This window comes from Pocillopora damicornis, chromosome 4 (assembly GCF_964200805.1).
Source record: "Pocillopora damicornis chromosome 4, jaPocDami1.2, whole genome shotgun sequence".
NCBI classification, from domain to species: Eukaryota; Metazoa; Cnidaria; class Anthozoa; order Scleractinia; family Pocilloporidae; genus Pocillopora; species Pocillopora damicornis.
The window spans coordinates 2,562,763-2,797,868 of NC_142673.1; the positions used below are offsets into that span (position 1 = coordinate 2,562,763).

General features: G+C 38.0%; 20 protein-coding genes, 3 long non-coding RNA genes and 1 other non-coding gene across 42 annotated transcripts; 12 read left to right on the forward strand and 12 right to left on the reverse strand.

The window, feature by feature from the left end:
• Nucleotides 1–397: 397 nt before the first annotated feature.
• LOC113665252 (putative skeletal organic matrix protein 5) lies at nt 398–4,867 on the reverse strand. Of its 2 annotated transcripts, none has more exons than XM_089203431.1 (6): nt 4,713–4,867; nt 2,753–3,033; nt 2,386–2,500; nt 1,964–2,000; nt 1,547–1,673; nt 398–1,129 (listed from the first exon to the last, which is right to left on the reverse strand). In XM_089203431.1, exons 1-6 carry the CDS (start codon nt 4,783–4,785, stop codon nt 662–664), a joined length of 1,101 nt encoding a protein of 366 aa, XP_089059557.1. In that variant the 5' UTR covers nt 4,786–4,867; the 3' UTR covers nt 398–661. The 2 variants fall into 2 exon arrangements, with proteins under 2 accessions (XP_089059557.1, XP_089059558.1); XM_089203432.1 differs by lacking the exon at nt 4,713–4,867 and adding an exon at nt 3,126–3,244.
• Nucleotides 4,868–7,087: 2,220 nt separating this feature from the next.
• On the reverse strand, nt 7,088–13,173 carry LOC113665277 (uncharacterized). 2 transcript variants are annotated; one of them, XM_089203429.1, is made up of 6 exons: nt 12,998–13,173; nt 9,526–9,802; nt 9,175–9,289; nt 8,753–8,789; nt 8,279–8,405; nt 7,088–7,824 (listed from the first exon to the last, which is right to left on the reverse strand). In XM_089203429.1, exons 1-6 carry the CDS (start codon nt 13,087–13,089, stop codon nt 7,357–7,359), a joined length of 1,116 nt encoding a protein of 371 aa, XP_089059555.1. In that variant the 5' UTR covers nt 13,090–13,173; the 3' UTR covers nt 7,088–7,356. The 2 variants fall into 2 exon arrangements, with proteins under 2 accessions (XP_089059555.1, XP_089059556.1); XM_089203430.1 differs by lacking the exon at nt 12,998–13,173 and adding an exon at nt 11,498–11,639 and having other exon boundaries at nt 9,526–9,806.
• Nucleotides 13,174–14,105: 932 nt separating this feature from the next.
• On the forward strand, nt 14,106–18,033 carry LOC113665283 (phenylalanine--tRNA ligase, mitochondrial). The gene is made up of 4 exons (XM_027180955.2): nt 14,106–14,775; nt 15,615–15,885; nt 16,579–16,847; nt 17,144–18,033. Exons 1-4 carry the CDS (start codon nt 14,179–14,181, stop codon nt 17,309–17,311), a joined length of 1,305 nt encoding a protein of 434 aa, XP_027036756.2. The 5' UTR covers nt 14,106–14,178; the 3' UTR covers nt 17,312–18,033.
• Nucleotides 17,675–24,281, reverse strand: LOC113665281 (polyunsaturated fatty acid 5-lipoxygenase). Its single transcript, XM_027180954.2, has 12 exons — nt 23,978–24,281; nt 23,718–23,894; nt 22,432–22,541; nt 21,729–22,063; nt 21,412–21,559; nt 21,001–21,309; nt 20,660–20,858; nt 20,211–20,373; nt 19,809–19,915; nt 19,504–19,606; nt 18,966–19,184; nt 17,675–18,871 (listed from the first exon to the last, which is right to left on the reverse strand). The coding sequence occupies exons 1-12, from the start codon at nt 24,049–24,051 to the stop codon at nt 18,638–18,640; spliced, it is 2,178 nt and encodes a 725-aa protein (XP_027036755.2). The 5' UTR covers nt 24,052–24,281; the 3' UTR covers nt 17,675–18,637.
• Nucleotides 24,282–25,543: 1,262 nt separating this feature from the next.
• Nucleotides 25,544–39,619, reverse strand: LOC113665288 (regulator of nonsense transcripts 1). The gene is made up of 28 exons (XM_027180959.2): nt 39,127–39,619; nt 37,972–38,061; nt 37,372–37,539; nt 37,067–37,108; nt 36,718–36,814; nt 35,850–35,891; nt 35,619–35,692; nt 35,394–35,481; nt 35,071–35,254; nt 34,858–34,966; nt 34,326–34,445; nt 33,765–33,852; nt 33,599–33,669; nt 33,353–33,428; nt 32,862–33,065; nt 32,121–32,264; nt 31,843–31,904; nt 31,378–31,529; nt 30,867–30,984; nt 30,190–30,346; nt 29,748–29,834; nt 29,420–29,475; nt 29,286–29,328; nt 29,065–29,122; nt 28,633–28,706; nt 28,180–28,434; nt 27,756–27,881; nt 25,544–27,223 (listed from the first exon to the last, which is right to left on the reverse strand). Exons 1-28 carry the CDS (start codon nt 39,480–39,482, stop codon nt 26,978–26,980), a joined length of 3,387 nt encoding a protein of 1,128 aa, XP_027036760.2. The 5' UTR covers nt 39,483–39,619; the 3' UTR covers nt 25,544–26,977.
• An 89-nt stretch (nt 39,620–39,708) lies between these two features.
• LOC113665290 (haloacid dehalogenase-like hydrolase domain-containing 5) lies at nt 39,709–45,261 on the forward strand. Its single transcript, XM_027180961.2, has 8 exons — nt 39,709–40,255; nt 40,436–40,548; nt 41,170–41,266; nt 41,691–41,727; nt 42,611–42,785; nt 42,893–42,938; nt 43,620–43,756; nt 43,899–45,261. The coding sequence occupies exons 1-8, from the start codon at nt 39,929–39,931 to the stop codon at nt 44,254–44,256; spliced, it is 1,290 nt and encodes a 429-aa protein (XP_027036762.2). The 5' UTR covers nt 39,709–39,928; the 3' UTR covers nt 44,257–45,261.
• A 2,709-nt stretch (nt 45,262–47,970) lies between these two features.
• On the forward strand, nt 47,971–50,104 carry LOC113665294 (uncharacterized). The gene has a single exon (XM_027180965.2). It carries the CDS (start codon nt 48,777–48,779, stop codon nt 49,512–49,514), a length of 738 nt encoding a protein of 245 aa, XP_027036766.2. The 5' UTR covers nt 47,971–48,776; the 3' UTR covers nt 49,515–50,104.
• A 4,977-nt stretch (nt 50,105–55,081) lies between these two features.
• LOC113665289 (OTU domain-containing protein 7B) lies at nt 55,082–60,624 on the reverse strand. Its single transcript, XM_027180960.2, has 2 exons — nt 60,044–60,624; nt 55,082–58,506 (listed from the first exon to the last, which is right to left on the reverse strand). The coding sequence occupies exons 1-2, from the start codon at nt 60,462–60,464 to the stop codon at nt 56,600–56,602; spliced, it is 2,328 nt and encodes a 775-aa protein (XP_027036761.2). The 5' UTR covers nt 60,465–60,624; the 3' UTR covers nt 55,082–56,599.
• A 1,318-nt stretch (nt 60,625–61,942) lies between these two features.
• On the forward strand, nt 61,943–72,016 carry LOC113665292 (calcium/calmodulin-dependent protein kinase type IV). Its single transcript, XM_027180964.2, has 11 exons — nt 61,943–62,751; nt 62,951–63,029; nt 66,482–66,547; nt 66,662–66,744; nt 67,892–67,964; nt 68,367–68,405; nt 68,709–68,838; nt 69,542–69,617; nt 70,304–70,424; nt 70,684–70,764; nt 71,316–72,016. The coding sequence occupies exons 1-11, from the start codon at nt 62,672–62,674 to the stop codon at nt 71,445–71,447; spliced, it is 960 nt and encodes a 319-aa protein (XP_027036765.1). The 5' UTR covers nt 61,943–62,671; the 3' UTR covers nt 71,448–72,016.
• LOC149046468 (uncharacterized) lies at nt 64,750–65,347 on the reverse strand. Its single transcript, XR_016185746.1, has 3 exons — nt 65,231–65,347; nt 64,978–65,045; nt 64,750–64,892 (listed from the first exon to the last, which is right to left on the reverse strand). It is a non-coding gene; the product is annotated as an uncharacterized LOC149046468 (long non-coding RNA).
• A 528-nt stretch (nt 72,017–72,544) lies between the features above and the next one.
• LOC113665295 (cartilage oligomeric matrix protein) lies at nt 72,545–95,090 on the reverse strand. 5 transcript variants are annotated; one of them, XR_016185745.1, is made up of 26 exons: nt 94,914–95,079; nt 92,845–92,898; nt 90,198–90,304; nt 89,090–89,344; nt 87,903–88,240; nt 87,423–87,546; nt 86,801–86,991; nt 86,528–86,609; nt 86,145–86,281; nt 81,404–81,541; nt 81,184–81,261; nt 79,974–80,132; nt 79,432–79,539; nt 79,089–79,196; nt 78,179–78,338; nt 77,763–77,881; nt 77,126–77,178; nt 76,729–76,814; nt 76,094–76,189; nt 75,388–75,802; nt 75,008–75,056; nt 74,573–74,769; nt 74,279–74,353; nt 73,685–73,785; nt 73,435–73,577; nt 72,545–73,216 (listed from the first exon to the last, which is right to left on the reverse strand). XR_016185745.1 is itself a non-coding variant. In XM_089203438.1 (26 exons), the coding sequence occupies exons 3-26, from the start codon at nt 90,271–90,273 to the stop codon at nt 73,203–73,205; spliced, it is 3,066 nt and encodes a 1,021-aa protein (XP_089059564.1). In that variant the 5' UTR covers nt 90,274–90,304; nt 92,845–92,898; nt 94,914–95,079; the 3' UTR covers nt 72,545–73,202. The 5 variants fall into 5 exon arrangements, 3 of the variants coding, with proteins under 3 accessions (XP_089059564.1, XP_089059567.1, XP_027036767.2); XM_089203438.1 differs by having other exon boundaries at nt 75,624–75,802; XM_089203441.1 differs by lacking the exon at nt 94,914–95,079 and adding an exon at nt 93,249–93,408 and having other exon boundaries at nt 75,624–75,802.
• LOC149046469 (beta-1,3-galactosyltransferase 5-like) lies at nt 82,765–84,896 on the forward strand. Its single transcript, XM_089203442.1, has 2 exons — nt 82,765–83,344; nt 84,017–84,896. The coding sequence occupies exons 1-2, from the start codon at nt 82,878–82,880 to the stop codon at nt 84,762–84,764; spliced, it is 1,215 nt and encodes a 404-aa protein (XP_089059568.1). The 5' UTR covers nt 82,765–82,877; the 3' UTR covers nt 84,765–84,896.
• Nucleotides 95,091–96,775: 1,685 nt separating the features above from the next.
• LOC113665291 (uncharacterized) lies at nt 96,776–111,486 on the forward strand. Of its 2 annotated transcripts, none has more exons than XM_027180963.2 (4): nt 96,776–96,927; nt 105,852–106,090; nt 108,242–108,380; nt 110,146–111,486. In XM_027180963.2, exons 1-4 carry the CDS (start codon nt 96,798–96,800, stop codon nt 110,754–110,756), a joined length of 1,119 nt encoding a protein of 372 aa, XP_027036764.2. In that variant the 5' UTR covers nt 96,776–96,797; the 3' UTR covers nt 110,757–111,486. The 2 variants fall into 2 exon arrangements, with proteins under 2 accessions (XP_027036764.2, XP_027036763.2); XM_027180962.2 differs by lacking the exon at nt 96,776–96,927 and adding an exon at nt 104,565–104,862.
• Nucleotides 111,487–116,339: 4,853 nt separating this feature from the next.
• On the forward strand, nt 116,340–119,898 carry LOC113665280 (uncharacterized). Its single transcript, XM_027180953.2, has 2 exons — nt 116,340–117,218; nt 118,410–119,898. Exons 1-2 carry the CDS (start codon nt 116,732–116,734, stop codon nt 119,246–119,248), a joined length of 1,326 nt encoding a protein of 441 aa, XP_027036754.2. The 5' UTR covers nt 116,340–116,731; the 3' UTR covers nt 119,249–119,898.
• Nucleotides 119,899–124,023: 4,125 nt separating this feature from the next.
• On the forward strand, nt 124,024–124,095 carry Trnac-gca (transfer RNA cysteine (anticodon GCA)). Its single transcript has one exon. It is a non-coding gene; the product is annotated as a tRNA-Cys (tRNA).
• A 259-nt stretch (nt 124,096–124,354) lies between these two features.
• Nucleotides 124,355–127,226, forward strand: LOC113665227 (uncharacterized). The gene is made up of 2 exons (XM_027180896.2): nt 124,355–124,908; nt 125,638–127,226. Exons 1-2 carry the CDS (start codon nt 124,422–124,424, stop codon nt 126,474–126,476), a joined length of 1,326 nt encoding a protein of 441 aa, XP_027036697.2. The 5' UTR covers nt 124,355–124,421; the 3' UTR covers nt 126,477–127,226.
• A 2,411-nt stretch (nt 127,227–129,637) lies between these two features.
• On the forward strand, nt 129,638–173,140 carry LOC113665224 (cartilage oligomeric matrix protein). Of its 10 annotated transcripts, none has more exons than XM_089203444.1 (26): nt 129,638–129,799; nt 132,912–132,951; nt 140,302–140,352; nt 144,998–145,092; nt 152,133–152,203; nt 161,346–161,418; nt 161,850–162,448; nt 162,912–163,205; nt 163,739–163,793; nt 164,291–164,430; nt 164,577–164,723; nt 164,995–165,069; nt 165,538–165,699; nt 165,824–165,928; nt 166,351–166,458; nt 166,794–166,953; nt 167,476–167,594; nt 167,731–167,869; nt 168,427–168,522; nt 168,637–168,815; nt 169,379–169,427; nt 169,835–170,031; nt 170,316–170,390; nt 170,791–170,888; nt 171,093–171,232; nt 171,426–173,140. In XM_089203444.1, the coding sequence occupies exons 6-26, from the start codon at nt 161,352–161,354 to the stop codon at nt 171,455–171,457; spliced, it is 3,036 nt and encodes a 1,011-aa protein (XP_089059570.1). In that variant the 5' UTR covers nt 129,638–129,799; nt 132,912–132,951; nt 140,302–140,352; nt 144,998–145,092; nt 152,133–152,203; nt 161,346–161,351; the 3' UTR covers nt 171,458–173,140. The 10 variants fall into 10 exon arrangements, with proteins under 10 accessions (XP_089059570.1, XP_089059571.1, XP_027036692.2 ...); XM_089203445.1 differs by having other exon boundaries at nt 145,005–145,092; XM_027180891.2 differs by lacking the exon at nt 144,998–145,092.
• On the reverse strand, nt 172,904–179,823 carry LOC113665225 (proline-rich protein PRCC). Its single transcript, XM_027180895.2, has 7 exons — nt 179,061–179,823; nt 177,677–177,733; nt 176,558–177,139; nt 175,976–176,128; nt 175,432–175,569; nt 174,422–174,487; nt 172,904–173,973 (listed from the first exon to the last, which is right to left on the reverse strand). The coding sequence occupies exons 1-7, from the start codon at nt 179,613–179,615 to the stop codon at nt 173,887–173,889; spliced, it is 1,638 nt and encodes a 545-aa protein (XP_027036696.2). The 5' UTR covers nt 179,616–179,823; the 3' UTR covers nt 172,904–173,886.
• Nucleotides 179,824–180,334: 511 nt separating this feature from the next.
• On the forward strand, nt 180,335–185,213 carry LOC113665287 (uncharacterized). The gene is made up of 2 exons (XM_089205136.1): nt 180,335–181,138; nt 183,345–185,213. Exon 2 carries the CDS (start codon nt 183,415–183,417, stop codon nt 183,763–183,765), a length of 351 nt encoding a protein of 116 aa, XP_089061262.1. The 5' UTR covers nt 180,335–181,138; nt 183,345–183,414; the 3' UTR covers nt 183,766–185,213.
• Nucleotides 185,214–189,047: 3,834 nt separating this feature from the next.
• Nucleotides 189,048–192,145, reverse strand: LOC113665241 (uncharacterized). The gene is made up of 2 exons (XR_003445696.2): nt 191,832–192,145; nt 189,048–189,743 (listed from the first exon to the last, which is right to left on the reverse strand). It is a non-coding gene; the product is annotated as an uncharacterized LOC113665241 (long non-coding RNA).
• Nucleotides 192,146–193,882: 1,737 nt separating this feature from the next.
• On the forward strand, nt 193,883–203,117 carry LOC113665239 (retinal homeobox protein Rx1). Of its 3 annotated transcripts, none has more exons than XM_027180916.2 (4): nt 193,883–193,903; nt 195,595–195,884; nt 196,325–196,539; nt 201,683–203,117. In XM_027180916.2, exons 2-4 carry the CDS (start codon nt 195,662–195,664, stop codon nt 202,124–202,126), a joined length of 882 nt encoding a protein of 293 aa, XP_027036717.2. In that variant the 5' UTR covers nt 193,883–193,903; nt 195,595–195,661; the 3' UTR covers nt 202,127–203,117. The 3 variants fall into 3 exon arrangements, with proteins under 3 accessions (XP_027036717.2, XP_089061261.1, XP_027036715.2); XM_089205135.1 differs by lacking the exon at nt 193,883–193,903 and adding an exon at nt 195,015–195,190; XM_027180914.2 differs by lacking the exon at nt 193,883–193,903 and adding an exon at nt 195,027–195,380.
• LOC113665240 (uncharacterized) lies at nt 194,994–198,870 on the reverse strand. Its single transcript, XR_003445695.2, has 2 exons — nt 198,691–198,870; nt 194,994–195,257 (listed from the first exon to the last, which is right to left on the reverse strand). It is a non-coding gene; the product is annotated as an uncharacterized LOC113665240 (long non-coding RNA).
• Nucleotides 203,118–212,345: 9,228 nt separating the features above from the next.
• On the reverse strand, nt 212,346–216,797 carry LOC113665268 (retina and anterior neural fold homeobox protein 2). The gene is made up of 3 exons (XM_027180944.2): nt 216,172–216,797; nt 215,871–216,040; nt 212,346–213,453 (listed from the first exon to the last, which is right to left on the reverse strand). Exons 1-3 carry the CDS (start codon nt 216,383–216,385, stop codon nt 213,043–213,045), a joined length of 795 nt encoding a protein of 264 aa, XP_027036745.2. The 5' UTR covers nt 216,386–216,797; the 3' UTR covers nt 212,346–213,042.
• A 1,836-nt stretch (nt 216,798–218,633) lies between these two features.
• LOC113665275 (homeobox protein orthopedia) lies at nt 218,634–228,687 on the reverse strand. Its single transcript, XM_027180950.2, has 3 exons — nt 228,300–228,687; nt 227,895–228,148; nt 218,634–221,457 (listed from the first exon to the last, which is right to left on the reverse strand). Exons 1-3 carry the CDS (start codon nt 228,616–228,618, stop codon nt 220,933–220,935), a joined length of 1,098 nt encoding a protein of 365 aa, XP_027036751.2. The 5' UTR covers nt 228,619–228,687; the 3' UTR covers nt 218,634–220,932.
• Nucleotides 228,688–235,106: the final 6,419 nt, after the last annotated feature.

A 235,106-nucleotide genomic window follows, 5' to 3' on the forward strand; every position in this document is an offset into this window, starting at 1 on the left:
CATCCACTGAATACAGATTTAATCCTTTGCACCCTAACATCAGTATCCATATTCTCTATACTCTTCTCTTTACATTTCCTTTAGTACTGACGAGGAGAATTTGTTTAACAATCAAAGCTTCTTTGGTTGGCGATCATTTCCTTTATTCCTATGATCTTAATGAAGGATTCAGCTGTATGACTGTAAGGAGAAATTAGATGCTGGTCACTCTCAGGGTTTAAAGAGTTAAACCCATTCTATATATAAAACTTTTCGCCAGCTACAGCTATTTCCGATAGCCTACGTTATCGATATGTTTGGACGCGGGCCAAAAACTAGGTCCAGTGAATAGAGTCAACAGTGAATGGTAAACTTTCCTCGAACATTATATTAAAACGGCTCGGGATAAATATCTCTCTTTTTGTTTTCTTTCGTTTCGATTTTGCTTTGTTTATTTGCGTTTTTTCACTTACAAACACACATGGCATAAGAAAAGCTGTACAAAGCTTTCGCGAGCATCATACATTCTGATTTGCGAGACTCGGATGATTGCTTAATCGCAGTGTTCTCGAGGTGTTCATATACACAACAAATTTATAATCCCAAGTTTTTACATACTGTTCTTGGATGACTTCATCTTATCTATTTTGGAGCTGTTTTAAATTCATTTAAACGCACATCATCACTGAACCAAGATGTAGCACACGGCTCTAATGGAAGAAAGATCACCGCACGCTCTGTTGTCAACACCAAACCCTACTGCAGAATCACATGTATGGCAGTCGTTTTCGTTGTTCCCAAGGATTCCCACTCTTGCTCTGCGATGGATGGTCTGGGTATTGAATCCTTCCTTATTGCAGTTGGGTTGAAGAGAAGCCTTTGAATCAGTGAGCGCTATCCACTTGTTCCGACCAAGTGAAGTGGACCGATACTGACCATCAGCAATCAGAGAGTGAAGAGAGGAAGCCTGGCTGGTGATAAGAGTGAACTTCACCTGTCCGTTAACCTTCATACCGAGACAGACCTTGGAAAAGGGTGTGTTCCAGTAGGTCGGTAGCTTAGTCTCTTGTGAATCGAAGCCAGTCGTTCCACCAGACGGGTTGAATTCGCTTTTGTCAGTCCAGTATCCCGAACTGAATAGAAAAGTGTTCTGCGAAATAATTGTATTACAGTAAATAATCAATCCGATGCAAAGAGAAGCATCGAAAGAAGTAAGCAAGAAAATTGTGCATTGTGATTCAGAATCTATTAAAATTACGCGTTTCGCACGATTTTCCGTTTGAAACCGCCACTTTTTTTATTTTGAGGGGGAAACGGAAGAGTGGAAGGATATTTGACCTGACCTGTGCCGCATCTGCGCAATGTTACATACTTCGCCATGATTCTTCGTCGCGAAAACCAAAACATTTTGGCTGTGGCACGAAGCTCGACCCAGACTTGTTCAAGATAAATGAAGTGAGACATTTGTGGTTAGAAATACATGAATTCTGTACAACAAATTAGTGAATGATGTGTTTTTATGCAGACCCTTTGAAGGAACATTTCACAACAAAAGGTAACAACCTACCTTGTTGCCATCAATCTTCATAACTGGTGTCCATCCACCATCTCCACATCCAAAATCTCCCATTTGACAGAGAACGGAAGTTGTTTTCGCGCCAAAGTGTAAGGTAACCAACTCGCTGGCGTTCGACCTGTTCGGAGAACCAGATCAGTCTTAACAACTACATTGATTTTTACTTCTCCAAAATTTATTGGATCCAATAATTCTTTAGTTGATGTTAAGTTTTACGGATGAAAAATGACAAGACGTTTCTGACGTTAACTCAACAGATAACTCTTTTTTAAATTTTTAATTTGCCCTTTTAGTGTCTAAAGTAAGAATTTAACGTTATCACCGACTGCATCCCAATCTAAAGTTAAAGACTGAATTAAATATCGAGTTTTTCCCTCTTCGTTCATATGAAACAAGTTTCAAACCTACTTGTATGAATTGTACGCATCTTTACAGGACTTGAAGCCTAAGTATGAATTAAAGAATTGCGTGTTACAAATCACGTCTCCGGCATGCAGCAAAGGTAGGAGTTTTCTTTAAATCTTCAACTCTTATTCGCCTGACACCGTTGAAGTAATTAACAATTATTAACTGAAGTTATGGTGAATATCCATTCCTTACAGGGGATGTACGGTGCTGCATCAAACGAGTTCGTCAGAGGAAGCCTTTGATAAATTTCAGTTGGGAAAGGGGTCAATTGTAGGACCGACGCAATGATCACTCTGTTGGCTATGTTGTCGTTAATATACTAAAAGCAAACTGCTCTTGGGGCAAGGCAATCCCTGGATAGAGAGCCAAATTTTATGCAAATAAATGCTAATCCAACCTGGCAATCGCAAGTAACGTCTAACCTTTCTCGCAGACTTCTCCAATAAAGCCTTTCTTGCAGAGGCATTCAAAGATGCCACTTTTGTAACTTGGTACACAGGTCCCTTCATTTTTGCATGGCGAGGAAGAACAGGGAGACTGAGGAGAAGAAGAAACATTTAATAGTTGAACAATGATAACATATGGGTCTGTTTTAAATAAAATTTCACTCATAATAGAGCCTACTGCTAAACAAAGGATATACAGTCCTGTCATGTGATAGAGTAAAGAGGTAAAGAGTAAGGTTTCGGATTCCCCCCCCCCCCCCCCCGCCCGTCCTTACAGCGAAGCCTTAGGCCTCTTAAGTACTTAACAGTGCACATTTACAATCTCCCAAAGAATATCTGTAACCTTAATGACGAAATGATGAGAGCTCTTGTTTCCAAGGAGTTCAGTGGAGTTTCTGTATTTGTCAGAAGAGAGCAGCTCGCACCAAAACTTTCCGTCCATTCCTCTAGACGCGGCCAGGTTCACAGAAAAACATGACGTATGACTGAGGCACTTAAATGCACAGTCAATGCTATCATCAACTGTGTAGGATCCAATTCTGGGAACGTTCAAGTAACGGAATTCTTCTCTCACAAACACATCCTGTCGAACACTTTGCGGGGGACGGTAAATATCATGGCCACCTGGTTGAGGCAAAACGTAGTATATATCAAGCAAACTCTACATAAGCAAATTTGGTGCGTTGAAACAAAATTTCTACGAAAAAAGTCTTTACCTTAAGAAAACTGGTATTACGATGAATTTTTGTGCAGGATCAAGTTCCCATTTTTTCCTGTTTCTGCCATAGCAAAGTTTTCATAGAAAACATAGATAAACGGCTCTTTTTTATTTCACTTTGGGCTTGTGAATAATTTATGATTGGATAAATGAATGGTCCGTGAGTGGATGTGACTACTGTTTATATAAAGAAGGGATACAATTTAGTATAACTCGCTAATTTGTGGATCGTGTGCTTACTTTCTCGGAAAATCAATTACATGAAAGGGATTTTACGGACAGTTGACAAGCTTCCACTTCCCCATCTATGAAATATATGAAGGGGATTTCGTCGTTATGGATTCAAAAGCTGGCTCTTTTACTTTATTTTTTGTGGCCATGCAAATTATAATATTAATGTTTTAACATGTTTTGATAAATTGTCAACAAACTAGCTTTTCAGTAAATTAGAATTATTTGGATCTTTGTCACGTTCAATGTAGTAATTGCATTATCATTTTTTAACGGGCCGACAAATCATTTTTAAGATGCGCCATTTTAAGAATGAAGACAGGGAGACTAGTTTTAATCATCCTGGACACTTGTTATGTGATTTTCAGCATCATTTAAATGTGAGACATCACAGGGAATGCATACGTAACGATGATTATTTTAGCAAAGTATACAATATACAATGCAGGTGCTCCCAAAATATTGGTTTTAAGTCTGAGTGCTTGTTTGCTGATGGTATAATTGATGATTGAGATTGGGGTCTTCGAATTACTACTTCGCGTGTAGAGAAAATAAAGTAACTGTAAGATTTCAATTTTCCAATCATACCGATTGAAAATGTAGGGAAACGTGTAGGGAAAAAAAAGACCCGCAGCTATATTTTAGATAGTTTAAACTGAGTTGCGAAATAATTTAAGACAGGCTAATGTTCAAATTCGTGAATAATTCACAAATGTCACCATGACAGAGTGAAACTCTTTATGCTTAAAGATAGAATTTCTCTTTGCATAGGGTTTAACTCAAAATACAGCATGAAAATTAGGCAATATGTCCTATTCAAAATTAAAAATTTGCCTACTCGGAAACTGCATGGGGAAAGAAACCATTCATTCTATTTTGAAAGCGTCTGAGGTTCGCTTCCTCAGTCATGGGGACTCAGAATTTTTTGATTGTCCTACGCTCGTGACAAGACGAAAAGACATCTTTCTCTATTTCTTTACTGAGCTCAAAACTTACCATCTCTATTATTCTATTTCAAAACTGTTTATATTTTACATAACATGAATCTCCGGAGAATGTATGCTCAAGATCCTCTGGGGTCATTTCGTGTCGACGTCTTCGACAGCAAGGAAGACTATCGAGACAATTTTGATGAAACTTTTAAGGTAGAGAAATGATTCAAATGATTGGTTCCGAGTACTTATAATTTGTGAAAGAGTCTAAAAGTATATTAATTAGCTTCACACAAGAATAATGAGCAAAGTTAAGTAAGATAAAGTTGGCTCTTTCAAATTTATGGAAGCAGGTTATTCACAATTACTATCTTACAAGCTTGCCTTAAAGATACCTTTTTCAAGAGACTCCGCACACTAACCTTGAGAAGCAGCTGCCTCGAGGAGCAGATTAGGCCAGATAATGAAAAGCAAAAAAATAAAAACTAGAAACATGGCTTAATAGGATGTAAGTCCACAAGGGCGCAAAAGTATTGAATAATAAAAAACGAACTGGTATCGAAACTAGATAAAGCTGTTGCGTGCCGATTTCAACCGACCAATCAGATAACTTTTATGACGGCAGCTGCTGCGCGCATTTCTTCTGTATATATCATAAGTTGATATGTTATGGGGGGTCTATTAAACTTTAATGATTGCTTAAAATTTCTCATATCTTATTAAACAGATAGAGGAAAGCGTTTTGGTGAAGTACTTTGATAACGTTACTGACCGAGTAAACAACTAGGATCATCCTCAAAATCCTACACAAAGTTTCGTCCTTACCTAGTCTACAAATCATTGGTTGATGCCAATCACTTTTCTCACGCGCGAGTCCTTTTCATATCGTTGCCTTGAGTTTTTATTTGCTCCTTTCCATATTTGATCGAATAATTTTTTAAATACATAGTATCATAGCTACCAGAAACATAAGTTCCTGCTAAAAAATTAGATTATGAGACTGAGATTTCTATCGAGCATAAGAATAGATAAGGGAAAGGTCCGAATAAGGTATCACGTGTAATAACAATAGTAATGATAATAAAAGTAATAATACTAATTATTACAATAGCAGTTATAATAACAATAATAATGATAATGGTTTACTCAATGGAGCCCACGAGATGGCTCTTCATCGATCAAAACTATCCAGAATCTTACAGTTCGCATAAACCAAAATGAATGGAAACTGATAGCAATTGAAAAATGAAATGAAATAAATAAAACCAAGGTGTCGATGACGCGTGAAAACGCCTTTAAAAACATTAATAAATAACAATCTAATCATCTTCATTTAAAACTACTACTTGTTCAAAGCTTAACAGCGAGACAGGCCCATGCTTGTATTTAATTTTATATGTGACCACAAACTGTTCGGCTTCTTGCTTTGATTATTATGTATTATAGAATAGATAGCGAGAAGCGTAGCCAATCATATTGCAGCAATTATACTTGAACGCTACTAGATTTATGCTAAATTCACATATACCTTGGTAAACACTGAGCGCCTTAATTTTCACCCTCTTTTAAGTTATAAAATCTTCCATATCGAATCAGAGGCATCCTATTCGTAGAATTTGAGAAATGAACCGCTGATTTCAAGCAAAGTTTGAAAGAAGAGTATTTCAACGGTTAAAGCCTGAGAAAGTGCTCTTAAATTAAACGGGAAAAAGGTAAAACAATGAAATGGAGGTAAGAAGTTTTTGAATTGAACTACCGTGTAATTTTCATCACTGCTGACTTTGTTAAAACCCAAACGTAACGCTCATAGTTGAAGGTCTATCGATGTAAATGATGAAAGGTGAAAAACGAATTATTGATTGACTTAAAACTGCAGCTAAAATGAATCATTGATTGAATAAAAAAGCAATTTTTTACATAGTTAATTTTTTAAATTCGTTAACTTATGTGTTGCGTCGGGGACCATTTGAAAAATGTAGCGGATCGTCAACTATAACCAGGTTAATTAAAGTATATGAAGTGTAGCAGCAAATTTTGTCGAAACACTGACGTTTGGAGCCAAGCCATTCATCTATGATCTGAGAACGAAGCCTCGAAAAGTCAGCATTTTCAAATTTCTCACGTTGGTAGTCTGCATTTTCACTAACCCTATGCCTTGAGGATCAGTTCAGACCAGATAAATAAAACAGAATAAAAAAAAAGAAACATTCGCGGCGATGGCCCGTGAATCGAGCATCGAGGTTTTTTAGGCGAAAATATCTAAACCGTCGTTTCTCCCTCAAAGCAAACTGACTCTGCTGTCGTTAAAACATCTCCTTAGGGGTAGGGGGTCGTATTAACAAACTCGACGGGGGGGGGGGGCGTGTGCTGGTCCGAAAAAAAATCTCCAGATTTGAGATCCCCAGAGGTTGGCGTCTCTGCGATTTGATAATTTTACAAAGAAACCCAGTGATTAAAGATTACTATTTCATTTCGAATGTATCTAAATGCAAATGTATCAACTCGAAAACACGCCAATATCAAAGGATTTTTAAAAAGCGATGGGCATTTCACGCGGAGGAAGATGAAGCAAATGTTTTCTTGCTTAAAAATGTTATTTCAGCTTTCGAAGTGTAAATAGCAAAGAATGCATTTGTCAACGAAAAAATTAATGAAGAGTAGAAGACAGGAGGGATAGCCTACGTTATCGATATGTTTGGACGCGAGCCAAAAACTGGGTTCAGTGAATAAAGTCAACGGTGAATGGTAAACTTTCCTCGTAAATTATATTAAAACAGCTGGGAAAAAAATATCTCTCTTTTTGTTTTCTTTCGTTTCGATTTTGCTTTGTTTATTTGCTTTTTTTCACTTACAAACACACATGGCATAAGAAAAGCTGTACAAAGCTTTCGCGAGCATCATACATTCTGATTTGCGAGAATCGGATGATAGGTGCTTAATCGCAGTGTTTTCGAGACGTTCATATACACGTCATATTTTAAAGTCCTGCATTTTTACAAACTGTTCTTGGATGACTTCATCTTGTTTATTTTGGAGCTGTTTTAAAATTCATTTAAACGCAGATCATCATTGAACCAAGATGTAGCACAGGGCTCTGAAGGAACGGAGATCACCGCAAGCTATGCTGTCAACACCAAATCCCATGACAGAGTCACATGTATTGCAGTCGTTTTCGTTGTTCCCAAGGATTCCCACTCTTGCTCTGCGATGGATGGTCTGGGTATTGAATCCTTCCTTATTGCAGTTGGGTTGAAGATAAGCCTTTGAATCAGTGAGCGCTATCCACTTGTTCCGACCCAGTGAAGTGAACCGATAATGACCATCAGCAATCAAAGAGTGAAGAGAGGAAGCCTGGCTGTTGATAACGGTGAACCTCAACTGTCCGTTAACCTTCATACCGAGACAGACCTTGGAAAAGGGTGTGTTCCAGTACGTCTGTAATTTGGTCTCTTGTGAATCGAAGCCAGTCGTTGCACCAGACGGATTGTATTCGCTTTTGTCAGTCCAGTATCCCGAACTGAACGGAAAAGTGTTCTGCGAGATGATTGTATAAGAGTAAAAAACTAATCGCATATAAAGATAAACCTCAAAAGTAGTAAGCAAGAACATTATGTATTGTGATTCAGAATCGATTAAAGTTACGCGCCAGGCAAAATTTCCCGTTTAAACCGCCTCTTTTTTTATTTTTAGGGGGAAAAAAAGAAAAGTAGAAGAATATTTGACCTGACCTGCAACGCATCTGCGCCATATTAAATACTCCGCTATGATTCTTCGTCGCGAAAACCAAAATATTTTGCTGTGGCACGAAGCTCGAGTCAGGCTTTAAAAGTTAGGGGTATGAGAAAAAGTACAAGCGTTTGTTCGAGATAAATGAAGTGAGACATTTGTGGTTAGAGATACTTGAATTCTTTACTTCAAATTAGTGAGTGATGTATTTGTCTGCAGACCCTTTGAAGGAACATTTTCACAACAAAATGTAACGACCTACTTTACTGCCATCAATCTTCATAACTGGTGTCCATCCACCATCTCCACATCCAAAATCTCCAATTTGACAGAGAACGGAAGTTGTTTTCGAGCCAAAGTGTAAGGTTACCAACTCGCTGATGTTCGACCTGCTCGGGGAACGAGATCAGTTTTAACAATTACATTGATTTTTATTTCTCCAAAATCTATTCGATCCAATAATTCTTTAATTGATGTTAAGTTTTATGCATTATAAATGACAAGAATAAGCCCTGAATATTTTTTTTTTGAATGAAACTAATTTGGAAACACAAGAGAAGATGATTTCTGACGTTAACTCAACAGATAACCCTTTTTTTAAATTCTTAATTCGCCCTTTTAGTGTTTAAAGTAAGAATTTAACTTTATCACCGATTGCGTCCCAATCTAGAGTTAAAGATTGAATTAAATATCGAGTTTTTCCCTCGTCATTCATATAAACAAGTTTCAAACCTACTTGTATGAATTGTACGCATCTTTACAGGACTTGAAGCCTGAGTATGAATTAAAGAATTGCGTGTTACAAATGATGTCTCCGGCATGCAGCAAGGGTAGGAGTTTTCTTTAAATCTTCAACTCTTATTTGCCTGACACCGTTGAAGTAATTAACAATTATTAACTGAAGTGATGGTGAATATCTATTCCTTACAGGGGATGTACGGTGCTGCATCAAACGAGCTCGTCAGAGTAAGCCTTTGATAAATTTCAGTTGGGAAAGAGGTCAATTGTAGGACCGACGCAATGATCACTCAGTTGGCTATGTTGTCGTTCATGTACTAAAAGCAAACTGCTCTTGAGGCCAGGCAATCCCTGGATAGAGAGCCAAATTTTATGCAAATAAATGCTAATCCAACCTGGCAATTGCAAATAATGTCTAACCTTTCTCACAGAATTCTCCAATGAAGCCTTTCTTGCAGAGGCATTCAAAGATGCCATTTTTGTAACTTGGTACACAGGTCCCTTCATTTTTGCATGGCGAGGAAGAACAGGGAGACTGAGGAGAAGAAGAAACATTTAATACTTGAACAATGATAACATATGGGTCTGTTTTAAATAAAATTTCACTCATAATAGAGCCTACTAAAACAAAGGATATACAGTCCTACAGAGTAAGGTTTCGAATTAATCCCCCCCCCGCCCCCCTCGTTGGCTCGGGCCTTACAGCGAAGCTTCGGGCCTCTTAAGTACTTAACAGTACACATTTACAATCTCCCAAAGAATATCTGTAACCTTAATGACGAAATGATGGGAGCTCTTGTTTCCAAGGAGTTCAGTGGAGTTTCTGTATTTGTCAGAAGAGAGAAGCTCGCACCAAAACTTTCCTTCGATTCCTCTAGACGCGGCCAGGTTCACAGAAAAACATGACGTATGACTAAGGCACTTAAATGCACAGTCAATGCTATTATCCACTGTGTAGGATCCAATTCTGGGGACGTTCAAATAACGGAATTCTTCTCTCACAAACACATCCTGTCGTACAGTTTGTGGGGGGTGGTAGATATCATGACTACCTGGTTGAGGCAAAAGGTAGCATATGTCAGGCAAACTCTACATAAGCAAATTTGGTCCGTTGGAAAAAAATATCTACGAGAAAAGTCTTTACCTTAAAAAACTGGGATTTTGTGCAGGATCAAGATCTAATTTTTTCCTGCTTCTGCCATAGCAAAGTTTTCATAGAAAACATAGATTAACGGCTCTTTTTTGTTTCACTTTGGGCTTGTGAATAATTTATGATTGGATAAATGAATGGTCCGTGAGTGGATGTGACTACTGTTTATATAAAGAAGGGATGCAATTTAGTAAAACTCGCTAATTTGTGGATCGTGTACTTAATTTCTCGGAAAAATCAATTGAAAGAGATTTACGGACAGCTCACAAGCTTTCACTTCCCCATCTATGAAATATTTGTAGGGGATTTTGTCGTTATGGATTCAAAAGCTGGCCCTTTTACTTTATTTTTTGTGGCCATGCAAATCATAATCTTAATATTTTATTATGTTTTGATAAATTGTCAACAAACTAGCTTTTCAGTAAATTAGAATTATTTGGATCTTTGTCACGTTTAATGTAGTAATTGCATTGTCATTTTTTAACGGGTTGACAAATCATTTTTAAGATGCGCCATTTTAAGAATGAAGACATGGAGACTAGTTTTAATCATCCTGGACACTTGTTATGTGATTTTCAGCATCATTTAAATGTGAGACATCACAGGGAATGCATACGTGATGATGATTATTTCAGCAAAGTATACAATATACAATGCAGGTGCTCCCAAAATATTGCTTTTAATTCTGAGTGCTCGTTTGCCGATGGTATAATTGATTATCGAGATTGGGGTCTTCGAATTTCACTACTTTGCGTATAGACAAAATAAAGTAACTGTAAGACTTCAATTTTCCAATCATACCGATTGAAAATGTAGGGAAACGTGTAGGGGAAAAAAGGCCCGCAGCTTTATTTTAGATAGTTTAAACTGAGTTGCGAAATAATTTAAAACAGGCTAATGTTCAAATTCGTGAATAATTCACAAATGTCGCTATGACAGAGTGAAACTCTTTATGCCTAAAGACAGAAGTTCTCTATGGATAGGGTTTAACTCAAACTACAGCATGAAAATTAGGCAGTATGTCGTATTCAAAATAAAAAAATTGCCTACTCGGAAACTGCATCGAGAAAGAAACCATTCATTCTATTCTGAAAACGTCTGAGGCTCGATTGAGGTCAGAGGTTTGAGGTTCGCTTCCTCAGTCATTGGGAACTCAGAATTTTTTGTTTGTCCTACGCTCGTGACAAGACGAAAAGACATCTTTCTCTATTTCTTTACTGAGCTAAAAACTTACCATCTCACTTATTCTATTTCAAAACTGTTTAAATTTTACATAACATGAATCTTCGGAGGATGCATGCTAAAGATCTTTGGGGGTCATTTCGTGTCGACGTCTTTGACAGCAGGGAAGACTATCGAGACAATTTTGATGAAACTTTTAAGGTAGAGAAATGATTTAAATAATTGGTTCCGAGTAGATTATACTTTTTGAAGGAGTCTAAAAGTATATTAATTAGTTTCACACAAGAATAATGGGCAAAGTTAAGCGAGATAAAGTCGGCTCTTTCAAATTTATGTAAGCAGGTTATTCCCAATTACTATCTTACAAGCTTGCCTTAAAGATACCTTTTTCAAGGGACTCCGCACACTAACCTTTAGAAGCAGCTGCCTCGAGGAGCAGATTAGGCCAGATAATTAAAAGCGAACAAATGAAAACTAAAAACATGGCTTGTAAGTCCACAAGGGCACAAAAGTATTGAGTTAATGAAAAACCAACTGTTATTGGAAGTAAGATAAAGCTCTTGCGTGCCGATTTCAACTGACCAATCAGATAACTTTTAGGACAGCAGCTGCTGCGCACATTTCTTCTGTATATGTCATGAGTTGATATGTTACGTGAGGTCTATTAAACTCTAATGATTGTTGTTTCCACTTTAACCTTCGATAACGTTATTAACCCAGTAAACAACTAGGATCATCCGCAAAATCCTACACACGGTTTCGTCCTTACTTGGTCTTCAAATCATTGGTTGATGCCGATCATTTTTTCTCGCGCGCGAGTACTTTTTCCATCGTCGCCTTGGGTTTTTATTTGCTCCTTTTCATATTTGATCGAATAATTTTTTAAATACACAGTACCATAGCTACCAGAAACATAAGCTTCTGCTAAACAATTAGATTACGAGACCGAGACTTCTATCGAGCATAACAACTGGTCAGGGAGAGGCCCGAATAAGGTATCACATGTAATAACGATAATAATGATAATAATAAAAGTAATAATAATAATAATAATAATTCAATAATAAAAATAATAATAATGATAATGGTTTATTCAATGGAGCCCACGATATGGCTCTTCACCTATCAAAGCTATCTAGACTCTTACAGTTACGTGAAATAAAATGAATTGAAACTGGTAGCAATTGCAAAACGAAATTCAATAAATGAAAATAGGGTGTCCATAACGCGTCAAAACGCCTTTAAAAATATTAGTAAATAATAATCTAATATAATTGTAAAGTAAATTCGGCGTCTTACTTAGATAGCGTGAAGCGTAGCCAATCATATTGCAACAATTATACTTGAACGCTACTAGATTTATGCTAAATTCACATATACCTTGGTAAACACTGAGCGCCTAAATTTTCACCCTCTTTTAAGTTATAAAATCTTCCATATCGAATCAGAGGCATCCCATTCGTAGAATTTGAGAAATGAACCGTTGATTTCAAACAAAGTTTGAAAGAAGAGTATTTCAACGGTTAAAGCCTGAGAAAGTGCTCTTAAATTAAACGGAAACAAGGTAAAACAATGAAATGGAGGTAAGAAGTTTTTGACTTGAACTATCGTGTAATTTTCATCACTGCTGGCTTTGTTAAAACCCAAAAGTAACGCTCATAGTTGAAGGTCTATCGATCTAATTGATGGAAAGTGAAAAATGAATTATTGATTGACTTCAAACTGCAGCTAAAATGAATCATCGATTGAATAAAATAGCATTTTTTTACACAGTTAATTTTTTAAATTCGTTAACTTATGTGTTGCGTCGGGGATCATTTGAAAAATATAGCGGATCGTCAATCATAACCAGGTTAATTAAAAGTATATGAAGTGCAGCGGCAAATTTTGCCGAAGCACTGACGTTTTCACCAACCTTCTGCCTTGAGGATCAGTTCAGACCAGATAATAAAAACAGAACAAAAAAGAGAAACATTCACAGCGCTGGCCCGTGAATCAACCATCGAGGTTTTTTAGACGAAAATATTTGAAACCGCCGTTTCTCCCTCAAAACAAACTGACTCTGTTGTCGTTAAAACATCTCCTTAATCTCACTGATTTTTATTGATTGTCCAATCCAGGTAGATTATTCTACGGCAGGTGCTAACTTCGTTTTCATATATGCCAACTCTCTCGGATTATCCGGGAGTCTCCCGGATACAGAGCCAATCTCCAGCTCTCGCGTACGGGTGACCAAAATCCCGGCTAAGAGGAAGTTTGGATCAGTTGCCCAGAAAAAAAATAAGATTTAAGTTCCACGTGTTCCAAAAATTCCAAAATCATCTGGCTTCTTATGCTTGTATTACGGTTTCTGGCTTCATTTTCATGCGTGATGCATGTTGTTCGTTGCAAACAAAAAGAACAGAGTTTCTTCTTTGTTACTCCTATATAAGCGAGAATCTGATTGGATGAGTATTCAACAAATAGAAGTCCCTGATAGATAGATCGGCGTTTTTCCCGCGAAATTGCTCGGTTGGAGGTAGGGGGTCCATTTCGAAAGAGAAATGTTGGGGGGGGGAGGGGAGTCGCATTGGCGAATTTGGTGGGGGGGGGGGCGCTGGTCCTAAAAAAAAATCTCCAGATTTGAAATCTGCAGAGGTTGGTATCTCTGTATTTTGATAATTCTATAAACAATACCAGTGATTAAAGATTACTGTTTCATTTTGAATGTATCTAAATGCAAATGTGTCAATTCGAAAAACACGCCCATATCAAACGATTGTTAAAAATCGATGGGCATTTCACGCAGAAGAAGATGAACCGAATGTTTTAGATTAAGATATCTCTCGAAGGACTAAACCGCATCATGTTGACGCCATGGCTTTACAGCTTGTAAGAAATAGGAGAATTCTGGGCCTATGATTTTTCTGTCATGTAAATTTGGAGAAATTGGAAGAAGAGACTGGAAGGTTTTTTTGTCCGCTTTGTAGTCTTCAAAAATCCTCAGTTCAGCCGGTACACGAGTCAGCAGTAACTCTTATTAGCAGATGCTATGTCATGTAAGGATAACACGTTTTGCTTTCAAGTCCTTCTAAAGTCTTTTCGTTTGCAAAATGTCCTTCGTTTTGAAGACACGAACTCTTGCAGCCCCTCTTACCAAGCAATTACAATGTGGAAGACTGTTATTCGCTGCATATCTTCACAGCAAAGCGGACACGGAAGGAGATAACATCCAATTATTCAATAACACTTACTCTCGAGACGCCATGACTAACATCACTCCAAGCATTTTGTCCAAAGTCGGACGAAACCTGCACCTTTGTAAAAATCACCCACTAAGCATTTTAAGAGAACGAATCCAGGAACATGTTTATGCGGACTACAGAACTCGCTGGGGCGGCCCCATGTTTACAATGGTGGATAAATTGTCTCCAGTTGTCACGGTGGAACAGAACTTTGATAGTTTGCTTGTTCCAAAAGATCACGTTAGTCGAACGAAGAATGATAACTACTACATAAACGCTGAGCACTTGCTTCGCGCTCACACCTCTGCGCATCAAAGAGACTTGATTAAAACTGGACTGGATGCTTTTCTTGTTACGGGTGATGTTTACAGGCGGGATGAAATCGACATGTGTCATTACCCTGTGTTTCATCAGATGGAAGGTGTCAGGTTGTTTTCACAGCACGAGCTGTTTTCACAATATGAGGTGAATATCTCTTCCTTTTCCAAACCATTTGAGGGGGAAGGAGTGGGCTTTTTTCTTTTTTCTTTTGGGAATGTCAGCTGGCCTTGCAGAATGCCTTCTCTATGATGAAGTCTATTCTGTGGCCAACTATGGACCCCATCTCAGTCACCTCTGGGCCAATGTAATTTTTAAAATTCCTACAGTGATAACTTTTTAATTGCAAATCTTCCTATTTTTAAACCCCTACTCACCAGAATTTTCTTATCCCAAAGTCCCAAAAATGTGCGACTCCATTCTAGTAACTCTATTGGAAATGCAATGCTTTTATTATCAATCCAGTCATTAAAATGCTACCCCATCCAGTAGCACACTCCATTGGCCCATTACTGGGAGATATCCCTTTCTGCATGCGCATAACCACTCAGGTGACATCGGATATGTACATGTCTTGATTGTGCAAAAATTGCAAGACATTTTACAATTATTGACCTCCTTTATCTATTGATTGTAATTTTGAAGCACGAGCTATCTTAACCCTTAACTCCCAAGATCCAATTAGTAATTCTCCCTACTAGAAGCCATACATTTCCTTTTAAATTAAATGAAAAGAATTTGGTATTAGATCAAGATAACATCCATTAGATGGCTTATCAATTTTCAAAGCCAGGTTATGAGACAAGGTATTGGAATTACCCAGAAAAATTAAATTTCAATCACTTCTGGGGATTAAAAGGTTAAATTTACCGTGATTTGTTCATACAAAGAAATGACAAATGCAGTATTTGATCATGATTACTTTCCCTTCAGCATCTTTTTTCCAACCCTCACACTCCTAAATACTTTCATTATTTCTTTGCAAGGAGCCATTGGAAATGTTTGATCAAAGCAGAACCAAAACCCCTGAGAAACAAGCTGCACACACACTGGAGGCAGTAAAGCTTGTTGAGTTCAGTCTCAAGCAAACACTGGTGAAGATTGTTGAACACCTGTGTGGAGAGGGAGTGGAGATGCGCTGGGTTGATGCATACTTTCCCTTCACCCATCCTTCCTGGGAATTGGAAGTCAATTTTGAAGGTGAATGGTTGGAGCTGCTTGGGTGTGGTGTGATGGCACAGGAGATACTTGTAAATGGTAAGTTAAAAAGATAAATGTAAATGAAATATTTTGGAAACTAGCAATGATGCATTCATTCATTTCTGTACCTTTTCAAAGTTGAACTGGTATTTGAAATGATGGTTTTTGTGGAGGAAGAAACACCAGGTTACCATATGGAAAAACCCCTGGATCATTGAACAAAAACTGACATATTAGATTCAATATTAGATAACTCATTTTTTTAGTTTCATGTCATGATTAACAGTTAAACTTCTTTACCTTTAGTTCTTTCATCAACATTATGTTTACATTGATTTTATATTTTAGTTGTGTTTATTATTGAAGGTATACATGTAGCCTAATGGCTGATGAGCTGGACACTGGAATGAAAGGTCCAGGTTTGAGACCTAATCAGATCAGCGTTTTGTGTTCTTGTGCTAAGCACTTTACTCCCACAGTGCCTCTCTTTACCCAGGAATATGAATGGGTACCAGCAAATTTTCAGGAAAATCTGATAAAATGTAGGGGGGTAACCTTGCAATGGACTGGCATCCCATTCAGGCAGGGAGTAGTAATCCTAGTCACTTCATATTGAGGAAACCAGGATAATCTGCGGCTGAGTGGGCTACTTGGCTTGAACAGAGACTTAACCTTTAGTGAAGTAAAGTTTATGGTTTTATCAGATTTTAAACATAGCATTATAATTGAGATTTCCCATTTCATTTCCAGGTGGAGCTGAACACAAGATAGGCTGGGCATTTGGTATTGGACTTGAGCGTTTGGCCATGAGGCTTTTTAACATCCCTGATATTCGGCTGTTTTGGAGTGATGATCCAAGATTCCTTTCTCAGTTTGAGGGAAACAAAGTTGTTGAGTTCAAGCCGTTCAGCAAGTACCCACCTACTTTCAAGGATGTGGCGTTTTGGATTCCTGAAAACTTCTCTCCAAATAACCTGTTTGATGTGGTTCGTGGGGTGGCCGGTGACATAGTGGAAAAGGTGAGGGACTGGAAGTTGAGGAAAGGGCTGTGTATGTAGAAACGTAGCAGAGAGAGAGAGGGTCTAATAACTGATTTTGGTTTACTTAAATCTACTGGTGATCTATCACAAATGCTGCAATCTTTTTGGCTATGCTACTCATCTAGTTAAGAAATATTCAGCAAGCAGCATGCAACCATCCAGTTATGGATGCACACTGGAAGGTGTCAAGCCAGAGTCACACAAGACTTTATAGGTACCTTAGGTTTATGAAATAGTGAAAATGAACATTGCTAAGGCTATTTACCTTATTTCAGGTGGAGTTGGTGGACACATTCTGTCATCCCAAGACTCAGAGAGAGAGTCACTGCTATAGGATAACTTACAGGTCCATGGATAAGACTTTTACTGACATTGAAATTAATAGTATTCAGGATGAGGTCAGGGAAGAAATTCAGAAGAGATTATTGGTAGAACTTAGATAGATTACTCCATCAATGTCATTTTGAAATAGATGCTTGATCAAGCTGTGGTGTGATTTGAAGAAATTGCACTGGTTTTGCTTTTTTAAGCTCTATGATTGGTCCTAAAAATGTGTGCCAGCCACTAAACCAATCAGATGCTAAACTTGTCATTTTCCAGTGCTTGAGGCAGGTTAGATGCATCTAATCGAGTTCTCATTGGCTCCCCAAGATTATTTTTTTTGTTTTGATTGGCTGCTATGTTTACATTGCCCACTTAAATTTAAGAAACTTAAAAATTGTACAGTGTTCTAAAACATCTGCATTCAAATTTTGTTCCCTCATACAAGTGGGTCAAATTGAACCAAAAAATTGTTACTTGTGAAATCGGTTTTAAATTTTATTTCCCACTAAGAAGACAACGTAAACAAGTATTAGTAGATTTTGAGTACACTTTTTCCCCTAACAAATTGTGTTTTGGCTCCAGTTGTTCAAAGGTTGAATAACGCTATCCACTGAATAAATTTTATCTGGTGAATAGTGCAGTATATTTTGCCATCACTTATCTACTGGATAGTGATTTATCCATTGGATAATGTTATCAGACCTTCATACAGTTGGGCCTTGAAGTTAAGAGCCTGTTAATTTAAGAAATCCCGAGGAAAACACACTTTGTATAGTTTCAGATACAGCTAATTCCTTATTGAATTTGAATAACATTGATTCATAAATCGTTTTAAAGTAAACCTCTGACGACACTTAATTTCACCATGCATGTCAGTAAAGGAATTGTTGAAGTTTACTGGAAAGGAAAGGAAGGAACCAAGAACCATGCTTTGAAAAATGCCCCTGTGAATGTGCAAGGCGATTCTTAGGAGATGATTCCCTTGAATATCATTTAAGAATTACGAAATCTCTGAGCTATTGAGACGTTTTGTAATTCTTAGGAGAGAACTTCCATCTACTATCATTTAAACTGGAATATTTTGTCTGAAGATTTAATTTTCTTCTCTACGGATTCTGTTTCAATATCTTATTTTGGGTTCATTCTAAGCCCTTCGTGTTTGTCTTTCCCGGTAAATTATATTTGAAACAACCGAGGCATTGTTATGTAGCTCTTTCCAACTGCAACAGATTCTCTCACATCACAGTCTGGGTTAATTTTGCTCCCGACAAAAGTAAAATTGCATAGGTTCATCTACCAGCAAACAAAATAATTTTTTTTTCAAATCCTGGACACTTGTTCAAAGCATGGTTTCGGGGATCGATGTCAAATTTCTTATGTACCACACACGTAAATCCCCATAGGAATTCGAAATAAATAAATCTCTTGGGAAATATTAATTTGATTTAAGTGCAAATGCTGTTTGGTATCCATGCTGGACTCAGATAAGGATATGTGAGGTATCCCTCTCGAAATCGTTCTTTATTTCTCTTGTCCAGGAGGGGTTTGACCGCGGAGTGAAGTCGGTTGTAGTGTTTTTGGACAATTACTCTGCCTCCTTGCTCCGGAAGTTTGCCTCCGTAGTCGAACAGGCGGTCGATACGAAGAGAACCCAAGCTCATTGCAACTCCGGCTTGAACCTGTCAAAGACATAAAAACAAAAGGATTTTTTAAAAAAAATTTTTGGAAAGAGTGCAATTCAAACCAAGATAATGTATAATTTTCTTTACTCACTGCTGAAACATAACTATTCGGCAATCGTAAAGCATTAAATTTATCATCGGGCACTCGTTCGTCGTCGTACATCTTCGTGGGCATGTTTGGCGTGAATGCTCCGTACGCCGAGATTGGATAATTGACAGCAGTATGTTGAGCGGTTGAGGTCCAGATGAGGCGGGTAACAATGTCGACCAGTAGTGCTTTGGTGGCTATCTGAGCTGGAAAACCACGAAGCTGAAGAATTCAAGAACAATTAGAAAGTAATAATCAAGCGAATAGCGAAAGTAATCCGGAATTGCATTGGTTTTGTTTTACTTTGCGCTCTGATTGGTCTGCCAAAAATCGTGCAATCCTCTACCAATGAAATGCCTTAGTTAAACAAATCGCACTTTGACAACCCGCGTTTTCTCGCCTTCAGGCAGTTTGTTGGTGTTTTTCATTTTGGTTTCTCCTTAACACCATGTCATATATTAATTTTTTTCCCGAAAGGCCCTTGTGATTAATTCGCTTTTGATTTTATTCAGTCTAAACACGCCCGGAGGAGTTAAGCTACCTTTCCTTTACCGCCGTCTTTCCCCACTCCCTCAGATGACATCTCGTTGGCGAGACCTTGAACTTCATGATCCTTCAGTACATCGCTGTCAGCGTGGTAATAACTACGATACAATGACAAACGCGAGATAAGACTTTTCATTAACTGGACAGTCGATCAAGCAACCAAGAATCGACCATTTATTTACAGTATGAGCATTCCATTTCTAAGCAACATCCCTAAGTTGAAAGTAAAGTCAGCTTACTAGCCAAAATGACCATCTTGCCGGCTTTGTCTCATAACAAAACTGGTTGGCTTCTACTCACAAATTGACGTAGTCCTTGACTAGATCTTCCATAGCTTTATAAATCAATTCTCCGTCGTCTCTGTATGGGAAATATGGCAATTTTTTTCGGTCATCGATGCCACGGGCCTGATAGTAAGAAAAAGGAAAAAAAGAGAAATTTCTATGAAGTATATGCGCAACACTGGGATAAACTCGTTAAGGCAGTCACAAGTTTAAATAATTGCTCGTTGAAAGCTCGAGCACAATTTCGCTCCTCTTGCAAAATGTTTTTAGAATGTGAAGGTGATATGAGTCACCGAATCTTCTTATGTCTATATGCAACCTCGTTCCCAGAGTCCTCTCTTTTCATCCCACGAGGAAGGAAGAGAGAGGAACCTGGGAACGAGGTTGGTCAAAAGTGTAATTTGAAGTTACGTCATACCTTATTCTTGGCTCGGAAGTCAGTATCGGCCCAAGTCAAGGTCTGAAATGCACGCACCAATAGGGTTACAGAACCAGTATTACCAATAGCAAACAACTGATGCATGTATGCTTGATCGTCAACTAGTTTAGGAAATCCCACTTTGTTAGTGGGTAATAAGCCTCTACAGTAGAACAAAGAAATAATTACAAACAGAAATTAATATTAATCGTATAAATTATATTGATATTCACTTTTACCTTTTATTGAGCGGTATTATTCTACACCAAGTCGCTGATTACACAATGATATATATAAGATGTTGGAATGTGGCATCATGTCGTCCAACCTGGGCTCGCAACAATTAAAACACCTGATAAGCCAGGTAAAGTGAAGTAGAACACTTAAGGCTGATCGAGTTGGCCTGGGTGTGACTCCACCCACCCACGAGCTTTTAAGATCTTCCCTACCTACAGTGATATTTCAGTAGCTGGTGCAAGGGGTGCAGTGTTGATAGGTATCTCAGTATGCACACACAAAATGGCTCCATCATGAGATGGGTTTTTAGTAAATGTTCCACCATCTCCACATAAGCAAAATCTGTGACTTGAAAGCCCGCTTTGGCAAGAGCCCACAGGTCACCATCTTCGGGAGAATAGACTGGTGAGCCTGTGCAAGGAATGAAATAGGAGATCTGTTATTCCGAGTTAGATTTTTGAATTGGGGTTGGAAAAACTTCGGAAACAGGATACCGGGAGAAACAGAATGTGAAGGGACGGCACGAGGAGAGAAAGATTGTCCTCGTACTTACCTGATGCAGAATCAACCTGGATAGCCACTGGTTGCAACTGTGCAGGTCTACCTTTCCCCCCTGGACGCGAGACAAACAATGCTATGGGAGACATTGCGGGCCACATTTTCCGCGTGGGACTGGGCTCTGTGATGTCTGGCACGGTAGAGAGGTTGTCAAAGGCCGGGTACTGCACAACAAATAAAGATCCATCGGCGATTGCGTCTTGTATCAAGGTGTTTGTTTCCAGGCTTCTCGAGAGCGCGGCATCCCAGTCGTAGTTTGGATTCAAACGTTTTTCAAGATCAGACCATTTGACTCCAATGGGATCTGAGAGAGATTCAACAAACGTTAATATAAAACAACTATTGACACATTCACGTCTTTCATAAGTAATTGTTTGTCATTGCGGAGCCTTGGAGCTGTACTTACCTTGACCAGCGGTAACTTTCATAAGTGGCATAGGATTGAGGCCGGCTAACCGCTGTTCAGTAAACACACGGTCTTGTCGCCACGTGACATTGTTGACGACGCTTTTAAAAAGTTCCTCTTGAGAGGGAAATCGGAAAAACGGGCGAACCTGAAGAAAAATGACCCACAAAAATTATTCTTGATGCAAAGAGATGGACTTGATTGCCACAAGGTTGATAAGTCTACGAATAGTGGCGAGAAAAAAACCTTGATTTCTATGAAAGTAACTAAAAGTGTTGCATAGTTTTACACTTAAGTTTTGGAGATTTCTCCCTTACCATTTCTTCACTTTGTTGTTGCTTGAGAAAGAAGTGATAAACTTGTTCATAGTCAGAGATCTTGGTGAATTCTTCTTTATTCGTTTTCCTAAAATTCTGGATGAGCGCCAGATTTTTCTTCAACATATAACCATATAGCTTCATCCACGTTTCTGTGAAGGGGTCCGATAGTGTAAGATTTATCAAGAGATATGCATTAATGTCACTCATGGGGAATGGAAGGTTTTTCACGTGGCCCAGTTTGTAGAGTCCTCGGTGTTTTTCAATGTCTTTTCCTCTGCTCTCGTGGCAGTGGAGTGGAACCTTTTGGGGGATAGCGACACCACAAGGCACACCTAGGAAAGCAAAACAAAATTGGGCAAGTAGAAAATCTTTATTTAAAGTGAGCTGTTTTTTTTCCTGTATCAGGAGACTGAGACAAAGGAATAAATTCTTAGTCCTCAACCCACCCTCTCCAAAGGGACGAGTAGAACATTAGCTCATGTGCTATTGGGTAGACTCAGATTTTTCTCGAATACTTTAATTTTTTTATCTGAAGGACTCATAAAGTGGAACATCGAGAATTCTCCGGCAAGAGGTGAAAAGAAGAGAGAGTAACTAAATCTAATGACCTTATTAATTATTAATTAGCATAAGATTACATTAATGACCCCAATCAAGTGCATGTATATAATTTTTTTTCGGAAAAAGCTAAGGTACTTACGCTCCTTGCATCCCACTTTGGGTTCGTATCCAATCCACCCCGGACAACAATCGTAAATGTTATAATGAATAATTTTGCGAACTGGGTACCAGTAAATCTTGGTTTCGGTACTATAAGGAAAAAATAGATAAAAACATCAGTTCTACAAGGGATAACTCAATTTTGGTGGTAAAATGTCCTTGAAATATTATTCATGTTGGGAAAATACTGCTTACGTATCCGTTTATCAATTAATTTATCCACCTATTCTATTTTTTAAGTAGAGTTTCAGGGTATTTTGCAAGGTATGATTGTAGTAATCTCGTAGCCAGATCCTACCGCGTAGTTGTAACTGAAATGTAGGACCTTACAATCGTTTGGCCGTGAAAGGTCTGGGTACGAGACTATCATGATTGTAATTGAGTTGAATCAGAATTATTTTGCTTTAATAATAATCAACAAATTGCAGACTATTTCTTTTTGGTTAATTATTATTACCATTATATATTTTTTTGGCAGATGAAAACTGTTTTCACTTTAGTCCAAATCAAAGATAAAAGGTGAAATAGCTGGGTGTGATGTAATTAAAGTGGTAATTAGAAATGTAATGGCGACTTCTCAGAGAATCGTTATTCGTTTCTCAGTGTCAGCGGTGTTCTCAATTTTGACATGACCGTGGAGGGCTGGTAAGAAATTTGACGTCATTGGAGAACTACCTGTCGAGATTGTTTCAGACTGACACGTTTGTTCTCCTGAATTTTACAAATTTTTCCTCAAAAATTCAAAATGAGTTTGGTTTAGATATAGTTGTTTTTAGACCCAATACTGAAAATGACTGTTCTTGAAAAAATTAGGGTCTGAAATGCTCAGAAAAACTAAAATATAATCAATTGCCGAAAATGATGAAATTTTCTCAGCACTATGGATCAGCGGGAAATATTGATTGACTTGTCCCATTCGGAGGCAAAAGAACCCTGTGGATCCTTTTTTTTTAAACACAGGAAGCTCAAAATCGTCATGTCCATCATAAAAGCTTTCTTAAAGAGGGGCAGAAGTAAATTTTTTCCCAAGAAAGAGATTCTGTTTTTGTTCCTTTTGATATCCAGAAAAAAAAATTTAGGAGAGAACTATGTAATGTTAGGAATAAAGGCAAATTGTCAAGGATAACTCAAGGAATTCAGGCCTTAAAAAGAGGAAGTAGAACAATATAAAATTGCGGTTTTAAACAAAAAACACTGGTTACTTATTACAAATAAATGTGTGTTTACATTGAAACAGCTTCTGTACCTTTCTCTTGAATTCCTTACCTTTCTTCTTTACATTGGAGTTTAGGGAAAGAAAAAATTCCACAATCGACAACCTTAACTTTTTTTTCAGTGGTGGCATTTCTCCGTAGCACTAACTGTGGTCTTGTTCTTTCAAAGGCGCAAACATTTTTGCCTTTTTCCGGCGCCGGTCGAGGGATTGACTCTTCATGGGATGCCCTGCATAATTTAGAACAAAACGTTTGAAGTAACGTTCTGCTAAACTGTAACTTTCGAACTAAATTATGTTCAAAAAGACTTACCTTATTATAACGGCGAAAATGATAGCGAACAGAAATGTCGAACAGGGAATCGACGATTGTTTTTTCAAATTCATTGGCAACAAAACTTTACAAGTTGGCCTGATATAATGAGAATATAACTAGATGAAAGGATTCGACAAGAAAATTACACTTGTTTTCAAAGGCGAAATTTTTGTCGACGAACAATGTACGACACAAATCCTTTTAAAAAACAATCTGTATAACCATGTTTCAACAAAAGAAGCCCCCGATTTGCTCCATTCACGAACCACTTAAAACACTAAAAAGTAATCATATTTTGCCCGGATATTGGTAAGGATTTCATTACCAATAAGGAAATCTTATCTAAACATTCCTAATGTACTAAACAAATCTTCAGAAATCCTTTGTAGGCTAAAACCAATAAGGTATTGAAGTAAATTTCGATTCTGTTGGCATTAAAATCTTGCGTTCGTACCCAGTGCCAAAATTTTTACCTTTTCCTCACATTTAAGCGTTACAGAGAACAATCCATGACTTGTTCCTTCTTTCTTGGGTTTGGTTCACTTGTAAAAAAACTAATTTCGTATTTCTTTGTTAATTGGCACCTGTCGTTTATGTGCACCTCTGACAGTGATCAGTGACAAATTGTCGGATAAACCAAATCGAGCAGGCGATACAAACTTGCGATAATTTCCTGGTTAACAAGAAATTATTTCTATTCATTAAATATGATTTTCAGTTTTCGCAATTAGAGAAAGGGGGAAAAAAGATAGAAAAATGAAGTAGTCTCATTTTATTTCCGCGAGGAAAACACTGTGAGCAATTTATTCCTGATTTCTTTGTCTCTTTTACAAAAAATTTAGATCCAGTAAATTTAGATCCATTCAGATCCTTAACTTCTACCACACGTGAGATTGGTTTTGAAGGAACAGATTGATTAATGAGCTTGATTAGAAATTGCAACTTGTTATCTCCTCGCTATTCACTAACTAATTGAACAGCTGCACGACAATATTTGGTTGATAGTTCCTGATCTTTTTATCTCATCCCTAGTCCACTTAGCCAAGCCGGCAGAGCGTAAACAACAACGGGATGTCTGATAGGCGTTACCCTTCAACCCCCTCACTCACCTCCCCCCCCACCACTTCCACCCCCTCACAAACAAACTCCTTTGCCGCTTCGACGACTGGGGATAAGTCTGCGTGTCTCGTACTCAGACTTTATGCCTGAAACGAAGCCGCGAGTGAAAGGTCTGGGTACGGGAGATCCGGAGTATCGCAACGACAGGTTTGATTATTGGGAAAGCCTTGACCGAATTCCAATTTCCAAAAAATCAGCCACTTTTAGAGTTTCGATCAATACAAAAGCACTTATACTTTTGGTGGTATTCTCTCATCTTTTTAGAACTGAGTGTAATTCTCCCTAACGAATCTGTATTTACAAAGTATCGGAACGCGAATCGTTAGAATGTCTTAGGGGTTGAGGGAGCGTCCAATGCTGGTCGAATCCAACGCCAACCCACGTCAGAGAATACCCACTAAACCACGTCTGGAATTTCACACAAAAAAATAAACACACTGAGTATATTTTGAAACAATGAATGTTCCTATTATCATGAGTGCGAAAACACCAAAGCTAACTTCACGACCTGACTAAATTACAAAAATCTCCTTCAATCACTCACAAGAGAATGCACTACAACTTTGAACTCACATCAAACGCATCTGCCAAAAAGGTTTGTTATAACAGTACTAAAAATAAAAGTAATAATGTATCACACACTTAGCCCTAAGAGAACATCAACCACGGACTGATTGAACTAGGAAGTGGATTATAGGATCAATGAAAACACCAATAACTCTAACATTATTCAAAAGCTTACAACAAAATAACAACAAATACGAAACAAGATGCACTTCCGTACACCCTGCTTCAAAAAAAAACTTCACGGGACGCACGCCCATCGTTTCCTGACTTCTTAAAAACTTGTTCCCTTTTGGAGACAGAGACAAATTTATGGGCAACATTCTATCCAAAACACGTCTGTTTTGTCCTCAGTTCTGTCCTCTAAAACCAGCGGCAGCTTTAAGGAATGTCTTGCGCTTATTTTAGATGCTAAAAGAGGTTGGAAGTTCTAACGTAACCATAGTTTAGTCACTAGAACTAAAGCAAATAGTCATTAAAGGAAAGGTCTTTGCAGTAAGTTTAAATAAGATTAGGCTTATCAACCAAGCAACATTAAACTGATTTTTCTCGTAACCGAGGTTTAAGTTTACGAAACGTCTCACTTCGAAGATAAAGTGGACATCACGTTGTAGAACTCAAACAGTTCGTCCACAACCTTTGTTACAGATGTCTTGCTTGGAATGTTCAGTTTCAAATTGGGAAAGAGATTTCCGATAAAAATCCATAACAAAAACTTCATAGGAGAATCTGTTAATCTTTACCAAGATCTTGCATTTAATTATTTGGAAGCAAGTTCGTCTTGCTTTTGTGAATATCAGTGATGAAAGAAGCGTCAATAGTAAGCAAGCTAGCTGTGGGGTCTACTGTGTGACAGGGAGCTCAAGAAAAGTGAAAGATCTGGGCTGTCTGCTGTGTTACGACCAACTGTCCACAATCACGTCGAGGTTAATTATAAAGCTGGTTCTTTCTTGTCGTTTCACGGCACCCTACCAATGTCTTTTTTCTTCTATAAAACTAGCGAAGCTTTGCTCGTCAGGTCAAGAACCGTCTAAAAACCACCAAGTCAAAGTTCCAAAAAAAAAAACTTCATTTTTTTTCTGTTCGCGGCGTCAAAACCGTTGAGACCCGTCGTTTGTAAATGCGGGTGAAATTTTTCTCCTCTCTTCTCGTTCCACTCTCTCCTCTCTTTTTTCTTCAAGGTTTTAGTCAGCACCACACCCTCAGTGTGGGGACAATCAAGGGTGTGGCTTAAGCAAGGTGTTACCTTCTGGTTGCCTTGACGACGGCTGCCAGGTGACGACGTGCCCCCTTCACAGCCGGTAGGCTAGTACTTCAGTACTGAGAGGCATAGTTTGGTTGGGAGTAGTCTGGTAAGGAGTTCATGTAGCCTCCCCTCTCCCCTTGGTAGGTAGAATCCTGTGACAACACAGCATCTGCCTGAGATTTCAGGTTGAAGTCGTCTCCAAGGTAACTATCCTGAGATAGGTCCGGCTGCGACAATGGCTGTGAGGCCATGGGCTGACTCATGGACATGCCACCCTGAGTGAGTGGGCCCTGGGACAGAGGCTGGGAAGCATCCTATTGCAATGGGGAGAAAAACATTACAATAAGAAATCCACTCAACCCTTAAATTCTGAAGAGCTTGGCGCGAATTCTCAAAATGCGTGACAAAACATTTCCTTCCTCTAACACTGGGAAATTTGTGAAATATAGAGGTCATATTCTTCACTTTAGATTTCGTTTTCAAATTCCTCCCTGACGTTCTGTCAGAGAGTGTTTAAAAATTGTGAGAGTGAAAGTCTCCATCGCTTCTGGGAGTGGAGAGCTGCTTCACGGGTTGTTCATCAGCCTTCATTTTTCTGGTTCATCAGCTGCACACCGTGTTCCTCCTCTCCATCCCTCACTGTCCTCGATTCTTTGCAGTTTTATTTCCACACAAGCAAATTATTTTAAAATTTTCTCCTATTGCAGGGCAATAAAAGTCTGATTTCTTCGATACAACGATTTCAGACTGACTTGAATCAAACTAAATACCGCGTTCCTTTGGCGTAGATCGAGAATCAAGCTATCCTAAAGGAATAATCCCCATTTAAAGTTCGTCAGCTCATACCTGACTGGCCTGGCTGGCTGGCATGTGAGGAGCATACGCCATTGGTTGCTGGTGATGATGGTTGCGCTGATTTCGCTGCCGAGGCTGCTGAACTGGTCGGCCATGAGGCATTCGACCGGCAAGAGGCTAAAACATAAAGAAAAGTTGTCAGTTTAAACTCAGGGCACGACTTTCACGTCCAAAGCATGTGGCCATCAGACCTGATATTTACAAGACATTAGTGGAAAATTGTATGTTGGTGCAAAAATTACGGGCTACAGCTAAAGGAATACTCATAATTAATATCTACCTTACAAGGTCAAACCTTTAAACATGTTTGAGACAAGACCTCAACCCTCCCCCCACCCCAGCTGTAAAACGTAACGCTGATACGTCGCAGGACTTTCCCTAAAACCTTAAGAACAGATTAACCAAGTGCACTCACCTGCCCAAAGTAGGAGTGGTGTGGGGGAGGCACCGGAGGAATAAACATCCCCACGGGTACCGGGATCCTTGCAGCAGCAGCGGGTGGAATGGTTCGCTCGGCTCCGATGTAACTGAGCCGGTCATGAGTGTGGAAGTAAGTGTCATGGAAGGCTGCAGGATCCATGGGTGCCTGAGGTATCTGACGGTCATACACACTACCGCGGATTAGCGCTTCACGGGCGTCGAACATGGTGCTGCTCATGAAACGGCCGCCCTGAGGAGGAAAACAGGAAGGTGAGTACGTGGGCTGGGCTGTCAATCATTTTGAAAGTACATGGCACATGAGAAATGGCAAGTGGACGCCATGTTGTTTCACCAGATTTCAGGCACGACTGGGAACTATTCAGTCAACAAAGTTTGCAGGAATTAAATGAAAAAGGATGTTGAGCAAGAGAATGAACAGGTATCTTACCGGATTTGTACGGTTAACAAGTTTCCTTGGCTTGCTAAACTGAATCATGCTTTCCTTTAAATTGTTCAGGGGTCCTGCAATGCAAAATAGGCCATTCATACGTCAATGTTTAATTCTCGCAATGTGATCAAAAGGTTCTCCTTCGGGTTGCTATAAATTTCCTTGTAAAATTGTTAAGAGAATTTGGTCCTACATTATTCAACTTAAAAAACCCCTCACCCTCCAGCTGGTGATTTTTTTTTGTTCCCACGACCTGTTTGCGAGATTGTGAAGCGAAAACGTGATGAGAAGTTACATTCTGAGCACTTTTGAGGTTTTTGGGGTTAACTCACAGATATCCTGCCTCTCACCGTCTCTCACCGCCTCTCACCGCACGACGAATGACTGGCTGCATTCAATGAAAATGAAGCGGAATCAAAGTTTTCAGCTCACCTTCCATCAAAGCCTTGTTTTCTTTGTAGTAGTTCAACAGATGGTTCCACAGAGGTTGCTGAAGAGAAAAAAACCAATGCAGTCAGTTGCAGTAACTTGCAAGCTTTACTATAACTTGTGTATCAAAATGAAATAGAAGATCAAACTACGTCGGAGTGTGAAATCGCATTCAAGTTCAAAGAGTCGATTAGCAAATTTAACTATCTGTAGCAGCGACTTACCCTGGATAGGATCTTGGGGTTGCCAATGACAATGATTCCATATCTAAAATGGAAGAACGGATAACGTTAAACACTGAACAATTTAGAAACCTCTCGCATATTTTGTTCCTTAAACTAATAAATATAATACATACTTTGCTCGGGTCAAAGCAACGTTCAGACGTCTCGGATCATTCAAGAAACCAATTCCCTGCAGATCAACAACAAGAGACAGAAGTTAAGTAGACTACCTTCAATTGTCAATGGCCACCTCTTCAGAAGTGATCCTCATTAGGATATCATACACTGAAAAGCCCACCGGTTACTGCCTTGTATATTTAAGGCAAACTACAAATTTTCACTTTGTTCAAGAAGTAAAACTTGAGATAAGTCATCTTACTTATAAATCTCAAAATTGCTTTGCTTTTTGTTCAAAGTTGTCGGCCTCGGTTATTCTGAATTAGACATAAAAAAGGGTGATACCTGATGTTCGTTGGAGCGTACACAGGACAGGATAATGTAGTCCTTCTCCCGGCCCTGGAATGCATCGACACTGGCTACCTCGATTTCCTATGGTCAGAAAATGTGTGTGTTAACACTTATCACTGGTCTCTCATTCATGAAATCCTGATGTTGTAATCTCAAGAGTGTAAATATTACCAAACAGACTCGAATAGTCCTATTTATTTACTATGGGATGTTTCCTCCTAATTACCTCGATTTTTCCGCTCCAATAAGAAGATGTAGGTTACGGGAAAAAATATATATAAAAAAAGAAACAAAACAAAAAGCAAAACCCAAACGTTATAGAATAGGATGTTCATGTACTACCTTAAGGTCCAAAAACTCTCCCAATCCATCGTAATAAAAAGTGCGAAATTCAGTAGCGTGGATTGACACTCTTAACTCTTAAAGCACAACTTACCAGATAAAGATTGGCATGAAGAGAGCCACTAAACTGCATGTACTGTACGATGTAAGCTCTCTGACCCTCGTACGGAGTTATCACTCCAATCTGCTCTGGTTTCACGCCAGCACGGAGAAATCGAGTGGCAATCTTCTCCACGTTTGCAGCTTCAGTCCTGTGCAAGAAACACATACATGAACAAGTAGCACTCCAATTTTCATCGAAAGTAAAATAGCACTCGTGTTTCCTCTCTTTTGTGTGTAATAAGCTGTCCAGTAAGGGAATAAAATGATGAACAAAGCATCCTTCCGGATACATTATCGGCATTTTCAGTAATATTAGTTTCATTCGGCTATCTTTGCTCTTTCCCTCAAGGTTTCCCTTACGCTGTTTGAAAATTCTCCAAATAAGTGAAGTTCAAGTTGTAGAAAACCTGACTCGCAACGGTAGATCACTATTGCATCCAATGACTCTTCTACATCATTCTTACTTGCAGGATTATCACAACGCAATTTGTTTTGATGCGAGTGCGTTACACTAAAACGTTACAACAAAAAACCTAGCTTTTTTTACCCTTTACGGCGGCCAATTTACGTTTTTAACTCAGTTGTTAACACTAAATTACCTGCTATACTCTCCCACCGACGCAACATCACAGTTTCTTTAGAAACTTACCCCTTTTATAAAGAACCTACCTGTTGAGGTAAGATGTTCCCGAGGAAGCGATTTCCTCCTGACCCATGGTGGAATAAAAGAACATTGGCTTATCGGGAACAGGCCAAGGGAAGTCAATTCCGGTCTGCTGGCGTTCAGCTGCGAGAGAAATGGTACGAGAGGAAGCTTTACACGAGGCACAGCATTTCAAGATAGTTGGGATTTGCAGACTTAGCAGGAATGCCAACTTAATGGACTGGATACTTTAAACTGAATTAACACGATGCAAGATAAGTATATTACTGCATAACTGTCTTCAAAAATATCAGCCATGTAGCTCAATCATTCCAATTGACCAACACTGCCTAAAACTCATGCTCACATTTAACGATTCTTCCCCACTTCAACCTTTTGCCCAAAGGTCTTGAGGCCGTGTCAACCCTTTATCCCTAAGAACGACTATCCTCTCATTTCTCCTTACATTTTCACACTTCGACATAACAGGAAATGCATAAGGAACAGTTTGGAAAATATGAAGATAGCCGAACTTACCGACAGTGACTCCATTCTGAAGAGTTCCGTCATAAAACAGATTGGATGGGAACTCGCTCAGGGAAGGGTGCATACGATACTGGACTTGGAGACGAATAGGACGGATCCCAAGAACCACCAGACGTTCAAACAAAGACTGAGACAGACCAGCACTACACAGGATGAAAAAAGAAAAAAAAAAACCAGTCAGATTAAACACCACCCTGCTTATAGCTAGCGTAACAAATAGAACTGGTTGTTGCACTGCTCTGTTTTTAACTTATAACAAGAACCATCAGAACTGCGGGAAATGTTTCAGAGTTGTTTTCCTGCCTGAAAAGTTGCAATGACACCTTTACATTTCCATTTTAGTTTTGTATACCAGAGTGCAAATGAAAAAAACTTCATGTTCTATGCTTCAGCCCCTTCAACATCATGTGAATGTCAATAAAAGAAATAAGTTAAAAGAGATTTTCAGACACTTACTTAGCTGCTTTCTTGCACATCACAACAGGACCAAGCTGACAATGATCACCAACCAGGATGAGCTGAATACAACAAAAAAACCCATGATTGTTAACAAAACTGTCCAAAACATTTCATGTCCATTCACAGGACCCACAAAACAACTTGAGTTTTGTTTAAAGCAGCAGTGTTCAAACAGAAACTGGGATTTGAAAGAGGTTTATTCATTAAAAAAAAAAACAAAAAAAAACACGTTTTTGATCCAACCATAATTAGCATGATCTAAACCTGTGACAGACCTGTTTGCAGCCTAGTACAACAGGCACCATGCACTCTGGTTCAGTGGCTTGGGTTGACTCATCAATCAGCACAGTACGGAATCTGAACTTGGACAGGCGAGGGTCACCAGCACCAACACAAGTGGTACAAATCACATCTGCATGCTGAGGAAGAAGGAAAAGCTCCCTTGAGTGAAAAGCAAGGAGATCTGAGCTCCACAACATAAAATTAATGAAATAGAATCAACTCTTACACCAAAGGACAGCTAAGAGACATGTTGATTTCAAGATAATTTTTTTAACATTAAGCAATTTACAGAAGGGTACATATAGCAAGGAATTGCCAACTTCATTTAACCCTTCCCAGGGGAGTGAAGCTGAAATGATTATTCACTCTGATATACAAGTAAATATCAATTTCAGAAGCCTTTAATAGTATATATATATGAAAATGTATTTCCTCGTTAGACCCACAATATTAAGTTCTAGCTCTTATTGAAATGGGTATCTTAAATTCTATTTCACATAGTTGGGGAATCAAACATGAAACTATTGCCAGCAAGGGTAGTTTAAAGTAACTCCGCATGAACAGCTATAGCTTGGGGTGACAGACATCTCTTTAAGCTGAATTGTTAATGCTGAAAACACCAGCTTTACAAATCTTGTTCATGTACTTCATCAACTTTTAGTTGATTATCAAATAATGTATAGCTCCTGTAACAACTGAGTAATGCATGGTGTTGAGTTGTAAATAGACTTTACCTGGAGAAGCTCGCGTTCACAATTTCTCTTCAGAGATCGGTACCTCTTCTCATCAGCAGCAGACAGCTCACCCTGCTCATCTTTGAGCTGCTGCAGCTTTTGGAGTTCAGGAACACTGTCCATGTTACGCACTTGATTGTGCAGTGCAAGGAATGCTACAGGAGAGTCAATAGCCTCTCTACTCTTGGCACACAGTCTCACAACCTAAGGACAAATCACTGTCTGTTATCAGTCTCCCTGAAAACTAGGAACTGGAGAGGTTTATTATAAGTTTTCAAGTAAAAAATGAAGAATTCTACATTTTGTGCTAAAGCTGCGAACTTGATGGAGGAAATTCACATGCAATACATTGGCCTCAGAAAAACCAAGCTTGATAATATTAATCAACCTGCATAATTTCAATGGCTTTTTCTGACTCTTATTACAGTTATTCCCTATATACTACATACTGTGATTTTACAAAGTCATTGCCTGTAATGAGCACATTGTACCTTGAGTCCTGTCTTATGGATTTTCTCTGTCAACTGGTCCACTGCAATGTTACTTGGAGCACAGACAAGAACTTGACTAACAAACCAACAAAAATGAAGTGTTAACATAAAGCTTTTACTTCAAGAAGAATAACCATTCATAGCCGCGAGGATCACCTATATTTGTTTATTCTACTGTTGTGCACATTTATGATTTTCATATATCTACAGTCATTAGTCAGAGAAATGTTTTCTTATTGTACTTACCCATTGTTTTGCTTGGCTAGGTGATAAACAACACTGGCTGATGTGACTGTTTTTCCGGTACCCGGGGGTCCCTATGTGAAAAAATGAAAAATATAAACTTGGAATCAGCACAATCTACATGTAAAAGTTGTTTATAAGACAGAAAGCAACCTGACACTTCACTAACCTGGATAAGACTAAGTGGTCTTTGTAAGACAGTCTTGACAGCATACACTTGTGAATGGTTCAGCTCTGGCAGACCTTGGGCTGAAAACCTACAAAGAGTGATTGTCACCTTCAGTATGTAAAGCAATAGCAGATCACTTGCAATATGACAAACTCTTAGGGATACAATCATGGCAATACAGTGAATACTCTAAAAACCCTCTCCTTTCTCTTGTCTCCTTTCTCTAAACAAATCCTCTAGCACTGATTTTCATCAGAGCTCATATTATTTTGTGTTTCAGCATAAAGAATATTAGAATTTCAAAGCTTTTATTAGTTTCTATTTCAAATATTATAAATTTCCAATAAAGAATTTCATGGCTCCATGGGAAAGCTCCTACCAGTCTCTAATAAGTCCCCCCCACCTTAACCTTCCCCAATAACTCCCTCATCAAGAACTCCTAGAAAGTAATAAGCCCTATGAGATCTGTAAGAGCATTTCAAATAATTCCTCAGCAAATGACCAAGACCTGTCATAACCAATACCATCTCAATCAGGTACACAACATTCTTGAGTACCAACCTCTTAGGCAGCTGGCATTTGACAACCTGTTCTTCCACCTCATGACCCAGCAGCTTGTGATAGATGTAGCCACTGACTGATGTTTCATCCACAGCAAAGGTCTTCATTCCTGTTTGCATTCTGATCATAAAGTAAACACAATAACGTGAGATAATGACAAAAGTGAAGCCACACACGGACACCCTCCCCATGATAAGTCACAACTTTTGAGCCTGTCAGGTAAGTTTACAAGTTGTCCAGTGTTTTCCAGAGAATTTTATGTAGTCAGCCACTGAATAAAAAATAAGTATTTCACATCAAGAGAAGTATTTCTAATGCTTTCTCTCAGAAAGTGGCTGATGCTTCAGAAATCTCACAAAAGAATGGTTATTTGACCTTGTTAAAAACTTTTTTAAAACCACGTTAGTCAGACGAAAGCCATCTCAGAAAAGAGAGCAAAATTAAAACTGGTTTGAAACATTAAGAACCAAATCAAAGTTTGAACTACAACAGCGACAGGTTCTCAGGGTTAAAGATGCCTTGAAATTTTCACCTGTCAAATGAGGTTGATTTCCACACAAAGTCCACAACAAAGTTATGAGTACATTCAACTGGGGCACCCAGATTGCTGCGCAACTCAATCCCCACTTCCTCACCAAAGTCTGATGAGCACAGTCAAGGAAATCACAAAAGTATCTGCTGGCAAAACATATGTTTAAGAAACAGGTCCTTCATTACATATACAGCTTTTCAAAAGCAAGGATACTGTTCGGCACTTTGATCACATGACCAACACCCTGCCAAGGTTTGTGTAATTCCCCGACATATCGCAGGCGGAGCTCATCACCAGGCATCAATCTCATGTCATCATTTGTCTTGGGAAAGGAGAAGTATGCAATCCTTTTCTTGTTGAGACCAATGTCCCAACGAACAACAATGTTATCTTGAGTCTGTGGAAATGGAGATTTACATGTAATCAGGCAATAGTAGGGAAAGGTCGCTGTAAAGTACTGATAGATGGAAGAATTTGAAGTCAAAGTATCAATTAATTTTTTAGAATTGGTAAGTCTGCTGTTAAGCCAAATCTACCTGAGACTCTTTCAGCTTCTTGTCATAATCTGCTTCCAGTTTAACCAGTGGGCCAAAGATGTTTTGATATTGGTAGGCATCCTCATACCTGAACAAAATATGACATGGGAAGGGTGAACACCTTTGTCAATAAAGGGGAAAGATGGATTGAAGGATAAGAGGTACAGATAAAAGGAATTATAATTTTTCATGTTTTACATCAATTTAATAACTGCAGCCACAGACCTGAGAAGAACTTGTTGTGGTTCATCATCAACTCCTGGTTTATCCAAATCTTCTAACTTGGCTTCAGGATTATCCTATGAAAAACAACCATCACACAATTAAGCCAGAGACAGAGCCCAATTACTACAATAAAAAACCCAACAATCAACTACATTCATCCACAAGGTGGTAATGATACATTTGCATTGGGAAAAAAATTCAAACATTACTCAACAAATGTACAGCACAAACCTTCCACAGTTCTTCGAGCTTGTTAATCTGTTGTGCAGAGATCTGTGAGATGTAAAAATGTTGAATGAGTGCCACATTCATTAACTGGTGGACAACCTATGTGGTTTAAAGGGTGTTTGACAACTGCATCACTAAGGGGAGATTGAGTGCCTGAAACATCCAGGAGCTTCCACTATTGGCAGCCAGCTCCTAGATGGAGACTTCTCCTATGGCTTGCAAATCCTGGCAGCCCAGCCATGAGCCCCAACACAGGAAAGGGAAACAGGCACCTGTAACAGTGAATAAACAGTAGAAAAGGGTGGGAAGGGGTGGGGAAACCTGCCTAGATGATGAGCTAACACTCCTCACAATGCTGCCAGTTCGTGATCAAAGCAAGCACAAAAATGCCTCAAATGAAGAGCACATGGAATTCTGACACAAGCGCATATGCAAAAAAACGCTGATGCTCTTTATTGTTAACTCTGTTAAATTGAATAAAATTGCATTTTAATCAAGGGTGTCACTAACTTTTAGCAACTGGGCATGCTGAATGCAAAGCTTGACCACAGAGCCTTATTCCCTTTTCTCAGGTACTCCAGAGACACATACACCCTTCCCTGACATTATGAAATTATTCAGAGACAGGGATGCATTTCCCTGAACTACCACACCTTAGTAGCCAAAAAATAGGTATAGAGTAAATTAAACCAGTAAATCTCTTCATTTTTGATAATTCAATTATATTTTTAGTTTTGAGAAATCTCATAAGGAAAATAAGGGATGGAAACTGAAACATTCTTCTTCTGGTGGATGAGCTGCACAAAATTATTTTCACAACAACTAAATTTTCCCAGCGCTCTATCATTAATAATCAAATATGAATGTCTACCTGTCTGGCTCGCAGCTGATCCTCATCAGGTGGAACTTTAACAAGCCAGGACAAGAAGCACCTATCATTAATCAGAGGCTGCCACTGTGCCTGGTCCCTAAGTTTGAACAAAGCAAGTGTCTATATTACCAGATACACAAAAAAAACAGAACAGTTCACACTAAATAGTTTCCACATTAAAACTGACCTTTAATTTGCTCAACAAGTTTATTTTAAATCACAATTATGTCACTAGTAGAGTGCATTAAAGCACCAACAAAAAGTGAGAATATCAAAGCAGGTACTGAATAGTACGAAGGCCATGTTCAAGTTCCTGTTCAATTTTTTTAAATGAGAATATTATACATACCAGTTCATGTCCTTGGAGTTACTCTGTGTAGCACAGGGTTGTCTGAAGAAAGATACACAAGTGGCAAAAGTAAGCAAAAGGAACCTTGTTGTAATTATTTTGAACTTAAAATTTACTAAACTCAAGTCATAAAGGAAAGAATAATTTTTTTGCAAGAAATTGGAAAACTTTGATAGCAGAACCACCTTTATTCTATCAACATGTTCCCTAGTATATCAAATTTCCAGGAATTACTCTTTGATGAATTCAAGAAACAATTCTTCCTAGATACACATATATAAAAGAAGCTTTACAGACCAACTAACCTGCACAGTAACACCACAACTGAATCAGCCTTAGCAGGAATAAATCCCAACAAGAAGACATTGCGGCAGCCACAGTTGTAGCATTCCAAGATTGTCTCCCCTAGAGGACCATCTTTGTGAAGTGTCACCTCTTTGTGCTTGGCTCTTACAAGGTGGTTTACAATATGACTGCACAGAAACACATACCAATTAAAGATAACTTCCTGACTCCATATCTAAGTTCAACCTCTCGTTAAAGCATTGCTGCCTGTTCTTTGGCAAGACATGCAACTCTCACAATGCTTCTCTCCACCCAGGTTTTGTAAATGGATAGCATCCATAACTGTTAGGGTATCCCAACAAAATGACAAGGGGGGGGGGGGAAGTGGGGATAAGCGGCATTGAACTAGCATCAATCCCATCTGAGGGGATGAACACCTTTCCCTGATTTATTCATGCCTCAAAAGCCAAGATAAGTTCTCACAGTATGGGCTACTTAGCCAGTCAGATGCAATCTATTCTTAGTCTCTACCACTGTTCCAAATGAGTGCATGGTGGACATGCACTAAGTGGAAATATCCTTCATGAAACCATAACCGAGTTGAAATTTGTTCCACAAACCTGCCTGCAGTGTTTCCTCGCCCATTACAGAACCACTTCTTGCACTGAATGCACTGCACAACAGATGCTGGGTCATGAACTCCACAATACCTGCAGGTATAATTGATCAATATTATAATTACATGTAAGTTGGTTCGCTCGGAAGTGCAAATCTATAAATAAATTAATTATAAAGATCTGGATCATGATAACCCTGATAATGGTAATAGAGCAGTTTTCAATTTAGTATTGATGATAAAACCAAATTGCTTTGATTACCCCAGATAACTCACACCAATTTCTTAACCAATCTAGATATTTTCTTGATAGGATGTTTCCTTTGCTTTGATTGGCCAATGCAATTATTTTGGTTTTGGTTTTACAATTCTCGATTGAAATGCACCCCTCAGTGTAGTTCACAATTTAAAACATCATTGATTAACAAACACACAATTGTAAGAGGCTTAAAAATAAATATATTGAAATATATCTGGTCAGGAACAGCTATGTGTTAGCCTCCAGGCTACTAATCTTGCTACTACCTGTTTTCTAGATAATATGTATAAATTATTTGGAGAAGTTACATATTTATCACTTTTGGGAGTTAAAGGATTAATAGGGAATTATTGAGTTTCTTAACATGACTACAGCCATAAAAATTTTCTCCAAAAAAAATTTAAAAATGCCCCATTTAAAACCTAATTTGGATCACAAAATGTAGTCATATAACTGGGTTTCTTCTTTTTTTTTTAACCGAGAAAAAAAATTGAAGTCTGTATTTAGGTGCTGCAAATTATTTTCAATTCGTCAATTACGACCTTTGGGTTGTGTAAGATAGTGTTATTAAAGAGTTCAGCTCAACTTATTAAAATAGAAAAGAAATGTTAGACTAAAAGAGAACAAAGCGAGTTGAATTAATAATTTGCAACATTTTCAAGTTAAAGAAACGACATGATTTTTTTTTTAAGCGGGTCAAGAACAGCTGAATCTCGCTCCATGCCGGACATGCAGTGTCGGTCCAGGTGAACACTTGTAAGCCTTTCTTACATTATGGAAACCCATTTTCCCAGATTTCACTTTGACGAAAAACAGAAAACAATTTAAGATGTCTGGGAAAACATAATTATGGAACCGTTAAGCAGTTAACTGAATATTTGATTTTAACGTTGAACGCACCTGCAAGCGAAGGCTGGAAGATCCTTCGAGTAAAAAGTCTCGTCCTCATCTTCTTCAAAGTTAAGCTCCCCCAAAGAGTTGCTAACCTTAGAAACGGTACCATCCACCTTAGCTTCTTCGATTCCTGTTGTTGGGCCGTTAGCTAGATCTTCTTTTTTGTCTGCGACGTTGCCATTGACCAAAGGTTGGCTCGGTTCAGGTTGTGAAGCTTGAGATTGGGTTTGGGTTTGCGAAGGTACTGTAAAGTCGTGAAATTCGTACTCGCTTCCTTGTGTGTCCGCACCGAAATCAGCTTCTTCAGTGTCTAAAAAAGTCAAAGTTTGAGATGCAGGCCCGTAGGAGTCTACAGTGCTCATCTTTCAGACGAAAAAAAGTAAAAACTGTCTCAGTTGCGACAGTTAAAACGAAAGTATCGGAGGATTTTGAGATCTATCGTAAGAACGTGGCCAAGATGGCGACTTCAGCCACGCGATTCCAATTTCGCAATACGTCCGTGAAAAGATCGGAATTTCTCGGTTCCACAGACATGTCTTCGACTTTCCGACTTATTATCGACTTGAACGGTATCTGAAGAACATTTCCCATCATGCCATAGTTTTTCAAGATGGCGATAGTTGCCTAGCTGGGGTTCAATGTACCATTATTTAGTCAATTCTTCACGTCTTACCGGCATTTTCACAATTTGTCTGTAGTATGATGAAAGAGACCTCTGAAATTCGAAAGAAAAGATTAACAGACTGTTTAATTCAAGTTGGAAGCTCTAACCTTTTTAATTTTTAATTTAGCGTCATCTGTATCATAGATGTCCCGTCTACACAATTTGTACGTAACATCTCGTCACTTCCTGCAGTCCTTCGCTCCAAAAATATCCGTACAACGGATTTTCAGGGCTCGTTTTTTCTGCGAGAATTCAACTCCAAGGCCTTCACCCAAAACATCGGCGCAGACTTTTGGGGTTTTGTTAGACATCGACGGAGTTCTTGTCAGGGGCCGGAACCCAATCCCCGGAGCGAAAGAAGCCTTGGGACTGCTTCAAAAGTCGGATGTTCCTACAGTTTTCTTGACAAATGGTGGCCTTGAAATGGAAAAGGAACTGGCGGAACATCTTTCAGATAGGATCGGCTTTGAGGTAAGTTATTGAAATATATTATTGGCGAGGAGTGGCTTGGTGAATCATGATGGCTTAGTAGATCGATAAGCGAAAGAAGGGTAGGGTTAGTAATTTACCATTTGAGAGGGGTTGCTTTGTTCCTCAAGGTATGTCTCTTTATTATTGTTTAACGGTGAAGAAATATTTTTTAACTTTTAGGTACGAGAAGATCAGATGATTTTATCACATACACCTCTAAAAATGTTTGATTGGCTTCACAACAAACATGTTTTGGTATCTGGTCAAGGAAGTGCTAAAGAAATTCTTGAAGAGTATCCTTTCACAATATATCTTGGGCACTTTGCTGAAGTTTCAGTGAGCTGGAAGATTAATAATGGTGTACATCTGTCCAAGAACAGAATATGTTTTCATGGGTCGATTGCAGACCAATGCTCCACATTCGCACTGACAGGCAAAAAAAAAAATTGAAATTTCTGGGATATGAAACACCCATGATGTGTCAAATCCATACCAAAGTGGAACATATTTATATATCTCTGGGGTGGAAGAGGAGGGGAGAGTCAGGGTTCACTTAGACAAGTGCATTACACTATTGTATTTCTTAATGAAACCTCTGGCTAAAGTTGTTCAAAGGGTGAATAGTGCTATATGCTAATTATTGGATAGCACACTACAATTTGTTAACACTTATCCATTGGATAGTGATTTTTCTGGTAGATAGCGTTATCCACGCCTTGAACAACTGGGCTCTGATGTTCAGGAACATCAATGAGCTTCATGAGCTTTTTGATCTGCATGCAAACTATATCTTTTTCACCAAGTGTAGTGGAAACTAGGAGCTGTTAGCATGTTCATCAAAAAAGTCAAAATAAGACAAATCAAAGCAATCAAGGAGATGAACAATGCTACTTTCGTTAACTTACAAAAATAAGATATGGATTTACCAAGGTATCTGATGTTGAAGATGTGCGAAGAGCATATCCATTGCTGGACATGGTAGACAGGGAACGTAGATATGACTTTGCTTCTGTAAGTAAAAATAATTTATTCAAACAATTGTCTATCTGCCATTTAACAAATAGATTCCTTGTTGTGCATCTGTTCAGTAATAGTCAGATCCACACAATGTCATTTAAATTGATAAGAACAAAAAAGTGGCACAGCGGTGCAACCAAATGTGTCCATGGCAACAGTCCAGAATCTTTGCTTTTTATCTTAAAAGAGAAAAAATGCTGTTAATGGTGATGTAATTTATGGGTTTGTCCTCCAAAATGTTATAAGTGAGAATGCCATATCATATAATGTAAAATCATTGTCAGGAAAAATGCTTCAAGATTTGGGAAATGCATCAGAAGTTATATTGTGTAACTTGTTTTCCTTTACTTATAACCTAGCATTTCTAATAACTTTTTAACAATAAAAGAAACTTAGTAGATTTTGCTCTTTTTTTCAGCTTGGTTATGCTCCTGAAGAATTTCCACCTATTGAAGGTAAGTTTTAAGTGAAAATTTATTTGTAAGGCATGCACATGTATGAGTAGGCTATTCATTAACCCTTCCCATTCAGGTAGGCTATTCATGTCTTTTGCCATAATCTTTTACACTGGAATTATGAAAAAGAATTACACTTTTAACTCAGGAGAAAAATGCTAAGGAATCAATTTTGCTGAGACAAGCTACTTCAGTTGTTATTTTGAATGTGTAATATTTTTCATTTCTCACAAATAAGTCTTATATTTCTGCAGCCATTAATTTATGATTATTATTTTGATTTTTACACATATCATTTCTATACCAATAATTTCATACTTTATAAAAATTACACTGCCCTTTATTTACCATGTTTCACGCCTCTTTTAACAGTGTGTTTTATTTACTTAACCCTTTAACTTCCAGAAGTGATTAACAGGTAACTTCTCCCTATTATATCCATACATTATCCAGCAAATAGGTAGTGAGATTACTCAAACTTATTAGGTACAAGATATTATCTTGATGGAACACCAAATTCTCATAACCAATTCACAAAGAAATGTATAGCAGCTGGAGGAGAGAATTAACCATCAGATCCTGGGTTAAACCTTTTTCCTACAAGTGTTTTGTGTCTTGTATTTTCCTTTAGCATTGTTGTAGATGCTCGGAACTTGTTGAATAGATTATTCAAAATTAACTTATCTTGTAGATAGAAATAAGAGAGATGGTAAGTTTTTTTCTTTGTCTCACGCTCCTTTATGAACTTATCTTTCAGTCACACAATGCAAGTTATTTAACCTTAGCCAGCCAAACTAACCAGGTCACAAAAATACCAATTTTTATCTGTAATAGGTAAAGTAATTTAATTACTTACATTATATTTCCTTTTTGTCCTATATAGCAATAGTATTGCTTGGAGAGCCGGTGAGATGGGAAACAAATCTTCAGTTGGTTATTGATATGCTTGTTACCAATGGAAGCCCATCATCTAGTGTGCTGTCTATACCAAGCCCCCATATTCCTGTAATCGTTTCAAATACAGATTTAATATACATGGCAGAAGTTTCATTACCCAGGTACACATAAAGAGTGATGATTTTGTCAGAATTGAAACATAAATTAGTTGTCAGTACTGATCTTAGCATTTAAAACCTTAACCTATAATATCATTTAAAAATTTCAGATTTGGACATGGTGCTTTCTTGCTTAGCTTGGAAAATCTTTATAAGGTGTGAAGATATCTGTTATTTATTTTAGCCCTTAAGGTGTTTGTTAAATGTAACCTAAGGACTGTTATAAAATTGATTGCTAGTGCCATGTAGTTGCTGTTGGCATTCTGTAAAGGATGCATTGAGTAGATAGAACCAAACTGGTGTAAAGTACTACTATTGTACTGTTGTTTCTAGACATTTTAAATTTGAAAACACCTTCAAAGAATTTTTCATGCAAATAATTTGTGCATGTGCAGGTTTTTTTAGGTTTTTTCAGTTTTTTGGTTGAGTCACTTTGTAGAAGTTTATTCATTTGTGATTTGAAAGTTTACTGCTTTTCTGTGTGCTGGAGTTGTTTTTTCGTCTGTTTCATAGAGAGTTTGATATTTAGGAAAAATTATTGATTTCATCTCTAGATGTTGATTGGAGAATCATAAGATTCTTTAGTGTCACAGCCAGTTAAAGATGTATCATACATTGTTTCAGAGAATGTTTCGTCTCTGAGCCATAGAAAAATCTTCCACCTCACCAGAAATTTGCCTTTTGCTAAACATTTCTTTTTTTTAATGACTCTCATTTAAGGAGAACCAGACAGTCTGCTGTTGGATTGTAACAGTCATCAGATATAAAAATAGTGATATTTTTCACTTGCTTGCATTAAAACATACTCCTAAAAAATTGTAATATTTTTGTTTCCAGAAACTGACGGGTCAAAAATTGGTTTACTCAGCATTTCTAGGAAAGCCATACTTAACAAGTTACCAGTATGCAGAATACTGCCTGAATCAAAACAGTGGAGGAGCATCTGGCAATCTGAGAACACTATATGCTGTTGGGTCAGTGCAAATGTACATGCATCATGGTGTAACATAAAACTCTATTAGATAAAGCAAATGATGATGTATTCTGAAAAGAGACTCCATATCTTAACTTGCCCATGTGTTATTCTCCATTAAATTTACTTAATTTTCACTTTAGTGACAATCTGGATACAGACATTTATGGAGCCAATTTGTGTCATGAGTATGTAAAGGTATTTGATGATGGTAGTGGAAATATTAATACTTATGAACATCAGCCAAATGACTCCTCAAGTCAACTGGAACAGAATACATTCAAATGGTTACCTGGGGTTAGGAAAGTAGAATCAATTCTTGTCCAAACTGGTGTATCAACTCAAGATAATGACAACCAGCCTTCAACCAAGGAAGATGCTCGCTATTTACATCGCGACACTCATTTTCATCCTCACTTGAGGAGAGCAAACCATGTTGTGGAGAATATTGCCCAAGCAGTTGAACTGATCCTAAAGCAGGAACAGATAAATTCCCAATAATGATGCAACAATGAATATGTATAAAATGGAGTGTTTGTAAAATTAAATACATTTATTCTTATAAATTCCCAGAAAAATGATGCAAAATGTTTCATATATTACACTAACACAATATTTTTGCAAATTTATAACTTGTCTTCAATGTAGGAATGGTAGATAGTAATTAATTAACTAGTAAATAGAAATATACTGGTAATGTGTCCTAAGGTAACCTGCTTAGACTAATTTTAAAATTTCTACTCTACACCAAATTTCAGTGGGAATGGTTTTTGTTTTGATTAATGGAGACAAAATAACATTCCAGTCGTGACTCATTTATTGCTTTAAAACAATTTACTTGTGTATTACATCTAGTTAAGTAACTTTTTTTCAAAGTTTCATTTGAGAAAAATAATGATATTTTCAATCTAGGATAGGGCTTTTTACTTTAATTATCATAATGGCAATACTTAAAAAATTTATATATATATTTAGAAATTCAACCCACAAAAACACATTATCGTCAGATGATTACATTCTTAGCTTTCGAATATTCATAGAAATTTCATGTTTTCAATATTAATTTATATAAGATGCATCATTGTTTTCAAAAATATATTGTATAGTGGTTATATTATTTATACAATTAGCTCTGAGTGTTGGAATTTTTTTTTAACCCTTAAACTCCTAAGATCTCATTAGTAATTCTCCTTACTGTCTGCCTTATAGTTCTTGTGATGTTAGTTTGGAGAATTTGGTATTGGATCAACTAATAATTCCCTAATTAATATTTTTCTATATTCTCATCATTTGTCTGCTTGACACTGTATTGATATTGTTAGGAGAAATTCTGTCTTGGTCACTCTTGGGAGTTAAAGGGTTAAGGACAGTGTTGTGTTTCACAAGGTTTTATTTAGAGGAAGATGTTACCTTAATTTTAATCTGTTTTTATTTCTTGGGATCACAATTTTGTGTTAAATATTTATTTAAACATGAAGAATAAATTGTTTTTAATATGCTGTGAAATATTTTATGATTACTTTGCTGCAATTTGACATTATGTAATACGTAATAGAAACTGTGCGATTATCAAAAACGCTTGCCATTTTGGCGGAGCCACGGGCTAAATTCCGGAATCTCCTCGTCTTGGACGCGAAACCCAATCTAGTCCTCTTCTTAGAGGGATCGAAAAATGTAACGGAGCGACGTTAAACGCTCACGAAACGCAGAGTAAACGCAAAAAAAAAAAAAAAACGCGATAGCAAGAACAAAGGAAATATGACGTTTAAATTGTCTAGACAAGATGCCGGTCTGTCTCAGGATGTAGGATGTACTAATTATTATCTCCTAATTGATATCCTCATGTTTCCCACACAGTTTGTTGTTGCCCATTTTTAAGTTTGTGCTGTTTCGTTTTTGTCGTAATTTTACCTGTGGATTTGTATACAATGACATGAGTAAAGAGACGCGACATGCTGTTGTCGAAATTATCTACTTAGCCAAGATCTTGAAAAGAGACTTGTACGTCATCTAAGAAGAGAAATCCCTTGAGAAGACGTTTATCAAAAGTTTACCTTTCTAAACACAAAGGTAGCGTAATGTTGTTAACTAATGCTACGATATCGAAAGATATGTCGTCGAAATTGTCGTTGTCATTTTCAAGATGCAACAGGCAGCAGAAATCAAACCAAAATAACACAGAAGGTATCTGAGAGCGCCAGGGTGTGCCCAATTTTGTTTTCTTTTTTCTCCATTTCGCGTGCTGAGATTGATACAGACAATTTTCGGGGTGAAATTTTGACCAAGGAATTAAAAGAATGCTTCTATTTTGGATTATGTAATGCATCTGAGACAATCAAAGCCTTGTTTACCATTAAAGTACCAAAAGAACATTTCCGATCTTAAACATCCATCATTTTAGCCAGAAAAGTAATCACCCGTTTATTTATAGCAATAGAGAGGAATTTTTGGTGGCCTTTCATTCCACAGGGACGCCGCAAGAACGGAATTCTCCAGTCACCACATCTCTCCCATCCTCGACCTCGGGATTCACTCGTGAGAGAAGTACCTTCCACAAGCCTTGCGGAAAGCATATATCCAGTGTTGCTGATAGCATTTAAAATTATTAAAACGGCGTAACGTAGTGTTGGTTGGTTTCTTTGAACTGTCACACTACTTTAGAATGCTCCAAATGCTTTATTCTTCTACGTTCGGGTATTGCGTGACAAACTCTTCAAAAGACGGATTAAAAAAAGGCGCGCCGATTTCATTGTTACAGTACTTACGTCACCGTCAAACAACTATTGCTTGTGACGATCACGAAATCTTTCGTTTCGACCGTCAACAATTGTGCACGCAACGAGTGCATCAAATAGGGAACAATTCATTAGGTACATTTACTTGCGTCGTGCATCTTTCTGATTGAATGTAAAAAAAAGGAAAAGGACAAACAATCAAACAGGCGAAAAAAAATTTAATGGGGCCAGTTAGTCACGTTTTGACATGAAAAAGCTGCACTCAGCTGCGCGGTTGGTAAAAGTGTTAATACGCAGTTGACAACTGTCAACAGTCGTGAACTGTCTCGATTTGCGTGTACAGTCTACGAAGGTTACTTTATTCCCACATATTGCTCTATTAACTCGAGACTGAGCTGATGCTTCCGATGATATCAATGAAGCAAATGTCTGACGCTCGAGTCGTTTACGCTGTCAAAGGTCGAGTAGATGCAAACATTTATAAACACGTAGAATTTAAAATGCATGAACTTGGCCTCTGTGAGACGCGTGGCGTGATGGATGCATAGGTGTGTCGGAAACCTAGCGACGCAAAATTTTCAATTACCCCTTTATACAAGCTCTCAAAAAGTGTGGATGGTGAACATGTGAAGGTTATGAGATCGGTGCAATTGTGAAAGTTTTCAAATGAAGCACGTGTTATAGCCTAGATACTTGTGAATGGTCAATATGTGATTTTGTGGGTAGGAAGTCGAAAAACTTACTAATTTCCCTGCGCACAACTAGTGGGCGTATTTATGACATTTTGGCATTATGTCAAAGTTTGTATGCTCAAACCGCGGCAGACTGATTGATGCAATTATTTTCAGCAGATAACAATCGACGCCCAAATTTTACCTACAGCGATGTTTGCTTGCTATTTGTAGAACTAATCGAGTTTTTGATGTGCGTAAAAGCCCTGGCGTTAAGCTCGATTTAACAGCAAAGTAGATCCCAAAGACAAAGTATGTTAAGAGAAAATAAAGGTTAATTGTGTAAATCGAACTCGGTTGGATCCTTTAGAGTCGCGTTGTCCCCTGATTAGCCTCTGACACTTAGGTAATATATGCGAGTGCATAGTTGCCATCATGATATTCTTTAAAAAGCTTCTCCACGTGCAGCTCGATTTCGCACTTGATCGCATTCCACGTTTTAATTGTATTTGTTCCTCGGACTGTTGAATTACATTTTTTGCGGTCTATTTGCCCTGTTGCCGACACAAAGGGGTGCTACTGTTCCCTCTAAGCACCGACCTGCACCAGGTGAAATATCCGTTCTCTGGTTGCTAAGGTGTTTATTAACCTGCAAGGCAATTATGATAAACAAGGTAGGCGTGACATAGTTTGAGGTTTCTTCAATCAAAAGGGACAAGTAGGCCAGTGAACAACCACCAGCAACTTAAATTCTTAATTTTGGCAGAAGCCCACTATAAAGTCATCAAGATGATTTATTAGTTGTGTGACTTTCTGTGATTTTGTCGGAGGAATGATTGAAGCCATTTCAAATTCCCTTTCTCTTTTTTTTTTTGTCTCCCTTGGGGGTTACCGGTGGCTCACGCCTTCTCTTTGAGGTGTAAACAAAATTGTTTTGCACGAAATCCGCTAAGTAAATGAGTGGCAAACACCGACGGACACGATGCTGTTCTCTTGAAGCACAATCGGCGCCCGTCTTCCGCTACCACGCAACCCGAAATCCGCAATCCATCAAAGGGCAACTCAACAAAGGAAATTTGAATTTCCGATATTTCAACCGGGGCACTTGAGAGGTCGTCGGATAAAAATATATATATTTATGTTTGTCACTTTCAGCACGTGTACTTTTTCGGTTATTGAACGTAGCGACCAATGGCTGTGCAGAGATTAGCATTAATTAGCTTAGCAGGATTTTGTTGGCCACGCCTCCCGAACTCGGAAACGGTTCTTTTGTTGTCAGAGAACGGAAACAAAACCCACTTTCAACCCAATCCAGCTGTTGCCGTCACTCGCAAATATTCAAACTCGGGGAATACGCACATGAATTGGTCATAACCTCCTACGCTGGTTCGCGTCAAGAGCTGTGGTCCTTCTCGCGCTAATCTAATCAATTTGAGCTCTTGCTCGACTTTCCTTTTACCTTAGACACAGACTTCTACTATTGTGAGGTACTAGAGTTGTTCCTGTCGTAAAAAAGCGGAGAATCATCGAGAGGAAAATTAACCGGTGATTTTGTTGGGGATTGCGTGTGCCTATCTGGTGTCCAACAGCGTCGATTTGTAAAGTCTGAAGCGTAATGGCGGCTACTCAAGCTTTCTTTTCATCGAGCGTGGCTCTTGATACACTTTCTGCGGCGCGCTGTTTACTCGACATGTCAAAAATTTTTCCGAAGAAACCCGCGCCGGTGCACTCTGAGAACACGCCATCGTCTCCTTTGTTGATGTTCGCGAAAATCCTGGCCTCGATGGAAGAAGAGTGCTCGCTGATAAAGAAACATTCATGTCTTGGGAACACTACGAATCAGACATCGAACCTGAAGGCAGGAGCCGGCTTCGGAGTACAGTTCAAGGAAACAGAGCGCGAAAAATTTGCGACTGCTGTAACCCCGAAGGAGAATGGTGGCGTTACAGGATACTGTAACGACGACACGCCCTCTGAACTGTCCACGAAACCAAAACAAAAGACCCGGCGCCGAAATTCACGCAGGCGAAGCGAACAGGAAAAGAAAATTCACGCTTGCCACTACAACGGTTGCGATAAAAAATACGGCAAGAGCAGTCATCTGAAAGCACACCTCCGTACGCACACGGGAGAACGCCCGTTTCATTGCACTTGGACTGGCTGCGAGAAAAAATTTGCTCGCTCGGACGAACTCGCACGGCATTATCGCACGCATACGGGTGAGAAACGCTACGTTTGTGGCATCTGCAGTAAGCGTTTCATGAGGAGTGATCATCTCTCGAAGCACGCAAAAACGCATGGATTGAAATCCCGCAAAGAACTGGCGAGACCCACGAATCCAATGTTCTTTTGAAGTCGAACGCGGTGGGTACGCGTTGAAAGAAACAATTGTGCGAGAGTTCGCGTGCAATTTTAGTGTCAGCTGCAAAGAATGGTCTCCCGGTCGATTTCTGCGGCGAAAACTGTGTGATAATGTGGAAAATCAGTAGGGGACATTTTATAATAGAAGTCCAATGATGTTATTTCAGCTAGTAGGTTCCTCAATTGCTTTTGTTCCCAGACAATTGTATTTGACATATTCTAAGAAGTTTACGAAAACGCAGTCCAATCGACGATCGATTTTAAATTCTTTTGGAACAATAGTCGGTGATTTAGGCTCATTTCATCGTAAATTTTAATGTTGGACATTACAGAATTAAAAAAGTAATTTTGTAGATTGAAAAGGTGTTCATTACACCCTTTTATAAAGTATGAATAATTTTTTTCCGTAAACGACAAAGTTTTTAATCGAACGTGTTACACACCTGTGTTAAAATTCAGCTGGACTGAATAAACACGGGCTACCTTTCATTAGATCGCTTTGTTTGAAACTTGAAATGACAAGAAACCACGCACACCGAGGTGAATGTTTTAATAAAAATTTCCTTTATGATTGTATTACAATAATGCGTGAATAATTTTTACATCTTCCTCTTCTCGATCGCCTGTCACTGATGAAAGCTGAAGTTGTTTACTGCTGTCGACCTACACGATTCCTGTTTCTTTGGCTTCTTACGCAATATCAAGCGCGCAACCTCTGTAAACAACTACCAGCATACGGCTTGAAATAGATATTACCATTCAAAGCCGTTGTTCAAATGAGGTTACCAATGCTGGTAAATTCTGTAATTTAGGTCTCTATCGGCTTTTTCATCTCACTGAACTTGTTTCTTCTTTACCTGAAGTGAATTCTTTTCTAGGCCTCGTTGAACATGCAAATTTTCCTAATTTTGCGAGATGTCAAGGGCAAGTGGATGTATCTAAGGAGTGGTTACAACAACTACTGAGATCATGAATGGAACTAAGAACAGATTTGAATGATGGGGTCGGATGAAACACAATTGCCTTATTTTAGATTGAGAAGTACTTAAATTCATGAACTCTACGATCTTAATGGTGGCACTTAACGTGATTTGAGGAAATGTTTTCAATTTTTTTTTTCGATGGCGGCAAATTGGACACTTCCTCACTGATGCGTTAAAATTTGATGAGGTGGAAAGTCTTCATGAGAAAGAGAGTGATTTCTCTAGTTGAAAATCAAGTTAAGAAGTTCAAGCAGTTGCATTTGTAAGACGATCCTAACCTATGGGTTTTGTTTTCTGAGGATATAATACCCCTGACAGAACAATAGCAATTTGCCCCATGAGTGCAACCCATAGGTCCTTCATGGGTCACAGACTAGTATTCCTTCTCAAGAGAGATGAATGAGTTAGAAGCACACCTCCCTTGACAGAATTAGCTAGGTACATTTGAGCGGCTTTCTGAGTCTTTAAAAAAAACGAAGAGTGTAAGCTCGGAACCTTTAACACGAAATGTTCATTTTAGGCCCAACCTTAAGTTTACAATTGTCCTAGTTGTCTCTATGCAACGAACAGCTGCCGAATTTGAATGAACTAAACAAACGCGATATTTAATATGGCTCAATTATAATCAAATTACAACGAATTCCTAATTATTCCTAACAACAAGAAGACGCTGGGAACCCACGTAAAGCAACGAACCCTTTTTGTTGGTGAAGTCTTGTTCCTACGACGTTACATTTCTCTAGCTAGTTTCACGATGTCAATTAAGTGCTTTTCTTCCACTCTCAGCTATTGTTCCTTTCATTGTGCTAGACTGATAAACCCAGCTGCCACGCGCCGAGTTTCATTATCCTTTAAAATCTCCATTGTCTTGAAAGGCATCCATTATTTAAATTGGCGAACTTTGTCCTACACGAAAATAAACTTCTCATTGCCATATCGCCCTCTTATGTTAAAAGTACACACGTGTTAGGAAACCACTGAAATGCGTTTTCACAGATTTATTTTTATGTCCACTTCCGGTTGGTTGGTAAAAGGGCGGCGAAGGTGCAAATTATCTTTTGATTGATCAAACAAAAAATTTTAGGCGCGAGAATGATTAAGTATCACCTGGGACAGCCTTGTATACCTGAATTCAACAGGTGGCTTAATTCAGCGAGCGGTTTTGCTTGTCAAGTGGACAGGCCTTTTTCTAAACGAGTCCATTCGAAGGAAAGAAAGGGTAGATAATCAAGGTTACTTCTAGCACAAGTAGAACGCGTAACATTTTCGAAGCTCTAAGCAACGTTTGTGACGGCTGAAATAAGCTATAGAGAATGAATGCTCTCTTAATTTAAAATATGCGAATGTTTCATTACATTTTTGATTACGCCAGACCAACCGTCCAATAATTATGAATTTAACTAGTCATAGTTGCAATTTTTTTAGCTGTAATAGCCTTAGGAAGGACGTTGCCATGCAGGAATCTTTGTTTTCCAAGGCAATTAACGAAAGAAAAAAAATAGAAAATGGAAAAAGAATCGAAATAGAAAGACGAAACTGGTCTGTACTAATCAAAAATCGATTACTTTTGTCAATGAGGGTAAATCATCGCCTGCTGTTATAAATTTGGTGGAGCTTTTATTGCAGTCATATCAGCTACGTGGGGTCCAAATTTTCACTCAATTTGTTTTAGCTGGAATTTTTTTTAACTCCCTTAAGCTTCATGGTAAGAACCAGGCCATTTTATTTTTAATGTAATAAGTCCATGACGGAACTGCTGTGTTGCGTCGGTAGCTAGAAAAGTGAATGAGCACGTATCTCGCAATCTTGACAATCATCCATTTTGTTTCGAAGCAGCTTGCTAGCCGGCGCTTCGACGGAGGGCCAAAGCTGGAAATACAAACGTTTCAAGACTCGCTTCAGCAGTCTATCAACCTTCATTCATCGACTCCTGGTTGCAAGCAGACTATTGGTCAATAGAAAAAGCTCGGTTGATAATCATCTAAGTGATGAAATATTTATGCAACTTGCTGGTAGCGTTTAGTATTAGTAGTTCCACCAGTTCACCACTGGAATAATTGACAAATTAGAAATTTCTTGCTAATTATAAATTGTGAGGTGACACATGTAGCGAATTTTAGTAAAGGAACGTTCCTTTACTAAGATTCGCTACATGTGTCACATGTAAATAATTTGAATTCAGTTGTGTAGCTTCGGACCCCGGGAGTGCCTATTCAATTTACCTGCCCTCAGACCCAGGGCCCTGACAACGTAACAGTACATATAAATATATTTTTCTATCCATTTAACGTTTTTGAGTCTCAGAGAAACGTACAGCTATATTATTATTCAATTCTGAGTTAGAGTTTTTAAAACTCGTGATAGTTCTGGCGTTAATCGCGTGATACTCTAACTGTGGATCGTGCAAGATCTTAGGGATTCAACCTCTGACCGGGTTATCAGCTGTCTCCGAAACGGGCGCTTTTAAGAGAATTCAGCAGAGCCACAAGTGGATGAAAGCCGCGAGAAAAGAAAATTTCTGCCTGCTCCATTGCCTTCATTTCTATCGATTGCGAGTGCATGAAACAACGTCGATTACATAGGAAATTTCAAAATTTGCAGTATTTTGTTATCCTGTCACCAGTTTATCCTGTCACCAATTATTTTGAAAATAATTATTATTTCATCAACCCTGCAGCTGCTGTTCATTAAAAATAGTCTTTCAGGAGATTTAATACGTGCTATTTATGTATTTTTTTTATTTTTACTTTTTCGAGTTTAATCGATAAACGCCTTTGATCCAAGTAATGCAAAAGGTTGGAAAGTTCTCCCATTGCACGCCCAAAATAGGCGCCAAAAATTTCCAAAACTCACCAGAGCGTGGAGAAATAGGTTACTACATTTAGATTAAACCCAAGCGTGATCCTTCCAAAATTTAAGTCAATTTTCCGAAAACGGAAGCCTGAAAGTTTCTCTTTGCGGGGGTGATCTTCCTTTCTGTTAGACATGTGTTGAATCATTTCAGCTACCCGCCCTCTAAAAGTAAACAAAAGACATACCTAGGAAACAATGGCAAATTACGTGGGAAATGCTTTTGAAGGAAATCCGCACCTTTTTACAGTTACATCACGTTTTCTTTTTCTTTTTCTTTTTTTTTTCGTTTGGGTGGGTCTATTTCTATCAACGAATACACTTCCACGAAGGACTGTCAGCTTCCGTGGCAAGCAAATGAGAAGTTTCAACATAGCTCAGGGGGTTTTCTTATTTATAAATTTCACCTGAAGTTAAAAGTGAAAACTGTTTGCCGAGAATTGTACCGTAGAAGATATTGAACAGTTCCATGCTTCTTACGAGGGGAGGGAGGGAGAGAGTGTGAGTGGGGAGCGTATTTGTCATATATTTTTTGCAAATTTAATGGCGGCTTTAAATCGGTAAACACGGTAGACTGTAACGCCGTAAATATTTTGAATGGGGCTGTATTTGGCAGGTGACTGAGGTTACTTCCGATGTTTGTCTTGGCGTGTGGTTTTTAGATTGACTATATATCCGTGTCGATTCGATAATGTTTCTTAAAGCAACGTTACGGAAGTTAAAATCGATCTGAGTCAAAGCGATTTTAACAAAAATAAGGGCTGATCGATCCATTGAATCAGGACTTGTCATACGGCAGAAGTCCATTTCTTGTCTGACAAATCGAAATAACCAGCCCACCATCGCCGGTCACAAACAAATTGACGCTAAGGATACATAATGTCTCGACAGATTATCCCTGCAAATCCACTAAACGGATTTTATCAGCTAATAGGTGAATTAGGTCCACGACTATTGAACAGAACTGTCCAAACATTCTAAGCAGAATTTCATTGCGTTTCAGGAAGAGAGTGATTCTTTTTTTTTTAATCCTCAGTATGAATCTTGGAGCCAACATCTCACATTAATTGCAAAAAGTTATACATCGGTGAAACAGGAAGACGACTCGGTGACCTATTCCAAGGACACCTTCGCGGCGGAAAAAGAAATGACAAAGACGCATTCAAACCGGTCGCTAGACACTTTAATCTCCTTAATCATTCAAACAGCATATTGCAGTTTGCGGCCTTTCCCTACGTCTACGTAGTTTGGAAAGCCGCAAAACTCGTTCAAATCGGCACCGTTAACCCCCTATGTATCAACGAGCTCTTCATCCAACTAATTTTTTAAAATTATTTTCTCGTCACCATGTTCCGACCAGTAGTGTAGTTCCATTTTCTGCAGCTTATCACACACACAACCCACAACTCTTCCATTCGCCTTAACGAGGGGCTAACACTCGAAATTTCAGCCTTGAAACTCTAAACGGTGGCCAATTTAAGTCTTCAACCCAGTTGATAACGTCAAATTACCCTAAAACGTCACACTGTCTCATTTTAATTCGCGGCCATTGTCGGTTTTGTCACGCAATGCACTATCTTTAACTCCTTCCGACACGCGTGACATCCAAGGATACTAATGTCACTTTCGAAAGACGTGATATCTTAACTTTTGTTTACTGTCTGACATCACATCAAAACAAGACATAAGAAGACAGATTAGGCCAATTAACAGATAACACTCAAAGAAATGACCCATCTTAGGAGAAAAAGATTTAATTCAATGTCTAACAGGCACATTTGTAGCAGCTGCATCATCAGGATTTAACAAGTAACTACTGAGATACCACGAGCACCCTGACTGGTCAAAAATCTGTCGTTTAATGCACCGCTAAACTCATAGTTATTTTATAAAAGCAATAGACAACTCGTTCTATCACTTTAGCAGCTTGATGACTTTGAAGGTTGATAGAACGCTCGAAAAAATTTAGCTGTCATTTCCAAACTTATTTCGTTTTCTATCAACACTTTGCGTGGGTAATATCATGGTTAAACGAGATGTAGGGCGGTCTCGTGCTTCAGTGATACTTACTCACTCTAAAGTTGGTCTAATCCAACTTATCTCTAAATATATATTATATGTTTAACTTTTGTCCAATTAATCAGAGACTTAAATTGTCTAGTTCCTTAGAGATACAAATCAATTGTAAATCAAGGTTTTATTTCTAAAGCTATGAAGGACAACAGAGATTTAAAATAGTAAGGACAACACACATGGCCACCCACATGCTAGGAATCACCCTTACAGTAGCAGTGTGAATCAATTTATCTCCATGTCATTCATTCAATTAGTCTCAATAACAAGGAAATATTCCAAAATGACAAGAAACATTTACAATGAAAGTACTTGCCTTCAAAACTTGACCATCATCACTGTTGAAATTGAAATTCTGGTGCATCAACTAAACAAATTGATGAAAAATTTTACAACCCTTTTGGTTTAAATAGAAATAATTTAAATCTAAAATAACTACTAAATATTCTACTAAATATTTCTTAGGTAAATGACAAAATTTAACATTTTGATTCTTATATTAATCAATTTTGTAAACATTCTAACATTCAGTGTGTAAAGAGCAAACAGCTTTGAAACACTTGGATATGACTTGAACTTTTCCAAGTAAAATTTTTTTCAATTTGAAATGGAAACTTGGAAAAATTAGCAGCAGAACAAATTTGAGGTTTGTTTACTTGTAACCCTCAATTTCAATCAATTTTCCTAGTTTATCTCCAAAAATTGGATGTGATCTTAGGCCACTTCACAAGAATTGTTCCTTTGGTATAGCTAAGAACTGCAATAATCTACTTTTCATTAATGCATCTCTCATGTAGTATGTTGCTATGATTGGTCAATTAGAGAGGCTGTATTTCACCGTCAGGCCACTAAATTCACAAGTCTGTTTTAATAAACTGAAATCTTACCCCAATATTTTAACCCAGAGATGTTAGTTATACATATCTTTCCTAACCTAGTTTTATCAGTTTGTATTTTAAGTTATGGAAGCTCAATTTTTCTGCTCAGATTTATGGCCTGCATGCAAAAACTCAGTCGGTAACATACAATACAGACCTAAAACTTAGTTAGTAAACAATTAATGGACAAGTATCAAATAAATCTAAGGATTTAGTAAAGGATGAATGTAGTACCAACTAAGTTTTCATATCCTCTGGACTAAATTTGGTTAGCAAGACTAATTTTAGACAGCTTAAGATTTTTTGTTCTCATTTTCTTCTGCCATATACTTCAACGACTTTTGATATGTTTTGTAGCATGTGGAACAATATCCCTTCTTTTCTGGACTGCCATAAAACTGGCAGTCTTCGGAGGAACACTTTATGACTGTCTGACCTGAGGTACTGTCACTTCCATTACTTGGTTCAAGCTTGACAACTGAGCCAGATGACACCGAAGAAGATTCTGTGCTATTGCCCCTACTTTTCACTGCATCACTATATGAAGGCAATTGATCTGTAGAAGGAGTATTGAAGCCATGTGTTCCAATGGTGTTGCCACAAAAATACCCATAAGGAACGTACGCAGAGTATGAAGGAGGTGGTAGGTAACTTGATATTCCACTAGTGTCATAATTTGACACAGCTGACCTGTTTGGCACTGAGCTTTCAAGGTACCGACCACTCTCACTGTAAGATTTCTGAGTTTTAAAACAGCCAGAGCAAAGATAATTTGTAGCAGAAGTTCCGTACAGTTGGCATCCAGGGTTAATACATGGCTGTGGTTTCTCTCCAGGGTTTAATGAACTTTTGGAAGCTTTTGCCAGGGATTTCTTCTCTTCCTCAAATCGGAGCTTTGCTGTTCCAATATAGTTTTCGATCATTTTGTCATAGTAATTTGGTTTCTTGTCAGTTTGTAATTTTGCAACATAGACATTGTTGTGAACAACACTTCCCACAACTCCTGCCATCACACCCACTTTCATGATCTGTGTAGTAATCCAAGATTTCTCTTTCTTCTCAGCAGATTTTGAAGGCAATTTTTTGTCTACTTTTGTTTCACTATCAGCCTTGCTCCCTGAAGGCTCCACTGTTTTCTCTCCTTTGGAAGCCACCTTGTTGTCTTCAGAAGTGTCTTTCTTGCTTGTGCAAGGAACTTTTATCAGTTCCACACGTAAATATTTCTTTAAAAGCTCTAGCTTTACATCCATGCTTAATGCAAAGTTCTTTGCCACACTTGAGTCACCATCCAGGTCACTCCAAACAAAATCTTCTCCTGGATCCATGGAAAACTGCAGTGGCAGCAAATCATAGTTTGGTCCTACTAGAGGCACAGAGGCTTTCACAGAATTGCTCCTAGAGTCCTTCTTTTCCTCTGAAGGCACCAAAGGAGAAAAGTGCGCTGAATCAAAAGCTAGAACCAATGGACTTTTAATGCATATACTTGGATCACACTCCAATGGAAGATAAACCCCTCCAAAGGGAATGGGTGCGATTGGTTCCCCTCCAAATCCGTACAAAAACTGGTCAGCTATGATTATAATTGGACGTCTCAGAACCTGTGCCAAAACAAAGACATGAATGTCCTCTAAGCTTTCAAATGCTCCTATCTCAGTTTCTTCAGTAATTTTTTCTTTTGAACCATCTGGTGCAGGTGACTCACTCTGATCTTCATTATCCTTCTTAACATTTCCATCTTGTTCTGCTTTTGGTGGGTCAACCACATCCTCAGCATCCTTTGCTGTGGCAGAGTCATGCGTATCCTCATTTTCCTTCTCAGCTATAGAGGCTAAAGTTGGGGCTGTCTCCCCTCCTTTTTTGCACTCTGTAGCTGCCTTTTGCTCATGATCCAGTCGGCGCTGTGTAGAGGCTATGCGTAACACCTCCTGCCATTCATCTTCCCACTCTTGTTCTGAGTAGAGCAGTCCACCAGCCTCCTTATTTTTCTCCCACTGTTGAAATCTCCAACGGCGTTTAATAGCTCCTTTGGCCAAGTGACTTGTAAGTGTATCATATAAGGCCTTGCGTAAAGTAAGGAGGCGATCTTGGAATCCCCACATTCCCAGAGAGGCAGCATGTAACAAACAGTTGCCATCTCCCACTGTTGCCAGGGGCAAAAGACGCTGGCAAACACCTGAATCAGCCCACCAGTTCAGCCGTCCTGAGAAGAGATGGAAAACAGTCAGTAAACAAAGTATGCATAGCCTAAGTTCATTGTAAATCACCTGTTACTGCTAGTTGACTCAATTAACTAAAGCCCAAGGGCGATATACTGCAGGATGATGTACCACGAAAATGTCATTCACCATGTTGTGTCAAATGGCACCTATTAAATTACATCACTTTCTGAGAAGACCATTGTAAAATTGCCTGATGCAAAGTTAATCCTCAGAGATAAGAAAAAACAAACAAACAAACCAAGAACAAGGAGAAAAGAAGTGCCATAGCAAGAGGGTTTACTCTAACTTATAATATAAAAGCCACAAAAGACCTTGAAATATCATGCAGGGAGACAAGAGTTCAAAAATGAGATTTCACAGGGAGATTATGATATTTTTGTCAGCTTTCAGGGGATGGAACAAAAAAGTAATCAAAAGAAGCAATACATTGCTCCTTGTTAGAGTAGTGAGGTGAAAAGGTAATGTTAAGGACATTTACAGTACTACACTTTAGAACAAGGTATAGTCAATAGACACTTCTACAATCTTTCAATCCCATCACTCTCATGAGAGACCAAGACAGAATTTCTCCCTACAATATCAAGACAATATCAAGTAGAAAAGTAATAAGAAAAGAGAAAATATCAATTAAGGAAATTAGTAGTTGATCTACTGACAGACTCTCCAAACTAACATCATTGAAATAGTAAGGCAGACATTAAAGAAAGGAGAATTACTATCAAGATCTGATTTATGGTTAATGTCTTGAAAAGCTCATTTCTAACTCAGTTACCATGGGTCAGAACTTTTTTAAACAACTATAGTGCCTAATTCTTAATCCACCAAAGTGTTACTGTATATAATAATATGGCTGTCAACATAAATGGGCCTATCTTCCTATGATTTTGAATATATTTTGAATATATTTGGAATTTAATTAAATTAGTTTTAATCAGTTTTCTTAATTACCAGTATTAACTGATAGTTAACATTCTGACTGAAAAGTCCTGTTGAAGGGAGTTTCAATAAAGTATGTATGTATCTTCCCTAATAGCACTGCTTGCTTTGTCTTGCAACCTAAGATTTCATTTTGGCCTTAAATCATAACATTTTTTGGTCTCAATAGTGAAGCATTCCTCTCAGTCCAAAAACACCTTAACCTCTTCTAAGAAGGGCAATCAAAAGACATTTTGTCGTTGATTATTCGAAAATTCTCAGCACTCGTCACGAGGAACCACATCTCAGAAGTCCCGTAACGATCGAGTTATGGAGAAAAGCAAGCTTCTCCTATGAAGATGAAAAGCATCGAAGTCGTACTACATAATCTGAACTTTCGATGTGTGACTTAACTTGAATGAAAAAATTGAGAGGATGCAAACAGACTTTTTTAAACTTTCCAAAGCTTACAAATGTGTTGGAATGAAATTAATTACCCCGAAGTAAGCCTGCCTTACTGTTTACATTTGCGCTTTCTTCACAAATTGGTAAGTTTGGCATCATTTCCCGCAAAAAAGGAAATAAGTCATGATTTCAGTTTACCTGCTTGCTCCAAAGCGACTAAAGCTGAGGTTTCAATTAAGTCTCTCCGGAGGAAGTCGCTTAATTCTTCTGGGAAGTTGGACAAATCTGGTAAAACGAAAGTGAAATCGGACATTTCCTCAAATCTTTCGTATCTCTCGTCTGTACCCGGCACCTTGTCTTCTATCACTTTATGCCTAGCTTCTCCAACGATATCGGCATTAACCATCGACAGCCCACGTTTGCCTTTTCCACTCGCAATATGACTATCATCACCACACTGTCCTTTGCTTTGCGTACATGAAGCTGAAGAGCCAAGCGAAAGCGCTTCAAAAGCTGAAAGCGCTTCGTCAACATTCCAATTTGTACTCTCTAATAGGTCTCTCGCTAAGCTCGGATCTATCCCAGTCTGAGCGATGAACTGACTCAGAGTGTCATCCATTGCATCAAGCAGTACAAGTCACTGACAAATAATTTAAATTTAAAAAAAAACCTATGACACAAACCTCATCATCTCATTTAGCTTTCGCTACAATCATCGATTTCATTTCTTTTTAGTGCCCAGTTTCCTCATCTTCATTTCCCCCACAACGATTCACTGTGTCTTTGTGGGGGTTTCGAAAAATCGCAGAAATAAATTTTCAAATTTTGAACATTTCCATAAATAGGATTGAGGAAAATTTTTGACCCAAAGTCGAGCAAAAGTGATCTTGCACATATTCTTACAATCGGGCTTCAAACAAGTTTTTTTTTGGTTCCCTGAAAAACCACATTTCTTTATCAAACTCGAAGATTAGTTCCCTCTCTGTTAACATGACGGGTAACTTCCAAAGTTTGTATGAGATCTCTATCTTTTAAACGTGTTTACGTCTAAACCCAATTTCTACCTAGTAGTGGTTATCGAATATTCCGAAAAATATTTCTCCTTCAGCCCCAAAAATGATTTAATGCCTCCAAAATGTATCAATAACCTTTTGGTGGAAATCTACATATTTCTCCCCCTCTCTGGATTCATGACCATCACGTAATGTGATACTACGAGGTAATTAAATTTATGTTCATACCACAAATACAAACAGAAAAACAAACAACATAGAGCAAAATCACAACTGAAAAAAATACAACAAAAAATGAGTCAGCTATCACACTTTGGTTGTATTTCGTTGATTAAACGATGGAAGTCCTGGTTGCTTAGCCATAACAGGAGTAGATCCATTAATTTAATGATAGATGTTTACAGGTTTTGATTCTAAAACTCAATTTTTCATTCTGGCTTAAACAATTCAAGGAATATTTCCAAGACAAATTAAAATATGATTACGGGTACTTCATATTGAATAGTAACGTATGATCCTATCATTAAAAGAATTATGGCGGAGAATTCCACATCACCAGATCCTCCCCTTGATCTGACACACCTCGTTATCGATATTATATTATCTGAATAAAATACAAGTTCCTAATCAAATAGCACATCCAGGAGATCCCTACCATCACAGCTTGATAACCTTTTTAAAAATCAATTGCTTTAAATTAGTTCAAAGCAGACAAAGAAAGAGATAGAAACAGAAGCAAAGTCTCGTTATCTGCGGTGCTACCAACTCAATTTTCGCTTGAGAGGAGTCTGGGAACTAACCTTTCGTCAAGCACGAAAAGTGCAGTGTAATGTTGTTAAAGAATAAAAAACACTGTGCTAAAAAATTCACTAGTGTTTCGCTGGTACCAAACCGGAAATATGCACAATAATTGGCCTTAGGGTAATTTATTTATCATTTATTTTTTAGAAATGCTCGTTGTCTGACACACCCTAGGTGTGCTGACAAATTTCCGGCAAAAAAGATTACAGTCGAATGATTACAAAATCATGAGGGGACACACTTCCTGAAAAATATTGAGCACAGTTTTTTCATCCATATTTACCAATAAATATGCATATTGGTGATCGATAGGTCTACATGAAATGAATATGACCTCTTAGGATAAATCGAGAAGGTTGGAAACGATCTTGTTTAAAAATTTCTTCCATATATTTGGACAATTCTGTTTTCTTTTCTAAGCTTTCGCGAAGAATGCATGTGGAGCTGACACAGAGAGGGGCGAAGGACTCAAACATGTTCAAGATGCTCATTTCCTACTTTGTTGTGTTTTCATTACATCATCAACTTTTGTAATCCGATGTTTGCATAAATATTTATGTTATCCTGTTAATTACTTTCAAGAGGCCGATCTTGTCGATACAGAAGTTCGTCATAAACAAAAATCGTGAAGCCCACACTGGCTAGGTAAGGTGAAGTTTCGTCAAGAGAATTTATTAGAGAGGAACGCGAACGAATAACACAGTCGCTGAGAGCAACAAAAAGGGAACTAGCATCTGGAGAAATATAAATTTGAGCATTATCGAAAACGAGAAATAGATTGATAAAATCAATTTATCACCGTGACGAAATTGTTCCAGGAACCGATCAGGGCGAACCCCCGGAAGGACCTGTGACGTCACTGAATCTTTTCATTAACTTGTGGCAGCTGAAGATTTTGGTTAATCGTTAATTGATTCCAAATAGTTCGCTCTTCACTGAAAGTCGGTAGACAGTGGGCGAGCTTTATCCGTGGCTGGCATCCGCACCGGGAGAGTTCAACTCGCATTCAGACATGGCGAAGACATTGTTCAAACACTCCAGAAAGGGAGATATCAACGATTATTATAACATCCAAGAAGGAGAGCTAGGAAGGTACGTAGAACCGTTTGTGCAGTGTTTTGTTTCGTTCAACTACGGCCTTTCGATTTTGCAGTACAGGTAATTCGCTTTGACAGGGTACTCAGCGCATATGGTTGTCCTTAGTAATAAACTGTAGCAACATTTCGCATGTATGCTCGCGTTGATCGATCGAGTCTTCGAATGCTCATTTTTGTGTTGTTTTCATTTTTAGAGGAGCCTCGTCTGTGGTTAAGATGGGCAAGCACAAGGGGACCAAGAAAGATTACGCTATTAAGATAATAACCAGAACAGTAAGTGAATCCTTAAGGGTTTCGTTTTCTATTTTGCACACCTGAAAGATTGAACACCTATGAATCATTCCGGCAGCGTTCGGCTTCTCGCTATGTTTGTGTATGCAAAGCTGCATTTGCAAATTTATCTGTCAAAGTGTTCAACAGCGGGGAACGCGGTAGTTATGGCGAGTTAGTTGCCATGTCATCGCGGTTCTATATTTATAAACTTGCACACTTTCGTCTCAGAAAGGATCCCACTGGTACTTAAGTAAGCCTTTTAAGCTCCTTAGATTTCTGCAAAGTGTAGAACTCGTATGTAAAAGGTATAAGTTTTTTTCCTTTATTGTAAAACGTAACAATAAATTTCTATTTGTAACTTTAAAATGTTAAAACCATCTACTGTAACCTTTTTCCGATATCGGCGCTAAGGAGCCAATGTTAGACTAAACAAGTTGAGACAATTATTGTATACCAATTAAATGTGATGGGAAAAAAAATCAGATCCATCGATCTTTGATCTTAAGAATGAAAGCGTAGTCGACGAAGAACCTCGAGCGCTGCAGCGTGTGGTTAAGTTGTAAACATCATCCCATGAGCGTCTTTGAAGTTGCTACCCTCATTGCAGTATAAGCTCGTTATTATTCTCTAATTGAAAGCACTAAGAATCTTAAGTACATTTGCTTCTTGAATAGTTCAAACGCCAGCACTTGTTGAAATATTTCAATGATCGTCCTCTACGTCATCAATAGCAATTGTGGAGTTTACGTGGCGAATTTGTGTTTTCCTTGTCATCGTTCTTCGGTAGTAAGGAAAGATGCTAGTAGTTTAATTTTTATACCTGACCTATGAGACTTCCTTCTTTAGACATGCCAGATTAAATATTGTTAGAAGTGAAGCAATGTCAGAGATAAACAAAATTAGCTGGAGCTCTACAGATCTTGTATAATATCACTTTTGAAAAGGCCAATATTATAGAATTGCAAGGCTATCGATCAAAGGGACTTATTGAATTCTTTAAATAGAATGCAAACTCTTTTCTTCTTTTTTTAACAAATGAGAAATCAACACCCCATTATTGAGCTCTACTCGAAACCCTTGATTCACAAAGCAAGGGTTTAATTTCTTGTCTGTTCAAGAATCTGACAAAAGTGAGATAAATAATTAGTGAATATTTATGCATCAACCTTTATTTACATCTTCTGTGCCTTAGTATTATGCACTGCATGGGTTTAATTTCCCAGCTATTGTTTTTGATATGTGAAGGAGATATATTTGTTTAGCTTTATTTGCATACTGCTTGAACTCACAGTGAAAAATGTACAATTATGGTAAGAGTATTTTAAGTAAAACAAAATGATTGATTTCTTGCTGAACTTTTACTCTTTCCTGTAAAAATTGAATTTGGTGTTGAATCAAAATTTTAACTCTTTCATTCCTAAGATCTTAAAATTAATTCTCCACAATGTCTGCCATACCTCTTTTATAATTTTAACCCTGAGAATTTGGAGGAAATTAAACAGGGTCCATCAGTTGATATATTTTTTTCTCCACCTCAACTTTTTGCATGAAAAAGTATTGATGTTCCAAGCTAGGAGGAACTTCTTTTTTGTCTCTTCCTGAGGGTTTAAGGATGAGGCTAGCTAATCCAAAGTCCAAAGCTTTCTAAGAGGATGTTTGGTGCTCCTTTTTAGGAGGAAAGTTTTTCAAAGATAAAAGTAAACTTAACATAAATTTTGTAAAGGTGGTGGTCATGGACTTTGGTCATGTTTGACGTGTACATGCAAACTCATACTGTTGGATATCCAGTTCGTATGCAGCGGTGTCATTTATTTCTTTTTTTAGCTTGATGCTCCTAAGTTCATCCTCTCCAAAATCTTTTTTCTGAAAAAGATTTACAGTGTAAGAAAAATAAGTAGATAGAGGAGGTAGTTAAAATTCTATATCTAAAGATCGATGAACGCCTTACTTGTTATTCAGCAACCAAAGGCCGGAAGGTCTGTAGTTCTCATCACTGTCGATGACTCAATTTTTCTCCTTTTAAAAAAAAAAATGTGCTATTTTAAAAACTAGATTATGGTGGTAAAAGTAGTATATTTTCATTTTTCAACACTATTCTGAGAAGATTATTGAATAAATTTGGCTAGGAATGCTTTGGAAGTGCCTCAAATGAGATGTAAATACATTAGTTGGAAAAAATCCAGGAGTCAAAAGCTTCCAACCTATATTTGTTGGCTCTTTACTCCTGTGGCTCTGAGTTAGTCAACCACAGTTTCTTACATTGCCAAGACTTAGTTAGTGGCTGTCTGTTTCGGCTACTTGCATAAAGTCTATATATAATTGAAACCTCACAAACAATTACAGTACGTATTTCTTCTTTTCCTTTCATTTTGAGAAGATATTGATACCAAGCATGAAACCTTTGGCAGAACTTTGTACCCAGACATATTAATTACAGAACATTTTCAATATCACCTAGATGTCTGTTTTTATGGGATTAGGGTTCATATGAATATTCTCCAGACCACAGATGGTTTTCATTTCATATTTATTACAGGATATAGGCAGTTATCCCAATTAAAAATGTTTTTTTGGATAACTGGAATAGACATTCATGTGGTATATTATTCTTTAATACTTGACATCTTTTTGTGTTTGGTTTTGCTGCGAATTTATATCTCATTTAAGTCTAATTAATATGTTTATAGAAAATAATTTTCAAGGGCCATGTCTGGGTTTATAGACAGTCACATGTCCATCTTGTTGAATTAATTTTTGCAGAATTTTTAAGAACAGGAAATTAAAAAAGTTATGATCACATTAGAGAATTTTCACAATTTAAAGACTCTTCTTATTATTTAATCAAGAGAGTTTTTGTCCTCAAAAGTAACCATGGGCAAGTAATCAATGCTAAGTATAACCACACTGATGTTAGCAACACCTCCCTGTGGCCTGTAGATGCATGTCTTTACTTAATTTACAACTGGGACTTTTTTTGGTCACCATGGCAATGAGAAAATAATTTCACCACCAAATTTGCAGCATAAGTTAACAATGATGACCTGTCCTCAGTGGTCAATTAGCAACATGCTATGTCTTCAGAACTTGCTTTTATGGTCTGAAGTCAAAGTGAAAGAAGCATTTTCATGAAATGTTACTCATGTTCTGTGGTTTCTTCAGATAAAAGCTTGCCTCTTTCACCTTGGTTACCACAGTATTGCATCTTGAGATATTGTGTGCAAAATCTCAAAAAAATGAATTCCATCCATAAAGCTGACACTTCTATTTACTTCAAAGACATGCGACATGATTAACAGTAAAGTGAGTAATGTAATTTTGCCGAAAGAGTCTTTCCTTATCTGGCAACCCAAAGGTTACCCTGGGAAACCATGCTATTGTTTTAAGGTTGTCAAATAACAACTTTGTAAGAATGTGGAGTTTGGAATCCTGATTTATTTTTTCATTTCTACTAGGTTGATCAAAAAATAATTGCTACTGAAATTGACATCCTCTTACACCTGAAACAACACTGCAATATTGTAAGTATATTGTACCTTTTGCTTAATTATTAATAAGAAATACATTTATCTCTCCTATAAATTCATCAAAATTATGAGTATTTAAGAAATCATTCACCATTCCCCTTTTGTTAGATAAAGTTACATGAGATGTTTGAGACGCCAACACATATTTACATGGTCCTTGAGCTTGTGACTGGAGGTGAACTGTTTGAAAGGTGAGGGCTGTCAGTACACAGAGCTCTCACGCAATGATTTTGAGACTCATGCTAACAAATTTAATCCTGTATGCTCTCACTCTGAAGCTATATTTCCTCATGCATTTAAGGTTTCTGATTTAAACTGTTGATTTTGAGAAAGCAAACTGCTACTTTAGTGAAATCCCTATTAAATTAATTATCCTGCTGTGTATCATTTATCGTATGAACTCCTTGTTCCTTTTGTACTCCCTTCAAACACTTTCCTATGGTGGAAATTTTCGCTCAGAATATAGGAATGCATGACTTTGCTATTTCATTTTTCTGCAATTTTCCTGGGGAGCATGCCCCCATACCCCCATACCCACATATTCCCCTATATTCCCCTAGGGAAGTGATGTTCCCTTCATCACGCTTGATGGCTGCATGGTCGAAAATCTCCCTGCCAGTGATAAAACACTTAAACAGCCTAAAATGTGCATCAAGCACTTTGATTTGCTGTGCAATTAACATGGTCCCATTTTGGTGAGAGGGACGGAGGCATCAGTGCAACTTTTTGTGATCTGTCATTATTGGTATGGTCATTTCGATGTCAAATCTCAGTGATTTGTGGCTAATCCTGAGTGCTTTTCATGATGGCCACAAGGCCATCACCAGCCACTTAGTCTCCTGAAAGACTGGTGGGTTTGTGAGTATCTTGAAGTATTGGGCAGCAGCAGCAGCAAAACAAAACGGATGCAAAACCACCATCTACACATATTTGCCACAAGGGTTGATGAAAAGGTGTTATTATCCATCGTTACGAAGAATCTTAAGCACAGAATAAGTAAGATGGTAAATTTTGAGCCTAGTTGTCATTAATAAAGAAAAAATATGCCATTCATTTTGCCTCGCGGGAGTGAGACAAAGAAGAAAATATGGGCAACCTGATGATCCTGTTCCACACTGGCTCACTACCTTGGTCTTTCCTGGGTTGTTGCCAAACAATTTTTTTTTCTTTATTTCCATGTTAGTTGATTTTCTGTTTCTTGATTTTCTGTTTCTTTCATAGACCTTGGGTGAGTTGTTTGCATTTCCGTTCCCTTTTCATCCCAAAGGGGTAACAAAGAACTTTTCCTTCTTCCCATGATTCTTCTTTAATTTTCTCTAATTTGTATATTGTTTACAGAATTGTGGAAAGGGGTTATTATTCAGAAAAAGATGCAGCTGATGCAGTCAGACAAATATGTTGTGCCTTAGAAGTAAGTGTAGAAGAATGTAACGATTTTATTGTTTTCTTTAATTTTTAAGTGAGTGTCATAAAAAATCTGAAATTGTAACTCCTTATTATTTGTTTAGTCTGTGGCTGTTTAGAAGACTCACATCATTCTCTCTGCTAATAGGAAGCAAAACTGAAACCAGTTGGGATTAGGTGGCTTGTTTTTATTTTTAGTTCTCATTGGCTTTACCTGGATGTTCCCTTGTTCTGATCAAGCGCTGTTATTTGGGTTGAGTTTTGCAGTACTCCATCAAAAAGTGCACCATGTGCAGTCATGCAAATTTATTGCAGCTTTAATTTCAGAGAATAATGTTACTGTGTTTACAAGACTTGATAAATATTGATCAAAGATATTGAATTTTCTTTTGTATGCATTGCATTTCAGGTTATTCACAGTCACAATATCATTCACAGAGATCTTAAGGTAACAAAAGAATTAAAATCTTCTGGTCCTTTTTAGTTACTTGTTCTACAATAGATTGATTGTAACAAATACCTTGGGAAAGTGTTGAACTTTATGTGTACATTTACATTTATTTATAAACATGTGTTATGAAAATATGTTAGTTATTTTCAAATCATTGAAACATTTTTTTTCTAACCTCCTGTAGGTCTATCTTTAATACTCATAAACTGACAAACACTCTCATATGTTTTTAAGCAATTGAGTTCTATACTTCTGCCATTTTTTACCATGCTTATTAGATGTACTTCTTTTTGTGTTAAGCCAGAAAATCTCTTGTACGCTGACAAAAGTGAAACCTCAGACTTGAAAATTGCGGATTTTGGGTTGTCAAAGATGCTTTATGGTGAACAGTGCAATACAGCAACAGTGTGTGGAACCCCTGGATACTGTGGTTAGTAAACAGGTTGATCTTATGACTGTTTGATATTTCTTATTGTTAAGTCTACTTGCTGAAGACAAATTTTTATTCTAATCCAGAGACTGATTCACCTTATTGCACACTTTATTTGTCCTCCTTCCACTGAAACTTGTGTTCAAACCATGTTTGTTCATGTTCACATAACTTACATTCTCCATTGAGTTGGGGGGGGGAAGGGGGGGGGTTGGTGCATCTACCCCTTAAATTTTAAATTTTGGTATCTCATTCTAGATGTAGTGGAACATAAATCTTACATCAAGAATCAACAGGGTCTTGGGTTACATTATCTGCCAGCACAGCAGTAACCAGTGCATCAATGATTCTTGATATCCTGCAACAACCTTATCCAATGATTATAAATTTTACTTGCTGAAAAACTATTGATTGTAGGTATGATTGTTCTCCCATTTGTAGAGAAGTCTTTGTTTGTAGATGATGTAATGAAACTGTGCTAGCCAGGGTGGTAGCTAAGAAAGTAGGCTGCCAGTGGAAATTCCAAGGATAGCATTTGATATCAAATGTAAATGTGTACCTCAGAAGTTCTTGTTGTGCTGAATCAATGCCAACAAAAAAGCAGTCTGTGATTGATTCCTTGAAACTATCTGCCCAAGAACTAAACATGTTGACTTGTAGGAACTTACTTTTAGTAAATGTGTATTTCTCAATTTTTCTTCAGCTCCTGAAGTTCTTATGGGCAAACAATATGACACTAAAGTGGACATGTGGGCTGTTGGTGTTATTGCTTATATACTGTGAGTAATGCACAATCTTTTCCCAAAAAACTTGTCACCACCCATTCTATTGGTGAAAAAAGTAATTTAGATGTGACATTTAGTTTCCATTAAGTAAGAAGAACACTAACGAATACATATTAAATTACAGAAGAAAAAAACAGGCAGCGAAGAATACTCCCTCTGAAAATAATGGAATGTATTGAAGTATGATGCAAGGAGTGATTAACATTTGAATTTTAATTTTATTGTATCTTTATTTCACCCATGGGTTACTGCTTGGCTGCTGAGGGACTGGGTAAGAAAGTTATTCAAGCTATAGGCAGCACTTTCTATAAGTTTACCTGCAGATATATGTAACCCAGAGCTTAATTATCCTAGTTTCCTTAGCATGGTGCAAGAAGGGGTATCACTACTCTTCCTTGGATTGGATATTAGTTCATCGCAACATTACCACCTCAGCGTTTCATCAGGCTTCCCTGGCAATTTGCTGATACCCGTTTATACTCCTGCGTATAAAAGTAAAATGTCGTGCCCAAGAACACGACACATTGACCTGGCCAGGTGTTGAATCCTGACCTCCTGACCAGGAGGCCAAAGTGTTAACCATGAATTAAAATATTTCTCACTTATAGTAGCTGTTTGAAGGTTCTTTGATTTTGAATTGTTAAACATGAAATAGATTTGTGAATTGTTCACTCCTGAAGGTTGTGTGGTTTTGAGCCTTTTTACGATGAACGAGGTGATCAAGCGATGTTTCAAAGGATCTTAAAATGCGATTATGAATTTGTTACTCCATGGTGGGATGAAGTTTCAGAAAATGCAAAGGTTGGTTTAGTGTAATACTTTTGCATTTTTTTTAAAGAAGCGTAGTTAAAAAACGGATTTATATAACGGATCATTCTGAAGTTAATTGCTGTACTTTGTCTTCCTAAAAGTTGTTACTGGCTTTCTGTCTGTGGAAAACAAGAGAAGAAAAATGTTCACGGAATTTGCCCATCCAATATTAAGACTGGAAAAGAATCCCCTAATAACGCCTTTTTGCAAGATTACAAACCATTACTTGCTTACCTTTGCCTTTCTACAGGATCTTGTCAGCAGGTTGATAGTTTTGGACCCCAGTAAGAGGTTGACAGCAAGACAATGCTTAGAACATCCTTGGGTACAGGTAAGCCCGTAGTAGTGGATTAGAACGGCGTATTTGACGACGAGAAAACAGCATAGCTGTGATAGGTAGAGTGGGGAATGGAGATAGTTTGGTACTTCTTGCCTAAGCCACCCACATCATAGGATCCGGATCAAGCGAGTTTTACAAGTCGTTGTGTAAAACTTGGCTTTTGCCTGGTTTCTTTCAAACCTTTATTTTTATTATTATTTCGAGAACTACAATATTTCTAAGTTTCACTTTGTTCGATTCCTGTCTTGTTCAAAACTTCAAATTGACCGTTCTACGTAGTTGCGTGACCCCGTAACCATGCAGATGTGTCACGCAAGTTATGACCATGTCAATCAATAATTCAAGCCTTCAATCAACCTTTTAATTACGCTCTTCAGATTTTACAAATGAGAAAAAAAGGAGAGAAAACACAACCGTTTAGAGATAGCGAATGCTAGTCAAGCTACATGTAAGTGGCTGTGGAAGGCTCATCGATAGAAGCAAAATTACAGTTGTGTTGTAGTGGTGTCTCAAACCTTTTACTTTGGTTGTGTCCTTCCTAGGGCAAGGGTGCTAAACGTGACAAAATGGACCAGACGTTCTTCGACAAATTGAACGAATTTAATGCCAGACGAAAGCTGAAAGGAGGAATGATCGGCGTAATGGCATTAACTAGTGCATTCAAATCGAAGTAATAGGTCTTGCTTATGGGAAGCTGTGCTTGGAACCTAACGGTCGTGAAACATATATCTTTACTTAATGTTCCAGAGTTACGACGAACAATTTTGCGAAGGAAATAGTTCAGGCACCTTTCAGTTTTGTGAAAGCATGTGTAAGCGTTGCTGCATATATCTGGAATTTTTTGTTTTTCGTAGTCTTTATAAGATGTTTTTTTTTTCTTTTTTTATCCCGACTGATTTTTTGTTTGCCATTTAGTAACATAAATTCAAATCTAAAATGAACTTTTCAAAATAATATAACTGACACTACCAAAAAGACAAGGATTACAGGCAAAAGTACCTGCAGGTTAGAAAATCGCTGTCTTAATACTTCAATTTACTGTTCAATAGAATTATTCCCTTTAGTCAGAGTCTATTTGAATCTCTCACATGGTTTCTGTGACGTTCTGTGACCGAAACACATGGAGATACACAAATCTAAAGCTCATTGAATGAAATCAAACAAACTTGATATGATTGCTTTATTAAACGTTCTTTCAGTTTAACTAACATTAAATTGGTCGCTGAAAGATTCTTCTATATAAGTCTCCAGTTTCGTGTTTGTGTTGTTTTTTCAGTCTGGTAGTTTCGTGCGCGCAAAATTGGGTCACTGAGCTGTGTTACGGGCGAGACAGTTTACTCTCACAGTTCCCCTCCCTTCACAGGAGAATATAGGTACCAGCAAGCGGTCGTGACAACCTGACGAAATGTGTAGGCAGGGGGGGGGGGGGGGGGGGACTCGCCAGCGCCGTGCGCTTAGTTAAGGAGACTGGGTATAGATTAAGCTAGGGATTGGGGCGAGAGATCGACTATCATTTCCTCAGCTTTGGAACGAAGAAAACTGAAAAGGAAATCGTGAAAATTGTGCTTCGGTCTCCAAGCTTTCAACCCTGGTAGAAGTTAGTTGACGAGACTTCCATCTTGACAAACAAAAAGACAAGCCAAACCAAACAAACAAACAAACAAAAAAACGACGGAACAGAAAGCTTGCATATTTCGCCGATGATGGGCGCGCGAAAAGCAAGAAGCATTGTCGAAAAGAAAGGGGAGTCGCGGGAAAGAAATGTCCAAGATTTTTAAAGATGTCAAACATTCTCTTTTGCTTTTATATACAAATACATACGGGGAGCATATCTTGGTATAGTTATAAATAGAGGTACAGTTAGCTATCCCACTGTTTCATGATGGATTATTCTAGTTTGCCAAAAAATAAAAAAAAAAAAAAACTTGTCGTTCTAATACCTAACAATTGTTTTGTGGCCTTACCTGAGCCTTACTGAAAATCTTAATACGGTTCTAAGCTAACTGTACTAGAATACTTATCATTCAAATTGATATGGTAGCTTCATGCTTATAAATCGAGGCTTTCTTCCTCGCTACTCGCGTGAATTTCTAACCTCGAGGTGAGGCCTTCCTCGCTACTCGCGCGAATTTCTAACTCGGAATACGAGTCCGTTTCTCCATTGCCTGAGAGCATGTGAACTATCACGTGAACACCAATTGAATGCTGGAACTTGAGAGCAAAGTTCCCATGTGATCAGCATCGCCTTGTCATAGTCTCGTCCAGTGACACAATAGTCGACACTTGATAAGTTATTTCAACAAGTCCACGGCAAAGGCTACTCTCTTCGTAACAATAAATTGTACTCGCTTAAAATATAACTGAACTATCAAGACCTCTCCAAAGATTTTATCCAGTGTTTGTCTTAATCCAAGCAGGTAGGAGTTCTTCTAATATAGCGGATCTATAAGAAAACGCATATACAGCTGAAAAATATTTTGGAGAAATGGTATAACAACTTGTGGACTGATAAGGAAATATTTATACAGACACATCAACAAGAGCAGAATGAAAAAAATAAGCAAAAAAATACTCAGGACTCAACAGCTTTATGTTAATTACACGAACAATTCATTTCCCCTTTTCACAAAATTCAACATAATAGTTTCCGATTTCTCTTACCCAGACAACGTGTAGATATCGCAGACCAGATAATTTTCTCTTGTGAAAAGCACATCACGCCGAGTTTACCTCCACGAATATCAGGATCTTTTATCACACCGCTATCCATCATTAGCTTGTTGTACTTTCGCCAAATTTTTAACCTGAAGAGCAAACGAGTGAAAAAAAAACTTTAAAATTTAGTCCCTAAGATAGGAACGCTTGTTTGTTTTGGGAAACTGGAGATCAACGAAGGGCCAATGGTTTTTACCTCATGGTACTTTTCGACGGCATATAAACCAGTTGCCATCGGTAAGCTGTCTTATCATGCCAGCCGTGACCATTCTGTTGATCTTTCCAGAGAAGAGTCGCCTGAGAAAAGAGAACAATATGAGATGAATCAGCCTTTACCTTAAAAATTTGTCCGGAAGAGTGACACCAAGTGTCGTTTTATGAGTGAGTGGGGGAGCAAGTTTGGTATTTAAAGGTGCTCTGAACATTTCAATGCATTACAATGATAGAATAATGATAACGATTATAATATTGATAAAGATAATTATCATGGTGATGATCATGATAGCGACTACAATGATGATGATGATGATGATGATGATGATATGATAGTAATTATAACAGTTAGAAGAAAAGGAAAGCTCTCTGAAAACCTTCAATATATTACCCACCAAAAATGGCACTGAAAATTCTCAACGGGATGAATAAAAAGTGTGACTATAATAAGTATGTAAACCTCCATCAGATTTATTTAGTGACTAATATCACTGTGCTACAATTCCAAATAAACCAAAGTTTAAGCTTGAAACACTCACGTGCGTAACCCTCAAATAACACAGCACTTAAAACTAACCTCATTTGAGACGTTTCCCGTATGCCAAAGAACATTCCGCAGCATGCGCGACGGACCACTTATAGAGTTAATTTTCTAGAATATAAATAAATAAATAAACAAATCATAAATTTTAGAAAAAACTGAAAATAAAAAGGATTTCAGAATTTTACCAATTGCAGTAATCAAATAACTTATATGGGATAGATATACAATACAGGGCTTTTTGACGAGGGCTTTCCTTTCTTCGCATTATATTCTCTCTCGACCTTATTTTAAATTTAGGACAACCACAGGAATACCACAGTCACTCGCCTTGATATTGACTGCTGACTCTGCCGTCGCTCTTATCGGTCTAGTGTCCCAGTAGATTTGCCTCTTCTGTTTCCATGAGGCCACAAAAAATTTTTTCGGACTTTGGTATCCAAAGACAATGCCTATGATGTCGTCGTCAGATTCTGTGTTCACAAAGAACGTACCACTGTATTCCACGTCACGGAATATCTGCTTTCCTGAACAAGAAATGAATCATTTTGATCAGCGGATTTTATCCTTTTCACCTAAGCAGGCTACTAAAACAGAGGCTGTCATCCAAAGAAAATAGATTGTAGTTTTTATTTCCTCAATCATACCCAAGGAGGCATTTCAAATCCTCAGTAACACGGCTATTGAAATTGGCAAAAAATGTTGCGGGGAGGAGGGGCATGACACTGCAAAAGTATGATAAAAAAATCCATTATTTCCAATTACCAATAAGCATTGTCGCGATACTGTTCACAGCTTGCTGTATTTCATTGCCCTGAAGAAAAAAAGGGTAAGACTTCAGTCAGTGCCTTAAATTCTCTCTGTATATTTCTTTTTTCATCGTTACCTGGTAAACGGGAGCAGCTGACAAACAAAACAAAAATAAACAATCTGTGGAAATTAATAAACGGGCTAACAAACCGGGCATAAAAGGCGATCACCTACAGCCGGTATATTTATCAAAATGTCAGAGACGATTTAGCAGTTACAATAAAAATCCTCAGGTGATTATCAAGGCAACAGCTTTATTTTGTGTTAATCTATCAAAAAAAAATCACACAGAGGCCATTTTTGAAAGAGGGTGCCTCAGTGTTGTATTCCCTCACCTGGGGTCAACCTCGTTTCCAGGGTCCTCTCCACCCTCGAGGAAGAGATAAGAGACTGGGAACGAGTTGAGCATGAGACGGTTATGGTAAAAACATGACGTAATTTTTGACCAAATAGATGCACGCTTCTCAATCGAGGACAATACATTGAATAATTCAAACATTCGTTTTGAATTCTCCCAGCCACAGATCCCATCTTCCTCCAGAATTTCCTTCACAAGATTATGTCATATTACTTTTTTGTTCACTTTCCAGATGGGCCTTTCTTGTTTGGTGCTCTCAGGGTCAATAGCCAGAGTGTGGTACAAAGAGAAGTCCGTTCGCGTTATTCTGGGGTTGACTGGACAGGCATCTTCTTTATCGTGCACACCATCACCATCAAAGTCTTCGATACAAGCATCGCCGTATGTATCACCTAGAAACAGAATGACAATGCAGCTCAGCATGTAGGAGCGCTGAAGTGGGGTTAATCGGGTCATTGTCTTGTGTCTTTGAGTAAGACACCTTGTTCAATTCCACACCAGAGTATAAATGTCTACCGGAAAAACCGTTCAAATATTCTCCAGCTTTTGACGCAAGTGACGTCCGTTTCTTGGTTGATTGGATCGCTTTGCAAATACGGTGTTTTCAATGTGTACTGTAACTACTTTTAGTTTAGATTTGATCAAAAAAGGTTTAAAAGGGACGTACATGTTATATAACTTACTTTTGGTTTGCTTTTGATCGACATTAAACACCAGTCGACAGTTGTCCCTGTAATCAGGTACCCCATCTCCATCGTCATCGCTATCGCATGGATCACCTTAGGCAGAAGCAAACGTTCAATCACTTAGTCTAGTATGTCGCATAAATTAACGAAGGACAAATGAACGAGGGACGGAGGGACGAAGTGACAGAGGTTGGAGGGGTGGAGGAGTGGAGGGGACGAGGGGACGAGTGGAGGGGACGAGGGGACGAGGGGACGAGTGGAGGGGACGAGGGGACGAGGGGACGAGGGGACGAGGAGACGAGGGGACGAGGAGACGAGGGGACGAGGGGACGAGGGGACGAGGGGACGAGGGGACGAGGGGACGAGGGGACGAGGGGACGAGGGGACGAGGGGACGAGGGGACGAGGGGACGAGGGGACGAGGGGACGAGGGGACGAGGGGACGAAGGGACAAAAGGACAAAGAAACGAAGGAACGAAGAGACGAAGGGACAAAGGGACCAAGGATCGTTGGAACGAAGGAACGAAGCGCCTTTCCTGTTAACTAATAACTAAGCCTTTTCAAAAAACACTCTGTTTTCTGGCTACACCTCCCTTTCAAACCCTCTGAAAAACTTGAGAATTGCTTTCTTACCATTTCCATCCTGATCAGCATCCAGTTGATCTGGGTTTTCCTGACTCAAACAATTATCAAACTTGTCCTCTATGCCGTCACTGTCACTGAAAGAAAGAGTATATTGAGAACTTGTTTACATTGGCCGTGATAACTTCTCTCTAAATAGATAAAAACATTGACAACAACAAAAACAATTTATAGACTTTAGATAACATCTAAAATTCCTTTAATTTAATTTAATTTCATTCATTATCCATAACATTCTAATACAGTGTACAGAAGGGGGTTAATGAGAATAAAGAAATTTATAGAACATTGAATTGAAGTAATTCTAAATCCCACAATTGGCCATCAAACAAGTACACGTTCACTAATTGCGAGAATTGGATTTCAAATCTTGGTTAATTATACTTACTAGTCGCGATCTACGTCACAAGCATCTCCCCAGCCGTCATTATCTTTGTCATTCTGGCAAAGGAATGAATTTGGTCAATCAAACAAAGAGACGCCTCAAGAGGTTAAGGAGAACATAGATGAAGAGCAAGAGCGAAAGACTGAAAAGATGAAGTAGGAGGCTGACAAAATTTGTCGAGGACAACGCATATATATATATATATATATATATATATATATATATATACGGGGGGGGGGGGAGATGAAAGAAAGAAAGGAACAACTGGTTCTGTTCTGCAGGAACTTATTCCGGATTTAGCTGGGGATTCATTAGCATAAAGTTACCAGTAGTGTTTCTGAAAGAAATGTTCGCTCATCGAAGGTGACCGCTTTTCCCCCTCAAACCAAATTCATAAATTCATCATATTGTCCTGATATTTTTGCTGGTACCCATTTCTACTTCTGGGTGCTGAATGGAGAAAGGCATTGTAAAATGCTGAGAAGTATCACGCCTGACAAAATGTTCCACCCTTGCTTGGAATCCGGACCTTTCCTTTCGACTAGGAGTTGGTAAATGAATGGGAAAGTAACAAAAGAAAGAGCATAAAAAGAGATGTAAACAGGAGAAATGTATCAACTCTGACGAACGGCCTACATACTTGATTACTATTGGGTGTGAAGGGGCAGTTGTCACACGCGTCTCCGAAAGCGTCACCATCCTTATTTGCTTGCTTTCTGTTTGGAACCGCAGGACAATTATCGAAGATATTTCTGAGACCTACAGAGAAAGAGGAAGGTCGATTAGTGCTTTGAAATATCCTGCTTGTTTATCTGATCTCAAACTTTCGCACCCCACCCTAAACATACGTTACGTTGGGCGGATTAAGAGATTTTTAATAGGTAGAAGTCCAAATTTAGATTCTGAAAACACAGACAGTTTTGTTTGACACAACCTTAATAGAAAAGGTCAAATGCGACCATGTCGTTAAATTTTTCTTGGTTTCAGACGGGAAGTAAAAGAAAAAAAGAAAAATCCAATAGGCCTGATTGGGGAAGGGGGTCGGGCACTGCTTACCATCTCCATCTATGTCAGGGTCACAAGCATCCCCTATCCCATCACTATCCGCGTCGTTTTGTTCACGGTTCGGAATGTCTGGACAGTTATCACAATCATTCCCGATCCCGTCACGATCTGTGTCTCTCTGATTCCTATTGAAAACATGCGGGCAGTTGTCCTACAAGAATAACAAATGTGTTCAATTCACTGTCTATTAGCGCAAGTGTCATAAATACTAAATGTGTTCAATCACTGTTTCTGAGCCCGAGTGTGATAAATACTAAATTTGTTCAATTCACTATCTCTTAGCGCGAGTGTGACAAATACTAAATGTGTTCAATCACTGTCTCTTAGCCCGAATGTGACAAGTACTAAATGTGTTCAATTCACTGTCTCTTAGCCCGAGTGTGACAAATACTAAGTGTGTTCAATTCACAGTCTCTTAGCGCGAGTGTGATAAATAATAAATGTGTTCAATTCACTGTCTATTACCCGAGTGTGATAAAGTCAGATTACGTAAAAACTTAAGGACGATTTATCTTATCCGGTGACCACGAAAACTGAGGAAATGATGCTTTATAAAACGAGCACTGAAAAGTAAATTAGAGCTCAGAACGGTTTGATTGGTATAAAAGACAGTAGACTCATCCTTGCAGTCAATGCAGCTTCAAAAGTCCTTAGACGGGGAAGGGACATGCATTCACTTGGCCTAACAGGGCCTGTGCTGGATAATGGGGTGTGGCTAAAAGGAATCTGGAGTCTTAAAAGATTGTTATTTGAGTTTGACGGCCTCGACGGTCCCCCATTCACATACACCAAAACATCCTCACGATCGTTTGCAATTAATAGAAGATGTTGTCAGCTTCGTCAATCCTGCACTAGAGAGACTTAAAGAACTATTCCCTAACATGGACACATAACCAATTACCCTAAAATCTGCCAATCTGTCACCATCCACGTCCAATTCACACATATCTCCCACACCATTTTTGTTCACGTCTTCTTGTTCCGAATTTGGAACATTTCTACAGTTGTCCTAAAAGAATGAAATAAACGAAGATTGATTATTAATTTTTAAGGTCAAGTTTTAAAAGTGGGAATTGTTGAGCCACAAGCTTCTTTGAAGGTTATAGGTCATAATTTTCCGAACGAATAGATACATTTTCTTATAAAACGTGTCCAGGGCTCTAGACTAAGTAAACCACGACAGTCACAAGCTCCCACAGGAAACGATGGTTTGGTGTTTTCATTTTTTGCCGGAGTGGTTTTACCTTCATACAACGAGGATCTCCAGTACAGCTTAACTTCTCATCCGGAATTCCGTCCATATCCTGGTCATTACCACACACGAATCCATTTCCAGCCAGGCCAGGTTTACACTGTTAAAAGGAAGACCGATGTTAAAATTAACAGAAGTAATGAGAAGAACGATGAACATGGACAGGTCAGCGCAGTTTCGCCCATCATACTATAAATATACCGCAACTGAGCCTGGGTGGGAGTAACCGCAAGCAAACCAAAGCAATAATTTTTCACAAAATGTGCTTTTATACTTTTTACCTGACTAACTTAAGTCTTTGGGTAAATGGCTATATACAATTAGAAACAAACAAACAAACAAACGCAACAAACGACTTCTTTCCATAATTTTGCGCCGCACATGTTTTGAACCTTAACTCGTTACCAGGATTCCTCCTTCTTTTCCTCCCTTAGAAACAAAGTAAGACATACATGGGTGAGGAAAGGACAAAAAACTGAGAACAGGATGAGAAAAAAAATAATAACAAATAAATTTTGAGACAGTTTCTCTTACCCTGCACTCAAAAGCTGCACCTTCCTTGGTTGGTATACATTCCGCTCCTCGGCCGCAAGGATTTGTCTTGGGATCACCTGAACAAAACTTGACGCGAACACATTCACTGTGAGGATCTCCGACATATCCATCCCGACATGCACCACAAGAATAGCTTCCCTGCAAAATGAAATTTAAGTCCATCAATTAAGAGCGTTATCTGTTAATTATCTCATATGGAGAGATAATGAAGAAAATGCGATTCTCTTACTCAGGTTATCACCCCGGAACAGTGGGGCCTCCGAGCAGGGAGTTACCACGAGGCAAGAAAAAGTGTCCCACATTAAAATAACAATTTTAGAGGTTATAGGAGAATTTCACTCTCTTATTCGTATGTCTATTCATTCATCTATCTATTTATTCATTTTTCCAGGTTAGATCTATCCCTAAAAGGAAAAAACAGACTTTGAGTTCATCACTGTTTTGCTGATGATAATGGTAATAACAATAATAATTATATCTCTCAATTAGCATGTGCGCTATGATTGGTCAATTTAGCGGGCCTTGCTGCTAATTTCAAAAGTTAGCTTAAATTAAAAGCTTCCCCCCTCCCCTGCTTGAATTCAGAGATAGAAAGAATATCTTGCTGGCATCGTTTTCTCGTTCGTACTGTATGTTACGGAACTTTGTTATTTTCCGCTCACGTGATCCGTAACATACAATAAGGACTTCACACTCAGTTAGAAGGAAGTATTGATGATGATAATGATGATGATGGCAATAATAATAGCAATAATATTAATAATAATAATGTAAGTAATGACATTGATAATGACCGTAATAATTCAGTATAGTTTAGTTATGACAATTTTTGTATACTTTAGGTAACATGAGTTCGAGTGCAATTCGTTGTAAATGAGCACAAGTAAATTTATCAAAGACTACAAAATTGCGCGAGCCCTTGGGACAAGTGCAATTTGTAGTCTTTGAAAAATTTACAAGTGCTTATTACACCAAATTGCAAGAGAAATCATGTGAATATTTGTTAATACTGTACATGAAAAAACATCGTAGAGTCTCGACAGACGAAATTTTGAAAGCGAGCGCGTGCTATTTGTAATTGCACTCGTGTTACAACTTTGCACTCGTGTTATATGGGAATGCCCACGTTTTCAGCCAATCAGAGGCGCGTAATTTTTTTTTTAAAACGTTATCAATATTAATAACTTACTTGTGTATTAATGCATGTGGAAAAAACAGAGCAACCGCCATTTCTACCGTCATTGCATTCATCTACGTCGTGACAAAGCTGGAGGTAAAAAATTCAAAGGGGATTAACGCTAAATTGTCAGCTGTAGTAAATTGGAGAATATGTCTTTTTGAATGTTTGTTAGTTTACGAACCTTGTCGCTCGGGAATAAAATTTGCTAAAAATGGAAAATTAACTTTACCTGTTTGATGTGTTCAGCAAAGTCCCTGCCGATGCCCACGGTAGAATTACCCAGAAATCCTTTAGGGCATGCACTGCACTTAAAGCCCGGCTGGAGATTGGTGCAAGTGGCATGCGGTGAACAGGGCGAATATAGACACTGACGAGAAAACAGAACGACAAAATGAGAATGAAATTTCTTCCTCCACGGCGGGTACGCTCGTAACACATCCTAGGTGAAAGCGTGCATAACAGCTAATAAAATTCTTTTTTTTCAGGCAATTGGAGGAAAGGTAGCGCGTAGCGAAAGCGTGGAGAGAGCATAGAGAAAGTCAAGCCTCTCACCTGTGAACGCAAAAAATTTAGCGCCTATTCAGCAGATTACCTGATTTTGCATCACTGCGCACCGCGCGAAAAGTCCCTAAGACATTATCTACAAGGATACGCTTAGTCGTCAAATGATAACTGAGAAAAATCGGTCTGAAACTGACGCGTTGATTCGTTATCGTTTCCAAATAGTTTCATTTAAGCAATACACCGCACTTCCTCTCGGTTCACCGGCTTAATAACCCACGCGGGATGGAAAAACACTAGAAAAGATTGCAAATTGTAAATCACTCGCTCCAGCTCGTGATTTACAATATTTTATCCTTTTCTCCCGATATCCTGCGTGGGTAATTACACCGGTAAACCGAGATAAATTTTAAAAAGTCTATGCCTGCAGTGATTTTAACTTTACAAATAAACGATAGGTTTAGCATCTCAGTTATTTTATAAATACTTCCGGTATCAGCTGAGAACATGAACCTTTTTCGGCTTAACTGAAATTGTGTAATAACCTGGTTGAATGTTAGCCCAGGCAAGGAGAGTTGTGGTGTAACGTTAAACAAATAATAACCACAAAGAACGAAACAAAGCGAAACGTGACAAACACACAACATAATTTAACTCCCACTCCATCCTAATGACATAACAATAATGTGTGAGACTAGAAAAGATATCCTCACATAGGTACTTTCCTCCGAGTTATTAATCTTCTTTGAGATCTTTCATCGTTTGCTACTGTACATGTATCTATAATGATATTTTTGTGGCAGCTTTACTCGACAGGTGAAGCTAATTCAGTCTGCTCCATCAGCGATTTGATACAATAGAGAGAGAATCGAAGTGAGAAAAAGGCGCTATTACACGTTTGAAATAATTTGACAGAGATCGGTTTTAAACGAAACAAGAACATTGACAAATTAGAGACAATAATTTTTTGCAAATTAATAAGAGGGTCGTTAAACCGTCACTAATTTCCATGGTAACATTTTGCTCCTAAAGTAATTCCTTAGTTATCTGCCAATTATATTAGTCATAATGTTTGCTTTGGTTAAGCTTTTAAAGGCAATTTTTAGCGCTTAAAAGGTTCAAAGAAGTTCGTCTTTAAATTCATAATACTGATACTTCGATTTTCTCTTGGCATTTCGGCGTTTTATTTGGTACCTATCACAATGAGACTTGCGTTCAAGCGAAAACTCATAATTCTACCGTGTCTAGTCTTTCTGATTGCAGTTGGGAATGTTTTCGTGTTGGTTTATCAACACCATGAAAAATCACCAGTCAAAAAAGGCAACCAAACTGTAACTGAAAGTGAAAGTGTCTTAATTCATGAAAAAGCGCCGAGTAGCTATAATTTTCTCAAAGCTCTGCGAGTCGAGATCAAAGAAACATTCAGACGATATGAAGCTAAGGAAGAAACTGTCGGTAAAACTTATCAGAAAGCTGCATTTCATAAGAAGCAAGGCAGATATAGAAGAAATTCCATCGCCTTTCCGGATTGTCAGCCCACACCGTTCCTCTTAATTGAGGTTCATACAACGCCGCAGAACTTCATGGAAAGAGAAGCCATACGTCTTACTTGGGGGCGACCGCAAAACACTATCAATGCAGCAAACGTAGGGGAGCAGTTAAATCCAAGGTTAGTAGAAATCCAGTAAATGCGGGGTCAGGCGAGTCGATGAAAAGATTGTAATTTGTCCGATAGAAATCTACATGAAATTTTGGCTTAGACAACTTTTTACGAATTACTTTCAGATTCCGTGCTTTAACATTTAATTACTTTGCGTTACTTGATGGGGGTAATTTATTACAAAGTACCAGCTCATTTATAATCAATTTTCAATTTACACGAGTGCGTAAACAAAAGTTTCAATTTTTCGTTCGTGTTTCATCTAATACGCATCTTCACTGGTAAAGAGTAGGTAGTTTAACATTCCCCCAGATTGCGTTGAAACTTTAATTTGAGTCTTCTTCATTTAATTGCAATATCTGTCAATATTTCGGTCATCTCGCCTCCCGTGTCTTTAGTTAAAATGAATAGATAAATTTCTTACAATTGAACAACCAAACCCTCCAAATCAACAGAATATCATATTCTCTTGGCCAAATCTGTTTTCTTTCACTCAGACATCGTCACGTGAAACCATTTTAGGCCCTGTACGTACAAACTCTGGATTATGGCAATCGAGGAAAAGGGCCATTCTGCATGAATCAAAAAACTATGATAGCAAAATGAACAGGAGAAAATAAAAATTGTCTCTGAGATTTGCTCCTGACTTTGCCTTATTTTTCCTTGTCTTTCTCTCGTTAGTTTGTGGAAAACGGTTTTCCTCATTGGACATACGCAGAATAAACGCTTACATGAGCTGCTTGAGGTCGAGGCAAATCACCACAAAGATTTGGTATTTGGAAACTTCATCGATTCGTACCGAAATTTATCAAGAAAAATGGCTTTTGGAGTTGAATGGGCATCTAAACACTGTCAGGCAAGGTACATTTTGAAGGCAGATGAAGACTCGTTCGTCAACATACTTGAGGTTATTAAATTGCTCAAGAAATACGACCGCATGTACTCAAGAAATACTCCTCTATACGTGGGGGCTGCTCTCCTTGCTAAGGAACCCTATCGGGATAAAAAGAGCAAGTTTTATGTGTCGGAAAAAGACTATCCCCGGCCGACGTATCCCCCGTACGCAGCCGGGGCAGGCTACGTGTTTAGTGGAAATCTGCTGAGAAATCTTTCCACCGCTTTAAAAGTTGTGAAGTTATTCCCCAACGAAGACGCATGTTTCGGCGCTTTAATGCAGCACAACGGGGTCAGTTTACTAAACAATGACCGATTTATACCCTTCTCAACGGGGAAAGCTGTTTATCGTAAGGAAGGGGGATACAGCTTGTGCAGGTTTGACAGTCCTCTAGTTATTCATAGAGTTTCCGGAATACTTCAAATTCAGACTCATTTTAATGTCTTGGTTTTACGGCATGTACCGACGATTTGCCAGCACATCAAATATGGAGTAGGCGAAGATGACAACTTCGTTGATGATGAGATTTGGTAAGGCAAATTGAAATTCATCGGTGAAGCGGTCATACCTTTTAAGGCTGTCTTTCCTAACTATAGACCAACATCTTTTCTGATTCAATCGACCTTATTCTCGGTATTACGTTCGATGCGATGGTAAAAAAGTATGTTCGTTTAAAAAAATTTGCAAGTTATTTTAAAAATATCTGCATAATTTTGTTGATTATTATCTATTTTAGATGCAACAAAAGAACCTTAAACCTAATCCACATAAAGCTGCTTCTCTAAAGATAACAGGATCTCAATTGGACAATTCGTCCTCTGTTGTACTTTTATGTATACGAAAACATAATTAAAAAATCGTTCCACAATTTCTTGCTGCAACACTGTCCACTGCGAGAGAGAACATTAATTTCGAGATTTTGTAGCAAAACCCACAAAAAAAGAAAAGTATACAGAATAACGTGACATTCCATAACATAGCAATGGATTTATTTGACCGGAGGAAAAACAAAAAGCAAGCTCTCTGGGTCAACGAGAAAAGTAAATTTATATCTGCTTTGTAATCCAAAAGAAGAAAATGCTATCCTTTGTGTTGATTTGATGCATTTTTTTTACGGATATGTCTTTGGACCAATCAATCGGCTTTGTAATAATACTTTTAGGGTGATGATATTGTTTATGTTCTCGTAAATATTGTATCAGATGCAAAAATACGTTAAAAAGAAGAGAAAGAACCACTGTTATAAATACCGCGAGCTATTCTATAAAGATTGTTGCCTCGATACGCGCTATACCAGACCTTTCTCGTGTAAACTAGTATTTACCCCATGCTGTTTCAGATTCGGGATGAAATTCCTTGAACTCCTCATAGCGACCCAAGAAACAGTAATAAAACAAATTTTAATCATGGTTCAGACAAGTTTGGTCAGAAAAAACCTAGGTGTCCCGAGTTTTCGATTCACTCAATTATGTGTCTCAAGGACAATGGCCAGGAGTTACTCAAGGTTGCTCCCGTGTTTCCTTTTGGTCTGCTTTAGTAACACACTATGAATTAATAAGGACCCGTGTAAAAGTTTAAAAGAACGAAAAATTTTTGGTAGAACGCCCGAGGAGGAGACGAACTTCTTATTATATAATGCCTCCAAACAGTTTTAACCACAAAGAGATCTGCAGCTCATTTTGAATCATGTTTGAAGTTTTCCATCAGTCAAAGGCTAACATGCTAACGTTGTTGTGTTTGCTCAGCGAGTATCGAACAATAAAACGGATAAAACCCTACTTGATTGATCGTTATCAGACTTGCTACATAAACAAGGTTTCTCTTCATGTCTTCTCTTCTCATCTCATTTTATCTCTTCTCTTCCCTTTATCCTCTCCTATCCTATTTTATCGTATCTCATCTTTGTTTATTTACCTCATCAACGTCATCACATCTCATCCCGTCCCCAGTGTATCCCGGCGGACACTCGCCACACTTGAACCCAAGCCCGTCATCAGGCGTATTTACACATTCGACAAACGGGAAACAAGGCTTCAAGTAACACTTGTCCACTGAAATATGAAACCAAAATCAAGAAAGAGAAATCAGCAAAACGTCAATCTAAACTCAACAACACTATTATGTATGAAAGGAAATCGTTGTCTAACTTAAAAAAATTCAAAGTTTTGAGGCAGATTTCCTCGTAACGAATATTAAGAATTGATCTCAAGTATAAGGATGTAAAAACCGACTCTTTTTGCTTAAGGTTTACCGAATTGGTTATCTATTTAAATTTAGTCGTTAAGCTTCATCATTACCATTTTCTCTTCCTGGCGAGAAAGCCCTTCTGGAGCAAACACCGCTTTCAAGAGTTTTCTTAATTGACGTCAGGTCGTCAGACTGAAAGACAAATGGGACAAACAGCATAACTCAAGTAAATCCAAGGCTTAACCTAAGCCACTTTGTGTTGTAAATTCCAAATCCTTGAAAGGAACGCAATTCTGTTCAATCTTGAGCTGTCCATAACTTCCCCTCTCTTCTCTTATAGAACTAAAGCTTCAAATGATAATTTAGAAACGTTCTTGGCTTACTTGGGACTGCAATCTCTCCTTCACATGCAGCAGTGATCTCTGGAGACTCTCTTCTCGTCTCTGTGCCTCTTTCTGCATATTGACCAGGACCATCATCAAATCTTGAGTGGAATACTGCAAGGAAGGCGCCCCCGGGGCTGCCAGCGATGGCGTCCTAGGCTGGCCTCGTATCTGGGGAGAGTACAAGGAACCTAACAAGAAAGAAAAATTAGCAATGACGCGCACATCTGTCAATCACGTGGATTCCTTGTGGGAGATTCAGAATTTGTCTTCGTTTCATGTTCTTGACAAAATAAATCCGTCTTCCTGCACTCAACGACCGACCCCAAGATCTACCCTTCCTCTTATTCTTGTTACTAACATGATGCTTTTAAAATTTCTGATCCTAGAGCTATGCAGGAAACGTACATGTCGCCTATGAACTCATTATATTACTGGCCTAACTCACCATAGAGCTCTCATATAAAGATTGTGGGAGAGCAACGGAGAGCGGAATCCGAAAGTCTAAGATTTTTCTATTTGTCCCCAGTTTGAGCCAGAGAAAGCCGTAGTTATGAATGAAAAGAACAGATATCAGCAGACATACGAAATGTGTTAGGAACGTTACTGATGTACAAATTACCAGCAGAAAAGAGTTCTCCTTCACCCTCCAGCAAATCAGATGGATTGGGAGACAGACAACTTGTGCTGTTCATCAACTCTTCCACTTGCTTGTCAAACACAAACTTGAAGTTTTGAAGGCTTCCCTTGAAAAAAGAAAAACAAATGATCGTCAGCCTTTCATTCCTTCAAGTGGAATGTGTCATTAATTCATTGAAAAATCAATCCTCAATTAATTGAGGCGGCACTGTCCTGTTCAAGAAAAAACGAAAAAAAGAGAACCTGACGCGAGGTCGTTTTTCCAAAGTACCGGTAGTTGCCGAAATGTTAGTTTGTTTGTATTTTTTCTTTTTCATTCATGAACCCAAGGCTCGAACCCGAACTTTCCATTACGGATTCCAGGGCGCTAGCAGTGTCTATTACGATTATACGATTATATCTTTAGTGCTTTGCGCTAAATTTGTACCCTCTCTATCATGCACTGCACCATAATTGTCCATACCTTCCAAGTTAGCATTGCACTGTCTGTCTTTCCACTTCTCCTCCCAAATAGGAACACGATATCCTGAGAAAGTTTTGAGGAAGATGGGAAAAATTCCTCTATCTGCATTAGCAGCTGTCTTCGACCCCGCATCTTGCAATCCACGTACAGACCCGCAAGTGTTTTCTTGGGATGACTGTGCGGGAAAATGCGCAATGCGATTTTGTGCCATTTACCATCAGATAACGCTCCGATATGGTGAAATGAAGCCTCCCGGATTTTTAACTCTGATGTTTGGTAGGTAATGCCCAGCCGACAAGTCCGATAACAGCTTATCCATACGGAAAGTAAAGTTTTCCCTAAATAGGCAATTGAATCAGTCAACTTATTGTCTATGAAACCTTTGGGGATTTTTTTTTCTTTAACAGAACTCCCATTTATTGAAGAGAAAAAATGATGCAATAACTACTAATTTTTTTCCCTGTTTACTTTGTGGTGAAGTGAACAAGCTATTAAAAATTCCTCCTCCTCTTCTTCAATATTTCTACATATATAACCGACAAACTGATCTCTTTTTTCAATGATTTAATTACAAAAGAAAAAACAAAACAGAACAAAAACGGAAAAAACAAAACCAAAAACTCCTTACAGAGTTACAAAAAAGATACTACTTACGTTACAGTAGATGCATTAATTACAATGATACTTCACTTACATTTCTGGTACTTACATTAAAAACACTAACACTATTTACATCACAATACCAACACTACATACAATGGTATCACAAGTTACACAGCTTATTTTTTTAAAACTTAAATTACAGGGGCTAATTTCACTAATTTTTTTCTAAAAATTGGCTACGAATTATATTTTGGTCTCTCTTCTATTCCGTTATTTTTATTTTATAAATTCTTTTCTTTTTTATTTCTTTCGAGCGAAAACTCAGTCAAACTGAAATTTTCTAGCCATATAGAACCCTATGAACTCTGCCAAAATTTAGTTGTTAGGGAGCATGAAGTATATAACGGACGCATTGTTTAAAAATTACTTTATTCCGTCGAATTTCCGAGCAACACGAACAACACGAAAAGCGCGTCCGCTAGCTAAAGGCGATTGATAAGGTTGATGGAAGAACCAACCGAACTAAACTGCAGATATTTAAAGCCTGTCAAATTACAAAAAAGGAATGATGATAAAAAACGTACCTGAGATCTTGGTGTCCATCGAGAAAAGTGTTCCATGTGAAAAATCTTTGACCTTCAAGTTTGCAACGACAACAATTTGTCTTTCTTTGATCAACATTCGTCTGATTGTGTCTAAGACTTGCCTCGACAATTCCATTCTAGGCAAGTGTTTTCCGATTTTGAAAGCATTACCAGTCTCTCTATAAAGGCCCTGAACCTGATTTACGCCTTCCGTGTTGGAATTGATGCCAAAAACCTCAAAAAGGTCTATCTCCGCTACAGAAATAAGATAAAACATATAATTAAATAGGAGAGAGAATGAAACAGGATCTTAAAAGCTACATGCATGCGCGCAACGTAGAAGTGATAACGTTTGTAACACAAGGCACAGTAGTGTTGGACGGTCTCTAGTGAATAAGGTTGGGCCGATACCGTTTCTCAAATTGGTACCATACCAAACACAATGATGACCTTTCTCTTCGATAACGATATCGCAACTGTGACGTCATTGAGTTCACTGATAAGACACGTGGTCTTCTTGATTAGTGCAAATACAAGTTTTTTTGCACTTCATATGTTTATTATTGATGTTCAGGACTCTGTAGTAAGGTGAAAAACACAGACACAAGAACATATTATGGAAAATTTACATTTCTTGAACTGATCGTTGTTCATTTCACTCTTGCAGCATTCACACGCCACTTACATGTGACACTGTCCTCTACGCGTGACCGCGCTCTTTGCCTCCAGGAAATGACTAGAAGAACTCACGTGCGGGAGAAGACAAAGTCTGAGCAGGTCAGGTGCGGTATCAGAAAGAAATCTACTCCTCTCGATAGTATCGATATTTCCCGATCCGACCACAGTTTCGCCGGTATCAAATCCTAAGCATTGGTATTGGCCCTCTCTTATTTTTTCTTGCTTTTTCTTTTCAAAATAAGCGGCACTTGGCAAACAACAACCAACACAGTAGAAATAGAAGACAACGTCCCTCTTACTGATCCAAGCGGGGTAAAATGCGTAGCGACTTATTCATGGCCCATAATATTAAAGATCATAGTTAATCGCGCACTGGTTTTTGCGTAAACTAGAAAGGAGAACCCTACAGAATAATTTTGCTTGAACTTACCCGCTGTCGCCGGAGTCAGGGAAGTCGTTGAGACGATAGCAAATAAACAACACAAAAGTGGCTGAATAGAAAACATCCTCACTAATCAATTAGAGCAGCCAAAGAGTCTGAAAAAGAAAACATGAGGATTGATTGCTGTTTTAACTGGAGTAGATGAAATTTGAAAACCTTAAATTATTCTTTCTTGTCATTAGAATGTTGTCTATGCTGAGTACAATTTAACTTTATCAAATGCATACACGCATGCTTGGTTTTCGCTTAAAAATAAAACGAATCTGGTCTTAAATTCAGCTGTGCAGCAGGTAATTTTTCGCTAAATTGACAGTCATTGTGAGGTTTCTCTTTCTCTTTTGCTGTTTTCTTTCTAACTGACGAAGGACTAACGCTCGAAACGTCAGCTTTTTTTACCCTTTACGATGGCCAATTTACGTTTTCAACTCAGTTGTTAACACTAAATTACCTGCTAAACATTCTTCTAGTTATGTAACTGCTACCTGAAAAGTTCTGATCAAAGAAGTAGTTTCCCGGTCACTTCAGTTCCATAAGTGACTTAATTGCGATAGCGTCTAGGTTACCTCAGACTTAGTGCAGATAATTAAAAACGAAAGAGACCAAATTGAAACGAAATCCCAACAATCACGCCGTAATCACGGGGACAAACTTGGTATAACTGTGTCAAATTGCAATTGGAGATAGCTTTAAGGACAACTGAGTTGTTTTCAGATCTGACACGAGATCTCATTTTCTTTATCAAACGCATCAACCTTTTAAAACAATACGACAAGAACTCGAATGGGTCAGTGATAAACCTTCTCTTTAGGCGTAAAATCGAGAAAGGGAAGGGATCCCTCTCTTTGACAAATGGAAGAAATTAACATCTGAAAAATTACAAACAAAGCAGCATTCCCCCAATGGCAGGAGGAATATGGACAAAAAACCCCAGACCCCTCGCATGTGAACCTACAACCGATCGGATGCTAGATTAACGCATAAAGGCACAGGTGACTTAAGCACGATATATTGTACAAGTGTGTTTTCTTCGTTTTGCCATTACGAAACTTAATTTTTACCTGGAAAAAATAGTTGCATTTCAAGACCAAAAGACGTCAGAGATGCAACTCCATAACGAGTAATTTGGTTATCGTTTCTAAATTTGTTTTTCTTACAGGCGTCAAGAAAAAGCAGAGAATCTAAAACCCGCCTAAATCACCGCCAGGCATCGACTCAAAAACCACACCAGAGAGAAAGAAACGCTCGGTTGAAGTAAGGTCAATCTTTTTTTCAAATTCCAGACATTTTACGGTTTCCGAAACCTAAACTACTTCAAAATAAACACTTTGGCTTCAAACTCATTTGTTTAAATTATGTATTTCTACTCATGCGAGGCAATTTTTCTCAAATTCAAATTATTTTAATCCTTAACACATCTGAACGTGTGGTTTTAGTTTATCAACAAGTATCTGTGATAGGCTAAAGGTCTTTAGCACGGGGATAATTGCTTCAAAAGTGAGCAGTGTTATCAGAAACGATTCTAAAGTTTCTTCGCATGTGTAACCTGGCCTCTTTAACTTTGACTCTTTGAGAATTTGATTTGTTAAGCCGATAAGGAATTAAGGAACTTTGATGTACGCCATGTGCCGAGTCTGACTGCTTTCAAGATCATTTGGAGATCAAATCTTGCGGGCCAATTAAACTTAAAGACAGAAATAAAATGACGCTCATTGCCATTGGTCGCTTCTTCCGTACAGTTATTATTATTGCGCGGTGATCAGCTCCGATGAAAAAACCTGTAAGGAACGTTGAAACGATTGGTGTAATTTAGACATGTTTATAGATACAGTAACCCGTCGAAGAAGACGAGACATGAGACTTTTTTAGCTCCTTGAGTTCCCAGTACTAGCATTGTAACTAGACTAGCTTAGCCCATGGTCTTACGCTTGCCAAGTGCACGCAAATAGAAAGGGCGGTGTGTTTATTCACCTAATCGGAGCTAAATGCCTAGGATTCCACTCATCATTTTCTCGTTTAGGAGTTTGACGAGTCAACGTATCTCCTCTAGCTTTGAATTTAGCATTGAAATTCTTTCCGTAAAATGACAACACACCTATTTGAAGCTTGGAATAGAGAAAAATTGCTGGAGCTGGCGTGAACCCAGCTAGTCTTGAAGCGTGATTTATCATCATGATCGAGTTTTTCCTCATAAGTAAGTTCTTGCTGTTCATAAACAAGTATGGCACCTCCAATGTTTTTCTTGAAAAACCAAATTCCTTATAGATGGACAATCGATAAGTAAGTAGTGACGATATCTCTGAAAGGGTCACATTTCAGTGGAATGTCTATCACTTAGAACTGAACAAGTGAGTCAGGACCTGTCTGATGTGAGAGCTCAATTTTGCAGTAAACTTGGTATTAGGTGTTCAGTCCAACTGACTCCTCTCTTTATCAGACTAAATGCAACGACATTTGACTGCCATATGGATAATGCTGAGAATTTGTTTTCCTTCTAAATATGAGGCAAAACTCTGTTTTCAATTTAATTGGAAAGATAACACAAACGTGATCTATTTACCGTAACCAACTCCTTTCATAACAGCAGTAATAGGGATCAAAAAGCATTTAACAAAGCACAACGGCAATTATTTCTCACTTGTTACTGAAGTAGATGAAAATCATCAGTTTCTGTTTGTCTGGCTCTGTTTTCCTGTCATGCAAAGACAACCACGTTATATTGAAATCCAACTAAGAAATAGTTATTCTGCCCAGAGGGCGTGCTTTATTCTAACTTTTATTCTGGGAATAAAACTCCTTTGTGTAACCATTTGGTTAAACATGACGTAAAGAACTGCCGACTTAAATTAGTAGGCACAGAACCTGTGCTTCGCTTCATGACTTCAAAATAATTTGCTAGCGCGGTTGTTGAGAAGAATCATACCTACAACATGATCACGTTAAACTTTTCATGCGCTAGAAACTATTTTGTTTGCTTACACTGTATACGACGTGGAAAGGTCTGGCCAGGCCACCGCTGAAAAAGAACCATGCACTTCATACCTGAATAATCCCTCGCCACTACTCTGAGTTTTCCTTATCTTAAGGGCATTTATGGAAACCGTGCGGTTATCTACTGCATCTTAATATCTCTATCAACGTCAATTAAAGTAACTGCCTTGAAGGACTGAATCGTGTAGCAATACGTATTTCTTGATTAGCTGGAAAGAGTTATCATGTACAAACTATTGTATGCAGTACATTTGTCATCTGATTGATTTTGTTTTTCCTTTTGTGTTAGGCTTAATAACGACAAATGAATAAATATTTTCTTTTCAGTAGCCCTCAAAGCTTTTTCTCCTAACCTTTGGTTTTACAATGGCTCCCTGCTCCAATCACGCATATTATTTGCCTTCAGGCAATGTTATGAGACCGTGGGATGTTGATATTTTTCATTAGGTCGAAAAGAATATTTATTAACGCCCTCAAAATAACCCTAATTACATTCTATTCAAATCATTACCGACTTACAAGACTCACTTTTTTTCTCTCCCACGTCATTTTGTCAGCTCGCTTTTTTAATCTTACGTTTGCACTTTGATAGTAAACCCTAAAATATTCTCGAGAAAGGTCTCTATATCATCCCATAGGTGATATCCATAAGTAATGAAAAGTTTAGAACATTGCAACCACTTACAGAGAGCGTTTTCTACAAGCTCGTGACTTGTTAAGCAGACACCACCAGGCTTAACAGGAGATGTAAACACGAGCTTACAACGAAAGACCACCAAGTAAAACTGAGCCCTTGTTTAAAGGAAAAGCTTCCAGAAGAAACGAACTTGTCATAAGTGTGTTGACATAACTTGTCAACCGGAAATGAAGTCTGAACCCTCCAAAAAAGTCACATCCTTTATCACTTAGTTCTTGGAGATACAGCCAAATTGTGAGCCGAGATGATATAAAAATTCTCGCGGCTTGATTTAGTTTGAAAGTCGCCTCACACACACACACACAAATGGTGATTTTTATTGCAGCTTTGATGAGACAATGGTGATTTCAAAAAATGTTTACCTTCAGCTCATTAAGGCTCGTTTGTGAAAATTGACGGCAGCTGTTGTGTATGACGTTAATTGAGTAAAAACTAAGAAAGCATTACTTTCCTTTCTTCTTAACTTCGCGATTCTCTTGTCCCAATTCAACAAGTCTTACATTTTATTAGAATTGTGAACTTCTTTGTCCTCGTTGTGATTAAGATCATGCACTCAAGAGCGAAACACTGTAAAATACGTGTTAAGAGTCAAAGCAACCATCAGCACATATCTCAGCGAAATGTATGCAAAACTCTGCGCATGAGAATTTTTACAACAGCACATCGAGAATACACCGGTGCCTACACGAAATTCTAAAACAAATGTAGCGCTGCCGTTCGCAACTTCAACTTCAGTACAGTTTAAAGCATTTCGTAAGCAATTACTCAGGTATACGACATTTGAAGTTTATCGATAGATCTGATTAACAACAAACCATTCTGGGAACTAATAACTGACATAAGAAAATTGACTTTTGAATCTTTTTGTTTCGTATTGTCAACGTAAGGTTAAAAGTTCGACGTGTAAACCGTGAAGAAAATACACCACGTTACGCATTAGTATGTTGGCGCTTAAAGTTCAATGAACAAAAAATTTGTCACGTTGTGACGAATGAAGACAAATTTTGATTGCCTCTTACCTGTAGAGCTAACATAAACTTGATATACAAAGTAACAACAACGATGAGAACGCTCTGGCGACACCAAGATCTTAATTGCCAAGCTTGTTAAAGTAGAGCGAGACTTTTTCCCTGTCTCGATGACACCACTTCGATTTACGTTGCGCAAACGCAGCCGAAGCGTAACGAATGGAGTGTGAGAAATTAATTCGAGCGTGAAACGTCAAAGAAACAATGCATGCAAGGGATACTCAGTGTTTTTACAGCTCTTTGAAGAACACAAATATTTATGGTTTTTGAAATACGCAGGATTAATCTGATACTGCATAAAAAAAGAAAAATAATTCTTTTATGACTGCTTCTTATAATAATTTCCTTATGGTGAAACCATTTGAAAGATTGTGAACTACTTGGAAATGGAAAAGTTACTTAGTCCAGTGAATGTTGGTTCATTCCTATTTTAACATTTCACGCTCATATCAAATCTTCCAACTTTTAAGGAAAGTTTAGCTCGCATCTTAAAAAGATATAACAATAGTAACAGTAATAATAATAATAATTAAATAATAATAATAATAATAATAGTAATAATAATGATACAGTAAAGAATAGTGAGAGGGTTGGTTACCAGCGACATCCCTATATCCAAAGGAATTTTTAGCGTTAAGAATAACCACCTTCAGCTTATTGTAAACTCGATAATGAAGTTCGGTAAGGCAGAAAAGGTGGACATAGGTATAACTCCAAAAACAAGAGAAAAAGTACTCATAGTGTATTACCTATAACCAAAGAGCAACAAGTAAAGATAGAAATGAAGAGAATCTAAAAAAAAGGCACTTTGTAGCTAAATTGAAAAATCAAGGGCTACCCAATACTCAAACTTGTTCTTAGAGTCTTTCTTTCAATTGCAGGAAGTAGGGAGGCCCTGTGATCGAGGTCGCCTAGAAACTAATATAAGCGCTGGAACGTTGCTCGGCTGACATTGGGTACGGGGACTTTTTTGCCGCCAATGCACGTGATGAAAGCCCATAGAAAAGTAGGAAGGGAAGCCACGGGTTCCGGGTCGCCCAAAATCTTACGATATACGCTGCAAGTAGCTCTGCTGAGAATAAGTGCAAAGGCTTTTTGCCGCCAATGCGCGTGATGAAAGCCCACAAGGAGAATTAAGAAGGAAAGCGCTGGGTTCCACGTCGCCCAAAATCTTAAGATTTACACTGCATTGTAGCTCTGCTGAGACTGAGTACGAGGACTTTTTGCCGTCAATGCGCGTGATGAAAGCACACGAGAAGAATTAAAAAGGGAAGCGTGGGCTCCACGTCGCCCAAAAATTTTAAGATTTACTCTGCAAAGTAGCTCTGCTGAGACTAAGTACAAAGCTTTTTTGCCGCCAAAGCGCGTGATGAAAGCCCACAGCATTACATCAGAGGACAAATATCCAAAGTGTTTGTATCGCAAACTTCATTCGGCAAAATATACGCCATAAACGAACGCCGCGCAATTTACTCTAAAATCTAATATAACTCAAGGTAAAGGTCGATACAAGAGATACAAATGTCTAATTTTGCGCTCGTCAAGATTTAAAAATGATCCAGAACCAATTCAACAAAATGGAAAAATAATTAATTCATCGATAGCTATTGTCCTATTTTTAATAACTGAAAATGTTTTAATTCAATGCCCCGTACACAAAGCACAGCATGAGAACTTTTCCGCCGATTGTGTGTAAAATTCAACATCATTAATTGCTAGCGTGTCGTTTTTTTTCTTTCCAAGCTGAGCTAAAAAATTGGTCCACAATTTGTAAACAGGTAGTTACTAAAACGTCTGGGGTTTCAAATACGTTTCCACTTGAAATATTAGAAAAAAAAAATAAAAGTTCCGGCAAACTCAATAACATGAACAAGTATGCATCAATACTACCCGACTAACGTTCCGACGACATTTCAAATCTATTCATTAGACGAGACAATATGCTTGGCGATCAGTCGAAATCAAGGTTATGGAAGGTGGTTGTCTTGTTTCATCGTTTTACGAGGTAGGAAACACTTGTGCAACGTAACTTAATTGTATGATAGAGTTTTGCCATTCTGGCACGAAAAAGATCGCATGGAACTCTTGCTTCTGAGCTCTTTCAATGCTCTTCAAGCAATAACAAGGGCTTTTATAGATCCTTACAAGTTTTTCGAAAATTACTGATGCTTATACAAGTGGAACGAAAACAGAGTTATAAATATAGTAAGAAATTATTAAGCAACGCGCCTTTCCTTTATTCAAACTCAGGACAGATGCGGTAGTTTTTCTAATCGTAACGATAAAAAAAGTATTCCATTCAAAGCCCTGTACTTTACAAAGAAGTATTTTGTTCGATGTAGCCCCTATCAGATCTCTCAATTACGTTTTCGGTCTTTCCTTTGCTGATACATGACCTCAGGTCCTACAGAAAAATATTACACAATAAAATGTGTAGTTGTAAAAAAACGGATTTAGTTTGGCCCTAAAGGGTAACTGACAGTTCTTACTGTAATGCACGAACGTGCACTAGACTACAACACAGCAAAAAGGTTAAAATATGATTCCTTCCGTGAGAACAGTAGTTCTCTGAAGTCTACACTAAAAATTGTCTTTGCTCCAGTACAACAGAGCCACATAAATCGAAGTGAGGATTATATTTGAGTTAAGAGAAGCTGGCTTGAGCCACCAGATTATTGAAATGGACTGAAATGTTTACAGGATTGGGAGAGAGCTGTTTGTGATAACCCCATAGCGTCTGTAAGGACCAGAGAATAAGGGCGTTGGATTTATAACCTTGAGATTATTGGTTCAACCTTTTTCTTCACCCAGCCTCAAGCCTACGTTTGTTTCGTAGCACTCCTTCATTTATGTCCCACGTTTTGCCTTGCAACTGATTTGTCCAACAACTGTTGGAATTTGCAAAAGTCCTAAGAGGTGTTTATTAACATCGACACTTAAATAGAGTTTTATACTTCATTTAAAACCCGAGACTGCAAAACCATGCAGCTTTTGACATTCATTACAGGTATGGGTGACAAGGAAGCTCATCAGTACCTCATAATTGAAATTTTCACCTCAATTGGCTTCGTTTCTTATTTCCGACTTCAATTCTTCCTGTACACTTTGTAACCAAATTACTGGTTTGCCTTCCACTAATGTGGATTTGTAAAAATGTTCTGAGTTAGCAAAGTGTTGCTTCAAAAACATTGGCCAACACTATAAAACCTATCACAGGTTTCACTTTCGATACGATGAGATCGAGAAGACACTTCATCAACGATACACAATCCCATTTCTCATTTTCCAAAGGTTCTGAGCCTTTATTTTGAAAAAGCCTTGGTGTCTAGATCACTTTGTAAGTTTGCTACCAGCTGAAGCACCTTATTTTCATTGAAGCTAATCCTTGTTCTGCAGTCATTGCTTTGTTGAACACCATTTAAAATTGTTTTCTCCAGAGAATTGCTTGTGTAAAATTCAATTGTGAGGTTTCTGTCGGCCATTTCATTCAATTAAACCCTTGTTTTCTAACATATATATTGCTGGTGTGAATAGGGCACTAAACTTAAAGAAGCTATACAAACATTGTCTGCAAACTGAAAGTCAAACTAAAATATAAAGTCATTTTTGTCAATTTATAATGTTGCTCAAGTTTATTTTGCTCTAGGTAGTTAGTGTTTGCTATGTAAGCATTCTTATCCACTAAGTTGTTTTAACTCCTGAAATGCTGTTATGGCTGACATAGGGCATCTGGTGCACACCCGAAAAACTACTAGAAGTGCTCAAAATTCGTTGTTTTGTTTCCCGACCATTTGAAAAAAAAATAGAACACAAACAAATGTCGGTAAAATGATAGGGATGTTTTCCAAGGCGGATATAAGGAAGTAGTTAATCCAGTCGTGTCTGGTTAGAGTTATATCGAAGTTACCCCATGTAAGCGTGGGAAACTCAGAGCATGTGAGGAAAATTGGCCATGTGCCATCGTGCGGCTGATTTTACGACAGGATGGCTAAACTTTCAAGAAAAAAACGTGGACCTGAAGGAGCCAAGAATAAACACAGGCATTAATTTCCTTTTGTAGGCTTGGACTCATAATTGAGGACTTTGATATCCTTTTTTCATATCTCAGTATTCCATATCTTGTAAGTGGTTTATCACACTAAATTTACTCACCTTGTTGGGTATTTTTAGATATATTCAATTAATTAATTAATCTTTATTTTCAATATCTAGTTATATCATTTATTTGGGACAGTTGAGGCTAATATTATTGTGGGGCTGAGATTCGATCAAAAACATGTTTTTAAGCCAGTTCCTGGTTTCTCATTAGAAATGTTTACGTTCTGTGATATTGCTGAATTTATCTATATCTTGCCAATTTAGATTGACATATTTTGTTTTGCGTTCAGACGCAGAAGACCAAATAGTGACTTAATACTAAGTTCACAAAACGCCTTGCACAGCAGACCCTAGAGGTCAAATTACATTGCTCTCCTAGAGAACAAGGCAGTACGTCATAGATACACAATAATGTTTACATGGTCCCGCGTTTTCAGCTCGAACAACAAATTCACTCTTTTCACTTTTTTAAGGTATTACTTGGGTCAACATTATACTTCATCCAAAAAAAAAAAAAAAAAAGAAAAAACAATGTCCGCCATGACACAAATGAGAGCGCATAGGCGGATAACTCCACCTAAACTTCCAATCAGCGCGCGGAAACAGAGTCGAACCTAGGGCCGCTCTTTCAATGACGTACTATGATAAAGGGTGTGGCACACAAGGCAAGAGGCCTCTGCGAAAAAGTATTGTGTGTATTGATCACCCAACACAAGTTGTTCAAACGTTTCCTCACAGCAGCCATGCACACGAAATTCGAACCAGTTTGAAGCACTCAAACATGTTTCTGAGACAAAGATTTTGGCTAAATTCACCACCAACGACGAAATTTGCCCGCACCGCGTAGCACCGATTCGTCATCCGCACTGAACTCTTTTTATATCCAACATTCATCATGATTATTAGCCTCTTGAAAATGAAACTGAGACGCGCATTTTAGCTCGGTATGCCATAGTTGAATGATTGAAAATGTCTGACTTAAAAGAATTTCGTCACCTCCGACCAAACGCCCGATTGGATTTTTTTTTGTGGCACATGGATGTAAGAATCAGCGGTGCAGTCGTGATAGAAGTGTTTTCCTTCCAACTCATTTCACCGACGCCATCGCATTATCTCAATTTATGGAAAGCTTAGTGAATATCCTGCTTCATAGTCCAGCTAAATTAACACTGTTAGTTTAGACAGCAATTTCAAGTTTTCACGGCTCTCCACTTTTTCAGTTATAATCGCTTTAGCCATCAAAAACCCATCGCAAAAGATATTGCATTAACAATTGCTACATTATATGCGATGTCTAGACTGCACTTAACAAAACTCACATAAAGCTAAAAATGGATCACTTTTCGTGAGCTTAATTTGCATTTTTCAAAACGGTTCGTGATAGTTTCCTAAGCGTTTCTGATACCAATATAGCATCTAGCAACATGTTCAGGTATATGACCTTATTTAAGCTCTGTAAATCCTACAGAAACAAACAAATGGTAACTTATCTAGTGGATACTCTCAATCCACGAGGCATAGATAATTGACATCAGTTCAAAATTCAAGGAAACAGCCATGCACATTTTGGTTGAAAAATCATTTTAAGTTATGTAATAGATACAAAATTAGATGCAAGGGGAGAGAAGGGGGAAGTGGTGGGAGGGGGTATTTGTCAGTTTCCAAGTTTACCAAACTGAAAGGACTAAAAGGAATTTTGGGCTTGGGATCAAGCAGCAATATTTTGCACTAGATATTTGTCAGGGACGAACATGCTAGAAGCGTTTTAAGGCCAGCACCGTGGAAAATCTACCAAATGCTGCGAGGAAAAAGGAGTATGAGGTTTAACGAGAGCCAATAAATAAAGTGGTTGGGAATCATAAGGAAAGTGATTTCTGAACAGAATCTCTTCGCCAATGAAACGTGCATCGGTTGATTGATCACTTATCGGAAGACCATAAGAAAGCATTCCTCTTTTTACTCCGCCATATGTAAAATTATACTCAGTATGAATGGTCATAAAAAGTTAGTTTTCCATAAAAATTTTTCTCTATTTATCTCAATCATGAACATTCTAGACTCGAACTCGGTGAAAATACAATATCATAATACCATGTACGCAATGTCAATACGAACTTCGCCCATTTGCACAATCACGAGCAAATAAGAGATTAAAGTCCCATAAAATCGACCGCAGTCATTTGCCGAAAAACTTGCTCTGATGAAAGTATAAAAGTGTTGCTGCATGAGCAAACTGAGCGTAAAATTCTGGGACACAGAATCGAGGCCGAAAAAGGATCATTTATATGCCCCTTGTAATATTTCTCTTAAGTTACGGTCCAGTGACTTGAAGTGAAAAAAGACGTACGAGAATAAACCTCTCTTAGCAACATACCTAGTTTGACTACGGTGAACCACAATAGGAACAGATCTTGAACAGGGATAGTGTTAGGGCAACATGCTGTTTGCCAAGCCCTTAGTTTTTTAAATTTTTTTTTCATTTTCCAAAGCATCTGTTTTCCAGATGCTATTTAAGCGAGCAAAGAGTGTACTTTCACAGGTAAAAACTGTAACATTTTCTTATTTAATTTCTTATTGCGATTTCCGGGAAGGCCGGATTTCTTTCTTTGATTCCAAGAGTGGCTAATTTATTTTCTAAAGTTATTGGTTTAATTTTCAGAGTTATCTTGTTTTGTTGGTACAGTCGCCGGTCACTTGGCTAACACAACGATGCAAGACTACAATTAATTAAAACTTGCTGTGTTTTTTTTTTTTTTTTGTATGTTTGTGTGTTTCTTCGTAGACGCCATTTCACGTGAGAATTCTCAACGTGCAGTCAGCAAAGACGAAAATCAAATTTAAGACTAGCATTGTTTGCTTTACGCAACCGAGGAAAGGAAATAACTAGCGGTAATTTTTTCTACTAAATCCCTCGATATTAAGTCGATCTATAATGTAATCTGATTACAAAGCAAACAAAATTTTAAGAGAGTTGCGGGAAGATAAGAGTGGTTTGAAAGTGTAAGTGAGGCTAATTTCCTTGGCTTTTCGTGTCCTACTGTCCAATCAATAGCGCTTTCTTTAGCAGGATCTTTCACACAAAATGAAACGAAAAACATATTGTGAAAACTGTAAATTCAATTCGAGTTTGTGCACGTGCGCGACTCAACCCTAAATGATTACATGTGAATTGGCGAATAGCTAGTACATAATCGATAAGTCATTCGTTCTTTAAGAGAGTTCAGATTTGCGTTTCAAGTACATTTGTGTAAAACAGGTTTAGCTGTAATTAATTCTGAATAGCTGTAACCCTTTCTCTGGTAACTAATGCACTGCCAGGAAAGTCTATTTTCCCATATTAAGTCTCAGCGGCCCAAGTTCACTTATGCAGTAAAATTGAGTTAGCCTGTTTCATTTAATTTATAATCTTGGTCAGCCATGAATTTTTTATGATAGGGAAAAACGATTTGCTTGTAAAATAAAAATGCTTATCGGCGCAATATACGCACCTCACAAAAGAGAATTCTCGTCCTTGTATAAACAAATTTGCACGCATTTGCAAACTTTTTATGAAGACTGACCTTTATCACGGGCTAAAACCCCCTCCAGGAAAACTATGCAAAATTACTCTGAAACAGTGACCTTCTTGAAAAATACAAGAGCCAAGAAGTTCCGAAGAATTATATTCTTAAACAAGTCTGTTCCTTTTAATAAGCATTCATTCGCGACCGGAAAAAGCTAAGTGCTCTCCACATTATACTGTACTTTACAAAGCGATGTACTAACGAATTTAAAATGGGTACATTTCCAACAGCCTTGTGTCAAGTCACCATCTCATTAACTTATGTATTTCCTTTGAAATTAGCGGGCTTTTCCTATGAAAGCTTTACCCATTTGACCCCTAATATGCACTCACAGTTTTTAGTAATGCTTAATTGAAATTTCGGCTAGGAGCATTGTAAGATTTACAGGTTGCTTAGTCCAGTGTACCGCGGCTGCTTCTGTCTGAAATTAGCATACAGGCGACGAAACATTTCAGCCAATGAAGCAGTTATTGTCCAGGGGCGAACACTGCGAAAAGTAAAATAATGTTTGTTCATGATGAAATTATCTTTTATACAGGTTAAACACGAAAAATAGTTGTTATAAGTCACTTTAATTAGGCTTTTCTTTCGCATATGTATGGCATCTGTCCTTTTCCCAGGGCCCATAAAATCGTCTTTAGTTCAAATCCCCTAAGAACAAGTTCGTGTTTCCTCGACCTTGCAACCGATACGACTTTAAAATGGTCGAGGGCAAGGGCACCCAATCATAACTCCTGAAATTTTTTTCCTTTTACTCTGCGACCAAACACCACCTAAATTTCTCTCCTTATGTGTCGAAATCACAATATCTTAATTTTGACTTCCGCACAACAATAGCAATTTGGCTGATGTTTTGTTACTGTGGCGTACTTCAACCATCCTAAATGAGAAAAAACTGCTTCTACAGATGCGTTTCATTTTTTCTTTACAATCACTTTTTTTTAACTTGTTTGATCTACGTCAACCTAGCGCCATTTGGCCGGTTTAAACAGACCAAAGGCTTTGCGTAGCGCCTCAAACAGAGAAACACATTTGTTATTCTATTTTCAACCTTGCATTTTCCCCTCCGAGCGGGAGACATAGAGCTGTAAACTTTGACGAGTATTAAATTTGCAGGTATTGTGAGCTGTGGGCGGGAAAGGGTATTTATTACACGGGGGCAGTCAAAAGAAAGAAACAAAATAACTCACAAGTTTGGGTTATACTTATAAAAATGTAATTTAAACCTTGTATTCAAAATTTCTTCAACTTGCTCGCGTAAATATACTTTCAGTGAGGAGCGACTTCACCTCTCGTTCAGAGTCTGATGTAATAATAACAAACCATTTACTGAAAAATGGATACGTTGGCAAGATTCAAACACCTTTGTTCCACACTTGACGCACTGTTTACAAAATAAAATTTTATCAGGAGTAACGGCACAGTGAATTGATATCTAACCTGTAATTTTTCAATAGTTAAAATAAATCAGTTGCAGTCACAGTTTTGAAGAGAGAAAATTTTGTTTAACAAGCAAAATTGTAGCCATAATAATTCTTTCACCTTTCAAGTGGAAAAAAGATAAAGAAACTTGAAATGGTCGAAAAATACAAATGTGCCATTGTTCAAATTTTGTACATTATCCATTTTCAACCCAAGTTTGTCGCCGACGACTACAGAATGATAATTTTTCTCTGTTGAGCCCAGCTTCCGAGGGATTTCAAGGAGATTTTAAGAAAAAAAGAAAACTTTTCACCTTCTATTATGAGACTACAAATAAGTCATCAAGGAAAATTAAACAATATTGAAGAAAGTTTCTATAACTTTTGTCAATGTGCAGCTAAGCAACACCTGTGTCGACAACTTTTCTCTCATGGTGAAAATGGCTGTCGGATCGGACGGAAGTGAGGTCTTCAAACAGTGATACACAAACAGAGCGCCCGGCCATAATGAAATCAACATAATTTATATCCAATTGACAAGCTTAACTTTGTGTCAGATGCTTAAACTCTAAGGGTCGAGAAACGAATTAGCTGAGCGTATCACCGGCAATCAATTATTAATCGCTCGTAGAACAATTGAGTAATTTATTTCTAAATCGATCACAGCCCTGTGACGCTAGAATCACGTAAATAATAGGGCTACAGCTGTGGCAATTTTGGTTTCCATTTTTTGTGTTCATTCGGTGTGTAATGGGTTTTAAGAGATCTTAACTTCTAGCTTGGAAACAGAAAACGACCAACACCGGTGTAAAAAGTTCCATTGAGTTTACGTTCGGTGCAGTGAAAATATCATACCAGGTACTTTTTTTTTGCTTTTTGGCTGTTTGTTTTTTCCTCGCCTAGTTTTCTTTTAGTTTATTTGTTGCGTTTTCAAGCATCAGTACAAGAATTTTGATTTTTATCTCGCTTTATCTCGTCGCAATGGTTCCTCTTTTAGAGGTGTCAAGTTACTTTTATCTTTTGCTAACCTATTGCTGCTGTCTCGAGTTCTAAATTCTTAAAACGGTAGTGAAACTTGCCCTTTTATGAAATTTGAAAAAATTCTTAGCACGATTACTTTCAGAGTCCCAATCTTTTCAATGGGTTTTTTTTCTTTTCCCGAAGACGAAAAAACTTGTCTTGGTTTCTTTCCTATTAACAACCATCGCTGTACACAAAATTGTACCCAGAATATTCATTTATCATTAGAACGGCCTGTTTCGGATACCTTGTTTGCAATAGCCGTATCAAAACAGCACAGAAACTCTATCACAACTTTCCTGTTGTTTACTCAACTAAACCGGCTCGTGTGAGTCAACTTTTGGAAGAGGAATCATTCACTCTGGTTGACTACTATTAGAAGAAGAAATTATTCCCTGAACTCGTCTACAACAAACCTTTTAACGACGCAAAATGTTTTCCCAAAGCAATTTTCTTCCGTGTCGTTTACACAAGCCATTTTGAAAGATTTTAATTTGCCATTTCGCTTTTAGCCGGCAACTAACTAATTGGGCCATCTTGTCGCTTTCACCCTGAATTCATGATTAAACATTGTGGTATTAATTCTAAACGGTAAAAACAGCCAAAACGTGGTATCCGGTCATAAAATTGGCGTAATTTTCTGGTTTGGCTTTACATTTTCGCTCTATGAAAAGTCCACGACGGGAAAAGAGCCTCAAATTGACTTCAGAGTTTGTCAAGCGATGACAGGACCATGAACTCTTTTTATGTTTCATCTTAACTTGACGGTAACTTGTCTCTCTTTCATTTTCCTCAACATTGTTCTTCGTTTGTGACTCATTTTACAGGGAAGTATCCAGATAGAATGTCGTATCAGTTCTCGCCAGCGACTCATGGCCTGCCGAGCCTTGCGCAATATCTACCCCCGGGCTGCAAATTTCTGAGCTGCCACGATGCACAAAACGTCCTAAGAAGTTGTTCGACTTGGAGACTTCCCAACGGAACTCTGGTTGCTCCGCTGGGCGGGGAGCTTTACCAAGTTGTGGAAGTTCCCGCTAACTGCGATGAGCGTTGCTCTTATCACGAGGTACGGTGTGGCTTTTTTTTGGTCATTTTACATGTTAGTTTCAAGAGTGCGGTAACGAATTGACACATTTCACGCGCAGAGCTCCACTTGAAAAGGCAACGAAGGCAAAACGGAAGACATTTCATGTTCAATACACGTAGTTTTACAATCTTTCTTATGCTCATCTGGGGTTTAATTCGAAGCTAATCAAACAACAGAGTAAAATTTTATTTCTCTCGATCAAAATTCGTCGTCTCGGTTGGAAAATATGGAAGCGAGTTAAATTTTGATTCGGAGAAAATTGCTCTTTATGATTTCTTCCGCAACGGTAAAATTTCCAACAAGCTAAATGCAATATTTTGTTATTTTCACAACCACGAGGGCGTAGCCTCGCAGCATGATGTTAAGCACTTTTTTGTTTCGTGCGGTTTCCTAAAGAACAACTTCTCTTGTCGATCTGAACTTGGTATTTAATAGTTCACCGTTAAAAATTCATAGAGCTGGTCAGAAATTTGTTTTCGTTTTCGACAAAAGCCTCTAAAAATTCATGTTCAACATAAAACATAACTTAAACACTTGAAGTAAAATTCCGTGTGCAAAGATTTGATGTTATTCTCCCTCAAGCGAATGTAACGCATTTCCATCGCCAAGAGAAATATTTTATTATAAAAGGCAAGGAAATAATGCTAATTTCTGCTTACAAAAATTACTTTTTAAAATACTTTTAAAAAGAAATCGACGCGGTGAAATAAAATATTGAATTACTCTTCCCCAAAACAGAAACCCTGTTGTTTTTGAACTGGCACCTGTTTCAGTCGATTTAACTACAAAATGTTTCTCCCACAACGGACTTTGAACGGCAAATAATATTACAGTTTCTTCAAATTTCCAGCTTACTTGAGGGACATAAAATAGCGATGTGATATTATTAGGAATTAAGCGAACCGTCTTAGAAACTTAGCCCTTGGGTCAGAAATAATGAGAACTTAATTTCCACGACCAGTAATTAAAACTTAACTTTCGCCAAGCCAACATAAACAGAATTAAAATTCTGATAGGCAAAGACAATGACAGTTTGTTGGTCTGAAAGGAAACGCAATTTTAAGATTAGAATTTAAATATGTAGTCTCGACTGTTTATAAAATTATAGTAACGCCTCGAAAGAGCTTCTTAACGACTGCCTCAGAGAATGCAAAAACAAACTTAAACCCAAAAATAAACGTCAAAACTATTCTCTTAACGCTGAGTAAAACATGTGAAAAAGAAAAAAAGAGAAAAAAAATTTTCGCTAATTTGAATCTTGAAGGATATCGACAGTTTCCGTTTACAAGTGGATCGATTGACAAAACCCGACGACACGTACATAACACATAAAAATAATTAAATTTGTTCAATATAATATCGACAAATAAGGCAAGGATTTCTTGCAGCTGCACGGATTCGCACACTCGTTTTCTTTTCATCTTTTTCTCTCTCTTTATTTATGTTATCCGCTCCACACGTAGAAAACAAAACTTTTTAGCCCTGAATAGGAGTCCAGTATGGTTCGATATGGCTTTTCACAAAAGGCGCAATTTTCCGTGAAATTAAATTATCGCTACAAAACAATTGGACAAGTATAAAAGTGTGAGAATGTCTTTGTGCAGTTTTTCTCAAGAAAATTAACAAAGTGTTCCTATGATGAAAAGTGCATTTTTACGTACTACGAATAATTTTCCAGATTAGTCTTTCCCTTTCTTTAGATGAAGCATAAAATATTGTTTATGTTAGGCTGCTTTTCCAGAAAAAAAGTGACTTAGAAACGATCGAGGGAAAATAATAACCAAGTAATAAAAAATTATACTGAATAATAAAGACAGAAATAAAATATTTAAAATAAAATATCCAAAAAAATTCCAATTCTATCTCGTCTGAGTTATTTTGATAAACGATACACTGAGAAAACACTTGGAACAGCGTTTCAATTATAAAAGAGTGTTTTTGATATTCAGTGTGCATGCACACAAACTTTGAGGTGGACTTTTAAAGGCCTTAGTCTGCGACGCTGATCCCATCGATACACCATTTTAAAAAGACTCAGTCAACATGAACAGGTAAACGATATTTTCTCTAACAATATATATATGTTAAAACTAACATGTTTTTTTTAATGTTTTTTTTTTCTTCCTCTAGCCCCGAGGGACATCGGCTTTGTTGTCTGAAAATTCGCCACTGCTTCGTAATGAATGGTTCCGTTTTCGACACTTGTCTGAACACGAAAGCTCCTCCTGTTACTCCGACGGGCTCAAGAGGTTGCCTCTTTTTTACACAGGTAAGATACTTTGATTTTCTATCTTCATATCTACCCTTTCCACAAGAAAGCTATCGTTAAAAAAAAGGAAAAAAATCCAGCACATACAACTAGAAAGTCTTAAAATAGTGCTATTTTCGTCAAAAGACAAAACACGTTTTTATATTAGCTGGTTTCAACAATACGACAAGCTTACAAATGATAACTTCTAGCCAAATTCTTTGAATTTCATATCTCATTTCTTTTGCAATATAGCACAAAAGTTGAAATGGCAAGTCTCTTCTGGATGCGACTCATATCACTTTAAGGACACAATTGCTTCGATATCTCAGTGATTTACAGATACACCATGATTTTCTAGTAATTTCTTCATATTGACAACGGAAGGAATCGTCTTTGACTCCTTCCTTTCAGTCCCTTCATTTTGGTTTCAATATATCAAGGAACTTTAAATTATACATAGTTCAAACCAGTAGTGCTCTCTCTTTTTTCATCGATCACAATTATCTTCTGTCGAACTTGGTCATTTGAAATCGTTATTGAAAAGTTGAAGTCTTGTTGAAGTAAATTTTCTATCTGAAGTGAAGTTTGAAGTTTTACAGAGAATTAAAACGATGCTTTCATATGGATCAGTAAATATTGCGATCATTTATGAGTATTTTCAGATTTTTCCTTCAACTTCGCATTTTGATTTATAACAAGGAACATTCGAAAAGCTTAAGTCAAAATTAAACCTTATAGTGCCTTCATAAACCTTTCAAATATTTTACCACTTTAAGCTTGCTTTTCTCATGCAGGAAATGACCACTTTGTGAGATAAAATTCTTCTAAAAAAGCGTCAGCAATTCTCAAAACTGGCTATAACTAACCGCTAATTTATAATTAGGGATGAATTTTGTAACAGTGGAGTAGCTTTAGAAAAATCCTACACCATACACGTTTGGCAAAACACTAGGATAATATTCAGACCGTAGGTTTTGTCGTTTGTAAATGCTTGTAAATGTTCATGTCTTGTGTTTGCCTTTGCATACCTCGTATCAAAGTTTTGATAAGAGACCGGTTGTTGACAGAGCGTTAATTTCCCCGTAAACACGTTTTTTCCAAAAATCGATACACACGCAAGCAAATTCTCACACCGCGCGAAAATGAGAACTTCTGAAACATTCGCTGAGAAACTGCTATTTTTTATTTCACACACAAATGCAAAGACGGCTTTCTTTTCTTAATTTAAAATCTACACACGCCGGTCTTTGTTTTCAACTAAAGAACCAGGTGTCAGATAGAAAAGAAACGCAAACAACTTTACCAATGATCTGTATGTTTTCTACAAAAAATTAATTTCACCACGACTTTTAAAAATACCAAGAGAGACTTCAAGTGCAAAAACGGACTAAATAGTTGGTTTCAAAGTTTCTTTTTGACGACTCGAAGTTAGCTTATTAAATCAATATTTATCTCTCTCCGTTTGGGGAACACGGATTTCTCTCAACACAAAGCAATTAGTTGAATTTCAAAGCGGAAAGCAATGTCGTTAAAAATTGGATTCTTCCTGTAATTCCCATCAGGAAATTAATATCAAACATCGATTCCAACTGCAAATCACTGTCAATGACAAAATCATTAAATTTGAGTTAACATTGATACAATACGTTTATTCATGTGCCAAGCGAGAGATGATGTGCTCAAAATTTGTTTGTCAGAGTCCCGCCGCGAATTTTCATTGCGCTATTAATAGTACGAAGTTCTCCCAGTGGCTCATTAAAACTTTTCTCTGCTCACCTTCCAGATGGCCGCCGCTGCAACTGTCAACTTTGCGCCACGACGATGTATCCCGACAGGCTTTACGAGCATCACCTGTCACAGATGAAACCGCATGACGTGGTGTGCGGACTCAGAGAGGAAAGATTTTCTCCTTTGGTAAACAAGCAGAGTAATGAATCCCCGGACAATCCAGCAGCCTACCCGTTTACTCTTGCGCTCCCGCAGTCTTCCACATCACTGACGTCGTCACAAGAGGAACAACGAAGACAGAAACAGAAGCGATTTCAGTGTATGCATTGCGAGAAATCTTTTGGAAAATCTTCACACCTGCGTGATCACATCAGAACTCACACCGGGGATCGCCCGTTTCGCTGTCAGTTTTGCAACAAAGCTTTCACCCAGTACTCGAACTTGCGCACGCACACGCGAATTCACACGGGCGAAAAGCCATTCAAGTGTCACCACTGTAACAAAAGCTTTACACAAGCTGTCACGCTAAGAAGTCACACAAGGACTCACACGGGTGACAGGCCTTATCACTGTAAGAGGTGCAGCAAATCGTTCGCCTGTTTTTCCGGTTTGAAAGGACATCACAGGGTTCATTCGGACACGGAGCAAGATGAACTGGAAATTTAATAAATTGCAAACGAGTAAAAGAGAATCACAAAATTGTCAACATGACTTGTAAACCACGCCTGATATACTAAGTATAAAAACAGAATTTTCGCCAATAGTTGTGTTCAACTTCATATCCATCCTGACCGAAAGGAAAAACTGCACAAGGAAAGTTTACTCCAAGATAACTTACCCGTTTTACAATCGGTCCGGTAGATCCTTCTGCAAATGACAATCGAAAATAAAAATTTACCTCTAAAAAAGCTTTTCATGAAAGATTGAAAAACCTAGTTTACAAAAGTGTGAAGGTCTTCAGTCAACGCACTGAGCTTATATAATTGCAAAAAATAACCGTCTGGATAATGTTCATATTTACGTAATGTATGTTGACTATATACCAGTCACACAAATGCAGTACTTAATATAAAATCAAATTTTCCTGGGTGCGAAAACACCTGAACGACGACTATTTGATTCAGGATGCTTCTTTCGCTTTTTTTATGAAATTCTCGATTAGAGTTACGTCACTGGCTTTCAACTTTTGGAGAGGGTCTATTACAATGGAGATTTTAAAGAGAATTGTGAGCCAATTTCTTCCTATTTTCCACTGCCGTTTCTGCTGAGTCTGTACTGCACTTTTGAGCTCTAATTTTTGTGTTAAATGTGAGAGGTGTAGTTGAACAGATGTTAGAAATAATATTGTAAATACAACACTCTTCTTTCTGTATAAAATAACAAAGAATTGTATGAAGTCCTGTGTCTTGTTTTTGGTGTTTGGCCTAGCCTTGCGATGGAACGCCACAATAATTTAATGATTTCCTATCTCCTCCCCTCCTGGCGTAGGGTCGGGGAGGGGGGGGGAGGGGGAGGAATAGGATATTTGTCGATGAGTCGACAAAATGCTTCTAAGAATACTTCTAAAATGGAGATTCACTTTTTTTAACCGACGTTGTCCACGGCGTCGCCATTGTCGTCTATTACACTCCCTATTAGCGCTATAGAACGCGCGTTTACTCTACCTGTAGGAAGATTTGGGACAAGTAATGCAGAGGTTTGCCGGGGCTTTAGCCTCATTATCAGTACTACATCCCTTACGCACCTCTTGCCAGCTTCAGTTGCTCGGGGCTTCATACTTTTCCTGCGAGCGAAGAAACACTCGTGCTGAGGCACTAATAATGAGGAACTATTCGCAAGGTAAAACTGATTTGTTGAAGGGAACGTTCTCTTCCTGACGAGAGTTTTCGCACATAGCCAGAGCTTCATAGGACGCTTGTCTCACTGCGTTCATTGCAAGCTGTTGTATAAACAGTTCCCGCTTTTTCTGGGTAAAACAAATTTTGAGATGTATATCGTAATCCACCACTGACGAAGAAGCAGCATTTATCAAGAAATTGGTGATAGGCTTTTACTTTTCCGAGCTGTCCACTGACTCATTGTTATTCTCATGCAAATACGACTAATTTTCGAAAAAAATGTATTTTGAATTTTGAATTCATGTTGAAATGGGGGTTTTGAGAAATAGGTTATAGCCTCTATCAATTCATTTAGGCCTATTCGACTTTGGAAGAAAATATGATACTAGGTTGCTTGCCATTTACCTAGTCACGCATTCGATTACGTGACAAGCTTTTAAAATTGTCTGCTATATTTTCAAATTCGCTCGTAAAACCTCCAGAAATCGTCACAACAATTATGTAATCTTATAAAAAGACTACAGAGATTGCTTAGATGCTAACTTGACACGAAATAACCTTGATTTGATATCTTACCTGATGCGTGAGCTAAATTCTTGAAAGGCTATACATGTTATAATATTTGCTCGCACAAAACAACAGTCATCAGGGGTCCATAACTTAGGTAATAGGCTCCTTAGACATCCATTACGTCCACCAAATAATCTTGGTCTCTAATTCTGCTGGCTCAGCAGGTCCACAAACATCTCACGTTTATTCTAGATACGATGTAACCCGCCAAGTCAACAAAGGTTACATTTTCAGTAACGCGTGTAAGGTTTAGTAACCGCCCTTTACAGTCCTTTGTTTCCAGTCCTCTCATTCTAATTGACTTGGCAGTCCTTCACAGTCCAATCACCGCAATGATTATCTGCCGTAAACTCTTTTTCTATTACTTTAAATAACAATGTTATTAAGCGGGTTTTTCTCTTATCTCGGTATAGTTTTTGATGACCGCTTTAGCTGGAATGAGCAAATAAAGCAGCTTATTTCGAAGGCGGGAAAACGCCTAGGAATGCTCGGCAGGCTTCGTAGAAGCCTCAATAGAGAGAGTGCAAATATAGTTTATTGTAGGCCAAACATGGCTTTGAAACACTCCAAAACCGGGCTGCTGCTGCAAAACCGAAATGTGCGCAGCAACCCGGCAATGGATGTTCTGAAATGGCCCACGTTGGAGGAGCGCCGTCGTAAAAGTGTTTTTAAACTCGTTAAGAAATGCCTGCAAGGTCAATGTCCCCAATATTTTCAAAAATATTTTAAACGTAATGATACAATTTACGCCCGCGCCACTAGACAAAGCAACCTTTTACATCTGCCTGCTGTGAGGACTGTGATCGCAAAATGATCTTTCTATTACTATGGGTGATGGTATTTCGTATTTCTTTACTTTTAAATTTTTTATTTGTACATAGTTTTCTATCTATATTACTATCAGTACCAGTGTAATGCATATGTATACCATAGTTTTAGTGCATTACTGTGCTCCGGGCTCCCATTGATAACAGACAGCTTTTTGCATCTGAAGAGGCTACCCGAGCGGTATAAATCAATAAAAGGCCTTCTTCTTTTTCTTCTTCTTCTTCGTGTCGTGGTATCTTGTGAAGTAAAACTATTTTCTGCCGAGGTTATGCCCGATGCAATGATTTGTAAGATATGCAGTTCCACAGACAAACCAACTTGTAGACCCGCGATCACGAAACCCTCCTCAGGTCACAGTCCACTGTACTGAAAGTCAGTTATAGCTGGGATTATATTAAACATGGCAGAAGTTCAAAATGCAATTTTCATCATTGATGCTCATTACGGTTATCATAAAAGCAGCAAGCTTTGACCCACTCAAATAAGAATATTCAAAATACTGAATGTATGGCGACAATTAGAGTTTCAATAATGCTAAGGTTTTTACTCGTGGGCTTTCACCCTCAGGCGCGACATCGGTTGGATTTTTATCTTTCAAAGGTTTTTTTATCGTGATGGAAATGTCATTTTATAGTGATCGGAAAGCTTTCAGTGTTGTAATAATGTACCTGTTTTATCGTTTACTTAAGGAAAATGTTACAAAGGCCCTCATTCGACACATTTATAAACATTCACCATACCACGACATACCACGAATTCTGTCGAGTGACACTTCCGAAACCCGCACTGATGAGGGCTCAAGATCTTGTTTTGCTGAAGATATTTGTACAGTTGGATATGTAAAGCCCGTTCTAAAACCTTGGATAGAACAGATAAAATGGAAATCGGGCGATAATTGTCCATCTCATCAGCCTTTCCCTTTTTAAAAAGTGGAATGAACCGCGCAGATTTCCAGTCACAAGGAACTTTGGCATTACGCAAAGAAGTGTTGATAATGAACGTCACAGGGTTGACTACAATATCCGGAGAATCTTTTAACAGGCGCGCCGGTATGCGGTCCAAACCCTCAGCCCTCCCAGATTTCAGGCTACGTAACTGCGACAGAACAAACTCCCATAGAAGTTACTATAAGTTATTAAAAAAGTCTGAAGTTTAAAAGCAGCAACAGTTGTTTTAAGGGAGTGGGTCTTATTTTCAAATTAGCTGGTGGCGATGGTAGATTTCATGAAAAAATTTTGATGCCTACAGGGGCTATATGCATCGTTCATCACTTTTTCCTAACAATCTCTAAATTTACTTTCTATAATACATCTTCACGTTTTGCTATTATTTATTGTTTAGATGCAAAATAAACTTACTTCTTCCTAAAAATGGTGTAACTTTTATTAACAACTAGCCTTGAATATGCACCCACCTAGAGGGGCCTACTCTGCCTCAAAGTCCTAAAATTTTTACAAGCTCTCATAAGCAATAGATCCTTCCACGGTTTTAGCGGCCATATTGGTTGGGGGTCAAACAAAACCTCGTTGCTAGGCAACGAGTCCTAGAATCTCTTATGATAATAAGACGCGCATCGCTACCCTCGTTAAATTTTCGCTTTGTTCAGGAACAAGAATCAATATCCATCGCTAAAAAAGATAAGACATTGATAAAGGTGAGTGACCTTTTTTCTCTAGGCGAAAAACCTTTTATTCTCTGCGTTTTATGGGAACACTGGGATCGTTTTCTTAGAACGTGATCTCGCGGCTGACATAATGCCAGAAGGTCACAGTACTGCTTTTTCTAAAGACTTTTTGCAACTTAATTGGGCAGAGGAAAAATTGAAATAAATATGTTTACGTGCCCTTAAAACTTTTTCGTCCAGACAGGCTAACATACTATTGAAAAACAATTAACTCGGCAAAGAGAAACCCTTGGCTAAATGGGTTTTGGAGATAAGTGTTGTGTCGGCGGCTGTAACAACGACAGAAGATATCCGAAAAAATGGGTCATCCACTCGCATGTAGAGAAGTTATCGTTCCACAAGCCCAAGCAATCGTTGATTGAAGCATGGTCTCGACAGGTTCAGAAGGGAAGAAAAGATTTCTCAATAGGAAAGTCAAGAGAGTGTCGAATCCACTGACAAAGTAGGAATAAGCTTTACAAAGCTTGTACTTCCCTACATAATCCGAGTCAAATTCTTTCTTTGACAAAATAAAAGAGAACACTTTCCCAAGGTCTAAAGCTGGCCATGTTGTCATATCGTTTCTCCATTCATCCTCTGCAATATGCCTGGGGTCTCTAGGAAGACTCTTAATTCGTTGTTGGTACTCGACTGTGAGTCTCGACCTCAACTCCTCGTCGGATACCACAACCCGAACATTACGAGCAGAGAAGAAAAGGCTCTGGCGACAAGCTCTCTTTTTTACCAGTTACACTTAACCCCCTTAAACTTAAGTAATCTTTTAGTTCACCCAAGCTTTTCTGGAGGAAATTTTCGTAAAGATCTTCTGGATTTACACTAGAGGGCTCTTTCGGAACACGCGTAGCCATGGTTCGAAATAAAAACAACTATTGAGCTTGAAAACACCTAAAGTACAAAAACCAAAACCAAAATTTTAAGTACGTTGTAATGCTACCACCGTAAAGCCTAAAATTTAAAGCTACACAATATCGATGGCTAAAAAATATACTCTAATTTCTCAACCGAAAGAGGTGCTTTTTAAAATGCGATTTTCGCATCATAGCGGCCGCGAAGTCAACTTCGAACAACATATCAATCTGCCCATAAAACGCAGAGATAAAACGGTATTTCGCCAAGAAATTCGGCACTTACTTTCAGTAACGCCTTATCTTTGTTCCCGCTAGATTTGGAGACGAAAATAAGCAATTTTCCTTCAATAAAGTTAAGATATTGAGCGAAGGTACCGAAGCACGTCTAATAATTACAAAAGAATCTATCGCTCGTTGCCTAGCAACGAGGTTTTGTTTGACCCCCAAACAATATGGCCGCTATAAACCGTGGAAGGATCTATTCAATTCGGTAACTTTGGCTCTTCGGTTCCGAACCTCATTCTCAAAGCGGTCTGTCTCACCGCCGTTATATAATTGCACTCGAGGCTCGAAGAATAGCCTCTCATTCAAATGGAAATATATCTATCACTGTTGATCACATTTTCAAATATTTTGAGGGCAGTTTCAAGACATTTTGCTCAGAGGTGATCCACTATGCAAATTATGCAAATCTAACGATCAGTTAAGGCTCTGACCGTGTGACACGCAGTATTTTGAATATTCTAGCAGACAAATGTCGCAACGTGTTGCTTTTTTTTTAGTGATTACACAATGTAAGGATCAGGCAAAAGCTTTTTTGACAAAATTTTAAAGCATCTGAGCACTGTCAAACAAGAATTTCGATTGTGGCTAATGACTATGGGCGATCACAATAACCTTCAAGCGGGTAAAGAAACACCGGCTTCAGACACAAAGTCAAGGTGGCTTAATACTTTCTGTTTCTACATCTTTGGTTTTTTCACCTACTTCAGCGTAGAAATGTTCGTCATAGGAACGCAGGATATCCTGAGCGGCAGGAACATTCCGACCGCTATTTTGATCACTTGCTTTGAAGGTCCTTTATTGATGGCCAAACTAGTCATTCCTTGGTTTCAGGAGAAGATTACCTACGTGGTGAAGGCGTTCTTTATCGCATTCTTTATGATTCTTGGATTGTCTATAGTCGTTTTCGCAAACGACTTCAGAGTGAAAATTTTAGGAGTCGGGCTAAACGCCATGGCTGCTGGAGCTAACGAAGCCACCTTCCTTGCGCTGGCTTCGTTCTACCCAAAGCTATGTATCAGCGCGTTCGTCTCTGGCACTGGATCGGGTTGTCTGATTGCCGCTCTTTACTACATGGGTAACTACAAAAAATTCTCTTTTTTTTCAGAGCTTTCCTTAATTGAACATGAGCCTCTGTTCCTCTTGATACAGAGTGTTTAACTCTCTAGTAGTTAACCGCAAAAGGGGAAATAATGAGTGAATATCATGAAACAAACTGTCTTCAACATGAAAATAGCGAATGTTGAAGCTTGCGATAAGGGAGCGACCATGAGCGCTTGAAAGAGAAATTCAAGAGAGTGCAAGGTCCCGTCAACTTTACAACAGAAACAATGAAAAACGCAATCTATAGGTAACTTGTCCATTGAAAATGGAATAATTAATTAAGGTACTTTTAACCGGATAAAATTGAAAAAGCTGTCGTTGACTGTGTTACAAATCAGTTTGAAGAAAATACATTTTGAAAATTGAGCTTTTCGAAATCGTCAATGTCAGTGCTCTTCCTTATTACACTTCCGATTCTCGCTCAAATTCCAACGGCACGAACGTCGATCGAAGCCGAGAACTGAACTTTCCATTCGTATCCTTTTTCCCTCCTACATTTATAGATTTGGACTTTTGTTTGTGTGCGTCACGTAGAGATTTAAATTTTTTATGACGCCGTTAGTGCGCTGTGTCATTATAATATGGAGGATTAGTTTTGTCATTTGCATTTCAGACGGAATACTGACTTTCCCCCTTTGTGTGTCTATCTAAAAGGAAACAGTCAAGTGTTTCTGTCGCTGGTCATTATTTCGATTTAAAAATAAATCAGGCAAAAATTTAGACGGAAAATATCAGCTACGTTTACAATCTGAAAACGTCTTTTCAAAATTACTCTTCGTAAAAATTGTGTAGACGGGCTCCTTAGAGAAAATAAAGAGATGTTCGCAAGTAATATGCCTAGATTTCCTATCGTATAAAAGCTAAGTTTTTCGTTTGTCTCACAATGTAGTCACGTGTGATGTAGACCGCGACGTTTCGACTGCATACTGCTAGTCTTCTTCAGGCGATGAGGTCAACCAGTCATGCGATCTACATCATCATCGTGAGACAAACGAAAAACTTAGCTTTTATTGTTATTCACCACGATGAATAACCACAACCTTTTCTACGCAATAAATCCTATCGTCATGATCCCAATGAAATTCTGAACTACTAGCTAAGGGCTACAATGCTCAATATGTACAGTTGAAAGAGAAAAGTGATCATTGTTTTTTCTTTTTATCAGCTCTCACGACGTGGACTTGCCTATCTCCTAAGACCACCATGATGATAACAATTCCCCTTCCTCTGGCAGTTTTGATCTTTTACGCATTGCTGAACAAAGAATTTCTCCCAAACAGCTCACAAAGCAGCCCCATGAAGCTCAAACACGTTAAATACTCCATTGTAGGATCCACTTCTGACACCATGGATCAGGATGCGCCAACTCGCCAAAAACTAACATGTGGCGAAATGCTTAACATCGCATGGAAAATTAGTTCAGTTGGTATTTCTCTATTGTTGAGTTTTTCTGCTGAGTATATCTCAACGGTATCCGTGCTTACGACGATTTCTTTTCCTAAGTCACAGTTTCTCCCCCGCGATCATTTCCTTATTTATCTGCTGTCATACTACATCGGTAGATTTGTCGGTCGAAGCTATTTACTTTTATTTGCTTGGCTGCCTTCTGATATGACGGAATTCCTTCGCTGCAATAAAACCTGGATTTTCACAATGCTGCAGTTGGTGCAACTGACGTTCTTAATATTGGATTCGTTGTACCATTTCGTCCCGTACATCTGGATAATAATCTGTGTTTGTTCATCTCTTGGTCTAATCGGCGGAATAATAAGCATGAACGCACCCCATGCAGTTGGGCAGCACGATAAATCCGAGGAGAAAGAGTTTGCTTTAGGACTGGTGTCAGTTGGTTCATCTATGGGTATATTAGTGGGTGCCCTGATTGGCCTGGTTGTGGAATCGAGTCTTAGAAAGCATTGTGTCGAGCATTACCCAGACACCAAAGAGTTCTGCTTCACAAGATATCAAAACACCACTGGCTGGGAAACTAATATTCACTGTTAAAGCCTGTTATATATTCTGACGCTTTGGAGCATACGCGCTCTTAAAGCCAAAGCCAACCAACTAAACAAACAACCTAACTGACCAATAGACAAAGGTCCAATCAAAACTTCGTTTGTATTAATTTTTATGAGAGAATGTCATCACGAAATTTATGTGTTTTCCGTCAACAAAGACGTTTTTTTGTTCGCCAGACCACTCAGTGATGTTTTTTAGGTTGAGCGCATGATGATCAGATGATGATCGTTCTCTCATCGGCAAGCCTGCTTTAGCAAGTGAATTCTTTGAAATCCTACATTGCTGAAACAGAATGAATTTTGGGTCTATTTGCATTAGATTGTGGGTTCCGAGAAAAAAAAAAATTTATAATCGAGTGAAGTTTCTGATACTTACGAGAATCATCTTCAGATGTGTAAAACTGAGGCTTGTGTCTAAGTTGCGTGCAGTTGGTATGTTTTCACAAGACATCACAAAAGAGGTTTCTTAGGGCCAGACTCAGCAAAGTGCTTTTCACGCGCGCTAGTTGGTTAGTATGGAAGTGATTTGCAGTCTTATTTACCACTGGGCAGCCGAAGACCATTTCTCGGTATCGACAGATATAAACTAATGTTTTGGTTTCTGTGTGGTATGTAATAAAACAGTTACTTGCCTCAGTGTCTTTGAAAGTGGTGGATATTTACCACTAATCGCCTCCACTTCAGTGAATAATTGTTCATTCTTTACTCTTCAGTTTTTACGCGAGTCGGCTGGATTCCACCGGAAATTATTTGTAGCTCACCACTATTAACCCAGCAAAGACTAGTCACCCACAGGAGCCCATTACTCGGAGCGTTCAACTCCCATACTGGGTCTATGCAAGAGCCCATCATGAGCTCTCCAGCTAATTTCTAGTTTTGACCAACAACCCACCAATTTTCCACGCTCTCCTATACTCAAATGTCTTAAAACTAAGCGCTCTTGTTCTTGTTCTAAACAAACATAGTTATTTTCTCTTGAAATAGACACATATATTTTCACTTAAGCGCACTGAACGAGGAGTGGTCACGTGTTTTTAACCAAGGAGGCAGGAAGGCAAGGACGAAGAAGACGTCGATTACAAAAATGAATTGCTATTCTGAGTTGGAATTTTGCAAATGGCTGGATGTGTTCACCGTCTCATAAGGTACCACACCTAAATCTCAGTATACCGTACGAGAGCAGCGTTGAATTCCAAATGAAAACTTTTGGGTGGCCTTTTCAGACTACGCAAATTTCTGTGATTTCACGTTGTTGCTTTTGCATATGACGGCTGAGTAATGTTCAAAGTATTAGAATGCACGTGCTTAGTCAATGTACTTCCCTTTAGATCGTCCTCGTCACCGTCACCATCGTGGTTTTAGGGTCCTTAGTTATTACAAACGAAATGCTTGGGAGCCTCTCTGGAAGAGCGTGAAGCCCATTTCTAAAAAATTCTTCTATGTAAAGCTTCCGTTCTTTAAATTTAACATTGGTGGGTAAAAAATAATTCTGTTCGAACACGTTTACAAAAGAAGAAAATTATTGATTAAAAATTCAGTACCTTGGTCTACCGTGTAAAATCACGAAGCAGTCCACGTACCGTACTCTGAAACTCCTGCACAAAATGAACCCCAATTCATTACTAAGGCTTCAAAACTAAGGCGAGGAGTCGGTATGTGGCATTCTTTCGATTCTTGTAATATGTTCAATAATTTTTTTACTAGGAGCCGTCATTTTTGTGAATGGTTAGCAATTACTTCGAAGCTCCAATGACGTTTTGATAGGCAGAGTGATGATATTTCAAGTGGGAAACTAAAATATTACATTTCAGAATTAATGTAGCACAATGGGATCATGCAATTCTACAAAAAATGGGGTGGAAAATGAGTATGAGTATGGACATGATCATTTGGTGATGCTGGGCAAACAGATGCTTCACAACCTTATGGTTCCAATGGTCTTGTTACTAAGGCATCAACTTGTATGGAAACATCACAACAAGGATGAAACTGCTCAACTGCTCAACGAACACAGAGCACTGATCAGAATGATTCCATGGCAAATTCTGAAGAATTCTTAAGAAACTCGTATGAACAAATCATTCAAAAGCTCCAAAGCTCGAGAGACCTAATTTGGCCAAAGGTGTAATCAAGTTCTCGAAAAGGGTTACATCCCTAACCTCTGCTAGAGCTATGCAATCTAATTTGGCGAGTGCTCTTTTTACTTTTGGGTCCAGTGAGGTAAAGAAAACAGGAAATGGAAAAAAGATTCGAGTCCAGCCAAACAGAAAAAGAAAGTGTGGTAGTGGAAGCCAGGTTGTATCAAAAGGGCGACCAGTACAACTTCAAGAACCCACCTCTAAAGGAAAGTGAAGCCATGACTTGGCTAAAGCAGTGCAAACGAACACTAAAAGTAATAAAAAGTCTGGGTCCCATGCTATGAAACCCAAGACAAAGCATATACAATGGAAAAAAAGGAAAACAAGAAATCTTAGTGAGTAAACAATGGTTTTTCATAATGCTTTTTCATAATGTAAATTACCTGGATCCCCAAACCCTCTCCCTGGATCTGCCTCTGACTTGGAAGAACAAGGTTAAAAAGATTCAGGTTTTGACATTGTAAAGAAGTTTTGAGTTATTCTGTCCTGTTAAAATCTAACACAATATTGTGATTATCTAAAATTTGGTTTTAACAGTAACATTATGTGTCTGGATTTATGGATCTTTCTTTGGGTTCAGATAATTTGTTTGATGCCATACTATATGTTACACTAGCCAATCTCAAATACTTATAATTTTGTTATATTTTTTGTTCAAGTGAAAACCTGTGGGTATTAATGTTTGTTTGCTGATATTCTGATCGAAGAATAAACAATGTTCAGCCATTGATTCACATGGGGCTTAGGGTTAACTATTGACTATAACCAGCTGATTATGCAATGTGTGATTCCAGGGAAGAACCATACCTCCCACTAGAAGGATGTTGAGATTTGACTTTCCCACCGTTCTGCAATTTCTGTATAGTTTAAATGAAAAATCCTGGCCACATTGAACCCCATCACAACCTCCCCCCCCCCCCCCCACCTAACCCTTTCCGTGAGGGGGTATGGTTATGACCAAAATTAATTTCAGAAATTGAAATTAAAAATTGAAAAAATAATTATGTATTACAAATTGGTCATAAAGCAATATCAAATCATCTTGGTTAAAAATAGTGAGTAGCAAAACTGTTGGTGTTTTAATAATGATGGCATGAATTCTCTAACAGCTTAGCTTTTATCAGCTTTATATTCCTAGGCTATTTTTAACTAAAATGTGTGGCAAATCGGTACACTTATACTGACTATCCCTTAAGGATATTCTAGAGTGTTGCCTGAAAAAAAAAAAAATTCTGAACAACATCAGAAAATGGACATTCATCTTGATTCAAAACATAAGTTCATAACCTAAAAATACTACTTGGAAAGTCGGGCAAAAAAGTTTACACTCTGAGTCCCTCTACAAAGTTAGCCACATAACCCACATGGCAATTATTTTTGTCTTTATCCGCTGTTCAAATAAACGACTTTTATATATTCATAGTGAGTCGTTTATTTACTTCTTCACGGGTTTATCTGGAAACAAAATTAGAGTTACCTCCCATTTAGCTTGTTAGCTCAGTTGGTAGAGCGCAGCACCGGTATCGCAGAGGTCATGGGTTCAAATCCCGTACAGCCCTGATTTTTTTTTTTTTAGGCATTATTTTCACTACTGCTCAATTAGTGTTCATTACTGCGAAGATCGCTTTCATATTCACATATTTTTGTAATGAAACCCATTGATCATGAAATGGAGCAGGGTACTGATAAACATTCGCAATGTTCGAAGTTCATTCCCAACCTTTCGTCTGTCTATCGGCAATTTCTTTCTCATATTGCCAACCACTTTGAAAACCTGCCCGATTTCTGCCTCTTTCCCAAGTTGTTCCCTAACTTCTGGCTGTGGAATGATACAAAAAACGAGGAAACAATAACATATGAGGGTGCTCAAACAAGCGCTTTATCCTGGCTAAAAATGCTGGAATATTTTGGGAAATACAAAACAAACTCACCGCTACTGACTGGAAAAAGAAGTTCCACCCCGTTGGCTTCTTTATTGATTTTGGTTTTGTGTCAGCACTAGAAGAATGGGCTGGTTCTGGTTCAGCTGGCTCACCTCTCACGCACGTGGATTGTTCCGCCATCAAGTAAACAACACTGATACCCCGGAAGTGACGTGCGAGCGTAAGAAAATCATGAGCGAACCGCGTACGAGCTTTTCGCGAAGGCTGTCGTCTGTTCGGCTACTTTTCGATATGGCATCGACCGTTTTAAATGGCAACGACCGTTCTGAAAAATGGCATCGACCGTTGTAAATGGCAACGACCGTTTACGGAAGGGAAGTTTGTTCCGACCCTCATTCTCAAAGCGGTCTGTCTCGCCGCCGTTATATAACTTTACTCGAAGCTTTAAAGGCCCATTTTCACCCTTGATGCAACGCGCGCCTCGACCTAATTTCCTGTAACACGAAATTCCCAGATAATTTAAAACCTTCTAAAATCGTCTTTCTCAAGAGCCATCCTGGACATATAGTCAACTGTTTTACGGTAAAGGCATACTGCTAGGATCAAAACTGAGCTCAAAACTTACCATCTCTACTTTTCAGTCAAAAACATTACGCTATCGACATTGTTGATCCCAGCAGTATGCGGGACGCGTCTCATTAGAACTTCGTAATGGACCCCGCCGGGGTCCATTACGAAGAGTCTTTGTGGCTCAGTGGTAAAGCATCGGAGTGCAAATCCGAAGGTCTGAGGTTCGATTCCTCATGGAGATTCAGAATTTTTCTTTGTCCCACGTTCGTGTCAAGACGAAAAAACATCTTTCTTAATTCTTCACCGAGCTCAAAACTTACCATCTCTACTTTTCTGTCAAAAAGATTCAAAACATTTTTTTCAAGAGTGATCTACTATGCAAAGTATGTAAACCTAACGATCAATTGAGGCTCTTACCAGTAGTAAACAGATCAATCAATCATAACAGATCAATGTCGCGGTATGTTGCTCTTCTAGTGATTATTCACTGTAAGGATAAGGGAAAAGCTTTTTCGACAAAATTTTAGAGTATCCGAGCACTGTCAAACAAGAATTTCGATTGTGGCTAATGACTATGGGCGATCACAATAACCTTCAAGCGGGTAAAGAAACACCGGCTTCAGACACAAAGTCATGGGGGCTAAATACTTTCTGTTTCTACATCTTCGGTTTTTTCGCCTTCTTCAACGTAGAAATGTTCCTCATAGGAGCGCAGGATATCCTGAGCGGCAGGAACGTTCCGACCGCTATTTTGATCACTTGTTTTGAGGGTCCTTTAGTGATGGCCAAACTAGTCATTCCTTTATTTCAGCAGAAGATTCCCTACGTGGTGAAGATGTTCTTTGTCGCATCCTTTATGATTCTTGGATTGTCTTTAGTTGTTTTCGCAAAAGACTTTAGAGTAAAGATTTTAGGAGTCGGGCTAAACGCCATGGCTGCTGGGGCTAATGAAGCCACCTTCCTTGCGCTGGCTTCGTTTTATCCAAAGCTATGCATCAGCGCTTTCGTCGCTGGCACTGGAACGGGTTGTCTGGTTGCTGCTCTTTACTACACAGGTAACTATATTTGATTGTTCAAAGCTTTCCTTAATTCAACGTGGGCCTCTGTTTCTTTTAATACAGAGTGTGTTTAATTTAATTTTATCCCTGATAGAAAATAGCAAAAGGGGAAATAATGAGTGAATCATCATGAAACAAAAAGTCTCCAGAGAGACAAATAGCGAATGTTGAAGTTTGCTTTAAGGGAGCAAACCGTGAGCGCTTGGAAGAGAAAGTCACGAGGGTGCAAGGTCCCGGTAACTTTACAACAGGAACATTTAATAACTGGGAATCTACTAGGTAGAGTCTAGTCTGAGTCACGAAGGGATTTGAAGTTTCATGACGCCGTTGGTGCGCTGCGTCATTACAATATGGAGAAATAGCTTGATCATTTGCATCTCAGACGGAATGCTGATTTTCCCCCTTTGTGTGCGTTTCTACGAGGAAACAGTCAAGCATTTCTGTCGCTGGTCATTATATCGATTTAAAAATAAATCAGGCAAAATTTAGACGGAGAATATCAGCCGCATGTGTTTTCAATATGAAAACGTCTTTTCAAAGTTACCCCGTCGTACAAATTGTATAGAAGGGACCCTTGGAGAAAATGAGAAAATGTTCGCAAGTAATTTGCCTATAAATCCTATCGTCATCATCTTAATGCAATTCTGAACTACCAGCTAAGAGCAACAATGCTCAATATGTACAGTTGAAAGAGAAAAATTATCATTTTTTTTTTCTTTTCATCAGCTCTCATGACATGGACTTGCTTATCTCCTAAGACCACCATGATGATAACAGTTCCCCTTCCTTTGGCAGTTTTGGTGTCTTACGCATTGCTAAACAAAGACTTTCTCCCAAACAGCTCACAAAGCAGCCCCAAGGAGCTCAAACACGTTAAGTACTCCATTGTGGGATCCACTTCTGACACCATGGATCAGGATGCGCCATCTCGCCAAAAACTAACATGTGGCGAAATGCTCAACATTGCATGGAAAATGAGTTCAGTCAATATTTCTCTATTGTTGAGCTTTTCTTCTGAGTATATCTCTGCTGTATCCGTACTTACGACGATTTCTTTCCCCGATTCACAATTTCTCCCTCGCGATCACTTCCTTATTTATCCGTTGTCGTACTTTATCGGTAGATTTGTCGGTCGAAGCTACTTGCTTTTATTTTCTTGGCTGCCTTCTAATATTACGAAATTTCTTCAGTGCAATAGAATCTGGATTTTCACAGTGCTGCAGATGGCACAACTGACTTTCTTGGTATTGAACTCGTTGTACCATTTCGTTCCATACATCTGGATAATAATCTGTGTTTGTTCAACTCTTGGTCTAATCGGCGGAATGATATGCGTGAACGCACCCCATGCAGTTGCGCAGCACGTTAAATCCGAGGAGAAAGAGTTTGCTTTAGGACTGGTGTCAGTTGGTTCATCCATGGGTGTATTAGTGGGTGCCCTGATTGGGCTGGCTGTGGAATCGAGTCTTAGAAAGCATTGTGTCGAGCATTACCCAGACACCAAAGAGTTCTGCTTCACAAGATATCAAAACACCACTGGCTGGGAAACTAATATTCACTGTTAAAGCCTGTTATATATTCTGACGCTTTGGTGCTTAAAGTCAAAAACCGACCAAGCAAACAAAAAACCTAACTGACCAATAGACAAAGGTCCAATCAAAACCTTCGTTTGCATTAATTTTTATAGAGAATATCATCACGAAATTTATGTACTTTTCCGTGAACGTATTTTGTTCGCCAGACTAAAAATACTTTGTCCGCAAAACTTCCTGAGACCACTCAGTAATGTTTTAGGTCGAGCGCATGATGATCAGATGAGGATCGTTCTCTCTCAGCAGCAAGCCTGCTTTAGCAAGTGACCTCTTTTGAAGTTCTACGCTGCTGGAACAGTGACCAAAATTTTGGGTCTATTTGCTTTAGATTGTGGGTTCCGAGAAAAAAAAAATTTTTATAATAGAGTGAAGTTTCTGATACTTACGAGAATCATCTTCAAATGTTTCAAAGACTCGTGTCTAAGTTGCGTGCAGTATGTATGTCTTCGTAAGACGCCGCAAAAAGGGTTGCTTAAGGCCAGACTCGTAAAATAGAAAAAAAAAATTAAATTCAAGTGGCCTATACCACACAGGTCTATAGTCCTTTTCACGCGCGCTGGTTGGTTAGTTTGGAAGTGATTTGCATTTTATTTACCTTTGGGCAGCCGAAGAGACAAAGAGGCGCTTCAAGAGTTACTTCCAGACCATTTCTCGGGGCATCGACAGATGAAAACAATTTTTTTGGTTTCTGTGAGGTATATAATAAAACGGTTATTTGCTTCAGTGTCTTTGAAAGTGGTGGATAGTTATCAGTAATCACCTCTACTTCAGTGAATAATTCTTTCCTCTTCAGTTTTTACGTGAGTCGGCTGGATTCCACCGGAAATTATTTCTAGCTCACCCCTATTAAATCATCAAAGACTTGGTCACCCAAGCATGTGCTCCCCTGCTAATTTCTAGGTCTGGCCGACAACCCACTCATTTTCCACGCTCTCCTGCACTCAAATGAAACTGAGCGCTGTTTGTTCTTGTTCAAAATAAACATAGCTACTGTCTCTTGAAATGGACACACATATTTCGCATTGAACGAAGAGTAGTCACGTGTTTTTAACTAAGGAGGCAGGAAGACAGGGGCGGTCGATTGCAAAAGTGAATTTCTATTCGGAGTTAGAATTTTGCAGATGGCTGGATGTGTTCACCGTCTCATAAAGTACCCCACCTAAATCTCAGCATACTGTGCGAGAGCAGCGTTGAATTCCAAATGGAAACTTTTGGGTGCCCTCAGTCATACTACGCAAATTTCTGTGATTTCACGATGTTGCTTTTGCATTTGACGGCTGAGTAATGTACAAAGTATTAGAATGCGCGCGCTTAGCTATTGTACTTCCCTTTAGATCGTCTGTCTTACCCTGACGTCATCGTTGCTGTTACCGTCGTGGTTTTAAGGTCCTTAGTAACTACGAACGAAATGCTTAGGAGCTTCTCTGGAAAAGCGTAAAGCCCATTGCACAAAATTTCGTCTATGTGAAGCTTCCTTCCTTTAAATCTCCATTCCGACCCTTATATTGGTGCGTAAAAAATACGTTTGCTCGACCACAGGTACAACAGAAGAAAATTATTGACTAAAAATTCAATAAATTTGTCTACTGTGTAAAACCACGAAGTAGTCCAAGTACTACTCTGAAACTCCTTCGCAATTATAAATGAACCACACTTCATTATAAAGGACTAAAAGCCTTAAAACTTAGGCAAGGAGTCAGTATGTGGCATTCTTTCGATTCTTTTGTGTAATATGTTCATTATTTTTTTCACCTTCGAGGGCCGTCTTTCTTGTGAATGGTTAGCAACTACTTAGAAGCTACAACGACGTTTTGAGAAGCAGAGTGATGACATTTCGAGTGGAAAACCAAGAAATCACCTATCACAGGAGCCCAATGGGCTTCTGCCTATCATAATTGGGATCATGCAATTCTACAAAAAAATGGGGTGGACAACGTGCATTTGCATACCTTGATTAACAGGCTTACTGAAAAATAGCTGAAAAATAGCTGAAAAATGGCTGAACTTTTAAAAACTTTCACTCCAATAACCCAATTGAAATTTGTGACCTTACCGCGAAGTAAACAATTACAAGGAATATTCTACCATTGCCGAAAGGCGTGCGTGGTTCTTATTTCTCTTTTCCACGTTTCTTGCATAATTTTTAATTTATATATATCGCCTACGCTAACTCAGGAAATGTAGATTTGCCTGTTAAGTTCCTTCAGTCTTTGTTCTTTTTTCTCTTTGTCAATTTTTTTTTGGCATTTTTCTTTGACAACATTGCCTAGAAGGTCTTAAGAGGTGTGTGTTTATCAAATGAAACAAGTTAACATATAAAGAAGTATGAAACAAAAGAAATTGGTACAAAAGAATATTTCTTCATCTCTGCTAGTTTCCGATTTGGTGGACCGTTGTAAAGTTGAAAGTAATGCAATGGATCTTTCGTTGTTCTATCTAACAGACTTAAGTTTGTTTACCTAATTAGCTCTTAAAAACCTTTCAAATAATTATTCAGCTATTGTCAGACGCTTTTAAGATAAGTCACATAGCATTGCCGCCTTCGGATTCTTTAAATTCATCTGAAAGCTGGAGAAAAAGGAACACAGCGTGTTGCGCTAATTATTTGATATGCAGTGATAACCAGTTTTCTAAGGTGAGCTTAAGCCAAAAATTAATCCATCTTATGTCAGAGCTCTAAAATGCAATCAACTGCAGTGGTTCTGCTGAATTGGTAGCTTTGCTTAAATTCCGAGAGAGTTTTCAAATCAAATTGGAGTCAAAGAATAGCTACTGAGGAGTACGAACATGGTAACATTCGGGGTTGCCACGAATCAACAGAAAACTGCAGGAATCAGTATTCTAACCGGAAGTCAATTTACACCTGACTTAAAACATTTTCTGTTTTGATAATATTTAATTTGTTTTAAGGAAGGAGGTTTCTTGCTGTTTCGGATAATGAGTGATCTTATCTATGTTATTACATGTAACTTAAAATAGTTTTTGATTCAATATAATGGCGAGGTGCAACTTTTCAAGATTAATTAAGGAATATTAAGATATTTATCAACATCGCACGCTGTGGTTAGACAATATCTGGCACTGATCAGTGTAAACAAAGGTTGATCGCTGACGGATAAACCTTAAATGTTTTCGTCGTTGATTTGAGGAGTGATTGGTGGGCAGAACTTCTCTTTCATAGGTAAATATAGGTTTTTAGACCCGTAGAAGAACGGTTCTTGGATGATTAACACTTAAGGGCTACCGACAATCTCCTGAGACGTTTTATTGCAACTGCTAATGTACTTTGAATGCAGGTAGGTAAGAATAATCCTATCTGAAAATGTTATATTCAACTTAAGCAACTGAGAGTAAGTTTTTAGCGAGAAACTTTGGTTCTTTTCGACTTAAACACTGCTCAAAGGAAAACAAAAGGAAGATTTTGTGTTGTGCTTCGGATTATAATATCGTATTAATATGGTAAACTCCGGACGAATTTTAGCATGACTTTTCCATTTTGATTCTGTCGAGTTTGTCTCACATTGTCCATAGTAATTAGTTGCACTAAATGCCCATCGGTTATATTGTGGCTCATGTAGACGTTATGTAGTTTTTTCTCTTGTAAGCAATAGATTGAGCTAACGATATATAACCGACGAAGATTGCTTTTAACGCTCATGAGTCTCTTTCATAACATTCAACTTTACTTGAAAGGGCTGTTAGTGATGGTAGTCAGTCCTCATGGCTCAAACCACTAATGGTTGCTAGAGTCAACGACCACCATCTCTTATGGTCGAAGTGTTTTTCACTTAAATGATAAGAGGTCTTTTCCGATGAGATGAAGCATTCGCTCGCTTTAATACTGCCCGGAATAATGAAAATATAAGCCATCAAGTCTTCTCAATGTCATGCCTGAATATCAAAACGTAGTTCCATTACACTCTTCAAGCAGCATGTAAAGATGAATTATAATAATTTATTTAAGTGGCTATTCCTTAAAACGAGAGCCTCTCAACAATCCCATTACAATGGGTTATGGAAACCAAGTTTACATTGTGCATCGTCATCCATTTATTTAGACTCTGTGCGATACCAAACAAAATTTAATTCAAGGTCTAAGTTCATTCTTGCCGCTGCCTGCTATCACGAGTTTGTTGTACACAAAGTTTAATTTTTCATGGATTTGGTTGTCATTTACCGGCTCAAAACTTTATTAATTTTTCACGAGTATCTAGAATTCACTGAAAAGAGCTAAAATAACTGTTACATTTTCGTACATTGACACCTCGCCTCTCCCCAAGAGTATGGCAACCTGTCGGTGTACAGTTTACAGGAAATGAGTTTAATTTTTAGATATGCACCTTTGAATATGTTCAAATCCTGAGGAGAGCTTCGCTTAGGCGAGTAAACAACTCCAATAACTGTGGGACAAAAAGGTATTAGTTAAAGTTTTATTATCAACGTTTAATCGGGAAACTTGTAAAAGTATTCCGGCGTTTTCAGGATGGATTTGTACTCTATACTGTAAGCCACGCAAGGCCGAATAAAAGGCGTCTCCGGAAACTAACCCACTTAGCTTTTATCTTGGTCAAAATATCTCCAGTGTGATCCGATAAACAATGAAATATTTGCTGTTCGCACTCGTACGTTTGATTATAAACCCTTCCTACGCCTTTCACCCTGCTGCGACTAATAATTGATGCGGAATAAGACCTCCCCAAATGTAGACTTTGAACGTAACTTTTAAATGCATCGGGCAACGATATAAATTCAGAACTAAACAGTCTCTCGTACCGAGCAGGCTTTCATATTTTTGTTTTTTGACTGACAAAAGTTGGAACCGTTTTAATCCAGTTTTCAATGGCTTGACAAGAGCGAATATTCGACCACTGAGGTAAGCAATTGAACGCAGTTATATTCATGTTAGGCCTCAACAACAATATTCTAGAAGCGTGCCCAAGAGTAATCATTTAAAAGATTTTTGCTTCATCCTTTAAGCTTGTTTGGTCGAGAGCCTAAAAAGGCATGCGCTTATTTGACTTTGCATGAATAATTAGCCAGTAAATTAAAACGTGATAGATCTTCGCAGACGTGATTGAGTCAATGCCTCTGAACACAATAGGAACAAAAGCATAATTTAATTTCAAAGAACGGCGAGTTAATTCAGAAATAAATATTTTCTCTGTGAAAATCTCTAAAAGAGGTGACGTTCTATTTGCGGTATGTCGCACAACGATGTCGGACCTTTCACAAATCAATTGTTCTTCACTAGGCTTTCATCACGAAGCAAGAATCAAAATGTCGGAGCTCTCTTGCTATGAACTCAGAGTCGTTGAAAACATCATTAAATGATGTTAGTTTTCAAGCAACCTCAACATTTATGCTGTTCGAATTACATCAGTTCTCGGCCGGGGTTTATGGTTCAATTGCCAACACTGTTTCAACACTCACACTTAAGATGTTTGGTTATTCGAAGAGAAAGGAAAGTTATGCTCCTTAACCATTAATCGAAGTTTCTTACGGTTAAGAGCTTTAACAAGATTATTTTGAATGAGATAGAATTAAATAGTCAAAGATGTCTAAAATGGTGACATTTCGTCCGGAGCGAAAGTACTTCTCAGTTTTTACTATGGTCTAATGATAACCTGATTTACCAGGAACTAATTAGTAAAATAACTATTTGAAATGATATGCGTGGCTTGCGAAAGGCTGCCAATATTTGCACTCCTACTGTTGTTGTGAGAAGTGTACACGGGACTCAAGGTCACAAAATCTGGGAAAAATATTGACTAGATCGTACGGGTTAGGCCCTCCGTGGTTGCGGGATTATTCCGAGCATTTGGCATTGATACAAGTCAATGATTACGCATTACAACAAGTGATCACGAATGAAAATCAAGAATATAGAGGAGTACATCGGTGAGAAGACTTGAATAGGGGATTTCTTTTCATCAAAAGACGCGACTGCCAGACCCTATTTTCATACAATATTTTATAGAATCGGGAGTCTCTAACTCCTATTATGCAATACATAATAAAAGTTAACTGTTAGCATAGTTAACGACATCGTAGAAAAATTCAGCCTAGACTTTTAAAGGATCGTCACGTATAATACTCATTAATCTTCGTTATGCCCCTGACATGCTGTTTTGGTCCCCGCAGCGTGAGAAGACAACTTTTTTTGTAACGCTTAATTCTTTAAGGATACCTGATGACCTTCAGTATACTGAAATATGTCATGCAGTTACGAAACACTTTATATCTGAAGGTCATTAAAACTTTCTGAGAATAATCACTGCAAAAAATCTCCGACATTCATAAATTAAGCGGCTGGCGTAAATGATTGCTCGAAAAGCATTATTAGAACATGTGCGGTATTGACCCAATACGATTACATAAGGTAACCTTGTTCTTAAATTTACATTTCAGATACGATTGGAAAAAGGACGTACAAGTACCTCGCACAAAGGTAAGTGTTGCCAACCAGTTTTCTTAACAAATTGATTCCTTCTATAGTTTGCTTCAGGTTGTCTGTCTCTTTTGCCTTAAGGCTGGTATTGATGACCCAACAATACCAGCGAAAGCGAGTTCTCTGAATACATGAAAATTGTTGTAGTGTTGCACTTTTGGAATTATAAACAACGCCAACACTTCGGCCTATCATGCATGTTGCGGAAATTTTTTTATTGGTTGGGCCGTGCTACGGGAACTCGAATTACCAAACGGAACGCAAAACATTTGGAGATAACGGTCAAAATTCGAGGTAGCTGATTCAATGCGTAAAAAAAGCGCTCCGTAAGAAATTTTCGTAAGTTCGAGTTAGGGGGATGAATCAGCTCGGCGATTTCGAGTGGGCTATGTCCTACTGTATGATGGCAAGCTGCCTAATTTACTTCGTATTCGTGTGAAATCGTTTGAAAGAAGAGTTTTTTACAAACGATTCGAGATAATAGGAAGCGGCTTTAGATTGACTTGTCAACATGCAAAAGGGGTAACAAAAACTGCATTTCTTTTCCGATTAGTTTAATCATCGCAAAGAGAAGAAGAAAAGCTCTCGTAAGGATTCGCTCCTTGGTGCTAAACGTTATTTTATCATTGAAATTTGTTGTTTGCATGGTATTGAATTTTTTTCCAATAGAATGGATTTACCTTGGGTTAAAAAAACACTTAACGATTGAATCAAAGGACAATTGCAAGAGGTCATTCAACAGTGTTTGTTTGCAGCCTCGATGTGAGATAATTTATAGTCACACAGAGTTTGACTGTCTATAATTTGGGTGTTTACTTTGAACCTTCGAGGACCGCCTTGTTTGTGGGTTTTGAACGAGCAATGACTGCGCCTCTAAAATCTGCAACTAATCCAGAGAAAGGTCTCGACTATTCTTAATATCAGCAAGTTCGAATCTGACAAAAACGCCAACTAATTATTTTTAGTCGAATTGATGTAATATTAAATTTTGATTCAAGAGGAAAAGGTACTAGAAATTTGATGTCTAATTATTTTGAGTCCTCCGTGTCATGACCTCTCCCTTTAACTGCGACACTAACTCTGTAATTAACCACCAAAACGCCGTCAAACTGGCGATTCCAAGTAACGCTAGAGGTGTTTTTTGGTTTCTATTCAATATAAACAACTCCTTCGATTCTATATGAGGTGTTCTGAAGCGAAGAGACGTTATTGTTTTAACATTCCATTATGTAAAACAAGAGGGCAGCCTTTGAATAAAACGGAAAGCAATTAATATCTAAGTATGAAGCGTAAATGCCGCCAGCTTGAATGAGCCAAAAAACATAAAACAAAAATAAATTTAAAAAAAAGACCGAAAGCGTGTACGAGTTATTAAACTTAGCGTGAGAAACATATTTGGACGTTGGCCGAGGTTCTTTCGAAGTCTAAGTCCTTAAAAAATCAAAAGCATGGACGCATATTTTCTGATAACACCGGCTTTTAGACCACTGAAAAATTTGAACGGTGGTTATTGAATGTTTTCCTTTAAGAATGTGGATTTTTTTTCTCTCTCTCAATAAATTATTTTCTACCAGGTGGAAGATACGAAGGGAAACTGATTTGACGCAATCTGTAAATAAGGTTTCAAGTAGTTCCCTGTGAAAACAATTTAAAACAAAGCTCACTTCTTCTCCTAATTAGGTTGTTAAAACAATAATTCAAGGTACTTTTTCGGTAAATTTCCTTTCATGACTGGCCAAACAAGAAGTTCACGTAAAAAATTTACTAATTTTATTGTCTTAACAAATGATCGTTGATAAGCAAAAATTAATTGAATTTTTTCGATAAGCACATTATAATTTTAAATTCTGCTGTGCTATGTTTACGAAAAGTTCAACTGAGCATTCTTAAGAGAGATTTTCCGATTAAATTTCATGTACACGGACTGGAAGCTTCCTTGTTTCCATTAACTTTTGTGATTTTCGCGCGTAATTTGATACGTGGGAAGAATAGGGCGTGGGAAATTTGCCCACGCCAAATTAATTCAATACCTCACGAAACAAAGAGATTGCTACATAAATACTCTGAGTTCAATCCTTGTGCAGAATTTATCAGTATTACGACTGTATGTGCCATACTTCAGGAAGTTTTTCTGCTCTTAAAATCAGCTGTTAGGTTCAGTTTAAAATTAGCTAGGTATATTTATAAATTTTTGGATTTGAGACAAGTACCCTTAGCTCATGCTATCTGGGTGAAAAAAAAAAGATAATGATAAAATAAAATAAACAGTGGAAAAATCGCGAAAGTTTTGCTAAATTTTCTGTAATTTTTCCACGTATTGGGAAAATTGATACTTGAAAAATTCAGCTCTCGACTATTCGCCGAAAGTAGCATCAATAGGCTATTTTTTTGCAATTAAGCTTAATAAATTAGTTTGATGTGGTGCTTTTAAGTTGAATAGAAATTTCCGGACCTAAATATAACCATTTAATTGATTTGCTGCACGACATGTTCTAATAAAAGTGGGCAGAGAATTTTATTTTCAAAGGACCGCTGAGAAAAGTTTTTCAAGTTTTTGGTACTTTTTGAAGAGTACAAAATCTAGAATATTTTCAGTCGTAAGAAAAAATTTTCAGATTGCGTGATTTCTTAGAAAACCGAAGCAAAATTTTAATTATCTCTTTGATGAAGGAGGTCATGTACCGACACGTTTATATTTTCTGAGCCCTAGAAAATTGGAAATACGATAAACCATAGAAAACAAAGGGAACATAATTGAGATATTATTGAGGACCTTCCACCTCAATGTTATCTTAAGGCAGAGATTTATCCTAAAGTTGAAGTCTAATGCATCTTGCAGACATTCAAATCTTGTTATCACATTAATAAAAGTATTTTTAATAAAATATTTATGCACAGCGCTCTGGATGAGAGAATGAAAACTAAAGCTAAATAGGACCCTAAAACCCAGACTCAGGACTGTGGATTTTTACCATCCACCCCCACCCCAAGAATAGAGATAAGACTAGTAATAACCACAGGTTAGGAAGTGCGTGCGAGGGCTATGCATGATTTGTTTCACTGAGGTTAACGATTTCATTGTAAAACAGTGGCGTTGTGTTCTTTTTCCATTTTGGGCATTTATATTCGCAGCGCAATAAAGGGTTGCATAGTGTGGGTGATTGTTTTCCCATAAACGAGACAAAGGGACCTAAGAGTGGTTTTACTGACCTTGTGAAACAGTAACACCAGTTTGATTATACACCAGTTCTATTTTGTGTTGGGTTTGACAAAATGGTTGTTTTTTCACGTTGTAAATAAAAACACTGTTGATTATAAAATGGACATATTGATTGAGTCAAGGAAGATTTCGATACCCGACAACAACAGACACGAACAGGAAACGTTCCGATCACAAGTTCACACGCTCGATTTTGATTGGACGGCGCGCCAGCTATGCATGAGCTGCACGTAATTCTTCGACGAAATAGACGTCGTCCACGTGATAAAATTGTGTTGTGCGCATTCCAATTTATGGACCGCCACTTCTGCATGAACTGCACGTGATTCTTGACATTCTTAGCTTCAAGAAGGCGAAATTTACATATTATTTGAGCCCTTCATTAAAGATCATTGACTATGGAACGTGAAACAGCTATGCTTTGGTGAGAATTGTCTTCTGCTTGGTGTTGGTTTCTAGCGGTCAGAGCGCCTGTGCTCAAATTACTGCTGCTTCGTGTTTGTCTCGCGTGGTCAAAGCGCCTATGCTCAAATTACGTCCTTTCATTTCATTGGTTCTTAGTGTCCCTAGGGACAAATATTTGGAAGGACGACTTTTTTTGCTAAATTCGAGTCACTGCAAGGCTATATAACTGCCGCGCATGCGTTTGTAACTAATGTTGAGATTAGGATTGCGGGCTCCGCTGGTCGCCCGCAAAAAGGCGTTCGTTTTGTAAAAGGAACAAATGACAGAACGCAAGAAAACTTCGTTTGCACTGAACTGGACGCGAGTATTTCCGCTTAAATCACAGGGGGATGTAATTTCATCACGTCGGCTCGATAAATACGTGATCGTTCGTGAGCTCTCAATCTTTATCCAATCTTGGGTTAAGAAATTCTACAAAGTCTTGACACAAGCTTGATTATGAAATCCCTTCGTTCTTTTCCTCTGTAGAAGAAAGCGAAACAACGCAGGATGTTGATTTTGTTTGGGTGGGGGGGGGGGGGGAATGGGTTGGAGGAGTTGATGTTGATCTGTGGGATGATTAAATTTGGGGGGGGGGGTGGGGGTGGTGAGGGATGAGATAAGAGTTCGATGGACACCCCAGAGTCCAGTCTAGCTTTTAGCTGTGCTTTCCTAGAATTCTCCGGCCGCAAGAGACAGTATTCGAGAGAAGTCTCAGAGTTTGATTATATGTATTTTACAAGGTCTTAACACGATTACGATCAAGGGCGATCTAAGATATCGATGATTCAGACTGACAACTTATTGGAAGAAGTACTTCCTGTCATTTTACATATTTCCGTGGTGAAAGATTACATAATTGCGTAATGTATGCCCCAGTTCCCGACAGTGCTAAAGAAAAACTCGAAATGTGTTGGATCACAGTACGTAAACCAACAAAGGAAGACAAGTGCCAACTAATACTGCATTTTTCTTTCTACTTTCGTCAAAAGAACTTTTGAAAAAAATGGTGTGAAGTGCTCAGTATGATTTCATTAACGACACTTAGTAAGTTAAATCATCTACTTACTCTTGGGTGATTTTCACTCTTAGAGAAAACAAGCAAAAACAAAAGGAAAGGGTGGAGAAATGGGAAGGGGATGAAAAGAAAACTGAAGAGTAACTGGATCAAACTCGGTGCTTTTCTTTAATTTTTGAAGATCTAGGTACGAAGGAGTCGTTAGGATTTTAGGAAAGAAGAGGCGAGAAGAGAGAGACAAGAAATAGGAATACACAAAATGAAAAGGAAGAGTGCAAAGGTGGGAGGAGAAAAAAGGAGAGGGGAGGGGAGAGTAAGAACGAAAAGAAGAGAGGAGGTAGGGGGAAAGGAAAGAGGAGGGGAGGGGGAAGGGAGGGGACAATAGGAAGAGAGTGAGAAAATGGCAAGTGGACTAGCACGTTCTTAGCTCGCAGTTATACAAGCAAGTTGCGTCCTGGGCCCAGTTGCATAAAGGGTGGATAACGCTATCCGACGGATAAATCACTATCCAGCGGATAAGTGATAGCAAAACGTATAGCGCCATCCGCCGGATAGAGATTTATCTAGTGGATAGCTTTATCCGACCTTCAAACAACGGGGGCCTGATGGTTAATGATATCTCGCGTTGTTAAGCTATGGAAACTCCAGCATTTGTTTTTGCTTCAAAGAATCTTTGCTATCGAGGAATAACAGATTACAAGGCCCTCGTATGGATAACCTTTAGTCCTGGAATTTCCTAAAGATAAAGACCTAACTTACAGATCGCAATAAGATATTGTCTCGTAATCCTTACTCAACGCCTAATCGGTTCAAGATTTGAGAGCAGAAACCGCAAGCTAAGAAAAAGTAATTTTTGCAAGCACTTTTTGGGATCGTCATCATAACTTGTTTATGAAATCCCTCTTTAATTGCGCACAAGCAAGAAAATATGTTATTTAAAGACATATTTTGCAGCGTATGGCCACTGGCGACAGCGTATGGCCTCGACGCTCAGAAAAGGATCTCATTGCTCGAATATTTTCAGTGAAAAGGCCAATTTATGCAAAAAAAATGATGACCCTCCTTTATCACAAAAGGCAATAATCGCTTTTCTTTCAGTCAGTCAATCGCAAACCGCAAATTTTACCAATAAACGCAACCAAAAGATTAGAAAAAGCATCCACGATCGTTATACAGTTATTCCTGACCAGCAGCAGTGTTCTCTACTCAAGCTTCTTTTCGGTAAACGAGTGCTACGTTTCAAATTTCTCCTTGATCGTTACCTACGCTATAGTTGCATGTAATGTAGATGAGCGGAATGAGAAAAAATCTTTAAGTGGACTACGTCTTTTAAGAGATAAGATATCCAACATGTAGGACACTCCTAACAGGATAAAGGCTGTATTCCAAAGCCACAGCTTGGAAGATTTGAGTCACAATATTTTGATTTATGTCTCTGTGATGAATGAAGCACTTTCCATTTTAAGGAAAAAAAAAACAACAACAAAATATCAGTTAAGTGAGATAAAAAAAAAAAAAATAGTTGCAAGGCAAAATAGTTTACAAACAGCACAAGGTGAAATTAAACATGGAATATTTTGGCGTTCTCTCGTGCAGTGTGCAGCTCGGCGGAGCTTTTATCATTTAAAAAAGCAATGCCTTCCTCTTACTAAAAGCAAAATTCACATTTTTCTCTCTCGAACAAAGAATACTTTCATTTCAGCGGTCTCTAAAAGGTTCTCGGGCTTATCCGGTCATGTGACGCACCTGTAAACCAATCCCGTGCAAGCGAAAATTTCTGATGTATATCGATGACATGAGTGTGCTCAGTATATTCCGAGCTTCATGTATTTTCATTTTGTTGTTTTTTTTTTGCTTTTGATTTGCCCAGTTTTGACCTTAAAATCTCCTAACGTCCCATATCACTATCCCATCAAAGTAGACTCGTATAATTTTGCTGGTCAGAAGGTTTTCTCGTGTAGCAGATTTATTGGTAAATCTTGTTACAATAGGACTTTTGATTTGCTGAGTGCGCTTAGATTATTCAAAGTTTCAGCAAACCTGCCAAAACAATATCAATTCTCCTAATGGAGTTTAACCTTTAGTTCGGCTTGTAGGCGCCTTTTATCTGTGAATAGCTTATTCATTCGTTTGCCAAGTCACTTGAGACAGATTGCTGCGTGGGATGAGAATTTTGAAGCATTTTGGCACACTTCAAAACGAAAAAAAATTCACACATTAACATTTTTGAGATTTTTAGTTATTTTGGAAGGAAAAATAACTTATTGTTCACTTCCGGAGTTCTGAGTTTAACTTATCTGGGATATTTCTAAAAAAAGTCACTTGAAACTTTCTAGCTTCATCTACTAGAGGTTAGCACCCATAATTACTCATGTTATTTTTGCTTTATCTTTCTGATTGAGTGGGCTCTTGAGGCTTTAAAGAAACCTTCGTGAAACTATCTCACAGATGCACTTTTTAAAAAAAAAAAAAAAAAAACCGGAATTTGATAATATGATTTCTGCTAATGACCTTCCAGATAATGGACGTAAATGAATGTACCGCATTTAGTTTCTTATCTGTAAATCATGCTTGATACTTTAATTAACCGCGCAAATAATTACTTCCTTTGGACTTCATCACTCTTTCTTTATTGCTAACCTTTGCTTCAACTAACGTGTAATTTCAGGTAAGACAAGTGGAATTTAGCTGATTACGCCGATTGACTCCAATTTGCACAGTGAGTTTAAATTAATCTAAATTGAATTGTTAAAGGTTTCACCATCTTCATAAAATTAATTTAACTTCGGAACAAATGCGGCCATTTTAGAGCTCTTTGATTTTATATTATTCCTTTTTCTATTACACATCTTTTGAGCAAATTCACATTGGATGCCGTGCCAGCAAATTTTGAAGCCTCTGGATTCTGCTACATCTATACTTTCAAGCCCTTCCACGATGGAATTCCCAATCCATGATAATTTTTTCTGTTCAACCGAATTTTTATGCCCTCCTTTTTAGCTAGGAGTGGTTAAGAGAGGTTTCTTGTTTGAAGTACAGGTTAAATGCAGTTTTACTTAAATCCCCTATTTTTCCTGTGCGCAGTTTTTGGATCACCCATGAGAACCGAGCTTCGTCATCCCTTACTACCACACGTTAATAAAGAAGATGTTTTAAGATACTTTACTAATTTTCCAGCATACTTTGAAGCTGTTAAATCTAGATTTTATTCATCATCAACTAATTCGGGTCTAAAGTGACAACTGATGATAGATAGATTATTATGTCATGTTTTTTTAGATTACGAAAGCGAAGCAGATGTTTCCAAACCAAGCTGTGTTCCAAAAATTTCACAAAGCACCCATTAAACTCGAGATGTCTATAATAGAATTAGATCAAACAATTTTCCATTTTCCCAAAAAATAGGTGGTTTTGTGCGGCCGGTGCCGTTCTGACTTCAACTAATGGACTGACTGAAATAGCTTTTTACATTTGAGATGATGTTAGAAATTCTCCTGAAGCATGGATAAGCAAAGAGAGAAACTTGACTCCCGTAAGGATGCTTTCATTTCACTTTCACCTCGATTTTCCAACAACTGAGGAACAGAAAACTCTTCTGCAGTTTTTATGCTACTTTCGTGCATACTTTATAATCAGCAATGTCGAAAGATTTGCCCATTAGGGGTAGACTAATAAAAAATGAAGTTTTGTTGAGTAATCTAGACTTTGAAGGTGTACATGCAGGTATTTCATTTCAGACATGATATACGCACATAGTACTGACATCCTGTTTAACTCCTTTATTTGACATCCGCCAGTTTCCTGATCCACCTAAATTTGATTACCACGTAAAGCTACCAGAAGACTACTATTAGCTTTCAAGTTCATGGATCGTTAAATCATATGACATCTATTAGTTTGGTCTGAGTTGGAAAGGGTATGGAGATTCAGGAGGCACCTGCTGTTTTTTTTTTTGAGAGGACCCCACCCCTTTAATTTCAATTAAACTTTACAAACTCAGTAATTTTAAAGTTAGCTAAATAGATAGGAAGTAATGCAAAGGAAAGCTTAAGGCCAGGCTGTTGATACGAATAGTAGATAAACTGACCTTGCAATTACCCACATTTCTCTCAGTGAAGGTCAACGGGTCGAGAAATATCTGGCATAAACAGATCATCACATTATATCATACCTTGTCCACGAGTGGTAGATATATGATATCAGACCTGAATAAATGACCAAGTTTGTGCTACCATGTGGGTTATTCGTGCACGAAAAATACCCTTGGCATTGTATTTTGAACGTTTGAAGGGAGCGGGGTTGCCTCTTTGCGGTTCTTTTAGAAACGAGTATTTAATACGCAAAAAAACTTTTCAAGAAGGTAAGAACTAATTTCAAGTTGCATTCCCTCTTTAATCAACATTTGGAATCGACGATTTGAATCAAAAATTGGCGAATTTTATTTATTGTTGATTTTTTTTTCTTGCTGTCTGAAACATTTTGATCCATTCGTCCTTCAGTTGCATAACTTCAGGATCAAAATTTTCCATGGAATCAAAAGTTATTTGATCAATACTTACCAGGGCTTCAAATTGCCATATGGCTAATAACACAGTTTTCAACTGTTACTACAAATTAATATTCTATCAAGGAGCGGTTTCAGAGAGATAGCACTGAGTTGACATCTAGTTCTTGATTTTAGGCTTGCTACGGAGGTAGTCGTCTTTTGAGGCAAAACGCTTGCTATTGGCGAGTGCTATTGGTGATGGAATATAGCTACTGTTCGTCATTCCTACTCAGTTCTAAGCTAAATGAAATGATGAAAAAAATTGCGATGTGTTTATTATCAGGTGTCAGGTATAGTTGCAAAAGTCGCGAATTTAGAGAGGATAAATTCATTGCGATCTGTACTGGTCCATATTCAGTCAGAGAAAAAATCCTTTAAGGTGTGTCAAACGACTAGTTCATTCATTTATTTTCTTGAGTTTAAAAGGACAATTTAGAAACAGCGACGGTAGATATATCCTGTAGAAATTTTGTATACTGGAATGCGAGAATGTTTAGCTATCTTATTAAGCCAGACCTCTTGAGTCACAAGAATGTCCAAATATTCTGGTAATATCTAAGTATTCAAGGGTTGAGGACGGCCATTGGTCAGTGTGTACTTGTGCTTAGCTGTTTACACCTTAATCTACTTGATCGAAACTGGAGGGGTTCTCCACTCTAAAGGGATCGACTCAAAAACTGAGCATGCAAACACTTCGAGGGAGATAAATTATTGTCAACTGAAATGAGAGGTTGCTACGATATCACAGCAACTCGTGTACACAAACTTTACCAAAACTCTCTACTTTCTTGCAAAAAGTATTCAAGAGTTTTTGCAATGTGCTGTCCGAAGCGAAAAAAAGTCTTAAATTCTCATATTTCTCACTCATTTAAACATGATTATGGCTTCAAGAGCTTACATACGTGCGAAAATGTGTGTCAAGGTTACAGAGTGATCGACAGTATTGCTGCGAATATCAAGCTGTAAACGTATAGCACTTTTACATGGTATACTATATTTACTACAGGGTATATTGTTCATTGTACTGTAAACTGTTCGAGGGTAACAATATCCGTGTGAGTTATCGGCTTTTCGACAGGAGGCGCGGGTTTCCTTGTTAATTTATTGAATCGTAATACAGCTCTAAGACTTTTCATTCTGCATTTGAAACCCACGTTTATCAGAGCTCCTTTAAAATTTTCGTGACCGAGGGAGCCACAATGTTGCCAAATTTCAGAGCTCTCAGTTTGGAAACATTGTCATGGGGTAATTTAAAAGATTCCGGCTTCAAAGTTTTCTTTGAATAATCAATGATTTTCTGTAAAATGAAGCTCTGTGTTGCAAGTTTTCTCATTCTGTCGTAGTTTGTTTAAATACCTTAACCAACGTTACGAAGTCATCGAGATTGATGTTCCGGGGGTTACCCGAGGGTCGCCTGACCTTTGTAAGCAAATGAGACCACGCTGAACGTGATAAAATATCATGAACTATCAGAGGAATTTCACCATCTTTTGTTTAATGTGCTTCTTGTCAGTCACCCCGTCATAAAAATGGGGATTGAAATTTACAGATAAGAGTTCTGGATTAATATCATTGCTGATCGAAGTTTTAGTTGCGGTGATCACCTTGATGAAATGATTGAAATATAGTTTGTCAAGGAAATTGAAGAGAAGGAGAAAAATATAGCTTATCAGAGACCTATGGATTTAACTGAAACTGATACAACTGAGATCCTCTCCTGCAAAGGAGATTTGTCCTTCAGCACGCGTTGCAATTCAGTTCAATCTTGCTTGTAACTTCGTTTCTTGCGGTAAGATGAGTTGGGCTTAGAAAATGTCAAACCCCTTAGCTGATCCAAAATAAACTTAACATAAAATTACTCAGATGCGTAAATATTGGCTTTTATTAGTCTGGATACAGAAATAACATACAAAACCTTAAATTGCTGCATATTGCTTCAGGACAGCCTATTAATTTGATTTCGGAGCGGAAAATGGTATTTGCGTGATCGATGGATAATTCAGCACGCGCTCAAACAATCCGTGAAATTTGAGTTTGGTGACAACCTAAACATTTGAGCAGCTCTGATAACGAAAAAATATTTGAAGCAGTTAAATTTGAATGGCAGTTTCCGTATCAAAGGATTCACCAGCGGAAACGTATTTGCCCCAGTTTTTTTGAACATTTTTATAATCCTTCCTCTGAGAGTCTTAAATGAAGATTTGTTAGAACTTACCGGTGAGTTAATATATCTTGACTGTACACATTTTATTCAAACATCGGAAGTATGTTACCTTCGGAGGCTGTATACGTGTGCTTATTGATACAACTGGTAAAATCTCCATGTGGAAATTTGAATGGGAGGATCTAAAATCTCAACATGAAATCTTCCGACTTTGACGTTCCGTTCTAACACGCTTCTTTTGATCATAATTCTTTATCGCATCCGGTATGTTAACGAATAATATTCAGCGTGTTGAATTCGTTGTCACTGGTTTAATTTTCACGCTTATGGAACGCTTTCGATATCAACGTTGTTCCCAGGCGCCGATACCGTTGTACGATTTTCAAACATGCGCGAGCATATTTTCCGCAAATACCTCGACCAAAGCTATAGCTGTAGTGGCCGAAGGTTTTAGTCTGACAGTGATTCATTACGCGAAGGGAAAGGTATGTGTTACGCCGTGTTACGGAAGACAAGCCTCAGCTAATCGTGGGCAGCCTATCAGATTTCTCCATATCAGATACACACCGGACCTTGTGATCTCTGCTCATTTCACTGATAAACAGAGAAGAAAACACACTTACGTGTTGCTTCTGTTCTCGTTTTTTTTTCAAGTTTAAAGGGAGTACCAGATTGTTCACTCAATAACCAGGATCATCTCATTAGCTGGTGAGGATTGTATCTTCGTGTTCAGCTAGCGCCCAAATTCGGTGAGTTCCACATGCTTTAAAAACAACGTTCTGGATATGATTCATTAGGTCTTCTACATTAGCGAAAAGTGCTCTTGAAACTCTTACAAAGCCCTCTTTTGTTGTAAATGTCTCCTTTTTGTACTAGCAGAATTATGAGGAACGGTTTTAACACAAAAACTACGAACTAATACTTGCTTCAATTCCTCATGAGGTTTCTTTATTTACCTAGTGAGTTGACTTAATTAAATTTGATGAAAAAGAAACGGTGTTGATCGATTTAATGACATCATGATAGAATCTTAAACAAACTTGTTTGTCCAGGGTTCTATATTAAGCGCGGTCGAAGAAATATATAATGCGCTCTTCATGTGTTCGCTGGTAGGAAAATAAAATTGAAATCTGTTTTCAGCTTAGCTCAGTAAAAATGCTGGCACAATTTCTCTGAAACGCTTCCCGTCTTTTTAACATTTTGGCTTGGCGTTCAGCTATATCCTGCCTATGAAGTAAATACCATTAGGGTTTGTTTGATTTCTTAATAGGTATAAAGTTAATTTAGGGTTTGCACTTATTAATCTGGTGAACAGTTCAGTTTAAACATGATGTTGCATTTCGACTTCCACAGATATGCCAAATATTCTCTTTATATGCCGTTTAGGCATCTGTGTTAAATATATTACAACTGGTATGCAGTTGCCAAATTTCCTCTTTCTCAGAAGATGCCGATGTAAACAACATCTCTAATAACATTGCCTGCAAGTAGAGGTTTATATTCTAGCTAAACGGTGTTGATCCTAAAGTTGATAGTTTGTTCTGCGCTTCAGATCTCTCACCAACAAAACTGAAACAGTCATTGATACGGAGAACAATAGTTCTCACTTGATCCCGCTGTGTTTCAAAAACTTGAAATTAAAAATAGCATGAAATCATTTTGTGTGGCACGTAAACATAGTTACATGATGACGTTCGGTGGGCAAAGTATTAATTAAAAATAATATCGCAACGATTAACAAGCATGCATGCATGAAATGAAACGTTCATTCCTTTAAAAGTTTAGAACGGTCCCAAATCAGACAGATTTAATATACTCTGCCTTACTTAATTGTTAATCTGGTTTTCAAGAACGTCGTCTTAAAGCTCCTTTTCAGGTAAGCTAAAAGGTGTTACCAATGCAACTAACTGTTGATGACTTTGCACGAAGGTTATCATGATTGGTAGGGCGCGACTGAAACCTTTGCCATTCATCAAAACACGACGCTTTGACATTTGCTAAACCTTATTGGCAGAACTAAAGCTCTCCAAGACTTTTGTATACCTCATAACTGCATCAAAATCCTAAAGAAAATGATATATTTAGCACCTATGAATTATAGTAATGTAGCTCGTTTATTGCTCTACGTTCGTGATCGGAATTTATGAAGTTATTTTTGTCTTAAGGCCATTCTCAGTCACGTAAACAAAGGCGGAAATTGACATATCTTGGAACGTCGAGAGGTTATAGAAAGTGCTGGCAAACTGTACCTTTTAAGCCTTGTTTGGCTTAATATACACAATAGCGGATAGCATCAGAGATAACAGAAACAACTTCTAACACAAGCGTTACAGCGAAAAGGTACCCTCAATATTTCGAGAAGTGAACCGTAAATTGCTCATATATTGTTATCATTTGCTTTCCTTAATCAACAAACGAGGAGTTCACACTAAAAAATGTTTGAAAAACTTGAGGAGCAATGACTTTAAAAGATTTAAAAAAAATGATGGAACGTTTTGAAGATTTGTTTAATTTAGGGATTTTATGGGAGTGTCTAGAGTTATTCTCTATAAAACACTGATTTAAAGTCATAATCTTGTTAATGATCCATTGTGTCAATACTAGTTCTGGCGGTGATACATATTATTCCTGTCTTGTGTTACATTTAAATGCATGAACCCTATATAGATGATAAAGTTACAGTTTAATCTGAGATTTTGACGAAAAAAAATCCTTGACTTCTAGGAAGCTGATATAACTCTTTCAGTACTATAGTTGGAATACTTGCGAATCACAGTTTAAATACTATAACTTTGTGGGTCGATTTTCTTTAAAGGTGCGTCTGTCATTTGACTTTCTTTTTCTCGTGTCACAAAAACGAAAAAAATCGTGCAGTAATGGTCACAATTTGCTCGTGTAATAAACATAATCACATTAACTTGTCGAAGCGGAATCTATTAAAGGAAAGGTCAAGCCTTCTGTGGGCGTTCATTTCCTTGGCCATATTTTTACGCAACTTAGACACCCACGCCCTACGTGTGGTTAGACTGTTATTTTCTTGCATTCCATTGGTTGTTTTTGGTTTTGAAAATGCAAGTTAATTGTTAAAAACTTCCCGTGAAACTTGCTTCAAGTCTTTCATTCCTTGAAAGTTTCGTCCTCAACAGGCCGGAAAATCTACAAAATCTTCAGTTTTTGACAATCTTACCAGGTTTGTTTGAGACTTTTATTCGATAGGACGAGCTTTTTAATTTAGTCAGTTCAGCTTTAGAGTAAATCCCTGTTATCGCTGAAGATCTTTCTCCGCTTTTCAGAAGCGTCCACGCGGTAAAAGGGATTCGTTGCAAAACTCTGGGCACACACACCCACACACCACAATTTTTCTGATATATTTACCATTAGTATTAGTATAGCAAAGGTTCGTATTTTTATCCAGTTGTCTAAGAGCAAAGCAAACGAACGTTAAATTTCCATGTGACATTTGGATAGCGCGGCCAAATTTGTGGTGTCACTCAGTACAAAGCTGTTCGCACGATTTTCAAGTGGTCAAGTGATGAGAGAGTGCGCTCAGCAGTTTGTAAACAAATAAACGCTCTTTCCACTTGCCTTGTGACCTTTTGTGTAATACTACGTCGAAGAAAGAAAAAGCTAGGCTTGATGAACGACGTCTTGATTACCTGAGCCTTAAAATTGTCTTCCAGTGACGTAACAACGTTCCATTGGAGCGCTGCTGTTACCCTGATTGAGTTCAAAGACAGCGATTGAAATTAAGTGCACATAACAAAATCAGGCAAATCTTTGTTTTGTTTACCCTCTGATACACGGGCTGCGAATCAGCACGTCCAGTTTTCACAGTCGGTGTTAATCCTGTGATCAGACAGGATAAGTATGCGGTCTCTCAGTGGTTTATAGACGCAAAACTGTGTACGAATTGCCGAAATCATGCCAACGATGACACAACTATTGTCCTCTCTACTTGGTCTTTTCAATGAGACGCTCCGAGACTGAGAAAACCCCGAGGCAGCTCGCTGTCGGAGCAGTGCTATGTCTCAGTTGTCTTCCTAAAATAAAAGGGTTTATGTCTAGCAATGAGTTCTAATAGGATTGATGACTATCCACTGGCATTTATTAAGACCTCAGTAGATTAGGCACGTTATCAAAACATGTACGATTTTTTTTAAACACTGTGAAGTATGACCGCTTTTCTACAAAACTTTTTTAAATGAAAAGGCTTTTATTCAATGTAAGGATTTTACATGCTATCAGTTAAACCAACATCTGGCGTGGATACGAAATCATCAAATGAATTTGATGGTTTGAAGTCTATCACTTCTCTTTTTCCCTCTGCCGGAAAAAAGAGAGGTTTTGTTTGTTCAGCCAAAATATTTTTGGACAAACATTAAACCGCAGATAAATTGCCTTTCTTCTTGCTTTCCTGGAGTTAAACAAGTTCTCGTAACTGCTTCCGCTGTAGTAAGAGTCAGAGAACTTCAACCGTCTTTAGAAACCGACGTTATCTCTTATGGCTCTTGAAAATAAAATTTGCCTATCTTGAATTTTTGAAGTTCTTCATCGCTCTTAATCTTTTCCAGCCTCGGTGAGGATAGTATGATCTTTAGTCAAGTTTTTTCCGTTGCTGTCTTGAGTAAACTGAAACTCTGTAGTTTCCGTTAAGGGGAAGGAAGTTGAACACAAGAAAAAAAAATTGACACCGCTGAAATATCATGACTCCGTTCCTCTCAGATGAAGTCAGGAAGCCTACATTCTTTTGCCTCAATGGGAGTGGCTTGTTTTGTTAAGCTGCTTAACTTGCGTCACTCTCAAGGGCTTGAAATGATCAAAAAGAAATAAAATGTTTTGGATTTTCGAAAATGTGATGAGGAGCTCTTCTTCTCTTATGAAGTGTTTCAGCTTTCACGATGGCGTTTGGAAAGACATGCCTAAGGGAATTCCGCTCCTGTCTACATCCGTCATAATACGGACCAAAAATATCACGCGATGATAAGGAAATAAGCCAATTTCAGTGATAACATTTCCTTTCATCTTCTCCCATATTTCTGGCCGGACAAAGGTCAACATTTTTTAAAGGGAACAAGGCCTCTTAAATTCAACGAGACTATACAGTTTACAAGCCAAACTATCCTCACTCTGAGTCAAAGTCATTTATTTAGTCAGACAATGCTCTCATCTTTAGCCTGACTCGTAAATTCTGTTGTTTCATTGATAAAAGCTAACTAAATAAAGAGGTAAATATTTTTCTTTAAGGTTCAGTGAATTGAGGAGGAGGAACGAGTACTATATTTTGTGGTTTTGTCTCTTAAAGTTTTATTACTGTTTTTCGGGTCTAGTTTAAGTTTTATTTGTGTTTGTGGTTTTCATTTGCCTACGGGGTCCTTCTTGTTTTTTTGTTTTACTTCGCATTGGTAAGATCCCTCTTCTGAATACGCCCCTAAACATGCTGAAGAAAAGTAACACAAACAGCCTCCATAACCATCTGACTCGAGAGAATAGTAGTGTGTTGACGTAGAGTTTCCTACTTACAACCTGAAATGTTCTCAGGGAAATGCAGATTAGCTTGGTGTTAATGTACCGGCTACGACAGCTATCGTAGAATAAATCAATCGAGTCAGACCGATTTCGTCTCAATTTTTTCAAGTGTCGAACGCGTTTTGCTGCAGTTTTACGCCCTTTCTGCCTACCGACCGACGCATTAGGCGCGCGACCACCTGAGTAGAACATTTGTTTCGTGAGAACCATTGATAAAGCGATCCAGGGAGCTTTTTGATGTAGTCTCTTATAGGTCTTTCCTGATTGATGTTTGTAATGTTGTCAGCTTAAAAAGATCATTTTCGAACTCTTTAAATTGCAAAGGTGAAATTTGCCACACTTTCTAATAACTACTACAGGACTCCACATACTCTTTTGTGGGGAATAGCTGATTCCACGAAAATTACGTACAAAATAATAATATTTATGTGGCTTTCAAAGCAATACAAAGTTTGTATTACTATCCAAAGAAAAGCTTTAGATCATTTGGAACTCACTTTTCTTTTCTCGTTCTGTTGTCAGCTTGCATAGATCAGTTTTGTGCTACTCAAGTTTTTGTAGTGAAGGAATCGGAGCTTTTTCTTTGTTCTGCATGAAAAGCCATCATGGAACAGTCTCTTACTTGCGTGGAAACATTGCTTCCTAAGGAATTAATCCTAAAAATAAGTTTATCCAAAAATTACGTCTGGCCCTAAGTTTATTTTCGTTCCCGTTAATGGCTAGTTTAACAAGTTCCTCTCATTCAAAGGTATCTTTTTCACCACGTTATTCACCCTAAATTAAATCGAAGATTAATCGAATAATACCGTGAGATGTTCATGTTGCGTGTCAGGCCATGTTGTTCAATTATTCCACTTGACTTTCAACGTGTTTAACCGCCAACGGGTAAATGTATCATGTTTTCAATTTATCGCAATAGTGGACCGACACACGGGTTTTGACTTGCTTGTCGCGGCCCATCATTAGCGAGACAGAGATTGAGTTCCGTAGAATTGCCGATTACTGCGCCTTAAGCTAACATGGAGAAACAGGCGGTGATGAAAATTGCGGTGCAGGGGGGATGTTTTGGATCTTAAACGGTCTCAAAATAGATATGTGTAAGACTATTATTTCATTTTGGCGGTACTTCCCACGCAAAAACGCTACGCTTTCACCTTCGCGTCATCTTATGTATGTTAACGAGAGCATATTTTACGGCTTGCATCGGCGAAAATTGATAGAGATCAACTATTCCCGAAGACGCCAGCCATTTCGTTGGGCCAGTTTCATTTAATGCATGTGCAATGAGAAAATTTCCATGTCATGGGCTCACTTAAAATAAAAATTACACCACAGCTAAGAAAACTTGTGTAGATTTGTTGCTTATTTCAGTCACGTGGGTTGAATTTCCTCTCTTTCAGTGTAGGTCGCTTTGCATACAAAGAAGACAACACTTGAAAATGTTGTAATAATGAGTTCTTCCTGGAGATCATGGCGTGTACAGTTATCTGTAAATAACGTAATCGTGTTCTTAATTTAGTCGGTTCGCACGGAAAGGAGAAAATTTGTGGAACTTAAATTGAAGAAAATAACTACCTATAAAAATTTTGTGGTGCACCGCATAATAGTTGTTTATCACGTAACAATAACGATCGCCGTTTGTTTACTTGTTTGTTTTTTTTGTCACGGGGCTAATTGTTTGAAATAATCATCTTTCAACTGGTAACGATCTGAAGGGTGAAATAGGCCACGAATACGAGGAAGAAAATCACCTATTTCACTTTAAAACGATCGATGTAATATTCAACTGAAAAATGTTTAAAAGAATTGCCAAGGTCAACTCATATTTGCCGACTCCAAATACCAAGATTGCACAAGTGAGTTGTTTCTTATTAGGGCTTCGATATAATTTAAACTATATGTTCTGTCGCTGATGTCTGGGATTAACGATTTGTTCTTTCATTTTACACTAGTTGCTTAATAAGATTGGGGTCGGTAATAAAGTAATGCCATTCCTTTCTCTAACATACCTTGTTATAAAAATTTCTGTTCTCGAACGATCGATCGTAATAGACAGACAATGACGAGTACATGACAGTTCGATTTACGATATTGACCAGACAACAATGGCTGAAAGTAATAGCATTTACTTGGCGAACCATTTGACACGACATAGTATGTCTTGCTTCGAGACAGATGTGTAACACTGACGTAGCTGATACCCCGAAGAACCGCCGAAGAGTTTTGACACTGGAGCTCACGTTTGGTTTTATTTCTTTTCTAGTTTGCTTCTACCTGAACGAATAGCACCTAAACTACCAGAAGAAACCGTCTTTGGCAAGGACAAGACATTCGGTGAGTCTTTTTTTTTGTAATATAACGTTTGATCTTGGCTTTCCATACTAGAGACTGAGCATTGAATTGTATAGTACAACTTCTTTACACATGGAGCATTTCTTTCTTTTAAACAAATATTTACTTTTCACCTCATATCTAAAACTTTTCTTTAAAATAACAAAAGCTTGCATGGCTTGACATTTTGCCAAATGGTTCTTTCTACTTGATATTGTTGCAACATTTTCAATTTACGTCGTATGTTTAGAGTAGCTTTGTAAAATGTGCCTTGGTTGATATACTTTAGATGTACAGCTTTTAAATTTACTTGCATTTTTTGTATTGATTGTGAGGAAAACACTCGACCAGGGGAATGAAGGAATGCTTGAGTGTAGCGTGATATCGTGATTTCTGCTCGAAATAGACCTACCGCGCGCGTGGAAATTGAAGTACTGTGCGGCGATTAACCACAAGTTACATTCTCAAAACTACCCTTTGCCTCTCTAGTGGATTGTGAGAGCTTTCAATAGGGTATAAGAATAAAAACGTCACTGTTATTTACTCTAGCCTTGATCCAGAACAACATGAAGAGGATTTGATCATGACACTAGACAAAGTCTCAAATTAGACGTTTGAAATATACAAAGAATCTTGGAAATTTAAGCAATTCCGAAATCTGTGAGAGTGACTCATGCGATGTCTGACTATCTGGAATACTTGAGAACATTCTCAGCATCTACCTGTAATGCTCGAGAAAATTGAACCGCACGATAGTTCAACCAGTAAAAAATGAGTTTGTAAACATACCACAGCTTTGAAGGTTATATAACCTCGAAGCTTCCTGGAGAGAGGCATCACAGCGTGATTGTGTTCCTGTGAATGGTCTTTGTGACGCAATGTGCACTAATTTTACTTGACGTTGCAACAAGTCAATAGGTATCCCTGGCATTGAAGATCAAGTTTTTCTTGCGGAAGAATATACATTTTTACACAGCCTGCTGTCAACAAAATGATGAATGTTTATTCAATTATTGCATTCACTAGGGCTAGTTTTATCAAATGAGTGTTTAAAGTACGATTGACGGCAAGATACATACGAAGCGCGAAAATCGAGCGATAAACTCAGATAATCCAGTTCTCATATTCTATGGTTTATCAAGTCTGAAATCAACTTCGAAATTATCACCTCCTTTCAGTCTTTAGGTTATCTTTGAAGTCATACAGGTTTGTTATAGTCCGAGAATTTTCTTTCATCATTCAGCCGAGATGGAGCCATCGATAAAATATGCATTTGTTTCGCGCAGCAGTTCAGTTTGTGACATGAAAATGGGTAGTGATTTCAGCATGGCAAATCGATTAAGGCTGGCCTTACTTTTGGTCTTTTTGTGACGCTTATATGTTTGCTTTGCGCCGACACCTAAATTGCTAATTCTTCTGCTTGTTATCTTTATGCGCCAGTCAGTTCTTAAAAAAAATTATATCGTTTGTTGGTTTAGTTCTTATGAATCAGGGTGAAGATTTTTCCACCACATATCGTGACTATTGACGAAGAAAATACATTCTTTACGAACTGAGAATTTCCGAAAGCCTCAACATTTGACCCTCTCAATGTGAAACACCATAGTCGTGCGTTGCAAGCATTTTCGAAAAATATTGAGGGAAACGTTTGATTCTTTGTATGTGGTCCGAAATTAAAGAAACCAAGAGATCCAAGACTTTAAAATCTGAAACATATATTGGTTTCTTTATACATAATTTACTTTGGAAAATACCAAAATAGAGTGAAGGATGTCCTCAGTGACATTCCTCTTTAAATTACTGTGACATATCAGGCCTCTTTCCAGATGATTCCGACCGTAATTCTAGGAAATCTATGACACAGTAATATTATTAGAGCTAATGGATGAAAAGACAAGATTGGCTATGTAAACACTCGAGCATTTTTATGACTCGTATGGTGTTATCTACCGTATCGTTTTCATGAAACCATGCAACGGTTATACTATTGATGTGATCGTAAATTTGCCGATAGCAGATTTGAATTGCGCCTTAATTTGATCTTTATCGATTGTGCTTAAAGTAAATTGGAATCCAACGACAGGTAAAATCTTTTTTATGTCAACTTGTGTATATCTTATTATTTTTTGGCAAATGATTTGTTACCTTTATACCTAACTGAAAAATCAGTAAAGCAACTACCGCAGCTTTATTCCAAAATTGTGTCCGTCTTTTTACCTTTTTCAAAGTTGTTTCCCTGCTCCCATGATACCCTAGTCTATTTCTTATTCACTTCACTGGGTGTCGCTTGTGGTCATTCGTGCTTCTTCCTTCGATAACGCCGTTTACTGTCACCTACCACGAATCACTCTTTACCGCACTTAGCGTCATACAGACCTTTTCGAAATTCAGGAATCCAAAAGTACCCTTTACTGGTTGCAAATTAGACCAGTTTTTGTTGCTCAAGTACCTTTTAAGTGTATGTTTCAGTATGAGAGTCTTCAGCGAAGTGCACAAGAAACCTTCTAGGATGCAGATACCATTACTCGTGCAATGTTCGACTCACTCGGATTCTCTGTTCACACAAGTATTGAAAGGCAGCGCAGTAAACCCTAGTCTTGGTACTTCATAAAATTTATGCTTTTATTTGAGAAGAGAAAGAAAAATTACAATAATATAAGGTGTCCATTTTCCCCTCAGCTGATCAACATCAGCAATAAAGTAGGTAATGGAAAATGTCTGCACAGGGAATTTATATCTTGCTATCTGATTGCTGAATGCCCTTCGGTCTGAAAAAAAAAAAAAAAAAAAAAAAAAAAAAAAAGGGTTCTCCCAAGGGGATTTCACTGTCAGATTTTCGTGATTCAAAGTAGCTCTAGTATTTGATTTAGGCGTCACAGTAACGATTTTTTTTGCTACTGTCGTCAGCTAAACACATATCTTAATTACAATCCAGGATTTACCTCTTTCAGTGAAATTGCCAAGAGAGATCCTTTATCCAGAGGGCATTATTTTTTTTAAGGATGCTAAATCTGAGATTACCACATGTTGACCTTTGTCATGTTATTTCAGAGCGAAAGAAAACACTCTAACCCAAAGAAAGCATGTGAGGAAGCATTTAATTCAAACAGGAACAGCTCATTAAGATAAACATTTATATTTTACGCAGTCTTAATGTTGGTATTTCTCCAAGAGCACGACTTCATCAGCGGTGGTTTAAACCAAATTCGAAAATCGTGCATATCCCCGATCTTTGTGAAAGGATTGACTTAGGTGGTAATCCTTTCGTTGGCCACCAAAGAGTGCTCTCCTTTTTCTTTAACTTTAATTTCAGTTTGGAGAGATACGGGTTATACGTAAGAATAATTGACATACCCGAGGACAGACGTGTTGCACATGATTTAACCCTTATCTGTGAAACAGTGTACATCGAGATAAGGCATGATTCATTAATTCTCTTCATCAGTCACGGGGCCTTAGTTATTCGTTCCCCCTTTTGAAAATAAATAGTGCTCGGAAGACCAAAAATTCATAGCACAACTTACATCGAACGGTAAGTCGCATATTTAATAATGAGTGTAACTTAGGGGACGCTTTCTTCATCGAATTTTCTGTCAGTCGTTCCTTTTTTTTGTTTGTATTTTTTTTTCTTCTTCTGGCGGAATGTTTGTAGAGAAAGTTAAAATGTATAAGGTAATTATACTCGTGTCAGCAAAAGTCACGATAAACAGACGTATTAATCTTGGTCAAGACCATATACATCTTTTTCAGGTTGTAGACCGTAAAACTAGTCCTATCTCAACGTAAAGTTTCCGTTACACGTTTCAGGGCTCGCACATTTATTATTACAAAACTGCAGTTCCAAGCCACCGATATTTATGGACGATATAGTGCACAAGTATTCCATTTTGCTTCAGGAAAAACGTAATCAAACCATCAATATTCTCATTAAGCAATTGTTATACTATATATACTATAATTGTAGCATTTCGCCAGTTAAGGTCAAGTCTGGCATTATGAGTGTTGTGCTCAATCAAACAACTTTCTCTGTTTCTCATGAGTCTATAAATCCTTCAAAACATTAGGAGCACGTGAATTTTTTGGAGTGCTGTACTTGTTATACCTCATATAATTATGCCACTCGTAATTGGCTTAACTCAGGGCAGTCAAAGTTCCAACAGGTATTCATTGGGAAGAGTATGTCAGGGTGTTAAGCGATTTGGCCGCAAGATTTGTCACTGAGAAGGGATTTTAGACAAAGTTGTAATGGAACTCTCAGATCTGAGCACGGTTTAGATAATTTATAAAAGCAAACGGCAACGTCTTGTTTCACTGCGGCCTGTATTTCTGATGGACAGCGGCGGCCAGTTAGCAAACTGGACTGAAATTGTCCCTGGAAAATAATTCTCTTGGAATTTTGAAACCACTCGCGCCATTACTAAGCATTTTGGCTAAAGTTGCCCATAACACATAAATTTCTGCAACACGCTCCCTGGCGCGCCAAGAAAAACCAAAAAGGATTGTTTAGGAATATAGACATAGGAGGCAATCTAGTGTCTACCATCAGTTGTCATGCCTTCTGTTTTCCAAATTATGTACCGCTAACAATTTCTTTTCAGGAATGTTGTCTTGGATAGACTAGATTATCGTTAATCTCATTTTCACCGCCCTGACTAAATATTCGCTCAAGATTTGTCCATCTGATAACGACTTAAACCCACGAAATCTTGGTTGGCCTTGCTTTTTACCGTAAGGTTAAATCAGTCTTCATTATTTGGATCACAGCGAACAGCATAGAACTTGATTTAGTGGTCTCGTTAAAGTGTGGAAATCGATTCTCTTTTATCCAAATGTGAGTTGCTTTTTCTACTCTTCAAGAATTCAATTTGTGCTCGAAGGGTTACCTAAACAAAGTTCTACCAAATCATCAACGAATTTGATACTTCTGTGCGTGTTTTCAGCTTAAAGTTAAGTTTTATTACTTTTCATCGGCAAATTTTCATGGGGCATGTTTCGTTAGGTCTGTTTACATTTTCGAAACCTTTTCTTAGATATTTTTCTTTTGTGATGAATGATACGTTCTGGTGGAAATAGAACTTGTAGAACAAAATCCTCGGTAAAACACATATTAAAACAGTCTCTTGTATCTTGCTGGAAAGATTCATTTGAACAGAGGATAAAGGGAAGATCGAGGCACCTCTTTTCTCACCTAATTCTCAGACTTCTGGGGATTGGCATCGCACATCTCTGATAGACCGTCATCTCCAGCGCGCCTAACTGTGTCCCACAGCAAGGTTGACTTGATTACACTGCATGAATAATTTAAAAGCTCCTGATAAGTATATGAAGAAACTCTCTGTTTAATATCAAAATTGTGATCAAAGATACCATTGATTGCGGCACCAAATTGATAAAACACTATATGAAAAATTTTGAGCATGTTAAGCCTTGGTCTTGATAAGACAGGTGAAAAATGATCTTTTTTTTTAACTGAAATTCTCTATCATTTTCTCAAGAGTGCCTAGCCTGATTCGTAAGACGCGCTCAATTTACAAATTTTTACAGAGAAACACTTTTCATTGCCTCTATTGCCTCTGAGTTTCAGTTAATGGCTTTGAGCCTCAGTTCAGAACCAATGGTTAACCACCGGGAGCTCTGTTTAAATTCAATGTTTTCAAATACATTTGGAAGAACGCATCCTTTGTTAAAATGTAGGAAACTGGGCGTGACTATGGACAGGTCTAATTATACTAAAAATGTCTCACTTGGTCTTTGACAAAGATGCCGCCAGAAATGTTAGACTCCGTCGGAAGTTCTGTTCTTTTAATTCGATTGATTTCGTGAATGGATGACGTAAATTCTTTTCATTTCGAGACTGCGTGGTTAAGTTTAATTTTTTTAACTCAAATTTTTGCATTTTTCGCAATTTTCAACGATACATAAATTCAACATTTTCTCCAAAACGAATAATTTCTCTTTGGGTTTATCAAATTCTTTTCTTTCGAAAGTTAACGCCATTTCTGTTTTCAAACTTTTGCATCGTTTCGCGCTTTTTATCAGAGCATAGTTGAATTTCTTCAATAGTATTTAAAGATCAACCCTGCTGTGTTTGTTATGGCTGTGTGGTTTCGTTTGAATTTCTTCCCACAGCCAGTTGTTTTCAGCCACTAATTTCTTGACTTTGATTTATTGTCTGCCCTCTTCACTCTTCTAGTACAAATAAATTGGATGCACTGTAATACATTTTCACATGGATTGAATTGACATGAATAACTCATGTCTGAGTTTATCGTTGATGTAGTTAGAAAGGTATTAGCAAGAGGTACGTTCGCCTTCGGCTAAGGCCTTGAGACAAAACTCCTATAATCATATCACTCGGAAAAGGTCTTTTACTATCTGCTGCCCAAAAAAGGTTTACTTCAAAAGTCCCATAAGTAGTTATACCGGCTGAGAGAAAGAGACCGAGGAAGTTTAGGCAGAGGAGACAAAGCGGTGGTGTATTTTCAGTCATTGAAAAGTCCTCCTAATTATCTTTGATGGATGTTTTTTAAATACGCAATGTGTGCCAAGTGTCAGACAGTTCTGGCGACAGCATTTTTGTTGGCGGCCGTACAAAACTAGATTATTTCATTAATTATAGTTGTACGTAGATTTGCCTTTAGTCGAATTTAAGAAATTAATACAGAGGATCAAAAAGGAAAAACAATTTAACGTGCTTAAGTATTGCGATTCTTAGATCAAGGATACACAATTTCTTAAAATGCTTTGGAATTTTCAACCAACTCTTAATTAATGCCTTAAAAGGAAAAGCGAAACTTGATTTCTTCGGCTCACTCACACTGACGATTAAATATTAACCCTTTCACTCCCAATAGTGACCAAGACAGAATTTCTCCTTAAAATATCAACACGATCTTAAGTGAACAAGTGATGAGAATATAGAAAAATATCAATTAGTGGGTTATCATTCGATTCAATACCAAATTCTCCAAACTAAAACTATAAGCAGTGTTTGGTAGATAGTTGGGAGAATTACTAAAGAGATTATGGGAAAGGGTTAATTAATAAGTTTCCAAATGGAAAAAACATATCCTCGCACAGAGACCAAACATATCCTTATTCATCAGCCGAACGTGAATAAGTTTCCTCTGAGTGACTGTGAGACCCAAGTACTCCTTATCGTCTGTGTTCGTTTGCCTTTTCTGTTGGTTTTTTTCCTTATTTTTGAAAGATTAATTGCAGAAGAGTGGTTAAGGCCTATTTACACGGCACGACTTTGTCGCATGCGACAAGCTTACGACAGGCCTACGACATGACTTAAGAGTCGTAAGCGAGTTGTAGGTTTGATTTACACGAAACAATTCGTGTCGTAAGCCTGTCGTAAGCTTGTCGCATGCGACAAAGTCGTACCGTGTAAATAGGCCCTTAGTGAAGCATTTTCTCACATTGAAATGTTTGCATAACTTTGGAACGCCTGCATGCCTACAATGTACCCATACGTGGATAATTTCAATCTTATAAAATACACAGCTGATGTTTAGTGTTCAACAAAGTATATCTTTTGTTTTTTCTAAATGCTGTATTTGCTTTTCTTTGTCGGAGATTCCGTACCCCCCAGGGAATGGTTTCGAATTATGCTCTTGTCTTAGCCACAACAAATCAATTTACCTTGTGTACAAAGGCGAAATTAATTAAAAAGCAAAAATTCCAGCTAGTTGTTGCTAAGAATGCAGAATATTTTCTTTGTTTGCGAAATGGTATGATGAATATTTTACTCGAGTTGACAAAGTTTGCGCGCATGGAACGAAAGGAGAGGGAGGCTAACAAAAGCAAATCTGGAAAAGAATTCAGGTCGAGGCTGTAGTAAGCGAAGTTTTCATGACAGGTTTGTTTTCGATATTTTCTTTGCACGTAGGGAATAACACCATAAACAGTGAAATAAGCGAGAAGTAGCTGGTTACATTCTACTCACGTTCGAGGATAGGTGGCTGCTGTTCCAGGTTATCTAGTGAAACTCAACTACAAGCTGCTTCACTGTCTCTCTGAGCATTAAGTAACGGAATTATGTAATTTTGAGCTTGAGCAGTAATTTACGAAGTAACGGCCAGAACAGAAAGTTTAAACGGTTTGTTATATAATATTGCGCAAATAAGGTTATCGTAAAAGTATAGCTGGTTTGAAAATGCAGACGGACTACTATTTTTTGTAGTATTGTTTGGCAATGGATCAGCACTTTAAAGGAAGTCATCATACGTATTTCACATTTGAATTGTGGAAACTGACTCATATTTGACAGCAAAGTCTTGCATAACTGGTGGAACGTTGTAACAAGGGAGTTTTTGAAGTAGTCTCCTGCTGCTCTCTTAAGGTCACTGAATAACGTGCGGCTGCGTGGAGTCGGTATAGTGACGCACTCTTATATCGACACAGGGCTTTCTGTGCTTGTCTATTGAAACGCGCTATTTGTTAGACAAAGAAAAAATTGCGACTTCTTAATCCAGCGTTTTAACACTGATGGTTTAGAGTTGGATTCTGGTAATACTAGGAATAGCTGAAAGTTGATAGGAACCATGGCGGACTGGTATCTTCGATCGTCACGAAAGTTTGTTATAGGTTCCATGCCAGTTCATTTGAATAAAGTTTTGCACCGTGCAAAGCTATCAAATAAGAGCCAGATGAGATGCAAAAAACCTAAAGTCAAAAATAGGAAACAATAAAACTTTAAGAGAGAACGAATGACTAAAGATGACGAAGATTGATGATTGCAAATGAGGAACTTAAAGAATTTGTCAAAAAAACGTGACTTAAACAAAGTAGCTCTCATAACAGCTTTCAATGCGCAGCTTGGATCTTACATCTGGACGTTCAAGCCCCAAAATCCGTCTACGACGGAAGACAAATAATTAGTACTGTGTTTTTTTTTATTTTTTAAAGAGAATCCAGAGCAATTTCGTTTCAAGACCAGTTATAATTGATGTAAGTGTGATCAAAGTTGCGGGGTAAGATTAAAATCGTGTCCGTAAGGTTTTCGTGAGTAATTTTTTTTTGTACAGCTCTGAACTAAACTACCTTCCTAAAGAAATGAAACTTTAAGTCCAAACGAATGCTTTGCGAGCTTGCAAAAAATAACGGAGAACTTACAGATTTTGTTTTTCTTCTTTCGCAGAATAAAATGAAGGAGCAAATGTTATTATTGATTCTCCTAGTCGCGTCATGTTGGAAATCCACAACTGCTTTGGGTAAGGAACGTCTTTCAGTTAAACATGATCATTGCCCAGTAGCATTACATATCGTCATTTCTAGCCTCGCAGTATGCAGGAAGTTTGAAACCATTGACCTTGGTAAACGACCTGGCACTAGTCTCCTATAGCTCAGAGGTAGAGTATCCAATGTACTAATCAGAATGTCATAGATCCGACTCCTATTGGATGCACTCGGGTCTTTTTCTCTGAGTAGGGGTGTGTCACTCACAAACTGACATCAAACTTAATAAGTATTTTTAATAAAATTTTGCTACAATTTTAAAAATTCGTAAGCTACAGTCTAACGTGTAAGTGCTTATACTCATGTTTATTTAAATATGCATTTATATCTATATTTTTTTCTTGTTCTATTCACTAATGGTATTTTATCCTCATTAATCATTGACATTTTTTCTTTTTATCCGTAGAAATAAAGGTACTGTCGTCTGTATTCGAAAAATCAGTCAGCCCTTTGGACTATAACGTACGAACAATCTTCACGCCAGAGAGAAGAAAGGCGTATCTCTTTGGAAATGCCATTAAAATTATCCGAGCTGACGAGGAACTTTTGAACGAACTTATATTTAATATTGAATCAAGTACGGAATTCATTATCAAAACTCGCTTCCGTATCTTTGCAAGCCCAGGGGGTGTTCTTTTCTCTATTGTACACCGTCAAAGAAAGCTGTTTCTTCTGGAGTTGTCTTCCAAGGGATCTGGCGATAAAACAAAACTTATATTCAAGTACAGATCGACCAATGACACGACCGAGGCTGTCGTATTCAAAGAAGTTGGGTCTTTGGTGGATCGTGGTTATCACACGGTGGTTATTCGCATCACAGATGTCAAAGACAATGGAAAAAAAATTTCGGCGCTGTCTCTTTTCGTGGATTGTCAGTTTGCTGGCCGAGTTGACACTAAATCGGCCATCTCGGACATCTTCTCCTATAGAGGCACATTGCTCTCATTGTTGGATTTCCGCATTGCACAAAGAGGATTTGGATCCAAATCCAACTCGAAGTGGAGGGTAATTTACATTTAGTGAACGATAACCCAAAATTGGCTTAAAGTATGCAAAAGAAAACCGAGCAATCGGAAAATTCTAAGCTTCGACGAGATGTCGAAAAGTAAAAAATCTTGGCTTATTCGCGCCTAATGCAGTCTGGGGAATATCACTCGGGGAATTTTACCAGCTCATTCTTTGTTTCTATTTGAGACTGAGGAATGATTGAAAACGTGGGGTGAGGAATTATTTCTGGTAATTATTAGTACCTTGCGAATTCTGACGCTCTGAACTAGCTGACCTCCAAGAGAAGTCGGAATCCGTTATAGCAACATTACCGTCAGTCGTTTACCTCATAATACTAGTATTCCCTGGAGTTCCACGACATGAGAGAAGACAAATTTTGCATGTTGCGTCTTAAACATCTCGTTTCCCTACAGCACATATACTAAAGTTCTCTATTTGAGTGTTTCACTTTTTCTCTCAGGGCGCCATAGAATCGCTTTCATTCATCTTCAAACGCCCCTTGGACAGTGTCCTTGGTGGACCAGACTGTGAAAGCGCTGTTAAGGAGGGAGGTAACCAACTGAGAACTTCTACTTGTAAATTTTTAGCTAATCCTGGAAAAGAAATGTATTCTCTATCGTGTTCTGCTGTTGTCTTCCCGTTAGTGAAAGCTCCTCAGCCACCGGAGATTAACGATATAAGCGTAATTACTCATGAAGTGGCTACTGAATTGATGGGCCTCATACGGGATATTCGATACGACTTATCCATGCAGGTAAAGTGTTTGCGTATTGCTCACGTGATATTCTTATGTATAAATCTAGGCGGTATTAACAGGAAAAAGTAAAGTTTTCCACGTTATTTTGGATGGAAAAACAAGATAAGTTATTCCACTATACTTCCTCCTGCCCAGGAACCTGCTTGCTAGATTTTGAACCAGGAAAGCTCTCCAGAAGTTTGTAAATTGTTGTCTCAGTAGGCACTAATAAAGGAAATTTTCTAGCGTCTCAGGCTTTTGCGAAAGTTAAAGTAATTAGTTTTCCATGTTAAGTGTACTTGACAGGAAAATCTTATTTTAAATGCAACGTCAGCAGAAAATTATCGGAGGCCTTTTCCAAATAATGTCATGAACAGTCCACCGTAAGGAAATAGGCTAGACACGTGAAAGTAAAACCAATAGATTTTCGTTTGTTTTGTGAAACAAATAAGGCCGCTAGTTACGTCATGCTCATGCACATGCTCCAACGAATTAACGTTAAGCCCTCCTTAAGAACAGCTTTCTGATGAGTGGCTATTCATTCATTTAAGGTGGCTGAAATCAAGTACTTGAGAAGGCTTGTGGAAAACTGTCAAATGTGTCGAGGTTAGAACACTTCATACTTAAGTAAATTGGAGGGTTTTGAGGTTTGGGTATAATCAGAATAGGAGCCTGAAGGTCGATTTTGCCTGAGCTTATCCCAGTTTCAACAGAGAGGCATCCCTTCGACACGTTACCAGTCCATTGAGGGAAGATCCGTGTGTTTCGTCATTGATCCTGACTCTTAAGTGGTTAAATTGTTACTTCTGCGTAAAATGAGGCACTCTGACAGTTAGACGTCTCGTCCAAGAATACGAAGCAGCTATCCGGTCTTACACTCATAACTTTGGATCCGTATTCAACCGCAGTAATTACCAAGCCATCGCGGCTTCTGAACACTTTTTTGGCACCCTTCTTAATAGTTGAACACTGTACTCAAAATCTGATTCATCTCAGCATGCAGCAGCCTTGGCAGGACGTTTTTGATAACCCGTTGGCTCATTTTTGTGTCTTGTGATTTCATTCCTTTATCGTCTTCATTTCCAATCTTTTACTTCTCATAGTCCAAGACTTCTGCCGTTTTAAACCATGTTTTCCTGGCGTACCTTGTTTCAACGATCCATCTACAGTTAAAGGATTTGAATGCGGAGAGTGCCCACTTGGAATGATTGGAGATGGTGTCAACTGTTCAGATGTTGATGAGGTAAATGTTGCAATTCATATGTTTAAAAAGAATGCTAGATTCTCATAGAAATATGTGGTTAAAGCTTAGCTTGTTTGCGGAATTTACTTCTGCTTTTGCGTACATGTATATTTCTGTTAACTGTGCGCTTGTTTCTTTCATCTAAGTGTCATGAAGAAGACCCTTGCGCCAAAGACGTTGGGGTGATCTGCCAGAATCGAAGTCCCGGATATTGGTGTCCTCCATGTCCTAAAGGTTACTCAGGCAAAGAGATTCATGGGATAGGGTTGTACTTCGCTAGGAACAACAAACAGGTATCGAAGGACCCAGCTTTTCCTGTGAAAAGCACTTTTATGTTGACGTAACTTCAATTATTGTAGAAAAGAGCCGTGAAAGTTGTTAATAAAAATTACAAAGCTTTGCGTATCTATTGCGCACACAGTGTATATATTAAATATTGAAGTTCGCCAACAATTAAGTCCATCTAAACTATGCATTTGATAGGGGTTAATGAACAAATCCTAATACATGTTTAACAAGCGTAATACAGGATTAACTGCAGTGACGATTTGTTGTCTTGCATAGATTTGCGTGGATATTGATGAATGCGCAGAGACTCCACGTAAATGTGCTGAACAGTCCAGGTGCAATAACAGCCCGGTGAGTAAATCTCCCAAGATCATGCCCGAATAGTAATAACCAACCAATTTTATTTGTTTATCCATTCCTTGATCAGTCTGTCAGTCATTCAGTCAGTCAGAAAGGGACCACTGAATAAAGCAGTTATGGTAAGCTAATCGAGCGGCCAGGAAGCAATATGGAGGACTGGACTGTTTTAGTCGGTCTGTCTGCCTTTCTGACCTTCTGTGTCTCCATGATTGACCACCTTTTTAAAGTTGGTGAGTTTTGTTTCGGAAGGTCAAGCGATCGATGCTTCCTTTCTGGGGTCAATCGATCGATGCATCCATCGGTTAGACCATACTGTCGCTCACTTCAGTCTGCATCTTACAGTACACATGCATCTGCACTGCATCTGCAGTACACATCTTAAAAATCATTGCCCCCTTTGCTTACTCCCAGAATTAGAAAAAATTTTTTCTAACCTTCTCTGAACTATCTTTGTTACAGGGATCATACGATTGTTCGCCTTGTCCTGAGGGATTTACCGGTGATCCAAGACACGCATGTTACCATCTGAGTTACTGCGATCCAAACGATCCCAGAAGCAATCCTTGCAATCAGCATGCAAAATGCATTCGACTTCAGAGCGGTCGAAACTACAAGTGCGAGGTACATTTTGTAAACTCTCAACTTTCAGCCTGAAATTGGACTCGCTAATTTAATTTTTTGAGTCATGGTCATTTCTTAAATTGAGCTTTCTCTGGTACTGACTTAGTTTCATTTTTTTTTGAAGTGTCGTCCTGGTTATGCGGGAGAAGGTCACTTGTGTGCAGAGGACGGTGATTTAGACGGTTTTCCAGATATTGAACTAAACTGCACAGAAAAGATATGTCGTAAGGTAAGAGAAAGTACCCTCTCCTGTCCTCGGTGCATCTATTTTCCCACGACTGCAGCGAGTCTTTTTTAATGTAGAACTTCCCATGGGTGGAACATCAGTTGGATCAGACTGAACAGTTGACGAAAAATTAGCTAGAAATTGTTTCACGACCATTTTCTACGTGACATTTAAACATCTATTCGAATCGAATAGTCTTCGGAATTTGATCTAACAGATTTTGGTGACACCAGGATATCAGCCAACTACTTACATTTCCGCTCGTTTGCGAAGCTGAATCTCTCATCTTATCTTCAAGGATGCATCCTGTTTCCAAATTGAACGTGACCGTATGGAACAAAGGCTGTCCAGTTTAGAATTCCGTTTCACCCTTGCAAGTCATGTCTATTTCTCTGGTCCTTAATTACTTCGCTTATCTCTTTTAGGATAACTGTCCGCGAATACCAAATCTAGATCAGAAGGACCTCGATGAGGACGGAATAGGTGACGTATGTGACGAAGACCTGGACGGAGACAACGTTAACAACGATGTGGTAAGTATTACACCAGACAGGTGCACCATAAACAAAGCATGTCTTTTTTTCTAGCGTTTTGAGTGAGTTTCCCCGCTCAATGTTCATCTTGTTACAAAGCAAATGTATTAGATATTGGAAAAACCATCTTATTCTTGATGTCCGAAAAATTTTGTTATCGATTCAATAGAGGTTGCACTTTGCAAGAGTGTTGCGCATGTGATGTGTTTGTCATGATTCAATTACTTTAGACATCGGACCTATAACTTGGGTGTCGCTGAGGAAATTGCAAGTGCTAAAGACAATCTTGCGCAATGACCACTAATTGCGAATTCCATCCTCGTTTTCTTCGTCAGGATAATTGTCCCCATCATTATAACGCAGGACAAAGCAACGTCGATGGCGATCCATTTGGCGACGAATGCGACAATTGTCCTTACGTCACCAACAAGTTCCAGGGCGATATTGACAAAGATGGAATAGGCGACGTATGCGACAAAGACGTGGATGGAGATGGTAAAATGATTTGTTCCTCTTTTGCAAATTTCAATACAGACTATTTTACTTTATAATTCTCTTTTTCCTTGCTCATTTTGATCAAATTGAAAACACGGGGTTAAGAAAGAACATGGGATTAAAAAGAAGAACGCGGGTTTAAAAAGAGTATGCGCACAACGGTTGCGATAAACCTTGGTGTCGTTAGAGACTTCCTGGTTGATATCTATCAGTTGTTAACTTCATATCTCGTCCCTTCCAAATATCAAAACTGATCGAATTCCTGTCAACCGAATTGAATTTAGAACACTGCACAATTAAGCCACTTTCAGGTAGTCATTTTGCGGGAGAGTGCTACTAAGCTGGGCTATAGAAAGAAATAGAAAAGGTAATTGAAGTCACTCGTAAGAACTGTGCCGTTTTTTCCCTCGCCCGCTCATATGTTAGTCTCTTTTGCCTGATAGTCTACCACAGGCTACCAGAATTTGAACAAGAAGACAGCTTTTCAACCAAATAGCCTCACTTGTCTATATCTCTTCACAGGCGTATTAAACTCCCAAGATAACTGTCCAGTTATCTACAATCCAAAGCAAGAAGACAGAGATGGAGACACAGTCGGTGACAAGTGCGACAACTGCCCCTCGACAATGAACAGCAAACAGGTGACTAAGAGGAATTATACAATGAGCTAAATCACACGTGCCTTTTGATTAGTTCTTACTCAAGACAAGCGTTTCTTCTACCTTAAAAAGCCGGGCGAGCATTTTATTGACTGTCTACATGTTGATTTATTTATAGATTGACAGAGACAGCGATGGACTGGGAAATAACTGTGACTTGAACAGAGATGACGATAACGACGGCGTGGATGACATGATCGATAACTGCAGAGGAGTTACCAACCCAGACCAGATAGATAACGACCAAGATCAGCAAGGTTGGCAAAACACATTATTTTCCTAATGTTTTAATGATAACTAAGATGATAACAATAACAACAACTACAATAACGATGATTAAAAAAAATCGACAAAAGAAAAAGTACTCAACTTAATGTACGCATTGATATATTAAGCATCATCGTGTTTTTAAGGGACCTCAAGTAAATACAAAAAATACAATAAAAAACGAGAATAACCTTCGGTAACCTACAGCTTAGGGTAGGGCGACATGGAAGAAGAGGGAGGGGGGGAAAGGGGTGGACCAGGAAAGAACACGAAAGACTTTCCTGTCCCTGTGCTTTTCCCCACCGTCCTTCTCCTCCCTCTTCCCATCGTCGAACCACGAAGAAGAAATTTCGTACTTTATCCAACTTAACTTCCTATTCCATAAAAATCAGATTTACGATCATACCTTTAACGATGTAATACTGAACGCTGGCCAAAATACGCCGAGGAGTTAAGTTAAATGCCAAGCAAATCAGAGTTTTATTAGCTGCAGTGAGCCACAGTGCAGAAATTGTTGTAAAAAATCATTTCTTTTGTCTTCATCCAGGTGATGCCTGTGATGACGATGACGATGATGACGGAGTTCCGGATAGAATTGATAACTGTCAACTGGTACCCAATCCTACTCAGCGAGATTTGAATGGTAAGTAAACCTATGCTGTCCTTTAAAAGCAAGTGACGCTGTGTTTAATCAGCATTTTGACTTTTACATCGATCTGTAGTAAAATTGTCAACCAACGATTTCTGCTCATTTCAGGAAACGGTCTCGGAGACCCCTGTGATGGCGATTTCGATGGCGATAAGATCCCGGATTATGAGGATGCGTGCTCGATTAATCATCATGTGACCCACACAGACTTTACCAACCTGATAAAAATTGATCTTAGTCCAACTGAACGCCAAAGCAGGCCACCCATCTGGGCGGTGGATGGGACGGTGAGAAGATGCCTTATTTTGATGGAAAATTAAATGTTACATGGTTCAGTCGTTTTACCAACCCGTAGGCCAACTCTGCTAGTGTATATCCGGTTACAGGAGCCATCCCACAACTAGGAATCTAGCTAATCCTCTCAAATGGGATTCCAGTCCATCGTAGAATTACTCCTCGGCTTTTGTTAAGTTCCCCGACCAGTAAGCCGTTACCTGCAAATTAGCACATTAGCATTTGCCACTTATCCATCTCCTCTCCCACTCAGTTTTTTGTGGGTGTGGATAAGGTATAAGAACCATTCAAGGAGAGCTCTCGGCGCTCTTCTTTAAATAAGGACCTTACCTCTTTTAACCCATTATAAGTTCTACCGTTTGTTGTCCTTGCTTCGAAGGTTTCCCTTCGCGGTCTCTTTTTTTCAGTCCTTTACAAAGACCAACACTCCAAATCCCAATTTTGACCTAGAAATCTGTGGACAGAGAGCTACCTTGAGGAGCTGCCACTGCTGAATTACAATGTATCATGTTACAAGTAGATGATGACTTAAAGTTTCTGATTGCTATGTTTTTAGGGCACTAAAGTATCAGAAGAAGAGAACAGTGATCCGGGGATTGCTGTCGGTAAGTGTCAAAGATTCCCTCTGTAGCAGCCTCAGTTAGGGAAGTTGCGCAGTGCTTGGTATGTGATTGGTGACGACGGAGGATAGCAAAGAGACCAGAATAAAATTTGTGTGTTTGACCTAGAGCAAAGTACGGCCTGCTGTAAGATGGCCAACTTTGGTGCAACCCGCTCTCTCGAGTATGTTTCCCAGAAGCAGATAACCCACAACAACAGTCAACCAAGAAAACTTGTCAAGTGTAAGACTACCTTTGACTCGCATCTACTCGGTTGATGAAGTGGAGACATTTACCTACCGTACATTAGTCATAAGAAGCAATGTTGGTTTCAAACCAAAGTATTAATTTAAAATGTTTGATCCTGTGACTTGAGTGAAAATAACTAATTTTTGACTCTCTTACAACTTTAGGGAATGTTCGGTTTAACGGTGTGGATTTCAACGGAACACTTCGAGTTTCAACAAAACACGATGACGATTTCGTGGGATTAGTGTTCAGTTACCAAAACAACCGACAGTTCTACGTCATATCATGGAAACAGGAAGATCAAGTGTACTGGGAAATGCAACCGTTTAGGGCAAAAGCAGTAAAAGGAATACAAATTAAGGTAATTCATACTTAAGTAAACATTTTATAGTTTTAAGATGAGTAAAGTTCAGCGTATCAATTGCGGATTCACCATATTTTCCTTAGCCAGTTTCGAAGTTTCACTGATTGCCGGTAACGAAAACTCGTGACGCACATGGGCAGCTCTTAGGTTTGCTGGGGCCTGGTCCCTCTTCCCCACCTGCCCCCTCCACAACACAAGTAATTTTCTTCACTGCGTAACATGGGAACTTGAAGAAAATTTGTCCGTTTTCTTATTTGTTTCTTTGATTCTTTATCTTGCAGCTTATTGATTCTAAAACTGGTCCTGGATTTGCTCTCAGAAATGCACTGTGGCATTCTGGTGACGTAGAAGGAGAAGTAAGTAAAAACTTAGAAATGACAACTCCTTTGGCCTCTTGGTATTAGCCCACCCCTTTGGGAAACTTAAGCCTGGTTACCAAGCTTTGATTTTAGCGCCAGTTATGCATTTTTCTAGCTCAGTAACCACGTGAACTACGAGGGTGAACTTTCCAGTTCCGTTCCGGAAAGAGCCGAGGAACTCGTATTTCATCTCCATCATTACGAAAATCGTACCCTTACATTTTTCCGAGAAAAAAACGTATACTATTGCAACTAAGATCACACTTCAAATTCCTTTTGGATGTACCTCAAACAAACAAAAAAATACATAAAATTTAAAATTGGTCTCAGAAACCAAGGCATTAGAACCGCATCAGTGTACGTGGAACAAACTAATCTGGATGCCATATCTCCTTAGAGTAAAGAAATTTGGCGAGACAGCAAGGAAAGAGCATGGAAGGACGAAACAGATCATGAATTTAGGCTGATGCACAGACCGTCCATTGGACTAATAAAGTAAGTCTAAACAATTATAGTTCACTTATCTAAAGAAGAAAAGATACTATGTCGGAAAAGTTAGGAAAGGTGAATTCTGTTCGATCTTCACCACTCGTCGTGAATTCTCCAAGCGACCTTAATGTAACCAAAATGCTTGAAAATGACCGTGAAACAACAGTGTGTGGTCTATTTTTTAATTTACTGTAACCGTTATTTTTTTAGACTGGTCGTTTATGCTGAAGGCGAGATAGTAGTGGATACCGGATATATAATTGACAAGACTCTCAAAGGCGGCAAAGTCGGGATGTATGTGTTTTCACAAGGGCAAGTGCTGTGGAAAAATCTTTCATACAGATGTAGTGGTAAGTGTCGATGTAAATGCCTTGGTACCCACGCACGCACGCACCTTAGATTTCACAGCGTTGCAAACGTATCTGCCAAGGCTGTAAACTCAACAATTCCATTTACCTAGTCGAGCAAGCTACATAAAACTGCAAAGCTTTCTCTGGCTGCTTTCTCCGCATTACTGACAAGAAACTTTCCATTTCTCTATAGAAACTATCCCAGAAGATTACCAGGCTCTTTGATCAACCTAGAGATCGACACTGAGATGTATCGCTTTATGATGGAGCAATAATAACATGACTAAAGAGCTTCGGGTCCCAACGTGCCACCAAGGGATTATTTGTCAATTTACCTCTTTCCACGCTGGCTGGTGGGAAGTTCCTTTCACAAGTCATGGAGGCGTAGTCTGAGATACAATGTCGTAAAGATAACGCATGCTTTTCTTGTTCAACACAAGATTTAAATGCCGCAAGTGCGAAACAAAAGTGTATACTCAAGAACCCAGAAATAGATGTTTATGAATGTTGTGTCCTTTGCAGCATTTTGCATTTTATAGAGAAGATTCTGAGTTAAGTAATTAATGATATTAAGAGAGATGACATTTCTTAACAAACATCATCCCAAATAAACAGGGTGAAGGTCAGTTATCGATGCTTCTAGTCATAGATAGCGCGAAATAAAATGGAGAGTCGCCGATGGCAGTTTATAAAACTCTACAGCTCAAAAATCTAGACCGTGAACGAGGAATTTCTCTCAAACCTAACCTGAATTTACAGAAGTACGTCTTATAACTGCCGTAATGCATCCTGGGATATTTAATGGGTAAGTCTTAGGTTAGCACAATATTAATTCTGAGGGCGAAATTCTCGTTCGTAGCCTTGCGCCAGGACCTCGCGGTGATAGTGACATTATGAATGATCTTGTTAGGAAAATTTTTTTTTCGGAATTGTATATATGGTCCGTAAATGTACGCAAACGAACAATTAAATATCTCATTTAATACTGCGTTCTAAGCAGTGCAAAGAGAAAAAAACTGAGTGTACTCAACTACGTAAATTATGCCACTGAAAAACGCGGTAAAATTGTAAAACGACTTAGCTGTGAATCAGACGAACGTGGACCGATTCGCTATATTGGGCCTCAAGAGAAATTAACAAATAGAATTGATGAATAATCCGCTAGTACTTTTGGTTGTCAAATACGGAATAGCTACTAAAAGTAGGTATTACATCTATAATTATTGGTTCCTTATTGTTAGTAAGGTTTTCAATCAGGTCCACGGAATTTAATTTTAGTTTTCTCAATACTGGTCGATACATGCTGTCTGAAATTACCATAACACAACGATAAAGGTCTTCCAAACGGGTTGGGACCTTAATTCGAGAAACGCCAAGGACTCCAATATTTGTCAAAGGAATTAAGCAAGGAATTTGACGATTATGGCAATTATGCATGAGTAAACTAATAAAACTGCGGCCTTCGAGTTCCGATTTCCGTATGAATTCTTGAGACCATTATTTACCAAATAACGGTTCTGGCCTCCAGCGATCAAATAAGTCTTTTTCAAATCAAGCTCAAGAGGACGACACTGCAGGAATTGATCTGGCAATCAAGAAACATCGAACTTAACAAGTACAGAGTTAACGCGTTTCTTTTGCGTAGCTGTTCCGAGTAATACATCAACATAATTCTCTTCGTTATCGGAGATTTATTCAGTAAGGTCGTAAGACCGCTCACTTTTTACATTCATGTAAATCCACAGATTATATTACACAGTTTTTAGCAAGATTTCCGCACAGCTCCCTACTTCATTATGTATACAGTTCTAGGATTAACTGATTGACATTGAAGCTTTGTTTTCAAAAGTATGGGGTTCTACGGAAATCTTTAACAGTTAACTGCTCAAATATAGTTCTTAAGTAAAATTGTTGTTTTGTTTGTACCATTTCTGCCGCAGCTGTTGTGAACTTTGGTCGACAGTGTGCACCAAGGGAATGCCAGGTCGTTACAGCGATTTTGACCGGCTTTTTGATAGGCTGATCGTTCCCTGAGGATATCATTCACCAATGGTAAATCGTTCTAATCATCCGGAAAGGGAAGGAAAAATCTTTGCACCCAATTCTTTTGCTTAGTCCTCCAAAAAATGTCTGAGTGTAAAGACGATCCACAAATACTATTTTTCGAGTTGAAGCAAATAGCAAGTGGCCGCGTTCAGTGCAATATATATCGCTACCTTCCAACCATCCTCTCGCTGACAATCAACTCAGCTCTACCACGCGTAGGGCCATTCATCTTTATCACTACTTGCTGAGGTATCTTGGACGATTTGCTTTCAACTTGAGACCCCAGTGTCTTCTGTAACAATGGGGGACACGTCGGCACCCTTAACGTGCACTGTATGCATAACTAAATTCACGCACATGTGTACAGGAAACACCACATAAATGGGATACCAGGAAGCTACTTGAACTATACGACAATTAGTAGATGCACGTACGCAAAAATAGACTGAATAGTCAAACTGACCTTTTGGAGAAGTAAGTCAGCAGGTAGTTGACTTACAACTTAGGAGCAGAAAAAGGAAGCAAATTTAAATGCCATTGTACTGTGTCTGCTGCATTTGAGCTCACAGCAGAATCTGGTTACATGTACAAAGATACTACATCGACTCTTAAAATCCATACTTTGACTGAGTTTGTCTGCGAGTCTGTCGATTAGCCGACCACTGTTGGCGTAATTCCAGCTCTCTCTCTTTAGCCTACAAAAGGAACAAAATTCAGATACAACTCGAAAAAATTATTTGGTTTAGAATCGTACGCAAAGAACGGAGAATACAATCATACTGGCAGTTAGTTTTAATAATGCATTTTACTGATCTAAAAGTGACATGGACAACGAACGTTTCAGCCCTTCCGTCATGTCGCAAAAACTCACATAAGACAGTGAAAACCACCAATCGTGCTTACATCCGCGCTCACTTGATGTACAGTGTCCTTGAATTCTATGGATATCTTTAACATTTACATTCTATACTTTATCCACTTCAGTAAACAGTTGCACGTATATTTAAATACCCATAACAATTGATGAGCCAAACTAACACGCCGGGAGATGGATATAAAGTGATTCCCGTTTGTCTGAGAGACAGAGTCTGATAAGTGTGATGTGAAACCCGCGCAGGCGCCAGTCCTCCCATCAAAACTTACCTGATAAGCCAAATAAGTGATCTGATGTTTTCTTCTTTGTTGAGCTGTTGGCATGTCTTTCTTTTTCTGTATATAAAAGCAAAAAGAGACACGAGTGAATGAACAGCGAACGTTTCCTCTTCAGTTAACATGAGCACATTACACCGTTCAAGTTTTGATCAGCGCCACAGGCAAAGGAAAAACAAGTTCCGATTGCTCCTCCCAAGAAGAGTCCAATCCAGGATTTCGAAAATCCCTCAGCAATCATAAACAATTTGCTTTAGGCTGTATCAGCATTTCTTCGCCCGCGAGTAAGTTTGGGGCCGGGAGCAAAGCGAGCCAGCGAGAGGTCTGCAAGGGATCTGGAACTAAGTACCAGACCACTCGCAGAACTCTTGAAGGTTTTTATTGCTCAAGGACTAAAATTTATGGGCGGGTGGAAAGAGCAAATAATAAGGGCCTCCTCGCAGGACAGCACTGCTCAACCCTTAAATTCCCATAAGTGACCAAAATAGAATTTCTCCTTGCAATTGCGATACAGTTTCGAGTAGATTAGTGATAAGAATAAAGAATACTATCAATTAGGGGATTAGTAGTTAATCCAACACCAAATTCTCCGTATTAACATCACGAGGATTGTATGGAAAACAGTAAGGAGAATTACCACTGAGATCTTGGGAGTGAGATCTTGGGAGTGAGATCTTGGGAGTGAGATCTTGGGAGTGAGATCTTGGGAGTGAGATCTTGGGAGTGAGATCTTGGGAGTGAGATCTTGGGAGTGAGATCTTGGGAGTGAGATCTTGGGAGTGAGATCTTGGGAGTGAGATCTTGGGAGTGAGATCTTGGGAGTGAAAGGGTTAAGCCTTAACCACAAAGTCGATCGGAAGACCGAGGAATACGGACTGTGACCTATGAATTACACACAACGGAATATTGGTTTGTTTGTTTGGTTCTTTTTTATAATTATAGCATTAAGTATTCAAGATATAAATTCCGTGTTAAAAGGAAGAAAAAATTGTAACATCCTTTACCCGAGAAGGTGCATACGCAATTTCTTCGGTTCCGTATTTCGTCAACATCTCAGCTGAGTTCCCTATTTGATCGTCGGCATTAATATCAACTATGTTGATTTCTTCGCCACGATTTCTTCTTCCTTTGAGTTTCTTCATCTGAAAAAATTACATGCAACCATCAGGAAACTATTTAATTTATCCTTTTTGGAGTTACAAGTCGGTTTGTGCATGTTGAAAGATTGGAGACAATTCCCAGGGTATACAGTATGAGCAAAATTTTGTCACATATATATTGTGGCTAATACATCTCAAGAACTGTTGAGTGTTACACCAATTGTTATGTGTCGAAATATGCTTAGATTTAACAGATACACCTAGCATCTACATGTTTACGGCTTGAATAGAAGTTACAAAGGCTAACAATTTGGGAATACCAACAATTATTGTTTGGGGGCCACCCTACACGACATTACTTCTATTCCACAGTTCCATCAGAAATAAGAACATTAAGTACAAAGTGCACCAAGGACCCTTTGCAATGTCAGTATTGTTTGTTAAGTACCTTCTCTAGATCGAATTGTGTTTGGTCAGCCTGACTGCCTTGACCCTGGACAACACCTGTAGCACTTGTAGGGTACATATGGGTGTAGCTTTCAGTCTCTTGATTATAATAAGGGTGACTGGCAGAAGAGCTTGCATTATAGTTATAATTTGCCTGAGGAAAAAGTAGAAAACAATCAGGAAAAAAAAAACAGAGATAGAGAGAGAGTGGGAGAAAAAAAAAACAACATTCATTTAACAACCCATGATAACAACATGACTATACAGCCAGGCATATGTAACTCTATCTTCCAACTGAAACCACAATTGGATGTCAACAGGAAAGCCACACAGACACTTTTCACATGTGGTAAATGGTGTCTATATCACAGTGAAATTTAAACTTCAGGTTAAAATAAAAAGAAATTATCATAGCTTGGGTTTAATCTTAGTTCTCTTAATTTTACAGCCTCAATTATGAATCATTTGGAATAGGGGATGCTGAAAGTTAAAAAAAGCAGATGGAAATATTTTACCACATATATACATGCAATTTCAATTACAACATGCACTTGTTTGCATTTATATTGGTATTTATACTCACATAATAGCTATTATCAACAGCAGAATATCCTCCGTATTCCTGGCTTTGCTCACTTTGTTGATCATAATAGTAAGTCTTAGTTTCCAGCTCCTTCTGAGAAGAGATTTCCTCACTTGAGAAAGCAGCCTGAGCACTTGTGTCATCTACAACAGGATGTGTTGCTTCATCCACATGCTTTGCACTGCTTTGAGACATGTTAGTACTTGATGGTATCTGATCTTGTGCCAATGATAATGAAAGAGGATTTGGCCTTTCTATTGCTGCAACATTGAAACTTGTCATTGACTCAGTATCCTCACTCTGAAGAGTTTGTTCTTTTTCGTCAGATTTGATCTCAATTTTGTCATTGAATGTAAAAAAGCTTACAGGCTCATCTTCATCTTCACTGACAGTTTCTTCATCTTGTCTCTTCTTAACCATTTTTTCCGTTTTCCTCGCCTGTGCTGGGGTTGGTTTCTTTGTCAATGTGTGGGGTATCAATGGCCTGCTTGTTAATTTAACAGCAGGTTTGTTTGGGTTGTCTGCCCTCCGTGTGATACTGTGCTTGGGTTTAGGAAGAAGTGCTTTGAGTCCTGATCCTTCCTTAAAATGATGAACATCAGTTCCTTTAACTCCCATAAGTGACTGAGACAGAATTTCTTCTTACAATATCAATACAATATCAAGCAGACAAGTGATGAGAATATAGAAAAATATCAATTAGTGGATTATAAGTTGATCGAATACCAAATTCTCCACACTGATATGACAATAACTGTATGAAAAACAGAAAGGAGAATTACTAATGGGATCTTAGGAGTTAAAGGGTTAAAAAAAAAGGATATAAACCAGTTCAAATACTCTGTCAAAAGTTAGCATGCAGCATATAATACATTGCTCAAGGTAAAAAACATTAATCCACTCCCCCCTGCAATTGAGTTATAAAGTGAAAATAAGATTAAATATAAATGAATAAACCAGTTGCAATAAAAGTTTGATCAAAAAGAAAAAATATAAATCCACTCCCACCTGCCATCTCCTTGGCATGCGTCTAATGCTATGTTTACAGCAAACCTTTTCATAAGCATATAAACTTTTTACCACAAATCAATATAAATTGACACCTTATGCATACATTACCTTTGATGGTCCAAGTTTCTTTGCTGCTGGTGTATCATCTTCATCATCAGAATCAGTCTGAAAGAAAATGTTTATCAAAAATTTGTCAGATTTGCTGATCAGCATCACACCTTTGTGGCTTTTTGTTTTCACTTATAATTAATATCAATGATGATTTTTTTCCCTTTCAAAAGCAGACTCCTTATCATGTGTTTGCTGAATCAAAATTGTGAGATGTTCACCAAATATGTGAATCATGAGGTGATGTTAAAATATTTTTATGACAGGGAACATGAGTCTCTCTCCCATACAGTGCTCCAACTTTAGACATGTATCACAATTACACTCTTGTTATACACTCTACAAGTCTACACATAAGTGTGTCTGAGAGTGCATCATACTAAGGGGAATTAACTTGTATCACTAAAGTTTACCCAGTAGTGTCTTATTTAGTTCCTCTGACAACTTTTTGGCAAATACGTGTATTTTAATTCTTCTAGTTGGAGATACGCACAGTAAGAGTCGAGCATCTTTAACCAGGAACATGATAAAATGACTAGACCTCATCTTCAGTCCTGAACTTTTGAGCAGTAGTCCAGTACACTAAGCATTAAGGAGACCAAATTTTCAACAGGTATATATAATGGTGATAGTGGAGTCCAATTTGGTCATATGAATGACAAACAAAAAAAGATGGCCATGAAGTGGGAGTCTGATTTGTCAGTCACATGTATGATTAAAAACAGAATTGGACAACATGAAGTCCTCTTACCAATTAATCAAAACTGTTACAATTTCTGGAAAAAGAAAAATATAGAACAAACATCTCTGGTAGAGATAATGTCTTAGGTAAAAGATTCTTCCACTTTGGAAATTCCCATTTTTCTTTTTTTAAGGGATACATGGTACCAATTACATGTGAGGAAATTGTAATGGTTATGATTAGTATATTAATGTGATATGTTGCAGCTTTAACATTTCTTTGCCAGCTTGCTTATTATTCTCCCTTATCTTAAGCACAACTGGTGAAAGAAATATTCAAACTGGTGGAGCAACCCTTTTACTTATTAAATTTCAATAATTCCAAGTGATTTAAGGCGTACTTCAAGTGGAAAATTTTACTGGTTACTGCCTGAAAAGGAAAACACTGCAAGCTACAGTGCAACCCTACTTTAGGCAATGCAATGATTAATGCAAGCTGCAATGGATGATCAGCGTTCTCAGAAGTATTTTCACAGGACTGCTGTTGAAAAAACTAGCCTGCTAAGGTCAATGTGCATATCAGATCAAGACAGGTATCAAACTGTTTCCTCTAATAAAAGTAGCTGACACTTTGGAAACCTGCAGTAGGCCAAAAGGTTCCTTGTTATTCCAGAGAATACTGCTGGATGTTTATTGTAATTACCTTAGGTGCCGTGGGGATAGAAATTTTGACTGGTTGCTTTAATTTTCTATCCTCAGTTACAGACGCTTTACCATCCTTCTTTTTCCTTTGCCAGGTGCTGTCTGCTTTCCAAGGTGCGGGTAAAAGAGAGAAAAGGCTGCCTACAGACCTCGGCTTCTCATCTCCATCAAAATTGTCGACCTTCTTCGCTCTTTTTGCAATTGGCTCATACTCTTCTTCGATTTCCAAAATCTCCTCATCATCCGCCATCCCTTCCAAGGTAATAGGAAGGTTCTTGTTATCAGAGGAACCGTGGTTGTCGACAGCTTCTCTTTCGAGGTTGCTCACATTTTTAGGCTTTGGTAGAAATGAAGATAATCCGGTTTTCCCACTTAAACTGGTAGAAGAATTCGATTTATTCTTCTCTTGCGTCGGTTTAGGAAGAACCAAACCCTTTCCTCTACCGGGAACACTTTTTTCGGAGATGAGAGAGGGATGTTTAACATCATCTTGATTGCTTTGTAGTTCTTCGTCGCTCTCTTCATCTCCGCTGCTCCCGTAGGCGACGAGCGACATTTTCGCCAACTCTGTACCCGTTCCAAGAATTCACAAACCCGAATTGCAAAGGAAAGGAGTTCTTAGAGATGTTTTTAGTAGACTTTTACATCGATCAGCGACTGAGCCGTGTGATCAGGGAGAATGTTCAAGCGTCAGAAAATTTTACTGTCTTTGTCGCAAGTTCCGCCATATTTGTTAGACCTAGAATCCAGTCTCTTGCGGTTGTTTACTCAAAATGACTGTTGGGTGGACTGTACCCCAGCATCCACTTCTGTCAATGTGGTAATTTTTCGAAGGCACGAAACTAGATTTGTCTTTAAACCTTTTTGATTTTCTGATACCTGAACATTATTTTGTTGACTCTCTGAGCTTTTAAGAAATCAAACGAAGGGCGGAGGTGAAGGGAACGACTAGATGATGCCGTAGATGGGTGGTCATTGGTTCAAAAGGAAGAGACTTAAAGGCACCATTTGTCAAAATTTTGTTTCCCGCAGCTCACCATTTTAATTAGAGGAAAGATGCCAGAAGACGAAAACAAACAAACAAACAAACAAACAAACACGAATACATGTTTTAAAAAGTCAGCTTGTTGGAAAATCCTGTCTGGGTGTTTTCACTTCATGGTTAAAGAAAATTATTCTCTTGAAAAACATTCGGTTAGGAGCAGTGTCTTAGGATGGACGAAAAGAGAGGTGAGGGTCGGGGGTGGGGTGGGGGTGGGATGACGCTGTTCCATATTTGAAAAGGTTATGATTTCAGCGACTGAGCAGCTGCAGCCGGAGAAAACTGCGAGGAGCTCGAATTTTGGTGTCCTTGACCAAGAATTTTGGCTCCCTTTGATGATGAAGTTGCTGGAACACCAGATGTGGATGAGAAAGACCGATTTGGCTCCAACTACCTGGCACAGACTGCGTATCCTATTGCTTTTTTATGGCGAATAAACCATCAAGTTTCTGTTCTAACGAGATTTGCCGAGATTGCCCATTTAAAGCTGATTGTTGAGGAAGGTTTTGGCTCAAAGTTCCGTTGAAGGATCATTCTTTGTAAAATTTCGATATTAATATCATGACTGGAAAGACTGATCAAATAACATCGAGAAAAGAGCTTTGAGAACGATATTTCCATCGGCCGGTAGCTGTATTTATCGAGATTTTTGAGACGAATCGCCAACGAACAGAGATTCATGAAAACTAGCTTCAATTTGAAATTTAAGTTTGCAAGATTTTATTACTTGTATAAACTCAAATCATATCTGTGTTTTAAATAGGTTGGGCTTGTTTACCTTAAACTGAAGAGAAAAACTGTGCAAAGCTGAAGAACTATGCTATAATTGCATTCATACCCTGAGCTGGTACCAAGCAGGTCATTCATTGTCTGTCGTCCCAGCAAGCCCTTCGGTTCTGCATAATTTATGCTTCGTCCGTGTTTTTAATCTGAGCCAGCCCTTTCTTAAACCACAACTAATGGCGGGGCTATTCGTTGAATTACGAGCCAAATGAAGCGCTCAGGATCACTCAAGCTTGTTATAAAAGGCATCTTAGGTGAGTCAGAGATTTGATAATATCTGAGAGCTATTGAGAGAAACAATTTACACCACATTTCAATCACTGTTAGTTCACGTTGAGGTCAATTGCGATCTTGCTTCGTCAATGGGTCTTTGTGTATCTTCAGAAATATATATTTTCCCTTCTAAATCGTTATTGTTCCTTCCACAAGTTAAAATTTTTCAAATATTCTTTCTGCTATGACAGTGTTTGCCAAAATGAGAAAGCATTTGCGGGCATACAGTACAATCAAATTAGGTTCCTTTATTGCAAAGCGACGAACGCGTGTACATTCGTCTCAGTTTCGTGTTCGCCGCTGGCTTCCCAAAAATGGAGGAAAAAAAAATTAATGTAAAATTAGATACACGATTTTTGCTAAATAGTTCGTCAACTAGCTTTACCATCAAACCCTTTCGTTAAGTAAAAAATCTGACTTAGACTAGAGTGTACTATACGCCCGCTTCCATACATGCCACTTAATCAAAATGTCCTTTTTATTGAAGAATCCGTCTTCAACCTCAACATTTCAAAATTGTGCTATCTGAAAGAAGTAGATTCGTTTCAATTGCGTAATATATACTATTAAAAAGAAAAAGAAGTTAGAATTTACATAAAAGCTTGCCGGTGTTTGCAAGCAGGAAAGTCTAATAGCCGATACCTTAGCAACAGGAATCTCCTTAAAAAATTTGGGGAGAAAACGTATTATTACTTTCATGAATTTTAACTGCAAAGAGCAAATGTTTTTTTTTAAAGAAATACAAAAGCCTGAATTATGTATACATGAAAAAAAAGAGCGTTTGTATACATGATGGATGTACACAGTAACAATGAAGACTTGAATGAAAGTGATCCTCGCAGTAATGTGCACTACTTAGGCAGTGGTGAAAATAAGGCCTGAAAAAAATTCAGGCCTGTACGGACAGGCCCGTACAGGCCTGAATTTTTTTCAGGCCTTATTTTCACCACTGCCTAAGTAGTGCACATTACTGCGAGGATCACTTTCATTCACGTCTTTATCTGCAGTTCAAATATATGACTTTCATATATTCTCAACCAATGAAGACTTGGTAGACAAACAGCGCACGATAACTTGTACAAGATACCGCCCGTAATAGAACGAAAAACAAAACTTTCCATATGGGAAAAAATTTTGACTTTGTGAGATTGTAATCGACAAACGTTTTAAGAGAATTTTTTTCAGCTTTGATACAGTATAAAAAGGACGCGTACATGTCATAGTTCTAAAGTGGTATCTGTCAAAATGATCTTAGTTTTATTCACATATGCAAGTTTTTAAGGTGGTTGGAGATCGCCCCGTATTGATGGCAGAAATTCAGTTTGAAATTGAATGTGTTGACGTAGAAAGCCTAATTAATCACTTTAATTCATATAAAACACTGTTGAAAGGAACAAGAACTTGACAATAAAGCATTGTTTTTGACGAAATTCGTAATTTTACTTTAAAAATGTCATTTGAGGAAATTGTATGTGAATTTGTATTTATCACCCTTGACGTGTTAGTAACTTGAATGAGTGACAACAATGCCTATTTATTTCGTCATAAATTTATACATGTACGAGGGAGTGCTGTTGTCAAAGGTGAGTTGGAAACCATAGAAAGTCGCAGTAAAGTTTATCTAAATGTTGATAGAAGGAGAGAGAGATTTTTTTATGAGAATTTTGCATTGCATAATGACTTCTGAGCGAAAAGAGTCATTCTTTCTTCTTACCGAACGAATCTTTGAGACTTCTAGAGTGACTGTTTTTTTCACTTTAACGTGTCGACACAAAAGCCTTAGTTTGTTTCACGCATTGCTTTTAAAATTGATTTCACTGATTATTCTTCCCCAATCGATGAGATATCAGATGTTGAATTGTCTAACTCTAAATATAAACTTGAAATTAAATTTATGTGAAAGAGAAAAATCTCTGGTTCTATTTATAGATGTTTTTCCAATGAAAATCTGCATATGACACAAGTCGTACTAAAATGTATTTACTAAGTTTTGCTTGGTTCGCAAGGCATGGTTTTTGACCTTATGTAAGACTGAACACAAACACTGTTATGAAAAAGTTAGATTTAATTAGGCAATATCTGTGGCTGATTTTGAGATATTTTTCTTAAATTTTACACCTTGAAAAGCATGATTAAGGTTTCCTGAATATTTTTAAAAATTTTTAAATGCATCTTTTCTTTCTCTAGAAATGGAGTAAAAAAAAAAGGACAACGAGGCACATGACACAAAAGCACCAATGCTTCATTCTTAAGAGGGATGTCCCGTCAACCTTCACCTTCCCATGAGCAGGATTCAAGTCAAAAAGCCATGATTGCCCATCAAGACAATTTAACAGACGCTCTTAATTCGCTGGGCCTCACTAAAGGTGCCACGAACCTATCTCCAGAGGCAAAGAGACACCATGAAAATGTTGCTCTTTACATGTTCATCGGCCTTGTGTCCGCTTTCTTGTTCATCGCGACGATCATCATCACAGTTGAACTGTACCGGAGTGGACGATGCGCGAAAAGTTTAAAACGAAAGGGTGATAAGGGAAGAACTAGGCTTGAAAATGAAGATGATGACGATGAGGGTGATTATTCGGAAATAGAGATGAACGACTTATAGTGATAAATGTATATGGATCCAAAGTGGGTTTCCTGCGGAAGGAAGTAATTCAGGTGTGATAACGGGAATGCGATCGACGCAATGGGTACGGGGCCGTGCGGTGACCAATTTGTTGCAAGGTTTTGCAAAGTGGACTGACGGTGAAGGTGTTTATTCGGAAATCTAGATGATTGACTTGTTGTGACAAATGTATAGAACCAGCATAAGTATCAGTGCTTTGCTTTACGATCAGTGCAACGAGTGAGAGTCTCTGTAGCAGGCCAGCTGAAGCTCCTCAATGCAATGTTTTGCCCAGTGACCTGGGAGCAAATATGAGATATAAAATGTCGATCTTCAAACCAAATACTGATCTGTACACTTTCAGTCTTTTCCTTCTCGTTGCCTTCATCGTTTCAATAAGGGCCCCGTTAAACAAAGTAGTGTTTGTACCAAATCAGCATCAACATTTGAAAGCAAAGATGTCATCGATCACATTGAAAACAGGGAATGCTTGAAAAGGCCTCTTGTTTGGAAAAAGTGTATCTTCGATGGCCTGATTAGTTCCCGCACATGCGTAAAGCAATGCCTTTCAACTAAGGCAGCCAAGGCAAAGAATCGTATCGTGATCCAAACTTAAAACAAATATTTTTAATTCCTAAGTAAACTAAGGCTTCAGGATGTGAGTATTACACTCTGGCGCCGATGTTAGGCAATACAGGAAAACTAAAGAGGTCTGGGTCATTTTTGGAGAGCCAATTTTCTAAATATTTTGCTAGCGACGCAAAGCTGACCTGGCAGACAGATAAAACAAAACGAATTAGTACGAGTACGTCTAATACAAAACTGTTTTCATTGTAGTATCAGCGTAAGCTAACGAAAGGCCCCCCTTGTCAAATTAACAAAACGTAGAAATTAAATCGTTGTACTGTAATAGCTTTGCACGCGCCATAAATAGATCCCTCTCAGAGAAGAATAGTCTGGTAGTCTAATTTTATTTTTGGAACGAGTCAAACTGGCGGTTCTCAGCAGTTGTTTTCCGGTGATTGAATTGATACGGTGATCAGATTAATTCAATCAGTTCGATATAAACAGCATTCAGAATGCAATATCCCCTCGTATTGGTAGTTTCAGTGGGATTGTAATATACATCTGCGTACTTCCAACATCAGCCGCCTTGCCTGTGTTGAACGTGCAGGTTCAAGAGAAGGGGTCACTAAGAGTCTGCTGATAATCTCTGTTATAGACTTGTCACAGATCTAGAGCATTGATCAACAACTCTCAAAGAATGGTTTTTGGCCGACGATTCAAATAAAGACAGGACCGCACAGACGTCGAACGTTCTCAACAAGATATTGACCATAAAAACGATCTATTTACATTCAGGAAATTATATTGTTACATTTTTTAAAGGAGTGCATGTTTTGATATAATAAACAATTGTCCGTTTATGGACAGTGTAGCTTATCAAGGATGTTCGTTCCCGTTTTGTTTCAGTTTAAACGTTAACATTTACTAATTATCGAATATTTTTCTGGAGAAAATTATGGTTAACTATGGTTTATAATATGTTTTTTCCTGTTAATATCAGAGCCTCTCTAAATACAGTCGATATCTAGTGATAACTATCGTATCTGAGAAATTAGAGGTGTTGCCTTTTTTTAGAGCCAAATTCTATAATCAAGTTCCTCAAGTGTCTACAAAGAACACTTTCTATGTCCTTCGTGACTGAAGAGTTATTAGCTAATGGCAGATAAAGCTCTTGCGAATTAGCAGGCATATCTGATATCGGTAATACCTTCCAAGCGGTCATGAAATATCTGGGTGTTGTCGGTGTAGTTGGTTTGCTTCTACGGCGCACAAAATTTAAGAAAGCTCCAACAAATCCCAAAAATTTCAAGGCGAAGTGCTGGCTGCTTATTGAGCATATTCCAATTGAGTGTTTAATTAAAGAAATACAATTGCTGGGTCGAGTAACCCAGTGTGCCATCCTCTCAACCAATCAGTTAAGAGGAACTTTCAATCGAGTTTCAAAAGTTATGCGAGATTGCGTTGGTCTTACTTTACGTCACTTTGTGATTGGATGAGAGAACTCACGCATCCTCGCAACTAATCAAATGCGAAACTAAAACCAATTGCGATTTAATCGCCGGCGTTTTCCCGCGCTTCAAGCCGTTACTTGCTTTTATTTTGGCTTATCGTTGGGTTCTTTTGATATGTTTCTTCTTCTGTTTGGGTGTTGTGATTATAATGGTTTTGGTTTACGACACTCAGTCGAAATGAGCTGTAAACATAAAGCCAATCACGACTTGAGCTTGGTTGCTCGCCCTTGTACACATCAGGTTGGTTTTGATTTCTATTTTATCTCTATCGGCTCTGATTGTGGCGTCTTGACCCCATTCACACCAAAACTTAAAAATGTTTAAAAGTTGTTTTGTTGAACACAGTTTAAATTGTTTTTTCTTCGTAGAAACAACTTAACCTAATGTTTTTCTACTTAAATTATAGCAAATTGGAAATGCTAATTAGCAATTAGTTAATTCCTATGGAAATTAAGTTTTTCCAGTTCTCTCTCTACGAGTTTCATTCAAGGAAAATCAGTTTAACAAAACATGTTTTGCTGGTGTGAATATAGGCTATTGGTTTAAGTTGCTGTTGAAATTCCTTTTTATTATAGTTTTCTTTCACTTTTTTTCAATAAGATTTCACAATCGATGCACATTGTACAAGGAAAGATAAACTCATTTTAACGGTATCAGTTGAATTCCTAAAATGCGGTAGGGCCTCGTTTCACTTAGGGAACTTCTAGGTTTCGCAAGCAGTATCATTGTTCTCCAAGAAAATTTTGATAAAAATATCTAAGAATATCAATTTGATCAGCCTCCAAACTTCAGTGCTGAACAACAACAGTTCAGCTAATGGGCTTATCTATAACTTAACGCACTGTTTTCATTGTTCGTATATGCATGCACTCTCTTTTCAGTTCCCTCCCGCCTCGATTAGCTCCGCTATTTTGCTGGTAGGGATTGTTATGAATATGTATTTGATTGTTTAAAGAAAGTAAATTTGCTTTCTTTGTTGTACGTTGAACTGAAGATTCAAAATTCTTGACATTGATTCATAGAAGAAGCAATTACACTTGGAATGAATTAATCACGTTTGGCCATACATATGTGTACAATCAAGAAAGAATCTCAAATGCATTATTGCTGAAGGTTTTCAAATACCACAAATTAAAGAAATGTTCACTTAGACGATACCCAATCGATTTTCTTTTAATAACTCCAAATGAGCAGTTTGTACTTCCTATTTTTAGAGAAAAATTATGCTTTGATTGTAGCCAGAGAAACTAATTGGACGTGATATCAATAACCAAAACTCGCGGAAGTTGACGGTTCAATGCCTGTTTGACCTATAACTACTTCATCTAAATTTCAGATTTTTGTCGACAGTCTGCGCTTCCTGTTTCAGCAACTACTGTTTTGGTGCAAAAAGGATGAGTTCCAAATATTCTCTGCCCAAAATAAGAGATGAAAAACGGTCTAAAAGGCTCCCACCCTCAAAGTCACGGGCGTTGTGGCAAGCCTCGGGAGCAAGTATCCAACCGAAGTTTAACAGATTGCCGTCAGAGTGTTACTCTGAAGAGTTCTTCCAAACTGTCCAGTGTGGTAAACATGTTTTCAGACAACGATCAGCGACTATTTGTTTACCTGGTGCTTCAAGAATCGGCCATTCAATAGAGGCATTGAACAACCGCGGCAGATTTATCGAAAACCTCAAATTTCCATCTCTGCGTCAAAGAGTAAAGTCGGATAGCTCAGTAGAAATCGGAGTCGTAGAAGGCTCGGTACCTGTTCAAAGAAGACTATCGTGCGTCTTACCAGATGTTTCAGGAAGGAAGGAAGAACCAAACTTTGGAGTAGCTCCTCTGAGACAGCAAGATGTTGAAAAATGGAACAATAACTTTGATCCAGTGAAAAGCACATCTCATAATTTAGCGAAATGGCTCAGAGATCAAACCTGATGGCAAAGAGGCTACAGATCCCATGATTCCGGGGGTGCTTCAACTAAAACGTGGCTTCTCTCCGCAGGATGTATAAACAATCTATTTTAAAGAAAGACACTGCAGGTCTCTCGACCTCTATAGACGAGTTATACTTGAAGTCAATCATATTCAGTCTGTTATGAGCTATGTTTTGTAACTATGGTTCACTTCTAGGTACACAATTATATGTACTAGGTATTAGAGCGAATTTTGCTTGAGGGTCGTAAGTCAGAATCATTGTAATCAAAACGGCGATCTAGAAAAGAGGAAAATAACATAAATATAACCAACAAGAACTCGACATAAACGTATTTGAATTGGCTGGGGCGCGGAAAAATCGAGATCCGGCGTTCTAAATTTGCATCTGATTGGTTGCGAGGGAGGATGATATTTCTAGACCAATCAGAAATCGTAGTTAAGCAAAACCAATACAATCCAGTTTTACTTTCAATAGCTTTTCAATCTTTGTTGTTGTGTGCATTAGTGATAATAGATTCAGACAACAGGCTGTCGCTGAAAATGCTTTTCATGGTCTGCCCAAGAGGAATCCATATAACTTTTGTTGAAAACACAGGAGGCCTCCCAAAGGTGTCTTCATAGTGAAGTCTTTTAACGTTATAATGCGTACATGTTTTTCCCTTAACATGGGTAAATAAAAGTGAAGACAGTGTATGGACAGCTTATAGCTTGCGTCTGAATAAAAAGTAATCGTGATCAGACTTCCTAACATTGTTCGTAACTTAATCGAAAATGAGAATTCAACTTTAATCAGTAGTAATCCGCGCTGTGCGTATTACATGTAATACATGCAGCCAACGTAAACAAGTCTACGGGGCCAAACAATTGGCCAGGAGTCTAATCTTGATGCGCACATCGCGTTTCGAAAATTACAATTTCCACTGATGTTTTCCTTACCGAAATTAAGTTCAGCGGGAGATTTGAGGGGTTAGTTTAAATTTTGGGTGTGACTATTTCAATGTGACTCTGAAATAATCTGAGTACAACATATTTTTTTTGCAAACTGATCCAGAGTTCAGAGGAATTAAGGGGAGCAAGGTTAACGGAGGAGAACAGAAGAATTTCTCTATAATTGGATATTGACTCGTAAGAAAACACAGCTGAAATAATAACAACCATATACATAGAGTACACATTTAAAGAAGCAAATTTCAAAAACATTTGTTGTTGTTGCTCTGATTAAAACCCACGACGAGTGTCTGCTAAGACCAATAGATGATGAAAGCAACAGGAAATCCAAATATTGCATAAGAGGTTCTCAAAACTATGTATTTTCATTTTGTCATAACGAGTAGAGTTGTTTGTCAAAACAACGCTAGAAAGCTGTATATAAAAAGTTTTCCTCGAAATTTTCTTTGCGGACAAAAGCTTATCATTGATCAGCGAAGAAACTTTTCAAAGCGGATAAATCATGAAAAGAATCATTCTCCCATCTGTACGCATGTTCGTAAAGGTGCTGAGGAATTATATGTATTTCATGATGCATGGAATGTTGTCTCCTGACTACCCTGTTGATCACGAGGAGGAGTTTCACTTCGGAAACATGTGGTCGGCAAAGGGTTGGAAAGAAAATGCTCTTGAACATCCATCTCACTGTATAAAAAAGTGCTGTGTCTGTTGAATGTCTTGTAATTAAAACCACAGCACAAGTACCTTAGTAGGAGTGTGAGGCTCAAACACCAACTGGAAAGCAGTGATGAACGCCAATTAACTAAGATGCAATGAAGATTATGTAATCCCCGTTATTTTTAGCTCAAAGATTCAATATTAAGTAGATGCATTTAGTTCGCCTTTTGATGTTATAACTGTCCACCGATGAATGAGAGAAGGAGTTTTCCTCCTTTAAACAGGTCCGTGATAAAACTAGTTCACCTTCAAGGTAGATTTGTTTCCAGACAAGACACGGTTTAGCTTTTTTTCGTTGTTGTTTTCCAGAAAACTGCAAGACAATACACAAACTGTTCAGCACCTATCGGGTTGCTCCTCTCACTTAACCTTTTACTTGGTAACATTATCATTGGATATAAACCTAATACGTTTCTAGCTTACTGATGAAAAAATTGCGGATTAACGTTAGCTTTTCAGATTTAACTTGTTTAATTTTTCTTTTGACATGTGACCATCCTCAGCGGCGAGTTTTCACGCACAAAAAAAAAAACAAGTGAAGACTAGACCCTCTTTATCATTTGTTCGACAAATCTGACCCCCACCCAACATTCCGTAATTGTACTGATGCTTCATCAGAGACTACTCACGACGGCATATCAGAGTAAATCATTTTCTTTTCATAATGGAGTAGATATTTTACCAAATAAGGAATTTTCTGATGGACTTTAAAAATAATAGCTTTTTCGGCATGTTACGTGAAAATTTGCCCCTACGAGAATAAACTTGACGATATGAATTTCCGTAGTCATTGCAATGGTTCTTAAACGGGGGTGCCTAGAGCGTCATTATATGGAGAGCCACCTTAATTAGTTTCCTAAAAACATGCAGTCGCTCAAATATTTGGTGTCAGTTTATTAGGGACGAAATGCCATCGAAAAGCACAGGGCAATATTAAAAAGGAGCTGTTTGTGAAACTGATGAAATTTAGCCAAAATAACTTGAACTTTCAGAGTGCTTTTTTTTTGTTTTCCACAATCCGCCATCTTCATCCTAGCCGCTTTGAATCTTACCTACCTGAGAAAGCTTAGGGTTAAGATTTCGCCTGTTTGACAGTAATTTCAAAAACTGTGAAAAATTAATCGATAAAAATGGATATTGTTATAAGTTTGTGTTATGTCTGTGATTACAAATTCTTCCGACAGTCACGAGGTTTCTTTCAAGCGGACGACATGAAGCCTTAAGGTGTAAACCAAATATTGCAGAGCGGAATTTCCGTGTCGAATTATTTCCGTCTGTGAAATGTTTTGTCAAAAATTTCATTTTGTGTTCGTGGGAAGATAAAGCTTGATGTTCCACGTGACTCTAAATTTTTTTCCATCTTTATGTTTTTTAAACAGATACTCTGATATTAGAGGATTTCGAATCACGAAAATTTAGATATTGTCTCTCTTTCTTGCATGTTTTTTCCAAGGAGGTTACTTGCATGCCATGATAATCGGAACCCCACAGGAATTTTCTTCTGACAACCAGAATAAATCCTTTGTTCTTTACGTCAATTTTCTCGTTACGTAATAAAGGACATCACTTTAGACTTAAAACATCAATACAAAGAAGTTTCGAAACTTTCGTGACTCATCACATCTACGCGCGTGGATCAAAAGAACTTAATTAAAATGGTTCACTACAATTTCCAATTCAAAACCACACAGAAAATATCATGCTTCATTCAGCTATTTGAGGTGCTTGCGGAACCCCGGACTCCAAGTGAGAAGATCAATATCTATCATCAACAAGTTGAGCTTTTTGGCAATGTTGTGGACTAACAACAAAACCTCATCTGATTATGGCGTTAACTGGATTTGTCAAAAAATGTCAATAGACAGTTCCATCTTTCCAAGATTTAAGCAGCGGAAGGTCGAAAAATTTTCAAATATAGACGCTGGTAATTTGCCAGCAATTAATTCTTCGCCTAGTCAGTGCTTAATTATTGTACAGTATTACATGAGTCACCATCAAACAAGCTATAAATTAGTTCGTTCTATTTGCGATTGACAGCTTATTTGCGTCATGCTACAACATTAATCGTTTTATATACACGTCATTCGCACACCAGTGAACTCTTGTAATCATGACTCGGCAGGGGAAGCCATTAGCACGCGTTCGTAAATCAATCAAACTTTAAAATACTGTAGTGTAGTTTCAGCAAATTAAAATGAGTGCCTGACATCTTCAGGTTCCATCCTCAAAACAAGCCCCTCTTTAATCTAGCAAATCTATAGAACTCGTTCCGCATGCTGAAAAGGCGGACACTTGCGGTTGATTACGTTTGTTCCCTTACTTGAAAATGTTACCATAACGTTGCGTTTGAATTGTTCAATTGCCCATTCTGTGCATTCCTTTTTTAAGATAAAATACTTACTTTAAGGGTTCATATTCTCCGACGGTGTTTCAAAAACTGGCCTTTTAAATTACGAGCTCTTTTCTACCGTTAGAGAATAGTCCATTCATCTTCTAAAGATATTGAAATATTTGCGGTTTTCTGCTTTTCAATTTAGAATGATCTTTTAAATTGTTCAAACTAATAAAAATTGCTCTTAAAATTCCACCGTTGACCACACTCTTGCTGCAAGAACCTCAGGTATCTTCACTGAGACAGACAACAGGTGGCATATCAAATGATTTTTTTATAAGCTCTGATTCAAAATTGGGGCCGTGAAGGTTAACACATATCAGTATAACTTACAATTCCTTTCGTCTAAGCTTAAACCTTTGCGATAAGCATGAAAACTTGCTTCATTAGATCTTGAGCCATTTTCAAGTCAAAGATAATTTTCCTTAATAACTTTGAGGTTACGTGATAATTTTTTTTCCAGTAAAAAAACAAACAAAGACGTACATAAAGGTAAGGATTAAGAATATTAATGAAAGCTGCAAATGATGAATTTCACAACTTTAAGTTTGACGTTTTCGTAAGAAAGACACACGAAGGGTTATGTCCTTGGAACAAATGATAAGGTGGCAAAGGGATAGAGGCGTTATTTTTTCCCCTTAAATTTAGACTGAAGAGAGAAAAACAGAAATTTGACTCTCAAAAATTTGCCACACGAGGCTGCTTTTTTGGTTATTTAGAAAACCTCAATAAAGTAAACCGAAAGACCAAGAAACGAGGAAATTGGAAAACAAAACTATACGACACGAGTGCTCGTACTTTCAGTTTCTTATGTCTACAAAACAGGTGATTCTATTGCAAGATTTCCTCCTCCTGAGGGGCTTCTTGCGCAGAAAAACAAGGGAGCACTTTGCGACATGAATTCCCTATTTTGTAGAAAAAAATTGTACAACTCTGATGGCATTCAAACATTCTGAAAACGATGCTCTTGCTTTTGCTTTGTCTTTTTACCCGCTGCTATTACTCGCTGCTATTACTCCTTGTCAAGCGTTATACGTTTCTTAAGACCCAATAAAAGAAAGCTGCCAAACTTAACAGTTATTAAAAACACAGAGCAGAGAGAAAGGACGCTCCGAATTTGTGGTCGATACCCTCTCAATCAACTGAAATTCAAAGATCTCGCTGGCGAATCAGGCCATGTAGTTGTTTTAGGTGAAAGAGTTGATCGCTGTGTGCTTTTTTGTTTAAAGTTTTCGAAAGCTTCCTATGTAGATAAATTTTTAATTAGATGTTCCGCTTTCCATCCCATCCAGGGCTTATTCTAAGAATGCCGTGCAGTAAAGTTGAATAACACAATCAAATTCGCGAACACCAATTGGGTATGGTGGATAAGTAGTTTTTCTTCCATTTGAAATATTTGCAGAAATGATATTTTAAAAGCGATAACTTTTGAAAAGTAACGATACAAGCATGTTTATTCATAATTTTTTTGACAATTGAAGAACTAGCAGGGACCTATTTTAACTTAAAGCCGAAGAGATCTCGTGTGGTCGTAATGGTCAGGTGTTGTGACTAGTTTGTTTTCCTTCCAATATGCAGGTCTAACGAGCTTATGTGATATTACTTGTTTTGTGTAAAATGACAAAACGTTTAATTTAACCTCTTGAAATCAAATACGTGCTTCCTAAGACTTACGATACTAGGACCAGAAAACCACCTTTTCTATAGGTTTTTCACATAGTTCCTGTTTTCTGATTGTTTGAAATTATTTCTTTTGTGTTCGAATTTTGAAGAAATCACGACAATTCCTCTCTGACTTGACTCACCCTTTTACTTATTGAGCAAAAAAAAGGAAATATTTTCGACCCAGTTTCTAAGTCGTTTCCCGAAAAATAGGCGAAAAGTCTGACAACTATGTTGAATTCCAAGTTCTCAGAGTAACGATAACCTTTGGCCAAAATACAATATTGTTAACCGGTTATTACAAGCATCCATACATTAACGCCTTGTTTTGTATTGATGCTTGTCTCTGGTCATTTATTTATCTCTCTTTGTCCACTTAGTTTATCCTCCACCATGAACTGAAGGCCAAACATCAAGTGGTGAGTTAAGTGACCGGGATGTTTTGTTTCATGACACGACACCAATTTTTAAGGGCTGTACAAAAAATAGATGTGTAAAATAGGAAAACACTCTTACGACGTGTTAAATTTCATACGTGAGCAGATTTTTAATTTTGCGACACCGAGAATTCCTGAACCTTCCCTTTCATTCTTAATCAAGTTTGCGTATTTTGCTACCCACTCAGGAAACACGCCGAAACCAACGGAAGATAGATCATAAGGTCGAGAAAATTGCGGCGCCATCATGAATTGTTCCTTTTGTGTTATTCAAGTTGGCTGCAGGCTATGTTCAACCAATGTAATCCGCGTTAAGTATAGATCCAATATTCTCCTTTTCAAACGTAAAAAGGCATTGAAAAGATACAATAAACAAAACCTCTAAAAGCCAGCCACATAAAGGGTCTCTTGTGTTCTAAAGCCCTGTGGTTGGTTATAAACTAAAGATAAATGAATGTTTGTGAAGCCAGTGGCGTTGTGGATTTCAAGAATCGCCAAACATGACGCAATAGGAACTAAGTCTTAATAGTTTTATAAATAGGCCATTAACTTACGAATACTGAGTAAGAACGCGCTTTGGTTTCGACAAAGATAAACAACTTCCTTGCCCAGGGCTATAATTAATTAGTTATCTTTGAAATATTCCAGTGGACTTCTTTATCCGTATTCATTTAATTTGCAAGGCAATTGTTAGGCCGACACAACGGATTGTTCTTTAATTAGAAAGTTACGAATACATTAGCGTTTTTGCACACCTTTCAGGACAAAGGAAGAAAAATGGTTCAGAAATCGTGCTCTGCTGCGAAGAATAAGCCTTTTGTGCTTTATCAGCTTGAAATTAAAAAGTATGATAAACATTTTGTGAGTATAATGAACGTCTCAGCTTGGCCTAGGTTTCAAGTTGAGTAGCAGCGTGCTGTGAAAAACCTACCTCGCTGAATAATCGCTGAGTTTATCTTTTTAAAGAAGTAAAGACTTAAAAAATTCGCTATTCTCGATGAATTCCGCATTGCAGCCGAGGAGTATTGCGTAATATCCGATCACGTCTTTTTGAACCAAATTGGCTTCGACCGAAATTTAATTAATTTATTAAACCTATTGCTTTAGTGAAACAACGAACGAGGTGTTAAAATATCCATGGCTACAGAGACATTTTAATAATCTTTATTGAGCGTTAATTGTATTATAGAGTCTCTTTAATCACCACACAGCGGTCAAAAACGTTGCTGTTGAGCTTTTGAAGTGCGAAATTTCGTCAAGAACTCCAAGGTATTCGAATTCCGGAGACGCGCAACTTCGACATCTTGGCGTCAATTTTACCTTCACCACTCAGAACCTATTAACATGTAATAGGGAGAATTAAGACAACAAGACGATGACACAAATACATTTTATCAACTTCCTGGGTGGAATAGTGTTAAGAAGAGGCCATGGGGGCCAAAGGAACAAACAAACTTAAGTATTATATTGTTAATATCGCCTTAATCATAACGCAGCCCGCTGATTGGCTGCTGAAAATGGCCTATTTATTTTAAGGCCTTTGTTTGAACAAATAAACATTGATTAAAACTATGACAGTCGGTCATTTTGATTAACTAACAAAGGACGAAGATTAGGGGCAAATATAAAATCTGCATTAATCTAACTTTTCTTTTCAAATAAAAATTGTTAAGGACGAAGCTACTCCTTGGCGAGGACAAACACTCTTGGTTGGTTTACGGAGTGGACGGTGGACTGATAATGGATTCAGCCGCGCGACCGAGCATGGTCTTCACGGAGAAGAAGGAAAAAGAAACGCAAAATGGATCAGAGCATTCGATAGAATCGGCCCTTATTCAAGCTTCAAGTAAAGGTTACACGATCGATATGATTCTTGGAACAAACGATCGAAGACCAAAACCCAAACAGGAGGAAGCGTTCGAACAAGAAAGCAAACTGTCAAGAAATTCTAGCGACGACGAAGGTAAATTAAATAAACCATCACCACGTTCGCTTTCAAGTTGATATTACAATCTTATGACACACTTGAGACAGTTTACTCAAGGAATTTCAATGCACTCGTCTTTTCTTTGCGCTGAACGCTCTGCAAACATAGCGGAAAGTTTCAGATGAGGTGCTAATTTCGTGTTTAAATTTCAATTTCCCCATCCTTGAATTGTCAAACAACGAGGAAATGTTTACTTCGCTTTCAATTCTAACCACAAGCGTAGATTTTTGCGAGCTCGAACCATGACTAACTTTCGGAACTGTGTGTTTGCACAGTGCGCCTTTTGATGTTCATTGCGACTGCCGTGATTTGCAAATTTACATGCGGCAGAAGCGAAGGCAATGCTTAAAGTGTTTAAATGCAGTTAACCGGCTTGCTGTGCTTTTATTTATCCACTTAATTTTCTCATTTGTTAGATGACTTGAGCGTGGGCGACGAGAAAGGATTCAAGGACGAGGACGACCTTGACGAAAATGATGGCAAGCCGAGAAAAATGCGCCGGAGCCGCACCACCTTCACGACCTACCAACTTCACCAACTCGAGCGCGCTTTTGAGAAAACACAATATCCTGACGTTTTTACAAGGGAAGAGTTAGCCTTGAGGCTGGACTTGAGTGAGGCACGAGTGCAAGTGAGTATGGTTTTTCAATTATTCATAGTCAGTTCTAGGCACAAAAAATGGCAGGACTATTTGGGGCGAAGCAGCCGCGAAGTAATCTGTGTTACTAATCAGCATTTTGGCAGCAGTCGCTGCGAGAGGCGGTGAAAGGCGGCGCGAATTCTCTATGTTTAAACTCGGACTTTTGATGAAAACGTGATAAAATCAACTTGTGACTTTTGTGCTGTATGACTGTGCATTTTACCCCGTATTCAATTCATTGCAGATCATTTTAAGGTTCTTGCTTATTATCAAGAAGCAAATAGGAAAAAAAAAATTAAACTGGTTTTTATAGAAGGGTGTTTTTTAAGTGGCTCGTCCTGATCTGGTTGCGTGGCGCCCGAGTCATCTTTTTTGAGAATGCAACAATATTTAAACTTTTGCGATTGAGTAGTTGTGATACAGTATGAAGCTTTTGTTTCATCAATTACGTGGGTGAAAATCAAGCTGATGAAATAACAGCTCCAGTCGCCTTACTCATTAAATCAATGAGTTACAACCTAGTATTTACGACAAATTTAAAATTGTATTTAACATTTGTAGCTCTGATAACTTTCACTGGAGAGCGTGTGCGAAACGACACTGAAAAAAATGGCTTTGAATTTGAACGCTTGGAGAATTCACGGCCGAACAGCTAGCTGGCGCAAGTGATTCTTATAAAACAGCTATTTTGATTACAGCAATTGGAGTTGCTGTCCTAAGAGGGGAAAAATTACCGTCTGAATAACGTGTTGTGACGAAAATACTGGCCATGACGAAACAGTGTACGTTACGTACGTTACGACCTAACGACTCGGTTACGCCCGGAGACCGTAGAGTGGAACATGTTAATCTGCGAGGGCTTCTAAACGAAATTTCGCTTGAAATTGAAATTTAGTTGAAAAGTAACTCGTTCACGTTTTGAAAGCGAAGCAAATGAAATGGGCCTAATAATGATGCAATTTGGTTCGAAACGCGGCTGTCTCTAAAAGCACAAGACAACAGACGTTAAGCTCGTGTTGTGACAATTTTTATGCCATGTAATTAAATTTCGGAAGGTTTTGTGAAATTTCAGAGATATTGAAATTTGCATCCAGTTGTCGGCGTGTAAAAGTGTATACCAAAGCTTTTTTCTGCTCTAGCAAATGACAGTTTAACCTGCGCGGTTGAAAAGATGTCTGAAGGGTAATTAATAGATTGAAACAAAAAAGTTTTTATTCGATTGCAATGATAGTGTTTGGGGCAAAGCGTTCTTTTCTTGGTATCGCTCTGAATTTATTTAGTTCTGACGAAAAGCTATTAACCACTGTAAATTGCATTTTAAGTGAATATGTATACAAAGACAGTACAATTGAGGCAATTATTTTGTCGTATTAATGGGTTATATTGAACAGCCATGAAAACAAAGTGGATAATTAATCATGACGTAGATACTAGAATTGGCAATTAGCGTAGGACCTTTTGAACAAGCCAGGCTACCTTTATAATGATTTCAATGGCACGACGCAGTCATAAAAATAACTATTGCCCCAGGGGTTTGGTGGTAGGAAACTGAATGACTTAATTATGAAGAACCTCTTGCTTTCAAAACCTGACTAAGTCCTGTGTCATTGTAATTACGTCAAACGAAATCAAGTTAGAATTGCTCAGCAAAAAAAAGCTTGAAGGTTTCACTTCATTTGTTCTCTGAAATATTAGCGTCGTACAGTTAAAAGAAACCTGTTTACAGTCGTCATTACTCTAGGCATTTCTCTCCTATTGAGTTGTCGTTGAGGTTCACTGAAGTCAGAGAAACATTTCTGACATCTTTTTGCTATTTCCTTTTGAATATGCACAAAATATGTTTCCTCTAGAAAGTACTTGATGACGGTGAAGTGCCAAGGATTACTGGACTAATTTGATGTGATAAACAATAGGATAAACTTGAAAAACATCGCCGCTTACTTGTGTACTCATATAAATTAAACCGTAATTCTTGTTGAAACTACTGTTCCTCTGAAAAGTAATAAAGTTAACGCGGATTTGGAAAAAAAATTATTGCCACCTAGTTTAGAGCTAATAAGAGTATTATTGTATACACTCGTTCTGTTTTCATTACACACACGCTTGTAAAGGTGCTATAAACAATGTTGTTATGAAACCAACCTTTTTTGAACGCTCCTGGGTATGCCAGAATCGTAAAGTTTCTTGTTCGGTCACTTAAGACTATTTGGCTTACATTTTCTGCGACAGGTCTTGTTTGAGTTTTTAATTTACAAAACAAGGTACAGTGATCAAAGTCTCTGAAAGAGTTACTTCATAACTGCTTGCGTGCTACATCAAGTTAATTTGTATTCAGAAGAGAATGCTCTCAATCACTTAGCCGGAAGGCAAAATTACACAGACAAAGTCCAACATCTGTGGGTTTAAATTGATAGTTTGGTAGACCTAAAATTGCATAATATAAATAAAAACACCTTAATATGTCTATAGCTTGGGCTTTTTGTAATGATTCTGATAAAGTAAAGAGTAAGTTGCGAAATCAAATCTCTAATCTTGACAAACCACTCCTCGTTTCGACAGGGAATTAGAATAAAGACTTTTTATCTCAAAGGATGTTGTTAATGAAATCCCAAATATTGATTTCAGCTCAAGCTAAAAGGCCTCTGGTGAATGCTATAGATAACGCACCTAATAAACAGTTGAAAGAATTTTAATTACTCAGTTAATCAACAGAAAATCTGATTTTTTCCGTATTTCATCGGAGAAGATGTGTAACTTAGCATCCAACTTTCTGGATCTTAAAACTGCGTGTATTACATCCTTCGGCGGCACATTTTAGTTCCAATTGTGTCTGTCTGTCTCGTTAGTGCTTTCGTAAACCCATGGCGTCTATTGCATTTTTCGCAATATTTCTTTATGATATGAAAATATAGGTTATTAGATAAAAATCTTCAACCAACAGCTTCTTTTCACATAAGCCCATATATTATCTGAATGCTATGTATCTTTAAATTGTGTTATACACGCGATAAAACTTTTTTTCTTTTCCTGGGTTTGCATAAAAAATACATTTCTATGATTCATATATGGATTTTCCTATCACAAGATAATGAGAAATGGACGGAAACAGGTTTAAAAGAAGAAACTAGCCTCCTTCCTATGAGTCTGTTCTAAGTTAGCCGAGTAACTATTGCCTTGGTCGTGAAAGATCGTTTTCCCGGGCTGTCGTTAAAAGATCCAGTCAAGAAAAGGCCGCAAATTCGCTTTCTTGCTTGCTAGATACACATTGTTACTAGAGCCACTTTGCCTGCAATTTTTTGTGAAGTTTGTGCTGTATTAAACAAACTTCACAAGGATACTAAAAGCTTTGATTTCCAGTAAGGACATTGCTAGGCAAAACTGTCAATTAGGTAAGGAATCACTAAAATCTTTAAAGAATGGTAATATGGCCGTCTCATACTTCTAATCTTATCTATGTCGAGATTTAAAATGATAAAGTGACAGTGAACAAAATTTACTGGTTCTGAAATGGCTCTGTTTCCTGTTTATACGTTTAATGCATTTGTAAATTAGTCTTTGTTTTCTAATGGGGCCATTACAATCGAAATAAGTCAGTGCGAAGAAGACAGTTTCTCCCAATCGTTTCTTATGCTATAACAATGCCTCTGTAAAGATAAATATATTAAACAAATTAAGGATTATATTAAGCCTTTAATACATCCGAAATCTATTTCTCATAGACCTTTATCGCTTCCAATTGATACCAACACCATTAATATTATCTATTAAACGTGATTATATGGAAAAGCATGGTATAATGGACTAAAAATGTCGCTGAAGTTTTAAAGCGAAATTTTCCTGCTAAAACCTTTTAGCACATTTTGTCCGTTTGGACACAAACTCTCCGGTGTGTTTAACATTTCATGGTTTTGATTTCAATTCTCTGAGAGCAACCTTACACTACATGGCTTTATAGGATTCCTAGTTCAGATACATTTCTATCGTATGTGTGTTTGGAAAAATAATTATAGTTTACTAATTTTCAACAAATCATGATAAAACCGTATTTTTCTTTGAAAAGAGAGAAGAAAAGGAAAGCTGTTCGCTAATTACTATCAGTTAATGTATTATGTCGCAAGTTTTCCTTAATACATGTGGCTTCAACACTTCGACACGTGCCCAAAGCATGGTGTTCTTCTTCCTGCCACGCGGTTTTCGTTTAGTTTTTTTTGTCCGATCGCGAAGAATGATACGCGTACATTTCTAGAACTGCCGGTACCTTAACTGTCCTTTACTACAATCGTGTAGAAAATTCAGTTTATTTAAATAGTGATGCGCAAAGACTGAACAAAAGACACAATCCAATGTTCGATAAACCTCATTATCGAAAAGGGAAAACACCGAAGCCATGTCGTTAAGAAAGAGACTGGCAGAGAGAAATGCATTCGGCAACTGAGATCACACAGTGAGTCTTGAGGTTTGAAATTTTAAAAGACAGCTTATCAAGGATATTTCACATTGACAATCCTTTAACGTCTAATGTATGGAGTTCGTACGCTAAACACTAGTCTGAGTGTTGAAATAGCGTTTCCTTAACAATAAGTGTGGGGCGTTTATTGTTTACGACAGCTGCAGACTAGCCAAGAGAGGACAACTATTAAAGTGATTGTTGTTGGAAGCGGTATTAATAGCGTTTATGGATGGCATTGTGGTACCAGTCAAGAATGATTGCTGATAATTACCGACCACTAGGCAAAGAGACACACGTTGTGACTTAAAACTCGTGGCCTTGCGTTGCTTCTCCAAACAACTTCTCTGCGCCGGCGACATGTCTGAAACAATTATTTCTCATTTCAATTCTTAGCTAGAACTTTCTCTGCAGCAAAAGCTGCGTTCATGGAAAGATCAATTGTATCTTTAGCGAATAATGGAGAAGGATGAAAAAAAGTACAAGAGAGAATGGGTTTTTTTGCTTGTTTTTGACAAATTATAATTAATTTCCTTTATAAATCATTTCACCGTTTGTTTTCCTCAACTTTCCTCGCAGTCGTCTTAAATGAGATCAATCATCTTTACCTTCATTTCCTTCATTTAATTCTTCGTTTTATAAGTCCATCACTAACTTGTTCTTTCTCTTCCATCGTGCCCCTTCCAGGTATGGTTTCAAAACAGAAGAGCTAAATGGAGAAAACGGGAAAAGTCCATGGGACGCGAAAGCCCTACATACCTTTACGGGCCATCGAATGACTACAGGGCCCTTCAAGATGTTCCGCACGTGCACCCTGGTGCACATCCGTTCACTCCAGGAGTGGATAGATGGCACCCGCATGTCCCAGCCCTAAGCCTTTTGTCTCCTTTCGCCACTGCACCAAGTCCATATGGTCCTCTAGGAGCCCATCTTAACGTTCCCGGACTCTCACCAGCAGCGATGTATACACACCATTTGTACAGACAGTACGTCAGACCGGGAATGACACCATTTCTAAAGAACCCCTCGGAAACGCAGGAATTTCGAAGAACGAGCATAGAAAATCTGAGATACAAGGCAAAGCAACACAGCACCGCACAATCACTAGCTGATGGAAACAAGACTGTTTAGCTTATAATCCGCCAATTTACCTGCAATATAGAGCCATTTTTAACTATTCTATGTGCCGACAATAAGTATAGATAAAATAAAACAAAGTTACTCTCCTGTAATTTACAGTAAAGAATCCAATTAGGTTTTAGCGCTTAGCTCAAGCATTTCTACAACAAATATATAGACTAAGAATTGTGTATTGGCCTTCCAAGAAATCGTGTTTCAAGAGAAATCAATTTAACATGTCACTCGATGAGGCTTTTTATGAGGACCAACGACTCTGGCTAACTTAGTAAAAGTCAAGCCAAGTAGAAGTACACCACTAATCTGCGTAAAACATTGACTTGTAAAGAAATTACTTTGCGACCCAAAGTAAAGTTGATCAACAACATCACTAATTATTTTTTTACACATCGACGTATATAATTGGTTATTGGCCTATAAGGTCATAAAATCAGCAAGACATTCGTATAGAATCATAATTACAACTCGAAAATCGAGTCCACCATCTTCAAATGTTGTACATAGTATTCACACCTCAGCAATACGGCTATCCATCGTTTTGAGGTTGATGTAACTTATTATAAGAATGTGTGCTTTTTTGTAATAACGAGGAATTGAAAATATATTTAAAATAGTAAAATATATTTCTTATTTATAAACGCTGAAATGCTTGGTGCATGTAAGACCTCGATTGTGGTAATACATTAGTTTGGATAGTTAGAACACGTGCATACCCATACTTGTATTTTTCTAATCTAAGGTTTCACGAAGTCACACGCATTTTTTCTTCACTTTTCGTTGTGTCACCTTGAAATACGCTTATTTCAAGAAAAGCAGTTTCTAGAACAATTTTATGGCTTTGTAGTTTCTTTGCAATTAAAGTCTGTCTGCATTGAATTGGGTATTAATGATATGGTTAAACATTTAACTGAAGTATTGTTAAAGTTTGTGAGCTAACTAATAAGAAGTGGTAAATAAAGTTAGATTCTATAACTTTGCCCATTAAGTAGCAGGCCTGTAGTTTGTTAAGGTCTACCGGGAAAACTTCATCTTGTGCAGAGGTTATTGGGCTCAATAGTAGCATAAAGATTGAAGCCTTGAGGGACTAAATGGAATCATATTGAAAGGGTCTCCGTGGGAAGCCCGTTTGACGGCAGACGGTTAAATTTTAGACCATATGACGGCTGAAGTTAATTTGTTGGAGTTAAAGTAATATTAGTAGTTGTTATTTGCTCTTTAAATCTTAAAAAGGCACAATTTTGCAAAAATTGGAATAAATCAATTTTCATAAAATTATCAAAACTTGAGTAAATCTTTTTGAAGGAGTCTGTGTCAGAAGGAAAAAACGCCGTGGAGAAATTCGAAAACTTTTTCACATTTTCAGGCTTGAAGTGTTGCTTCAGTTGTATATCGTGAAGGATTTTTACATAATGTGTCCAAGAATTTGACAGGAACTTAATGATTTTCTTGACCGGAAATGTTTCGGCTGAATCGCTCAGCCTTCATTAGTCTGTTGGACGGTGAGTGGTAACATATCACTGTAGCAATTAAGAGACTGATGAACGATACAGCCGAAATATTTCCAAGAAAATCAATACTTCCCAGTCAGATTCCTCTGCACGTGTTCAGAACGTCACGGTGGACTGAACATTTCTGCTTCGACCTTTCCATAAGTTCATTTTGTAAAAAATTCACCTGATTGAATGTGTAGAACATATGTTGACTCCATTTTGGTTCTCAATGATAAATGTCTAGGAGAAGGCTTATATTGACTGTCTTTATTGACGACTGACGGCAAAGATCTTCCATTTTAAACGGTTAATGATTAATATTTTAGCCATTTGATGGTTGATGGTTTAGAACCTTTCTAGTCTATCGGATAAGGTGACTGACTAAAGTATTCAGAATTCGGAGACCAGATAGTCGCACCGAAGTATGAAAGATGACCCGTTTCCCCTACGGCCTGCATTAGGTGAGAATGACATTAACAGAACATTTGAAGTGTTTTGTCTGCACAGCGCTCTTGGGAAGTTGAGAAAGATATAACCTCATGTCACTCTTCACCATTTTGGATTTTTCTCAGGTAGATTATGTTTTTATGCGGTTTTTTTCTTTTACGAAGAACTGAAAAATCGACAACACGAATAAATAAATAAATAAATAAATAAAATTGCCAGAGCATAATGTAATGAAATACAAAGTTTTTTCTTTCAAGGACTTGTACATCGATTCTCCGAGTAAGCTGTTGGAGAGTGTCGTTAAGAAAGAAACTTTTGGCACGAACCTTCTCTTGGAAACTTTCTATCAATATCTATCACCATCTCTCTTTAAGAAAGGTTCGACTCCTTAGGCATGGTTAAGGGAAAATACTGTTACCTCATTTTCTCTTGGCATGACTATGACGGGTCCCTGACGATAAGCTCTTGCCTTCTGCTTCTATGGTTTATAAATTTACCTGATTTCTCTCTCGTTGCTCGTAAAATATTACTTTTATTGATAGTGATAGAGGAAACTGTAGTCAATCATTAAAAAAAATCCCGCGCAAACTTGAGCTTTGCTCACTTGACCTATTTCTACCAATCACGAGAGGGGGATGATTCGTGCGCGGTTACTAATGCAACAAGATGGCGACTTTCTTGGAGCTGTAAGAATTTGTCAAACTATCATGGCCTGGATTCCCTTTGCAAGAAATTTGCTACGATATCTTTCGCCTTTGTTACGTTTCATAGTGTTCGTTTGCAGCCTGCTTATGACATGAGTAGGATCTAAGTTTCACAACTAGCCCGGTGAAGCCTTAAAAACTGTTGTGCTTCTCAGCGAGTTTTCCTTCAGGAGTTCATGGTTTGAACCATACATTTCTTTCACAGTTTATGCCTAAACATTTAAACATAACCTCCTACGTGATATTTTCCTTTCTTATTTTATCACCTTTTTGCTTGAAAATTTAATGATATTGTGCAGAGGAATTGCACTTTTGTCACTCTTTGGAAGGAAAGGGCTAATTTCTGAAGGCTTCTGCATCACTCTCATTCAACAAGAACTAGTAAAATCACCCTATTTAGGCCACATTTTTCAAAGGTGTATTGCTGCGACGGGTAGATATAAGTATTTATGAAAAAGGACAATTTTTTTAAAAATTTCAGTTTAAAAAATGAATAAACAGTGAGCATAAAATTTTTAATCAACCCAGAGTGGTTGTACTATGCCTTGTCATATTCTTAACAGCTTAGTATCCCCAATCCAGCCAATGTTCACTTTGTTATTGCTAAAGGGATTGGCGCACTCAAAAAATAGCTATGATAATTCTGATGTTGAATTGCATTGTAGATTTATTACTTGATTTGATTTATTTGCATGACTTATGCTATGTTCTATATTCCAGGACAGTGGAATACCCTCAGTTGATTTATGGGTGTCATGGCGTCAGAGTGCATCAAGGTCAGGGGTATAAAGGTCGAGGTAAATAATATTGTTAGGTCTTGCTTTATATGGTAACTTTAATACCTATTTGTATGTGTCATGATACCTTTTTAACCAAGGTATGACTTGTTGTTTAGTTGTAAGTCTCATTAACCTGAAAATTGTTGCCATGCACGTGAACGTGGAACTGGTTACTGTTTTTCTTACAAAATGTGTCACATGTGTTGTTGTGGTTTTAATGACAGAGAAGTTAGTCTAAAAGACTCTCATGAATATTGACTTGTCCAAAAATGTGCATGTCGATATATCAGCCAGTACAATAACACTAGTGAGTTTATTTTTAAAAAGATATTACTTTGGTAAATATATACAATAGCCACCACCATATACTTTAGGCATAATAAGCTTCAAACAGCAGAGACTTGAAGTACATATGACCAAAACTTCAACTTGTGTCTTTACAATAGAAGTGAGTTTACAGGTAAGGGAGGAGGGTGTAGGGGAGGGGTGGGTGGAGAAAGAATAGGGTTGTTGGTACGTGTTGCTATGGTGATGAGTCTAATCTAGGTTATGGAAGTTGGTTTTCGTTTTGAGATGCTCCTTTTCTTGCCCCTGGTTTTACCATTACTATCTTTTCCAGATATAGGGTTCTGTTCGCACAGTGGGTGTTGTTAATCTCAGAGAAATTTATCTTTTATATCTTAACTTGACAATACTCAAAAATGTGTAGATTACTGAGAAGAGTACACAGGCTGATCTGTTATTACTTCTTACTGCAGCGCAGTAAGGGAATGTTTGACAGTTCACCAACTTTTTTGGCATTCCGTAAGTCAAGGATTACAGTCATCTTGAAAGGCCCCCTTACCCTGTGTATTTTCTGATTCAACCTGTTACCAAACTTCCCTATGTTCCCTATGCTAACGGCCCGAAGAATCATTGGTCCACATTCTCTTAATAGCCTCTAACTCTCAAGATGCAGTTAGCAATCCTCCCTTCTTGCCGTCTTACATTACCATGTAATTAAGACACTGGACACCATGCTCTGGCTGATAAGCTTGTCTGATCTCTGCAAGATGAGATATTTGCATTGCAATTAAAAATTACATGTTAGCTATTTCAATTCTAGTAATTAAAGGGTTAAGGTAAAGACAAACCTTATCAATTGTTTAAATTGCGGCGTTTTCAAGGATTTCCAGCCCTGAAGAAGGGCCGTAACTGCACACTTGTAAAGTTACATTAATTCTTACGTATGTTTGCTATCACCAATCGGCTGCTGACACGTCACTCGTCTTTCGCGCCTCTCAGGCAAACGGGGTTTATTTGATGAACAAAGTAATACATAGTTGCCTGTAGATATGGAATTTCTCTTCTTGTGTTCAACTCGATATCTGTCGTTTGCGACTCTCACTGGTGAGCTATTGAGTTGAATTGGGAAGTTCCGTATCCACGAGCACCCATGTATTATATTCCCTTTTGAATAGGAGGAAAGTTGATATTTCAGCACTCTTTTCTATGTTCGATTGATTGTTTAGTTGTAAAAATAGAATTTTGTTGTTCCCTCTTCGCACATTTTACCGCCTGTACGTCCCAAGAGAATAGAGGCCAATACAATTAAGACGTACCACATCAACAGGAAGGGTGGGGAGCGTAAAAATAATAATAATAGTAATATTAATGACTGCGAATATATGAAAATCGAAAATGTAAAGTGCAGATAAATAGGTGAATATGAACGTGGTCAACGCAGTAATGAACATTACTTAAGAAATAGAGAAAATAAGGCCAGACAAAAAACCAGGCCTGTGCGGGATTCGAACCCATAATACTAATGATGATAACAATAATAAAAAATTCGGAAAGAGTGGGATGATAATGGCTACATACTTTTAGCGCCACCGTTTTGAAGTACATCCACTCAATTGATTGATGTGTTTCTTCCTAGTCTCATCAGAGAAAATCGCGTTCCCCTTTTTTAGATGTATAGTAGATCTCTAACTTGTTTATTTAACTTTTATTTTTTTAACAAACTTTCCAAGGAGAAAGTTTCTAATCCCTGAAAACATTTTTTAACCTTGGCAAATTTGGTCTTTTTACAATTAAGGATGACGGGCCTTATTCCTTATTCATTTCTTCTGTTTAAATATATTCTGACGTCAAACCACATGCATGACGGCGTGTTTGTTTAGCCGACATCATCTTTCCCCATGGTATCGCGGAAAAGAGTCGGTGTGATTCTAAAAAACCTGCATAATCTGCACGCGATGGCGTGTTCTATGGATATTGGAAGTTATCAATATTTATTTTCATGATACAGCAGTCAGCAATGATAGCGTGGGGCAAAAATTTTGTACTACAGTTACGACCACTTGATCATGGACGTCATTGCAAAAACCCATGACAAACGGAAGTTGCTGACTCACGGCAAAGTTGATTATAGATCCCTGTGGCACAGCAGTGATTAATGATAGTTAATGTCCTCTGCTTATCACAGCTAAAAGATGTTCAAATGGTAAATTGCACGTAAATTACTTAAAATGATCATTCTCAAGGATGTAGGGGCGTTGCGTGAGTGCTTTCCGCACAAGGAAGAATATCGTGAAGTCATCCCTCTGCGAGCTTGAATAGAATATCACTGTGCACGAGAAAAACTAAGTTCTGAACTGGATTTGTCGTAATTGAATATGAACTGTGCAAAGTTCGAAGATTCTAAAGGAATTGATTTACGTTTTCGCATGCACGGGTACACCTATAGCTTTAAATGAAAACTGATTTGACGTATTAAGTGTCCAGCCTTTAATTATCTAATCTCTCTAAAACTAGAAGCTTTCTCCAAACTGTTTTGTTGGAGTTATTTATTTTAGTGGAATCTGCGGAAGATGATCAGATGTCCTGAACAAGGACTTCCGCTGATAATCTGTTTGTGATTTGTTTACAACACCTAATATCCTTTAAGAAAACAAAACATACATGATGGCAATCTACGCCGAGAACTTGTTTCTGGACTTTTTTGTGTGAGTAAAACCCGTAAACAATTGTACGTGATTATCTCTAAAAATAATGATCTAAGAGTGTCTTTTATCAAGTATTTCCAGTCAAATAATTAATGGCACCTCCTCGATGTTCGTGCCGTGCTAATATTTATTGCCTGAAGCAAAAGTCCGTATTGATTATTTGGAACCTTAATTAGGGGGCCAATACACTTAACAAGGCCTAGTTTATTTGTGATAAGATTAGATACAAAGGACTGTTGAGCTGTCAATAGGTAATTAAGTGATGAAGCATTTTGCTTAAAATAAGCCAGCTTTTGAAAAATGCCGATGCATATTGAATCATGACAATGTCCCTTTAGATCTACGACCCATAGTTTGTTTGTGTCGTGTTTCAGTTTGTGTCACCAAATTGCTTTTTGCAGAGAATAACTCAAGTCTGTTACGTCTTGACGTTGCTGAGCCTTTATCTTAAGCTTTCGTAGCTGTGCTTTTAGTTTCAACGTTATCACATGACGTTACACACGAACAACTATCTTTTTATTGATATTATTCTAATAATTATTGTTAATTAAGAAAAAAACTGAGTAAATATAGAGTTTGCTCTCAGGTTTAGTGAACACTTCTTAAAGATAAAGCTAAGGTAAAAGTTAGGAAACATTTGTTATCAATTATCTTTGTCTAGTGATTTTGTTAAAACGCTCAATCTGTTGTTTGTTGTTCTTTTAAATAGGTTATGAAGTGAGTTCGTTAGCTTTTTTTTTCGTGAGCGCGAAGTTCTGGTAGTCGTATACACGTTCAAGATACTATTGTTTCTGATTTTGTGATAAAGGAACGTAAATAAGAAGATCGATGTTTTGAGGTATTTTCCAATGATTTACTAATTTGCAAAAGGCCACATATTGTTAAAATCAAATTTCCCAGTTGGTAGTTCATCCTTTACAAAAAAGTTGCACGGAAATTTGCTTCAGAACGATCAACAATTAGTCCCTTATTTTTCTATTAAAAACCCAACTAGAGAGTACTAGCCAACCTCGCAGGAAACGAGCTCCTTTGAGCACCTCTCTTTGTTTTAGGTGGTGGTCAGAAAAGACTTCTCCTGCCTTTGCTCTGTTGGACAATAGTTCTTATTTAGTGAAAGTACTTTTTGTTAAAGCGTTTGGAAAAAGGAAAGGAGTACAAAGCAATCTAGTTTGTGTTCGACGCATAGGTTGCACTGAAAGACACTAAAATGTTAAGAATACAAATTTTAGAATTTTATCAATGCTTTTTCTACGTCGATCAAGCATTATCGAGTGTTCCCTCCTGATTTGCCATGCAAAATGCTAATTCGTTGGCTTAAAAAGTTACATTTCGTAGATTGCTTGCGTACACTGCCGCATCTCACGTGTTAATGAAGAGCAATCAAGATAAACAATTAAAAAAATCATTATTCAGAAGCTCAAAGCCCAAATTTATGTTCTCTTATTTATATTTCGAGAAGTATAATATTCCTCATTCAAGGTTTGCTTTTTCTCCTTTGAGTTTTATTGGGAAAATTTCCTAATGGTTTGTCTCATTTCATTAAGTACATTTGCGTTGAGGAAGACAGCAACAAAGAATTGTTGACAATGAATTCTTACAAGGTGTCACCTGTTTCTTAGTCACTAATGATTTGGCGAAACACTGGGTCAATACACCTTTTCAGTTTATTTGTCTTCAGGATAATAGCTTAGAAAACGTGTTAAGTCAATGTGCAAGTTTGCCTTTTACGGAGTACTATCCAAAGTATATATTTGTAGCTTAATTTTAAGTTAAAAGAAAAGGATACGTTTAAAAAAAAGAGTTAATGATTAAACAGATAAGTAAGGCTTCTGTGCACTGAATAAACTTTAGAAGAAGACGGCTTGAAACAAACGAAAGCTAGGGAAGTTTTGTCATAAATATGCAGCTTGGTGTAAGAAGAGGTTTTCGTTATGATAATTTACACGTTGTTATTATTTCAAATAATGCGTATTTATTCGCTTAACTAGTGATACAAGTGCTTGTCACCTTTAAATTAGTGCTCATTACACAAACATTAAAGGAGAAAATTTGGTATCTAACTCTCGAATAAGTGGAAATACCAATAACGCACAAACTTCTCTCTAGAAACGGCGCATTTGAAAATATTTCGGCATTATTCAGCTTTTCAAATAGATTGTGTCAAAAGCAAATAATTCAACATGTGAGCAAACACATTTGGGAGTGAACAAGCCAAGAAAATTACTAATCTCATAAGAGTATCTGCTTTGTTGGGTCAGCTCTTGGCATAAGGAATAGAATAACGCGACTCGCTTGTTTTTGAAAGTTTTGTTTGTATTGTCAGGAGGTAAATTTTGGATTAACCTGACGAATTTCTTTCTCCTTAATGATTTTGAAAGTACCTTTTATTTAGCTTTAAATCAAAGTCAATTGTTAAAGCAGGAGAACCAAAATTTTTTCCTGAGAATTGGCCGAGTCGTATAACATGTTGAATTACCGAAATGGTTATAAACGGGTAGAGAGTTTTTGTTTTTTATAGAATTTTCAAAATGATCAAAATGTAGAAAATTGTTTTGAAGCACTAGTCGCAGAGATGGCAGTGTTCGTGTCGCCCCATGGAACGATATCGTGCGTGAAAAGAATGTACAAATCGTGCATGCTTTATTTTCTTGGTTTCTTGATTTTTTTCAATGAAACTTGTAGGCAATTTTTATGTCTGTATTAAATTGCTAAGGTTGCCATAGAACAGAATTATTTTTTTAAAAAAAATATTTGTTATTTTATCCTACTAAAAATCAACTTTTTACTCGGAAAATGGTTGAATCCCTTTTCCGATTTGTTGTTAAATGTTAATTATCACCTCCTGCAGTGAATAGGAGGCACACCTAGCGACGACGTTTGTGGCGAGACTAAATCTGGCAGCATTTTCGTAAAAGTTTGCCTCCGAATACTCTTTCTCGCCCGAAACTCAAGTCAGTGATGACGCAACACGAAGGGAAAAACCCCCAAACTGTTTAGTGCTATATTGTACCCAAGACCGACATTTTACATATTGTTTAGATTTTGTTTTAATTACGCAAGCGAAATTTTTAGGATGCAATACCACAAATTTTCAGTTTATGATGAATAAACGTCCACAAGGTTTCTAGAAGTTCTAGAACTTCTCAATACCCTTGTTGATTATTGTCTTTTCTACCGCTAGTAATTTGTTAGACTGTGGGGTTTAACTGTGAAACGGAAGATATTAAAACCTTGACTAATGGTTAGATTCGTGCTTCTCTATCTTTATCCTTACGTAAAACTTAGGTAACTTTCGATGGCGAGAAGCTTTGTTAAAGGACATGCTAATATTAAGTCGGACAGTAAAGATTTTTCACAGACATCTCTTCCTTAGGCCAGACGAAGCTGTTTGAAAAAGACGTTGTTAGTAAAGATTCCAGCATGGCTCTAATTGTTTGAGAGATATTGCTCTTTTGCTTCTTTCCTGTTGTGGTCTTGTGTCCTGTTACCCCCATTTTTTTCTCATTTTTAACGGGAATGATACAGCTTTTGTGGTGCCATTGGGCAGATTTGAGGTCAAAACGGCTAGACTCTGACGTAAGGAAACATAATGGGACTATTCTCTGTGAAGAGCTTTCTTCGCGGACGGTAGATAGATGTAGCGTTTGATAGAAGGTTTCTCTTTGACTGAAACCGCCTTTTGTAAAGTTAAATCTGTAGAATCCAGAGAAGCCGTTGTGGTTTCTTAGGGATGCTAATAGCTTCAGAATACCATAGGGACATTAAAGTTCAAAGTTAAGCCGATAAAGAGAACAATATCATGCTTCACATTTAAACCTTTATTTTATCGACTATTCAATTTGCCAAAAATGACAAGAGCTTTACCTCTGACAAATGTGAAGCTACTAAACAGATCATTTATTTACACTGCTTGCTTCAAGCTTTCTAATTTACAACAACGCTAAAGCGAAAAGTTAAATAAAAACTTAAGTATCTCATTAAATATAAGTAATGTAACTACTATCATAATATTGACGCAGGTAAGAAGACATTTTTTAAACCAAATGGAAAATTATAATACTTTTTGCCCAACTCGGACATGTGATTTTCAATTCTGAGATTAGGCGACGGCCAATGTTTTCTCAAAAATCGTGGGCATTGTATTTCTTGATAGAAATTACTACGTAAGAGTAAATTGAAAAAGCAAACTATGTTTCAAGTACGTTTTGTACTTTTATGTCAAAATCTCTCGCCAGAGGTTGTTGTTTGCGATTTTTTCTAATGTAGAATTGATGTGATGTAATAAAAAAAAAATCTATCTTCATTTTGTCACTTACTTTGAAATTTGAACTTACTAGTTCAAATTTCAGTTGGGCATGAATCTTCACGTAAATTTGGGATTCGTAAAGTACGGGAACAAATACTAGATTACAACTCTGTCAAACTTTTCTTTAAATAATCGGTTATTCTCTCTCCTATTTACTTTTGTTTCCTATTCTTATCCGCTGCACCAATTGTTTTTCACTGCGTCGCAGTTGGCATTTCAGACCACTCTTTTAAAGTATGGTTTTCCATGTGCTCTTTTGCTTTCATTCTCAGGGATGCAATGCTTGTTGTTCTCTCATCTCGGGCACCCGAGTGTCCACCAGGTATGCATCCCATTCCAGGGAGATAAGACGAGAACGGTACATAACTTGTGGGACTGAACGATCCTGGGAAACAACCGAGATTCGGAGATGTCGGAACATTTGCCGGAGGGTACAAGGCCCCGCCAAAGGCTGCTGAATAGGTTAGGGAGCTCTTCCACGGATCGGGAAAGGGAAGACTGTTGAATTTTGGCCTGGATATTGTTTGAGGAGGAATGTGTTCGAGAGAAGCCATCTCCATCTTCTCCTGCCTTCTCCATTTGGCTCGACGATTTTGAAACCACACCTGTAAAATGATTGAGTACAGACGATTAACTAGTTTGCAACGCGCGTATTCTTTAGTCCAACATAAAGCAAGGAAGAGAAGTGGTGAATATCCCGGTATATCATCATACTTTATGAATAGATAGTTAATGTGAAGGCAGAAGGAAGCCGTAATAATTCGACTCCAAGGACGTGTTACACTGGTTTTATGTTAAGATAAAACTAGCACTACATTTCAGGAACTTATAAAGTAATCTCCACCACCTGCTCTTTATTATGTGAGCCATCAGATAAATTTCATTTGTAGTCAACGTTTTTAATTAAGATAAAGCAGTTTTTGGCCATACAAAATACTGAAATTTCATTTGATGTCTGCAATCAACCAAAGGGAAGGTTATATCAATCTTTAAAATATCCGGTTTGTCGTTTCTGAAACCAGTTTGAATAATGTTATTCGTTGGGAGAGCAGTATTCCTAAAACCATATTGAAAATTGGTATAATGCACATCAGAGGCTAAGAGAGACGTGTGGGCATAATTGACATTTTCCCAGTTCTTTTCAGGCCTCTGAATATCCTAGTGTCCTGGTTGTTTATTGACCTTTCTTTTTTAAGGATGATTTAGAAGCATTATGTCCAAGCGAATTCAAAGAACGACGGAGCTTTCTTCCTAAATATGCGTGCTTTGTTACTCGATCGGATGTAATAAAAACAGACACAGGTGATGGGTGCGTGCAGATAGCGATAATTATTTGTGTCTTTTACACAAACGGAGCATAAAATATTTAGCTTATGGTTAGACAACAATTACTACAATCTTCTTTAACGCCACTAACGGAAGGTGAATTTATGGTATCGAGACTGCTTCTTTCTCAATCTTTGGACTGGTTACCGTAAATTTGACTGCTAGGGAACTTGCTGAGACTTTAAGATTAATGTCATCGAAATGGTGTTTTCTATCCTCTGTGCATATGTTTGCCATCGCGAGTTTCACTATTGTTCTTCCCCAATTAGCAAAGAGATAAAGTTTAAATTGAAAATTTGCAGGAAATTAAAACAGTCTTCACATTGTGCTGTAAGAGATAAAGAGAAAAACCATACATGCATTTAATGTCACTGCAATTAAAATAACCGCAATTTTCTAGGTCTGGTGACGCTTTTGGCGTGGAAGCGTTCAGTCAAAGGAAACGTTATCAGCTCAGAACTGATTTAATTTTATTTTTGGCTACAGATACACCTTGCTCTAACAAATTCTGACGATCTTACTTTTTGTCCTGGCCAAGATTTCAAACTTTGTAGCGCTATACAATACAGGAACGTGTTGACTCCGCCAACTTTTTTCATGGCGCTCAAAATTCTCTCGCAGGCCATGCGTCTTTCAAGCGAGCTGTCTAAGAATATTTTCTTTAAACCTGGTCCATCGAATCTAACACAAAGCCTCGGATGACAGTTTAATTAGGGTTGTATTCTAATTTTGACGCCTTCTGTAAACTATTTTTCTTGCCACGGTCGGAGAATGCGTTTTTCACACGCTTATCGTTGTCCTGTTATGTGTACCATTGTTTTCACTTCTGAAAAAGCGTATTATTAAGGAATAAGTGTCTGCAATAGGTTTCACTCACTAATGGCTTTTTTGTCATTATCAGAGATGTAGGGCCAAACAGAAATTGCAGTGGCTTGATTGAGAGTAAGTAATACAACTAGCGAAATATTTCCTCGTTACGGAACTGAATCGTGATAGTTAAGTTTGTTTGAGGGAAAAGTATTAGGTTGTGGAGTCACTAGCCTAGTGTGCTTAGTTTGTGAATATTTGGTTGTTGTTAGTATTAGAACCATCTTCCTGTCTATTATGGGCCTGTTTTCCGTTAATGTTCGTTTATAATGAGTGGGTCTTTTCCAGACAAAGTATGAAACTTCAAGGTCTGTTTTTGTTTGAAGTTTTTGGTGTAATTTGGTTGGTATCAAGTAACAGTTTCCTAATAAGTAATGACTGGACTCACACTACAGCAACGTGGTGTGTACGGACTTAATCAACTTCATAATCGGCAAAGGAGACGGAAAAAGACACAAAGAAAGACAAAACACGTACAAAACAATATGTCCCGTTCCGCTGTTTCGTGATTTCGAAGAAAAGATCTATTCTTTTTCTTGTCTTTTTTTTTCTCATCGGAGCGACAAAGACGTGGTTGATTTGATTTTTCTAATATCATACGGAACCGGCAGCTGAAAATTACTGAAAATAACCATTAAAAAGAATTCGTCAGGCATCCGAACCGCCGCAGGGAAAATAAACCGCAGACTCTGTTTATTAAAATGAAAACAGTTTGATTCATTGGCTCAGTAAGAAAGCTAACAAAGGTAAAGCGATATCTAAATTTCGTAATGAATTCTACTTACAAACATAATAAAGAAATTAGGCAAAATCAAATGTTTCTACTTACTTGTACCCGAACCTCGGGAAGGTCAATTTTAAGAGCGAGTTCTTCCCTTGTGTACACATCGGGGTAGTGCGATTTTTCAAACGCTCGTTCAAGTTCGTGGAGTTGAAATGTGGTGAAAGTCGTGCGATTTCTCCTGTGTTTCTTTTTTGACGACTCCTCAGTGAATTCATCTGTTGAGAAGGAAAAAAACAGTTGTTGTTTAGATTACTCAATTAAAAGTAGATTGTTTTGACAGTCCGTGGCTGCGTAAATAAACGAAACATTCATTTTAAATCAACATCGCTTAGGATTTGCCTCCTACCGTGAAATTCACTGTTTGATTCTTCGAGATCTGAGTCACGGTCGCTGTGACTTTCCTTAGAGCTTGTGGGTGAATTACACTTTCCGTCTTTTCGCTTCAAAATTTCGCTGAGAAAGTGGTCTTTGTTATCATTTTCGCCGTCTCTGTTGGTGTTATGGATGTCGTTCTTCAGTGGCGTCGAATCGCTCTTGATGTGGCAACTCATTTTGGTCATTACTACAGCAGGTCTGAACTACGACTAAACTTATCCTCCCGCAAGTTGTTACAAAATACTACGGTCGCTCGTGCTAACAGCGAATTAACAGGACAAGGCGGGTGAAATAATGCAAAAGATATCTAGATAACAAAAAGCTAGCCAATCACGCTTCAGAACTCAATATTTTCTATGTTCTGATATTGTATTGAAATTACCTGGTTGTTTGTTAGCAGTGACAAGAGGGGTGATTACTAATCACTAATGAACGCAGCCTTGGTAGACTGTAGAGCACACATTAGATGAAAAGAAAGAGATGCTTATTTTGATTGACAATAAATAATCACGCCGGGATATCTCTCTGCACTTGATGTTTCCAAGTTAGGTTAATTTTTTCGTCTCTCGCCGCAATAAATTACACTTTGAATGATGTGAGTGCTTATTTGGGATTAAGTTTTTGTAGATATTTTTGACATCTTTCCGACGCATAAATTGTCGAAGTGGGTGCGCTATGCCATGAATTCGCAACAAATTTAATAATTTCGACCTCACACGCAACGTTTTGAAGTGTGGTTTTAAAAACGATATTGGTTTTGACGACAAATAATTGAGTACTCGAGTTTAGCTTGCGTGTGATGTTTGGTGTTTAAGTGATTTACTCTAATCACAGTTCTATAAACATACTAAAGGTAGATATTGGATAAACCAACCCTTCGGCAAACACACCATAAAGGAATATCTAAAGCGTTATTGAAATCTATGAGTTCTAGATTTCGGCTGCTCGCATCATTCAATGCTTGTTAATGACCGATCACAAATTCGGGGCCTTTGGTCGACGATTTTCTCGAAATTAGCTTAAATTTAGCCTAATGTGTGTAATTAGTGGCTATTAATTGCACGACTTGGTAATCCCGAGGTGGCAATAGGATTGAAATCGCTAAGTAAAGCTAACGGTTTCGAGGAGACACTGTAACCATGCAAACTGCGCTTGCGCACAGCAAACATGACACGTGTAGTAAATTAAAACAAGTTCTTTTAAAATCAGACATAATATTTCTTCAAAAGAAAATGCTAATTAGGTCGTGATTCTTCAAGCAAAGCGTCAAATAAATCAGCATAAGGAAAATTTTGCAAAAGATAATTCAGTTTCGGAGCAGTCCGATTTTTCTTGAAAGGATGGCTGCATCGTTGAGGATTTAAGTCTGAAATTAATTTTAGAGGACTTATCGAAAAATATCATATAATTTTTCTTAACAGGGAAGCCTTAAAAAATCGTTTCAATCTGTATGTTGGTGCATGTTTTTTTCCTATTTATTTATTTATTTATTTTATCCATCACGTATTTGCTTCAAACACTTCAACGCGCCTACGTTATTAGCTGTTTATTACAAAGGCGAAATCAATTTCGTTTTCCATTAAATTGGAAAACTAACTATTGTGTTACTCATTGTAAGCAGTGCCCTTTTCATTAGCAGATATTTTAAAGAATGAGGGTGTAGCTATAGTAGCGGCCTTAAAGTTGAAGAAGGAAATTAAAATCAAATTTAATTAAGATTCTCGGCAAAGAGTTCACTCAGTTGACAGTTCAACGATACATTGTACCGGAGAGCAAGTTCCGCTGAACGTGCCGCTGAAGTTATTAAAAAAATTAAGGCCAATTAGAAACGTGGTCTTGTGTGAACTGCGTCTTTTAAATAATTGTATCATTGGATTTGTGTTTTGATTGAAGGATTGAAATTTAGGTTGGAGGATTTTGTTTGGATGGGGAGATTTTAAGATAAACAATCTTTTCAAATCAGAATGACGAGTGTGGTACGAATAGGTGTTTCGAACAGTCGGATATTGTCTATTTTTGTTACGCTCACGTTTCAATAGATTGGCTTTTAAAAGAAACCCGCAGACATGAGCGGGCACGCCTTAAATCGAGACCTTTACGATATTCCGACACAGAAACCTCCAGATTGAATGGGGCCTTGCATATACGTAATCATAACATCTTTCGTCAATGGGTCATTTATCTTTGGTAACTCCGGATCCAGCGCAAAACTTGTGGTTTCGGTGGAAAGAGGGAAATATAGGCGTCTTTATGTCTCCTTTTAAGTTAGTTTTGCCTTAAGGAAATGGCGTAGAGCGGCATCTGGTTATTACTTAGCCTCATAGCTACAAAGCGACAGGGTTATAATTCGGCCAGTTTCCTTCAAGAGGCTTTGCTGAATTGAAAAAAATCTCTTGGGATTGACATTAAGCCCCAAAACAAAGCCAGTAATCATCAGGTCATAAAGCTTTATTTAAAATTGGACTTCGTTTAGTAATTACACGCTGGATTGACCATTTCTCTTGATAAGCTCTCAGTCTTTGGTGACCCGCTCTGTCGTCAATCAAAGTGTTGCCTGAGGCAAATGTGGCCTCAAAAATAACTACGCACCGTGATTTTATAACAGGCAGAAAGAACTTAAATAGTTTATACTATCTTAAATAGCAATTAAATAATCTATTGTAATTGTGTGCATGTCCTAATGACTTTCTAGCCACTTTATCTTTATTAATTATTGTTCTTACGTACTTGCGGGAAAATGTTCCTTTTGTCTTCGTTACTATGCTTTTGAAGAATTTGTGCGACTAGGTGCAAATCGTTTATGAACAACTTCAAAGCAATGCTCTCTCAAGAACAGGTTACATTTTACACGACTTTTACTACTTAGTTCGCAAAGATGAAACAGTTGAAAGGTCAAGCTTGTAGCGATGTTACGCAGCAAGGATGGGTTGGAATACATGGATGGGACTTACCCTTCTTCCATCAAACCGAGACAAAGCAGGGTTTTCTTGATGGTTTGTCATGTTATTTAATTTTTTTTTTCAATAAAGGCGAAAGCTTTCTTCCTTATTAGTTGAAGTTGCTTTAGTTGGGAGATTAATAAATGTATGAAATAGCAGAAAAATAGATAGCTGAGCACAACGATAAATGCAAAAATAATGTAAGGAAAATAAGGAAAATGTGAGAGTAGCCAACATAGTCGTTAATGAGGTGCCTTGATATGCGCGGAATATACTGTGCTATTCGTGCGATTGATTTGCTTCCATCTGGAAAACACTTCAAAACGCAAACTTGATAACGTCCTTTTAAAGTGCGGCCATGAAAAAGTTCTCCGTGGAAATCAACTCGGCTTGCATTTGTCAAATGACAACTGCAGTTATCGAAATAAATGAGTGTCAAGAAATCGCTGTCTATAAGATGTGGGAAGGCTCGATTGATTGACGAATTTACCTCAGAAATACCTTAATCTTTCCATAATGTTACCATACAGGTTTCCAGCGGAAATTTACATGTATATTTAGCGATAGTATTGTAGTATAGTCCTTTCAGTATATACAGGGTTTTAGCCAAAACATAATTCGAAGCATGTGAATGTTTCTTTTCTCTTAATGAAATTATATTACGTAATTGTAAAAGAATAGACTGATGGAATGGTTAACACATTTATCGTCTGTCAATATCTTTTCTGGCTAAGGGTTGAACGAATATTTGCTATTTGCAAAGTTAGGGAAAATGATGAGAATTTTGTGCTGTCGGCAGGCTTTTCCTTGAAATAGCATAGAAATCAAATTTAGCACAGAAGTGTTCCTTGAACTGATAGAAGAACAAGGCTTCCATCAAGCTTGCTTATTCTGTGCTTAAAACAATAGTTCGCCTTTTCGTTAACAGTTTCACAATTTTCTCAGTAAATTCGAGATTGTGAGGAAAATTTGCTCATAATTAGCTCTCCTTATAGTTCCTGGGAAATACTTGAAATTTTTACTAAAATTTTCGGTCAGTTGTCTGGAATTTCTATGGTTCCATTTACGTTGAAATTTTTGCGGTGGGGTGATAGTATGTGTGCAATCTTGACTTGACAGAGCAAAGCCGTTATTCAAAATTCGACTTTAGGTGTTATCCCAGAGCGAAAGAGCCTCTTCAAAAAAAATTGTCTCTCTTTTCTGTGAAGTAATATTCACACTCATTCCAAAGTTTCTTTGTGATTAAACTTGGCAAGCCGGTGAGCTTGGCTGACAGACAAACTAAAAAAAATGCGATGCTATGATTTTGAATAGGGTTGGAATTAAAAAAGTAGCGAGCGAGTGTTATGTGGAACTATCTAAACATTCATACATTTTATGAATAATTTTGATGGAGGAATTTGTGTCTTTGCAACAATAAAATCAATAGTCCAAGGTTAATGACCCTTACATTACTTACACTTTTTGGCTACGAATTTTGATTCCTTTTTCTTCTTCTTCAGCAAATGATATCATGAAAAAGGACTTCAAGTATACTATATATATATATTTTATGGGATGATCTACTTTCTGAGATGCAAGGAAAGAAACATGGTGAAAATTTCTCTTGGCAAACCCGACGTAAAGAGAATGGTAATTTAAAATATTTTAAAAATGTCTTAATTGTAAATATATTGAACCAAAACTGACAAGAAGTGTCCGGTGATTCTCTTCTTGTCTCTAGCACTAATTTAGGCTTCAATATTGCAACAGTAATTCTGTCAATATCGTAGAGGAGCTACTGAATCTTTTACTTATCTATATGTAAAAGCCGCCTTGTGTTCCAAGGCTTTTCTCCGTAACGAAGCTATACTAGAACCACGCCACAACTCTCCTCCATTAGGAATGCTGCATTGGATATCTTGTAGAGAAGGCGAAGACGAAATGGGCATCTCCCTGGCTCCGCCAAACGGTTGTTGAAAGGTCTGTTGGGCTGGTGGGGTGGCCTGTTGTTGGATGGACATGCTGAGGTGTGATCTCGGCATAGAACCTTGATGTGAGTATGTCTGTGGAAGAACCTCATGTCCAGTCTGTGCGAATGGGTGATGCGGTGGGGAGAGAGGAAGAGAAGGAGTAGTGACTGGAGCCATCGTTGGCATTGCTGTGCCCATTGTGCTGGGCCATCGGTGATCATTATGGAAAGTACACAAGGAGTCACCTATGGGGCTGGGGTTGTACGCCTGGGCCATGTGAGACGGAAGAATCGGGGCAGGAGGTCGAAGAATTGCAGCTGTCTTCTTTCGTTTCTTCCATTTAGCGCGTCGATTTTGAAACCAAACCTGAAAACCAAATAAATAGAGTTTACAATTTTAACACTATTGTAATCAGTTAATAGATGTCGTAAGAACTATCCAGGTGCTTGGTCTCTCTTTTGATAAAGTTCCTATTGCGTCAATGCACGAAATTTATCATCTAAACATCTTTGGGTCTTTCTTTTTACTATTATACCGAATTTTGTCGATTACATTGCGTGAAACACGTATTTTTAATTACGCCAAACCTAGCAACTTTTCCACATTGGAATATCTGTTTGCAGAAATTGTCACCATCCAAACTTATGATACTATATAGATATACTGATTACTCAGAGATAGCTACAGTCTCGGTCCTTAGGCCGTTAAGAACCTGAAGCTTCCAGTGATACAAACTCTTTAGTTGCTTTTAACTCCCACGAAAGATAACCGTTAGGTTACCTTTTCAAGAAGAACGCAGTATGTGTAAAATTTAATGTCGCTACTTGTTTACTTCAATCAACTACTTAAAGTTGGCGAGGCATATCTGCATGCTTCGTTGAAAGAATCACGAACTAATCTTCTATGAAAGGGTATTTTTGCGGTCTATGCACTAAAATTTTCAATTTCACTGTTTGTAATCCGAGTTAATCTTCTTTATCTTTGACCATATTCGTTCCTTTTGGGCTTGTTAGTAGCTACATACAATTAGCTTTTTTCTTTAAGTTAATGTGAAGGGTGCTTCAACCTCCTAACAAAAAATTCACCTGTCTTTTATTACATAGGTTGACTTCGCAACTTTATGTTTTACCACACAGATTATACCGGCCACTAAGCGAGGCCGAGGCAACCTTATTTCACAGAACGATCATCCAAGCCTTAGCCTTTCAATCTTTGCCCTGTTGCTTTGAAAAGAAGTCCATAATTTGCAATATTAATGCATTGAGATTTGCCACTCATTACAAGCCTCCGAACTATGATAAAAAAAAATCCATTTGCATGATTTCTTTTCCATTTTCGTACTTATAGTTATTAGAGGGGGTTTTCGTTTCAGGGTCGATCCCGCTACTTGCTAATTAAATCACCATAACAATTAAGATGAAGTTTTTTTTTCCTCAAATGAATGAGTGCTTGGTTTTCGTTTTTGTTTTTCTTCTCGTAACCAGTATTGTTTTAATATACATTACAATTTCCATTTCTGCAATTGACTTAACTGATAGTTGCCAATTAAATTCTCTAATCTAAATTTAATGAAAACTGTCAAAACTATTTCGTGTTTGGAAAAATCTGCATTTGCCCCTTTTTGTTATTGGTTATAACTATTGAAGTCTCTCCTCCTGATAGCGTCGCCAGATGAAATCTCAATTTAGTCTATTGGTCTTTTTCGATTTCGCATGGGGAAAAAAACTAATTTGCTACAGATGCACTTATCTGAAACAAATTCCCAAAGTTCTCGTGCGGAGAACGTTATCTATACAACATTTGTCTTCATTGAAAAGTGGCAATCGGAACACTTCAGTCCAGAGAGAGCCGATGGAAACGTTTCCGTTCAACAATGAAGACAGTGTTAATGTCTAAATGTAATTATTTTTTCCGCATGAAAATGTTTTGGAAAACAGTAAAATTTAATAAGACAAGGACTGAAAACTGCACCTTTTGAAATGACCCAATCGAGGTGGAAATTGAGATTGTTAATTGTTAGCTGAATGACACGGATATAAAACAATTGTTCTCGATGGTTAACCTCTGGTAGCGAAAATCAAATTGCTGCTTCCTTTTCCGAGAAAATTCTGCCCTGGAGAGGAAACTAGGACTGCCAAAATTTGTGCTCATAAAGCTGTTTAAACACATGGGTGAAGTTTTTAATTAATCTTCTTCGCGGCATTGTCGGAAAATGATTATATCAATTTGCACACAATTATTTCGCATTTTGCGAGAAGTCACTTGAAATTTAACAAGCTCGAGAATCTCAGCAAACTAAATGTTGTTTTATCTTTTCGGCCCATAAGTAGCCTGAGACAAACATCGGATGCTCACAACAAGGAATAAGTTCTCAGCCATCACATCTTCTAAAGAGATGGTGTTTCTCATTCTGTGTTCAATACGGCTTAAACAGAAGTATAGTTAGCTTTTATTTCGCCGACAAATCTCGGTTGTTTAATTTCGTCTACAAACAAGAAAAATGCTAATTTTGATAAAGTTTGTATTGGGCCTAACCAGCAAAAATAAGAAAGCAAAATACTTGAATTAGAAGGAAACACTGCTTACCTTTATAACAAAAACACATGACTAAGGAATTCGAAAAAGCATGTTAAATGTTAACTATTTCCATCAGATAAACAAGGCTCCAATTTGAGGATAAAGAAAATTAATGTCAGCGCAAGTTAACAAACTAAAATGATACTTTTGTTTGAACAGACCCAAAAAAGCACATGTAGAACACAGCTCAGATCCTAACCTATTGCTTGAGAAGTACTTGAGATAAACGCCCCGAAGGAAAAACCGACGATCCAACGAGAACAGATGCTTCTCCTTTATGCCCCGGCCCTGAAACCCCTTCAAAAAGTCGTCGTATATTTTCTTGAATTCGCAGCTGCTATTTGAATAGGGGAAATCAAAGTTTTCTCAGAAAATCTTATCAACGCAGAAAATGTAAAACTTAAACTGTTATCATGACAAAGATTGATGCTGTGATAATGTCCCAAATTGAGCTGGTACCCGTTCCTATTTGACAAAAGTAACACCACGTCGCCTCCCTGTACACGGTTCTTGAAGCATATGCTGCCAATGTCAGATTTCACTCAGAAATTTTTGAGAAAAAGAATCAAAACGCACCCTCATTTATTATTTTGTTTGAAAGTTTAAAAAAAACATTGCAGTTTTGATAGAGAAGGTGGGAAATCTTCCCTTTCTCACATAACTTCCGTTAAAATTTATTGCTGTTAAATAATGATTTTTACCCTCCGGGGCTGAATTTGACCGCTTCTCTTCTTTGTTGGTTAACTTACAGTTTATATTTCTATAATATGATACACCAACAGAGATTCAATATTTATATTTTTGTATGTTTTGGACGCTTTGTTCTTTGAAAAGCTATAGAACTTTTTATATATTATCGTTCTGGGTCAGATGATGATCGTATAGAGTCGAAGGCAAGTGTACATGCTTTTCATCGTTTCTACTTTGTACTTTTCCCACCTTACTCAAATCTCAACCATTTGTAATTATTTTTTCGATTACCTCTGCTATGGATTTGTGACAATGAATACGGTGTTTTGCCGACAAAGGGGGCTTCTTTTTAATAACCTCAACTGAACATATAGTAACGTTCTTTCTGGCTGGGCAGGTCACTTTCTCACCAACTCAAATCTTTGATATACACCGCTCTCAGGTCCTTATTGATAAAACTAAAGACGAATTAATTGACTTTAACAAACTATAGTTTAGCAAATGGTGTAAGAAATAGAGGTACTCAAAGATTTGCTCTTCTAAGCAATGATAGGGGCTTAGTCCAATTTTTTTCCTTTTTGCGATTTTGATTTTGCCAGAAAAAAAGAAAGACAAACAAAAGACTTGATGTTTTCATTTTGCACTTTGATCAACCCGGCATAACCTATCGATACCTCTAAAGCAAACAGAGGTCCGTGCCGCCAATGTGCCGACCGCTATAGAATATTTTGTACAATGGTTCAGAAAATATCCCGGCAAATAACTCACAGTATTGCTTGGGCGTGCGATACCGCCGCGTGTCCGACTTGTCGCAACTCATCAAATCCCTTAAACTCAACTCCAGCGGGCAATTTTGCCATAAACGTCTTCGCGAACAAACTTTTTGTGTCAATAGCAGTTGAACTTAAACGAAAAGTACAGGCGTCAGATTTAAATGAAATTGATTTTTAAGTTACATCAAATGTTTCTGGTCGCATTTCCTCGTAATTTGCGATAACATTAATTTGGACATGAACGCTTAGAATTTGAGTAGATTGTTTTGGTTTTTTTCTTTCTCCAGGTCAGGGTCGAACATGTTTATCTCGCTCTGATAGCTCGATGCATTGGCCTGACACGCCTAAAGATTGGCCACCCGTAGTGCTGCTTAATATTTTCAATTTGCCACGATTTGTTCGAAACAATCCGATAACCGAAAAAGTACAAGAAGCCATTTCTTCTCAATAACATGTATACATTAACATGATTCGTGTTCAAACATAGACTCCATTTACTCACTGCCTCACATTTTGGTACTGATGAGGTGAAATGAGACCCTAATTATAGAATTCTTTTTAGACGACTAAAAGAAAAACCTCTACAGTACGCCAAACTTTTGATGCAGTTTACTCAAAATAGAAATGCTACCATGAACGTATTCATTCTGAGTGACTGTCGGTTTGTTTCTCGTTGGGAAAGAAATGAAAATAATGTAATCGTGGTGGAAAGTCTGGTTTCTTTGTATTCCTAATCACTTAGTTTCTCAGAACAATCGTTTACTACAATGCGAATAACCAAAAGCGATACGAGCCCGGCATGTCCAATAATTATCTTTAATTTCATTACTCGCTGCGTTGGTGGAGAACAGCGAGAAAGAAACGGAAGTGAAGTCTTCTTGTCGAGCAAGTCAACATAAGAACCACAAGTTGTAAGGATATCCTGATTGCATTTTAACACCGTAGCTGTTGTGTAAAGCTACATTCTTCTATGTAGAATATGGCGCTGAATAGCGGATTGCAAACCATGTCAAATATTCCTTTTAAGTAAACACGGTTTGTCGCCGTGCCCGGTTTAATACCAAGGCGGTTTTGAGGTAATCCACTTCTTAACTTCGCTTTCTTTTATAAGAACGCGGCCAAGAACTTGACGAAATGAAAAACGTAATTACTCTAGAGCCGAGCCTGCCCGCCTTCTTGGTATTCTAATTACGTGCAAAAACACCGGTGTCTGCTTTGTCTTTCAAATTACGCTTTTCTATTCGATCCTCGGTCCAGCTCTACAAGTTCGCTCTAATTCAGTGGGCATTGTCTTTCTTATAGTTTTCTTTCGACACGAGCAAGTTTGTGTTGTTGTTTCAGAGAGACAGCGCGAAGCCCCACGAATCATCCCGCTATTAGCTCCAGGGGAGAATTTAATGTCTTACAAGTGACTTTTCAATTTTACGTAGGACAAAAAGTAGATTCCCTTAACAGTTCATGAAAGAATTTTGTTGGTCACTAAAGATATGTCTTTATTTACAAAGCCGAACCAAAGATGACTTTACCGCAAATGGCGATAACAACATTCGCTTTTCATGAGCGAAAACCACGCAGGGTTTCTAGAACGAACTTTTCAAAACTACACTAAGAATTTCAGCTGTCTGCGATCAAAGCACAAAATGTATTGAAACAGGTGTTTGGAGCCAAGTTGTAGCTAATTTCCATCGTTTAATAACGAATCTGTGATAACCGAAATTTGACAAGCTTCTTCACTCTAATAGAGTATCTGAATCACTGAAGAAGAAGGCTCCCAATTAACTTGATGACGGAGCCAAAGAAACGAAAGTACACTCTCCATTCTGGTTAAAATTTAAAAGCAATTATTTCTGGCCGATGTAAACACGCTTCGGTTGACAATTGCGACACACTGTTACGAGATAATAGTTTCCCTTTCTCCATGTCTATTATTCACTTGCACTCCTTAGTCATAATAGCTTAGATAACTTTTAAAAATCACGAGAAAGAGCTTTTCCGTTTATGCTTCCTCATTAGAATTTCCAATAGGTTTATTTTGGCCATTGCTATTGAATGTGTTTTTAATAATCTATTCATTGTGTACATTCAGAAAACTGCGGTCTGCCTTCTTCTGCCACGCCAACGGTTAAAATCCCTGAAATAAGAGTCCAATAGGACAAATACAGGGCTTTTAAATGCAAAGATGTTATGACACGGAGTATTGTTATCTGTAGTAAATTTAGCCGCAAGGAACGTGCCATTTCTATTTCGCATATGACCGCCGGTAAAGCGTATCTCAAAACAAAAACCAAATTAATACCACAAAGGCAATTCTTGTTGTGTTCGCGATAAAAATAATAAATCGTCCTCACAGCAATAAAATTTGATTTCTTCCCGCAAATATTGCGCGTTCTCTGACGTTAAGTCCTTAGACAGTTTCTTTGTAGTGAAAGGTTTGTACAAGTCTTTCCGCAGTGTGAAAGTGATTAGGAGGAAAAGTATACAAATATATCATTATAGCCGGAAAAAATTGGTGGCGGCGTAAACGATTTTATCATTTAACAGAAATCAGATACTAAACTCTAACTGATCAGCGTATTGCGCACGGCTCGCTAGAAGGTAAAAGTGGCAAAGATTAAGAGCTATTTATACGAAACGAGCGTTTTTGTTTTCTATCGCAAAACAAACCGTTACATAAACTTCATTATACCAAAAGATCTTTAAACTGCTATTTTTCTCCCATTGATATCGAGTTAATCATAAATAGCAGGTTTTTAAGGTTTGTACCTGAACTCTCGACTCGGTGAGACCAATGCGTGCGGCGAGGTCCTCTCGCATGAAAACGTCTGGGTAGTGAGTCCGAGCGAAACACCTCTCAAGCTCGTTGAGTTGAGCCGGTGTGAAACGAGTGCGATGGCGCTTCTGTTTGACGCCTTGGCTATCAATGGCCTTTCTATCTTCATCATCAAGAGAAACAGTATCAATCTTCCTGTGCTCTGTCGGGGAGCTCTTGCCGTCTACACAACCGTTCTTAGCGCTATCTGTTGAGGCAGACATCAAGTGAATTAAATTAGAAGAAGCTCTCACTCAAGTCATTAGAAAATTTATTTTTTATAAAGGTGGGTTAATGTGAATGATGAGCAGAAAATTTTCGAAGATTTGTTACCCTAACAAGATATATATAGCCCCTACCAGAATCCTGCTCGTTTAGCTCGCCGTTGTGATTGAGTATTCCGACGATCGAGTGCTCCAGACTTGGAACTAATTCCAGTAAAGAAGTTGTACTGTGATCTTCGCGGTGATCCATGGCTGCTCCTCTGACTGGTCCGTTCGCGTCGGTCGCTGGCTCCATTACTAATCTTCTGCGATTCTGCCAAACTTTCGGTCTTCTTTGTAGAGTGCTTATTACCTCGGATTTAATATCTATAGCCGCGTCTGGCCAATCAGCGCGCGCCCTGGTGCTATTTTCTAATAAAATTATGTCAGGTGTCACCACCGGATCAGAAAGCATGTAAGCAAATCACTCTATATTAATATTTAATTGTGCTAATTGAACATGAGAGCATGGCAAATTAAGCGCCCGTAATATAATTTTTTCGCCTTTCAGTGCGCAATCTTCAAGCGGCTCCCGGCGCGTTCCGAACTCGACAGCGCGTAATTACGACGGTTTTTCAAGCGCGTTTCGTTCTCTGGTCCGCTTCCAGCGCGGTCCCTGCCATGTAGCGCGAACTGTAATTCTCTTAATTAAGGAGCATTTGTTTGTGATGAAGTATTTTGGCTTTCAAATAATTGATCAAATAGGCCGTGATTAGACGAAACTGAATCGTCATTAACGTGATTAATAAAATATTAATTGTTAATTAAATCGATAGCACTTGCTTTCACCGGCTCCAAGCAGGCTTTCGAAGGGCACGATGGATGAAGTTCGACATATCGGCGTCGAATTTAATGTGATATTTTTACTTTTTATTTATTTTTTCTTTCGTGTCCCATGGATTGAACGTGATTGCGAGGTTGCAATAGCTCAGGGCGAGACACTTATTGATTAGACGACATCCTCTTCCGTGCATATTTCCACGAAGCTTGCGGGAGGTTTGCCCACACATCCCTCTTAAAAAGAATCCTATAGTGTTACCAGCTAAGGACAAAAATATGACTCGTGCCGTGCTAAAGAAAGTCCTTGATCTTTGACAAACGCTTTTGTATTCATTCAGTACAGATGACTGTTTCATCGTTTCCTTAATTACTCAAACATGTTTAGCCTACGGCTTTTGTTCTCGAAAGAAAACTAACATTTTCGTATGCTTTTTAAATAATTACCGGGGGCCGCGTGCGATCACTGAAGGTTTTTTATGTGGCATTTAACCTCGTGCCACCTACCTAGCGGGGAATCGTGACATTCAGAATAAACTTGCTTTTTAACATTTTGCAGCCGCACATATCGACTGGCAGCTTAATCAGCGAAAAGTATTGATTCGATTGTTTCTCCAAGACAACTTTGAAAAACGTTCACACATCGTTTGCAGTGAGGAGGAAGTGACTTAATCACGGACGACAACTTTGCTTGCAAACACACAAAGGGTTTAATAGCCCGGAGAAAAGCTTGAGAGATACCAATAACACTGCCTTGTGTGAGAGGAAATCCCAGAACAAACTGAGCTCAATGTGAGTGATTTTTGCTTTATGCGTGACAACATAAAGTACAAAATGCGATAGTCTCTCCGGCAGCTGCAGATATTCGTTGTGCTGATTACTACAGAATTAATAAAATTTTCTAAATTGAGCCATTAACATTTTTACATAGTTATTATTTGTGAGGCCCCAATGAATTCTACAAATGTCGCTTTAGAGCGTGAAATGTTGAATTTTTTCCTTCAATCGCGAGAGAGATGGCGACTCTTGATGGTTTTATTACTTCTTTCACTTTGCTTATTGAAATCTACGATAAACATTACATTGTTTTTCTTTGCGCAGAAATAGAAATCTCCTATACTAATTCGCCAAATGAATCTTTAGAAAACTAATTTATCTGTAAATTCGAGACGATATCCGAAAGAGATAAGATAATGTGTCTAATTTGGTTTCCCGTGAATTTTAAAAATGTATTTTAGACAGGTACAACGCGCAAAAGTTTACAAATATACTGTAAGTTCCAACATAACGGCTGAAATTTGATCCATTTTCAAATTGAATTTATTTTTCACTTTCATAGGGGCCGGTTGGAAAAATCCGCAAAGACGCGAGCTATGATAGAAATCGAGTCTTTTGAATATTAAAATACAATAATTCTGGTAAACGAGAGGGAAGTTCTCGGGTTTGTATTAAAGAGGAACGAGCAAATTTTAAATGCCAATCGCTGAGCACGAAATCCAAGTCAATTTGGCTTTAATTAAAAGAAGTTTCAATTAGTTCAGAGGTTGTCAGCATTTCAATTTCTCTTTTTTTTTCTTTCCCTGAGGTGTTATGACCGGAGCGTTGACTGAAGAGAAAATATTCATTTTTTGTTACTTATTTGAGGTTGAGGCTTTGATTAATTATTAATTACCACGAAATTCACTTATTAGAATGTGTGCGTACAAAGAACATAATAAAACCGCGTGCTTTAAGGGATGGTAATAAAAAGGAACTTTTAATGCTAAAGATATCACGAGCAACAATGAAAATACGACTTTTCTAATGTAATTACTTATTTTGTTAAGAAAACAAAAACCACTCCCGAAGTTCTTCCACTCTATGGGCTAGTGGTCCTTGAGATATTCTGGCTATCGTTGCGAGTTAATTGGTGCAAATCGCACTGTACAAAGATCCATACGTGATGATAGTTTATTTACCTGCTCATAAGCATTTCCGTGTAATATTTTGCGACTGTTCGCGACCGCTTTAATCTGCTATTAAGTATTTCCGATGCATTGTTCCGACCTCAAACTAGTAGTTTTAATATTACAAACATGATGAAGTGTCTTTTGTTGACGAGAAAAGAATTTGATATTTAAAATGAGAGGGTTCTGGTATGTGTAAATGCTGCAGTTAGCAATTTTACTGACAACTTAAATCTGAAGCAAGACAGCGGCGTTTGGCTTTAGAGAAAAAGCTGAAGCATAGAACGTAATTTTCCCCCATTCCAGTTTAAGCAACGTGGTCTCTTTGTGTTTGTTGTTCTCGTGGCATTAGACTTTTGTATATTTAACGCCCAATTGGATTATAATCAATCTCGGAAGGGGCAGAAAAGATGTTTTTGACTTAGCACAAGAGAGACCTTTCCTTCTCGATGTTTTGATCGTTCGGGATTGAAATGCCCACTATCGTACCCCTACTTCCCCGCCAAAACAACAGCGTTATTTCAACTCCTTGCGCCTGCCACAAAGTTAGTATTCTAGCTGAATACAGTGACTTCTAAATTTTGACTTTTTGAGTCTAAGGCACAGAAATAAATTTAGGATATATCTACAAATACGTACAAATGTTTTAAACGAAGAATCGTGTAGCTCACTCCAGGAGGTCGTTTGACTTACCTGAATACTGGATCTCAATCTCGTATGTTAAAACGACTAAAGCAAGTCTTTCTTTAAATCCTCTCAATTGATCTTGGAGATCGAACAAGCCTTATTGCTACCAACAGAATGTTTTAGTTTGTGTGAAATTGATAGCTTTTCACTTGTCAGCGAAACTTAAATGCAATAATGCTTTCGGTGGCAAGATTTCTGTCTTCTAATAAATTCAATTTATCGTTCATACTGATTCGACCATTACAGCAGTCTATTCATTTTCGGACCCTTAAAAACCAATATGTCTGATACACATTAAGCAATTTCTTTTAAAAACTTCACGGTGCACTCTAAACTGTTTTATAGAATCGTTGATGAGGACACAAAACGAAACCTATATGATTGAGTTAAATAAATTAGATTTTCGTAAAGAAGATCTCAGAACATCGTTGGGTTTCTAACACAAAATTTGTAAGTCTGCTTCGCTGACAACAACTCTCTTATCCATCTTAGACAAGGCTGACTCACTAAGGTAGGAGATGAAAACAAATACGACAAATACGGTTTTCGTCACCTGCAAGTTACAGTACGTCCCTAAATCTCTTGTATAATAACCATCCCTGTACACACTGAAAATAATCCAAAAATTAGTTGAAATACTGATTATAACAATCTTAAAATCAACCTTGGTCCTAATAGACTCAAATTTCGTAAAATACGCTGAACAAGATCCATTTCGCGGTTAATCATCGGATATATACATGTCTTACTCTAATTTTTGTCTATTTTGTTCATTTTATCGTTTATGGATTTACAGAACTAGTGGTAAAACAGATACTGTTAAACCTGAAGTAAATACAGTGTACTCAGGTGGCGATCAGAATTCGGTGGTCTGTAGTTTGACTATGTTCCTCTCAAAACGAAGGCTCGTATGCATGGCTATGTGACCCAAGGAGAGTGAATCTGGGCTTCTTACACTTACACAAGTCAGGGAATTCTATCTTTTTTTTTTTAATAGTCACCAGCAACGAACTCTTATCGGTAAGAAATCTCTATGTCATTTTAAATCATAGCTAAACCAGTGTCTTTATTAGTAAGAATTACACTTGTATATGACTCAAGACAGAAACTTTAGGCGAATATTTTACAGTATCTTTTGTGATGGTAATGTCGCTTTGCAGAATCCACACCCTTCGCTATTTTGTTCTTGCGGGTGAGTGGTAATTCTTTTCTTTCCGTATCTTTCTTATCTAAAACAGAAACAAAAGATTAGTTGTAAGTCCTCATAATGTCAAGAGAAGACGCTTTTTTTTTCTCTTATTTTGAAACATCACCAAAATGTTTTAGGCGGATGAGACGTATTTACTCGGTCGAGCATGTTTATTTTTTTTACGTTCGAATTTGCGGAAGTCATTTAATGACAGTAAAGACAGTTTTGATGGATTATTTTTTTTTCTCAACTGAAAAGATGTCCCAAAACAGAAGACTGTTGGATGGAATTTTAATGGTTAGCTTGTGCCAAAGAGAAAACATCTTGTAAACGCAATCGCCAATTCGCCCGAGGGCAGGTGCTTCAATCAAAGAAGGCAGAATTCGGCGACACCATGTCGCTTATGCACGCTTGTGTTTCTTGAATATCTGATTTAAAGCCAAGTGAGCTCTCGGTGCCACAGAGTGAATCACTATCCCAGCCAAGCACATCTCAGCAGCACCCGGATATCCTAAATATTTAGAACAGCACAACTCGAGGCAAATTAAAAAAAACACACACGCACAGATCAATCTATTGAAAAGGCGTTAGTTTCAAAATGTTGGGATACTTTTGGAGTTGCGTTAAGAGTGAGATTGGTTAGGTTTCTTGTAAAAAGCAAACCATCCATAGTGCCTTTGTTTTAATTATTTTTTCTTATCGGTTTCATCTACAGACACCACGAGTTCTTTTCTATCTGACTTTATAGAAATAATTTTTTTCGTTCGCCGAAAATGCAAATGTAAGATGAACTTAGTGCGGTTTTTTCAATATTGACCGTCGTGAGGCATTATAAATAAAGCTTTCACCATCTGCTTGTGGTTTCGAACGCCTATCTGTTTAGCGTCATTTTTTCTTATTTCCGCAGAAAATTTGAAAATTTCTGTGCTGTATTGTATGAAACTAAGCTCCGAGTTTCCTTCAATGAATTAGAAGCAACGGCCGCGTAAATAATGTCGAGATAAACTTTTCTGAAAAAAGAACGAAGTGGAAAGTTCGCTTTGCCTCGTGATGCTCGGGAACTTCTGATGACTTGATGATCTCTTTGTACTTTCATCTTTTTTTTCGGGTCATTTTGGAGGAAAAATCAATAGTGCGGAAGGTGTATTTGCTGTCAGTTAAAACGCAAAGAAAATTCCGTCACGTATATCATATATTTTTTGCTCAATCAATGTCATTTATAAAGTTGGTTTTATTGTTGTTTAGAAGTAAAATCTCCGTCTGTTTTATTACGTGCACGTGAGGTCTGCTTAATATCTGAAATAATAAATCTTGACTGGAGAAACAATACTTTTTCATGTCCGTGAAAGTGCTTTTTGTCCTCGTGAAAGAATCGTTTAAAATGCATTTCCTTTTAGTAGTCGTCACTTGCGTCTAATAAGAATTTCCAGGATTGATTTTAAAGGAGATGATTTATTTCGTTTTGGAGACTTCTCTCTATGATTACTTGGTTGGAGCGAAACCAACTAATGCATTAATATTTGTATTGTCAACTTGTCTCTCCTAAGTGCATATTTGGGAAAATTTTATGTTCAGCCAACATAGCAATAGGAAACTGTAAGTTAAAGATTTCACTCCATACTATGCACATTCTTAGTTGTATAGCAAGTTTCCAGATCTATAAAAATTATGCACCGAAAGCGCATCGTTGGACAGTTGTATCTCTGCGGTTCTGCTCTAGATTAAAAGCAGAAAATGCTCTCATACTGAGACTTATCAGCTTTTGACGATTTTTTTTTAAAGGTTGTATTCTTCGTTTCCTTGGCGATTTTCAGCCTTCTTTTCTGGCTCAAACCAGCCGTTCGCACTAGCAAATTTAAGTTGAAAATTTCAGCAATATCAATCGATAGATTTGCTTGCAATGTGCAATTTTATTCCTCAGAATGTGTGTTCCTCGGATATCAAGGACTTGATGCTGATATTTAGTTAACCGAAAGACAAAAATTTAGAAGAAGTTAATCATTTTTACCTTGTTAAAGCGGTCAAAGTTGAGAGCATGGCAGATCTTATTATGCAATGTCAGTTGGTAACCGAGGGTTTTTTCCAGTGGTGAAACAAAACTCGCCAAAACAAGGTATAGCCATAAATTTTCGTGCGCATTTTTTTAATGAAAAGTTCAGCGTTGCGTGCTTGACTGCCGATGAAAATAAAACTGTAGGCAAAACGTTAAATTGAGAGAGGAGAAACAGAAGGGTGAGCACGTGGAAGTGAAATTGTGATAATAACTGGGGCAGTCCGTGTCGCAGTTTGGGGTTTAGGAATCGA

What these genes read in the sequence shown, in the direction of transcription:
- LOC113665280 (XM_027180953.2), top strand. Translation starts at nt 116,732, where the DNA reads ATGACTATGGGCGATCACAATAACCTTCAAGCGGGTAAAGAAACACCG. An exon ending in TGCCGCTCTTTACTACATGG is followed by an intron (nt 117,219 to 118,409) that starts GTAACTACAAAA and finishes TCTTTTTATCAG; the next exon opens with CTCTCACGACGTGGACTTGC.
- LOC113665227 (XM_027180896.2), top strand. Translation starts at nt 124,422, where the DNA reads ATGACTATGGGCGATCACAATAACCTTCAAGCGGGTAAAGAAACACCG. An exon ending in TGCTGCTCTTTACTACACAG is followed by an intron (nt 124,909 to 125,637) that starts GTAACTATATTT and finishes TCTTTTCATCAG; the next exon opens with CTCTCATGACATGGACTTGC.
- LOC149046469 (XM_089203442.1), top strand. Translation starts at nt 82,878, where the DNA reads ATGAGACTTGCGTTCAAGCGAAAACTCATAATTCTACCGTGTCTAGTC. An exon ending in GGGGAGCAGTTAAATCCAAG is followed by an intron (nt 83,345 to 84,016) that starts GTTAGTAGAAAT and finishes TTCTCTCGTTAG; the next exon opens with TTTGTGGAAAACGGTTTTCC.
- LOC113665283 (XM_027180955.2), top strand. Translation starts at nt 14,179, where the DNA reads ATGTCCTTCGTTTTGAAGACACGAACTCTTGCAGCCCCTCTTACCAAG. An exon ending in AGCTGTTTTCACAATATGAG is followed by an intron (nt 14,776 to 15,614) that starts GTGAATATCTCT and finishes TTTCTTTGCAAG; the next exon opens with GAGCCATTGGAAATGTTTGA. An exon ending in CCGGTGACATAGTGGAAAAG is followed by an intron (nt 16,848 to 17,143) that starts GTGAGGGACTGG and finishes ACCTTATTTCAG; the next exon opens with GTGGAGTTGGTGGACACATT.
- LOC113665290 (XM_027180961.2), top strand. Translation starts at nt 39,929, where the DNA reads ATGTCCCGTCTACACAATTTGTACGTAACATCTCGTCACTTCCTGCAG. An exon ending in GCTTGGAAAATCTTTATAAG is followed by an intron (nt 42,939 to 43,619) that starts GTGTGAAGATAT and finishes TTTTGTTTCCAG; the next exon opens with AAACTGACGGGTCAAAAATT. An exon ending in AGAACACTATATGCTGTTGG is followed by an intron (nt 43,757 to 43,898) that starts GTCAGTGCAAAT and finishes TTTTCACTTTAG; the next exon opens with TGACAATCTGGATACAGACA.
- LOC113665275 (XM_027180950.2), bottom strand. Translation starts at nt 228,618, where the DNA reads ATGCTTTCTGATCCGGTGGTGACACCTGACATAATTTTATTAGAAAAT. An exon ending in GCTAAACGAGCAGGATTCTG is followed by an intron (nt 228,149 to 228,299) that starts GTAGGGGCTATA and finishes CTGCCTCAACAG; the next exon opens with ATAGCGCTAAGAACGGTTGT. An exon ending in TCACCGAGTCGAGAGTTCAG is followed by an intron (nt 221,458 to 227,894) that starts GTACAAACCTTA and finishes TTTGGTTTTCAG; the next exon opens with GTTTGGTTTCAAAATCGACG.
- LOC113665295 (XM_027180966.2), bottom strand. Translation starts at nt 90,273, where the DNA reads ATGTTTTCTATTCAGCCACTTTTGTGTTGTTTATTTGCTATCGTCTCA. An exon ending in AGGAGAACTCTTTTCTGCTG is followed by an intron (nt 86,992 to 87,422) that starts GTAATTTGTACA and finishes CTTTCTTGTTAG; the next exon opens with GTTCCTTGTACTCTCCCCAG. An exon ending in CTCGCCAGGAAGAGAAAATG is followed by an intron (nt 86,282 to 86,527) that starts GTAATGATGAAG and finishes TTCATATTTCAG; the next exon opens with TGGACAAGTGTTACTTGAAG.
- LOC113665268 (XM_027180944.2), bottom strand. Translation starts at nt 216,385, where the DNA reads ATGACCAAAATGAGTTGCCACATCAAGAGCGATTCGACGCCACTGAAG. An exon ending in ATCAAACAGTGAATTTCACG is followed by an intron (nt 216,041 to 216,171) that starts GTAGGAGGCAAA and finishes CCTTCTCAACAG; the next exon opens with ATGAATTCACTGAGGAGTCG. An exon ending in TTCCCGAGGTTCGGGTACAA is followed by an intron (nt 213,454 to 215,870) that starts GTAAGTAGAAAC and finishes ATCATTTTACAG; the next exon opens with GTGTGGTTTCAAAATCGTCG.
- LOC113665239 (XM_027180914.2), top strand. Translation starts at nt 195,352, where the DNA reads ATGGGGGCCAAAGGAACAAACAAACTTAA. An exon ending in AAAGGAACAAACAAACTTAA is followed by an intron (nt 195,381 to 195,594) that starts GTATTATATTGT and finishes AAAATTGTTAAG; the next exon opens with GACGAAGCTACTCCTTGGCG. An exon ending in TGAGTGAGGCACGAGTGCAA is followed by an intron (nt 196,540 to 201,682) that starts GTGAGTATGGTT and finishes TGCCCCTTCCAG; the next exon opens with GTATGGTTTCAAAACAGAAG.
- LOC113665281 (XM_027180954.2), bottom strand. Translation starts at nt 24,051, where the DNA reads ATGAATTTGAAAAAACAATCGTCGATTCCCTGTTCGACATTTCTGTTC. An exon ending in ACTTCCGAGCCAAGAATAAG is followed by an intron (nt 19,916 to 20,210) that starts GTATGACGTAAC and finishes TCTTACTATCAG; the next exon opens with GCCCGTGGCATCGATGACCG. An exon ending in GTCAAGGACTACGTCAATTT is followed by an intron (nt 19,607 to 19,808) that starts GTGAGTAGAAGC and finishes ATTGTATCGTAG; the next exon opens with TTATTACCACGCTGACAGCG.
- LOC113665292 (XM_027180964.2), top strand. Translation starts at nt 62,672, where the DNA reads ATGGCGAAGACATTGTTCAAACACTCCAGAAAGGGAGATATCAACGAT. An exon ending in CAAGAAGGAGAGCTAGGAAG is followed by an intron (nt 62,752 to 62,950) that starts GTACGTAGAACC and finishes TTTCATTTTTAG; the next exon opens with AGGAGCCTCGTCTGTGGTTA. An exon ending in TCATTCACAGAGATCTTAAG is followed by an intron (nt 68,406 to 68,708) that starts GTAACAAAAGAA and finishes TTTTGTGTTAAG; the next exon opens with CCAGAAAATCTCTTGTACGC.
- LOC113665287 (XM_089205136.1), top strand. Translation starts at nt 183,415, where the DNA reads ATGTCCCGTCAACCTTCACCTTCCCATGAGCAGGATTCAAGTCAAAAA.
- LOC113665294 (XM_027180965.2), top strand. Translation starts at nt 48,777, where the DNA reads ATGGCGGCTACTCAAGCTTTCTTTTCATCGAGCGTGGCTCTTGATACA.
- LOC113665252 (XM_089203431.1), bottom strand. Translation starts at nt 4,785, where the DNA reads ATGTTTCTAGTTTTTATTTTTTTGCTTTTCATTATCTGGCCTAATCTG. An exon ending in CTCATCATTTCGTCATTAAG is followed by an intron (nt 2,501 to 2,752) that starts GTTACAGATATT and finishes TCTTCTCCTCAG; the next exon opens with TCTCCCTGTTCTTCCTCGCC. An exon ending in GATGCGTACAATTCATACAA is followed by an intron (nt 1,674 to 1,963) that starts GTAGGTTTGAAA and finishes TTCTCCGAACAG; the next exon opens with GTCGAACGCCAGCGAGTTGG.
- LOC113665225 (XM_027180895.2), bottom strand. Translation starts at nt 179,615, where the DNA reads ATGTCGCTCGTCGCCTACGGGAGCAGCGGAGATGAAGAGAGCGACGAA. An exon ending in CTGTTGATAATAGCTATTAT is followed by an intron (nt 176,129 to 176,557) that starts GTGAGTATAAAT and finishes CTTTTTCCTCAG; the next exon opens with GCAAATTATAACTATAATGC. An exon ending in CACAATTCGATCTAGAGAAG is followed by an intron (nt 175,570 to 175,975) that starts GTACTTAACAAA and finishes TAATTTTTTCAG; the next exon opens with ATGAAGAAACTCAAAGGAAG.
- LOC113665224 (XM_089203444.1), top strand. Translation starts at nt 161,352, where the DNA reads ATGAAGGAGCAAATGTTATTATTGATTCTCCTAGTCGCGTCATGTTGG. An exon ending in GAAATCCACAACTGCTTTGG is followed by an intron (nt 161,419 to 161,849) that starts GTAAGGAACGTC and finishes TTTTATCCGTAG; the next exon opens with AAATAAAGGTACTGTCGTCT. An exon ending in CAAAGACGTGGATGGAGATG is followed by an intron (nt 166,954 to 167,475) that starts GTAAAATGATTT and finishes ATCTCTTCACAG; the next exon opens with GCGTATTAAACTCCCAAGAT.
- LOC113665291 (XM_027180963.2), top strand. Translation starts at nt 96,798, where the DNA reads ATGCATCAATACTACCCGACTAACGTTCCGACGACATTTCAAATCTAT. An exon ending in TTGTTTCATCGTTTTACGAG is followed by an intron (nt 96,928 to 105,851) that starts GTAGGAAACACT and finishes CTCATTTTACAG; the next exon opens with GGAAGTATCCAGATAGAATG. An exon ending in GTTGCCTCTTTTTTACACAG is followed by an intron (nt 108,381 to 110,145) that starts GTAAGATACTTT and finishes CTCACCTTCCAG; the next exon opens with ATGGCCGCCGCTGCAACTGT.
- LOC113665289 (XM_027180960.2), bottom strand. Translation starts at nt 60,464, where the DNA reads ATGGATGACACTCTGAGTCAGTTCATCGCTCAGACTGGGATAGATCCG. An exon ending in AGTCGCTTTGGAGCAAGCAG is followed by an intron (nt 58,507 to 60,043) that starts GTAAACTGAAAT and finishes ATCTCTTCTCAG; the next exon opens with GACGGCTGAACTGGTGGGCT.
- LOC113665277 (XM_089203429.1), bottom strand. Translation starts at nt 13,089, where the DNA reads ATGGTTGATTCACGGGCCAGCGCTGTGAATGTTTCTCTTTTTTGTTCT. An exon ending in ATCCTCAAGGCAGAAGGTTG is followed by an intron (nt 9,803 to 12,997) that starts GTGAAAACGTCA and finishes TCAACCAGGTAG; the next exon opens with TCATGATATCTACCACCCCC. An exon ending in CCCATCATTTCGTCATTAAG is followed by an intron (nt 9,290 to 9,525) that starts GTTACAGATATT and finishes TCTTCTCCTCAG; the next exon opens with TCTCCCTGTTCTTCCTCGCC.
- LOC113665288 (XM_027180959.2), bottom strand. Translation starts at nt 39,482, where the DNA reads ATGAGCACTGTAGACTCCTACGGGCCTGCATCTCAAACTTTGACTTTT. An exon ending in TTCATGCCAATCTTTATCTG is followed by an intron (nt 29,835 to 30,189) that starts GTAAGTTGTGCT and finishes TTCTGACCATAG; the next exon opens with GAAATCGAGGTAGCCAGTGT. An exon ending in TACGCTCCAACGAACATCAG is followed by an intron (nt 29,476 to 29,747) that starts GTATCACCCTTT and finishes GTTGATCTGCAG; the next exon opens with GGAATTGGTTTCTTGAATGA.